This window comes from Prunus mume, linkage group LG3 (assembly GCF_029339155.1).
Source record: "Prunus mume cultivar Tortuosa linkage group LG3, ASM2933915v1, whole genome shotgun sequence".
Taxonomy (NCBI): Eukaryota; Viridiplantae; Streptophyta; class Magnoliopsida; order Rosales; family Rosaceae; genus Prunus; species Prunus mume.
In genome coordinates this window covers 13,925,622-14,191,026 of record NC_142700.1, presented here as the reverse complement: position 1 = coordinate 14,191,026, position 265,405 = coordinate 13,925,622, and the positions used below count along the sequence as shown (strand labels likewise).

The following is a 265,405-nucleotide window of genomic DNA, read 5'->3' as shown; positions in this document are numbered from 1 at the left end:
CCTTCTCAAAATATTCAGAAAAACGAGAAGCTTTTATGATGCCTATACTCTGCCTTGAGAGAACGAAGTTTGGCCACTAGATCGTCATATTCTGGAAGCTTGGGGTGGACATGGCAAGGAGATATTCCCTTTGCCATTTTATGTTCGTCAGCTGAACTACTGAAAGAATGGCGACCCTTCGCCAACATCTTGGAACGATCTTTGTTCGGAGCATCCATCGGGGATAGATGGTCATACCGGATTTTGGACGGAACCATTTTCCCAGTTAGGCTTTTTCTAGGTAAACTAGTCATGGCATATGTTCTAGAGCTTGCATTTCTATCCCGTGAGTCAATATTTATATGTATGTTTCCATTGCTGGGATGATCTTGATCTACATTTTTCTTGGTTTTGGTTGAGTCACCTAAACCGTAAGTACCATTTGAGCAAATTTGAGAATGGGATGGAGTAGCCACTGAGAACTTACCGTTTGACAGAGAACAAACTATCCCGGTTTTCCTCGCTGTCTCCAATTTTGGAATTTGTATTTGAATCCCATCAGCTTTCAGCTCATACTTGAAGTCTTTGTCTGAAAAGCTATATTTCTGTGCCATGCATCAGAAAATGATGTAACACAGAATTCATGGAGTTAAAAACATCAAGCATCCAAGATATATTATAAAACAATACTGTAACACAAAGATTCGTGTTATCAGTATGACTGCTCGTTAGTCAATAATGTAATGAATAAATGTGGTACAACTAGCACTACTCTCACCTGGCGTGCGGTGCCTTGTCGATCCTGGAGCGTCATCTGAACACTGCTCTTGTTTACTAGATCACTTAATAACCCTTGTTTCACATCATCTGGAATCAGATTGATGCATAGTTTCTCCTTCAACTGAGAATTTACAAGATTCCCAGGTCGCAATTCAACGCTGGTAATGTCAAATTCCCATCCATATTGCACTGTGAACAGGCCACGCAGCAAACGCAGCTCTGGCAGTTCACCACATCTTGAGGCAGCAAATATCAAACTTGCCATTGCTTCTCCAACACTACTAGGCAAATCTTGCAGAGTCCTGCAGCAACCAATTCAGCCAACTGAAACACTAATTTTAAAAAATGAGTAATATTATAGACAATCAATTTATTGGTTCGTGAAATTTTTCTCAACCAGTGAAGGAATTATTAAGAATTTAAAGTAAATTCCAAGTCAAGTACTTAATTACTTGTTTTTGAATACATGGACAATGCTGATGCTTATGCAACTGCAGAAATGGTCAATTTGATCATATGCAGCCAAAAGGCACTGGTCCTCGTGGAGTTTCTCAACCTGGACATAAAAACAAGAAGTTGAAATTTCATGAGACTTCAAATCAAATTAGAGCCTTTTGGGTGCTTTGGCAAAGCCAGGAGCCAAAACCCAAGTGGTTAGTGCTACATTTGAATTTGGTTAGCAATATAAGATTAATTACCCTAGCTAAAGCTTGCTGTGGCTGGCCATTTTGGAGAAGCTGGGCTATGTCCACACGTGCCTGCCTTACAATAGCGTCTCTCCTGTTCTTTTGGATGGTTAAGTGCATTTGAACTTGCTTAACCAGGCTCTTGCTGCAATACAGTACAGCATATTATTAGTCACATGTGCTACAGAAAGTGGCCAGCCTATGTGAAAAATATTTAAGTTTTTTATTATTTGGACAACATCACTAGTAGAAGTGGAACTCATCTATTCGAGACTTTTATATTTAAATATATTATAAAAAATTAGATTCATCGGCTTATAGCCTAAGTGGCTAAAAATATTTACCCTTGCATCACAAAGTTTTAAGTTTGATTTCATATTTCTCTAATATCGTTTGCATATACAAAATAGTAATAATAATAATAATAATCTACTCAGCCATGCGTATCCAAAGTTGACAACTCCCAAGTATATCAAAGTCAATGTCCTACAAACACTAAGAAATAGGATCATAAATTAGGTTTGCAAATAACGAAGTCTCCACCAACTCTTCATGGAACCCCAAAAACTAGAGGGAAGTAGATACAAATTAGTGTGAATCCTTTTCTTTTTTTCTCTCTCTTCTTAAATCATAGAACAGCAATAAACGAACAAGAACTAAAATGACAAGTGAAGCAAGAAGCAGGAAAACATTCATACAAAAATAACATGTTAACCCATTTCAGGGCAATCTCAAACTATAATTTTGTTTTCATTTTCACAGTGGTATAAAAATGTAGATGGACATGCTTTTTTGTGCTAGAAACCGATGAAGGGTTGTGCAAGTATTTTGTGGCATGTAAAACTGAAAAGGTTTGAGTAAAAGTATAGTTTACCATTTGGACACTTTCCTCCATCTTGAAGTCTTGGTCCATATAAGCGCTGCTCGAAGTGCACCAGACCACATTGTTTTCTTGGGTTGCTTTACTTTTACAAAATGGCTTTAGTTTGATTCAAAGAAGAAGAAGAAGAAGAAGAAGAAAATCAAGAATTTTTCAGACCCTGAATTTTTGGGTTCCGGATTGTTTTGGGATAAGACAATTTTTGGCCTTTGGGGACACACACACACTCATATATACATATATAAGAGATGTATTTATATAATATCTTTCCTGGTAAAAAAGATTATGTACGGACATCAGCCAAAATGGTGAAAGAATAACTTGAATATTATGGAAAAGTAATCTTCTGAGAAAGGGCAAAAGATCGCTTGAATATTGGACCATAACTTTATTAATTGTCATGACAAAATGTTTAGAAAATATTCTTGCTTAATTCAAGGTGTACTATCATCATTCTACTGAACACTCGACACATGTCTATGGGCATAACTGTAGTTAACTTTTTATTTAATATTTGTGAAATCATGAAAACGTGTTAAGTATTGAGAAGAATAATTATGGTGCACCTTAGTTAGTGTATTGGAAACAGGATTTTATTTATATATTCGCCATTTATTAGTCCTTGCATTAAAGTCCAATTTCATTTCTTTATAAACAAACTAAGTACGATCTTGTTACCAAAATACCTAGAGATTGTGCCTTCGTTAGCATTCATTTACCATATTAAGTCCAAGGCTCAAATTAAGTATGAGATGTCACTGTTGGAAACAAAAGAATGCAAAATAATACAATATCATATCAGAGATAAGGAGAGAGAAGGCCGGTCAAATCCAAATGCATCATTCTTGCTCTAAAATAGAAAGAATCAAATGCATCATTTCCAAAACAAGTAGTAAATCCATCGTTTCCAAACTAATGTCGGTTTAAATCAGTAACATTTTTACTTTTTTTGGGTATTAACGTTTTCGATTTTTTTTGTTTTACTATTGAAGATGAAACTAAAATATAAAGTATGAAGATTAGTTATCCTAAATTTAATTCAATTCATCCAACCGACCGATCAAATCCAATTCAATTTATAAGTTAGACCAAATACAATACAACTTAGCAGGTTTCATGTTTTTTTTTTTTTGGGTCCTCTAGACATTAAAAAGATTATGAATAATTAAATCATCTGATGGAGTTAGCTTTGTCCTTGGTACATCAGGAATTGCAACATCAAGGCATGAATATTATAGCTTTAGCTTTATGTATTATTTATTTTCTTCAACCCTTCCTTATCTCTAGTTTCCTCCCTATTTTGAATTATTTAAAATTTTAATTGGGGCAAGATGCAAAAATGAGAATAACAACAGAAGAACTCAAACAAAATTTAAACTTTTTGATTGGAATGTGAGCAATGACAATAGAATCACTCAAATAAGATTTAAAATTTAAACGCAAAACCCTAAGTAGAGGGAGAGCAAGCTTCCACTTCATATTTGAGCAATCTATTTCTTTGGTGCTTGCATGACCTAGTAGTGGCTTGGAGGTGCGACGACTATTTTGTGATGTCCAGACGCTATTGACCAACAGTGACTTTTCCTTGTTAGCTACGAGGTTGTGTTCGTGTCAGGTCTTAGTGCAGCATGGGGTGCTAATTAATTTTTGGAATTTTGGTCATCTTCTGTAAGTCGGGTTTGAGTTTTGTGTAATTAATTTGTTTAATATTTGGTACAAGTTGTTGTTATTTCCGTCATGAGGTCCATTTGTGTTTTACATATTGAAATTAAACAGTATAGCCGAATGGCCATACTCTTAAAATATATTTGAATATTTACACGGTATAGCCGCGCGGCTATACTCTTAGAAATTACGACATATCTTAGCCTTATTTAATTATTTTAATGTTATATTTTAATTATTATTTATGTAGTGAATAATTTGTATTTAAATATTTTAATTAATTTTATAAATTACTCAACATATAGTAATTAATTATTTTAAATTATTTCGTGGGCTTTTTTTTATATACTTTTTTCTTACAAATTAGTTTTTCTAGTTTAATATTTGTAATTAAGTAATATCTTAGCTTTATTTAATTACTTTAATTAGTAATTAATTAGTAATTATTATTTCTTTAGTAAATAATTAGTATTCAAATATTTCAATTAATTTTAGAAATTACTTAATGAATAGTATTTAATTCTTTTTAATTCTTTTATGGACTTGAAAAAATATTTTTAATTCCAAAATTATTTTTAAAATAGTTTCTATTATTTAAAAATCCTGTAAATTTCTTTTAAGTACCCAAAAATATTGTAAAAACTAATTTAGTATTCAAAAAATTGATTTTAGCCTCCAAATCCGAAATCCAAGTCTCGAACGAAAAATCCCAACTTCCAAATTTGTTCCAAAACCGTTCTTAGTCCTCAAACCCTAACCATAAGCCTACTCTAGGGCACTTATGACTCGATTAGACTTGGATATTGGTGTAACTCGGCCTAGTATTTTACGATTAGGGTTTTGATCTCAAAGCAGGTATGGTTATTATTTTGACATTTTATTTATCATATAGTGTTTTTACTACTAATTTAAAATAATTGTTGTTTATTTCAACATAATGCCTCTTTCACCTATTTTCCGTTATATATTTCTGTTTACCATCAGAGGAGACTGTTGTGAAGGACAAGATATGGTCTTTGATATCTCAAAATGAGCCTTCACTTGTACCAATATCCATTGTAGTTATTAAGGCTCGCTGGTTTTTAGAATTTTTTTAAAAACTAAAAACTTTTATCTTTGTATTCCCTGACAAAAAATATGTATTCCACAACAGGCTTCAAAATCGTTGACTGAAGATTGCATGGCATGTGTTGATCTTCTTGAAGTGATAGTTCCTGCTGCTCCACAATCAACCTAATCTCTTTAAGTTGAATTCACGAATTCCATGTCTGTAGTTGCAGAGAAACTCAAGGCACATCTCATTTTTGCTATACACCACTTTCCCTTTCAATTTCTCCCCACTGAGGTTCTTGGACCCTGAGCATTCTTTTAAGTAAAAAGGCACATGCACCTGCATTTGAAGGGCAGGGTCAATTTGTTATTCTTAAGTTTCTTTAGCTATAGGGAGTGTATTGGTTTGTACATATGAACTACCCATCTCTGCATATAGTTTCTCATATCCTCTCTGGTATGCACGTGATAAAGAAGGGGATAAATTTTCACCCTTAACGAAAGTATTTTAGCTATAGTCAGTCTCAGGGGGAAGTACTTCGGTTACCATTTTTCATAGAGTATAATTGGGCTTGCTGATTTGCTGCCCAGCGTATAGCCGCGCGGCTATACTCTTTGAATAAATTTAAATATTTTAAACGTATAGCCGCGCGGCTGTATTCTTAAAATAAATTCGAATATTTAAGGTTTATAGCCGCGCGGCTATACTGTTTAAAAGATATTGTTTTGTCAATAACATCAAAGTATATTGTCTCTTCCTTAAACTTAAATTGAGAAATTACTATATCCTCTACTCAAAGGGGTGAAATGAGTCTAGATATTATGATGATTGAAGCAACCAAGCCGACTGATTCAAACTGTAATGGGTTGTTTGGTTTGGTTTTCAAAATAAAAATAAAAATTCAGACGATTAAAAGCCGAATTAGACCATAATGATTAGGTTCGGTTTCTTTTTTGATTTTTTGTAAACCAGCTTAAATTGAATCAGACCGTTCGCTTGTATATTTATCTATTTTCTATGTGTAGTTCTCTCATATACTGAAATTGCGAGTTTGATTTGGTTCGATTCTTCAACAATTTTTGTTAAACCGAATCGAACTAAACTGTTTTATTGTAATTAATTTGGTTGTGAATTTGAAGTCAAACCGATTCAATCCTACCAAGTCCGTAGCGCATCACATCAGTTATTCACTTTGACAGCCGTTGATGAAGTGGATTGCGGCAGATCAACGGTTGACAGCCAAAAAGGTGAGGGCGTAGTTGATAGTGAACAGGCATGGTATAGAAGCCAGAGGAGACGGTGAAAGACAACCCACACTGAAAGCAAAGGTTCTGGTATTCTTTCGTCTGTTTCACGCGTCCATAAAACCCGCCAGATCAGCCGTTGGATCTGATCTATCTTCTTGATGACAAAGGCTGCTGCACTTCTACGCTTAAGAAGAATCCATTGACTCTCTCTCTCCCACTCTCTCTCTCCCTATCCAACAACTGCTTTGCTCACACAACTCCTCCCTCACCGACAATTGCTTGCATCATTAATCATATATGCGAGAGCTTTCTGGTGGGGTTTAAATCCCTAAATGCCAAAATTGCCCCTGAGCTAAGCTTCCCTTCAAGTCTTCCAAAATAATCAAGGAAAATCATGTTGAAAAATAAAAATTTATTATTTTGGATGTCCAGCTATGACATGATAGCCTTACTGCACATGCATCTTATGTTTTATAGATTCATTTTTCCGACATTAATTGGTGACAGAATCATTGTTTTTACCCATTCATTTTTTTTATTAATTAACAAGGATTAGAACTATTGACATTCTCTTGTAATTTTTGTTCTTTGTCTGCCAACATTCTCTAATAATTTTTCACACCATACCTTACATAACGAAGAAAAAAATGATAAAAATAAAATACAAAGATATACCATAACGAAAAAATTCAACCTTGTACGATCAATAAAAGTTGAACCTAGAATCCGTCATTTTTTTATCTTACGATAATGTCGCTTGAGTTACAACTAATTGTTATTCTTATTATTTTCAATTTAAATACTGAATAACTTGTTCGACATGATGAACTCACATCATGTGTTTTCACATATTTCTAATTTCTACCACGCCAATTTAAAAATGTCATCAAAAGAGAGGACACGAAATGAAAGATAAGTTGAACTCCTTTACAAACTCACATCATTTAGCAAATTTTGTTTTACTTTTCTTTTTTTTTAATGCACTTCCAATTTCACTGTGCTTGACCAACACTGGCTATTTTGGGAATTTCGTTATTACAGGTGAAATACCCACATTTCAGGCGAGTGGTGGGAAGTAGCTTTCCGTTGGTAATAAATCTATTCACTATTTTAGTATTTTCTTTATTTTGTAGCTTCTTCACTTTATTCAATCATTTTTTCACAGTTGTTTTGTTTTGTGTATTTAGAGGGAGAAACAGATAGACAGAGAGTAGAGCAGGCCAAGAGAGAGAGAGAGAGAGAGAGAAGGAGTTGAGAGAGATCTGAGAAGTAGTTTCTGAAGCTAGCCATGGCATCAAAGCTGTTGTTGATTGCAGTCTTCATCGTTAATGTCATTGCTTTTGGGCTGGCTGTTGCAGCTGAGCAGAGGAGAAGCTCTGTAAGTTCTCTCTCTCTTTCTTTCTCTTCATATTGAGCCCCTTCATTGTTATTGCTTGTCTTTTTAAACATTGATTCTTTTGCTGAACATATTAGTATATAATTGAAGTTCTTTTTCTTTCTTTTTTCTGGGTTTGTTTGTTGATTTTTACTGTTTGTTTGCTAAGAAAATGCAAGGAAAGACAGGAAACTCGATACGTTGTATTTTAATTGTTTGGGATTGAAGAAAATAAGAAGCAATCCATTTCTTGGATGGACCTAATACTTCAACTTAGGTATTTGGATCAACTCGCCATAGACAGAGAGGGGGTTTTCAAAATAGTGAGAGGCAAGAAAATTGTGTTCTTGCTGACCCGAATAAATTGAATCAACTCTCTATGGCTTGTTATGTGTTTTCAAGAAAAATTGTCAAATTAACCTGTTCATGCATATGAGTTTCTTGGAGAATTTGCCATGAATACTTCTGGAACAAATTGTAATGAATGCTGTGAAACATATAGAGGCATATGAAATTGAATCGTGCAAATAAATTTGATTCCAAGAATAAGATGGGTGTTCTGAACTTGAATGAAAAACTTGTTTTGTGAGATTTTCCAGTCAAATAAGAGAAGTTAACCTCTTTCATTCAGAGTGGTTAGTTAAGCATAAAAGTTGGGGTTAAAATTGTAGTATTACCCAGAACTTCCTACTTATAAGTCTGGCTGTATTTCTGGTGTGCATTACCTTCCATTTGGTGTTCTGAGAATAACTAAATTTATAGTTAATTTGTTTTCATATCTCAAAATTAACAATCTATACAGTTTTCCCCTACCCACCAAAGGTTGAATTATAAAATCTTGACGTGAGCCAATTTAGTTGTACTTAGCTTTATTGAAATACAAGAGTTTTGCTTTGGGTTGGGACCTTGACAATGTAGTGATATATGACAGCTTGCTGCTTGCTATACAATAGTAACAATCCAATTGTGCCTTTAATGACAGGCAAGGATCGTTCAGGATAATGAGGTGAACTACAACTATTGTGTCTATGACTCGGACATTGCAACTGGCTATGGGGTTGGTGCATTTTTGTTCCTCTTGGTAGGTCAGGTCATTATAATGGCAGCAAGCCGATGCTTCTGTTGCGGGAAGCCATTGAGTCCTGGAGGGTCAAGAGCCTGGGCAGTCATCCTTTTCGTAACCTGCTGGTATGACTTATAACATACCAAAGAAAACTGCCATGCCAAATGGATCGAATCAATTAGCTCAACATGGATGTTCATATAATTGCAGACTGAATTTTGATTTTAACTTCCACACCAGCATTTAAGTTTCACATCTTGCAATGGATCTTTACTTATACATTTTTTTGATGTGTTTCTTAACAGGATATTTTTCTTCATTGCTGAGGTGTGCTTGCTGGCGGGTTCCGTGAGGAATGCCTACCACACCCATTATAGGACCATTTTCAGTGAAAACCCTCCAGATTGCCAGACATTGAGAAAAGGAGTTTTTGGTGCAGGGGCAGCTTTCATCTTCCTCACCACAATAGTTTCTGAGTTCTACTATGTTTTCTACTCCAGAGCCAGAGGAAGCTTCCAGCCCTATGGTGGAGAGGCTGCTGTTGGTCTGGGAACCTTCAAATGATGCCATCCATAATCGATGTGATTGATTGATAATCATTATTTTGTAATAGATTTGAGATTTGACTATATGTCTGGCCTCACCCAGTTGCATGTTTTGAGTTGCATAAATATGTGCTAAGGGTTCAGTTGAGTCTGTATTATAGTGGTGTTGTACTTCACATTCTTTTCACTCTACTGTGAAATTCTTTTTTCTTTTTTTTTTCTTTTTTTTCTGATTGTCAAATACGGTATTAATAATAGAAAATCATTTCTTGTGATGTTATACAGCATGCAGAACTGTTTACAGGGAAATGCTTGATATGTTAGAAGAATATTATAATTTGCTTAATACGTGTCAATGTATGATTAGCTTAAATATCCCATAATTCTGAACTAAGACATTGTAGGAGGGACGAAGATTCATTTTCTTCCTCATTGTGTAAGGAAGCAACTTTGTCACCCATAGACTTAGCTAGATTTGTTGTCATTTGAAGTTTTTCAATGGTTTAAGGTGACCTCTGATTTGAGAATGCGAGGTGAGGAGATGTTACGTCTTTGTATGCTTTCGATTAATTAAAGAAACCTATATAATAACTTATAGAGCTGGCAACGGGTCTAGCCCATTAGAGCATCTCCACCCACAAGGGCTAAGTCTAAGGCAAGGGCAAGCAAGGGCTGCCACTATTCACATGAATAGTGTCACCTTTGCATTTGTGATTCCACCCATGAGGGCAAAGTCTAGGACAAGTCTAAGGCAATTACTATTCATTGTACTTTATTTCCTATTTGTTTATACTTTAAACTATTAATTTTGATAAGCTTTTTAGATTATATTTTCGGTTGTCACGTGTCACTATTTATTATAAAATTTTCATTTAAAATTTAAGATAACATTTTTCAAATAAAATTTTCAAATAAAATTTTTGGATAAAATTTTTCGAATAACATTTTTGGTTTTGCCTTGACTAATCTATTAAAAAAAAAGAAATTGGAAATGCAAGAAATATATATATATAAAAAGACATTAAATTGAATAAAACGGATTTTTTTTTTTTTACCTCGTTGCCAAGATTTTGATGTGGAAAGTGAAAAATATTGGAAGGAGATGAGTTTTTATGAAGATTTGGTGTAGAAAGTGAATAAAATGGTTAGGTATTTATAGGGAAAAAATACAGAATTTTTTGGTATTTAAAAAAAAAATTCAGAATTTTTCAGAATTTTTCAATTTTTTGGCAAAAAAATCTGTTTCTTGTCTTGACATCAGTGATGCCAGCGTCACAAAACTCGGGCTTCAGCCCAGCAGAAGTTGCCCTTGGGCTTGCTCGGGCTGATGGGACCTACCACGAAACCGGCCGCTTCTCTTGCTGGAGCCATCTCGGGCTCGCCAGGCCCTTTCCCGATTTGGGTCTGCTTGGACTGCTCTTAGAAAGGGTCTCTTGACTTGTAGCCCAGTGAAAAGGAGCTTGATTTGCGGACTAGTGGTTTTAGATTGAACTTCCATGACATCTTGACAGTGTGAGAAAATCCCCCTCTCCCAATATTGCTTGTATAAAAAAAATAAAAATAAAAACAAAAACTTATAGGAGTTGTTTGGTACGGCAGACTATTATGAACTGGACTAAATCCTGGTATTATCTTGGATTAGTTCGAATTGGCCTAAACTAGATTAAGTATTGACCTATGTTTGGTGCTGCGTTGGACTAAGAAGCTGGATTGTAAAAATAATGAATACCTATATTTGGTCTTATGTCGAACTAAAAAATAATTATTTAAATATTTAAATATAATAATTTTTAGATAATTAAATGTAATTTAATAAGATCTTAAAACAATGGACATACTTTCTAGATACCAAATTTACATGTAGATGTCAAAGTCATAATTTCTCCAAAAAGTCATAACAAATCAACAAAGAAAGCATTCCAAAAATGCCATCAAGCCCATTCATAGCAATTTGTGAATGCCACTATATATGTAAATTTCAACACCCATTCAAGAATAAATAATAAAAATCAATACCCATGTAGGAAAATTTCAGTTCACAATATAAGTGGAATACATATTTACTCTCATTTGTCCTTACAAACTACTCATTCTTGAGCATAATTGTAACTAGCATAAGTGCTATTTTGGTATTGCTTATTTGGGGTGATAAGTGATTTTAAAAAAAAATTTGAGAAGCCCAACCCGTTTGGTAAACTGTGAGAAAGTCACTTATTGTTAAAAATTGATGTGAAAGAAAGCTATAAGGGAAAGTAGCTAATGAGGTGCTTTCATTTTCTGATTATGCAGGAAGAGGCGCTAGGTTTAATGATTATGCAGCAATCATTTTCTGATTATGCATAAAATCAATACCAACAACATTTTTAACAAAAATTTTACCAAACGCTAAACTACTTTCTCTCATAGATGATTTCTCTTACAGCAAATCTGACAACGATTATTTTCACAGCACAGCAATGTCAAACTGGCCCTAAGTCTAGTATTTTGCTAGTTCTCTTCAGAACTCATGAGTGAAAAGTTTCATTCATTGTCAAAATATAAGTGCAAGCAACGTAAGCCCTTGATGTCTTCTTTAATCACAAAAAGCCACCTACCAAAGTGAAAAAGAAAAAATTAAAAAAATCCATCTTAAGTATGTGATTACATTTCATGGCAAAGCTAACAATATAAATTAGAAACCTAGTCAATGATGACCGTCCATGGAAAGTAATTGAATACTGAACTTAACAAGATAAAACTTTACTGCTTTGATCTTCAATGAGGTCTGCATTTCTTTGGATTTCCACTCCATCTGAATCCGGATTGTAAGAGACCAAACAATCAAAATCAACAAACTCATTTAAGGCTTAAAAGTCAATGTCAATTGCAGACATACAAAAAAATATATCTCAATTTGAATGTTCAAAAGCACAAAGTGTATGATTCATATGACATATATGACTAATGTAATGTGACGAACCTCTTTGCAGAGCATTTGACGACACCACATCTCGCTACTTAGCCAACTATAAGAGGCACTTCCAGCATCCAACCAAAAAAGGCATTTACACTGAAGCAAGCAGCTAAGCTAACCAACTATGATTACACCATCAGCTTAAACTCTGAAATTATGCATGGCTGCCTACCGAAGTTGTTTTGACCTCCAAACAAGGGAAAATCTCTCAAGACTGCGAGCACACATAAACATCTCAAGTCTCATAAAATAGAACTTTGCACTTAAACGAATAATATAATATGTTTTTCTTTCCATTAGAGATGACAAAAATAATGCATATATATATATTCTTCATACATCCAATTGTTGGAAAAATTAAATTAAATTAAATTTGGACCATGAAATAAAATTTTGGCACCATGAGATACATGAAACATTCAGAAATTTGGTCTTGCATCTGTTTATTACATAATAGGGGACAAGTTATCTAATAGATAAGCTAGACTACTCAACACAACTGCAAAAAAGACTAAAATTTGGCATCTTTTGGTGCCAAACCAATGACTAAGCATGTCATTAGTCCTCCAATGAAGCAACTCTTGAGAAACTCACTACTACCTTTGTCTCGAATGCCCATGTGGTAGCCAAGATCAAAATCAAGAATTGCATTACCACCTCATTGCATAACCCAACTGAGTGCCACATTTTAGCAAACAGTTGGAGTGTATGTTGTGCTATGGACTCTTGCACAACACCAGAAGCATTTTAGCAAACAGTTGGAGTGTATGTTGTGCTATGGACTCTTGCACAACACCAGAAGCATTAAGCCCCCAAACCCAATTCTTCAAAGATTGAAACCTATTAATCTTATGAACAAAACCAATGGACTCTGACCCAGCAATAATGGCAACAAAATAAGATATAGAAACAAGCAAACCTTTCGTACATTTGGGTTAAGGAATTTGCGATGTCGCTGACATCCATGATTAAAAACCCACAAAGCGCACTTCAAGTATATAGGTATTTTAGCGGGTTGGCGGGTTGACCCGCCATGATCTGTTTTGTTAAATGGGTTACATAGGTATTTTAGCGGGCTAACTCGAAATCCACCCGTTTATTAAATGGGTCATAGCTGGTTGTGTAACGAGTCGTGCCCGAAATTGCCACCCCTAGTTTTAAGTATTATTTTGCCCAGTCTAGTCTATTGACACCTACCAAACATTGCCTAGAGCTCTATGATCCTCGATAAATTTACAAAACTTTATGTGCTTTATATGGGATTTTGTAGTGATTTAACCAAAATTGTGTGAGGATGAGGTTAAATTTATGATAATTGATTAACCAAATCATTTTGTGTTGTTGCCTCCACAACTATATTTTCTCGTATCTCACCCTAAATATATGCAAATGGATCATCCTAGACCTTCTTTTTTTCCTGACCAACAATCAAATTAGACCTTTTAGGATATGGAAATCTCCCAAATAAAAATTCATTAATTAACATAGATTTTGATGCAAAATTCATGTAATAAATTGCGATTTTTTTTTTCCAATTTATGCATCAATCATGAATTTAGAGTAATGTCCATTATGATTCTAATTAGTGCTTTGTTTTTAACTTCTATTTCCTATTTTCTCGTTGACCCAAAAAATGTCTTATTTTCTCTTGTTTGTCTACCGGCCCACATTGAAAATGGGCTCCTGATATGTTGTCACCTACAGGCCTGCAGCCCACAACTTCACACAGAAGCTAGCCCACAATTTCTCAAAGACATTTTCCGCTTTGGAAATTTGAACGTGTCAAACTAAAAGCGCAAGCAGGTTGGGTCAGAATATACATTTCAAATGGCTTATGCAAACATGGTCTAGGTGTTGTGACCAAAACCAAAAAAATGGTCTCTGTTTATTTGTCCTTCCCTTGATACATTGATACTACTGCAAACAAATCGGAAGTTGTTTGGTCATATAAAACGTGCACACGAAAAACTCAGCTTGTTTAAACACAATTGAAACGGAAATGTGGATAATCAAATTACTAAATTATTTTTAACTAAAGTAACATCTAAATAAGATATCTATCATCACCGATTGTAACGACTAATCTAAATTTGTGTTGGGTTACACAGAAATTAGTTTAAGCTTCTTAATAACTTGGAATCTAGTCGAAATGGAACTAGACGAAGTATTAAAACAAACCCAGCAATCCCTTGCATTCCTTTTCTCTTTGTTGGTTTCTAGCTAGTGGAATTCAGTTGATCAGCCTCATCTCCTCTCACTTAAATGCCAGACACCATTTGAGCCTTTTTGAGGTCTAAATAGAAACTTCGAAGTGTCAGTGTCTCGATGCAAGCATACAGCTTTTCAAACTGTACCAGAGGGAGGCCCTGCCCTAAATTGTACCAAGCTACACCCAAATGGTGCAGTTATATTCCGAAATTGTACTTGGCATATAGGCTGCTTGGCTCTAGATTGTGAAAATTTTGCTGCCACCAAAAATCTGAGATCTTCTCCTCCCCAACCTACCCCCAAGTGATCTCTGATCACGCATAAAAGATGCAGGTTTTGAGGTAACCATTGCGTCACAAAATTTGATCCACTCTCCTGCACAATATATATCTTCTGAGTTTGAAGAAGAAATATGATGCGCCAAAATCGATTTTGAGCCCAAGGACAATGATGCCTTCTTACAAATCAGCATAGATTGTGGGTTGGGTTTAATCCCGCAGGGAGTTATCTTGTTAGGAAGCAAAAAGAAAAGGACAACACATGACATTGACATATGAAAGAGAAATACTAATCATTATTATAATTTCATTCGCGCGTGAGCGACTGTCATGTTGATGCATGTGTAGACTCACATTTAACATGTTGTGAACTCACCTACATTTACCAATTTTTGTGTGTATGTATGCATGGAAATATGAGGAATTAATCTTTCATTTTTCACAGTTATTTGTGCTAATATTACAAAATTAGAAAGACCAAAAAAAAAAAAAAGGGGGTTCAGAAATTATTTGATATTTTGGTTCTTGTCAAAACAGGGCCTTGGCACCTTAAAAATCAGCAGAGAAATTAGGTTTAATTCCCGAGGGTATTATAATTCTATTGTTAGCAATCAAAAGTAAGAGAGGAAACATGATCTAATAAGAAAGAAGAATGCTTATTTACAATAAACAGACTCGTATAGATAACTATCAACTATTGATGCATTTATAATTGTCATGTTCTTGTACGAAACAAGAAGGGGGAAAAATTCCGGAATGATTGATACTTGATACTTTGGTGCGTATTAAAACAAGGTCATTTATTTTTTGTTGAGCAGAAAATAAGTGACTCTCCAAAATTGTCAAAATGCCAACCCTCCATATTATGTTTCCCCTCTTCTGCTGCTTCTTTTTAATCTTTTAATTTAATTGGGAAAATAGTACAGTTCACATGCAAAGCTTTAAACATGCTAGAATATGTTGCATTGTCATGTCCCCTTATATAGCATGATTGTAGCTGCCACATGCTCTCAGTTTCTTCTGCAGCAAAGCCACTTTTCTTTATTCTTCTGATAATACATGCATAATACATACATGCATGACGATGACGATGACGATGATGCATTCATAGGGTAGTTTGGTCTTTTTACCATGTCAATTTGGAAACTTTAATCTGAGAAAATTGTGTGGGACAGATTTGATGAAATGAAGCAATGTGTGAAGGGGTTTTGTTGTGGTTGTCTTCAAAATGCAACCAAAAAGAGAATATTGAAACAAGCCCATTATTAGATTGCTGCATCTGCATCTTTCGAATGAGTAATGATATGCTTTGCCACCTTCACTGTCTAATAATTCACATGATGCATTTATATGACTCGGACATTGATCTATCATATCTTTAAAAGGGCAAAATTATATGGTCCTGCAAGCTTTGGCAAGTGCTTCTCCAATCCCATGTATAGTCATCATTTGCATGCATTTACAACTGTTGCACCAACCCAATAAGCCAAATTGCATTCCATTTAGTCTAAAACACCACACACAACCATTGACATCTATTCATATAATGCTTTAAAAGTTCTACGTTGTACATATACTAGTACCCGGAAAAACAGTAAATAATCAACCTGATCAATAGTTCAGATTCAGTCACATAAACATCTTATGTTATCAGACAATTTGACAAAAGAACATTTCCCTTTTCGTCTGCTTATCTAATATATATGGACCCTTCTATTTAGACCATAAACAAAACCAATTTTTTTCTCATATCTTAGATTGCTCTGTAAATGTGCTCAGAACCATCTAATTCTTGTTAACTATTATCTGTCCTTAGCAGAATATGCATATATATATACACATCTGGTGTAGCAGAGGGTATTTAGTTTTATATATATAAGGTTTTAATTAAAATTACATTAAAATGTCCAGCAATAATAATTCACTGAGCCCCATGATCTGCTGTCGTATCAGCAAATCAGCAACAGTATAGGATCTTCGTGCTCCTTCTGAAACAGTTAACAACGGTGGTTTTGTCACCATTTTTTTTTTTTTTTTTTTTTGAGTCTTTTCATCACATGAAGGGATGATTGATGAATTAAAATAATTAATGTCCAGTTGATCAAATAAAATTAGTATAATTACTGAGTGACACGCATGACAATCTGATGATGGGAATATAATTAAATTTAAAACCCAAAGTATAAGCATATTGTTATATATATATATAATTAATTTACTAATGGCATATTTCAATTTCCTCACTTATCCTCAATGATATGTATACTTAATCAAGAACCTGTTTCACGCACAAACAGGCTGTAGGGAATCAAGCCACGTGGTGTGTTTGTTTATATATAATATGATATTTATGTCTCTAATCTGGGTTTAGTCTTTTAATAATAACTTAATTATCATTAATCAATCTATATTTATGATTGTGGAAACCCTATAAAGCTAAGCAAAATTTTGCTTAGGTAATGAGCAGGAGGCTTCCCTATTCATGTCAATGCCAACACCGGCTCATCTAATTTATTTTGAATTAAAAAAGATAGTGGGGGCATTGTGCAAAAGCTTCCTTCCAGGTCATGAGCAAACCAAGCCTTAAAAAACAAATAATTAGTTAATTCATACATAATCAGGTGTTTGAAGTAATTATACTTGCAGTGTGGCATTGGATCCATTTTTGTTTTTGTTGTAGGGCAGCAGGATGCTAGTTATGTATCGATTTTTTTAGGCCGGAGATTTTCCCGCTTTTCTTTTGTCCAATTACACTCTCTTTTGTTTTTTAATATTTTTTTTACTATAACATTTAAGAGGGTGTAAGTGGATAAAAAATGAGTGGGAAATAATTTCCAACAAAAAAAAAAGTGTAAAACGGACCAAAAAAATGAGTGGAAAAATCAGGTCCCTTTTTCATATCTAGATTTATTTAAAGATTTTAATGGGAACAAGAATGTTAAGGGAATAGATTGTTCTAATGCCCATTCATTAAAGTTTTGATGCTATTTCTATATCTAAAAGAATTCAATATATGTTGCATAAAAATTAATGTGAGGAGGCCTACTTTTTCCTTCCTCTTCTCCACCGTCTATATGTTTTGGCATAATATGTTTTATAGCATTAATTTGTCACCCCAACAACTAGCAAAGACTCCGATGTAAACCAATTCATTGGACGGCATCAGTTGAAATTAAGCCATTTGTCTTAAATATATTTGTTTCATCTGCAGTAGATGCCTCCAATTGTCATGAATCTAGTTTGACAATAAATCCATGAATCCTACTAGGTACAATTAAATTGATGTTTTGATAAAGCGAAAGAAAATGTTGTCTTATCAGACATGATGTACCTATATTGTCAATTTCAGCTATTCATAAGATGAATAGTTGCTTTAACAAATATTTGTTGTCTTGCCACTGAGATTTAGTCGAGTGAAAAATGACTTTAACTTGTAGATTTATAATATCAGGTTCGAATCTTTATGAAACATCGGCAATGCTTGCGTGTGTGTGAGAAAACCTCATTTTCCTTTCTAACTTAACAATATATCATGTCAAATATCTGTTAAAGAAAAATTACTAATTGAAGAGTTGCGTAAGCCGTTAAGATGAGTAGAAAAATAAGTTAGGTTTAGAATAGGTTTAGAAAAATAAGAGTTGCAACAATCCACGTTGCTAATAGTAGAAGTCCATTAGGGAATGAAGTAGATTTCTTTTGAAGTATAAAGTAATGTCTGAAACATGCTTGCCCAGTGCCCAGCAGAAGCTCCTCAACGTGCTTTTGAAAGATGAGAATTGAAAGGTGAACAGGTTCATAGTTTTGCTATCAAAAAAACTTTAATCAAAGAGAGAGTGGAGCACCAAGTTGGTGAGAAGAGAGGATATCTCTGCTTTTGTTTTTGCTTGGGCCTCCATGACAAAGCACCAAGATCCTTTAGGCTATCATTTTGACAAGTACCAAGCCTCACTTTTAGCTTTACGCGCAAGTCTTGTCCAACTGTCCGGGGGTTCGTTATCGTTACACAAACATCACCATAATAATAATAATAATAATAATAATAATAATAATAATAATAATAATAATAATAATAATAATTGGTACTTTCCATGTTTGGTCAACCATATCATCGCTTGGGTTGACTTGATTCTTCTTTATTTTTTTGGTTTCGTTTGGGGGAAGTAAGTTTAAAGTTTAAGCCACAAACTCTCAATTTGTCTACCAAAACTACGTGGACGAGTTAACCACCAAATGTCCCATGGAGACTGATATGTAGCTCAAGTCAATTGGTTTTACTTCTTAAGATAGTATCCAATTAAGTTTATTAATGTCAAAATTTGGTTCAACTACTTACGTATGAGGAGGAGCTTATGATCTCATTGAAAATTTACTAGGGTGGTGTAATGACCCAATAATGTATATCAAGTTAATACTTTTTATCACGTTTAGTCTCATTCTACACTTGAAGACACAAACATATGCATGCAAAAGAGATGCAACCTATGGTCAGAATGTACTCATATCATGTTAGACAACCATTAAATCCCAAAAATTTAATAAAATTTTCAAAAAATGAGCCGATAATGTATATAATGCTAACATTAGCCACTATTCTTCAATAATCTTCGCGTGAGCATGTCACATAGTGTGCCGATATGTCTTTATTTCATAGGCATCAACTAAATTTTTATTAATGATTTGAATCAAATACAAAGACCAAAGGAGGCCCATATTGAGGAATGCCATCATATGCTAACCATGTATTCGACATTAAATTAATCTGAATGGTCTATTAATACAAACCAACTCTCTGTCTGTCTCAAACATTTCCTAAGCACATTTGATCTGGTTTATAATCTGAGGTGGTGGTCTGGGCCGGCCACCGCCCAAAACCCTTTCTTGGTATCTTCCCATCCCTTTTTTTTTTTTAATCTTAAGCTGTCACACGAGATCCCCAAGCTTCATATGCAAGAATGAGTTGTAATGCATTGTTTGGGAACAGGTCAATGTCTTTTTTAGCTGGAGATAGAATAGTATTGCTCAAGTTTGCTTTACTATATTTTAGTCTTAATAATCCAATTAGATGCATAGCCTAACAAACAAGGAAACCATCGGCATGTTTGGATGTAAAGCTCGGCTATCAAGGTATACTATACGAGACAACACAGCCTAGTTTTTTAGGACTTTGACTATCCAGGTTGGAGTAAAAAATCATATAAAGTTAGACTATTTTTCTTTATGAAAAAGGAAGAAGCCAAAGTGTCCCAACCCTCAATCGGAGAAATTATTATATAGTATTAAAATATCGATATATGAAATAATTCGTCAACATATTATAATATGGATAGATGACACAGTTAAAGATTGTCATAATATCTGTAATATTTAACTGTATTCAGATTACAATATCACACTATTCTTTATTTGTCTTGATATTCCTGAACTTTTAATCTCAATCACATATTACAAGCACGGGGTGCAATGCAATCAAAAATACCTATTTTTGTGTAATTACCTTTTCATGAAAAGCTTTAAATAAGTATACCAAATAATGTCTTCAAGAACGGATAATTTTTTTCTATGTATAGGATCCTCATTGATGTCATAGCTCATAGGTTATGGGGGAGGGAGATAGGTGGGCATATCGTCTTTGACAAACCACCAACCCACCCGCTGCTCTATAAAATATAGTCTAAAAAGCTCTATACACCTGCAAGCAACACGTGATTGAAGAAGAGGTGGGTGATAAATAGACATAGAAATGGGAACAATTTATTTGACTTGTTTCCTTTTCGTTGTGTGTTGACAATTTAATCTTCAGCCTACTTCACCATAGAGGCTTAGACTTGCATTGCAAGTTGCAAACCCTAGTTTGAATCTGGCTCTATAAAAAAAAAAAAAGGCCTAAGACCTAAACACTACCATATAATTTGTAGCATGCTCTTTTCCTATACCCTTTCCTGTTATTGCTGTCTAAATGACACCTCACTCACCACCCACTTTCTGCAAAAAGTCAAATGGGATAAAACTTCCCTACAAGTAATGATTTGATTTTGTATAATATATGGGTCCTGTCCCTATTTAAGTTTTAAGAAACTTAAGATTTGTCATGACTCTCATGAGGTTTCGTGGTCAAGGACCTCAAATTGTTTATGATATCAAAGATTGCAAGTTTCACCAAACATTGTATGAAATTTAATTAGTGAGAGGTTTAAAGAACCAAGAAAATTATTTCGACCATATTGTTGATCACGTGCCTCTGCAAATAAATGCTACTCTATTTATAGACTGTAATCAGTAATATAATTAGTAAATATGATACATGGTTTTCAATTCGATCTCTCTGCGGATTTGACCTAATGTATGTATGATGCTCGGGATTTTGGTGTGAATGCTCAACAATATCCACCTACCAGCAGCATAAAGAGAAGGACACAGAATGTGTCAAATGAAAACTGGCAGACATTAATATACTTACGGTCCCCGTGTCAAAAGAATTGTTATGAGTGAATTAGTTGGTCCCAAAAGCAGTTGAAGCAAGTAGGAAAGGCATTAGGGTTGTTGTGACCTTCACTTAACAGTAATGGGCTGGACAGCATGTGACAGGTGAGATGAATGGCGAGTAGTAGGCTATGAATAGGCTGTAGAAATTAGTACTGCTCCTCCAGCATTCAATTTACTGGGCTTGCTGTTGTGATGTAGTATTATTTAGGCCCATAAAGCCTAGCCCGGGACCAGAGGTAAACTCCTTTTGGAAAGTTTGGGTAACATCACCATCGTCTTCCAATTTTTACTTTTCCCTCCCATCTCCATCTACAGTACCATGTTTGATTTTATACAGTGTAAATTACACCAAAACATTACATTTTCTTTATGGGTTTTGGAAACTAAATCTCTAATTGAAAGTGAGTTTAGTGCACAAGGTTGACTTACATTTAAGCGACAATCAACTTGATCAATGATCCAGATTATATATCTCGAGATTTAAATGAGGGTGGGAAAAGTGATCGAAAATAAAGAAAAGTTTTAAGATATTCACATTTAATTCCTTATTATGTAAATTTTAAATTATTATTATTATTATTATTATTTGATACAAGTGATATTGGGAGAGGGGAATTTTCTCGCACACACACATTGTCAAGTATCATGAGGTTTGAATCTAAAACCACTGGTCTGCAAATCAAGACCCTTTTTACTGGGTTAGACCCCGTTGATAATTTTAAATTATTTTTAATATTGTACTTTTAAGCTTTATGTATAAGTGACATGAAATAGTGGGGGTGATAATAGAGATGTTAGGTTCTAAAGCAAAGAATACGATTTCATGCAGAAACACATGTGCTTGTCTCATGAAGATGAGGCTTGTGCATGTCACATACTTACTATTATCATAGATGCACCAATAAAATGCAACAAAATTTGGAATTCCCTTTCAAAAATAAATTATACAAAAAAAAAAAATATATTTCAAATGATTGTTAAAAATAAAAATAAAAATTGGTCACTCTATTTTTTTTTTTCAATTTTAATTTGTTGCTTTCCGATTGGGGAGTGACGTTAACAAAAAGAGGGTGCTCCACATGCGTCCATGCTGGCGATTTTCTCAACATAATGGTCAAAAAAACAAAACAAGGTACCTTTTCATTACATTTTCTACGGCATCCATCCTTCATATTAATTGGATGTAAATCAAATCATAAAAAGATAGTTGGATTACATTTTAAACCAAGTTATTTTTGGAATGTTTTGATTGTCAATTTTCTCCACTATTTAGGGATTGAAGCACAATCAGCAGTTTCAAACTTCCCTTCTTTTTTGCTGTTGAAGATTTTCAAACCTGAATCAAAGAACATGAAGAAAGTTAAACCTTACTATCCAAAAGAGAATTCAAATCTTAGAAGAAATTAAACCCGCACGTATTATATTCATAAGAAAAAGTTTTAATTTCGAATATCCTCTCCTCTTCGATGAAGAAAATATTGAAAAGTTCTAAATAAAAAGGAAGAGAGAGAGAGTGTAGTTATTTTCTTGTTACACGAAGATGAATCGTTTGCAGAGTGACAATCATATCGCACTAAAACAAATTGAAAACTAAAATTTGTTTTTTTGTTAATACATATATAGAAAATTTCCAAAAGTCCCTTAACACACAAAAATCCAACTATTTTCCCACCCCAAAATTTTTATTTCCAACCCTCAAATCTTAAGAATTAAAATCAAAAGTCTAAAGCCAAACGTTTCCTTTCCCACTTTGTCACCCATTTTCCTTTTTAATAGAAACACAAACAAGAAAATCCCATCCTTCTCTCTCTCTCTCTCTCTCTCTCTACATACACTGATACACACACACCAACAACAACAACAACATTGCTCAAGCCCCAACCCAAACAACCCCAAGCAGCATAGGGCTTTGGTCCCCGCTCTCTCTCTCTCTCTCTCTCTCTCTGCCCGTTATCGGATCTGATTCACAACCCGAAACCCACAGACTTCCACACCCGTTTCTTGTCCGATCCCATCAAATTCCCACCCCCACTTTCTCTGAAACCAACAAACAAATCGGCCAATTTTCCAAACCATCATCAAAACACCACCGTTTCGGCCGCGCCCGGGTCGGATCCGATCGGCGTCGGCGAAATTTCTCGGGCATTTTCATTACCAAATGGGAATGCCCAGTAAACGATGAGCAAAGCCCGAGGGGAAGAAGACGAAGACACCGAGTGCTTCTACGAGTCTCTCGATCGCATTGTCTCCTCCTCTTGCTCCTGCTCCACTTCCAACTCCGGCTCCGACACCGAGTCCGACCCGAACCCGAATTATGCAGTACCCAAATTCCCAATGGGCGCCTCCATCAAATACGACGTTTGGATCTCCGAGCCTTCCTCCGTCTCCGAACGCCGTTCTAAACTTCTCAGCGAAATGGGTCTCACCGGCGACCCGGTTCTTACCCGGGCCAAGCCCCATCTTGGTAACGCCGGCGACTTCGGGCGGTCGGTGTCGTCGGACTATTTGATCAGTCAACTGAGTTCTGGTGGTGGAGGCGTTAATGGCATCGTCCGTTCGAAATCCGACGGCGGCGACCAGTGTAATAACGCTTGTTCTACTTCATCTATGTCTTCTCCTCCAATTCTTTCGATTCGTTGTGCTTCGGGTGAGGCTGAGACCGAGCCTGAACCCGAAACCGGTTCTTTTGTAAATAGAAATTCAAAAAATTGCGTTTTGAAGTCTTCAAGCGGTAAAAGCAACTCATCTCCACCGAATAAGCCGCCTTCCGGGAAAAATTCCAGAAGGGCAGACGAGATTCGAAGCGATTCCAAGGTTGATGAGGAGTTGGATTGTAATGGGATTGTTAAGGTTACTGATGCCAATGCCAATGCCCAAGTTTGTACTATTAGGAACCTTGACAATGGGAAAGAGTTTGTTGTGAATGAGATTAGGGAAGATGGTATGTGGAACAAGCTGAAGGAAGTAGGGACTGGGAAGCAGTTGACCATGGAGGAGTTTGAGATGAGTGTTGGTCATTCACCAATTGTTCAAGAACTCATGAGGAGGCAGAATGTGGAGGAGGGTCATAAGGATGGTTTGGAGTCCAATGCCAACGGGGGCAATGGTGGAGTTTCAAAGTTGAAGAAGAGAGGGGGTTGGTTTAAGAGCATCAAGAGTGTTGCAAGTACCATGACTGGTCATAGGGATAGACGGAGTAGTGACGAGAGGGACACATCGTCGGAAAAAGGTGGTCGGAGGTCGAGCTCCGCCACGGACGACAGCCAGGATGTGTCCTTTCATGGGCCGGAGAGGGTGAGGGTGAGGCAGTACGGGAAATCATGTAAAGAGCTCACTGCAATGTACAAGAGTCAGGAGATTCAAGCGCATAATGGGTCTATTTGGAGTATTAAGTTTAGTTTGGATGGGAAGTATTTGGCTAGTGCTGGTGAGGATTGTGTGATCCATGTTTGGAAAGTAATGGAGAGTGAGAGGAAGGGTGACCTGTTGATGGAGAAATCAGAAGATAGCAATTTCAACTTGTTATTTTCCAATGGGTCACCGGAACCATCTTCAGTCTCGCCGAATGTGGACAACCATATTGAAAAGAAGAGGAGAGGGAGGTCGTCAATCAGTCGAAAATCGTTGAGTTTGGACCATTATGTGATTCCAGAGACTGTGTTTGCACTTTCAGAAAAACCCATTTCTTCATTCCAAGGGCATCTTGATGATGTGCTCGACCTCTCTTGGTCCAAGTCTCAGGTTAGTTACTGTTCTGATATTGTAGGAGTTTGTTTTAATTTCTCCTTCTGCGCCTTTACATTATTTGCTTGACCCCTTGATGTTTCTTGATGCCAAATGTTGGGTGGATTTTAAATGGATGTTTGTTTCTATTTCATATGATCCAAGGACACCATTAACTTTGTGTATCCAAAGCAATCTGACTGACCTTCCTTACTACTTTGTAGCCTAGGATTTTGTCTTTCTTTTCGTTATGAGTCACTAGATACATATGGAGAGGGATATATGAAATGAGTCATATGAAGGGTCCAAGAGGATAGGTTTTACTGAAGGTACAGATTTTGTTGCATAGTGGGACATTCAAATACTGTAAGATAGTTTTCTCTTTTGTTTTCAATTGACATTTAACAGAGAGGAACTTTAAAATACGTAGGTTTTCGTTATGATTACACCTTCTAGGTTTTGTTATGTGCACCTTGAAATTGGTGAAGCTGCTCTGTTAAGTTTCTAGGAACACAAAGACAATAAATCATTGACACCTTTTACCATATTTGGATAAGTCAAGAGGAGGTCTGATAAAATGCCACAGTAGAAATTTAGGGAAGTATCATTGATCTGGCTCAGGAATTATCCGATGCTGGTGCATATGTTATTTGATTCTGGAACTATCCTTTCTCTAGTATATTTGCTGTTTATTTCCCTAATTCTAGGCACTTCCATAGTATAAATATTTGATTGCTCATGTCTCTCTTTATCTGTATTTGAACTTGGACAATTGCTTTCTTGAGATTTTCGAACAACATTATTTTAAATTTGAAGTGTATAAGGATGTATTCATGATTACTTTTCAATAATCATCAAAATCAGAGTAATAAAGGGTAGGAGGATCTAAGGTTGAAATAAACTGTGTCACAGATAAGTGGTGTGATGGTTGCTTATGTTTGTAGGATCCTCAATAAGTTCAAGTCTTGGATATGCCATTACTATTATTTTTTAGTCATGCGTGGAAATTAAAACAATGCACGTTTCTGTTCACTGCCTTTTGGTAAGGGTGTTTTAGTGGATCCAAAGGGCGGGCATAGGGAATTGGCTATAATCATTCAATGTAGCAATTGTTTAATAATAAAAGGATGACCGGAGGAAATGGCTTTATCAGTATTTAGATAGAGTAGCATAGTTTTTATGTGAGCTACTTTTTATTTATTTTCATCTCTAACTTTTGATTATTTTGAGAATACTCAAAATTTCAAAATATAACCCTAAACATCTGGTCAAGAAAATCCCTCAAAACCATATTGACTTATGTGTGCCCTTTTTCTTCACTTTACCAAATATAAAATTTCTTTTAGGATATGTTTTTGTAAATAAGTCTTTCCTTAATAATATATGTAGAAAGATAGACGCAGATTCATTTAAATGGTGTGAAGAGTGTGATGGAAATAATGTGGATAGTTTTTTTTTTATTCTCGCCAATTTTTTCCTTTTGCAGAATGCCTAAGTAAGATTTTTTTACTTTCCTTTTCTCCAGCACCTGCTCTCATCTTCAATGGACAAAACTGTGCGCCTGTGGCATTTATCTACCAAGACTTGTTTGAAGATATTTTCACATAGTGACTATGGTAAGTATATTTGGCCTGCGTTCAGCTATTACTCTACCATTTTGTTTGGCTCCTACCTGAACAACTGTTGCATAAAAAAGCGCTAATGTGCACACGGCTTCCTTCAAGGGTTATAAAACCACTGAAAATTCAAGTACTTACATTTGATGTCAAGGAAAAGGAGTTTCATGTCTAATATTGAGTATGACTATTTCATTTTGGGCTCATGTGGTAAGGGGTGGGAAGGGTATTTGTTAATCTTGCCAAGAAATTTTGTTTTGAATTCTTCCTTAAGTGTGTTTATCCGATTTCTTATAGTTTGGTGGTTTAACATCTTTTCTGAAAGAGAATAGTATAAATCTGCAAGAGATATGCATATCTCTCCCCATCTCTTATCATTTGTTTCTAATAACTCTATTTTACATGTGCCTTGATGCAGTAACTTGCATCCAGTTTAACCCTGTTGATGATAGATACTTCATTAGTGGATCACTTGATGCTAAGGTTCGCATATGGAGCATCCCTGATCGCCAAGTGGTTGATTGGAATGATCTGCATGAGATGGTCACAGCTGCTTGCTACACTCCTGATGGTCAGGTTAGGCCGTATCTTTTGTGCTGTCTTTATGTAATTTTTAATTATCGTTCATATCTCAAGACATTTGTGTTGATATTTGAAGGGTGCCCTAGTTGGTTCATACAAAGGGAGCTGTCGTTTATACAACACATCCGGTACAAGTTGCTCTCTCTCTCTCTCTCTCTCTCTCTCTCTCTGTGTTTGTAGCACGCTCGACTAATAAATGTTTCCAACTTTTTCAGAGAATAAGTTGCAACAGAAGAGTCAAATTAATTTGCAGAACAAGAAAAAGAAATCTCATCAGAAGAAAATCACGGGTTTTCAGGTAATAATTGGCTTGATCCCTTTTACTCTGTTCAGATGATACTTTTAGCCATGACAATAAAGGGTGCTGATCCTTATTCCCTTCTTACCATTACAACTTGGCTTTTTTCCATCTTGTGTGTTTATTCTTTGATTATTTGAGTGGCACGTTTTATGGATTCTTTTCGGTTGCTAATTAGTCTCATTTGATAGTTTGCACCCGGAAGTTCATCAGAAGTACTCATCACATCTGCGGATTCACGAATCAGGGTTGTTGATAGTATTGATCTGGTTCACAAGTTCAAGGGTAAGCACATGTTGTTCTATGATTTTTGTCATATGTTATTTTAGCTATTTCAAATTGTATGATATATGAATTTTTGCCCCTCTAATCTGATTTAGTTTCTTAAGCCAATGGTGTTACAAAACTTTATGCTTTGTGTTTCTTTACTTCCATGACTTTTCTCGGGAATGGAAGCGCTATAAATGGTGTCAAATTGCTGGTATTATATTTTTCTTCAACTTTGGTTTGTTACCCAGTTGAGTGCATGTTCAGTAACAAGATAATATAATGGAGCAGAGAGATGTGTTTTCTAGGCAATAGGTGCACGATAATGCTTTGCCTGCTAGATCCATGAACATGTTATCTCAAATATCAGCTTGCATCTTAGAGGTTTGCGTTTTTCATAGGGTGACTTGGTCTTTTTTTTTTTATACAGGATTTCGTAACGCAAATAGTCAAATCTCAGCCACCCTCACAGCAAATGGTAAATATGTGGTATCTGCTAGTGAGGATTCTCATGTATATATATGGAAACATGAAGCTGATTCCCGACCTAGCAGAAGCAAAAGCGTTACCGTCACACGCTCCTATGAGCATTTCCATTGCCAAGATGTATCAGTGGCCATCCCTTGGCCTGGAGTGGGCGATTCATGGGGATTACAAGATGCAGAACAAAATGGGCTTGACAACAATCTTGATGAGGTCTCCACAGCCAACCATCCCCCTTCGCCTGTCGAGGTGGCTAATGGCAACGAGGGTTCACGTTCGGCATCTGGTTGCACCAATAGCCCTCTTCATGGAACCATTTCGAGTGCATCCAACACTTACTTCTTTGATAGAATTTCGGCAACATGGCCCGAGGAGAAACTACTTCTAGCTACTAGGAACCGAAGCCCGCGTGTTAGTTTTGATTTTACGAATGGTTTTAGCCCAAACATGACAGCCTGGGGTATGGTGATTGTAACTGCTGGCCTTCGAGGTGAAATTAGAACTTTCCAAAATTTTGGATTGCCGATTCGGATTTAAGGAGCCAAATAATTGGGACCCTTGATCCTGGGGAAGTTGAGTTGATAATGCTACAAAGGAGCCAGTCCATTTTCCCTATTGGCAAATGTGTATAGAGAGAGAGAGAGAGAGAGAGAGATTTGGTGAGATTTGTAATATTAGAGCGTTCCATTTGTTACCATTGTGCTTGTTGTGCCTATCGGATGTGGAGTTCAGTTGGAGAGCCAGTCCGATCGGACAACAAGAAAGAAAATAGATTTGTTGAAAAAAAAATTGAAAAAAGAAAAAGAAAAACTACACCGTGAATTTAGAAACCGCTGAATTTCTGTAATCGGGAATTGTAGAGTTATGAGATGGGAAAAGCTTATTTAATTTAAAATTGAAAATTCTTTTTACTGTTTATGTGCACTAGTCTTTGATTTTCTTTTCTGCCCTCTCTACCTCGTAATTTTATATTATAATGACACTTGGCTTTGGAGGAATAAAATTTCAATTGAGCTATTTACACTAAAAAATAAGAATGTTCAACATCCTAAATTTCTGAAGGCTAGCACTAAATAATTCAAATTTCTTGAGCTTGTATGGATTTCTTTTTTCTCTTTTGTTAAATAAGGGGCAATAGAAATTTATTCGATCAACGGGAAAATAGTATACAAAGGACAAAGGCTGTAAAGGATTAGGCAAGCATTTCTAGACATAAGGACAAGGTCTTACCTGATAAAGGATTGAGCTTGCATGGAATTCTTACCTTATAATGAAGCAGCGGCCAAGTTTGGAAGACCAAGCTCAGCTTTGTCTGCAAATTTGATGCCCCCATCAATCCAATCCAAACATGAAGATTTCACAGTGGACACCTTCCCACCATCAAAGCTGGAGCTGAAATAATCATATGTGGATGCTGCTATGTAACATATATATGTTTGTAGATGATGCATGCTTTACGGAGTTAATAACGCAAGGGAGGAGAGCATTTTTGTGCTTCAGTGCCTCCTATTAGGGAGGAGGTTAATGAAAGCTTTACGTTCTAATTTCAGTATATTTTGAATGGAGGAGATCCCAAAACTGTAATTTGAAACCGATAAAAGCTTTGAGTAGTGCACCTTTCAATTTTGACTTTATTTTATTTTGAATGTTTTGCGATAATAGTTTCTTAGACGGAACTGAATGGACGTTACCCAATTTACAAGTAACAACAAATAGAAAACCTGATAAAGCACAAATCTTTGACAATCATATAGGAGAAGCAACAATTTGTGGATCACCAATTTTGTGTCCCATAAAAATGGATTGTAATGGAAAAAAAGAGGAAAACAATGGAACAAGTTCTCTGTCTGTGCTCTTGGGCCATTCTTTTCTTGGGTAAGAGATGGGCTTGAAAAAAAGCCCATGCCTTCAGGCCAAACCAGATAAGGCTTCCACCAAGTTTCAAGCCTAATTTCTTTTTCACTCCCTATCACCAAAAGGGGGCCAATTCCAACTTGTCATGATATCCAATATATCCAGAAAATTGAGGCAGACTCCAGAGCAAACCTGCCAGCACTGCCTCTAAACCCACAACTCTCTGTCCTTTCTCTTTGCAGGCACAGCCCATAACACATAGGATAGGAGTGGTGGAACACCCTGGTGAAAAAAGACCAAAAACATATCCCTTCCTATAATCCCATGTTTCAAAAACAAGGAAAATATATTAATTAAGAGAAATATCAAAGGAAATCCAAATCTCACAACCTCATTGGTTGCTTGAAATTGATGTGGCAGACTCACATGCTGCAAATTATCTTATCCTCTCTGCCACTCATATCCCAAATATACTATTTTAGTGTCTTGCCAAGTGCCAAAACCACTTTGTATAAATACAAACTGGTGTTTCCTTTTCAAGTACTTGAGCTCAGCTTCACTCTGCACACCCCACCACACTATCTTCTTCACTATCTTCTCCACTTGTGAGAAAGTTCAGAAAAAAGAAAACCCAATTCAAAGTAGTCAAGAAGCATTACTTTGCCAGTGTCAATGGCTCTTCAGGCTGCTTCTGTGGTTTCCTCGGCTTTCTCGGTTCCCAAAGAGGTTTTTGCTTTTATCAGTTACTTTGTTCTGAGAAAAGTTTCTTCTTTGTTGTTAACGCCTAAGAAGCTAATGGGGTTGGTTTTCTTGGATTTTTTTTTTCTCAGGGAAAGTCCAGTGCATCTTTCAAGGATTCAAGCCTGTTTGGAGTCTCATTCTCAGACAATCTAAAGGCTGAATTCAGCTCTGTTGCATTAAGCTTCAAGGTAGGAAAATATTGCATTATTTTTTCTCTTAATTTCCCTTGTTTATAATTTGTTCTCCAGAATAGAAAATGTGTTTCTTCTGGCAAAAAAAACAAAACATCCTGAAGTTCATTAAACTTCTCATCTGTCATTTGCTATAAATGATGAGTTGAGGCAATTGGTTGTTAATTTCCAAAAAGAAAAACAGCATGTGTAGCTATTTCCAAAAACAAAAGAAGTATGTCTAATTACTTGCTGAACATGGGCTTCTGTTAATTTATATTTGAATGATTCACTGAATTTTGTGTGGATAAAAAAAAATGGTTTTAATTACAGAGAGAATTCAAGCCTGTCAGAGCCCAGACAGCGGCCACAGCATCCCCAGCAATCAACAAGGGTGCATCAGAGGGGAAGAAAACTCTCAGAAAGGGCAGTGTGGTGGTCACTGGTGCCTCCTCTGGACTGGGTCTTGCCACAGCCAAGGCTTTGGCTGAATCAGGGAAATGGCATGTTATAATGGCCTGCAGGGATTTCCTCAAGGCTGAAAGAGCTGCCAAGTCCGCTGGCATGCCCAAAGAAAACTACACAATTATGCATCTAGACCTTGCTTCCCTCGACAGTGTGCGCCAATTTGTCGATAACTTCAGGCGATCAGAGAGGCCACTTGATGTGCTTGTGTGCAATGCTGCTGTTTATCAGCCAACTGCTAAGGAACCTTCATTCACTGCTGAAGGCTTTGAACTCAGTGTTGGGACTAACCATCTCGGGCACTTCCTTCTTTCGAGGTTGCTGCTCGAAGATTTGAACAAATCTGACTACCCATCAAGGAGGCTCATTATTGTTGGCTCAATTACAGGTACTTTATTCAAATGAAGAAAAATAGTTCTTGTACAATATGTGCTCTGCTTTCTAGAATATGTGCTGAAGTTTGTAGTGTTGCTTGTTTCTGTGAAATGGTACAGGGAACACAAACACCTTGGCCGGTAATGTACCTCCAAAGGCCAACCTTGGGGACTTGAGGGGACTTGCAGGGGGCTTAAACGGTCTAAACAGCTCGTCCATGATCGATGGTGGAGACTTTGATGGTGCCAAGGCCTACAAGGACAGCAAAGTCTGCAACATGCTCACAATGCAGGAGTTCCACAGGCGCTACCACGAGGACACCGGAATAACCTTTAATTCCCTTTACCCGGGTTGCATTGCCACAACCGGTCTGTTTAGAGAGCACATTCCCTTGTTCAGACTTCTGTTCCCTCCATTCCAAAAGTACATCACCAAGGGCTATGTCTCAGAAGAAGAAGCCGGAAACAGACTTGCTCAGGTAAGAACTGGAGGAGCATAAAGAGAGCTTCTATAGTAAAATGGCATGGTGCATATGTTTTTATTTATTTCTCTTGTGCATGAATTCACTTGGTTGCTTCTGATTACCTAGGTTGTGAGCGACCCAAGCTTGACAAAGTCTGGAGTATACTGGAGCTGGAACAAGGATTCGGCTTCCTTCGAGAACCAACTCTCCAAAGAAGCTAGTGATGCAGAGAAGGCTCGCAAGGTGTGGGAAGTCAGTGAGAAGCTTGTGGGTTTGGCCTAGTTCAGAAGCTTAATGTTTTTGTCAACAAATGTTTGCCTTGGAGGAGGAGGATGTCACCAGAAGAGGCCCCTACAGTGCAGAATTTGAAATCAACTGCTGTAATGTCATAAGCAATTTTCTCGTGTGGATGACTAGTGTTAGTTACAAATGTCAATAAAATCACTCACCTCTGTTGCAAAGTGCAGATCACCCCATTTCGTACAATTTTTTATTTTTTTTATTTTTTGCTTTTATATATTTATCTTATTTACTTCAAATATTTACAACACAAAAGGTATCAGAATGTCGTAAACAAGTAAATGCGATGCATTTACTTCTAACTTAATACATGCAAGGAGTTTAAAGTTCATAAGCAGGAAACCGCGCTTCAGATGGTTCAGTCATGTCCAAAAGGAGATGAGCCATTCCTCCAACACCTTCAAATAGGGAATAGGGCCGATCTCCTCCATGCATTGTCCCCTCTGATATGAGATTTAGCGCTCTATCATGTAGAAAGCAAGCAAATGCTTTGGCTCTGTACAAGTATTCCACCTTACCCGTTAATCGGTAGAGTGAAAGAAACACGTAAGTGTTCCCACTGATGCCATGACAAATGCCAACTCGCTTTAGCAGACCCCGGTTCCACACCACCTCCCCTGCATCTATGGCAGCTTGCAGAAACTCCTTGTCTCCAAAAACCTAATGGAATAAAATGCATAGACCAAAGAGTAAACTACACTGCAAGTACGTTGATAGATTATTATTGAAGTTGAAAAAACCATCCAAGGCATACAACCATAAAACAAAAAAGTATCACGTTTGGACTGCAGACCACATCCATAAACAAAACGTATATATCAAATTATCTAGGTATACTACAAGAAAAGACCATATTTTACTGAAGTTACTAATAATAGTAATGGCAAGAAACCCACCACTTTTATCTCATTTTGTATTATTTCAGTTTTCAATAACGATGCGAAAATAAAAATAAAAATCTGTCTGAGTAAGTTTCTCAATTGATTTTACTATGCAGTACTCCCAACCACACTGCTTTGAAAACACAATAGGATGGGGAAGCCTTTCCAGTCTCACAGAATTAAAGCAATATTTAGTTCTTCGCCTCTATTTACCACACAAAACTACAATATCCAAACTTTAGTCCAACAAGTTTTCATAAAATATCAGCCGGATTATAATTACCTCAGCTGCTCTCACAAGTGTAAGAGCAACTCCAGGAGCACCATGGCACCAGTGCACAAGACGGTCTGATTCAGTTCCTTCACTTGAAGGAAAGTTGCCGCTGGGAAAACGATTCTTAATCATGTAATGGAGAGTACCCTTAACATCCTCCACCTCATCAGGTTTGAGTTGCATGCTCATCAAAACATGCATAATCCCTGCCAGTCCATGGGCAGCACCCCAGTATTTCTTCCCATGCCATTCGTACATCAATGAGCTTCTTCCCTTCTTAGCCAATTGTCTACCAGCCTTTATAATTTCATCCACAACTGATCTCTACACAAATTACTAGGTGAATAAATGGACAAACAATTCAGTGTATTCAGAACCAATCAGAAGAAAGATTTAAGGATAAATTGTCTTACCATGCGTGTAGTAGAAATTGTCCCGTTTCCTATGTGCTTGTTTAAGAATGAACAGGCCCATAAGAACCCAGCTCTACCATATAATAACTCATTTGGAAGATCACTTGGCAGCTTGATCTGCTCTTAAGAGCAAAATAGAATGTCAATAGAGGCAAACATACCAAGGCCAATTTTTAAGAGGAACAGTGTCTTAAGTGCAAGAAATAAGTGATACTGTGAACCACCTCTTTAAATTGTGATAAGTAGCGGTCAAGTAACATTTGATCACCAGCATGCTTTGCCACGACAGCACCAAGGGCACAAACGCCAGCCCGCCCACATGTGAATGACACACGCCTGCAAGCCCATGCAGAACATAACAAAGCTACTCAAGTTAAATTACTCATTCCCCAAAAGCAAGGATGCCAGAACTGCAACGACATCCAATAATTCTAGAAGCATGCGACTACTCCCTACTCCTCATGGTCAGTAAGCTATGTTAAACTGCAATTAGAAGTATTACTTTCGATATTATTCATAAACTTCAAAACAGATACCAGTCCACCACCAATACTAACAGAATAACAAAAAAAAAACCTCCGGCTCATCACTTAAGCTATATGATCTGGTACTGATTTTACGAGGGCAAGGTGACACACAAGTGAGGTTTACGCTAATGAAGCAAGCCCACAAATGAAACACAACCTTAGTTGATCTATATTTTGTAATTCAAACATGGACAAGCTGAATACTGTTTGCCTTCCATAGAATTGCTCATTTCTCAAGGCAGGTTAGCTAATTCATCTTCACACCCACTAAAAGAGCTAAATTTACCTATTATATGTCACAAACAAGGACGATTCAAACTCAAAGGTGCATGCTTAGAGAGAGAGAGAGAGAGAGAGAGAGAGAGAGAGAGTACCCAGATCCTCTGGAAGCAGAATCACAGGCTTTAACTATTTCAGAGCACAATTTAAGATCATTTTCATTCTTGGTGACTTGGTAGGCTTTAAAGGCCAAGAAGGCAGTCCCAAGAACCCCGGTGTACAAAGTATAATCTTCCACACGCTTTCCACTTAATCCCCATGTCTGCCTCACCACCTAAAACCAAAACATAAACCCAAATCACTTACATGGCATTCTCAAAACCCAAATACTAACAACCCACAAACCCAAAACCCAAAATTTACCGAGAAACGAGAAAAAACCAAGTCTTTCTCAAGTTGGTATCTCTAAAATTTCCAATAACCAAGAAACCATAACTAGAATTCGCGAGAAAAAATATATCATATCTGTATGCTGGGGGTTCTAAAATCTCAAATAAATGGAAAATTAAGAGAAAAAATTAAGTGAAAAGAATCATCCTTTTGTGTGTTCAGGTGAGTACCGTTTCTTTGAGGTCCAAAGCCGAGCTCTTGAGCATGTCTGAGAATGTTTCGTAAGGAAGGGAGAGGAGCTTTGTGAGTGAGTCTTTGGGCCTTATAGAGGCTGCCTCGTCTGCTGCTGCCTCTGCCACAAAGTCTAGCATTTCGTTCGGGAAAAATCGATCCGCCATTTCTCGCTTACGCACAGAATCAAGGACAACCGGTGGCGTTACTTTGCTTCACTGGGTTCACCGCTGCCAGTGTAGGCTGTGCTCGAGCTCTCTCGAACTTATTACACGTGCGCAGGCTGCAGCTTAGTTGGCGTTTGGTTCGCGGGTATTCTCAGACAGTGGTTGAGCTTTGAGAATAAGAAATTAATTTCTTGCCGTACTTAGTACAGGGAAAAAATAACACCACGTAATGCTATGATGTTTCAAAAAATTGTTCGAAGATTAGGAACTACAATGCGAAGGAAGTCATATATTATAGAAACAAAATTGGACAATTGTGCTAACATTTGAGAGAGTGATATTTGTCTTTTTAATTTTATAAGAGATTTTAAATTCAAATCTCGCATGGACTAAAACAAAATCTTCAAAATAATAAAACAATCTCCTATGACAACATATGTCAACTTATCTCGCGAACTAGATTATTACAATTGAACTTGACAACATCAAATCTCATATTCCACTTACTTTCTAAAACTACATAGGTTTAATGGCCTTCTTGCAAATGTTACATTTAAAAAGAATCAACAGGAGCTTCAATGAGAATTCAAATCTAAGATTTTTCCCATCCTATAAGGCCCAACCCGAAGCAGTAATTTTTTGTGACGTTTTGTATGGTGTTTACAGGTCGTGTACAATTTTGAAAGGTATAGCTAGAAGCTAAACTTGGGCTGGGCCAATAAAATGAGAAAAACCAGACTTGGGCCGGGCCAGAAAAATGATCTGATGATGGTTCCATCCAAAAGGCAAACCCACACTCAAAACGCACAACATAACCTACCCGCCCGCTCCTTCTCTCTCTAGTCAGTCATCACTATCCTTGTAAACCCTAAACCCTGACTTTATTGCTCTCATCTCATTTGCAGAAGCCTCCGCCCCGATAGCCCCCAACTCTCTCAGGTCAGTATTGCTCACCAAAATCCTAATTAGGGTTTTGCTTCCCAAGTATGTTTGCATATATTTGCAGCTAACTCTACTTGTAATGAAAATCAGATTTTTCAACAAAAAGTAATGGGGAAGAAGAGAAAGCACAGCGAGGCTGAGGCTGCGACTCGAGAAAAGAAGGAGGAGGAGGTCGCTCCAGAGAGGCCTAAGCGAACGCTTTCCGGTTGGAAGGAGAAGAAGGATGACCAAGCAAACCAAACTGAATCAACGACATTCTTTAGGAACAAAGAGAAGGTCTTGGTTACTTGTTCTCGTCGGATTAGCTACAGGTCGAAATCGAGTTCCATTTTTTCTCTGCTTCTAGCTCGTTGCTCAATTTATTCAAAACTAGAATGATTCGTTCATACTCATCGTGCAACTTGGTGAGAGTTGGGGAGGTCAGAGGGGTAGAGGTGTGGGGAGGTCACAGGTTTGGTTGAGAGAGGAAAGATGAGAGTAAAATACCAAATTTATTGAAAGTGGAACAAAAGAAGAAAGGGGGTAGTGTATAATGGATGCTATCTTTCTATCCATTATCAAATTTGGTTATAAATGGTTGGAGTGTACTGGACAGTTCATGAACTGCCAACAACAAAGAGGGTTTCTACAATAACCTTATAGATTTTCCCTGTGATGAATGATTATGCTAATAATTTTGGCTTATATTTGTATATATGTCTGTATCCATATGTGTATATGTAGATATGTTTGTATATGCTTATATGAATGATTATATATGTGTAGGTATCGACATTTGATGTTGAATGTGGTGGATTTATTGCCTCATTGTAAGAAGGACAATAAAGTTGAGTCTAAGTCAAGTAATGGCGCAACTCTTAACGAGCTGGTTGAGCTAAAGAGTTGCTCTTCCTGTATGTTTTTTGAGGTCAGTTTTCTCTTTATTTCTTTCTTACCTGGTTTAGCATTTGTTATTTGATATTATTTAATACTTTTGTCCTTTTTTAATTAATAAATGATAGTGTTAAGATTTTAGTCGGTGACACCATGTACATATGTACTGATAATTTTACCAGTGGTTAAGCAGTTGATACAACTCTATGTTTAGGACATTTTGGGTGTTTGAGATAGGGATAATAGCACATTGAGGTTGCTGGTTTTCTTTGGTTTTCTATGTGCTGATTTGTACTTTTGTTTGGGGACTCTCTGAATTACAGTGCAGGAAGGGGAAAGATCTTTATCTGTGGATGTCAAAATGTCCTAATGGACCATCTGTGAAATTCTTAGTGAATGCTGGTAATGTTGCTACTTTTTTTAATTTTGCATTAAGTTGATTATCAAGAAAGATTGGCTTATCTCATCCGTTGTTAAAAAATTTGGGAAGCATTGTGATCAACGCAAATTGTTTGATGATTTTCAGTGCACACAATGGAGGAATTGAAGCTTACTGGAAATCATCTAAAAGGGTCACGACCTATTCTGACTTTTTCATCCAATTTTGATAAAGATGCCCACTGGAAGCTTTTGAAGGAAATGATCACTCAGGCATGTCTATTTTGCTTCCTCCTTATGTAGCAATAAACATTATCCTGATTATGCCCTGCTTGGTTGCTTGTGATCTGTTTGCCTTGTTAATTTAGATATTGTTTGGAATTTGTCCTATATTATATCTTATTTTTTTCCTTTTAAACTTTATACTCAGATATTTGGCATTCCTAAGGAGCACAGGAAATCTAAGCCCTATCATGATCATGTCTTTGTTTTCTCTATCGTTGATGACCATATTTGGTTCCGAAACTATCAGGTACTGATTTTGTAGATTACAGTTTTTTGTTGAAGACTGTTGTGGTCTGACTTAATCTTATTATTGAATATTAGAATTGATTTTGGGTCCTTCATATTTTCTGCCCAAAATATATAAACTGTGGCAGCTTTAAACCCTTTCGAGTTTAAATGCCAGTGTTGCCCTTGTGCAGGCAGCATAGATGCTCATATGTGTTTTATGTATGACCTTTTATTTTTAGAACTTTTAACTTGCAACATAGTAGCATGACCTCTTCTCCGTGTTGGATGTATTATTAAGCAAGAATCCATGTATGAAGGTATCAAGAGTTGGTAGTTTGCTTTAGATTTCAGTCATTTGTCAAAATTTGTTTATCTGTCTCTTTGCAAGATCACTGCCTTTTAGTAGCCACCTCAACATAACAGTTCTGAAATTCTTAGTTACCAATTTGAGTTTGAAGAATTGACAGTAATGTATACATCACCAATAACCAGTGTTTACCACAATTTTTGTAACGTGTGATTAAGTGGATAGTAGGCATAAGAAGGGGGGATCAAGGAAATAATTTGATATTTTATCTGATAGTTGGGGACATTTTTATGGTTGATTGACCAATAAGCCCTATGAATTTAAAGTGGTACTATTGCCACCCCAAATTCTACCCGCCCACTTCAAACCAAATTTTGAAAAATACCATCTTACTCAACCAATCCGCCATCATTCCCATACTCCTAAATCCTATCTATCCCTAATATTTGTAGTTACTTTAAATGGATGTGGCCATGGGTTGAGTAACATGGTATTTTTCTTCTGGGGTCAGTCACTACCCTCCCTTGGGAGCCCAACTCTGGCCTCCAGTTTGAAGCCAGCCGCTGCTGGCCTCACTCACCCAAGGCACAGCCTTCATTGCTTTTTTGGATTTTTAAAAGTTGTCCATAGAGTAATTTTATGCTAGGATATAGTTGTGATAAATTTTTAAGAAAGGGTGGGAAGTGCATGATGAGGACTGCCGACCGTGTCAGTCTGAATTTCTTGTAAAACACTGATGATGCTTGTGTTAGTGGTTTTAACTAATTATACTCTGAGCTGATAAGGACTGCCGACAGTGTCACTCTGAATTTCTGCATGAAATTTTTTGATGGCACCCTAGTTCAGAGGTTGTAGCATATCAAAATTTGGTAGTGCAGATCCTGGAATAGAATAGGCTAATAAAAGAACACATTACTAACCATCCATACTCTACAGTAGCTAACAGAGTGGTAGTGTAGATTCTCAAATAACTGCAGAATTAAGATTTGCCTCATACCATATTGTGTAACATTTGCTTAATACAACATTATGTTTGTGTGTGCTCAGGTCACGTATATTTGTTAGTCGTTTTTTTTATTATAAATAAATTGCTTACACTACTTCTGCATACTTCTTGACCTTCCCCCCTTTAAATTGCAGATATCGGTTCCGCATAACGAATCAGATAAAATAGCTCGAGGGGGATTAGATAAAATGACCCTTGTTGAGGTTCGTGGTGATACTTTGCTCCGGTTCTTTATATTAGGGTATCTGTGATGACAATTTAACTCAAGAGAACTGGTTGTATATAGGTTGGACCACGATTTTGTTTGAATCCTATCAAGATATTTGGCGGCAGCTTTGGAGGACCGACATTATATGAGAATCCATTTTACATATCACCTAATCAGGTGAGATATCTTTATATAATTTTTTGTTTGCATCTGGAATTCTTGATTTTGTTATGTCTAATTATTTATGTCTGCATGGATGAGTAGCAATTAACGGTTAATTTTTAGGTTTTAGGGTTTAGGGTTGAGGTTCCTTGGGAACTCTCTCTCTCTCTCTCCATATGCAAATGTTTTACTCTTATACTGACGGAATATTTGTAATGCTATCAGATTCGAGCACTGGAGAAAAAGAAGAAGGCTGGGCATTATGTGAAGAAAGTCAAGGCAAAGACGAGGAGAAAAATGCATGAGCTTGACAACCCACTTGAGGCTGATGAGTTTTCTGAGATGTGGAAGGAATGAAAACTTTCAACTCCTGTTCTTCTCTTTGAAAAACAGAATTATGATTTACAAGTCATGTTGTATCCCATACACGGAAATGGCAGATTTTGGTTCTAACTGCCCATGCTCTTTCAAATATTAATTCTGTCCCAGCTGGATTATTAGCTTTTACATACGTATGCAAACATGGTTTTGCTGCATTTTCTAATCTTTTCACCCTACATGTTCAATTTTTTTTTTCTTCGCCAAACTTAGGAATGGGAGGGGGAAAAACTCACACACGGGTATCATGGGTGGGTTGAATGAACTTTGGATTACTAGTGAATCCAAGTAAAACTGTGCGCACAATAATTTCTTTGAGGGATAATGCAGATTCGGATGAATCACGAATCACGGGGGTATTTCTATCCTTACATTTTCAGTCTGAATATTTTAATTGACATTATTTTCGTGTTTTCATAATAAAAATCAAAGGGATAACATGCCAAAATATAACACACTCAACTTCTGAAGATCATACCAATATTTATATCTTTGTTCGCACATAGAAAATAAGCAAAAATACAACCAGAAAAAAGGGAAAAAGATCAAAGGACAAACGAAAAAGATTAGAAGCAAGTCATTTTCTCAGCCATGGTCACGGTGACAAAGCAAGGCACAATGACACTTGTCCCCCTAATGGGAGGCCCACTCAGTCCAGTTTCCTTCACTTCCGACCCGAGGAATGCTGTTGACCCTCGTATACTTATCTACATTGAAGGTGGCCCCACACATGGCCCCTTCACTGTCTATCCTTGGCATTGGCTTCATCTTGTTCATTGGATGCTCAAAGCTCATCAATCCTCCCTCACTATGAAACAAGCATCCTGCACAACAATCAATTAATCACAACCGTTGATTTTAATTAAAGCAACTTCTGCAATAATTAAAGCTTAAAACATAATTAATTAAGGTACCTTTTGGGAAGGGAGCAAATGATTTAGCACACCCCTCTTTTATGACCTCTAATTCATCAGAAATTACAACAGATCCATCAGCTGCAATACCCCAGTAAAGCTGCACTCCACCATCAGAACCCTACAATCACAAAACATTAAATTCATGAATTTCATCCAAGTTAAAATGATCCATAAACTTTTGGGTCCAACTTGTTAAAAACATTTGCTCTGCACAAGAAACTAAGAACACCTACCAGTGCAGCAAAGACATTTCCACCCTTGCTGTCATAAACAACAAAAGCAAAGCTTCCATCAAGATCCTTCACAACCTGATCAGCTGGGTAGGGACCCCTGTCACGAAGGGTCCTATAAGCTTCAATCACAAACATGGCCTCGTTGGTACACTTTGTTAGACCATATTGCTTATTTAGCAAAGACAGATTGTTCAAGCTCCCCAAGAACAGACAGTATATATCATCAAAACCACAGAACAACCTGAAAATTGATCAAACCACCCACACAAAACAATAAATATATATTATACAATAGTATGGAAATTTAAATTAAGATCAATTAAATTTGAAGTTTTTAATGTGAATATAAGCAATAATCTAAACTACAAACGGTTCTTCCACACACTACTAAAGGTTCAAACTTTAAATCATTAATCTGCAAGTCAAGGCCATTTTTCATTGGGCAACATAAATTTGAAAATTATGGATGAAGAATTAGTACCTCTGGTGTTGGGAGTAAAAGGGTTGGTCTGGCTTGACATAAGCAAGCACTGCAGCACGGCCAAAGCCCATGGAGAAGGAGTTGTGAGGATGGTGGTTGAGGAACTCTGTGAGAGTCTCTTCTGGGAGCTTAGGCTTCTTGCTTCCATTCTGAGAAGAAGGACTGTTTAGCTCCTCTGGTGGGTGAGCACAAGCCTTGTGGAAAATAGCCAACATTTTGATGAAAAAAAAGAAAACTATGCTATGCAGATCAATCAGCCAATTTCTTTGCTTGTATACACTTTCTTTTTTCCTTTGTTCCTTTTTTAGGGCAAGGAAGGAGATTATAAATGGGGGGTTTTTGTGTATTTATAAGGTCACCTTCTTTTGGTAAAAGTAAAGCAACTTAGGAGTATTATATAGATGTGGTGACGTGGATCTTAGTGGTGTCTCGATGGATAAGCTTCTCGAACTTCAAGATATTCTTATCCTTTTGTCTTATTTCGACTCAAGAGTTTCTTGCACAGTAACCCAAAATAAAGATAGAAGCTGTTTTGGTTGCCGACCCTCTTGCTTGCAAATACTGTGGGAGCAGTAGCTTGCTTGACTTGACTTGTAGTTGTTGAAATTGAAGTTCTTTTGGACCATGCTATGGCAAATTTAATAATTTTTTGGATAATTCTGTTCATCTTTTGTTTTATAATGAGGGATGGAGTTGCGTGAGATATTGGTTATTTGACAAGGGAGGACAAAGAAAGAAATGGAAAAGTTAATTGGAATGGCATCATCATAAGAAAAAGACAAGAGGCTAACTAGGTTAGCTGTCCATTTTCGATTTTGTTGTGCGAAGAAGGAGAAGCTCACTACTCTGTTCAACTGACCGAACTCACATTTGTATTACTTTTTATAATTAAAAACTTAAAACAATAATAAAATTATACTTTAATCCAAATGTTTTGTTCCATCAATCTTGAGTTTCAAGGCCTAACATCCCTAATTTCTTTAAAAGCATGTTTAGAACAAACTCATATTTACAATAAAAGTGCTTGAACAAATTTAGAAGGAAACAATCAAAGCAAGTGTGGAATTAGCTGGCTTTTTTGTTTTTTTAGTAAAAAGTTAACCATTATTATATTTATAAACACGTGTCAAGTATTAAGAAGAGTGATGAACACACACCTTGAGTTAAGGTGACGAACAAAAATATTTTTTATTCTTATCAATCAGTTTATATATATATATATATATTTATTGTCTTGATATGTCAGATAGGAGATTTTGATGTTAATTAAAAAAAGAAATTGAGATATGGTTTGGTATGGTATGGTGGGCTCGTTTAGGCTTATCCAAAGCAGCTAACAGTGACAGGGATAAGAGTCAGCTAGCTCACCTGCTGCAATACCCCATTCACCTGGGGCCCAATGTAGTTTTTGAGTGCTTTGTGGGTTCTGGGATTTGTTACTTTTTAAGCTTTTGAGATTGGTTCTTGGAGCAGATGCTCAAACCCACACTCAAAAAGAGAGAGAGAGATAGAGAGAGAGAAAACCAAAATCACATTCGGTGCATGACCCACCTCATGATTCATTATGCCATGACAGACCAACCATCTCATGCTCAATACTTTTCAACCCGTTCCCAGTTTTATTGCCTACCATATTTACTTATTAGGAATAGACATTAAAATGATTTCAATTCTTGACTACTCATTCCTTGATTAATTAAATATCCTCAAAATTAGAAATGAAATTAATTAAAAGAATAGTTGATCTAATTTTTATTCTTTTTATTCTTAAGTTCCTCATCAATTCATGATTTCTCTCATTTTTATTAAGTAAACCTGTCATAAATCTTGAGTAATTTTTTTTTGTTAAATTATAGAAACATACAAGAGATATTATCCAATTGAAACTTACCCCTATAAAAAAACATTATCCATTATAAATGAAATTAACACTTGTGGAGCCACCCCTAAACTGATGGGCTATAGCCTCTGGTTTGGTGATTTCTATATTGTAAAAATTGAATCTCATGCGTTAAGCGTTATCTATTTGCATTCGAGTTCAAATTCCTCTCCCGTAGTTTAGTTTATATTAAATTAAAATAGAATATCACTTCTATAAAAATATATATATATATATATTAATAAGATGCATGACTTATAGAAGAACTCGTACCCGAGTTGGATTGGATAATTAAAATAATTACTGGATTAGTTTAGTAATGAAGTATATGGACAAGGTAACAGGTTTTGCTTGGTACAATCACCTATCGAACTTGTGTCGCTTAATGAAGTTTAATCTCTCTAAACTCTTTCCAGTTCAAGCTTTCATTTCTCGTATAAGAATTTTCTTGATTTGTATTCTAAAAAAGTCATCATGCACTCATTGGTGGACCTATTAAAGCGCAAGTAAGTGTAGCTGCACCTCTCCTTCCCCGGAAAATTATCTTTAGGCAATGCATATTGCTCCTCTATTGAGGTTTCATGGTGCGCTCTAGGTGTTTGATGAATTGCCTTAACCAACAGCACGCAGTGCCTTTTTAAAACAAAAAACAAAAACAAAAATATCCTGGCCAAAATGACATCGTTTTGGACCAATGTTAAAAATAAGGACAAACTACAGTAAACCCCCTAACCTATAGGGTCATTTACGAGTTCATACTCGATTTTTGGAACATTTATGGGTACATACACAACGTCGCAAAAAATTACAGATCGCCCCCTCCATTAGCAATTTCGTCATGAAATCCGTTATGTGCATACGTGGCGTCTAACTGGACAATTTTTTAAGGGCATTTTTGGCAGATCAGGTCCTTGATTTTCGCGCCAACACGTGGTTTAGTTTAATTCAAAAAAGAAAAACGGAAAACCCCCAAATCGTGTTCCATATCTAAGCCCCCACTCAGACCTAGCCCCCAAAATCCATAGAAGTGGATGCCCAGGTTCCAATTCGAAGATGCGAAGTGGGCCAGCCCATTTGTTACTGCGGCAATCAATGTCGTTTAACGACGTCATGGGTGACAACAATCCTGGGAGAAGATTTTGGGGCTGCGCCGATTATGGAGTCAGAAGAGGTTGTGCATTCTTTGAATGATATGATCCATAAGTATGTGAAAGGTCCAAGATTGTGATATCTGGACTATTGAAACGATTGCGTAAGGAAGAAGACGAAAACCGAAAATTGAAAAAAAAGGTTGGAGTTGCCTTGAAAGCACAAAGATTTCTACGAGCAAGTGTTCTGGGTTCTTGGATTTTTTTGATTGTGTTGTTGAGAATGCTAGTAGTGGAATGGAGAGACTCTGGATCTTCCAAGAATGTGAAATTAGCACTTACATTTTAGGGTCTATATCATAGAAGAGTTGGATGATGTATTTTGTGGCCATTTGTGGGACATTCTAGAAAATCAAAGTGCTTTGTGTATGAAAGGTCTGTTTCATGTAATTTCCCATGTGAAGTTGTATGAAAGATGTTTATGTATGAACAATTGTGAGGCAAATTGGAAATGCAGAATGTTTATGTATGCACAAATGTTAGGGAATTTCCAATTGAACAATTGCTTGAAGGCAAATTCCATTATATTTTGAGTTCAAAACACATGCATACATTTCCAACATTTGCATCTCAATTTTACAAAATGAACATGAGCACCTAATCTGGAATACAATAAAACAGCTACCAAAACCAGAAGTCGATCCTCACTTGGAGTTCAAAATACCAGAAAGTAAACTTCAAAAGGCCACATCACAAAACCAGACATAATACTAGTTCAAAATCAAATGGAATTTGCATAAACTAAGAACTAAGAACTAAGAGACTATTTTCTCTGTCTCTTGGATGCTCTTAATCCTATTCCAGCAGTTTCAGCTGCATTTGGCTGGGAAGCATTTAGTGCAGCCTTCTTTGCAGCAGCAGCAGCCTTTGCCCTTACATATGCATTCTTTCTCCTAACTCTTGCAGCTGCTTTTGCTTCATCCTACAGACAAAATACACTCTCAGCTTCAAACAATAAAACAATGAAATTGCTTTTCCATTTTAAGGAAGAAACAACATAATATTTCATCAACACAACCTAGCAATAAAAATAGGCACTCACAGCAGCAACTGCAGGGTCTTGGTTAGATATCTTTCTTGGTCTTCCTTTACCCCTTGAAAGGGGTTTTTCCTTTTGAGGTAGATTCCGATGGTGGGTGGTTTTGTTATGGCCAGTTGAGCCACAAATACTACACCTCATTTGCATTCCTTGTCTTCCCAACTATTTTTTCCCACTCTTATCTATTCTCTCTTCAGCTCTTTTTATCCTCACCTTTCTAGGTCTTCCAGGTTGTCTAGTGTAGGCTGGGGGCTTTATTGCTGGCTGGTTGGTCTTCTCCCATAGCTGTGATTCATTAATTGACATAATGAGATTGTTATAGAATGCCATGTAACTGTCCTTGTTGTAGTATGAATGCACATAATCCTCCACAGCTTTACCTCCTTTGTAATGTATGGCAACAATTCCATGAGCACAAGGAATGCCTGACAAGTCCCACTTTCTGCAAGAAAAAGTGTGATTATCCAAATCCACCACATATTGGTGATCTCTTCCTGCATCCACTTGATATTTAGGACCACCAGACCACTACACAGTACAATTACATGCTTCTAGCTTTTTCTGTTGCACATGGTCAAAAATGTTCTTGCATATTTGATGAGGCCAACTGCTCATCTTGTCCCTCTTCCACTAGATCCTTCTCATCAACAAGTACCTGATCATCTCTAGCATTGTGATAATTGGCTTGTCCCTTGCTGTCTTGGTACTATTGTTGAAGCTTTCACACAAGTTATTTTGCAATATATCACACTTAATATGTGTTCTGAAATTAGACTTACTCCATTGTGTTGGTGGCTTCTCAGCAAGCCACTCCCATGCATTGCTATCTAAGGTCTTCATTACTTCCATTTGATAGTTAAAACAAGGCACATTAGTAGCTCTAGCACATGTCCATAACTCATCCCTCAATACTTTACCTTTATACGTTTTGTTGAAGTTATCCCAAAGGTGTCTCACACAGAATCTTGTCTCAGCATTAGGCACAATGTCTTCAAAGGCACCAGACATTCTTTTTTGCTTGTCAGATATAAAGGCCCATCCATAGGAATTAACAATGTCCACATCCTTGGCCAACAGATCAATGAACCATGTCCATGACTCCCTTGTTTCCATCTCAACCACAGCATATGCTAGGACCCAAGTCTCGTTATTGGGATCAATCCCAACTACTGTAAGCAACTGTCCACCATAAACCCCGTTTAGATGGCAGACATCTAACCCAATAAAAGACCTATAGTTCATCTTAAACCCTTTCTTTAATGGTTCTAAACAAATGTGCAAACGCTTGAAAACAGCTTCACCATCAACAAACTCACACTGCATCTTTGTTGTGGAGCCAGGGTTTTTGTCTTCCAGCTCATGGTAATAATCCCAGATCATGGCATATTGCTCAGCAACTGATCCTTCAATCATTCGAAGTGCGTTTGCCTTTTCCTTGTAAGCTTTCATCCTAGATATATCTACTTTAAACTCAGAAGATGCTGCATTCACTATAGACTGTGGAGGCATTGTGGGATTTGACTGAATCCTAGGCAGGAACTTCTCTGTCAACCATTTACTTGAGGCTTGTGTGTTTTGAAATACTCTGACACAATTGTGATTGGGATTATAGTATTTCACCACCAAGCTTCGATCTGTAGGGTTTTTCCAAGCCACATAAATCTGCCATGGACAGCTCACTGCTTTACAAACGCCTTGACTTATACTTTTCATTCTGGTGAAAGTGACATCTTTCCCACTCAACAAGCAATATTCACGAACAGCTTTTCTGAAAACCTTGCAGTCACTGAATATCATTCCAGTATCAAAAATAGGATTTTGCTTGTCTGTTTCATGGTTGTAGTGTTTGAATTTTTTCCCCTTTGCAACTGTTTCATCATTTTCATATGAATGAACACTTTTTAACTCATCCTCCACTACTTGATCCCCCTATTCTAATCTGGTGTCTCTAAGATCTGTGTGGTGAAAATCCGTAGTTCGAGAAGGATGCTCCCTATTTTGACCATTCTGTGAAGGTTGGTCTTCATTTTGACCAGTCTGTGAAGGGTGGTCCCCACTTGGGCCAGATTATGAAGAGTGGTCCCCACTTGGACCAGCATGTAAAGGTTGGTCCCCACTTGGACCTTCACCCTCATTAACAACACCACCCTCATTTATCTCTTCATCTTCAAGAGGCTAAAAAGTATCTTCAACTGGGGAATGGTCTGCAATCCACTGTTGCAAAAATATGGTTTCCTCTGCTATCTCTTCAATGTTCCCCCCCATACTCACTGTCAACAAAAGTAGATGCATCTGATAAGGATGCATCATTATCTTCCCCATCTGTTGCAATTGCCATTGCCACACCTTTACCCTTTGAAGACCTTGTAGCCTTTGTAGCCATTTGAAGACCTTGTAGCCTTTGTAGCTCTTGCCTTCTTTGGTGCCTCAGGTTCAGCCACATCTTTACCCTTTGAAGACGCCCTTACACTCTTTGGTGGCTCAGGGTCAGCCACTTCCTTATCCATACTACACCTTGCAGCCTCTCCCTTCTTTGCTGCCTCAGCCACTGTTTTACCCTTTGCATTCTTTGGTGCCTCAGGTTCTGAAAAATCCCCAACATCCTCCACTGGTTCTTGCTCCACTATCTTCAGTGTTTTACCCTTTGCAGCAGCCTTTGCCCTTACATAAGGAACAAGAGGAATAGAATCAGCACATCCTATATCCTCAATCACGACTGACCTCTGTTTTTGGACCCTAGAACCTTCCACCCTTTGCAGTTCCATCTCTTTGTGTTTGTTTAAAAAGGTATAAGGGTCATCAGCCAACTGTGTCAAAAATATATCTATCTCCCTTACTCCTGGCACACATTCACACATTCACACATTTTCAGAACATCTTCATCAGACATAAGCTTCTCTACAGAAGCAGAGTTGGGAAGCTCATAGTGATATAACATTATACCATCATAGCCTAACTCCTTAACCATCAGACCAATTTCAAACATAGACATTTGGTCCTTATCACAAAAATCAATGAAATCCAGAGTCCCATTTACATATAGGTTGTCACATAAAGAACCCCCATGGTTCATTCGAATAGTAAACTTATCATCTTCACCTACAATGCCACATAACAGTCAAACCTATCAATACACAATTGTTCAATATTTAACTGGTGACTAAACAAGGACATAAACAAATGCAGAGGTTTTGGACCACTAAGTACTATCTCTAATCAAAAGCAGTTTGGTTTGAAAAGAAAAAGTGCTTTTTTTTTTATGCCTTTTCAACAACACAACTACGTTTACTATCAACCATGAACCACAAATATCACTATCAAGCACACTTCAAAGCAACTGAAAGGTTCAGACAAAATCAAACTGCACGCATCTTAAACCTTTGCGAGGAAACCAAAAAGCAAGAAAATTTAAAATTGCCTTCAACTTACAGTAACGAGGAGCACGACAACCACGAGGACGAATACCCCAGGGCATCTCGAATTACATCAACCCAGCCTTCTTTGCGCTTTCGATCGATGCAAAATAGGGATTAGGTTTCAATTTGTGCAATCGGTTTCGATTTGTGGGGGAAATCGATTTCGGTGATAGAAGTTAGGGACGATGAGCTTCGGAGCGATTGGGTTTTTTTTGAATTACGTTATGCCACGTGTTGTTTTGGGCGCGAAACCCAGGGACGTGAGATGCGAAAATGCCCTTAATAGATTTCTGAATTACTGAAGGCGGACTCACGTAGACACATAACGGATTTCATGACGGAATCGCTAACGGAGAGGGCGATCTGTAATTTTTTGCGACGTTGTGTATGTACCCATAAATGTTCCCAAAATCGGGTATGAACTCGTAAATGACCCTATAGATTAGGGGGTTTACTGTAGTTTGTCCTTAAAAGAAAAAAAAAAGATTGTGGGCTTTAACGGGCTCTGATGTATGGGCTGCTTAAAAAATGATAAAGGGCTATAAAACAAAAGGGCTTTTAACAAGCTTTCTTTTTCTTCTTTTTAAATTAATTGTTTGGCTTAAATTAATTGTTGGGTGAAGATAGTTTCTAATCTGGCAATTCAACTGCTTTTCTTAAACGCATACACACTTTTTCTTTTCTTTCCTCAACAAATTATTTTTATAATGAAAGAACATGACTTAATTAGCACATCCTTTTCTTTTAATAATAGAAAGAAAGAAAATATAACTTATACAGAGGAGGAAGAAGAAGCACATGTGCTTTCCCTCTTTTTATTTTATTTTATTTTATTTTAATAATAAAGCTTTTAGTCTTTCAAAATTGCACATTCGCTAAAAAAAATTCGGAATCCGCCAGTATGCACTCCTTCTAATAGAATTTTTCCTTTATGTTGTTATAACATATGAGTGCAGGATAAATATTTTTAGGAAGCTAATAACAGTTCGGTTCGCAAGTAGCTTGTAGTTCAAATTATGAAGAGTATTTACCCCCGGTTCGATTTGGGTCTTTAAGTGAGGGATCAACAACTTTCCATGTTTGATAAGGTTTAACACAATATACAATCACATAAGATTTTTTTTAATTTTTTTTTGGGTGAATGAGAAGTGAATTTAAGTCAGCCCACAAAGATGCCCCAAGTTAGGCCTTCTTCTTAGTTGAGGCCAGGGCCACAGGCTGAAAGCTACACGAAAGCCACCATACTAAATTTAGGCCCAAGGTAATGGTTCTCAGTTGGTGTTTTGCACGGCAATCACCTAATGGGGAGTTTGGGCTTATATTTTGTTTGAACCACAACACAACCCCGCATATTTGAAATTGAAAGCTTCAAATATCGACATGTTTGGATCCATCGTTATAAATGTTTGCCTCAGGTAGGCTCTTTGTCTCAAATAGGATCTTCAGCAGCCTAGCTAAGTTCACTTATAAGTCATGATTTACTAAATCTGACTCAAATTCACCCAAAGCACCACTCCTACAATATATTTACTATCTATGAAAAGCTCATATAAATAAACCAACATGTCTACACGGTAACGTTTTGACGCGATATATCAGATACACCAAATAATTTCTCATATCGTATTCTCGAATTATATTCATTGAGATTCATTGATACATTAGTTTTTATTTTATTTTTGAATAGAAAAATTCCTCAAGCTCAAATTATCCAAATTTAATAGATCATCTTTGTAAATTTAAAAATAAAAACATCTGTTGCAATTGCTTATCTATATACACTCAATGCCCTATTAATTTCGGACAAAAGTTGCAACCAGCTCCACCTCTTAGGCTCTTATGAACAAGTTGATCAACACATCAACCTAGCCGACTATAACCTGATTTCTGACTAGACTGTTATGTTGGCTTCTGCTCAACTGTAAGCTATAGCTCATGCTTCATAATCTGTCATCATAACCTGCCTTGCTTTGCTGCTGCAACTCTTCTGCTACATATGTATATGTATATATATGTCACTTAATTTGTTCTCCTACCAATTCTTGCTGCTCTTTATATATTACATATATATTTGCTGTGTTTGCCCATATCAATATTCAATACCATGTTGATCGGTTTTCAACAGTTCAACTTGATTACCAAATTAGCTAAAGGGGCGTAGCCCCTAATACAAGAAACTAATTAAGACATGGAAAACAACAAAGCTAGTCGATCGAGGAAGATGTCAATTGGAATTTCGCCTCTCATTCCTGTCCGTTGCTTGCAATTATTGTATGTGTTTGGAAAAAGCATCTAAATGTCACCTTCAACTCATTTATATCTCACCTACGTATTCTCCTCACTATAGGGAAAAGTACTTGAATACTAGTCCTGTGGTGGAAAAATATTTCTCTACATATCCGTTGTCGCTGCAGCTTTCTTTTTATTTCTCTCTTCATTAATTCTAATCAATATACGTAAAGAGAGAGATGAGAAAAGAGAGCAGTGACACCGAGAGAACAAGAGTTAATCTGAGTATTTATTCTCTGTTTTATAATTGAAACCTATTTCTCGTTTTATTAATGTAGACTCTAGACACGTATAATTACTCGCAAATCATATCTTCTAGATGTGAAACAAAGAAATATCTTCTTTAGCTTTATGCGCAAAAGATACAGATATATATAGCTGTGACATCTCCAAATAAAGACAGCCATGCAAAAAACATAGCCGAAATATTTGAACGGAACCATATCATCAACTTGCCTTGTTCCCACACAACAATAATATGATTATTCATGACCATATGAATTTCGTACAACAATGTAAGACGGCGGCCGTACCTTGTTCCTAGTTTTATATTATCATTCATCCAATTTATGTTTTTTTAATGATTTAATTTTGTGGTCAATATCGTTCATGATTATTCAGCCATGTGATTGTGAAGGAGTGGGGGGGCTGACAAATAGATAAGCCACCCCTCATTTCATCTGTCGTTTTATCCAAAATTACAGTCTGCCAACCACTTGCTGATGCCTGCCAGTTAATGAAATGAGAGCCAGTTTTTTCTTTTCCTTGTTTTTTTTCTTATTTTAATTTCTTATTTTAATTTTTTTTTTTCTTGTGTACTTATCTGTCACGTGTAATAGGTACGGATTGATGACAGGTCATATCAACAACACTATTCTAAATGTTAGGCAAGCATACCCCACAGTCATGTGCATGATGTAAGAACTTTTGGAATCTTTCATTTGGATCTTTGTCGAACTCGTACCTAAATTTACTATTTTTCAATCAAATGCGAGCAGTGGCGGGTCAGTATTTTTTCAAGAAAGAGATAATATTTAAACAATACTAATGTCATTCATAATTCATGAAGAAAAAATTATAAACAAAACATCGAAGCCTCTTTCAGGCATTTAGTCGAACGCATAAGCATCAAACCATTAAAGAGTAAGCTTTTTGAGATATCAATTGTTTTGACAAGAAAAATTTATAAATCTACTAATTAATATTGGAGCATAATAATTAGTTTAATATAATCAAATATAAATACTAATTGTCATTTAAGCACAATAATCAATCTCAAAATATAAAATACTCAATTAGCCATACGACTGATAAAGAGGAGGGGGGAAAATAAAAGTGAGAAATAAGCCGTAAAAGCCACAAGAAATATTAACTTATAATGACTTATCTTCAAGACTAATCCAGGAACACTTTTCCACTGAAGAAAGCTTTGAGAGATTTGGGAAGTGATTTTGGGGTTGTGGGCTCTCTATCAAGTATAAGATAGAAGGGAATCCTAATCCACACAGCACATGGTTATCATGGATAATAAAAAGGCTTTTTGAGCTGAGGGATAATAAAAAGGTTAAAGTAGTAAATTGCTCAAAGTTAGAATTGCTTCAAAACTCCCCGTTTCATTGAAAAGGAAAGGAAACAAAAGTTTTACGAAGACAGCATCGTTTGCGTTGCAAACAAATGAACCCAAGTCATCTTCCTCGTTTTGAAAAGCCTAGCAACACACCTCAGAGGCAGAACCTTGGCACCACAAGAAGGGCGTACTCCTGCCTCTCCACAGAATTTTCTGGCAAGGGGAGGTGCAATTGCACCTCCTTGTGCCTATGTGGGTGAGCCACTGAATGCAAGGGTTGGTTGTTTCTAGTTTCCAAAATCAAGAGTTGTCCTTTTTGAAATTGTTGATGTCCAAAACTGGTCATAACATAAATAGATGTAAAGTGGTGGATGATGTCCAAAATCCAGAGTGGCTGATCTTGCTTAGTTAGTTGCTCGATTAATTACAGCACCAACATAAATTATTTTGTTTTCTACTTTAAGATTATTTTTGGTTTATTTCTTTTTATTAAATTTTTTTTTTGTCCAAATAAACGTGGATTAGATTAGTTGACAACGGCCATGTAGGTTTTCGTGAATAGTGAAGATTAATGGTACTAGTGGAGATGAACCAATTTTCTAGTCCGTTCGCAAATAAAATGAAGTATGTTAGTCGGCACGTATTAGGTTTAAATCATGGGATCTGATTTTCTAATTGAAAGATGACATTAACGTTAACATGGCATGTTCCTCAAATTGGGATCTTTATTTGATGTTTTGGTCAAAACAAGTGGGCCGTTGTCTGTTTCTTCATAATGAATCAAAGTACCAAGTACAATGTACATAATCAAAATTTTAAAATCAAGATTAAGAAAGGCAAACAAGATGACAAAACGTAATTTTCATCCATTTGAAAACTTTGATCGCTGCAAGTGATTATCAACCAACAACCGTGCAAATAATACATATGCTTGGAAACATGATGACTTGGCTTTTGATTATTTTTCATTTCCAACTTAAGATTGATTAAACTTAGTTAAATATTCTTCAAGAGTGTGAATATGATCTGTCACCATACAAGGCCGTACTAATTTAAATGAGAAAACAAAAAATTCCTATAAAAGGTATCTACAATTGTGGCCTTTGGTTCATGTGAAGTGATAAGCTGTATGCATGTTCTCTTTATCTTATTCGATAAATATACGTCCTTAATGTAGTACTTTGAAAATGACAACCAAATTAACGATATATGCTGGATATGCTAGATTTTTTTTTTTTTATATGAGCGATATTCTATCTAATTTAATCTAAATTACAGAGAGGAGAGGTTTCAACTCAGACAGAATGAAGAAGCGCGTCTATTACTACGCCATATCTGTATTTACTAGAGTTAATTTTTCATTAAAGATAAAGAAGTAAAAAACATATAACTACAACCTAAAACCCCTGGAGCAACCTAGATTTTAAGATGGACGACCTTTTATTTTATTTTATGGTATTTTGTGTAAACCACCATACTCTACGCTTGGATTTTTCGAGTGGGTCTTTTAACAAAAAGAAGCATGTTGCAGGTTCATTTTTAATATAGATTGGCTAGCCAACTTGTTGGCACCAACAAAAATAAATAAATGTATATAAAATAAACTGTTTCAGATCTTAGCATAGTATATTCTCAACTTGACAAACTTGACAAACTTGACAAGACGTAACAGTCATTAGATGCTTCGATGCACATAAATAATGTATGTTTTTTTGTGTTGCCAAATAATAATGTATGTTTGACTCATATATTATAACAATTAATATTTATAAGTGCGAATATTAATTTGGAACAGTAGAAAATTTACAAGTGATAGGCCTAATATTGCATGTGAACATCTTCCTAATCAAAAGACTTGTACGTGGTGATATGCTATCAATTTTATCATTTCTCGTTAGCAGGAAAAAAAAAAACTAAATATATTAATTTTTAAGCTATTATATTGTAGGATTTTTAGCCGTTTTATCTCCTGAACTATTATGCTTTTCGAATTTACTCCTCTTGATTATTTTGTCTGCCGATTTAGTACTTGAATTCAATTAAAATAGCCACCTTCCATTAGATTTTTGGAGATTTCATCCTTGTTTCTATCTAAATAGGCATGTGAGGGGCACATGCTTCGTTTGTTGAGGACATTATAGTCATTCCAAGTGAGCAGCCTCCTTTTTGTCATTTTTCCCAAATCGCGTTAGGGTTGGCCTCCATAGATGTTCAATGGTGTGGGATGGCCTCCATAGAAGTTTCTAGGCGATGGTTGCACACGGATTGCTTGGTCAACCATCCCCCTTCCTTTCTTGCTTTTATTATTTCTTGTGATGGATTGCCTTGCTGCTTTCGGGTTGGTATTTGGTGTGGCTCTGTTTTTGTTTTCTGCCTCCTTGCTTTTGGGTTGGCGTTTGTGTGTCCTCTTTCTTTTGGATCTTTCGAATGAAGTTTTGTTCAACCAAAAAGGTGAGCATGAAGGCGTGGGGTGAAAAGGACCACAACTGGGTTGGCCATCATGTTGGTTATTCCAAGCGTTTCACCCATGTCTCTGAACCTGATGAAGTTGCAGGAGGTCAGAGGTCTTGAACATGTGAATTTCCATGTCGAAGGAAGAGGTTTTGAATCTGCTTTTTTCTTTGTTGAAGTTTTTTCCAACTGCTTAGTTAGAAGGACTATAATGTCCTCAAAATATGAAGCACGAGCCCCTCATTTGTCTGTTTAAACGGCAATGTGGATGAAACCCTCAAAAACATTAATGACAAGTGCCACTTTGACTATTTTAAATGAGTTCAAGGACTAAATCAACATATGAAATAATTCATGTTTAAGTTCGAAACGTGTTATAATTCAGTGGTAAAACGACACTTAATCCTATATTATTCTATCACGTAGTTGTGGGAGCAAATATTTCCGTCTCCCATCACGCCACGCTTCGTGTAAAAGAAGATTATCTTTTAAATTAATTAATTGAACTAGTTTATCAGGACAATTAATTAATATGGATAAATATCTTAATTAATGAGATATTATCTTTATTTAATAAGATAATACTATTAATTCAGATATTATCCTAATGAAGAGAAGATAATATCGTTAATTTAGATATTATCTTCAATAAAGATAAGATAATATCATTAAATTTGATATTATCTTCAATAAAGAGATATAATCAAGTCCGACTCGATCCCTACGAATTGGATAGAGAATAAACTCATCATATTCTTTACGAAACCCTAGCCCCGAGGCTCTTATAAATAGACTACTTCATTCATCATTCAAAGTACATCTAAACCTACTCCTAATACCCGAGAAAAATATAAAAAGTTCTCTCTCCTTCTCCACTCTCCATATTTTCTCCACGCCTCACCACACACGGCTTGAGAGGAAGGAAGATCGAAGGTTGAAGGATCTAGAAGCGAATATTCTCCTACGAGATTTTTTGAACAAACATTTGGTGCTTTCATTGAGAGCACGAGTTATACTCAACGCGTGCTCAAGAAATCCGTTCCTCCTATTTTCCAATCCAAAGCCTTCCAAATAACCATGATTGAAAGCAAGCACATGAAGAGCAAAACCGCTGTGATGGCTGGGAATAAATATGCCAATAATCAAATATTCTTCCATTCACTATACTTGAACGGTGGTCTTCCTTAAATCATACATCATAAAAGCTAATTGCCATGCAGCCAAAAAATTGACCTAGAAGACAATGCACTCTACTGAAACAGACTTTGGTACGTAATTCTGTAGAAAATGGGAAAATAGCTATAGTAATTCAACTGAGCCGAGCAAATTGCAACACTATATAGTTGGTATCCTCGGACGCAACTTAAACAAGTTGTAATGGGTACTTGTAGTTGTACGTAGTAGGAAGCTAGGACCAGCCACAATATATCTGTTACATAAATGCAGGAATTAAATGAAGGACTGAAATAAGTTGTCCAAACAAAGATCCAAATTAATAGTTCCATGGGGTGTCACTCTGCAATTTTTGGACCGACTTATCTATCAACTGTTCCCCACCTCCATCTCCATGCTATCTCCTTTTCTAGTTCCCGGACAAACACGAATTGACTAGCCAATAAAAGCTGCATGTTGATTTGGGATTTTGGCATTTTGTGAGGCATGCGCTTGATTTCTCTTCGGCACGATGGGTTTGCAGTACTGTGCAACACTTCAATGACGATAACGACATTCTACCTAGCCATACATAAAACGACATTTAATTTAAAGTTACGACAATAATTTGGTGATTTAGAGTAATTTATTATATATTATCACCTATCGTAATATCGCATCAACTTGTCCCGTAGTATTGTTGTCACACCGAAAAATTGCTCATAATTTGTTTTCAAGTTTATCTCCCTTTTGCCTAGTGACCAAAAGGTTAAATCACAGTATGAAAGAGCTTAATGACATTATCTCTTGTGAATTGTAGGTTTTCCATTAAGTTAATGCCGCAAAACTCAGCATTTACCAATGATTACTAATTATAATTTACCCAGACGAATGATTAAAATAAGAATGTGACTGAAAGTTAAAAGTTAAAAACAGTAATTTTTTTTTTTTTATCGTCTTACACACAAATGTCCACTGAAACTGAACCTCTTCTGGGGGTCTCATCATTAAATCCACTAACAAAAGTTACAGCTAACTTATAGGTAATTAGGCATTGATAAAGGAAACATATTTTATTGAAAAAAAAGGCAACAAAATAGTTGGGCAAGTAGAAAAGTAATTATATTATAATACATAGAGATTTCTCGATGTCACGAGAATTTGATGATTTGCACTTTGAGTGGAGCTATCAATGGGAAGGAAATTGTTTTATTTTTATTTTAATGCAATTTGCATAATAATTAATGCATCAAGTTTTCTCCATTGGTTAATTAATACCTTAAATCACTTACATCAATATTAATATCTCTCTAATTTCTCATTATTTTGTCTAATTCTTCGTTAATTATTTTAACGACATGCTTTTTTTTTTTTTTTTTTTCTCCACGCCACATGTTGAGGCGCGAGTACAGAAACAACCTAAGATAAGATGTGACCAAAAAGAAAGCACAACCCCACCCCCCCACCCCCCCGGCGGAAAAAGACAAATCTTTAAGTTTTGGGTCCTCATTGCTCAGCAAAGAAAGGGGAAATCAACATGGTCCACCACATGGGTGTTTTACTATTACTATTATATGATGTCACTCATGATCTCATACTATTACTACTATATAGTAATTAAAAAAAATAAGGTTTTTTAGGTTTTAGACATAAAAAATTTCACTTTTGGAAAAAGCCAAAGCTTTTTCTAAAAAGACAAAAAAACCACTCAACTTTCAAATCAAAGACATGCAAATGTATTGGATTCCTTAGGAAATCTAAAAATAAATAAGGGCATTTTTGTCCATTTTTGCTTCTTTTAAAATTTTTCTCTCTCCTTTTGCTTTTTCTAAAATGTCCCTAGTAAATATTCCCATAAAAAAAAAGTATACATATGTATATTTAATTTTAAATAATTTCGTACATTTCAAGTATATAAGAGACGAATCCTTTTCTTTTTCTAGTGAGAATAAATAATTATACAAAAACAATTCCATTGTACGAAAAACAAGAAATAATAAAAAAGTACCCAAGGTGTAGAGAGGCAGAAAAAATTGTATGAAATGAGGATATCATTGTTTTGTTATTCCCATTTCACACAAATTTTTCTCCTGAGAGCACGCATGTCCACGTGACGCCAGCCAATTTGCAACTGAAATATCCTCATAAAGGAAATAAAATGCCCGCAAAATGTAGTTGAGAGCTGTCGGAACTTGGAGCGTGGGGCAAGTATATGATGACTCTGAGATTAAACTTGCTCTCTTTTTATCCCCTTATTTAATTAAGAATGGTGATTTTCTCACTCCTTTTTCTCCTATTTTATCCACTTACACTCCTTTTTTAGTTATAAAAAAGGAGTGTAAGTGGATAAAATAGGAGTGGAGAAATCATTGCTCTTAATTAAACGCAAACTTTGTTTGGATTGATTGCTTTGCTTTTGTCCCAAATTAGCTGAACCTGGAGCTCTAATGCAATGCAAGTGGCAAAAGTCACTAGTTATTACATCTGACTTACCAACTTTAAATCTGAGTCGTATATTACCAATTTAAGAATTCTTCCTTATAATTTCGTTTGTCACTTTCATAAATAATCAATATTTAGTCAATCCTCAGTGTTCTCCTCTTCAATAATTAAGGTAATAAAAGACCTTATGTTAATTATATGAAATGCATAGACTCGCTGGTTTTGCTTTACAAGATACATCTTCATGATATGGATTGCTTTCCGATCATTCAAGGTGTTCTGTTAAAGAACCATTTGTAGCTCTTTATTTCATCACACCCTTAATTATGTGCACTTATGAACTTGACTTGCTTTCCTTTTTTTTTTTTTTTTTTTTTTTTTTGGAGAGGAAACGATATATTGGATTCATAAATCAAGCACAATGGCTATTAGCCATAAAGGCCAGTACAAGATGAGATACAAATACTCATTTAGGGTTCATACAAATGTGGAAATATAGTAATCGTGAAAGGTTAATCCAGATTCGGATATATGTATCATCGGTAACTCCAAGCATAGCCACGGGGAGGACACTAGCATCATCGGTAACTCCAATCATAGCCACATATAGCCACAGATAATGCGGTAAAGAAACCGTGAGCCTAGAAAGATCAGGCATAGAACACAACACGCCTAAAGCCAAACGGCCTAGGCGCCCAAACTACAAATGCAACAAAATCTTTAACTCTCACAAGTGAAAATAAAAGTAGAGACTGCAACAAGCATCACACTCAAACGAGTTGAAGCAAATAAAACAACAAAATACTGCAAAGACAAAAAAATCCTCCAAGCAAGCTCGTCGACTCCAGGATAAAGCAGAGATCCAACAAAACCACCCAAATCCACCAAGCCGATGGGCAGTCCCCTGAAACGACTAGTTCAGAAATATAACTTAACTTGCTTTCCCAAACACTCTTTAAGGTTCATTCATTTCATTGATTCGAGATGCCTTTTCGCTTATCTATTTCCTATTGTTACACGTCCAATTCCTATTAGTGGTTTTTTCACCCGCAATTATTTTACTATGCTTGAGCCTTGAGGGAGAGGGTGCCAGTCCCAAGCTGATCAAGCAAAGCTTCGGATGCTTGACATTTACTTTATTTAGGTTCATCAAATTGATTTTTTTTTGGGGGAAATTTGTTTCACCAAATTGTATTGTATGTGCCAAATCTGTATATGAGGAAAGTTGACACATCACATCTATATATATATATTGTGATAAATAAAATTTCCATTGAACAACTGGCCAAATTACGAACTTAATATACAAAGAACTCCTAAAAAGGAGAAATACTTAAATGAAACAGGAATAACACTATTTTCTATCCTCACCAATCAGAGTATGCCACGTGTGATAACTTTTCCACATGACAGTTTGTGATTAGTCGGGACTAGCAAAACAATGATATCCCCTCTTTATACTAGTTTTTCTGTTAAAGAATGAGGGTTCCAGGCAACAAAAACAGTACAAATCCACAACATCGTATGGTTGGTAGAAATTGTACAATGTACAGTGAAGCATTAATTTGTCACAGACAATGACTTTCTGAAGAAGTTTACCATTATGGCAACGAGTGCCTTTTAGTTTTAACATTTGATATTTGAGGGAATATTATGTTGTTTTTGTACCCAACCCCCCAATCATTTCGACTTCGATCCATTTGGTGGTAATTATTTCATTTTTTAATTTTTTAATTTTCAGTTAGAAATAAAGAGAAAATATATGGATGAAATGATGAAGGAAGGATGAGGAATGAGGAAAGATGGAGTAAGAAAAGCAAATATGTAATAAACAAAACTTAAAAGAACAAGCACATTTGAAATTACTTTTAGTTGTGTAGTTCTCATTTTGTGCAACGTTACATTGCATTATCTCCCTCCACCATCCCACCTTCCTCGTTTTTCTCTTTATTCTCTCTCTCTCTCATATATTTCCTCTTTATTTAAAAAAAAAACGAAAAATTAAAAACGAACTAATTATCAAACAAACTCAAAGTGTTAAGTAATTAACATATTTATATATATAAATATATCATATTTATTCATCCTTGTTTGAGTTCCATAGTATTTTCCTAATTTTCCAATCTCTCATGCTTAACCTGTTCATCTTGTTTTCTCTCGAACATGTAATTGTAATAACACAATTTCTATAAATTAATCTAGTTTTTGTCTATGTTATAAGTTTTCTTGGTATATTTTTCTCTCCTCTTCCCTCATCGTCTCGACTATTTAGATTAACAGTTTAATAACGTAATATATCCCAAATTATCCAAACAAAAGAACAACCATTTTTCTAGTGATTGCTTAACGTTAAAGTGCATCACCATTGGCTCCCAAGGGCCTAATGCTTTGGTTGCTTTGTGCTACGAGTGCCTTCACCCAGATCTCAATCGGATACAAAAGATTGGTAAAAAGTTCACCAAGAGAAGTTAAAAAAATGAAATTCGAATCTAAGAAGGATCTTCAAATCAAATGGTGAGTGGCCCCCACTTCACGCACTCTTTCTCCTTCTTCTCTATGCATTAGCGGCCTTGTTTATCCTCTTCCATCAATTACTAGTATACATAATTAACAATGAATGGCTATGATCTCTCTCAAATAAAATCGTACGGTTTAGTACGGTCATTAATTGTGTCGTGTATCACATCATGGGACCCCGAATGAGACTTTGATTTGCTTAAAGTTTTGGGTAGGCCACCATGCAAATGATGTGGACCGTCCATTTTTGCAATTTAATAGATATATTTGAGAATGGATAGTCCAATCCAATCCCATCATGTTTTCTTTTAAATTAGAACATCTCAAAAAGAGTCTTCAAATTTTAGTCAAATTCTAACTAAAATAGTTAGAAAGTTATTATAGCAAACCACTTAGAAGGTGATTTCTCCAGCAATATTTTCTATTTTGGCTAATATGAAATATTTTATTATTATTTTATCTTTCTCTTGCAAATCAAATATATTAAAAAGAAAAGTAGAAACCCAACCCCGCCAACCTCCCAAATGTCTCTATTTCTCTCTCCCTTTTTATCTCTCCTCTTTGTTAGATGTAGAGAGTCAAAAGTTGATTCTCCAAAATAGAGAGCCAAGTAGGGAGTTTGTTGGAAGGAGAATTTTCTTCTTTTTAGAAGATGGGATGAGAAGATAGAGAGTTTGCTGAAGATGCTCTTAATGTTACTTATAATGGGGAACCATAAAGTTATAAACATGTCATTTCCAGGGTTGCTTTGCTTGCTTGCCAACCTAGGATAAAGCTTGCACTCCTTTTAGGTAAAATGATTAAACAAATTAATTACACAAATAATTCCAAAGGTCCTAGGGTGTGAACTGTGTTACTGATGACAAGGAGAGTTTGTTTGATTAGTCTAAAGCATTCCTAGAGTTAATGACTGTTAAAAGATAAATTAATTTCAAGAAAATCTACAGTTGCACCAGAGATCCATTGAAAATACCTATAAATATAAGTCACAAAACAATGTTTCAAGTGGTGAAGAAAACTTTCTCCTCAATGCTCATTAAATTGTTTTTAATATCTTAACCTAAAACTTTAGAACTAGTGATGCATAATACATTAAGTTATGGTTAATGATAATTAGATAACAATTAAGTGATGGAATTCACCAATTTCTGTCAATAAACTGATGACACCTAAGAGAACATATTCAAAAATAAGAGTGAATGAGTTGGGTTTGATTGAGCTTTAATTTAGATCTCAGACGAGTCAGCTTCCAAGTCAGCCTGACTAAACGCTTTTCATGGCTGCCATTTGGGAGAGCAACTTGTTGAAAAAGTAGGGGATAATGATTTATATTATAAAGTATAAACCTACTTATATGACTTGCCCAGTGGCTTCGCCATGTGTGCCTCCTCAGTTCTCAATCAAAATATATACAATCAAGTCAGTGAGGTCTAACCCAGTAGATTATGGCATTGATTTGTAGATCAATAGTCTCAAATTTAAACTCTTATGACACTTTGATAGTGTGTGTGTGAGAAATTCTTATTTCCTTATAATTTAATCTATCGCTTGTACTAATTTATATATATATATACATATATAATGTGTATACAATCAAATTAGTTGTAGATCATGTATGTAATTAATCCATGCACAATGCAGCAGTTGAATTAGTTATAAGGCACCTGACCACATGACATTGTTTTTGGTTTAACTATTACTATTATTGAATTAATTATATATCCACTACAGCATGTCAGTATTCACAGGTAATGTCTCTGACATTTTATTATACACTCATGCAGTTTATACTATACTAATTACTGAAAATTAGTTGACAGAAATGGTGATTTGACTTTGCAAGTAATTAAACTTAAGGAGACTATATATACCCTTTCTTCTTTTTAAACTCATTAAGAATTTATGCCATTTACAAATGTACCCATTCACAGTCTACTTGCTCAAAATTTAATTTGTTGCAGTTTTTTTTTCTTTCGAGGTACAAAGTATTATATTATATTATATTTTTTTAAAGATAAACTTCATTAAAACTAACAGGAACAAAAGCCAAATTAAAACTACTAATCCACATCATCACAATTAACTATAAATCCAAACAAAGCCCACAAACCCAATATAACCAAAATCCTAAAACAACCTATGAGCCTAAACGAACCTTATCACCACCACCTGAAGAAGAGTCGTCGTGGTCATACCTACCACAACATCTGAAATAGATCTGGGGAAAATATGATTTCCAGCAATCTATTTGCACATAAGAGTGAATAAATAAACGAAAACAACAACCTTGACAAAGAATAATTGGGTGATCTGCAGCAACCTCCGTCAAAGACAATGTATAATCAAATTTAGAAAACATGAGCGGCGTTAGGGATCGGATTTTGGGAGAAAGATTTGACTGAGAACATAGACTAAAAGGGGTTATGGGGAACTTCAATCTAAGCATGACTTAGAAGAAATCACCACAATGAGTTTTTTATTCAAAACGCCCCAATGAATTTATTCACTAACTTAAAAAGAAAAGATGTGAAGAGAGGAGGGGAGGAGAGGCAGTGATACTTTTTCCTCCTCCTCCCTCTTTGGAGTTTTCCTTTAAGACTCTTTGAGGGAGAGATTGGCTAGAATTTTTGTCTAGGTGAGGAATCCATAGTTTTTTTTCAAGGTCCAAAGTAAATTACAATGAAGATACTTTTCAGGTCTAAAAACCAAAAAATTCAAATTTTAAACAATAAACAGTTGAAAAATGAAAATTATTGAACCCAACACAAGAATGTAAAAGTGAATGACCAATATTAACTAAATGATCCGCTATCATATTTGTCTCTCTGAAATTATAGCATAAGTGAGCCGTGGGTATTTTGTTGGAGAAGAAAACAAAGATCTTGAACTTGAACAATGGAAATCATTTTCCAAGAAGTAGTACTCTGGTTTTCAAAATTTGAATAAGAGTTTTAGAATCTCCTCCAATTTTCTTACGAGGAAAAGAAATTATTCATTGTTAAGATTTCAGAGGGACAGATCCTTGACTTACCACTGGCAACATCGATATTGTCCTCAACTTAATCACCTGTTTAGCAGGTGTAAGATTTTATACAAAAGGTCTCGATGTTATTAGGAGTGAAACCATTTATTATATGAGACTTTCTATTTTGTTAAGTTTTCGATATAGGACTCGTGTATTCTTCAACACTCATTACATACAGAAATGGACAGATAAGAGGAAACAATATTTTCTTCACACAGTTGTACTTTCAATAATGTAATACAGAAACATGTCGTAATGTGCACAATGATATAGATTTAACCCACCATCTGTAATGTACAAAAGGACAATTGGTAAATACAAAAAAGAAACTCACCTCACATACTAAGAAAAGAATATGAACGAGGATAAATTATTTTTTTCTTACTGACTTGGTGGCCCGGCCTTGTCAACGGCACCTCTAGTAATGATAGTAAGGTTAGGATTTAGGAATATGTTTTTTAGGTCCACTCTGTTAAAAAGATGAGAAAAGTTTGTGGTGCAATCAACATACCCTACAATCTAAAATAAGGAAAATATTTGGCTCCTTTACATGTTTGGTAAGAAGGCATTCATATTTGCAAAGAAATCACAGTGATATATATATATATATATATATTTGTATATGTATCATACTTTAATCTGTTGTCCTCTATATATGTAAAGAGTTAAACAAAATCCTAAAATAATTTATCTCATTTGGTTTAGTGATATATAACCTCAGCTTTAATAAATAAGTTAATAAATTCAAATATTATGGGCGATGATTTGTTATAAAGTAAAAATAGTCTGTCCTTAGTCGTCATTTTTTCTATTCAAAATTGATACAATACGCTTGATAGAAAAGTACAGAGTAGTCGCAATGCCAAATATGAGTACAACATCTTCAGTGATCAAACACAAAAATAAATTGGTTTGATCTAGAGAGAATTATGCATGCCAAAAAAACTTAAAAACTCCAATTCGACAGACAAGAAGCACCTGTACTCCATAGGATTTGTATGTTAATAATTTGTATACGTGTTATAATATATGTGAGAATTTTAATTTATTTCTGTTATAAAAAAATCGAAAAAATGGACCCCACGCTGTTTTGGAACCTTTATACCAAACGGTCCATGCCCCCAACATTTTCCAAATTATCTTTCCCCCAAACCCATGAGAAGTTCTCGCATAAATACCCCCCAACTCTTTGTATCCACTATACTCTAAAACTCCTCAACATCACCACCACCACAATAAAAAGCTCTGCTTTTTCGCAACCTACAGAGCTCCTTCCTTCAATCCATCCTCTTCCTCCTCCTCCTCCTCCTCCTCCTCATCATCGCCATTGTCAACTAGTTCTTGCATGGCAGTGAGCTTCTTGAGGTACGAGGTATCTGACCTCTGTCTAGCCAAGCCGGCCCTGAGGTCCCTCTCTGCCTCCGCCACAGTTGCTGATGCCTTAGAGGCCTTGAAGACATGTGAGGAAAACTTCATCAGTGTCTGGGACTGCAACCACTCCAAGACTACCAGATCTCTAGACGCTGGCCAGCTGTGCCGCTGTGTTGGCAAGGTCTGCATGGTTGATGTCATCTGCTATCTCTGTAAAGATGACAACTTGGTGTCTCCATCTGCTGCTCTCAAGGCACCTGTCTCTGCAATTTTGTCTAAGATTCCTGGCCAAGTGATGCATGTGGAACCCTCTTGCAGGTACAGAAAACCAAACCCTTGTCTTGAAAGTTCTTGTTTTTCTCAATTTTTTGGGTTTAATCTTTATTTTTTGATGAAATTGTTACCTGGGTTTTCTTAATTTTTTAAGTTCTGTTGAGTTTTCATTTAGTCCAAAATGTCACAAGTTTTTGTAAGATTTGTTTCTATTGTCTCCAATCTCATTCTCTTAAATTACAGGCAAATTTTGGTTAAAATTCCAACTGATGTGTACTTCTGAATGTGTTTTAAAAAGTTCTCAAATCATACCAATTTCTCATCTGTTTTTTGTTTTTTTTGTCAATTGGAGACTAATTCAGCCAAGTACCAAAGCTTTCTACTTAAACTCTGTTTCACACAAACCGATACTGACTCTCCCTCTGTGTTCTGTGTCTTTCAGCCTACTAGCAGCCATTGATCTGATCGTCCAGGGAGTCCAGAACTTGGTAGTACCAATAAGAACCAGGCTAAGCAGCAGTTCAAGAAGAAAACAACACCCAAAATGCACCACCACCACCTTCCACAATGGCCAAGAGTTCTGCTGGCTGACACAAGAAGATGTAGTCCGATTTCTCCTCAGCTCAATTGGCCTCTTCTCTCCCATCCCAGCTTTCTCCATAGACTCTCTTGGCATTATCAGCACTGACATCTTAGCCATCAACTACCACTCCTCAGCAAACTCAGCCCTGCAGCTCATATCCCAATCACTTTCTCAGCAGACCTCTGTGGCTGTGGTAGACTCCGACGGGGTCTTGATTGGTGAGATCTCACCCTTCACCCTTGCCTGCTGTGATGAGTCAGTGGCTGCAGCCATCACCACTCTCTCAGCTGGAGACCTCATGTCCTACATTGATTGTGGTGGACCCCCTGAGCACTTGGTTAGGGTTGTGATGGAGAGATTGAAGGAGAGAAAGCTACAAGGGGTGTTGGAAAATTACACATTAACTTCATCAAGTTCTTATGCACATTCTTTGATGTCTTCTTCATCAGATGAAGAGTCTTCTGTGTCTCCAAATACCACTTTGCAGCCAAGGTCTGGTAGATACAGTAGGTCCAGTAGCTACTCAGCTAGAATGGTGAGGAGGGCTGAGGCCATAGTTTGCCATCCCAAGAGCTCATTGGTAGCTGTGATGATTCAAGCAATTGCTCACAGAGCGAACTATGTGTGGGTTATTGAGGATGATTGTAGCTTGGTGGGAATTGTCACTTTTTCTGGCATGTTAAAAGTTTTCAGGGAACACTTGGAGACCATGGCCTAGAAGATGTATTATTAGGAGTTGGGAGTGCAAAGGTTTTGGTTTTTTGATCATGACCTGGGGCTTTGAGAGAATAAAGATGAGAGAAAAAAGAAAAAAGAAAAAAAATTGAGGTAGTGATGTGAATAGGGAGAACCTTGTTCTCACAATTTTCAAGTTGGCTTTGTGTGGATCTTGTTATGTGGTCTTTTGTTTTACTATTTGATCTTCAAATTGCCTCTTTTGGCACTTCATTATATTTGAGCAGAAAAAATCAGGCATAGGCAGGCAGATTCTCAATCTTTTTGTCTCTTTGTTTTGCTTTGAAAGTGGTGTTTGCTCTGAAGTTCACGATTCTGTTAAGATGATTATGTCATGCATCAAAGTTTGGATATTTGAGGTGTAAAAAAATCAAGAACGTTTGCCACACAAATTCTTAGATTAACAGGGTTTTCAAAGATTTTTTTGTTTTTTGTTTTTTGTTTTTTTTTGTGTGTGTGTGTGGATGATAGGATCTGTCAAACTACTAAGATGACAGCCCATGGCAGCACTGCACTCTAGAACATGCTAATAACTACTGTTTTTTTTGTTCATGTATTTTTTTTGATGTCACCAACTAAATGCTATTTATCTATACATGTACATGTGTATGCACATAAGAAAATATCTAAAGCGGCCATGACCAGTTTGGTTTTGTTTATTTATGGACCAAAATGAAACTTTTCGAATTGGCAGAAAGCTGGTTTGTTTGGGAAATCAAGCCAACCACACATATATAAATCTTACTTGTTCTCCTTGGATCTTAATTATTTTCCTTTTTATCCACAACAACATATCCAAGGAGACTGGGTTCAATAATTAAACTCAAGGCCAAAACTGGTTAATGCTTATCCCCCAGCCACATATTCTAATATCATATCATCCACCAATCTTTCTGATCATGTCGGTTATTTGTTTGGTAGTTGGTACGGTAGGCTTCACTAATCTGTACCCCTCTCCCACTGTCCAGCAAAAGACTAGTCAATTCACATCTTTTAAGCGCTTTTATTACAGCTGTTTTTAAAAGGATGAGTTTAAATATGATTTTATGTCCAAAACCAGTTGAAGTTGAAGGTAGGTTAATCAAAATTTTGGTAAATATCATTCATTTAGCAAGCTCACTAGCTGGAGAAAGACTTTTATGAAACGAGGATACCGCTATTTTGCTATCCCCTACCTTTTCCACATGTCATAGCATTATTGGCCGGGGATGGCAAAACAGTCCTATCCCCGTTTTCTTTATTGGCTGAGGGTCTGGTCTGGTAGGGGAGACTGGTGGTTCCAAAAGAAATGTTAAAAACAAAAAGCAGATGGATACCTATTATTTCCTGTAAAGTGTAAAAGTGTACGGTGCATTGCAATCAACTAAAGAAACAAAGGGCAAAAGAACGAAAGAGTAGTTAAAAATGGCCCATGAAAGAGTAAGATTTGGAAACAAACCTGGCATGGCATCCAATCCAAAGTCATGTGTTTAAAACTCAGATCAGTTGTTATTAGTACACAACTTTCAGGTAGTGGTATGTGGCAGCAGTTGAGGGCTAGTTCTTTTACAGACAGTTGTGAATTGTTGGCTAAAAGGTTTTCCATTCTCTTTGGAAAGCATGGAACTAACCAAGGAGCTAAACTGTTATTTTGTTTCTGTATCCAGGAACTAGGAACAGACTTACTTTCTGACCATTAGATGGATGCTCTTTACTGGACAACCCATCTTCCATTTAGGTATTTTGATTGGGAAAAGGGATGTGCCAGCACATGATCAAATATAAATTATATTTACATGTATAGTTGAAACTAATAGAAGTGGACCTTTATGATTGGAAATAAAATATAGCTGGTTTTACACCAGTCATTCCTCTTCCAACTTCTAGCTACCCCTTAACCTATTTACATTTACACCTCATAGCTCATACTGATTTTGTAGCAAGAGGAACACAGGGGCACACATTGATTTTGATGGGTTGGCTCATTTCATTCTGCTGCAACATTTCATTATATATATATATATATATATATATATATATAGAGAGAGAGAGAGAGAGAGAGAGAGAGAGGATAACTGATTTTAAATTAAACTCCAACATAAAAGATCAGAAGTTCATAATGGAAAGGCTAAATTCTGCAGGCATGACTGGTGAAGTAGGGTTTGATCTAAGGCTGGCTGATAGGTGCTGTCTTATGGTACAGAATGCCTTGAACCCTAAACAATATCCTACGTACATCTAATCCATGTCTGCTTGTATAATATATTTCATGTTAGGTTCTAAGGTCCATCACTCATTAACAGATGTCGTGTCACCGAGATTGCGTGTATGTCAAATCAACCCTTATCATATATCTCCGTAGATCCAAAGAGTTTTCATAGCTAGACGGTTAGTGATAGACAGAACAACAGTATGGTACCCTATACCACAGTGCCCTAAAAATCTGACTTGGGACAACATGAAGCCAACGGTGAGCAGACGCATTCTGGAACTTAAGCAGTTGGTTCAAGGCATCCTCTTAAAGTGTCGTCGCCCTTTCATTATCTCCGAATCCAAAGATTTTCCACGGTAGGACAACAACAGTATGGTACAACCCAGTGCTAATCTGAGAAACATGATGAGCTCTAAGCTATCAAGGATTCTAGGTCTCAAAATTTTATCAGATACTCCCCTGTCTGGAAATCCAAGGCTGCCAAACCCCATCCAACCACAACCATATACTGAACCATTGTCACCAAGAACAAAGGTCTTCCGCTTTCTAGCACACACCTACAGAATACAATAACTGTTAAAGCACACCTATGGATTAGAATGAGAGGTTCCCCGTGAACTGGGAAAACATAAAAGAGAGATGCACAGATTTGATTCTTTTCAACAGGTATGCAAGTTTTGAAACACCAAAGATTGTCCTTGCTTTGGACTATTGCATCTATTCTTAACAATTCCGGGCAACCTTGAAGAACAATTGACACAAAACATAGCAACTTTATCAGAAATGATCAAAAGAATGAACAAACCAAACCTGTACAGCGAGGTGGCTTTTAAGCTTGTTCAAGAGTTCTGGGGTAGTCTTGTCAATCTCATCCCCATGGCCTAATGCACCACAGTAGCCTTTACCCCAAGTATATACCTGCAATTGCCATACTGAAAGTTAGAACCGTTTTGGTCAGAACTCAAATACATGCTGAGCATAAACAATAGAATATAGAAACTTCATCTTCGGTTTGGAGACTAACATATCCACTGGAATCAAGTGCCACAGCATGCTCGTCACCTGCAGAGACACGAACCACATGAATACCCTTTCTTTTAAATGTTTGGATTGCGCGTGGCTGGAACTCATCATGTTGTTCTCCATGGCCAAGACAGAAGTGAGAACCCGAACCAAAAGAGTAGACTACTCCATTGTCAGCTACAGCTAAAACATAACTCGGGCCAGCAGCAATCTGAACTATGTAGCCAATTCCCTCGGGAAGTTCAATCATTTTTGGAGCCGGGCTATCTATGGTGTCTCCATGACCAAGTTGGCCATGTGTGTTGGCCCCACATGTATAAACATGACCTTGTCTTGTAAGGAACACGGTAAAATTAAGCCCTGTAGCAACCTGAAACAAGTTCTTTAATGTTTAATTGCATGTTGTAGGAATAGGAAAGGAAAAAGGGAATTAGATCGAATGAAGTTCCAACAGATAACTTATAAAGATATAATCATATGAATAGAAATCAGAAGGAAAAAAAAAGCATATCACCTTACAATGGCAATAAAGCATAAATCCATTTCTAACAATGGATAACGGGAACTTGGGCCCTTCCTATCTATAATTTTTCAGGATGAAAAAGATAGATGTATAATCAGACAAATGGTCAGAATCAGACCTCTAAGATTAAGAGTACATTACAAATCAAAGTATTTAGCTTCGAACACCAGAAACAGGTTCCAAGCAGCTTCCCTTTTATGTTTCTTGAGAAAAAAGGGTAACCAATAACTAGATATAAATCCTTGAGTTAATAATGTTAGAAATTATAGTGCAACATTACTAATTAAAAGAAGACCAAAAATAGAAAATGTAGCGCAACAAATTGTAGCCTTTGAACAGAGATATTGCATTCATAATACTAGAACATGCTCAATTTTCCAATAATCCAACGATTTCCTGCTATTGACAGCAATGAAGGCCAAAAAAATCCACAATAATCTCCACTAGAAAAGGATCTAGATCATTTACCCAGAAGGTTATATAATATCCATCAACGCTCATGCTTGTTCATCCATTTTGAAAAACCAATCATCATTTATGCTATGACAATGTGGATAAGAATGTACCTGCTTGCAAGGAAGTCCCTTCAATGCCTCAACAAGCCTAGGCCTAAAAATTGGTCGGTTTGTATCTTTATGCCCACAACAAAATGACGAATTATCCCCACATGTGAAAACCTGTATCAGTAACCGGACGGCATCATTAAATGACTATGGCAAGCAATGTATCAAAGTTGATCTCACAAATATAATATGTCAGGGACTACACATAGCAGGACAATCATGCACAAATATCTAAAAGTAAGAGAGCTATGCTACTAAAAGAGTGACAAGACACAAGCACACTATTAATGCATCAAGGCAAGTACTAGAAAACTAACACGAGAGAGCTCACAGTAGTTTTATTCTCTATAAGACACTGGACGTGTAAATGATATGTAGGCGCAGAAAGCAGTGTGCGTGAGTAGATAGCTAGTATGTTGATAGTGAAATCCCAACCAAATTCTAAACCAGGTTTCACAATGGGATCATACAGCTTGCAAATCTCCATAATAACCTATAAGTGCCTATCATTACCAAACAACCAACAAGTCATGGGTGTGAAACTTTCAACAAAACTTAAGGAACATGAAGAAAGAAACCAGCAGAATTCAAATCTTAAGTGGAACTATTGAGCTCCAAATGATGGAAAAGTATTTCTTATGTAGTCACATCTAAGATACAACAGCTTCTATGTCAAGGAACAGTCACTACTATGGCCTACTTTGACATGTCAGTTACCAATAACAGTGTTTAAACCCTTTTCACTTAGTTTCATATCCTCATGAGACCCTAACATACTTTCATCATTCACTGCCAAGAGCAACCTCCTCGCTACTATTAGTATCATTATTATTATTTCAGTTCAGAAGAAGGTAAAACGTGATGAGTACAAGCAGGGACTAACCTCTCCAGATTGCATAACAAAAGCAGCATGGTTATGGGAGGCCGACACTTGGACTACTTGTGCTGGAGATGGAAAATTAATCCGGGTAAATGTTACACATTGCTTAGTCTCAGGACCATGACCAAGAACACCACACAAGCTGGAACCACATGAGTATAATGATGAATTGCTGATTAGCAACGTGTGATACCTTCCAGTTGTAATTTGCATCTGCTGATAAAAACAATCTTAACATTTTATCCAGCATCTATAAAAACGACCAGAAAACTAAGCAAAAAAAAAGAAAAGAAAAAAAGCAGCGTAATATTATCAACATGAACCAACAGGCCAATTATCTAACAAATTTTTGAAAGACATTTTCTATGAAGAGGGAACACAAACAATATTTAGATCTTTCTTTTTTTAGTAGATGAACTAAATTATGTCATTTTCTGCTGAGTCTTCAAAATGGTCAAGCAATGGTAAGCAATCCTTCAGCTAATTTTAAAATCTATATCTCATTTCTCAATTTTCTTTTAGTTATTGCATGCCAACTAATCTCACTGTAAGAATTTGGAGAATCTAAATAAATAAGGGATTAAGTTACCAAGAACAAAGTCGTTTCATGCAAACATTGTAACTGATGATTGACTTAATTAGCAAACTCCACAAGAATATATTATCAAGCACAATGGTGTTCTTTCGCTTAAGCAGTATTTCAGATTGCAGATAAAGTTCATTCATTTATAAGCAACTGCAAATAATAATGAAATAGTACATTGCCTGCTGAGGTCTCGACCATGTCAGATGATTGCTCCACCGATTGCAAGAACCTCAAAACCCGCTTCCATTTCCCACCGCACCGATCAAATAACCCCCTCTGAGCATTCCATTCCATTTTACCATAAACAGAATGGGACACACATAGCTGATACGCCGCAAAGTCCACCAGTGACCGAAACTTGTGAGGGTACAACTCATGACTCCCTCCAAATGTCCTAGAAGTTAACTCTAAATGTAGAAGATCAATGGCACTGAGCTTTCTCGAGCTCAAGATTTCTAAAACTAAATGTGATGGCAAGTCCTCTATTGACACCGGCCTATATCTTTCAGTCGCCATTATAAACAAATTTTCAATCCTTTAAATCCACCACAAAATACCAAATTGAGCTTCAGTATGATAAGTGTCAAAGTTTTAGGCGAAATCGGAGACAATTAAAGCAACATATAAAGAAAAAATCCGAAGGGAGAAAAATGTAGCAAATGGAGTAGAGGAAGGGGGGCCTAGATGAATAATTCACAGGTTTTTGATGCAGTGATTCGAGATAAAACATCAGATGGTCAAATATCACAAATAACCCCTTTTCCACGTTATCGTGAACTCGATGGAAATGAGAGCTTTACCTGCAAATTATTGAGTAAAACCCAATCAACGAACAGGAATTTAAATTACAACAGCAAAAAATTGAAAGAGACAATCTCTCAAAAACGATGGCAATTGAATGAAATGAAAGATTTAATTAGAGAGAGGAACAGAAAGGAAATTCATAATTTACCAGGAAGAGAAAAAAAGTGGGAATTTTGAGTCTTTTGGGTGGCGATCTCTGTCTTGTTTGTCTGAATAATTTAGAAAATTCAAGCTCTGAGCTTCTGAATAAGGTTGGGGTTTCCACTTTCCAATAGGGGGGGAAGAGAGAGAGAGAGAGAGAGAGAGAGAGCACAAAATAAAAAAGTTAGGTTGGTAGGGCTGTGAGCTCTTTTTATGGAGAATGGGCTGTATGAGATTCCGGTTTGGTTTCACTTTATAAAGGGAATTAGGAAATTAATTATATTAAAAAAAAAAAATTCATTTGGTTTTGATTGAAGGCAGAGAGAATGATTCTTGTCTGTCTGCCTCTGAGAGAATGAAATGATGATAAAAATGGAAGCAGAGCTTCAGCAAAGCAGCACAGAAAATAGGGAAGGAGAAAGACAAAGTGGTAGCTCTGCTGGCGCATGGCGATTGGTCTGCTACCGACTCTACTGTCGCGGATTCGCTTACACGTGGAAGGAGCTGATGATTCCAACTTCCAACCTTCCAAGTCACGCGCCCTTTCAGGCATATAACTGTCAAGTCAAGTTGTTGTGTTTTCCTTCTTTCTTTCCAAGATGACTTTCTTCGCGCTGTGTTTGACTATGAGAAAATGATTACTGGCACATGAAAAATCAGAATTACGAACTACTATCTCAAGTTCGGTAAGACACAATCCTCGAGTCTTTGATTTACAAACCTGAATCTTGTATCTGTAATTTGAGTCGGTTCACAAATACGAGTCTCATATGTATGATTTAAAATTTAAAATTTCAACGTTTTCATTTAAATCATAATTTGAAGTTGATCAAATTTCAAAATTTTACTCTCAAAGAGGTTCGAGGTTCCAAACCAGAAAGGTTCAAGGGATAGGATATGCATATTCGAAACTTAAACCTAAAAATTTCACCCCTAATATGACCTCAGCATTGCTTAATGTAGACAATATTTTCCCATTTACCAAACTGCTTGATCAACTTACCAAACCCATTGACACCATATGGGTTTGATGTAAAAGGATCTCTGAGTATATTCACTTTATTGACCCCATTTACCAAACCCATATTTGACAATGACATCATGTGGTCGAAGGATCATGAGGCAAAAGAATTCAAAATTACGAAGGCAGAACGAACCACCTCATAGGCCTCATGGAAACCAGGTAATACACAAAAGAAAGATAAATAATTTTATATTTTGAAGGCCAGCAAATGTGATGGCTTGGTCAAGCCTTAACGAATAAGTTTCTTTTTCATTTTCTGAAACTAAAACGCACATGGCTCAAATTTACAAAAAGCCCATGGTGCCAACTACGTCGAAAGGAAAAGAAAAAAGTCTTATCAGAAAGAGGCTCTACAACAACATTCAGCTTTTAGCTTAGCATGCAAGTTATCCTTGTTTATACGACACAAGCTTAGGGTTGACTATGGATTCTCATGTTGGTCATTCCCCATTGAATGCACTGTATGTTGCACCTGATCCCTGGACAACTCGAACAACCAAATATTTGAGTTTTCGTTTCAAAAATCAGATTTGAAAACACAAGATGTATAATTCAAAGATTTTATAACCCAAAAAAATAAAATTATAAACATTACTTACGGAGTCTGTTTAGATGCATCATCAGAGTCAACATTGGGTGCCAATCTAAATTTTATAATCCGGTGCAGGCTCGTAACTGGTTTTACTTGCTTGCTTTGAGGTTGGTTTGGATCCACTATGCATTTGCCAGCAAAAAGGTTTGCTTCTGATGGTCCCGTTTCTTCATGAACCACAGGGCTAGCAACTGCAAATAGAGATACATGTCTTTAGAATAAAAAATTATACTAATGCAGGTGGATACAAGTAGTAAAGAACGGGTTATGACTGGTATTTGGCTATCATAACCACCTTGCGCAACAATAGGACCATTTTTTAACAGCTCCATAGAGAAGTAAAGTGGTATAACCTCTAAATCAAAAATCCAGATCACCTCTCAATATCTATTCTAGTTACTCCATTCTTATCAAATAATGGTGAACTTAATCAGTACATTCACATCATAAGAAAACAGGTGACCAGAAATTCATTGCCCCTCAAATGAAAGCATCTGATCCTGGTAACAGAATTTGAGGGACATTTACTCCTGCTTATGTAGAAAAAAAGCTCCTACAAGGCATTGTTAAGATAACATAAAAAGACAACCTGAATTCCCTGTCGCAGTGGGAGAAATAAATTGTAAAAAACAGAGAAGAAAAAGGAAGGGATAAAAAGGATCTATTTCCAAAAAATCTAGATCCAGAAATATTGAGTTCAGTGCATATATAGAAAACAGTTTTCCAGGCATAGTTTCTTACAGATATTTCTGAGTGGGATAAAAATGTGATTTACCTTCTTCTTTAAAAATAAGGCATGTCCCAACCGTTTCATGATATTCTCCAATCTGTAGGAAAACAAGAATTAGTCAACGGAAATCAAGTCACCCAAACTTTCAACCTCCAAGCCATTCCAGTGACACATAATTTGCCCAAGTTCTTCCAAGTATGACATTCTAATTACCAATGAAAAATAATGAAACAGCTCACAAGGCTCAACAGAGAAAATCAAAGGGAGAATTGTAAGAAATTAAGGAATAAATGTAAAAAACTACTATCCAACTGCCACAGATGTCTAAACTTTTTTATTTTTAATACCCAGAAATCCACCAAAACATCTTTGAATTATAAACATCTAGTCAACAGAAATAGACACCACATCCTCAACTTGATTTTAACCAGCAAGCGATATCATGACATTAAATAAACAAAATAGCCAATAGTTGTAATACTTTCAATTTGTTCAATATAAACAAATATGACCTGATGAATGACCCTTTTGATAAGTACATGGGTTGTCACCTCACTTCTCACTGTTCATTTTTTCAACAAAAAAAAAATCATGTTCATCAACATATCAGTTTCCATAATACCCCCAACCCCAGGAAAAGAGGGAGAGCGAGAGACAGACAGAGACAGAGACATCAAATAAAAAAAATATTTGGTCTAAGGGGCACCAAGAAATAATAAATAACCAATTCAAAGGCTACATCCCTCTGCTTGTGCATAGCAAACACAACCTAATTTATACTTTCCTTAGTAGTTCTTCAAACACGGGTTAGTATCTACATAAAAGACTCTACTAACTAGATGTCAGTAAAAACCACTCCAAGGGAAATTAAATTAGTCAATATTATTCTGCACGGTAAAACAATTAGCTATAAACAACACATACAATGCCAGGAAAGTACTAAAACCTCAGCAGGAGCAACAGTACACGGATCGGAGTTAAAACATTTTATTGCCACCCAAGATATACAATGTTACATAAACCAGCATAAGTGAATATGACCAAATTATGCTGCAAAAACTTGAACTAATTTCATAGCCTCAGTGTCCTAACAAGTTCAAGATTGGGTCAGATTAAAAAAATGTAATGACAGCATAGAAGCATAATATTTCTTTAACAAATGAACAAAGCTGAGAGAGTGCAGGGGCTTTTCTTTTTTATCAACGAAACACACAGAGTCTAAGTCCGGATAATACTATTACATTCAACTTACAGTACCCGAATTTCCCCCCATTTTCTAGTTTTGGATACATTAACAAGTTAAAATCAGCAAAGAATCATAGACTAGACTACAGATCATCGTGATAAAAGTAAATACAGGATTTTGATATTTCAGGATATAAACTCACCAAGTTCAATTTGTCACCTATAGTCAATACAGGATGCTCTGAGTTCAAACCCTGAAAATCAATACATTTCAATATTAAAGTAGCATTACAAAGAGTTGTAAATGCTGAAAATAGCTGAAAATATAAAAATAACGATAAATTGAGAATGGAAAAACGTACCGAAAGAACATAGGGTGCGTTTGGTGGAATGTCGAACTGCGAGTAAGCAGAATCAAGATCAAGCAATACATATTCTTCTTCAACCTCATCTTCATTGCGCACAGTATTTGCCTCCATGACCTGATGTATACGATAATATAATATCTATACATATATATATATATATATAAAAAATAAAATAAAAACAATAAGCTCATATAGTTAAGGCATATGTATTAACCAAATCGAATGTGAAATTAATTCAGGATATAAAAATTGGGAAATTCAAGTAAAATATCAGCCCTAAAAGCGCAGAGAGAGAGAGAGAGGATAATCTTACCCTGTATCAGGGAGGTAAGTGTTGAAGAAGATATGGGGGGAGTTCAAGACGCAGCGTTTTGAGCTCTGCTAACGCATCTGTACCAGTGCGGGAAGTGTTGAAGAAGAAGAGGTGAAACGCACCGTTTCGATCTGCGCGAACTGCGAACCGCGAAGTTTGTGAAGGATGGGATGCCGAATGATACTTGCGAGCCCAAAACAGAATGGGCCGTTTTGAAAAAAGTCTAACGGGATTCTGTATGTACCACCCAACATTTTGACCGGGTGCACCCTACACACCCAACATTCTGTATATCCCAAGTTTCAAATTTCACCATGGGTGCGCTAAGAACTAAAAAACAATTTAGAACTTTGTAAGATAAAAAAATTAACCTAGGGCCAGCTTGCCTCACGTGACCACCCCCCACGGGGTTCCCTTGTTTACTTTTTAATCTTATCACAGCGCTCATGGATAGATCTTGAAATTGTTAGGTACATATGAAACCTTAAGATTCTTCCCAACAAATAGAAAGAAAATATATAAGCGATATTAGAAAGGAGGATTCACGCGTATTAGGTGTAGAAATAAACGGCTCTGAACAACTTTAGCTACAAGTCTTTTTGCTTGCATATTAATTTTTAAGTTCATAATGAGTAAAAATATTTTTCTTCATGAAATTAAATCATTTTGTTATAGGTGATATTTAATCTTTTATACTTGTGTACGTACTATAACCTCTAACCATTTAATTCATTTGTTACACATACAAACAAAATGACCCTTGATTTTACTGTTTTCTTTAATTTATCCTTTTTTTTTTACAAACTTCTTACCACCTTGTTAAAAATTAATTTAAAAAAAACGTTTTTTTTCAAAAGACTCTAAGCCACAAATCAGCTTAAAAATTTAATAAGAAAAAACGTTAGTTTTATTTTTTTGGCGAAAGATTCCACATGAAGTAAGGAGAGACATTGTTTAAATATAAAATTTGAACGGTTAATTCCGGAATACGAAAATGCCCTTTAACTTTATTTAGTAGTATAAAAAAATGCGAAATTCCTATTGAGTGTTTTTTTAGGTCAGTGCTCTGAAAAAAAATAGACACACACACAAATTGAAGGACAAAATATTTAATAAGGGTAAACACTTCCACCACAGCGACTTCTGACTCTTTTACCGGAAAAAGACTGCCAAAACTTCTGGGAAATTTACTGCGTTAACCATTTTCGGTACAATACACCTACCCAGTACAGTACAATAACCACTAAACTTGCTGAGGAAGCCATTCTAGGCCCCTGTTTGTTTCCCGAGAAAAGCGAAAGAAAATTCGAGTCTCTCAATCAGTAGCATTTTTTCATCATAACATCAACACGAATATTGGAGATTAACAGAGAATCACAAGAGAGCTAAAGCAAAGGAAAGAAACAAATAGCATCCATGATATCAGATTAACAACTACTCAGTGATATTAGAAATTCGCTACGTACAACAACGTACATTTTGGAGGAAATTAAAGCAAACAACAACGATACTGATGAGATTCAAAGTCACAGATACTAGTAACGTCACTACAAAATGAAAACACGAAATCAACATAGTACGTACGTACGGTCAGAGACTCAGGCTTCATAGCTAGGCAAGGCAAGCTTAATTCTTCATCTTCTTCTTCTTCTTTTGGCTAGCAGCACCGTCAATGGCGTCGATCAACTCCAAACCGATCAGGAAGCACAGATAGGGATCAATGGCCCAGAATAACTTCAGCTCGTCGCACTGGGTCCAACGATGGAACTCATCGTCCCTATGTTTCCAGTAGAAATCGTCCTCAGGCCTAGCCAAGTCCATTTGCTTCCCGAGCACTGCCGTGGCGAGCTGATCCAGATCGTACCGGCCGAGATCCAGGTCGTCCCTCCTCAGCCCCCTGATCGCGAGATCGTTGACGTCGACGGCGTTCCGGATCTCGATGCCGTGGTGAACCTTGAGCTTCCTGGAGAGATTGGCCATTTCGCGGCCGATGACGAAAACCCTAGGGTTTTCGAGGAAGGAGACGAGCGAGTGTCTGCCTCTGAAATATGTCTCCCACGTCTCGTAGACGAGGGATTGGGCCCCGATGTTGAGGCAGAGAAAATCGTACGGATACTCCTTGTGCCTGTCCTTTTCGTGGCAGCACCACCTCTCCTCGGTCTCTGCCGTGATGCCGACGAGAACGGCAGATTTGATGGAGGACTTGAGGGCGTCCTTGAGCCATTTGGTGACGATGGACTCGGAGTGGGTAACGACGGTCAGGATGCGCTGGGTGTCCACGTGGACGGTGTAGGCGTCCGTTTTGGGGTCTTCGATGGTGTAGTCGCGCTCGACGGTGATTTCAAGCACCATTGTTGTGGCTCTCTCACTCTCTCTCTCCTTTCTCTTTCTTCTCTCACACTATCTCAGTTTTTTGTTGCAGAAGAAATATCTTGGTGACCTCGGTCCATCGATGGGACTTTATATAGAGGAAGCCCACTGGAAGTTACTGTGTTAAGCATTTACCTGACCTTTTCAATTTCTTGACAGTAAAAATTTACAGATCAATCTTCAGGTCCCAACTTAAAATTTTCCAACTGTTTCTTGAGAAAAATTAAAAGAATCACACATTCTTTCTTTTTTTAGGTTTTAGACTAAAAAGATTTTTCTTTTTCTACATTAACCAAATTATATTACTAACCAAATTATATTACTAAGACTTGTTTTATGAAGATTACTCTTCCTTTAGGCATAATTAAACTAATTAATGATAAGAGTTCCAAATTAGGTTAGTGATTTAAACACTCCCTTTTTAACCTCGTGTACTTCTCTTATGAGTACTATAAAATATTCATTTTAGAGCGCAACTCGCTGAAACGAGAGTGCAGATTGAGTGTTGGAATTGCTACTTCAATTAGAGGAATTTGATTAATACAATCAACATCAAATACAATTTCTCAACACTTTTTACTCTTTGGTGTGTGTGAGAAACCCCCATTCCATCGCTTGTGTTATAAAAAATCTTCATCTTTTATTTGATCAACAGAGGACGGGGGTTCCAATTTGGGACCTTTTCTAATATTGGAAAAAGATAAAAAAAAGTACCACTACACCTAAAGTTAGTTCATTTAAATTTAAATAGGCTATTATTTGTGTCCAACTTCTTGGATGTATTTAGATTCCTAAATTTTTTTTCTTTATCATGTCCTATGGGATAAAGTTGGAATTTTTGTATTAATTTGGGTATTGAGCGCTTTTCAAATTTTTAGGTACATACCTACAAAATCAAACATTTCATTATAAGACTCATATTATTGATCTTGAGACGTACGGGTAGTATCTGTCAGACATATGGCTTATGTGACGTGTCATTGACATGATATCACAGATGTGAGTGAGACAACCGTTTTTTGTCCAGAAAGGCCCATTTTCTATTCAAAACTAACATCTCTTTTTCTTTTTTCTTTTTTCTTTTTTCCTTTTTCTTTTTTCTTTTGTTGGAAAGGCTAACTACTCTGGAACGAGACTAACCAAACCAATTAATGGAACGAGACTAACCAAACCAACCACGCACGCATCAACCAAAACGAAGCCGTGGAACAAGCCACTCGTTTTGGCGCGTAGCATGTAAAGCACAGCGCATGCAACCCACGTCTCGCTGCAAATGAACAGCAGAGACTACTGACTCTTTTGCCAGTAAGGGAAAAAGGTTAGAAATTACTGCAGCAATCATTTTGGCCAAAATTACAGCTGTGCAGTACTATAACCACTAAACTTGTTGAGGAAGCCGTTCTAGGCCCCTGTTTGTTTCCCGAGAAAACTCAAAGAAAATCCAAGTTTCTGAGTACCTCTCGAACGTAACATCAACATGAAAATATTTCTAATACATGAGAAATATCCGAATATCACAACAAAACACAGATTCAAAAAACACCAACATTGAGCAAGCATATTGATGACTACTTCATCGACTCTTAAGCTATATATTTTTGGGGAAAATCACTGCTAATCAGTAACAACAACATTGAGAACCCTAATCCACTACTAAAATTATTAGTTAAACACAAAACAACAGACCACGAAATCGACAGAGGGATAATAGTCCGTACGTTACGTACTGAGAGAGAGGCTCAGATCAGTGGCTCTCCATCGCTCATAGCTAGATAACCATTCTAGCTACTTGTCCTTCTTCTTCTTCTTAGGGCCAGCAGCACCGTCAATGGAGTCGATCAACTCCAATCCGATCAAGAAGCACAGATAGATATCAACAGTACAGAACTTGACCTTCTGGCTCCGGAGGCTCCAACCATCCTCGACGTACCATTTGACCTCCTCCTCAGGCCTAAACACTATGAAGCTTGAGCTTCCTGGAGAGCTCGGCCATGCCGTGGCCGATGGCTAAAACCCTAGGGTCTTGGAAGAAGGAGAGGAGGAAGCGTGCTGGTTTGTCACGGTCGTAAGGGAAGCCGTAGATGAGGGACTGGGAGCCGATGTTAAGGCAGAGGATGTCGTACGGCACGTCCCCATTGCGCCTGTACCCCCAAGGGTAGTCCGTCTCAGCCGAGACGCCGACGAGAACGGTGGTTTTGGTGAGGGAGGACTTGAGCGCTTGCTTGAGCCATTTGGTGGCGATTAAGTCGGAGCGGGTGAAGACGGTCAGGATGCGGTGGGATTCGACGTGGACGGTGTACGCGTCGGTTCTGGTGTCTTCGATGGTAGTCGCGCTCGACGGTGATTTGGAGCACCATGGTTGTGGCTTTTTCTCTCACACTCGCACGCTCAGTTTTTTCAATTGCAGAGAGAATATGTTGGAGGGCACGGTGAAATGATGTGACCGCACTTATATAGGAAAGCTTCATACAGAAAACAAAATACAAGGAAAAACCATGACTGAAGCAAGCCATACTCTAGAAAACTCTTTGCAGATTTGAGATTACTACTGTCAAGGAAAAAGATTATCGAGGATGCTCAAATTTAAAAAAAATTATATTTTTTCTTAATTATCATGCGTGGGGAAATTACTGGCATTTATGTGTCAGTTTTGCAATCCACCAAATCCAGTTTACATAGCAACGTTATTATATTTAGGGCATCAATGGGTTTCCCCTATTTTTAAAGTGTGAAGATAATAATAATAATTCCTTGTAATGCACATGTGTAAAAGAGGCCTGTAATGTTGACACATAGTAACAATATTTTCCTAAAATCAAAAAATTTGTACCAATCCTATTCAAATGTCACGCCTAAAACCTATTTACTGTTGCTAAAAGCAATCCGATGAATGATGCTGAAGTGCTTTCCATCCCTTTGAAGTGTGTAAGTAGAAATGACACACTAGAAGTTAGTAGGATTCATAGCCAAGAGTCGTGCACTTTGCCGCGTATGTTCCCCAAATCCCGTCCGGCGGCATGCAGCGCACAGCGACTACTACCGGAAAAAGAGACTAAAAGAATTACTACCGCCCACCGTTTTCGGAAAAATTACTGCGAAGCATTAGTAAATTATTAAGACTTAACAATCTAACTAATTACAGGTAATACTAACTAACAACACGTGAGCACACACGTGACAGCTTAACTGAACGTAAGCTAACTAATATTGTTATCACCAGTTTGTTTCCCGAGAAAGCCCGAGAAAAAAAAAATGAAAGAAGAAAATCCAAGTGATTCCGATACTTTTCTCTGTAAAAGTCGACATGAACAAACACTGATCAGATTCCAGTACGATACCAACTCTCAAGCTAAATTTTGGGGAAATAAAAGCAAATAACAAGCAATTAGGAACCCTAATTCACGAGCTCAAATTAGCTAAACAAAACAACAGACCAGTGGCTCTCCATCGATCTTTGCTAGATGGCGAGTTTACCTACTTGTCCTTCTTGTTTTTCTTCTTCTTCTTCATCTTCTTAAGGTCAGCAGCACCGTCAATGGCGTCGATCAACTCCAAACCGATCAAGTAGCACAGATACACATCAACAGTACAGAACTTGACCACCTCACAATTCATGCTCCAAAAAGACTCATACTCACCGTGCCAAAAGAGCTCCTCCTCAGGCCGAACCACGTCCATTTTCTTTCCCAGCACGGTCTTCGCGAGCCGGTCCAGGCCGTAGCGGCCGAGATCCAGGTCGTCCCTCCCCAGCCCCCTGACCGCCAGATCGTTGACGTCGACGGCGTTCCGGATCTCGATGCCGTGGTCCTTCTTGAGCTTCCTGCAGAGATTGGCCATGTCGCGGCCCACGGCGAAAACCCTAGGGTTTGCAAGGAAGGAGACGAGTAAGCCAGCGGGTTTGTCGTCAAAGTACTGGTAGATGAGGCAGTGGCATCCGATGGTGAGGCAGAGCATGTCGTACGGAGGATCTTTCTTCCTGAGCCACCCTCGCGTGTTGTCGACCTCGGCAGCGACGCCGACGAGAATGGTGGATTTGGTGAACTTGAAGACTTGCTTGAGCCATTTGGTGACGGTGGCTTCGGAGAAGGTAGCGACTGTCAGGATGCGATGGGACTCCACGTGGACGGTTTAGGCGTCTGTGCCGATGTCGTTGACGTCGGGGTCGCGCTCGACGGTGATATCCAGCACCATATTTCTCTCTCACAGTCGCTCAGTTTTTAGTCGCAGAGAGCATTTCTTGGAGGCCACGGTTGAATGGGGATTTTATAGGGCCCACAGCGAGTAACCGAACCGACTCACTGTAAGGATCTAATTTTTACCTTAGCTTTTAAACTTTTATCTTCTTACCAACAATATAAACGAAAATGAAAATATTTTCATACTGCTATACAAAAAGCAATATTTTCATCTAGAAAATGTCCTGTGTAATTCCATACCGGGGGCGGGGCCCTGGGTGTGAGAGTAGCCTCTTTCTGCCCTAAACTCTTTTTCATAAAAAAAATAAAAAATTTGAATTTAATTGTTTTAGTTTTTTTTTAAAAATTATTTGTTACATTTTCTTTGTATATAATTTTTGCGTTGGATCAATGTACTAATTAATATTTGAAGTGCAAAACTGAAAACCCCAACTACCCAGCAGTTCTAGAAAAAGAAAGGGATAAAAAAATTACAAATTTATAAATAAACCCAATCCTAAACATGTATTTATAAAAAAACCCAAACATATTTAAACATAGAAACACACACTGTATAACTAAGCACGGCACGAAACTTGCTGAGCAAGCAACTAACCAATTGTCCCAAGGCCCCTGCTTGTTTCCCAAGAAAATGCAAGAAGATTGAAAGAAAATCCTATTCTCTTGGTACTCTCATGCCCGTTTCATTTCCCAACATGGTCATTAGTAATTATGTAGAAAATCCGAGGAGATTAAGCAAATTAAATATTCAGACAACAACATTAATTAATGATCAACAATAGTATACTTCTGAAGCTACATTTTGGGGGAAATCACAGCTAATAACCAGTAGTTATAACCTTGTAGGTTCTACTAGAATTGAGTACCTTGCCTTGAAACATTTTGAGAGTGTAAGCAAAAGATGGGCCTTGGGCCTTTGGGCCTCTGTTGAAATTAATAATTTATTTTTATTAATTGAAAATTCAAATGGTGATACTAAATTCTCTCTCTCTCACTGAATGGGTGATTTATAATAAATTGAAATAAGGGAGTTTCCTTGTCAGTTTTTATATTTATATTTTATAAATCTCCCTTATGTTTTGAGTTTTTATGTTTTGAGTTTTTAAAAATGGAAAAGAAAAAGAGAAAAAAAAAGGAAACGAAGCAAAATTCCAATTACGAGAACAGGAAAAATCTGATACTGTTAAAGGCATTGATCTGTAATATCGTTATTATTATCTGTAAAATGTTTTATAGGTACATTCACATAGCACTCACAAGTCTAAGCTCCAATTACAACAACAAAACCAAACACACAATTGATCTGGAATTTAAATAGGTAGGGGTGTGGAAGCTTGGCAAGTATATTCCATGATAATGGAATCCAAAAATCAATAATAAACTCAAATGATACAAGCTGCGACACGACACACAAGCCATACAAGCACCGCGGTCTTCAAATCAAGAACTTGGGCATGTGAAAAGAGTGGGACAGCACGTCTGGATGGACAAGAAATGATGCGCAGAGATTCTAAGCTTCAACAATTTTGTCCTTGAGATAATTCAGAACAGCTTTGGTTCCTCTGTCTAAAACCGTCCTCCGGATGCTGTTCAAGTATATATACATAAAATGAGAAGGGTCATGATGCATAGGACAGCAAAGAATTTAAAAACTCTAGTACACATAGAAATTAAGTATATTCTACAAGTTCTCATCCTGTAATCATGGGATTCACTTTGCAGTGGGAAGAATGACCAATTAACATGCATGTGGATGGAGTGCATTGCCTAGCTGATATTTTTGTGTTTTTAATCTATCTTTTGGCCTCTTATAGGAAAATATGCAACTTGTGCTTCCCCACCAGTTTCCTGGTTCATTAAGGAATTGAAGGCAAGGGATTGTCTAGGGTACGTTTCAGTAATTAGCATCTTATTTAACTATGCCTTTTTAGCACTATAAGCAATCTATATGATGATTGTAACCTTGGGGCTCAAAATCCACATCAAATAGGAACTTGAGCAGTCGGATTTGGAGCGAGGGATCAGGCTCCAATTGGTCTTAGGTTTCTGCCAGAGGCAAACCTTACAGGTGTACTTTTGCCTTGCACTTTGTCCACCAGTGCATAAATTCGTAACAATATTATCAATGACATTGTTTACTGCTTCACTAATGCACGAGGCCACACCCCACTGATTGCCATACATCCTTGAACCATATCGCCCAGACAATCAAGGAGTCTGGTGGTAAGCCAGTGATAAAACTTGACTGACCTAAATTTTATCTTTGCGTCAATTGTTTTTGTTTTTGTACAGCTATTAATGTCACAAAACTACAGAATGACAACAAACCTTCCAGTGAAACTTATAGGACATGACGAAAAAAGTAGCATACCTTCTTAATGGATTTCCATCAAGTCTTAAGGCCTGTAAGCTAGGTTCAAGCAAACCCTGATCAAAGAAACTGTCTATGTTAGAATAAAGTAACAAAGTCAGTCTGGACAAAAATATTATGAGCTAGTAGACAACATACATATAGTGTGATATTTGAAGTTGAGCACAACTTAATATTACTTAGAAACAAAGATCCAGAAGAGTAGGAAATATTTATAGTTACATAAGCTAGGGGAAATGCATTGATGAAAAAAAATGATCAGTGACCTTATCTACAAAAGGAAATATTCAAGTTATTGACTTTAACTCACTTTCTTTGGGACTGAGCCAACCACTACAGGACCATACTTCTGGTAATATAAGAATTTATAACCACTTTTTTAGGTAGACTACACTTTATGGGGCCAAAAAAGCTGTGTCTATCTGACCCTCCCTAGACTCCAGAATGGCAGGAGCCTCATGCACTGGGCCACCCATTTTATATATTCAATCAGATGAGTCTATGGAATCTATACTCTCTAAAAAAACAACATGGTAGTTCGTGTTGTCCTTCGTTGTAGTCACGACCAAAGAAACCAATCCAATTATGAAAGGTTTTCATATACTGACCAACTCTGGGGGAAGCGTTGAGATGTCATTGTCAGATAGGCCTAGCTCAGTGAGTGAAGTAAGATTTTTGAACTCCTGCATGTCAATATTAACAGAGACAATCAAGAATTCGAATAGCAATTAATGTACCACAAGAGGAAAGGCTGTCTGTGGACAGACATGATTTATGAACTGAGCCAAGGCATTTAGAGGGTTTCCATCTTTTAGGACCACTTAGCCAAGGCATATGTGGTCCTAAAAGAAAAACAGAACACCCAATATCCATATGGATACAAAAGAACGCAGTGAAACTCCAATGAAATTCTGGGCCTGCCTCCTCTCTCTGACCCCCTAATGACTCCAACATTTTCTCCCAACTTCAATAAGAACACTTTAAACTCTTTAAATTTCTACCAAGTAGATAACTACCATTATTATTATCAGAAAACCTCTACAGGTGTCTCCTGACAAGTCTAAGTTTTAAACCTATGAAGGGTATCAGATGTATATTTATTTCTTAATCAAAGAATATGTTACCACTGGAACCGATCTGAGGGAATTTTGGCTTAAGTCAAGGATCCGCAGTTGCTGCAAACTCAAGATATCTGATGGGACTTCGCGTAGCTGCATTCGTCTGTCAGGTGAAAATAGATGTATGCAAACAATTGAGATGTTATTGAAAACTCCAACATCTACAAGCAGACATGCATTCATATTCTCTATATTTGTGAACATGTGTTCCTGTGTGTCACAACTTCACTAACCTCAGGTAAAGCTCTTGCAAATGTGGTAAGCTGGAAAATGATGGATGCTCTGGTAATGAAGCTGCATTACCGCTTAGATCGAGAACCTGAAGCATAGGGGCTGCTTGAAATCCATCCGGTGGAATCTACAAGTCAAGAAATAAGGAAGGTACTCAGATCAGTTAGCTTGATGTACATTGTGGGCCTATTCCTCAACAGCTTAAGCTTTTGGACAGTGGTCCTATAGCAAGGTATTGGAAATTTTGTTCCGAGAATTATATTTGTCATGAACCATGTCCCTTGCCTTGTTTCTCTTTGAAAATCTTCTATATTATGAAAGTATGAAAAAGACTATTGTACCAGCTACAAAGATTTACCTGTCTTAGTGGATTATTGTCCAGCTTCAAACACAACAGATTAGGAAGTGACCTTAAAATTGCAGTTGGCCAGTCTTTAATCTTGTTCCTGGAAAAAACTAAAGTCTGCACATTTGGATAAAATATAAGGACGACTTACATACACAATCAACTTAATAGCAGATTTTATTTTATATTTTATAAGAACTTAACAAGCAAATTTAAACAAACAAACAAATAAAATTCTGCAAGTCAGTAGACAGAAAAACCCATGTATAATGATATTTACCTGAAGGCAGACACATGACGAAAGCTCAACTGGAAGCTCTTGGATGGAATTCCTAGAAAGATCAATTTTGTGACCTCACTCGACTCCCATACTTCTGATGGGACAGCAGTCAAACCCAGCCCTTCCATAGAAAGTTCCTAAATGTAAAACCATAAAACCAATTTTAAGTGCAAAAGTTTAGCATCTCAAAGAAACATCTAACTGAAAGGTGAATTCTGAACTCTGTACTAGAATAGCCAACTAAGCCAAGATCCCACAAAAGGGAAAATGGGTGTTCACCAACAACCTTATACATGAACCGCACGTGGGAAACAAATCACATCATAAATGCTAGCATGTTCTAGGAACCTCCTTCCCCCCCAAAAAAATAGTTGAGCTATAAAAATGACCCTCCTCAGATAAGCTCATATCCTCTTCAGAAACATTAAGGAACAGTACCTTTGAAGCGATTGATAATCGAGTGGCCATGGCAATAACATCCTCCTTTTTTGTAGTTGTAGCTTCTGCATCTACATAAGAAACCTGAATTAAATTACTTAAGGCAAAAGTTGGTTGAAAATTGTAATTTCACGTTATTGAGTTTTTGGAAGTTTTTACTATGTCGGATGCTATTATCAGTGACATTTCCAAATTTTTATGCTTATAATTAGGCTTCTAAATATACTTAGAATTAGGATGTTTGATTCTTTCTTAGACTTATAATTGTGTTGTATTTCATGTACTCACACTTGTATGACTTCAATATGGAGAGGATGATATAATTTTTCAACCAATTATTTATCACATTGTAACATTGTATTAAATCTTTATTTCAATGAGGTCCTGTTCAAGACCTCCAAACCCCATCCTCCACTTGCTTGTTAACCTGCAGGGTTGAACTGCAACTATACAGTCTGCAGTTATATGCGTCTCTATGAGCATGAGCACACGAGGGAAGGGTATTAGCTTTTCTTCCATTTATTAACAACTTAAGCATATGGGTTCCAGTGATTGTCTACCATACAATACCACGAAAATTTACAGAATTAGCATGTTAGAAAAACCCAAAAAAAAAAAAAACCATACATGAGTTGTCGATAAACATACCTTCATTCTCAGAAAGTCTACTTCGAAGATGCTTCAATAAAGTAGGAGTTGATCCAGAAACCAATGAGCTGAAGAGGAAATTTTTGTTTGATAAATACTTACTCAACAAAAGCATTAAATAAAAAAAGGGCTAACAAACGCCTCTCACCTTCTAAGAGTTCGTAAAGGATTTCCGGTAAGCAAAAGTTTTCGCAGGGTAGTCATCTTGCCTAAACAGAGTAAAACGATTAAGAATATTTATTACAGTCAAACATAACAACTATCAAATTGGACTTTCAAATCCTTAGATGAGTAAACAGGAGGTAGGCATTAGAGCAATGTGGAGTTTAATATAATAAACAGCAATGTTTAATCATCATTCAATTTGTGCATCCAGTGCATCCACACGCCCACACTCCCACCCACACCACTCCTGTGGGAATATTCATCATTTCATCAGCCCACCCACCCCAATCCTGCCACACCCATGAGAAATACAGCTAACACTAGTGCACTATGTGATAAGTTCCATTATTCTTTTAAAAGATTATTAAAGGTCTACTTAGTATTAGGATCTTTCTAATAAAATATTTTAAAAGTAGAACTTCTTGGTATTATACAAGTAAATTAGGACATATGGGTCTTTCTGAAAAGGGCTTATCCATATATTTAAAAATCTGTTTCCAATTGGATCAACGAGAGTAGAATTCTATCCCTTCATATAACTCACAATGTGAAATACATATGACGTTTTCAGAGCATTGCAACCCATACAGGATTTAGGAATTTCGATGAATATATACCAGATACTGTTGAATACAAATTAAAATTAGCTAACCTTACCCAATTCAGGGGGCAATCCAGACAATGAATTGTTTGAAAGATTCAACAATGAAAGACGCAATTTGCATGCCTCCACTGGATACTCCTTCAACTGCATGCACACAGAGAATTTAAAACTAGTTGGATACCAACACACAGCAGAAGAATGCATGGAGCATTTGGATTGTCAAGAACCCAAATGAAATCCCATTATTTAATCTTCTCAATTAGCACTTGCCCTTTGGAAATTATTGTGTCAACTTCAGTCAATAGTAGCTTAATTAGGACCTTAATTAGTCTTTACTTCTAAATTAGCTAGGATTATCCATGTCTTGTGATATTTCCTCTCCCTTCCTTAGGTGGTTTCTTATATAATCAGGTTATTTACCTGACCTTGTAACTCAATAACATTCTGAGTTTCTCTCTGATCTGTAAGCTTGCCTTGTAGATTCTAAGTGCTATTGTTTGTGATAGTTGTTAGCAATGTTCCACATCGCCTAGGTACCTTCGGGATGTGTGAAATATAAATCGTGGGCATCCTTTCCTTGTAAGCCGGTTTTCACAGATGAGTTTTACCCACGGATTTTACAAGGTATCAAAGTAGGCGTACCACATCAATAGGTCAGGTTAGTATCTCCTACCCTGAGTGGAGGGGGAGCGCTTAGTGTCTCTAGTTCTGACACTAAGGGAGACTGTTAACATATCCCCACATTTCTTGGGTACCTTTGGGATGTGGTGTATATACACAAGACCATCCCTTTCCTTGTAAGTTGATTTTCCAAGGATGAGTTCTACCCATGGATTTCATAGTAGTTTCCACCGTGTTAAAACCAAAAAAGATACCATTAAGTGCTTTTCAGGAACCAATAAGTTTATTCATGTAAAAACTAGAGCTACTCATCAAGAGATAAATAGTCCAAATTAGGTATTTTCTTTACAACGTTTATTTTTCTCTCAATGCACAAATAATTGGACAATCAAAGAGGAGACAAAAGTTAACATGTGATGCAGGCATGCAGAGCTTAAGGAGTTCTAGTTCTGCTTATCATGTTGCAGTATTTTAGGTGATTATAAAGTTTTAAATACATGAATATTGTCATATAGTTGTGCTGAAACATATGTAGAGAACTTAGTTTCTGCAGAATTAGAGTGATCTTAAAACGAAAAGATCACTATTAAGACATTTCAATTGACCACTTCCAACTAGAATCATAACTCAACGACCCATTAAACATATTAAGATGCAAGAAAATATTTATAAACATGTCTTTTGAGCAGCAATTCTTTTTGGAAAGAGATCATCACTCTTTCCCAATGTACGTCAAGAACTTTTGTTCCTCCTAAGTAAGTTTTACAGTATTTATAACGAAAAACGAAAATGAAATTCTAGCTACCTGGTTTGAGTGAAGATCTAAAGTTCCTAGATGAGAAAGCGCCCCCATCTCCGCTGGTAATGTAGACAGTGCATTATTCCTAAAATTTGATGTTAAAAGTGCCAGATAAATCTCAAAGATGCAAAAGTTCTCTTTAAATTCCATACACTCCTAAAAACTTAAAAGCATCATGTAACAGTGGTACCCCATATAGATCTCCGCAAGGGAAGAACAACCCTTTATTGAAAGTGGAACTGACGAAATTTCTGCAAAACTCGTAAACACAAACATCTTATAGGAAAGCTGAACTGATTGGCTCATATCATACCAAAGAAAGAATATTTAAGGTTTCTTAATTAAAAATTGACTCACTGTTCTGGTGAAGGTCAAGACGGATAAGACGAGATAGGCTTCCAATATTCTCTGGTATTCCACTCAGCATATTTTTTGCTGCATAGGTTCCAACCACAAACTATGTTTCAACATATCTAAAGATGTGCAAGTAGAGATAAACATTCAGCAAGACATTTACATGCATTGAGTTCTGTAAGCATGGTCCATGATCCAATCAAATTCTCAGATAGGATTGTTAGCTTGTTACCCTGGCACAGGCAGATGATCCAATTCGCATTTTAGACCCCAAAATTTATCAAATACTAATGATTACATCATAATCAAAGAAAAAAGAAAAAGCGGTAACTCATCATCACAGGTGCTAAAAATACAATCTTGCTCATACCTCCACATCTAGTTTCATCAATTTTGAACAGTTAGCTAGATCTTCTGGCAAGCTGATGATAACATTATTTGACGCCTGTAAAAAGAGTATCATAACTTACTTTTTCATCAGAACCATATATTATGTTAAAAAAATAAAGGAAAGAATCCTTTCCTAACACACGCATCGGGTTTACAGAATATTAAGATGAAAAAAAAAAAGATAAGTTCAATCTACATGCACAAAGATTTGGGCAAAGAACAAGCACTTAAACAACCACACTACAAGGTTATGTGATATTGCTGTGTCAAATTTTACCAGCATCATGGCCTTGTCACCACATCTACAATCAACCTAGGTGAAGCATTACCTTGAATTCTGATAGATCTGAGCATCTTCCAAGTGAGCTTGGTAGTTCTTTAAGCTGATTGTTCGAGCAATCAAGTCTGGAAGGATCACACAACAACTTGATTAACCTAAATCGAATTCTTCTTTCTTTCTTGTTCATTTCAAACCCAAATACAAGAAAAGCAAAAAAAACACAAGGGTCATGTACGCACCGACCCACAGACATGCACGAAACACAGTAATAAGAAACCAATAAAGCCTTCTGGTCTTTTAACTACATTTTTTATATATAAAGAAAAATGGGAATTGGTAGAAGAAGAAACTATACTTGACAAGAGAAGTTACTGATCCAATTTCCTCAGGCAACTTTAGAATTGAGTTGAACGATAAGTCTAATGATTTGAGCATGGTAAGCCTGCCAAATGTGTTCGACATTTCAATTAAAGAAAAACATAAGACAAAGATCACTACGAACACAAATTACAAATACACATCGACATAAACACACTCTCCAATTGCAGCTGGAAGCTCGGAAAGTTTGTTGTGGCTGACATTTAACACAGTCAGAAGAGGCAAATTTCTCAGCTCTTCTTTCAGTGATTCAATGTTGTTATGAGCTATAATGAGCTTTTGTAGCTCCACAGCCTGAAAACAAGCAATGGGTTCATGAGTCCGATTGGAAAACATCACACTTAATTAGAAGCACCCATTTCATATTTTTCTTGATCTAGATGAATAAGGGAAACAAATTTACCTCCCACCATTTCTCATCGTCCCCAACTGCACTCGTACTTCTATATACCTCATCGGGCACTTGGCTGACAATTAGAGGGAAAAAAAAAACCAGTTCCCATATGAATGCAATGCTTTTCAATGTGATGGAAATTTAATTGCAAAAGAGAGTTATCAAAATCAAAGATAATGGTGATGAAGATGACAAAATTTCTTTCTTTGAACTGGTGATCAGTCTATTGTTACCTGAGATTACGATTTGAAAGATTGAGAGAACCAGAGCTCCTCGCGGCTTTGATAACCCGATCCATCGACTGAAGTACTCCCCGCGCTGCGTTTGCTTTTGGATCTGCACTAGTATCTCAGGTACTACTTTTTCGTTGTTTGTTTCTTTAATTTCACCTCTTTCAAAGACAGAAGCTTTATTCGGGTCGTAATAGTTCATGTATTTCAAAGACGTTGGATTGCATTTACTAAATATGTTCTCTTATTAGAACATATAATTATCGGAGAATCTTCAAGGAATACTTTAAACTTCTACAAAACAATACGACAAGTGTTTTAAAGACGATCAACTGAACTGGTGTCCCATCGTGTGTTGTGGCCCAATATTGTTGGACCGCTCCAAATAAAAACCGGCCGACATTTGGGCTTAAAACTTTTCTGTCAACCCCCCCAATTTACCAACCCAATCCAGTCACACAAAAAGTACTTATAATTTCTAGTCCCTCCGTCCCCACTCTCTTTCGAAACCCTATTTCCCAAGGGGTTTTACACAAAACAAAACGCGGCAGTTTCCGTCACTTTCTTGGCAACCAAACAGGCCGCAAAGATGGTGAAGAAGACAGAGAGGAAAGTAAACATCTCCGGGAAGCCGAAGCACTCGCTGGACGCGAACCGTACCGATGGAAAGAGCAAGGACGCGCGTACTGGGGCCACGGTTCGCCGGCTCAAGATGTACAAGACGAGGCCCAAGCGTGACAGCAAGGGAAAGGTCTTGAGGAACGATTTCCAGTCCAAGGAGCTGCCTAACACTCGTATTCAACCTGATCGCCGCTGGTTCGGTACGTATACGTATACGTATGGATACACTTTTCTAGTCTAGTTAAGATCTTACTTAGTGCTTTGTGTGAGGTTTTAGAGTAACAGAGCTTGTTGCAAATGCTTGGTAATTATATTTGAAAATGCCTGTTAAAAAATTTCAGTAATTCATTGAATTGTGGCGGTCCTGCTTTTATGGCCTTTTCTATTTTTGTTGAATTTTTTTTATTGCTTATTTCATTTTTAGGGAATACTCGGGTTGCATCTCAGCAGCAGCTTGACATTTTCCGCGAGGAGCATAGTAAAACGGTGGCTAGTAACTACAATGTTATTTTGAAGGGGAAGCAACTGCCCTTGTCCCTCTTGAATGACCATCAGAAGGTATGATGCTTTTGTAAAGTCTTTTTTTTTATTTTTTATTTTTTAATTTTTATAAATAAACTTTAACAAGGAATCAGAAAATCACAATTGTGCACTATAACATTCTGAGCTGAAGTACTAGTTATGTTCCATTTCCTTGGCTCACATAAGTTTTGGAGCGATATTCATCAAGCTTCGATGCATGGCTGACTTAACTTAAAAAAAAAAAAAAAAAAAAGAGACAGAAAGAGTTCTTTAGGGCAGCCTTATTAGATGCAATGTTGAAGCCACTGGTTTTCATTTTTTATTTAGCCGGCAATTATCTTCATACCCAAAAATTGGCTAACCTCAGCTTGTAAAATTTTAATGTCAACTTAACCCTTCAAAATTAGTGAATATCTTATAATGAACAATAAATTTTTCTATAGATTTCCTAAATTGGCATGCCTCACTCTTAATGAAAACAGATGAAGAAGATAGCATATGGTTGAAATGTTTTTTTTCTTTTTCCGGCTGATGGCATAGTTAATCATTGTATTATAGTTCGCTAAGTTCATGTTCTTAAAATATGTGAAGCAAACCAGAGTCCATCTCCTAGAGAGAGAGTCATTTTCCGATGCATTTGGACCTAAGACAAAGAGGAAGCGTCCAAAACTCATCGCAGCAGATTATGAGTCCTTAGCTAAGAAAGCTGATGGTTCTCAGGGTAACTATTTCTTGTCTGAGAATTTTTTATGTGCTTGATATTCCTGGTTGTAAAACCAATTCGTTCTATTTCCTGATTATTTGGTCAGTGTTTTTGTGTATGATTTAGACTGGAGGGTTTCTAAGTAAAAAATTGCAAGTTTATGTGTATGAATTTTTTTTTTGGGGTCATTTTCTTATTTCCCATGGTTCTGCATCTAACTTGTTTGCATCTCTTTAGACATGTTTCAGCAGAAGCATGCTGATGACAATACTGCAGAAGGTAGTGAAGGGGATGGATTTAGGGACCTGGTCCGGCATACAATGTTTGATAAGGGTCAAAGTAAACGTATCTGGGGTGAGCTCTACAAAGTTATTGACTCTTCAGATGTTGTTGTCCAGGTTGGTGTTTCTATTTTTCCGTTGATTTAGAAAGTATAACTAATCGCATACATGTACTTTTCCTTACAAATCTTGCCTTTCTTGGATATCAATTGAATTCCTATTCTTCATTACTTGTATGATGAACAGTGTAACATGGTAAACAGGGATTGTTTTATGCTTCTGTTTTCTTTTTCGTTAAGTTAGGACAATGTTTACATCAAGGTAATTCCTGCATTAAATGTGCAGATCTGCTTGGGCTGATAATTATGAAAACAAGTTTATTTTTTATTCTAGTGCTATTATTTGCTTAATTCTTGTTCAGCTCAACCTTGCTTTTCTCCCCGTTTCAGGTTTTGGATGCAAGGGACCCACAAGGTACAAGATGTTACCACTTAGAGAAGCATTTGAAAGAGCATTGCACACATAAACACTTGGTTCTTTTGTTAAACAAGGTTGGTTGCATTTCTCATGTTTTGGGTCTTCTTGAATTAGAAGGCATTACCTCTTCTGATTTTGTTTAACAATATCATTACTTTGATTTTTCAGTGTGATTTGGTTCCTTCGTGGGTGCTCAGCCGTTGGTTGAATGTATTAAAGGACGACTTTCCAACTATTGCATTTCATGCTAGCGTCAACAAATCATTTGGCAAGGTACCTTCTGTTCACGTTGATGCCTTGATCGTGTTGAATTTCATGGCAGTATTGATGAAATAAAAGTCTGTTTAGTTAGATTCCTCTAACACCACTTCCCTCTGTCTCCCATCATGGTTATTGTCTTAATTGCCTTACATTAAGTTACCTCTCTCTCTCTCTCTCTCTCTCTCTCTCTCTCTCTCTGTGTTTGCTGTTTGCATATCGTGCTACATGTCTAAAAGATGAGATAAGAACTCATAAAAAGGCTAATAGGAGAAGCCCTAATGTTATTTCACTTTAGGTTACTGTATTTATCCATACTACTTCAGATTTTATGTGCAATGTGCTGATTTTGTTTACTTTTATTTGTTGCACTTAGGGAACTCTTCTATCAGTGCTGAGACAATTTGCCCGCTTGAAAAGTGACAAGCAAGCCATTTCTGTGGGGTTCGTTGGGTATCCCAATGTTGGAAAGTCATCTGTCATCAACACATTGCGAACAAAAAATGTAATATCCTCAACTCTCTTGCTGCTTCTGGGTTTCTGCTTGTGTTTCCATTAATATAGATTATGTATGTGTGTTAATCAGCATTTTATTCGGTTTAGATGTACTAATAGACCAATGTGCCTTGTCTTTTAGGTGACAAACAATATTCTAGCTAGTGATACCCGATATGGCTGACATATTTATGTGTTTCTTGCTCCTCAGGTTTGCAAGGTTGCTCCTATTCCAGGGGAGACTAAAGTGTGGCAATATATAACACTCACAAAGAGGATTTTCTTGATTGATTGCCCTGGAGTTGTCTATCAAAGTGGTGACTCTGAAACAGATATTGTACTGAAGGGCGTGGTATGCTTTTCCTGTTTTTGCTTGTATAGCTGCTCATAGTGAATTGAGTTTTTTTTTCCCTCTGTACAGCACTTGTTTATTTAACCCATTTAGAGTCTATCATTTCTGTTTTCTTATTCCCTGTGGACCTGGAGCCCACATTCGGTGTTGGACTGCAAATGTGATATTCTATATGCACATCAGATGATCAATAATTTTGGTCCTCTTTTTTAGGTACGTGTCACAAATTTGGAGGATGCTACAGAACATATAGGAGAAGTATTGAAACGAGTTAAGAAGATCCACCTGGAAAGAGCATATAAGATAAAAACCTGGTATGCTGCTTTGTCTGTGTGTTGGATTTTGATGTTTATGTCTTGGTACTACATAAATTTCTAGTGTTTTGTATTTGTTTAAGCTTTTGGTTGCGAGTGGTCTCTCCAATTTCCCAACCATGGTCAGTGTCGGGCATGGTCTACACCTTAGCAGGAAAAATCAAATATGATTGACAGAAGGAATAATGGTTCTCTGGAACCAAAAATTAGTAGAGATCCTAAAGAACGGACTTTGTAAATGTCAAAAAATAACCCAAATTTTTTTAACTTTTTTTAATGATTCATGCAACTTAGAGTCAGGATTTTTCTGTTAGCATAACTAAAAAAAAAAGAAAAAGGGTGGGTGGGTTGTAGTATCGTGTTAACTGTTATTATCTTACTCTCTTTTCTATTGAGGTTGTTGGTTTTTATTTTGTTACTCCTATTTAATCTGGGTTGCAATCATTTTAGTTTATTAATCTATGTGCTTTGTAATTTCATTTTTCACATTCAAATCCTGCTAATTGCATGTATATCCTCAGAAATAGAGTGACATGTAACTGAATCCTAATGGTTTTTCTGTTTTCAGGGATGATGATAATGACTTCCTCTGTCAGCTGTGCAAATTGTCAGGCAAACTTTTGAAGGTAACTCGCTTCTTAATGATGCTTTCTAACTATCCCAGTAGTTATAACATTTCTGCCCTTAGTTCCTGCAAATACTTGGAGTATTTCCCAATTCAGACTCGGTCAATTATCAAATGGATGTTTTCCGTATTTACACACATATGCATACACAGTGTACACACACGGGTGTATTTGGAATATGTCTCCCTGTGAATGTGGACCCATTGCTTAGGTTAATTCTTATCTACTTTTTATCTGAATGTGTGACCCAAATTCATAGACTTGCAACATAAGTCTGGCAGAGAACACTATATATAGATGTATGTATATAAGGGATGTATAAGGGAAGAAAATAAGTGATATCTTAGTTATGCAAATTCCAAAAGTGGTATTCTTCCTTTAATTTGTATATTGTCTTCCCCTTGGAGACAATTGGGGTCCCATCTTAACTCTGTCAAGCTGTGGGATTGTAATAGATATGTGCATGCCCTGATGAAACAGAACCAAAACCCAGCAAGGGAATTGGCTTCTGTGAAAAGTGAAGCAAAATAGTTGCATGTTCTTAATTCAATCGACATGATTGGTGTTATTTATGCATTCTTTTTCATCCCCTTTTTCCCTCCCTTGGGCTAGTTGAACATTGTTTATACCTTGTGATGCTAGACAATGATTTGGACGTTATGCCCATCTATGATCTGGCATATGGAAACTTCTGTAAATGTTCGCTATCTCTTGTGTTTTTTTCTCCTTGAATATATAACAGAAAAGATCCTAGTTATGCATGTGCTGAATTTTTTGCTGGGCTGCTTCTAGGGTGGTGAACCTGATTTGATGACTGCGGCAAAGATGGTCCTCCATGACTGGCAGAGGGGTAAGATACCATTTTTTGTGACCCCTCCGGAAAGAGAATTGCCATCAAATGAGCCTGGTATCAATAACATAGAAAATGACACCGCAGTAGATACCAATCAGGAGTCAACTTATAAAGCCATTGCGGATATTATTTCATCTCAGCAGCTAAGTAGCATCCCTGTCCAAAAAGATCTTTTTACTGAAGAAGAGTTGAAAGGTGACGAGGCCTAAACACCTTTCAGCCACTGAAGACCTAAACAGCTTCCAACCACCAAAGCGGACGCATGAGCACAGCTTTCTCATGCTGCAAAACATCCGATCCGAGTAGTCTCGTACTGGAGGATGAGACGTCCTAACAGTCTTAGGCCTTCGCGGATGAGACATCTTTGTAGCTTCGAGCCACTAATTACGAGTCCAATCATATGGTTTTGTGCCAGATATGGTCGCCTTTTGTAGTCCATAGATCTAAGGTTAGCATGCGCATTTTCTTTCAGACGAGCTTTATCTCAAGAATTTTGTATGCTACTTATTTATGGCTGATCACCGCTGTGTAGCAAGCATTATGCGGTGTTTTTATATATACATAATTATGGGAATATGTATTGTTTTCTTCAATTGTATAATTCTTTTGATAGTGGTATGAAAATAGACTTTTTGCATTTGTTGACCTCCAAACCAGTCTGGTTTCCATATCAAGTTATTCATTGCTGTTCCATTTGTCAATTGTAAAATTCCTAGTCCCATTATAATTTTCACGTTATTATCTGAAAATTTGCGGAGTTTCAGGCTTTACTATTTTTGCCAAATTCATACCCAATATTTAGTTTTTGGGGTGGTAAAGTGAAATTTACCCTTTGCAATTGGTTCCAACTCTTGTGCGGCTACAACAGTGAGGCGGTTTTATTATGCAGGCGTTAGTTTTTGTGCTGCTACGGGCATCCACAATGGAACTATCTCTTTGGACAAATTTTAGAGAGGAATTGAAAAAATATAACTCCAATCAAGTTCCATATCCATCTCTTAAAATAGAGAGAACTCTATGAGCTTCTAAATCCTAAATCCTAGTGGTTTTTTATAATACAAATTTATAAATAAATCCAATCCTAGACATGTATTTATAAAAAAACCCAAGCACTATTTAAACATAGAAACACACCCAAAATTAAAGTCAACTTTTTGGGTGTGTTTATAAATGGGTTTTGAGTGTGTGTAATGATGAGTTTCATAATTTCAACTCCCATTTTGGGTGTTTTAAAACTTTTTTATAATTTAATGCTGCTTTATTTTATTATTATTTCAAACCTTTAATTAATGCTAATTATTTTTTAATAGAGATAGACCAATTAAAAAAGAATTACAACATTTATGACTTCTTAAGTCAAATAGCATGATTGAAGTATAAATTTTATAAACCACTCCTAAAATAACTTTTATATATAAAAAGTAGATAGTTGTGGATGCTCCAAGGGGAATATTAACGATGAAACGAGCTCTGCTTAGAAATGTCTCTGTCTACGCGCGTTCTCGTCTTCTCCCTCCTCCTTACAATCCGGGCCCTCCATCCCAACTTGCTCCTCTCGCTGATTCGACTCGCCCCAGAATCAGCTTTTACTCGACCCAGTCTTCATCACACAACCAAGAGGTTTGCAATGCTGCAGTGGATGATGTCAGTAACAAAGGTATTAAGATTTTTCTGAGAAATATAAATTTGGGTTTTTTCAGTCACTGGCTCTTCTTGGTTGCTCTCAACTTCTTAGCTACGAATTATTTGCATTTTTCTGCGGAAACCGGTTTCGAAAAACTGACAGTTTCAACATATTTGATTCAGTTGCTATATTCTCTTTTGTGTTTTAATCACTTGCAGTTTGCATTATCATGGCCTGCAAAACCGTTTGAATTTTCTGGGATTTAGAGGTATTAGCATTTTCATGCTTATGATTTTGAATTCAGATTTGCTTGAAAATGCAAGGATGGTGTTTTTCATTCTGCATAGAATGAAAGTTCATAATGCATTGTGAAAATTATATCAGTAAGGATATGGTCACTAACATTTAGTGGAAACAATCCACCAACAATTATTTTTTCAAATATAACCTCTCCTGCCGACCATAAAGAATGTAATCTCTAATGAAATCTACCAGCAAATAGACTTAGGTGACACGAAAACTATAGCATTAGCCTCAAATTCTAAATCATTGAATTCCATCGTCTCCAGTAACTTATGGTGTAGTAGGGATTATGTTTTGATGCCCAAAAGAAATAACAATTATGAAAGCTACATGCCACGGAAGTTACTGACATGAGTCCGGTCTGTAATGTTTGCCACTGGATATAAGAAAGTGTGACTAATTTAAAGGAAATATGATTATTTGAATGCTTTGGCTAATCAGAGCTGAAAGTGCGGATAGATAAATACTTTAAGGGTGATGAGGAGGCACTCCCATCGATTCTCAAAACGATTCTGCAGGGGAGATTGGCTGGGAAGCATGAGGAAACAGATGATGATCTGAAAATGCAACCGGTGGATGGTGTTGAGGACCAAGAGTTTGAATCGGACTTTGAGGAAATGCATGACATGGATGAAGAGATTGATAACTTGTATAACGCAAGGGATGTAGTCATGAACAGGATAGTAAAAGATGAGTACTTCAACATGGATGACAAGAAGTGGGATGGCATTGTTGGAGATGCAATTAAGCATGGGATTATGAAGGATGAAAGGGTGTGAGGCGATTCTTGAGGATATGCTTAGCTGGGATAAGCTCCTGCCAGGTATACACTTCTAGTTTCTCCATTTTGTATGATGCTTTATTTCTACCAAGTCCGCTTCCCTACTTGAAATGTTAGATGTTTGTCTGTTAACCTTTCTGTATATGTGGGTCTTGTCTGCCCACACACTTTTTAAGTTAACCATTTTTTATCTATTTTGACATGATTGCAAAAGTTGTATTTTTTAGTTACATGGCTAGACCTTTCCCAAAGTCAAAATTTCTGGGCGTCCAATTTTCAGCTGTCAATCATTTTCTTTGTTTCTCACACAGACAAATGTAGTACAAGTGTTTCAATGGCATGGAAGTTGCATTTTTTTGGTTCAAACTGGTGTTTATCAAATAATCTGCAATGCAATTGTCTTTTCCAGATGACATGAAAAGGAAGGTTGAAGAGAAGTTCAATGACCTAGGGGATATGTGTGAAAGAAGAGAACTTGAACCTGAAGAAGCTTACAAGTTGCTTAAGGTGTTTGAGGATGAGATTGTCATGCGACATGTGCAGAAGATGGAAGCCGACAGGCCCCCACAATTTGATGAGACTGCTGGATGGGACGAGAAAAAGGAGGTAGATGACCCACCAAGCGAAGGACCAATCCTTAGGTGGCAAACACGGGCAGTCTTTGCTCCTGGTGGTGATGCCTGGCATCCCAAGAATAGAAAGTGAAAGTGTCTGTTACAGTGAAAGAACTTGGCTTTCAAAGCATCAATTCCGTTGGCTCAGAGAATTGGCCGGAAAGCAGTACAATCCAGGGAAAGATGAGCTTACAATTACTAGCGAGAGGTAGGTCAACTGCATGCCCTCTCTCTCGGTTATTAGTTTTATTATTATTTGACGTACTGCATGCTCTCTTTCTCTATCATTAGTTTTGTTATTATATGAAGTACTTAGTCTGGTTAATAGTTGTTCAGATTTCAGAGTTTTTATTCTTATACATCCCACATGATATTGTTGATTGTGCATTTTATTACCTCTCCCTCCTATAGCACAAAGAGAAACTAATAGTTATAGTCCTGCAGAACGTATGAGAAGATTATTTTGTTATGTCTTGCTCAGTCCTTGAAAATTATATGTGCAATAATTTTATCGAATGCAGTTTATACATCCAAGATATCTTATTTAAAAGAGAAAAAAAGTTTATCCACCCCAACGTGAGGAAAGAAGTAATTGAGCATAAATAAAGCATATGAAAATTGATATATCAACATTTAGTAGTTTTTTTTTAATAGAAACATTGTATTGATAATCAAGAGGAAAAATCCTCGATCAAAACAAACAAGATCTAAAATAGAGAGTGTCTGACCTACTAAGATTTAAAAAAATTATGTATTTAAAAAACACAAAACTTCAGTAAAATCATCTTAAGACTGCCATCATGTCTCTCATGATGGTACAGTAGTGATAGTCCTTGAACTGCCCCGAAACCGAAGCCCCCCAAAATTTAATTCTATCCCATAATTCCTCAACCCTTACTCCTCTATGATCCTGAAAAATTCTTCTATTTCGCTCCATCCAGATATTCCAGAATATAGCATGAACTAGACAATCGCGAAGGATTCCAGCTCTCTTCCCCTTCCCCGAAACCCTCAAATTGATACTAAGGAGCTCAAAACACCCTTTAGGAATCACCCACTCCGCTCCGAGAGCACCCAACAACCTCCACCATAATTTTAGAGAAAACGAACAATGTATGAATAGGTGATCAATGTTTTCTGCATTCTCTTTGCAAAGAACACACCAAGAAGGGGATATGCACATCTTTGGTTGTCTCCTTTGAATGCTATCGCAAGTATTAATCTTGCCATTTGCTGCCAGCCACACGAAAAATTGAATTTTAGGTGGAGTCTTTGCCTTCCAGATTGAGATGGAAGGTGGGAAGACATCCCTGGTGGTAGAGAGAAGAAAAGACCTGAAAGACTTACAGGAAAAAAGAACCCTGCTCCTCAATCTCCCATGATCTCCGATCCGATCTAGAACTATTGAATCTCACCTTCCCCAATATATCCAAAAGTATTACCACTTCTGCTATTTCAGCCTCGGACAAATTCCTTCTGAAATCAAAATCCCAATTAAGAGGCATCTCATGAGTGTTAACAAAACGGGATATACTTTGATTTTTTCTCCTGGACAAGGAAGAGAGTCTAGGAAACAGATTTTTTAGTATCCCTTCTTTCAGCCAAAGATCCTCCCAAAATCTAATTTTCTTCCCATTTCCAACAGAAAATCTATAGCATTGAAGAAAAGAATTATACCCTTTCGAAATTTCTCACCAAGGATTCCTGCAAGACACATTAACAATCTGTTTAGTGTCCCACCCATTTGAGTCAATTCCGTACTTGCTCTTAATGATCCTATGCCATAGCGAGTTGGTTTCGAGTGGAAATCTCCACAACCATTTAGCTCTGAGGGCTTCATTTCTTTCTCTTAAAGAGCCAATTCCAAGATCATTTAGACCCTTTCCCACCTGACCAAGTGACATTTCTTCCCTTCTTCTAGTCCTTCCCATAAAAAAATTACGCATAAGCTGTTCTACTTTGGCGGCCACTCCGATAGGCATCTTAAACAGTGACATAAAGTAAGAAGGAATGCTACTCAAAACCGCTTGGATTAGCGTTAACCTTCCACCTTTTGATAATCAAGCCCTCTTCCATTTTTTAAGTCTTTTCTCCACCTTATCAATTACCGGATTCCAGAAATTAAGAGCTCTTGGGTTTCCTCCGAGAGGAAGACCCAAGTATACCATAAGCCAGCAACCTACCTCACATCCCCAACTTCACGCCATGTTATTCAGTGCTTCAATACTAAAATTGATCCCAAGAATGCAACTTTTAGCCTTATTAATCTTCATTCCAGAAACATCACAAAACAACTTCAGCAGCTGCAACAGATTTAACCAATACTCTTCCTTGCCATCCAAAAGGAAAATGGTATCATCTGCAAATTGGAGATGAGAAACTTCCACTTGATCTTGACCTGAAACAATTCCATGTAGTAGGTTAACCTCTTGAGCCCTTTCTATTATTTTGCTTAATACATCGCTAACCAAGGTAAATAGGAATGATGATAACGGGTCCCCTTGTCTTAATCCCCTAGAAGCCCTGAACTTTCCTCTTGGTTTTCCAGTAATGCACATTATTCCTTTCATTACTACAACATCTTATCCACTCTATGCAATTGCAACGTTTTTGATTTTTGTATTTTTTAATGAAACTTTTTTCTTTGCAAAGGAAAATAATATATATCTCGCTCTCTCTCTCTCTCTCTCTCTCTCTCTCTCACTTGTGAAGGTTTGAACACTGAGAAGAAAATAGAAAGGATTGCCGTAGGACTCTTCTTTCCCTCATTGAGGAAGCTGGGAAAGCTAACAAACTTGCTGATGATGATCGAGTTTCGTATGTCAAGGATATATTAAGAGCAAATCCTGCATTCATGGAGAGGTTGCATAACAAGACCATGAGATTGCAAGGAAAAAGCACTGTGCCTGCTTGAGATTGTGAGTTCCAGTAGCTAGTTGAAAAATAAGTTTCCAGGTCTGTGATAGCATCTTCTGGACATTTGGCTGTTTTAATTGTTGGCCCTCACTCCAAGATAATTATTTTGCAACAGAGTGTACTCCCAATGCATATTTCATGCGGGCATTGGTAGATTTGGCTAGTTGCTAATGTTGGCAGCCAATTGTCTTTACCTTATATCCCCTGAAAATTTCACTTGGATCTTTTTGAAGTGCCAAGTACAATGTTTTTAAAGATCTTTTTGGTTCAGTGAGATCTTTCAATGTATTAGTCTAAGCTATAAATGATAAGGTGCTTTAACTAAGGAGATCATTAACGTTATATTAATATTAATTAATGCATGATATTACTTAATAGAGACACAAATTTGCTCAGTCTTCTGTGAACATTTGTTTAGCCAATTTTCTTGCCATCTTTTCAAATTTGTGATTAGCTGGCAGTGAATTTTAGCTTAAATGTTAGAAATGCAGGGTACCCATCTTTTGTATTTTCCTAATGAATGTCATTGGTGTGGTTAGAGATAAGAACAGCAGGATTTTATGTCCATATTATGTAGGTGTGATTGGTATAGTTTTGGTGTGCTGTTGGGATCTTGGTTCTGTTTATCAATTAAGGGGCAATATTTTTTATCGCACCCTTTATGAAGTCCTATGTACTGGCCTTAGACAAATATTTTGGGGTGCACTTGAAATAGAGTTACAGTATTTGAATACGAGAATAATTCAGAATGGAAGAAGATACACAGGAAATATGATCTTTGGCCTTGACTCTAACATGGTCTTGCAACTGTTTTGACAATTTTTGTTGCTGTTTCTCTGCCTGTGGAGTTCTCTATCCATCGATTCAGTTATGTAACTTCTACTCTAGCATTTTTCATGAGGTTTTTGTTTCTCTTTATTGTTATTTAAGTTATTAGACATTTAAGTGGAATTAGGGAGCCTAAGTGGCATATTTTGTGTATTCTTCAATGGTTATGTTCTTTTGTTGTTTCAATGGTTGCAGAAAACCAATCATAAGCCCTCGCTTGAAGCTGTGGAGAAAATGAGGGAAGGTATTTGGCCTAGTACACTGCTTACACAACTATCCGAAAAATTCTTTTTGATGCGTTTCTAGCAAGCCATGCAACTCATAATTTCATATTATACCTGTCTTTTCTAAGCTTTCATGTTTTTGTTCCGCTGCCTCGAGAGTTGATGCTGCTTGGGTTTATCTCTCCGCTTTTGAAGGGTACCCCAAGCATGATAGCCAATATTTGCACTCCATCAAAGTTCTACAATAGCAATTTTTCTCCATGCTTGAGGTCTGAAATTGATGAAGAAATTGAAAAATAATTCGTCCCAGGAACGTAAGATGTCGATGTTTTCTGTTCTGCCTCACTCGTTCAGGAGAATGTTGAATGGCTTACGGAATATGATTTAAATGTTTAAGGAATTTTTCTTAGACTTCTTCCTCTCTTTTCCCTCCTACTTTTCCATGAACCATAGGTGATGCCTTGGCAAACAATCTTTGGTTAAATGCAAAATTCATTTATTTGAGTAGGGCTATGATCCATTTGTTTCATATCATCAAGGTCTGGATCAAGCAATTCTTCCGAAAGCTATGTCTAAGCATAAAACATATCATTATTATTTGATAGCAAAAGCAGACCCTCCACTTCACATGGTGTGTTGAGCAGGCCAGCAATTATACAAATCTCCTCCACCAATGTTGAGTTGAGTCTGATGGGAAGAAACTTCACGGAACCCACGAAATGAAAGTCTGAGAATGATGGTGGGTGATCACATTATCTTTCCCTTTCTTTTTCAATCTCACACAAACATCCTCTTTATCAATTCACTGTCAAAATATTGGTTTCAGCAGGAAGACATCTATAAAATCCCACAGTTTTTCAGACTTTCCTGAACTGCCCTTACTAAATCCTTAACATTTTGCTGGGCCAACTGGCAACTGGCGAGTGCCATCTGTCTCTTCCCAAGACCCAAGCCAAACTTGTAGGCGATTCCAAAATACATTTACTCTGTGCCACCTAACAAACAAACGCGTTTTCAGCACGGAGCAATTTGAAAATCGTAATCTTTAGCAGTTGGAGTCGGCACTTGGAAATCCAAAATAGCCCTAGCGCCCTTTCTCCGGAAAAACACTCCTTGGGCAGTTTTCACTTTGAGGGGGAGGAAGCCATTATTTTTCATCCCCTCTCCCTTCTACTCTTCCTTCTTTCACCTCTTTCCTTATTTTCAAAGACAAATAATTTTCTCTATTTGTCTTCGTTTTGTTATTTCAAAATTTTTATCCAACCATCACAGATGTGTTTCAGTCGGATCTTCACCACCATCTTTTTATAATTTTTTATGTTTAGAATAAGTTGCAGAGACTTTTTGGGTTCTCTATGTAGTTTTCACCTCTCTTTTACGAGAGCTTTTCATATCTTATTTGTGAGAGTTTTATTTATATTGTTATGACTTGGTTTTTTTTAAGTTTTATTTCTTTTTGATTATTCTAAGTTTGCAATCTTAGTTGAGATGAAAAGTTTCTTTGATCATACGTGCTCATTAGTGGAGGTGCACTATATTGTCTTAATTTTGAAGTTAGACCGCTCCGTTATTGTAATGACCTTTTTGTGGCTAGTTTGTACCCTTTGTGGTTAATGGATACTTTGACTAAATTATGAATGCAATCATAAAATTTCTAAATAATAAAATTTAATGGTCACGTGATATTATTAATCTACGTGTTATAACTTATATTACGAGTGAGCGACATAGTTGATATGTCATGAACTCAAAAGATAGTTTTAATAAATAAATATACGTGTTATAACATCATTTATTACCGTCACATAAAATAAAATAAAAAAATCATTAATCGTATTATAACGCATGAATTAGTAACATCATAAAACCAACCCAAATTTCCAATTTCTTTTCCAAACGAAGCACCTTCTAGCCACTTCTACTGGTGTACTGCGTAGTACGTCACTGCACCTGGTGCATGGCTTCGTAGTGGGTTCCTTTAAAAAGTGTCATGCAGTTTCTATGTCAAAAAGTAAAAGTGTGACGATGCCTTCATGCATGTTATGGGACAATCGGTCGTTTTTCTTCTTGAAGGTCACGTATCTGATATGTCATACGTATATATGTGGTAGGTCCAATCCAAATTGAGTCCAACTTAATTAATACGGCTGTTAGAATTCAGATTCAGTTGCTTGACTTGGCGCTAATCCCTCCTTGATCATGGCCCATGGGGGGAGTTTTGGAAAGTGAATATACAATACGGCAAGCTGCCGTCTTATCTTCTTTTCATAGGATTTTGTCAAAAGTGATCAAATCTTTTTTTGTTTTTGAAAAAGTTTAGGAGGAGATTGTTTATTCTCACTACCAACGTTAAAGTATACACATAACTTTAAGTCGGAGTAACTTACGCATGGCAAAGTGATCAAATCTTTGCATAGTCATATTTCGAGGTATTGAGTAAACTATTACCTACATAAATACTAGATTTAAATGAGTGACTTTCTTTCAAAAATGTAGAACGGTCTTACTATTATTTTTATATTTTTATATTCGAATGCAATTTTGATAAGTATTGACTAATAATCAAAGGTCATAGGCTTAAGTGTAGCAATTTTTCTTTACATTTGTTACCACATCATATGTATACATTTAAAGGGGTTAAATAAACCGTAAACTTACTTCAATTAATGATTCAAAATTATCTATGTGCACATAAATAACTATATTCCACCATATTCACTTATTCGCTTATCACAACTCAAAATCTAGAAGAAAAAACAAATTAAACGGCTTCTCTCCTCTAAAAGCCACATGTAAAATTTGATCTCCTGTGCATACATTTGTCATGACTCGTGACACTTTTTTTAATAAATTATTTTATTTTACTTAATCAGTATTGTTTAACATAGATGGGAAACAATTATTGCGGTTTGTCTAGCTTAAGATTAATGGCTCATGTTTATTACGACCATAATGCATGTGATTAACCTGTTGCAAACGCAAGCATTGACATCATGCATTGCATTTGCATATATATAATATATATACCAATATTATCTGCCGTTCATGACTAATTGCTTAAAAAATTCAGCCAACCAAGAATAAGGGAGGTATCTGTAAAGTGCAAACCTATCACAGACTTGAATAATTTGGGATATTGAAACGTCATTGTTTTAATAAAAGAGGCCACATGGAATTTGGACTAACTTCAACTAATTTTTGAAGCAAATGGTTCCCATCTAATTGTCCTTCCACACATCGCTCACAACTCCAAATACCATTTTGCCCTTAATGTATCTATTTTTAAAAATTATTTGATAAAAAATGCAGTTTTTTTGGCAGAGCGTCAAAAGCTGTCAACAAAAGCAAATCTGCCATCAGTGCGGAGAAAACGACATACCAGTCAAACGAACCATGTGCAATACCATTCTAGACGTCCTTGATTCACATTTTAGCACGGAAATATTACTATTTTACTATATTGGATAATAATATTACGACACGTTTAATAACACTTCAACGTGACGTAACATTATTTGACGGAAATAGCTGGGTAACACGCATAAATCTTTTCCCAACTTCGTTAAATGACAAAAAGAAAAACAAAGCACTCAGAAGTGAGATCTCTTCTGGCGAAGGTCCATGCTCTTTTGTTTTTGGTTTAAACTATGTTGTCCATTAAACTATAAAAGCCCTGGGAACTTACCCCTGCACCCTCCAAGAAGAAAAAAGAAAGTTTCTTTCTTTTCGCCGTTTTTGGTTTCCTTTTATGAACCCAACAAAATTATATTTACAGGTGAACCACTGAGAAACAGAGAGAGTTTTGGGTTTCTCATTTTGGATTCTGCAACTTTACATCTGCAGTGGCTATGTAATCCTTGAATCTGCCCTGTTTTGCATGTAGAATGAGATCCAAGCAAAATGTGGTAAAAAGAGTTGTGTTCTTTTGGGCTCTCTGATCTTGAAAATTAAGCAGGAAGGGAGGGTAAGGGCCTCAAGGGTTTGAGGAAAAGGTTGCGGTTTTTGGTCAGAAGAGACTAGAGAGAGTGAGTAATCTTCAGAGGAGTGAGAAGCGTTGTTGAGGATTTATTACTCTCTTCAGAAAATTTTCCTTTGATTGCAAGTAGAAGAGTAAAAATAGTTATAGAGGTACTTTGATTGACATTAATGCGCTGAGAAGAAGTCAGTTCATTTCTTGTCAGGTTTACCTAAGAAGGCAACTGACATTGGGGGGTTCCAAGCAAGATCCGCTTGCTTATATTACTCCAACTCCATCTTGTAATACCTAACGAGAGAGGATATTGAAGTTGATTTTTGTTTTGTCTTCTGATTTTGGAAAATTGAAAGTGTTCTTCACAGACCCTTTTGTGGTTCATACATTTGTGATTAGCTGGCAGTGAATTTGAGCTTAAATGTTAGAAATGCAGAGTACCCATCTTTTGTATTTTCCTTGTCAATGTCATTGGTGTGGTTAGAGATCAGAACATTAGGACTTTCTGTTCATATTATGTAGGTGTGGTTGGTATAGTTTTGGTGTGCTGTTGTAAACTTGGTTCTGTTTAACATTTAAGGGGTAATATTTTTGATCGTATCCTTTATGAAGTTCTATGTGCTAGACTTAGGCAAAAATATTTGAGTAGGAGAAGAATTCAGAATGGAGGGAGATACACAAGAAATGCGATCTTTGGCCTTGACTCCAACATGGTCTGTTGCTACTGTTTTGACAATTTTTGTTGCTGTTTCTCTGCTTGTGGAGCGCTCTATCCATCGATTAAGTTATGTAAGTGATACTCTAGCAGTTTTCATGAGTTTCTCTTAATTGTTACTTAAGTGGAATTAGGGAAGACCAGGTGACATTTTTTGTGTAATCTTCAGTGGTTATGTTCCTTTGTTGTTTCAGTGGTTGCGGAAAACTAATCGTAAGCCCTTGCTTGAAGCTGTGGAGAAAATGAAGGAAGGTATTAAACCTAATACTCTGCTTACAACCTCCCTCAACTATCCAAAAAGTTATTTTTGATGCGTTTCTATCAAGCCATTTAACTAACAATTTCATATTTTATTTTATATTTCTAAGCTTTAATGTTTCTAAGCTTTAATGTTTTGTCCTGCTGCCGCCAGAGTTGATGCTGCTTGGGTTTATCTCTCTTCTTTTGACGGCTACCTCAAGCATGATAGCCAATATTTGCATTCCATCAAAGTTCTACAATAGCAGTTTTTCTCCATGCTCGAGGTCTGAAATTGATGAAGAAATTGAAAATAATTCGTCCCAGGAACGGAAGCTGTTGATGTTTTCTGTTCTGCCTCACTCATTTAGGAGAATGTTAAATGGCTTGAATACCAATTCCTGTAAAGAGGTGCGTCACTCATTCATGTATAACATTTAAGCTAAAATTCTAGTTTGGTACATTTTTGCTTTTCTTATTTCCTATAAATTCTTGTTCATGACTCATGTATTCACTTGGTTCCTGGAAAATGAAATGAAGTACAACTGTTGAGTATGATTTTAATGCTCAAGGAAACTGCTTTAGACTTCTTCCTCTCTTTTCCCTCCTATTTTTCATGAACTATAGTGATGCCTTGGCAAACAATCTTGGTTAAAATTGAAATTTGTTTATTTGTACAGGGCTATGAGCCATTTGTTTCATATCAAGGTCTTGAGCAGTTGCACCGCTTCATCTTTGTCATGGCAATAACACATATATCCTACAGTTGCTTAACGATGTTGTTGGCAATAGTGAAGGTTAGAATTTTCTTCACATTTCTACTTCTTCTTCTTCATCCAGATCTTATTAGGTACAGTGGTGAAACCTACCGTTTATCATTGAATTATTTTTCTTCTGGATAACGGATACAGCAACTTTGAGCAACTTACTAATAATAAGCCATCTGTATATCTTCTGGTGGCCTTTATGACCTTACCATTTTCCCTGAGTAAGAACATGTCTACTCATTCCCATTGAAAGAACTCTAAAACAAATGGGTTAGTCTTCTTTATTGAAGTAAGGGCAGAAAAATAAATTTCAACTATAAATTCTGGAAATTAAAATCAATGAAATAAAATTCTTTGACTTAAGGTGTACATTTTTTAAGTTGCTTTCACACTATTAGTTCAAGAATAGATAAGTTATGACTGCTATTACCTAGAAGAAGGCTTGGATTCTTTGTTCTAGCTGTAATTAGCACCTGTAGCCACAACCTTAGGTGTGAATCTAGAGTTTCGTTTCACAGGCCTTGTACTTTTCTATATATATATATATATATATACACACAGGCACATCTATATCAGCCTTTGTCTCTTCAATTCTATCTAGTTTAAGTGAAGTTCAATTCTATCTAATTTAAGTGAAGTTCATTGATCTTTAATTATTACTTCCATCTAGTGTACTGATATGTTATGTGTATGACGATAGTGGGTATTTACTGAAAGAGAAGATGAGAATATAACATTGCATTGCAATTTTTCCTGGATTACTATTTGACATTGTAATATTGTGACCAGATTCACAGCTGGAGAGCATGGGAGGATGAGGCTCACATGGACCGGCATGGTTCATTGACTGGTAAACTCTGATGTGGCATTGATTAGAATTATGCATAGATCAGATTATTGGTCCCCACTTGTATGAGCCATGTGATGTAGATTTTTAAGTTACCTGTGAGATGACTGTAGATATACTCTGTAACAGAAATCACACGCCAGTTGACAATGCGAAGGCAGTCTAGCTTTGTAAATCCACCAAATCCTGTGGTCAGGAATAACTTCTTCATGTGGGTGGTAGGTGCAACTCTATTTTTGTTACTTAAATTACGTAGGTACCTCCATTCTTCTTTATGTTGTTTTAAATTACAAAGCTTAAAGGGCTAAAACGCAGTTTAATTTTGCTGTGGAACGTACTTTAGATCGTCATAGACTCCACTAGTTATTATTGAGTTTTCTTTGTGTGTTTCTTGCTATTAGGAAATAGCTGCTTTAATTCAAGGCTTTTTATAGTTGAATGCTTTGTCATACAGACATGTTTCTTCCGGCAATTTGGGCGTTCAGTGGTTCGTGCTGACTACTTAACACTCCGCAAGGGTTTCATCATGGTATCGAGTATTTTCATTCATCAGAAGAGTAGAATGAGTCTTCCACATTTTGTTTTTTCTTTTATTTATTTTTTACTCAGTATAATATTATGTATTAGCCCTTAATGATATGGTTTTCACTATTACGCCTTCAAATTTGCTAGTGTCGATTGCTTCATGTTTACATAGATATGCCTGGTAACTGAGCTTCTGTATTATTTCAATAATTTTTTTTTATTCCTTCAGTGATCTCTTAGTTTTTTGGTAGAAATTGTCTAGATGTTGTATGCTCTGAGATTGGTTCCTCTTCTTGTTTCCACCTATTATATGTATGTTCCGGTAATTTAACATTATAAGTACGTTGCCGATAATGTGTTAGTAATGCCAATTTTAACTCCTGTTGAATGAATTTTTACTCCTTTCTGTTATTCATGGCAGAATCACAACCTTTCACCAAAATATGATTTTCACAGCTATATGATTCGGTCTATGGAAGAGGAATTCCAAAGGATTGTTGGTGTGAGGTAAGAAATTAATTTCTTCAATTAAGAATGGAAATAGTAAATGAGCAGTATTTTTGGTTACCATGACCATAACTATGTATTGTTTGTATTTGCGCACATACAGTGGTGTCGTCTCTCTTATTAGTTGTCGTTTAATACTATGCAATTATATTTTGCAAACGGGATAACCATTAATGTTAGGCATGAATGTGTGCTGAAAGTCCTTATTGGATGTTATTGCTGGTTTGGATAGTTGAATTCCACTGAGAATCAATAGCTAAAATGCCTCTTCTTTAATCAATTGCAGTGGCCCTCTCTGGGGATTTGTTGTTGCTTTCATGCTGTTTAATATAAAAGGTACGAGATAGAACCGAAAATGAAATGCGTGAAATGGGTACTTGTTCATTCTAGCATGAATATGCTACAAAACAAAGGGATTTTTTAATGTAAATATTCACTCTCAAAAGGATATTGAGGTTTCATCACCTTTTAAATGATAATTATAGCTTGTTTGTTTCATTATTTTGTCATTCTAACTGCCAGTTGGTGCATGATAAGATGATTGTTGGTCTTAAAAACTCTCAAATGTGACTGCTTTCTGTAACCTATTACAGGGTCTAATCTCTATTTCTGGATTGCAATCATCCCAATTGCTGTAAGTGTAGATTTTAATTTTCTCTCATTCGGTTTTAGTTTTCACCTATTTACTAAAAATGAATGATCTCTAAGATACTAGCAAAAATTTGCATTGTCAAACAGACGCTTGTTTTACACACATCACACCTCTTCCTTAGATTGGTTATGACATTTGGGGGAGGGGATCTGAACTTGTGACCTTCTCTTTTGAGGAGAAGTATAACTACCAATGGACTATGACTGCAAAAGAAAAGAAACACATCACACATAAAGATGTTATATCCAGAGAGTGGAGCTATAAGAGTAGTAAATTTTCTGTAAATAAACTTGTCTCAAATCTGTTACACAGTCGTGTGTTTCTAATGTTACTTTAATTTAATTGTCTGTTCATGTGCAGCTAGTTCTTCTTGTGGGAATGAAGCTGCAGCATGTTATTGCAACCCTGGCATTGGAGAATGCTGGTATAACTGGATCCTACCCAGGAGCAAAGTTGAGGCCTCGGGATGATCTTTTCTGGTTCAAGAAGCCTGAACTTTTGTTATCCTTGATCCATTTTAGTTTGTTCCAGGTTTGCAATGGTTATCGTGATGCCGGGCATGCCTTGTTTTATTGTATCATTATGTTCTTTAATGACTTGTATCACATATCACAATGCTAGAACTAATATACCTTTGTTTTTCTTTTCTTTATTTTATCTATTCCGATTTTGCAGAATGCATTTGAATTGGCTTCATTCTTTTGGTTTTGGGTAATTCCTTTTCCATGACTAGATTGGTGCTCATTGTGGAGTCTTGGAAGTTGGAAACAACTTATTCAATCATTTAAGGCCAACAAAAATTTATTTGAAACAGTGTAGGATCATTTAAGATTAACAAAATCTCTTGGTTATTTGATTACAGTGGCAATTTGGGTATAATTCTTGCTTTATCCGAAATCATTTGCTCGTCTATTTAAGGCTGATTGTAGGGTAAGCAAACAATTTTACTGGTTATGACACTCTTCACTGTTGTCAATCATGGGTCTTATATTACTGTCAATTATCTTATAGGTTTGCCGGGCAGTTCCTGTGCAGCTACAGCACCTTGCCGCTGTATGCCTTGGTTACTCAGGTACAACCAGATATACATATATTATGCATAAAAAAATACAGAGTCGTTTTCGAACAATATTTATATTTTACATTTATTTTTAGATGGGAACAAATTATAAGGCAGCACTAATTCCACAAAGGATAAGAGAAACAATTCATGGGTGGGGAAAGGCAGCTAGGAGGAAAAGAAGGCTGGGCATATACAATGATGAGTCAACGATACACACAGACACAAGCACAGTAATGTCACTTGAGGAAGATGATCATGAAATGCTCGATAATCCTGCAATTGATGCTGATACACAAAATGGAATTGAGTTGCAACCAGTTTCTAGTTCTATGACCAGTCCTTGCCTAGCTGCTAATGAAAACTCAAGTAGGGTTGGTACACCCCTTCTTCGACCATCGGCTTCTGTTTCTCTTTCTTCACCAGTTACGTTGACTATTCATACAGAGAGTATTCCAAGATCCACTTCAATGCCAAGCAGAAGGTAATGAAGCAATGACTACAATCATGATGAAGAAAAGCATGTGACAATGAATTTGGGATCAAATTGAATAAGAAAGTATTAGAAAAGGGAATTGTGTAGATTTTGTTTCCCTCTATGCAATCTGAAAAATACTTGAAAGGGCTATAGGATACTCGCGAGATGTAACGCGTGTGACACGATATTGCAGTAGTTAGAATGTGTACATTTCTTGTAATAGAGATATAAAGTTTAGTAAATGTCAACTCACAGATAGTACTGACTACTGATCCATGATGTGAGTTAGTTGTTTAGTTGGACGGTAACATTAATGAAGTTTGCTATTAATGTTCAAATGTATTTGGCATTGAGGCATCTTGCTAGTGTTACTTATTAAGCTTATGAATTGATCGAAACTACCTGTTTGGATGAATTTTCGCAAGTGTCTTTTTGATAATAGCTGTTTTCGAAAAAGGGGCAAATGTCTGCTGGATCTTATATGATGGTATGTAGTAAATTCAACTAGAAAAACATGGTAGACTGCGTAGATTTTATTAGAATAGCATGTTATTTTCTGAAGCTTTAATTGACAGGCATGAAGCTCTGAAGTTGGGAGCTTCTTTAGACTACATGAATATCTAGTTATGAAGCTCTGCAGCAGAGTGATGGTGGGCTTCATTTGCTGTCTTGGTTGATGAATCTGGTGAATCTGGTGGTGATGAACCTGGTGCTGGTGAATTTGGTGTTATAGGCTCTCCTCCACCCATCTTGGTAGGCGCCATCTGCTCATGCTGAGTGGGCTTGTTATAAGTGAGCCCATTGGGCTGGCCTGGTTGGAAACAAGCACCAGGGCACTCACAGCCCGGATTGCAACCCCCACCGCAATTGTTTCCATACCCACCAGACCCAGACCCAGTACCGGTGCCAACTCCGGACCCAAATCCACTACCACCGCTGTTTCTGTACCCTGGTCCCGAGGCCCACGGGCCATTTCCAGGCCCATATCCACCACTCCCAGTCCCAATACCAATTCCTCTGCCTTCCCCATATCCACCATCCCCAGTCCCAATACCAATTCCTCTGCCTTCTCCATATCCACCATTTCCAGAGCCTCTCCCAATGCCAATACCAGTGCCTTCACCATAACCAGAACCAGTGCCAATACCATACCCCTCCCCAATTCCTACACCATTGCCACCTGAGCCAATGCCTTTGCCAATGCCTACACCTGTCCCAGTCCCAATGCCAATACCTACACCTGAGCCAAACCCTTGACCCATTGGCTTATCTTGGCCCATCATCTTTCGATTGACCCTAGCAGGGGCCTCAGATTTAATGAACTTGTGGGCATTGCTCAAGCTAATTAAGCACAGAAACACCAGCAAACCAATGCTGCAGGCACATTTTGGTATTGCCATCTTTGTCAAATATCTTGGTTTTTGTTTGGTTCTAATTATTTTGCATGGATTTATATATACATCTAGTGAGGCTAGCTTTCTCTGAAGGTAGTTGCTTGTCGAAGACGGAGACTTGGAAAGCACCAAAAGCCCTGCACTGACGGTTTGTTAGTTGCTTAAGTCCGGAGTCATGAACCTTCTGTGAGCAGAGACTACTGCCACAACAATCTGCACGGTTTTAACATTACCAAGATCTTGTAAATACCCAAGACAAGGCATGTCAGATTACTTTGTTACAAAATATTGTACAACATGAGGTCAAGGAATGAAACTTGTTTGTGTTGACAATTTGAAAAGATTTTAGATTTTCAGATTGGTTATATCAAATGACCTAAAAGATATGACAAAATATTTTTAGAAAACAATGCTGGTAAAATTCACATATTTTTCATATATTATTGAATAAAAATACTTCTCATTATACCCTATTAAATGGAGCTTGCTTCATCAAAGTAAAGATAAGCAGAAACATTATTTACTGTATTTTGGATAAGCCAAGACAACTTCTAGTAGCTCTCTCAATAGAATGAGCTTTCTTTACTACTAAATTTATCAAACGTAAATAGCCTCCCCTTGCAACAACGGCAGACTTTCAAGTATAAAAACAGTGATAATTTTGCATCAAAGTGAGTGGGTTGTTTCGAGTAAAACCATCCGAGCAGTTTTTAGATAAAAACTAAGGAGATGAGATGAAAATCTTGCCAATGTGCGTGCATAGATCACATAAGAAATGTCAGACACTGGATAATTTGTCACCAAAATATTAGTCATTCTTGAACGTATATACCTTCCTGTGCACAGACCAATCTCTGCAACCACTTATGCATTATCATCCTCTGAAAACCAGAATTGTAATGGAAACAGCAGACAAAACAGTTTAACATAATCCTCACAATGGCCAACATGATAATGAAGCCAACTTGGGAAATCTGGAAAGCTCTAAAGTAGTTATTGCCTATAATTTATCAACAGTCAAACAACCTCGCCATTGCCTGATTCTGCCTCCATGGCCTTTAACTCTTCAGCCAACATTCGTTGCCTGTTCTGTGCTTGCCTTTCCGCAGCAACCATGTATAGGCCTAAGCACAAGTAACAAACACCATCAGCAAACTAAGGAGGTGCCAAGTATTTGAAACAAAGACAAATGCACATAAGCAACAATTATATAAAACATGGTGTTATTTATACCACAATTCATTAAGGGTACTCACCTGTTAAAAAAATAATCAGTTTAGAGGATAGAATCTAGTTATTATTGGGTTATCTATTTCCCATCCAATCCAATTGAGAATTACAAAAGGCAACTAAAATTTGTTGGATTGAATTGAATCCATGTGTTTGGTTTGAAATTTGAGCAACCCTACATCTTAGTTCACAAACGGATGTAGCCGCACACCATGCCTCGCTAAACTCAGAGAGGTAAGATATTCTGTTTATGTGTGGAATATATAAACAGAGAAGATATTCTATTAGTGCTTCAGTAAGTAAGCCAAAAGTATTGTAAAACTTAGAGAAGACCAAGCATTTTCCTTATGAAACATTGACTTGGAAATTAAGTATGCTATTTGAATCAAGAACCTATGAAAGAAAAGGTCAAGAACTCATACCGGCAGCACTTCCAATTGCACAGGCCCATAGAATCCTCATGGACCATCTATCCCCAATAACTCCTCTGGCTCCCATACCTTTGTGCCAAACCCAATTAGACTGCTTTAGCATGACAACATATTGGATACTAAACCTCATTGCTTATTGGGTAATCTAATACAAGAAACTTCAAATGCAAAAGTTCCTGATTAACATCAAGTTTCAACATTATCATACAATTTGAAGCTCAGTGACCAAAGAGGCAACAATCTTAGCAACTATTCCTTAATTCATATGCTCATTCATTATAGACTACCAAAGGAGTAGTGCACTAGACAGCAGCTGATCTTACAATTGGTTATGATTCAGTTGTATGCATAGTTGGCTAATATGGTTGTAGTTGGACCCTATACTTTATCTTGGGTGCTATTGCTGGAGTGATGGGCACACGCTTCTCGGTACTAATTCGTATTGAATTAGAAAGACCGGTTGAAAATTTCCAACCTAAAACCCTTAATCAATGACTTTGTGTCTTATTATTTTTACAAAAAGTGTTGTAAGCTGAAATCTAAAGACAAGCTTGTATAGTTAAGGGCCACTGCAGTTTGTATCAGTTATTCTCAATCAAAGAAATTGGAAACACCTATTCAGATTCTACTTCTTTCTCTCTTGTCTCTAGCTTTACAATTCAGATATTAATTGCACATGACCACTAAAACTAAAAGTTTCTCTGGCCCAGAAATATGTAGCTTTTTATGTGTTTGTGAAAATGCCTAGCAAAGATGTACAATTCACTAAAAACCTAGAAAAGCAGATACAAATAGAATTTTATCATATAAAAAATTGAATTGGTAAGGAAACCCGTTTGTCATAGCATGTCAGAATAGAAATCAATAATCAACAATTAGCAAAATGGCACGACAATTTGAAACATAAACGCATAGAAATTAAATCTTACTCGTTTGAGAGAGAGAGAGAGAGAGAGAGAGTTTGGTGGCGGCTGCCGAGACCGAAGAGACTGAGTAAAAGAGAAATGAGAAGTTAGGAACGAAATGCCGCTTCAGCAAAGTTGCCACATGCTGGTTTCTCCAGAGTTTATCTAGAGAGAGAGAGAGAGAGAGAGACCAAAGCTAGTGAGAGGGTTTTTGTTTTCTTTTTTATTTTTTATTTTAGGGTTATTTGTAGTAATGGTCTCTCAATTATACCCAAGTTATATTTTGGTCACTAAATTCAATTATTAGTTGCAGAGGTCACTCAAGCAGATGTTTTGTTGCACCAGTAGTCCTTTCGTCAAGTCTGTCTAACGTGGTGTCAATTTCATGGGCAAATTTGTCTTTTCAAGTCTACAATGTCCAACCTCCCATCTAAAGTAACTTCCTTCCGAAAAATGTCTCTGGCGCCAAATAAATCCCCAATTCCCATTTATATTCAAAGAAATCCACATAAAAACAATAGATGTGTTGAAATTTTTGGAAATTTGGGAAGGCCACACAGTGCATGAGCAAAAATGCCGCGGATTTCTTCTTCATCAACAAATCAAAGCCCTAGTGCAAGGAAGCTATGCAAGTGCGAGGAATATATCAAAACCTGAACTTCATGGACTGATTTAAATCCTGGAAGAACATTTGAGGCTTGTGAGATGAGTCAAGTAAGTTAATATGTGAAATTTTATTTTGTTGCTTGATGAGTTTAGCTTTGATGTGAGAAAACATACTTTGCAGAGAAACAGAGGAAATGGGCATCGTTGGGAGTGGCTGGACGCACTGACCTGTGCAAGAGGAAAAGAACTAATTCATGGGTTGCTGAGAAGAATGAGAGTAATGAAAGAGGGCCTAAAGTTAATAGAAGAACAGAAGAACAGAAGAAAGAAGTTGAAGATAAGCTGAAAATGATAGAGAGAGAAAAGAAGGAATTGGAGTACAAAGTTGGAGAATTAGGCAAGCAGAAAAGACTATTGGAAAGGAAAAGAATAGGCCAATGACTAAGAGAGAATCATATTTGGGGGGTTTCATTTCTGTCATTGGGTCTTGGGTTTTTGGTGATTATAATGATGCCCTGTATCTTGAGCAATTGGTTGATATTTCTTGGTGGAAACTCTGAAAAGCTTATGATCAATTAGGTGGAAATGTAACCGATATTTAGTTCATTTTGCAATGAAATTTCAGTTTGAGTTTGGTGGACATATTGGTGTTGGTGTATTCAATTTGTTTCCATTTTGTTGATGAGAGGGCATGAGTGGATAATTGTGATATGAACAAATATAGAAATGTTGGACGTATAGCAGTGGGTGTCGATCAAGAGGTGTGAGAAATATAAAACAATTTCTCCAGCATATATAAAACCCAGTTACAGGTTCCAAAATGTACCAAATCAGGTTCCAAGTGAAACAGAAGCATAAAGATAGATGAACATAAACCCAGTTCAGGTTCCAAAATGTACCAAATACAAAACCTCCCTTACGAAACAACCACACTAAGTTCCAGCCCAGAGACTCAAAAAACACATCCAATAAACCATTCATAAAACACATCTAACATGTTGACAAAACACATCCAACTACTTCAAAAAAGACATCCTCCTAGTTCTCTTCAAAACATCTATGGTCTAAGCTTCTTGGCAGAATACTTGAATCTCTTGGCAGGATACTTGAATCTCTTTATGTCAGCAATGTTGGGTGGTTGTGATGATGATGATGTAGCTCCAGTGTAAAAGAGTGGTTGTGATGATGATGATGATGAGAGTGATTGTGATGATGATGGCTTGTTTGGCATTTCTGTTGTCCCATTTCCAACCTAAAATAAAATGGAACCATATTAACTAACCAAAGTACATGAATTAAATTTGAACCAAATTAACCAACCAAAGTAGCATGATAGAGTTGTCACTTACATTTCCTCTTCCATTTGGCATTTGTCCTCTTTCATTTCCTTTCCCTCTTCCTGTAGTAGTACCTCTACCTCTCCTTTTACCTCTAGATGGGTTAGGCTGATTAGGCTGGGCCTAAAAAACTAAAATAAACTAAACAATAACAAAAAGAAGGGTCAAATGTTCCTTGGTTGGGCCTAAAGAACAAAAAGAAATTAAACTACAGAGATTGTAACTTAAATACCTGAGCTGCCCCTTGGACTGTAGAAGAGCCAAATGTTCCTTGGTTGGGTTAATTAGGAAGGGCCTACAATAACAAAAACAAAAAAAATAATTAAAGTAAATAATAAAAAAAGAAAATTAAACTAAAGAAAATATAACACAAATACATGTGCTGCCCCTTGGTTGGCTTGCCGTGTCTTATTATGTCCCTCCTGGCCACAAATAGAGCATCTTATCTTTACATAAATCCTTCTCAACTTAGTAGATGATGGATTATAATATGGGGGCAAAGGGTTTGGAGGAACTGGAGCAGGTACTTCAACCCCAGCTGGTTCTTTGTTCCTTAATTTCTTGGGTTTTTTAGGCTGCTTCTTATATGGAGGAGGTTTAATTGAAGGCCAATTAGTTCTCTGCCACTGGTCCATGGATGGTATTGGGTGTACTATAGGTTCATATGAACTCAGGTAGACTTCTTTCTTATCAGACCTTTTTGCTTGTCACTAATAAACACCCAAGCTTTCCCATTCTCAATTTTTAAGTCTTCAATCAAAAGTTCAAGGAACCAAATCCAACTACTTTTTGATTCCACCTCTACAACAACATAAGTAACTGGGTACATTCCATTATTCCCATCAACACCAACGACTGTTAAAACTTGTCATGTGTAAGGTCCCTTTAAATGACATCCATCTATACCAACAAGAGGTTTACATCCTGCCAAAAATCACTTTTTACAAGCTTCCAAACATACATAAATTCTTTCAAACACAGGTACATCACCCTTCATCTAATTCTTTATAATCACAGTGCTGTCTTTGTTAGCCTTCTTCAACTCTTCTGCATAGTCCCATAACCTCACGTATTGCTCCACATAGCTTCCTTCAATGATAACCTTGGACAAGCTTTTTGCTTTATAAATCTGATGCCTTGAAACATTCATATGGTACTTTTCCAATACCTCAGATTGGAATGCCTCCACATCCCACTTAGGATTTTTCCTAATCTTGTCAGCAAACTTTGTTGACAGCCACCTTGAATTAGTATATTTAAGTTTGTCTACTCTAGTACACTTGTGCTCTAAGGAGAGAGTCTTTATGGCAAATGTATGCTCATCTATGTCTATCTTGGAAGCAAACAAAATAAAAGGGCATCTCGTGTAACCTACACACTTTGCTTGAATCATTTATTCTTCACCAATTTAACATTCCTCCCTTGCACAATTGCATACTCCCTAATAGCTTCCTTGAGTTCATCCTTAATGGCAAATTGCATTCCAATTCTAAACTCTGGATTTCTCAAATCAGTTTCTTTCCTAAACTGTTTAAAATTTGGTATCTTCCATTTCCTCTTGCTTATCTTTTTTTGACAATCTTCCTCACCATCAGAGCTATCACCATCAGAAGGAAGTTAATCACTATCTTCATCATCATCTAATATCTCCCTTGTGGCTTCATTAAGAGGCATTTCATTCATCTCTTCAAAACATTGTGCATATTTAACATTTGGTGCATCGTGAATATCTTGTGCTCTTGATGCAGCCTCTTAATTACCATTTTCTTCTTCACTTAATTCATATTCACTATCAACAATAACATCCTCTTTTTCCTGCTCTTCCTCTTCATTTTCAACATCTTCACTATGCTGTTCTTGCTCTTCATCTTCACTCTCTAGCTCGTTGTTATGAGTAGGATCATAGTAATACAACACCAATACCTGATCTGATGAAATGCTCCCAACCAACCTTGGAATACAACTATCATTTACAACCTCATTCACAACATGCTGACCACTTTTTGCAGGCCCCTTATAGTAAACTTTTAAGTTTGTAACCATTTGTGTTATATCAACTTTGTAGCCAAGATCTATCCCAATTTTCTTTAAATCCAATAATGACATATAATCATGAATACAATTATCAACATAGCATACTTTGCCTCCCTTATACACGTCATTCTCCAACAGACCAAAGTGGTGGAGTTCAAGAGTACACAACTCTGCTTTATCTACCACATTACACAAAGGCATGCTTACATTTTTTTCCATGACAATGAAGATAAAGTAAACAATGAAGACAAAGTAAGTGCAGGCATGTGCAAGTGTGAAATCACTTCCATGACAAACCGATAGAAATGGGACCATAGACAATAATAAAGACTCCAACTTACATTTTTTTCAACCTTAAAGCCAAAACTTCATTGTCAACAAAAGGACCACACATTTGCAAACAAAATATGAACCAATATAAAATGAAGAAGGAATATTTAGGTTATAGTAACTTACCATACTTGGGGGGTTCTCCAGACCATTGAAAAATTGTCTCCATTTGAAGAAGCCTCCACACACAGTAGACCAGCATTTTTCTCTGTGATTTTCACAAAATTGAAATCCTAGATATGTAATTTATCGTTTTTTTTAAATTAAAAAAAAACTCAAAATCCTTCGCTACTTAGTACATTAAAGTATAATGCTGAGATAATGTTCCAAAATCCCCCAAACATCGAAGTCAAATACCTTCGATTTGAAAACCCTACACTTTCACGATTTTTCCCTTTTGCTCAGACTGCCATTTCTGTGCAACTGTCGTTCTCTTCAAAAGCAAAAGATTCGTTTTAATTAACTGAAAAGTCAGATTTGCCCATCAAGAATCTGTAAGATGCTTGCCACATCATCATTTTAAACGGAAAAAGTCACAGACTTGACGGAAGGAGTACTGGTGCAACAAAACACCTACTTGAATGATCTTTGTAACTAATAATTGAATTCAGTGATCAAAATGTAACTTCGGATATAGTTGAGGGACCATTGCTGCGAATAACCCTATTTCTAATGAGTTAATAGAAAATTTAATGAAATGTTGATGATTTAGACGGCATAGGTAATATTGAGAATAAAATTTCATTCAAGCCCTTAATTTACTAAAAAAAAGGTCATTGGGTAAATTGATAATTATGTACAAGTTCAGGGGGCAATTCGGTAGTTTACCCTAATTCAATATGAGGTCTCTCAATTCTGAGACTGATTTATAGTTTTTCTCTGCCTATGCACTGGGAGCATATAAGCATGGGAATATCTAATATTTAAGTTTCAGATTTCGCCATTAAAATGTTTTGGTAGCTTCTCATTATATCGAGGCTGTTCTACACAAATGGAGGTGATGCCATTTTGGTGTAAGTATCAAATGGCATTCATTTTCTTTGGAAATGGCCACAGGATCTTAAATCCAGTGGAGTGGTAAAGAATGACATGCTTTATAATTCTTTCCTATTAGATTTCTCCTCACTTTCCTTTCGAATTGAAACCGAAGCGACAGTTGGTCATTTGATTATGATGATATTGATTGAATGCAGGCAACTCCCAAGGTTCACCCTAATTTATGGAAACCAAGGAGTGGCTTAGGGCTGATGAACAATGACCTTCCCAGCACCAACCCTGAAGACTCTATGTCCTGCTTTGATTTGTCCAAGAATGATTCATATCTCATATCAGCAACAGGAGGGATGATCTCCATTTTTGACATGACAACATTTAAGGTAAACCCAACACAAATAGTATTCTTGAAATTTTCTATTCCCAGCCAAAACTTCCCAAAACTTGTTTGTCAATATGCTTAGGTTTTATTTGCAAATTTCTCATGATCTAACTCATTGTACTCATAAAAATTTGTTGTGTAAAAATGCAGACGATGAAGAAAGTCATGCCACCGCCACCTGCGGCAACATGTCTTGCTTTTCACTCCCGGGATGACGTTATGGACAATTCCACCAATATTATATGTGTTGTCGCATAAGGAACCTGTTGTGTCAAACTTTTCACATGGGCACTCTACCATCCTCGCCAAAACAAAACTGAGCATGGCACATCATTGTGCAGTGGTGTTTTTGTATGCCTTGCAAATTCTCCTTTGCATAGAGAAAACGAACCATCATTGTAACCAGCAGAGGGGATGAAAGATCAAGAGTCCTGAAAATTCCAAGAAACAGATCTCCTTGTAGAAAGGCCCTACTGCTGAAGCTGCAAAATGCATACATCATGTGATTAACTTGCATATCAGATGTAAATATCAAACAATTTGGCATGTAAGGCAAGGCAAAAAGTAAATGAAATCAGCAAAAGAAAATGTCCATGGATGCATCTAACAAAACATTAGCTTATTTGTTTTGGTTGTCAAATGGCTGCAGCATTCCTAAGTTATTACATACATTTGGCTCTTTACAGATCAGGTCAGTATTAAAATTCCATTACTGATTTCGGTTCATCATCATATCACATTAGTCCCACCAGTTTTAATTCAAAGTTTATTCTCAAGTCTCCATTAAGGTTGCACCAAATATCAGTTTGTATATTTGTTTATCCAAAAGGATCCCAAAATCTGCTTCAAATATTTGTTTTGTAGACAAGTTCATATAATTCCAAATGTATATACGTGTATAAAATACCTATGTAATTTGAATATGAACTGTATGCCATACGACTAATTGCAGTGAAAAGCCAATCAATTGATTCTGATGATATTGATTGAATGCAGGCAACTCCCAAGGTTCACCCTAATTTATGGAAACCAAGGAGTGGCTTAGAGCTGATGAACCCTTCCCAGCACCAACCCTGAAGAAGAGGTTATGTCCTGCTTCTCTTTGATTTGTCCAACCCCGGAAACCAAGGTTCACCCCTCCCTCCTTTCCTCACTGTTTACAATGGCATCCGCACAATAATAACGTCCGAACGTCCGCATAGGAGAATAACTGATATATATATATATATATAAGTAGAGAATCTGTGGTGTTCCTGATTCTTCCATGGTGCTAAGTTGCGCAAACTCAAATTGACCCTGTTTGATTTTGCCTTATCCACAATAAAATAATCAGAAGGTTTGAGAAATGGTGCAAAACAATTGTTGATTTATCAAATGCCCGTGATCCAACTCAGGTGGCATTGGGGTTGGATGGGGAAGAGGTAGAGCCCAGGTTCAAGTCTTGTTGTAAGCTAAGTAATTGATTTATTGATTGGGTTTAGGTACTTCTTATCTGATAATTGTAACAGAACTCGTTTTAGATTGATGCTATTTTGAGATGGTCTGAAACTTTTACTTTGGAATTCAACAAATTAGTGACTTCAATTGATGCAAACAACTAGATAATCCTAAGTTATCCAAATTTCAATATTAATCAGAAAAGGAATGATGTGAATGATTTTCTTTCGTTTTTTCTGGAATATGGAAACACTGCAAACTGAAAGCACACCAGAGGGGCACTGCTTGATGATTACTGATGTTCGATTTAGACCAAATTCAACTCAGTTGGCAACTTCTTCATTTGACACAAGGACCTGTCTCTTTTGACTTCTGCTTTCATTATTTTATAGCTTCTACTTCTGTAAAAATGCTCCCTGATTTGCTTCAATTATATTTAATACTTCTTAGGATGTCTAGAAATAGAAACATATCCCTGGCATGAGACTAGCTTTCTTTCTTTACTGATAGGACCCATAAATTGCCTTCAGCAGGAACGCTGAAAGGTGATCAACTTAAAAACAGCTGCAAACATGCAACAAGCTAGGCAGTATACACTTTCAGTAAGCATAAGCAAAACATTCTGCACAGCATATATCATGTTAATTACTTTAAAAACTAGACAAAACAACAACTATATAACAAAAGCTCATCCTAAGAACAACAAACAACAAACACCACACACACACACACACAGCAAATATCAAATTCCAAAAGACTGAATAAGCAAACATACATGGCAAACAATGACCCAAAACGCTGTCCAAGTGTGGCACCAGCACCAATAAAACCAAATAATCTTGAACCTGACTGAATATAGAACAAGTTAAATGCGTGACAAAAGAATTTTAAATTCGTGTGACAGGATACATACCTCACTGTCCATAACATCAATTACTCGAGCCCAAGTTGAAGAAATTGTTATTAGATTATACAATTTCTGATAAATACAATTTCTTTTTCAATCATCAGAAAGAGTTTCTAATACTTTAAAAAAGAAAAAGAAAAAAAAAAAGGTGATTTCGATATATTCATACCCAGAGGAGCAATCCAATCTTGACATAGACATTGAACCAACCAAGGTTCTCCCACCCTATGGAATATGCACTACTGGCTTGGCCATTTACTCAAGTGGAGGACATATTGACCAAAACCCTATTTTATCAGGAACTTAAGAACAGAGATATACAGAGGACAATTAGATTGGAGAAATTAAAATGCATGCACAGGTAAACAATACAGATGAACCTCTATTTTCCCAGGCAAGCATGTTTTGTGATGGAAGTGCAAAAAATGTCTTATGAGCTATTTTTCACGTCTTGAATTAAACAGCCACTATCAGGCAAACCAGCATTGCTTATTTTTGGATAGCGAAAACAACATATAATGCAAAAGAAAAGCACAAAACAAGCCCAAAAAGTACTAATCGGATGAGTTAACCCTCCAATCAACAGGCCGCCATGCCTTTTCTTTTGTTGTCATTTAAAAACATAGGAAATTTGGGTAGTTGAGATTGCCTTGAAAAAATTAATCTGAAAAGAAAAAAAAAATTTAGACTTTTGAGATCATGTTGAAGAAAAAAACTGAAACTAGTATTAACTTAGCATAACATAATACACACATTATCATCACCTTCTTCAATCCTTACCTGGACTAGTGCAAGTGAAGGCATTCTCTAACTTATCAACATCCATCTCAATACCACAATACTCACCTACCAAGCGGTATGTTACACTGGTGTCGGAATCTTTCCCCCTGACGCGTTCCCTGCCAAGAAAGAAATAAAGAACAAATTTCATTCAAAATATTAGGTACCTTGATTGATTTATTTACTTATGAACAATTTAGCCAATCACGTTCTGCAGTTATGGAGCAGTTGATGCAAATGAGATAATGGTTGATGCAAAAAGAGATGATTCCTCTTGCCCAGACCAGATTACTCTTATTAACTCATTGCTATTCCGAGTGAGGTGCATGATCCCAAGCAAGCTTACTCACTTCCGGAACGGGAACGGGAACAGGAAGGTCCACGAGCCATGCATACGGGAGGAGGGCTCTTTTGTCTATCTTTCGTTTTGGCTGCAACTGGAAGGTGTTCCTTCTTCGAGGTATAGGCTGGCCGCAAGATGTCCAAATTTTCCTTCTCAAACCCTAAGTCTAACCCGAGCTGTCTCCTCTCTCTCGCTCAGACATAACCCGCGACCTATCTTCTCCTTCAATCCTCATTTCTCTCTCACACACATAGCATCATCATCATCTCATTTTTATAGTCAGACTCGCCCAGACACTCCCAGGCCGCCTAGGCGGGCGCCCAGCTCCTAGGTGCCGTCTAGGCCCATTTTTGGAACATTGACTGGTTAAATGAGCAGGCAGTCTGAAACAAAATGCCTTGATAACAATGTTGAAGCCGTAGCTTATCATGTGAATCTAAAATCATCAAAACAGGAGAAAGAAAAGAGCCACCATGAAAACCTCTGGGCAGCAGCCTAGGCGCCGCCTAGGCCAATTTTTCAAACACTGGCTGGTTAAATGAGCAGGCACTCTGAAACAAAATGCCTTGATAACAATGTTGAAGCCATAGCTTAACATGTGAATCTAAAATCATCAAAACAGGAGAAATAAAAGAGCCACCATAAAAACCCTCTGGGCAGCCGCCTAGGCGGCCGCCTAGCGCCTAGGCCCCACCTAGGCCGATTTTTCAAACACTGGCTGGTTAAATGAGCAGGCACTCTGAAACGAAATGGCTTGATAACAATGTTGAAGCCGTAGCTTAACATGTTTGGTCAGCAGTGTCCTTCCGTCTAGGCTGATTTTTCGAACACTGCCTGAATTACATCAATGCTTTAACAGTTTATTAGCCATACCTACTTATGTTGTGTTTCTGAGACATCATGGTGATCAGTGGCAGACAGACTACCCTCGTTAGCCAACCTGGGAGACTTTTGAAGCTTCTCTCTTTTATAGTGGAGTCATGCTGTTTGCAAAACACAAGCTGCCATTGGTTCCATTGCTGCAAACCAAAGCTGTTACTGGCGGACCTATTAAGGCTCAAGGAGGGGCAGCTGCACCTCCCCTCGCCCGAAAATCACTTGCAGCTGCAACTGAGGCTGCCTGAGACGCAGTTCTTGTGAAGAAGATGACCACTGCGCCCAGGTTTTATTCCTGATAATACCAAAATGAAACGACGCAGTTTTGAATTTGGGGAATGAAATCCTTTTAATGAAACGGTGTGTTTTGTGACTTGAAAACATTTCAGATTTCTTATCAATGAAATCCTTTTAACGAATTCCTATTATATCCCCGTCAATTCAAACCCAAATTGGACTTGCTGAGTTGATATCCCCATGACATTTGATTGAAAGCCTGGTTAGTTTTGTGATTGTATCAAAATTTAGATATGGTATTACTTTCTTTAGTTTTTTTTACTCTCTTTTTTTTTTGCCACTTCTTTAGTTTAATAATATGTTATTAAGTAATATCTTAGCCTTTTTTTTAATTACTTTGACTAGTAATATCATAGACTTATGCCGGCCAACATTCATCAAGAGAAGTCTCATCTGGCAAATGTTTGCCAGCTTAGGTCTCTGCCAACAAAATCATTCGTCGGGAGAGGTTTTTTTATTTTATTTTAAATTAGTTTCTTTACTTCTCTTTTTGCCAACTGTTTTTGTTTAATATATGTAATTAAGTAAGATCTTAGTCTTTTTTAATTACTTTAATTAATAATTATATTTTAATAATTATTATTTAGTTAATATTTAAATATTTAAATGATTTCATAAATTACTTAAATATTCGAATATATTTAAGGAAATATGACACTATAAATCCATATTTTTTATTGTTGGTGATATATTAAAAGAGTATAGCCGCACGGCTATACACTAAAATATTCCATTTTAAAGGTCTAGCCGCGTGGCTATACTATTTAAAAATAATATTCTAAACGTATAGCCACACGGATATACGCTTCAAACGTATAAAATTAGTTTCTTTACTTTTGTTTTATGGCAACCTTCTGTAATTTAATTTATGTAATTAAATAAAATGTTAGTCTTTTTTAATTACTTTAATTAGTTATTACATTTTAATTATTGTTTCTTTAGTGAATATTTAAATATTTTACTGATTTAATAAATTACTTATTAAATAGTAATTAATTATTTAAAAGTATAAAATTAGTTTCCTTAATTTTGTTTTTTGGCTACCTTCTTTAATTTAATATATGTTATTAAGTAAAATCTTAGTCTTTTTAATTATTTTAATTAGCGTAGTCTATTTTCCAGTGATTTCAATGGGAGAGGAATTAAAGGGAGCTGACTTGGGCTTTGCATTCCCTTCAGTGGTCTCAAGCTATCAAGGTAGCCATTCGGCCTGAATTGTTGCTTCCTTCTCCTTTGGTATTAAAGCTCCAGTGGGTGGTCCTGCTTATCAGAGCCGGCCTTGGCCCAGGGCTACCAGGGCCACAGCCCACGGCCCAAAACTGTGGGGAGCACAAAAATATGGTTTTTTAGCCTATATATTTACATTTTTTTTATTAAAGAAAAAACCCAAAACCGTTAGTGTCCTAGAAGGAAGTAGATGCAATCATTAATCATGGCAGCACCAAACCTCTTTGAGATTCTCTAGGAAACTAAATATAAATTATATAATATAATATTTCAAAGAACAAAAATTAATGAAACTAAACACATGGAAACAAAGAGTATTCTCAGCCAAAAAAAAAAAAACCAAACAAACATTCTTATCTTAGACAAAAAAAAAAAAAAAGACCTGGCAGTGGCAGCAACACAAATTGGAAAACTTTAGCAATTTGAAGGTCTTTTCTTTGTGTCATTCTTTTTTATAAATAGGAATTTTGTAAGAGACATCTTTGTTAACTTATTTTTCTTTTTATTTGATTTAGCAAAAAACTCAACAGAGATTCTTGTTCTTCACAATTGGAAATTTGAAGTTTCGAGTTGAAGAAAAAAAATGCTCAAAATCCAAATTTTATTATTATTTGTTCATTAGTTTTATTGTTATTGTTCGTATTTTTATAAAAATTAAAAATTGTTACCTAATAAAATTAATTTGTTGATAAAAAAATTTGTAATTTTAGTTTTTAATTTGTCTAAAAGGGCACTATCTAGAAATTTGCCCTGGGCCTTAGAAAACCCAGGACCGGCTCTGCTGTGTATATACACAATAGAAGTTTGAATCAAGTGTTTCTTAATCACAGAGATGCACTATATTTCTTGATTGATAACAACTTTTTTGTCAATAAAAACAACCATTTAAGCATGATTGTCTTAATAAAGTTTTCCATTTTTCAAGAAGAGATCAACAAGCTAGAGAATTTAGAAATGACATACCCCAAGCATGAGAAAAATGAATGCTTGATTGTCTGCACCAAGATAAATTGCAATCAACTTTCGCAGGTCAGCAAGGCTTGCATCTTTTACAACCTTAAGTGTTGTAATGAAAGTGAAGGGTCGTAGTTCTCCTTGGAAGCCAATGCCATCTCATCACATACTCGACTTTTGTTTACCTCTTCTGTCAGTTTCTGCTCATTTTCTGATTTAGCTGATGCAACAGTAAGTACTGGAGTTGTCACATGTTGAGAGAGCTCTCTGTAGTTCTCATATTATAATTACTCTGAAGGCTAGACCCATGAACCATGCACACTCTCTTTTCCTCTATAACTTCTTTCTCCACTTCTTCAGCTTCCACATTTTCCTTAAGTCCTTCCTATTCTTCCATTTATTCTTCCTCAAAAACAGTGCTTAGGCATGCCCTATCAGCATATTTTGGTTCAAAAGAATCATTGTTTACAGCATTTACAATACTGTTGTCAGATTGATAAGCAACCCCACCAACATATTTCACCTCACGAGCAAAAGGTTCTTGATCACCCATGTCCAAATCCATTGACTTTACCATTCCTCCTGCATCATCACTGGCATAGATCCCTAACAACCTTTAGGCAAACTAGGTTCCATCATGGTCCTTTGTCCCACTCTCCTTACCATTTCCATCACCTGAGCGGCATAGCTCAAGCTCAATTTCCTACAACTGCCGCCTCAGCATTTCAGCTTCCTGCTGCTGCTGCAATATCCTTACTTCCATTCTCCTCCTCTCCAATTCAACAAACTCATTTGCCATACGCTGGCATTCCTCCAACTTCTTTTCCAACTCACGGTCAGTCACCTTCAAGTTGATTTCTTCCTCCTTTTTCCCAGATCCCGTCCCTTCCATAAGCTCAAGTTTAGCTCTCAGTGCAGCAACCTCTTCTTTCTTCTGTAACTCCCTGTGTGCTTCATTTCGCTCTTTCTCTTTGAGCTTATTTTCCCTTTGCAGTTTAAGGATGAATTCATCCATGGCAGCAATCCTTGATCCTAAAATAACAGCAGATGAATCTTCAGTCCCAATTTTATCCTTGATTAGCATATGAGGACCACGGACAATACATTTTGCTTTTGCACCATATTCAAGGGTGGAGATTGTCTTGTGTATTTCCTCTGGGGTCTGGGCTTGCACACAGTACCATTAAAATTTTTGTTTTATCATCTTCGAAAGAATCCTGCACAAAAAGAACATGAGAACTGTCATTCACATACAAGGTTAGAGGGCAGGGCACCATATAATCCCTAGTAACTGACATTAGTGTGAATAAAAGTTACCTGTAGAAGCATGGTCAGTTTGCTGTCTCTGAAAGGCACATGAGAATCACCATTGGCAATGGATTCAACCACTCTTTTGAGAGCTATGTTTCCTTGGTTGATCTTTGCAGTCTGAATTCAATATAACCGTACTTTAACATTTGTTACAATGACAATGAAAGTGCTGCATACAGTATCAGCATAAATTAAGCATTACCAAGACATTACCTGCATTTTTGCCTCAAATCCAATTTGGCCAGCTTGTCAATATTTTCAGAGCCAGCCATGTCCACAAGCATCAAGCGTCCTCCTACTGTTGGGACATCAACCATTATCTGTGCAGAAATAGAAAGCAAGTTGGAGAACTTCAAGACCTGGGGAAGAATTATCATATATTTGAAAGTCCAAGGGAATCCTACCATGCAATGGCTCCGAGAACTTCTTTCATTGCTAAGAGTACTCTTAACATTCCTTCTCTTCTCCACTTTCTAAATCTCTTTGGAAATTTTCCCAGCCTCATTTCCAGAAATGTTGGTTGCATTCTTTGCCTTCTTTCCCATCACTTCAAGCCTAACCTGCAGGTACAAGTATTAGTGCAGAAAAGAGCAGCAAAAAGAATATTCCCCTTTATGATTTATGAGACTAAACCACATCCCTCATACAATATAACCTTTATCACCATCATCACGAGATGCTCCCTCAAAAATTGAGTCTTGAGATTTTTATAACGAGTTCTCTCTAATTTAAACCAACACAACCAACTCAACCAAATTTACAGAGAGCCAACACAACCAACTCAACCAAATTTACAGGGGCCAACACAACCAAATCTATAAATTCAAGCTTGCACAGAAAACCCATTTCCATATCAAAACTTACGGTTCTAAACACAAAAAACATTTGACAGAAAACTCATAAATAATTAAGAATTCAGCCAAAGAAAAGAGACCCAGTTAATGTAATCATCTTAGAATTGGAGCCATTCCCTCAAATTTTAGCCTACACAACCATATCCAAATGTCCAGACTTGAACAGAAAATCGGCCGCCTAGGCGGTCTAGGCGGCTCCTATATTTTTTTTTTTTAAATAAATAGTAGAGCCGTACTTCTGTACTCCTTAAGTAATATATTTAAATCGTAGAGCCGCACGGCTGTACTATTTTTTATTATTATTTAAAACTCCTGATTTTTCTCGATTTTAGAGTAATATCCATTACTATTAGGTCATTACTCGAGTTTCTATTGTAGGAAAGAATCATAATTTCTTATAAACTCTAACTCTGAGCCTGCATTCTATATGAATAACTAACACTGCCAAAACCATAAAAAACAAACAACATAATGCATTAAGTCACCAAACATACATGCCAACTAAAAAACAGGAGAAAAAAAAAGGGTAAATCTTACTGCTTGTAACTTACATGACAAGGATGGAGAAGGTGATGGAGAAATCAAGTCTTGTGCACTTCCCTTGGGAGCATTGGACACGACAGGAGCAGGTAACACATGGGGGCGCAATTGAGATGAGGGACTCGTAGAAGGCGAGTAAGGGGAACCATTAGGTGCATAAGTAGGAGGAACAGTAGGGTTAGGATGAGAAGTTGATGAGGAGCTTGGAGGAATTCCAGAACCGCGGTATGGACATGGACGAGGATGTGGAGGTACCTTGGTTAGATGGTGCTAGTGGGAGATGATTACTATGTCAGGTGAGGGTGCTGGAGAGTGAACTGGAGAAGCAGGATATGGAGAAATTGTTGGCTCTGGAGATGGAGAGGGAGAAGGACTAGAGGGGTTGCGTTAAGTGTACCCTTAAGATAAGAAGATAAACTGATACTTTAATTGTTGGCTCTTGAGTTATCAAGCACGAAGAAAAGAAATATTAAAAAAAAACACGCCATTCAAGTTTTCGAAAAATGGGCCGCCTAGGCTTTTTTAATTTTATTTTAATAAATAGTATAGCCGGACGGCTATACAGTTTAAATATAAAAAAAATTGTATAGCCACTCGGCTATGCTATGTCTTTTAAAAAAATTGAAAACCGTGTATAGCCGCCCGACTATACTATTTTAAATATATATATATATATATCCGATTATAGCCGATCGGCTATACTATTTCTTAAAAAAAAAACAATAAGAAAACCCTAGTATAGCCAAGTAGTGATATTATTTTTTAAAAGAAAATTTAAAAACAGAGTATCGCCGCTCAGCTATACTATTTCTTTTTAAAAAATTAAAAAACCGAGTATAGCATGGCCGTACTATTTCCTATTAGAAAATTAGCAAAACCGAGTAGAGCTGTACTATTTCTTTAAAAAAAAATTAAAAACTGAGTATAACCACATATAGCGCCGTGGCTATACTATTTAGGGTTATTCACATCAATGATCTATCAACTATACCCGAAGTTACATTTTGGTCATTGAATTCAATTATTAGTTGCAGAGGTCACTCAAGTAAGTGTTTTGTTGCACCAGTAGTCATTCTGTCAAGTCTGTCTAATGTGGTGCCAATTTCATGGGCAAATTTGTCTTTTGAAGTCTACAATGTCTAACCTCCCATCTAAAGTAACTTCCCTCCGAAAAATGTGAAATCTGGCGCCAAATAAATCCTCAATTTCCATTTATATTCGAAGAAATCCACATAAAAACAGTAGATGTGTTGAAATTTTTAGAAATTCAAAGGAAATTTGGGAAGACCACACAGTGCATGCGCAAAAATGTCGTAGATTTCTTCTTCATCAACAAATCAGAGCCCTAGTGCAAGGAAGCTATGCAGGTGCGGAGGATATATCAAAACCTGGACTTCATGGGCTAATTTAAATCCTGAGAGAAGATTTGAGGCTTGTGAGATGAGTTGAATAAGTTAATCTGTGAAATTTTATTTTGTCGCTTTATGGGTTTAGCTTTGATGTGAGAAAACGTACTTTGTAGAGAAATAGAGGAAATGGGCATCATTGGGAGTGGTTGGACGCACTGACCTGTGCAAGAGGAAAAGAACTAATCCTTGGGTTGCTGAGAAGAATGAGAGCAATGGAAAAGGACCTAAAGTTAATAGAAGAACAGAAGAAAGAAGTGGAAGATAAGCTGAAAATTGTGAAGAGAGAAAATAAGAAATTGGAGTACAAAGTTGGAGAATTAGGCAAGCAGAAAAGATTGTTGGAAGAGAAAAGAATAGGCCAACGACCAAGAGAGAATCGGATTTTGGGGGTTTCATTTCTGTCATTGGGTTTTGGGTTTTTGGTGATTATGATGATGCTCTATATCTTGAGCAGTTGGTTGAAACTCTGAAAAGCTTATGATCAATTAGGTGGAAATGTAACCGATATGTAGTTCATTTGGCAATGAAATTTCAGTTTGAGTTTGGTGGACATATTGGTGTTGGTGTATTCAATTTGTTTCCATTTTGTTGATGAGAGGGCATGAGTGGATAATTGTGATATGAACAAATATAATGCTAGACAAATAGTAGTGGGTGTCGATCAAGAGGTTTGAGCAATATAAAACAATTTCTTCAGCATATATAAAACCCAATTATAGGTTCCAAAGTGTACTAAATCAAGTTCCAAGTGAAACAGAAGCATAAAGATAGATGAACATAAACCCAATTGAAGTTCCAAAATTTACCAAATACAAAACATCCCTTACAAAACAACCACACTAAGTTCCAGCCTAGAGACTCAAAAAACACATCCAATAAACCATTCATAAAGCACATCTAACATGTTGACAAAACACATCCAACTACTTCAAAAAAGACATCCTCCTAGTCCTCTTCAAAACATCCATGGTCTAAGCTTCTTGGCAGAAGACTTGAATATCTTGGCAAGAAACTTGAATCTCTTTATGTCAGCAATGTTGGGTGGTTGTGATGATGATGATGATGTAGCTCCAGTGTAAAAGTGTGGTTGTGGTGATGATGTAGCTCCAGTGTAAAAGAGTGACAAATGATCCAGTGCATAAGGTTTTAATATAATTATGTTGACGTGGTAGAATTTTAGCCATAAGATTAATTAAATGGTTAGGATTCCTTTAAATGCGTATAAATGCACTAATGCTAAATGCAGAGACTCGAGATCCATAAATATATGCTTGATTATTTATTGGATCCGAGTTATGAGAGTCTGTTAAAGTTAAAAAGAGTTAGAACATTAAATGAACATTTATAGAGGAAAAAAGTCTGGAGGTATTCAATTTAAATTTTTGGCGAGTTTATAAAAGTCTAGTGGCATTCAATTGTGATTTTTTTTTTAATACAAAACTATTTTAAAGTTTGGTGGTGTCCAGTTATGATTTTTAAAAAGTCTTTAAAAATTAAGTGGTATCCATGCCTCTCATTTTCTTCCCTCTTTCTTTTCCTTCAAGAAAGAGGTGTATTTGACTTTGATTTGGCTCAACCAACATCCCAATCTCCATCTAAGATTTTTTTTTTCCGATTTAATTGTTGAATATTGAGATATTTTGATAATTGGTATCTTGATTTTTTGGGTTAGATGTTGAAAGCTATGGTTTTTTAGGGTTGATTTTCTGGTTTGATAAGTCTCAGATTTCTCATATACAATCGATTGTGTCTTTTTGTTTCAATTTAACTTATCTTTTTCCTTATGTTTTGCTAAATTATGATTATCTCTCATAAAGAAAAGATGCTGAAAAAAAAAACAAAAGGTTCAAAATTATTACGTTTTCCAGTCCAGTCCAAAGTCAGTTACAGCATCAAACAACACACTTAAAGTTTGGTCCAATCTTAGCCAGTACAATGACTCCAATCTAGTTTTGTCTTAGTTAGCATACCAAACGAGGCCTTAATGAGTTTATAAAAGTCTAAATCCAATAGTATTTAATTGTGGTTTTTAAAAGATATTTAAAAGTTTGGTGGTATCCAATTGTGACTTTTAAAAAGTTTTAAAATTTGGTGATATCTAATTTTAACTTTGAAAGAAAAATCAATGATATAATTTGAATCACATTTACTCACAACTTACTAACCACATTTTATAATAAAAGTGAAAATTCAATGCGTACACACCGCCACACCACCACATCACCACAGCCCAACACCCAAACGCCCAATGAATTCCCATTCCATTGTCCATCCCTATAAGAAATCAAGAAGAAAGAAAGAAGACCAAAAGGCAAAGAAAGAAGACCGCGAAAGGAGCGCGTACGACGCAGCCTTACGACATCGCGTGGAACTCTCATGTTACTATTTTCTCACTCACACAGTCAGTCACGGCCACTCCCTCTCACTGTTGCTCTGCCATTTCCTTTTCTTCCATGAGAAGCAAGACGCCTTAAACACACACAAAGACACGAAAAGACACTCTCTCTCTCTCTCTAAAGCTTTCTTTTCATTGCTTGCCTTCTGTATTATCGCCGCTCAATCTTCTCCAGGTAAGCGACCTTTCACTCTCTTCCTCCACATTTCCCTTCATCAAAATCGTTTCTTTCACTAATTATTCTCTCACTAAAACCCTGATTTGTTTTCTTGGTTTACATTTTGAACTATACGCATTATGCGGTTCTATGATGATGATGATATCTTCATAGCACAATCCTCAATGTGTTTGTTTGCAGAGGACTTCATAATATGTTTTTGAGTGTGTGTGTTTCTCTGTAGAGGTTATGAAACAAGATTCTTTGCAAGAACCTATTAGGGTTAAGTTCCATCATCCATGTGTGGGCATGGGCTCTCAAGTGATGCAGAGAGGCTCACACATATGATGGGAATTGTTGGAATATAAAATATTAGTTGACCAACCTCCTAATAGTTCAAAGCTTGTGATTAACAGTCACAAACCAACCAAACTTGTCACTAATCAACCAATAATCATATGGAACTTTCAAAGATAAGAGCTTTGTTTTACCCACATTCTTTTGGATGCTAAATACTTCTTTTAGTTCTCTTGAAAATGATTTTTAGTGGGTTACATTAGTCTGAAATACTATACTAATTTTGTTATCTCCCTTCACGATTGACTTCTGTTTGTCATTGCTAGTTTTCTTTAAATAGTTGATTGATATGCACCAGCTTCGGTAATTTTGTTCCCTTGTTGGTGGAGTTACTGATTATGCATTGACTATTGACATTGGCATTCTGTTTCTCTTATTCTTCTTTGTGAAGTGTATATCAAAATGCAAGCATTTTCCTCACCTGCTGCAAGCGACGATGACCAGAAAAGGGACTTGGAGTATTTGCTTGAAGTTTTTAGCTCTATGTGCTCTCTCAAGGACATAGCCTCTGCTTACTGCCAGGCGAGGCAAAATGTAGAAATGGCTGCTGAAATTCTATGTGCATCACATGTAAGTCCCTCAGACGGTGCTAGTTCATCAAAAGTTAAATTTGAGGGTGCAAGTGCAACTTCTTCAGAAGGAATGTCATCTGACAAAGTTCTTCAGAATCCCTTAAATGGAGCGGGCAATACCAGAGCATCAAACTCAAAAAAAAATTCTGTATCAGTGGGTACTGTTTCAGGTATGATTGGAAAAGAGTACATTAGGCCCAGATCATCAACAAATGAATCTATTGAAGTGCAGAAACCATTAAAGTTAGAGCTGAAAGAAGTGCCTGCCTTTGAAGTTGAATCAACCATACCAGCAGAAAACAGCAAAATGCATGCTGATATTGAAGAGTTTCTGTTTAAAATGCTTGGAGAGGGCTTTAAACTTTATATGGATGTCATCCGAGAAGTTCTTGGTAAATCTTCTTATCTCGTTAGAAATTTGATTTCTTCAATACTCTGGAATACGATTAGTGAGTAGGGGTTGATTCTTAGGACCCAAATCTGGATAGTGGAATATGACACACCTGTTCATTAAATTTCTCCTATCGAAGGGAACTTTCAGTTTCTTTTGCATTTACATTACTTAAACAGGAGATGGTGAAAAATATACTTGTAGGCATTAAATGTACTAGAGCTATAATAAAGAAATTCATTCTTCTCTTTATAAGAAGAGATAAAATGATGGCCTTGTAGGAACACCTATTCTGATTTTTTATGGATGCTGATACATTGTATTATCTCCTTTGTCCTATGATGCAACACTGCTGCAAATTTGCAATGGCAGACTGAAAGAGTCGCTTATTTTGTGCTTATAATGTATATCATGATGCGATATATATACATATATATATATATAACTTTTTTCTCTGCTAGAGCGCCATGTTCTCAATGTGGTTCCACTTAAGCAGGACCGGATTGAGTGGATCAAACTGATCTAAATTTTTGACCCTACCCCCTGAACGGGCTGATCGACAAAACTTACAAATGCTGCCTGAGCTCTTTAGTGGCCTCTTGAGCTGAATGGGCATCTGTACCTGTTGGCGTTCGGTATGGAGACGGAGTTAATAGATAAATATGATTCTATCCATTGACATTGGACAATATGAGTGTATAACGATGTAGCGTTACCATTGAGCTAAAATGGCACTTCTGGGTTCTCTAGGTGATAGTTCTGTTTTTGTCCTTGGTTGCCTTTCAAATATAAAAAGAAAAGCACTTCTTCTGTAGTTGAATGGAAGGTCAAGTGTGCCTTTGTATTTTATAATAGTGTCATTCTTTCATGATGAGGTTCTTGAGGTTGACAATACGTTGTGTAACTGGGAATTTCATTGTATGCAGGCCATTGTGGATATGATGTGCAGAAGGTATCGTGGAATTTCTTATGTTGCTCCATTTTCTAACATTGCTGCTAGTGAATACTTTTACACTCTTGTATGATAAAAGAAGTTATGCATGAAAATATGATAAAGTATTAGTGGCACAGCTCCATTGACTTTTCCAAATATTAATCATCCTTAGAACTTGGTTTTCTTTACAACTAAATGTCTCAACACTAATTGCATACAGGTAATTTCACAAAGATTAAACTTCAAATCAACAAAATATGTGACAAAAACAATTGCAATAAGTGTATATTAGTGCATCATCTAATAGTAGAATATAGTCAGAAAACTTGACCGTAACATCTGTATACATGAAACATTGGACTTTAGTTTACACGTAGTTGCACAAGTAGAAGGTAGATGGGATAGTCAGTTGAAATTTGAGAGGAGATTAGGCAAACCTGAAGAGAAAACTGTTTAATCTGGTACAGTTGACAATAAAAAAAGCCTTCATGGTGACACGAGAATTATTTTATGGTAGAAAGTGATTGCAAACTACTAGACTTAAAAAAAATTGTTCAATACAGGGGTCCAAAGTCACTGCTGTCTGCCAATTAGCCCACTCTCTGCTTGCCATTAACCCCCTCTTCCCGAAACTTCAGCTAGATTACTCTGTCTAGATTTATTAGTGCACATCCTTCAAGAAACGTAACCCCGGAACAACTGGAAAAGAAGATCATGATTTCAATACTCAATTTTCAACAAGTAAATTGAGATTGTTTTACAAATATCCTCTTTTTTTTTTCTTTTTTTTTTTTTTTTTTCTCTTTGCTACACAGCATTTTAATCTATGCCATAAATTCTGAAGAACTGATATTTTGATTATGCAGAGCATGGAGAATCTCCTTTTCATGTCAGCATCAACCTTGGAGAAGTCTGATGATATTATTGGCTTATCTAGTTTAAAGGTAAGCTTTAGCTTTAATGCATTCCCCAGCCAATTGCGAAAGTATAGTTACCAAAGGCTTGGACAGTCAAGTAATTGTTAGTTGAACAATTTGAAGAGAAATTGGTCAAATGGACAAGTGGCCAAAGGGGAAAGTATGAGAAACACTAGTTGGAAGTTTGAGGTAAAATCCTATAACAACAAGATGGAAATACAGTTGAGATAGTTTGATCTTGTTTAATAGCATCTTGATACTTTTACTCAGACTTAATATGCGGGCATTACCTGAATGGCAGGCAGGGAAAATTAAAGAAAGATCTTAGGCTGTCAGAAGTAAGAACAAGTGTTATGGCCCATGATTGAAAAGAAGCAACAGTTCTTGATAGAGAAAGGACTTAAATAATTACTGAATTTTGAGATTAGTACCTTTTTTTTTTCTTTTTTTTTTTAAAATCGCTATCAGATTTGTTCAATCATCTTCCGTGTTTCACTACGTTAGCACTGAAGCTATGACATGAAATAACTATCAATAGTTTTTCATTTTCTTGTTCTTTTTATTCATTTTAAGTTTTTTTTCTTCTGTTTTTTCCTGTAACAGTCTACAGAGAAGAGTCCAGATCAACATTCTGCCCATAGGTATGTTATTATCGGTAGCATTTGCTAGTTCACTTTAGAGGAGTCTTATTGTGCTTTCACTTGGAATGAACTACTCTTTTTTCTTTTCCTTTTTCATCTCTTTCATTATGCACTAACTAGGACCTTGAAATTGTTTTTGTACTCTTCCAGTAAATCACCAATAGAAGAAAAGGATGGGTTAGTTCTTCAAAAAGAGGTTTTAGAAGCATTGTTTCATGTTCCCGAAAGAGAGGAAGCACCTAAAAGAAGTCACCCGGTGAGGGAAGTGAAGAGATATAAGGCATTTAGAAAATTTGCGGTTGAACCTTTTAGAGACACTCTTGTAGAATGTAAAACTGCTACTCTGGCACCAGAAGAAGTAACCAGTGCAGGTACAAACTTCAATCTTTTCATAGTCATATAATTACTCATCCAATATTTTTCTTTCTTCTAATTTTTTCCGTTCTTTATCTGTTTTTCTGTAATTCTTTAAGATGTTAGGGGGAAGTAAAGAGGTCATGGCTACAGTGTACGGAAGCTATAATTTGATGCTTATATATTTGATTTAGTTGAAGGTCAAGTTTCCTTTAGCCAAAAGTTCTTTCAGACCTGAGTCTAATTCAGTGCACTTTGCTTTACTGGATTGGAAAAAGAAAGAAGTATGAATAGTCTTTATATCATACTAAAATTCTAATAAAAGACTCGGAAACACGAGAAAATTATTGCTTATCAATAGCAAAATTCCATTTGCTTGATAAAAATTCTGACATGAAATTTGAATTTTCAATCAACCAATTGTCATTGGATGGACCTTCAATTTTTTCTAATGGAGCACCTCAGATCATTCTACTTCTCTCTCTTCATTTTAAAGTTCATTATCCTGATAGCTTCTTACTTCGTTCTAAATAATTTGGTCACAGTTGTCCTGTTATATGGAAGTGGATTTAGGATTTGGTTCCGTTGTATGCTAGTTAAGTGGCCATCCAATCACCTTTCTCTGACCCAATAACTGATCTTGCCCTATTGGATACCTTTGGCTTAGTAATCATGGGTGTGGCTTCATTTCAATTGTCCGTGGTGATTGACTAAGGATATTACTATTTCTTTTCCAGTTGTTTCCCTATAAAGTTTTTTAATGCTTTTAATTCCTTCAAACAGAAGATGGAGATGGTGACAATAGCTATCAGGTCCTACGTAGATCTGTAAAAGAACATTGGATTACAATGAAGGAATACTATAAAGCTGTAAGATCCTCCTATGAACTTTCTGAAAATTTACTTGCAGAATTTATACTATGGAATAAATGGGACTACATAGCTATAGGAGAATGGTGGTCCGTTATTCTTCTTGACAAAAGGGAGATATAATAGCCTTCTTAGTACTTTCTTTTTAATTTTCTGCTTGGGTAGCATCAGGCCAAGCATTTTCTTGTTGCATAATTTCAACTTCAACTTTGTTGGTTTACAGTATCTCCTGCTAAATTGATCATCGTTATTATCCTTTGGCATAGTGAGTAGTACTAATCCTCCCACTTGCTCTGCAGGCTTTTGATGCATTTTGTGAGGGTGATCGTGTACGTACAGACAAACTTCTAGAGGAGGTATTGTTTTTGGTTTAACTGTGTTGCTCTCTTTAAGCTTTGATTTTTTAAATAAAAATAATCCTTATAATTTATGTTCCACCTAATTGTTTTGAGTTAGAATTTCTTTTCTCAAAATTTATCCCTTCAATATCCACGGGAACAGTTTAGTTAGTAGACATGTCATATGGGTTTACTTGTTGCTTCCCCCCTGCAACGTTTTTTCATTCTTGTTACTTCCTTGTTGGTCAACAACATAGTTGAAGTTACTTAGTTATCCTTTACTTCTCCAATATGGGAAATCAAGGAGAGATTTTGGTGATACATATATTAGCTTAGCATATAGTTATATGTCAGGCATTGTTGGAATTTCTTTTGTCATCGGTCTGGTTATTAGCTTCTTGTTTTGGCCCTTCTTCCCTAATCTGAGTAATGGAAATACAATGCAGTCTAGGTGGAGTAGCCTATCTACGGAATTCAGATGCAGTTGAAGGCTGTTTTGTTCCTTGTTTGTGGCCTAATATACATGAAAAATGATTCAATACACTACTTGTAATCTGAAAAGAGAAGGTTCAAGTAATGTTCAACAATTTTGTGCCCTTGTCCGCTCAATTTTAAAGGCTGTAATTCTTTATTTTATGCTCTGTGGAATGTCTAGGGACACTTCTATAGCAGAAAGGCACAGGAAGCAGACGAGAAATACGCTCAAAAGCTTCTTGAAGCTCAGAGTAGGTGTGTACTGTAAACCATTCTTGTGCCATGATTTATACCACCTCATAAGATGGCATGACAGGCGAGAAATTGAATGCAGAGAAGATGTGGTGTCTCTTGACTTGCATCACCATGAACCCAAGGAAGCTGTACGTCTTCTAAGGCTTCAACTAACCTATTTCTCTGGCATCCCAGGTTGGTTATCATGATCCTCCATTTTTTATTGAAATGAAATTCACAAGATGGAATGATTTTGGTTCGTTATCTCCTTTTTTTCTTTTCAGATTTTAAGTACCTTAAGGTCATAGTGGGAACGAATGACACGACGGGAGCTGCCCGGACACGACTGGTATGACTATATCATCAAGCTCATGTTACAACGCTTACTTTCTGATACTAGACTTTCTTTTTGTTTGTTTTTTGGTCTAATGTTTTTCAGCATTTCATTTAATCCAGTTCACTTGGAATATGGCTAATTTAAACACTGGACGTGTCAATGCTAAATTGTATGGCTTCTTGACATGAAGACTAATGGATGGTTTTGTGCCAAACTACATGACACTTTCTAATTGATTATTACTTCTGGGGGTTTTTTTTCATACATTATGATTCCATCCATATGTTTCTGTCCTTTAGAAGATGAGAATTTGAATCTAGATATTTTTCTAAATTTTGTTGTGCAGATTATAAAGCAACTGGAGAAGGAATCAATCAAGTGGACAGAGGAGGAGAATGCTCGAACAATATGGATCCGACTGGATGTAATTGACCCAAAACGCTTGAGCTTCTCAAGGAAAATGAGTGAAAGAAACAAGAGCTCACCTTAAGAAGAGGTGAACTTAAAAGAAGCCCATGACAGATGCTGCTTTTGTTGTTGTCCATATGGGCTTTGAGATGAACTTTTCTTTTGTGGGAAGTTGATAAAAGATTCTAGAAAGATGAAATTCAAGCAAGACTTGATCTAGATATTGAAATTTTTTATTTATTTAAAGTCCTCTATTTGTTGAGCTTTAAACTGCTCATTAAACGTTTGCACATGCTTGAGTTACTTTTGATATTCGACCGAAAAAAGGAGTTACTTTTTATGGTTCTTAACTTCTTATAGATCGCATGGTTGGTTTCATTGTTGTGTGAAGTTGATTACTCAACCAGGTCAGCTTCTACTGACCTAAAAACGTTAGGTTAGTTTCAGAATAGAATTTGATATGGAGCTATAACTGGGACTTTGCTAAAACATCAGAGGCAAATGAAATGGCTAGCATAATCTTCCGAATGCATGGGTTGGTTACATGGTAGCCTAACCTGTTATATATATTTTATTCCGTATGTGTTACTAAATGCTGGAAAAGTCAGAAATCAGAATAATATCAAGTTGGCAAACGCAACATCAAGAATTGAAATAATTTTCCATCCTAGTAACTAAAAAACAAAAATGGATCAATCCTATTAAACGTATTATGTTAACTGGAAAAAAATTTGAATTGTATTATCGTATTGACTCGAAATTGCACACCTTGTTTCAAGTTAGAATTCATCTCCATGAGAATGGTAAGTTGCAGGCTTTGCATAAATGCCTGATCACTCAAAATGATCACTGAATTTACTTCTTCAAAAGCTAGCTGAGCAGTTTTCATTTAGATTTTTATAACATTTCATATACTCTAATTCAATAGTTTTCTTTCAAATGTCTCAAATTTGCATCCATGAATATTCCAATCCTCTAAAGAGGCACCCATTTCCCTCTCGGTTTCGCCTAACACTTGAATAATATATACAGGTAGAACACAAAAATTCAAGGACTAGGGTGAGTACGTACTGGGAGGCTAGACTATAGCACCTTACAAAAGGATTCTCAAATTCCATCAAGCAAGTTTGAGGAAGGAAAATTATACATCTAAGTATATCATTGGGGTCCTTGGGTAAGTCTCTGCATCTCATTTTGGTCATTTAGGGTTTCAATGAGAAGTGGAGGAGCATATTGGGCAGTCCCTTGGTGCTCTTCAGAATCCTGGCAGAATGAAAGAATGATGGTATCAATTGACATCTCCACCACTGCAAAGAAAAGAGTGGCAACCACATAACCAAGACCCCAACAAACCTGCACAAACATATAAGAGCAGATTAATCATTTATATAATCTACATGATTATTGTGCTCTGGTTCTTGTCAATCAAATATAGGCTCTACAAATATTTTAAAGAAAGCCTCGTTGATGTTATAGAGAGTGGGAGGCTAACAACATAGCATTAAAGTCTACTTTGCTGTCCTAGCAGTAACTAATATTAATGCTTTCATCAGACAATGACAAATCGTCACTAAAACGCATTATCATACCAACACAGGAAACAGAGGAGAAGAGATCTTGTTGTGTGCAGATCTGTATCTGTGGGTATCCAACATAAGGAACGCAAAAAGGGCTGTTGAGAGGCTGACACACAATTTTCCAAGGAATAGGATAACATCTCCAATCACATTTACCCTCCCTATGCGAAGGATGTTACTAATGATCAAATCTGTTGCGATTGCAGAAGCCTTACAGAAGCTTTTACCCGTTATAGCAATCTGCAAGAGTAACAAGCATATTTTCCAGAAACCAATCAGATGCACAAACTATATAAAACAGAAAATTTAAAACAGAAGGTAAGTCAGTATCCGGATCTGAAACCCAAAATGAATAATAAAATAAGCACATAAACGAGGAAAGAAAAGTTATACATTATAGTGTTTGCAGTTATGTAGCCTGTAGGTTAGAACAAAAATAAGTACAGTTTAATTGGTAGCTTTCATGTGCCTTCTCACTTCTTTATTCTTTCAAGCTTCTTGGAGTTCTTACTTCATTTTATGGCCCACTCTGAGTACATGTAGTCAAGTCCCAGAATCACGTTAAACATCCCATTAGTTTCAAAAAGGCATATAATTCACACCAATTCGATATTGCATACTCAAAACAACACGCTTAAGACTTGAGAATACTATGATGCATTATCCAATCTGAATTCAGGCATAAATTTCCCAAGTAGTGACCACTTCTTTTGTTAGCATAAACAAGAAATCGATTGAGGCATTTGACTTTCTCCTAACAAATAAGTTCCTCTTTTGTACATTTGTCATACAAAGATGAATGATTATGAGAAAAAACAGACAATCTTACAGAAACTTGAGCATTTACTACTTATGTAAAAAATTACCATAATATAGGCATTGCGGTTAGCCGATTTGATTGTCCACTCGATACATCTCAGGCTAAATCTCGAAGTATGGTACACAGCCTTTCCAAACCAGTTATCAGGTGTGGTTCCAGCAACTTTTAGTCTGCGGCGAATTGACTCAAGCATAAAGCGGATTGATTCCACAAATGACACAATTAGAGAGCCAAGAGCAACCGACCCAAGGTTATAGCGCACAAGCCGTTTCATGGAGGAAAAGACAGGAAGAAATGGAATTTCCGGCTGCATTGAAGAAAATAATGAGCAACTAAAAATAAAAAACTGGTACACAAAGAAATAAACTTTAACTAGTCCTCAAAAAGAAAAACTCAGGTAACTCGATTTGGAAGTACTAAAAATAAGACCCATAATATCATCCAGCAGACATTAATTATATTTGGAGGGACAATTCCCCAACATATATTCAGCATATTGACACATGCAGACCCCGACACACGCATCAGCGTGTCGAGACACTGACATGCATGCAGGCACATGCAGACGCCAGCACGCCTGTTGACACATGTAGATACCGATATGCATGCCAACACATGTCTGTCTACTCCCTACTCTCAACTCAATATTAACATGCACATAAGCACGAGATCACCATCTCTAAAAGCAGTTTTTGGAATGACATAACAGACCATTAAATCAATGGCTTATAACAATAAGATTCTATTGCACACTGAGTAACTGGATCATCACCTCTAGAGGAATTATAAATTAGGTTACAGAAGATCTAGAGGAACTATGAATTAACTAAGCCACCTTATGTTTTATAAAATATAAATATTACTAAAAGCTTTGATGCTATAATACCAACCAAGCATTCAACACTCATGTTTATATCTCTGTATTGTCCATTCTTGCAATCCAAGTAACAAAGATAAAATCCAGACTTACAAACAAGATCTACAAGTCAACTTAGTTGTAAACATTTATACAAATAGATTAGTAACTTACTGAAGTTTCACCACGAGCCCAATAATAAGAGGCAACAGAACCCGCAATAACAGTCGACGAGCATGCTATGAAAAATTGTGTAGCCCAATAACCCCCAAATAGGTGGAAAAGGATAGCAACTCCAATATGAGGAGTGTAATGAATGCTATAACCGCAACAATGATCACAGTTCACTCGTTTTGACAAAAGATCATAAACACAGCAGTTCAAATTGCAGTCATTCTGGACAACTTGACCAGAACTGAACAGATTGAAAGCAGCTGAAAACCAGAACATGTAAAAAATTGCAAGGATGGTATACGGAAGGACTGGAAATATTATGAGCGCTTGAGCTTCTCCTATGACCTTCGCAGCAACCTGCATACAGATTAATGTATAGAGCCATTGAGGTTAAGGGAAAGTAAACAACTCTGGGTGAAGAAGACTACCAGGTACTATGATAAATAAGTTATGACTGGTGTTTCCAAAAGTGGACGGTGCACATTTCAATTAGGCTTTTTATCACAAATGGTCCTTGAGGTTTGCGAAATTATCACTTTTTTTTGTGAAAGGATTTTTATCACAAATGGTCCATGACAGAAAATTTGATGGAAGCTAACGGCACGGACCATTTTGATGTGTGGAGGGTAACCTTAAGGACCATTAGTGTCACAAAAAAACATTAGGGACGATATGTGATAATTTTGCAAACCTCAGGGACCATTTGTGATAAAAAGCCTTTCAATTATGTGCTATTGGCAACATCAGCACTTGCTTCTGTGAAACTTTAGTAATAATATATGCATAAATTATATGTAATTATTTCAGTTGCTTTAACTCGTCAACATTCATCCCAAAATTAAAAATATATATTTTCGGTTATAGCTAATGGGAAACATGGCTCAACAGAACCTCTGATGCATATTAGCTAGGCTCAGTCCTGCTCTCAATACAGATTTCTGGCCATCTTAAATTTTCTTAATTTGACAACTTGAATGAGTAAGACATGTTTTGACACAAATCTAGAGATGAGCCGTATCATGCTTAACAGTGCTCACTAAAAATATTTCTAGGGCTTGCCTAAAGATGATTTAAGTATTAGACACATTAAGGCATTAATAACAATGCAGTGGCCTTTGTCCCATGCCATACCTTTTTTAGGTTAACCAGTAACAGTTATGTATTTCATCAAATACTTTTTTGCTTTTTGATGAAATAACCATGTTTCTTATCTTTTCATTTTTAGTATGTTCATGAAACTCCAAATGTGGACTTGTGGAACAAATCCATAAGATCCTATTATGCCTAAACAATGTCTAAATGTATCAAAAATATGTCTTGTGTCTACTATTTCTTATATGTTGTTTCTATCATTCTGTATATTTCTTCTTAACCATACACTGAGAATTCAGAGGGAAACAGTAGCCTAACCTAAGTTAAAGGCTAACTCCTAACATATCCTACATCGGCATTTTACTTTACAAATGCTCATATACAGCTTCTTGGAGCAGCTTCACCTAATTGGAGTTTGTAGTTCTTAAATCAAAGAAACCATAACATTTTTTAAACCAAAAGGTCTCTACAACTTTGAGTGTCATCATCTTTTTACCATTTATGTTCTTACAATTTAATATGATTAATTGAACATCATACTTGCCTTAAGGACAGATGTTGCCATAAGGATGCGGCGGACTATAGCAATTGATGTAAGAACAGCAACAACTGTAATAAAGGTCATAAATACAGCAGCAGCACGGAGATGAGTTAACTCCTGAAATATTGAAACAACTGTGTTAGTTGAAGATACATACAGACGGCTTCCAAGTTAGGAGTACTCAGTTAATGAAGGTACACACCCTTCCAGATATGTGAATGTATGGATCGTGCTCACCGATGATTGGAGAGATGGCATCATTTCCTATCCATCCAGCTAAAATCAAGCAAGAAAAATAAATCAGCACTGCATTTTGTTGAATGTTATCCACACATACAAGCATCCAACTTATACAAGTAAACAAGTTTATGGGAAGCAATATGCTTAAGCCTCAAACAAGTATCAGTGCTAAAGATGAGACAGAAGAATTCCAACAAAAGTGCTGAACAAGAGGGCAAAAAGATGCACTTGTATGAATGCTTGGAAACGAGTTCCTTCCTAGATACTACATTATGGAGAGCAAAGTTATCAAAATTGACAAAATCCAGTTCAAGATCTTCTTGATGACAATTGCTATACTAATTTTTCCTCCCCCTCTCCCTTTTTCTTAGAAAAGAATTTGTCAATATTTTTCACATACTAACAGGATTGTGGATAGCTGATCATGGATAAAATCAAAATGGGGAGGAAGGGTTGATGGAGGCAGGAATCAAGTCATTGTTGTATTAAAAGCTATAGCATGGTTTACCAAACAGGACGATAAAGCACAGTACGATATAGCTCTTGACCTTTCAAGTAATAGAACATTGTGACTGCTATTATGAGAATGTTAAAGAGGCCAACTGTTATCCAGGGCATTGCAGCAACAAAATGACGAATCAGAAGCAGCCAAATCACTGACAGAAAAAGTGGCAAGATTCCTCCACAAACAATCAGCACTGGCCATGCCTTTCCAATATCAGCCATGTATCTCTGTAAACAATGAAGCTTTAGAACTCTAGAACATGCAAAAGGCACATTTAATATAAAGTATGCACGTAATGAAATAATCAAAACAAAACATACCAAAAGAAAAAAGAGGGTGGGGATTAGGGAGTACAGCATTATGGTGCATTCTGACAGCATATTCTGTCAGAGTTTTTTTTCTCATTCCAATAAAAAAAGTTCCGACAGAAAATGAAGAAACTAATGCCAAGAGCTTTTTGTCAAATAATCAACAATATCCACTAATTAGATGAGCCTTTCTGGAAAAAGGAAGAGTGGCCACAGAATTCTTATGGCCTGGTTGGTTCAATTGGCTGGGAAGTAGGTCCTGTGAATAAGGATAGATCTTTCACCATAACTATCAACAATGCACTTGAATATTCTAAGGGCAAAGAATCGGATGTTATGCTAATAGCCAGACATACTAAATAAACATTATAGAAAAATGAAAAGATTCTTTTAATACAGGGCTTAAACTAATGAGGTCATAATGTTTTATATAAGTGAAAACGAACAAATAATAATTCCAGCCATTAACTATGTTTCTCTTTAAACTGGTATACCAATTGCAAACGAAGTTTTATTTATTTATAAGAGAAACATACAATTGTAAACAAAATCAAATGCAGACAATTGATGTAGACAAGAAAAGTTATATGTTTTAACAAGCATACTCATTGCAAAGAAGTAAAATGTAGTAAACAAGTGCTGCTCAACCTTTAAGACAGATGACCGAGAATTGATGGACCTGTGAATAGATTTGTCTATAATAATGTCCTCATTGATATTCACTCCACCCATTTGCTGCCAATGCCTCAAAGATACATTTGAGGGACGAGCAATAAATTGGCAGCTCCAATAAACTGGAAAAAGGAAGAGTTTTTAGTAATGTTATGATGTAAGAACAAAAGATACAATAATGAAAGCATATAGGGACTAAAGCTTTTTTTAATTATATGCTTTCTCCCACTGATAGACATATATACACAACAAATATCAAATGCAGCAAAAATATTAGTATGTGAACACAATTAAAAAATATAATTTAATGATCTCAAACAAAAGTGAGTTCATTTACCATTTACACTTGGAAATATGACAGGATAACAAGGACCCTGAAGTTGAAGAGAGGTGTTTCTCATTTCTGGTGTGAGGAACTCATAATAATCATAATTCCTGTCTATCCAGTCATCCATTGAAAGACGGATATCTCCTTCAGGATAATCACACACCCAACTTAGTGAATCTTCAGAAGGGGTAGGGCAATCCAATAAGCATATACTCCGAGCATTGGCCAACTTGAATTGATTGTCTTTCAAACCACTTAGGTAAACCTGGTTAGGATTTAACCAATATTTGAGTTCCAGTTGACGAAGACCTTTTGCATGCTTGTCACCACAAACATTTCCTTTGTAGTCCAGTCCATAAGTGAGCCTGATGAACCACATCACTATTCATGAGAATTATCGAATAAAGTAAAGAGAATTCAAGTTATTCAACTATGCGAAAGAAATGTAACCATTATGTAGCAAAATAGAGCAAGCACACAGAAAATATACAATGTAGCCAAACATAAACAAAGTTACGGTACAAAACTAAACGAAAACCAAACAGAACGCAGACCAACTTCCCCAAGTAAGATGCATTGATGGTTGTTTTAGGATAAAAGACCAACAACAAAAAAAACTTCCAGTACAAAATGCACAGGAACAACGTAGCATTTCAGATTTCGAAAAGCTGAATGACAATAGATTATTATTTTCTCCACAAACAAATCACATAAACTCAATATCTCATTTTCAGCTTCTTACTAAAATTTCTCAAGCAACCACATAGTTGAAAATAAAACAGAACGTAATATTATGTTGATTAGAAAAAGGAAAACTGAAAACACAACAAAGATGTTAGTACCAAAAGCAAGCCCAGTTCAGAAACACCAAACCCAAGTAAGAAGCTAATTTGTGTCCTGATTTTATTCTAACAGACAAGTAAAAGTGTGTACATGGAAAAATACCAACAAAAAAACAGAAACAAATGCTCATTCGTAATACCACGTATTTGTGAGCTAAAACGGCGATTCTTACCTTAAAAAACACAGGCGAAACAAATATTTGCCAAAAAATGAAAAGGTATGGTTAGGAATCTTACCTTAATGGGTTTCCTTGGTTAAATCCAAAGCTGGAGTTAACAATCATAGCAACCCAGAAGGCTATAAAGATTACAAGGAACACAAGGTCCCTGCATTTCCTGTTGTGCCTAATGATTGAACCCAATTGCTCACTCCCATCACTTGATGGGTACCTCCCTATGACTGCCCCCAAAGGACCCCTCATCCTTCTTTTGAAACGCCGACACACTGTTTCTCTGTCAATCGTCTTCAACAATGAGAGCGTAGAGAGGGAGAGAGAGAGAGGGAGAGAGAGAAATGAAAAGACAGAGAGGGAGAGAGAGAAATGAAAAGACAGTAGCAGAGTGTAGAGCTACGAGTGTGTGAAAGGTCCCCAAGGGTTTTAAGATTTGGAATATATTTTAATGGAGCTGTTTCTCTCTCTCTCTCTTTCAGACTTTAAGACAAAGATATCACTAAAGCTGCTAATTTATTATTTCTATCATTGTCAGGTGGCTCGGCTCATATACTATGGGCTTCATTCATTAGCTGCTATGTCTTTTTCTTTTCTCTTCTTTTCTTTTCTTTTCTTTTCTTTATGCATAAATACGAAAAAAAAAGTAGTAAGGATTATCCTAATGTGAATATTGAATAAAAATAAATTATTATTTCAAATTAGGATAATCCTTACTACTGTAGTGAAATTTTATTTTATATTATTAAATAATGTTGTTCAAATATTAATTATTAAATATTAAATAATGTTGTTCAAATAGAAAAAGGAATAATAATAACTTGATCCATATTAATTTTGTGAATAGTAGTTAACCTGTGGTTAAATTGTATGTTTAACCTAATATTATTATCTCTTGTTTTATGTTCAATTACTTGATTCCTAGATAAATTTTAGTAAGAATCTGAAAATGAGATATTGTGTTTATGTACAACGTGATAGGAGAAAATAAGTAAAGGTATATAATTTTTTTTAGAGAAAAAGGAAGAAAATATTTAATTTATAAAAAAGTAACGGCTACTAAGATAAGATAATTCTACCACATTTATAAACCACTTGGTGTACCATCTCTTTAATATAAGTGAAGCTCACTAGTCTAATATATAAATGTGGTCTTTCTAACATTTTCATGAGACAACGGATATCAAACAATTGAGAAATATTTTTGTATTTATTTTTCTATAGTGAAAATTTCATTGCATTTGCACCGCATTTTTCTAAAAGGAAAATAACGAATAACAAAAAGAAGAAAAAGCTGTGCACCGAAAGTAGAATCAATTTTTTATTTTTTTTTGGTCAAAGAAGGTAGAATCATGAGACCCCCAAAAAAAAAAGTAGAATCAAAATGAGCCGTTCAAGCAGCTATGAGCCGCTGTACAAAACAAGCCAATATGGGGTATATATTTAATTTTTAATAAGAATATATTCGAATTTAAACTTTATTTAAATCCAGTAATTCCGCCGTTTAGCTAATACACAGTCACAGTCAATCACAGACAGAGACACTGATACACTGCCGCACACACTGATAAGGAAAAGTGAGCTTGACTTGAGAGTGTCATGCTCATTGTTCGCTGTGTTTACGTTCCCACTCTACCAACCGTTGATCGTATTGGGATGTGTATTTTGTTCCTACTCTACCAGCCGTTCATTTCTTTTTTGACCCAAAGCAAAGGAAATTATACAAAGATGTTGGGTTAACTTACAAGATCTGAATAAGAACATAAGAACTGATAAATATATTGGACAAAATCATAGTATAAGAATTTTTGTTAACCTAAAAATCTTCACCGCCTATGGTTGTTCTTCGATTGCTTGTTGCGTTCGTGTGGGTGCATTGGTAGTTTTTCGACTTCGGTGGAGGTGATGAATTTCGGATGGCTGGTTTTTGTGGTGTGTGGAATCAGTTATGTTGTTATATCTGTAGGTTTTGTGTATGTTTTCGTATGTTCTTGAGATGGTAGTTCCTAAACTCAATCTTGGCCACAATGACAATGTTCATGTCTTAAAGGTGGCGGTGGCAGCAACCGCATGGCTACAGCTCTTTTGATCATATGCTAGGTTTGCCAAAAACCATGCCTTTGATGTCCGGACTCAGGACTCCCGAATGGGCTTTATGCATGATTTGGGCTTTGGTTGGATGTTGGTAGGGCCTTTGGCCTTTTCATGTTGCTTTTGATGGACTCAGCAATTGTGAATGAAAGAACTAGACGATTTTCCTTTATAGACTTTACCAAAAAAGATATATGCCTAGATTTCTCCAATCCGATCTTATTGAGCTTACTTTTATGTAACTGCCCTATTGTAATATTTTATTTCTGAATGAAATTTCTTTCAGAAAAAAAAGAACAAGAATGTATGGGGTGTGCTAGTATGCGGTCGAATCAACTTCTGAAAATGGGTGAAGATTGCCATAGAGCATTAGTGAATGGGTTGTGGATTTTGATTTATATCAGTCAAGGAGGACTTTGGACATTGGAAACTCTAAATGATGCACAGTGAACCAGAAGACTACGTTTCTATATACAACCCTTCCTGATTCGATCTCAAATGGTGGGCTGCGAGATTGGGCAAATGGGGACTCAAATCAAGTAGAGCTTAGTTTATACAAATGCATTTATCCTCCAGTTAACAGCAGCAGTGCAATTGGCAGCGCAGAAGAAAAATTGACAACAGCCATAGATATAAAAATTATGAGACAACATGATTTGGGTATAGAGAGAAAACCTCTCGAAAACTTCATTCCATTGAAGAGATTATAACCGTACAATACAACTCAATCTTTTATATATGAAGTGATTTACAGTATAAGGAATCAAAGAATTGGTTTCAAGGGCAAGAAACCAAAAAAATCTCTAAAAAGTAAAAGACTTTACTCATTATATGTATGTGCTAATTAACAGTCATGGCTGATGAATGAAATGGAGGAGCCCCTTTGCCCATTTTGGCTACCGCTGTAAGTGCTTGCACCGTGTCCACATTGCTGAACCTCCGCCTTTGTCTTGCTAACCTTAACAAGTGCAAAGCGAAACTGGGATTTACACCTGATCGACCAGCGCTGCACTGTGTCATCAGACGTCTTCAGTGAATTTGCATCTGCAGTACTTTGCACATGAACCAGCTTTTGTTTCTTTTGCACTAATGTTTCATTGTTGTTGTCTTCATGACCATGATCACTCCCAGAATGAGCAGAAAGCCTCTTCCTTTTCATATTCATACAACTTACACTTTGGACAGAATCATGAGCAGCATGTGGCAAAAACCTTCTTTGAGTCCTCCTCATACTTGACCTTTTCTTCTTGGGTATGTTAATGTCACTGAAGTGGAAAGTTTTGAACTCTGACCTTTCCTTTTTAGCAAAGAAACTGATTAATTCTGCAAGAACAGCTTTTTCTTCAAAAACCCACTTGGTTGTGAGTCCATTCCCATCCTCCAACTCCATCAATTGTTGGGTTGCAACTTCAGCCAACATATCCAAGGAAGATGATGATGATGATGATGAAAAAAACCCTTTGTTTTGCTTGACCATGGCCTTCTGAGGAATCAAACACCCATCAAATCCATATCCATGAAGTGGGTTGCAGCAGCAACTTCTCACAGCCATGGCCGTGGCCTTCTCAACATCATCTTCCTCCCAATTTTTGACAACAACAGAAACCTCAGAGAGAAGATTCAACGAATTTGAATCAGACCCAAATTGAAAATCACCCTTCATTCCCATAACCAAAACGCAAAAACAGAACTTTCACCTAAAAGATTAAGAAAGAACACAGAAATAAACCCAACTCAGAAAAGAAAGGGACAAATTCAAAACGGATCAGAATGAGACAATGGGGTTAGGGTTTCAACTCTACTGAGATAGAGAGAAAGAGAAAGCGAACAAGTTTGCAAATTGTGATCAGAGAGAGAAATAATAGTTGGGAAGATTCACTATAAGGCGGTTTTTAAACCCAACGCTCAAGTGCACTCTCTCACTTTACTTTGTAGCTGTGTCTCTGTGTGTTTCCATATCAGATTAGGATTGTAGTTGCTTTGGCCCCAATTAATTAACCACCCAAAGATTTCCCGACCGTTGGAGATAATACCTGAAAGCGGGTTTAACGCGGTTTTCTTCAAATTAAAGTTGCCACAAAGCGAAAGTTTTCTCTTTCTTTTCCCCATTCTATTTGGATTTGTTATTTATTTGTGCCTGCCTACCACTTGAATGATGAATTGCTCCATCCACATATTTATACACTTCAGCCTCTCAGCCTGTTCTTTTTTTTTCCTTTTTTTTTTTTGTTGTTGTTGTTGTTGATGCTATTTTCCTTCATTTTATTTAAAGATACAATTGTTCAATTTTTAATTTTTTTTTTTAAGACGTAAATTTTATAGCTAGTTTCATTTCATATAAGGAGTTCAATGCCCCAAAAAAAAAAGGTATATTCATCTATGGTCTTGTGAAGAGTTATTTACTTTTACGGAACATTTTGGAAAAGGCCAAAGGAGAGAGAAATATTTTTAAAAGAAACCAAAATTGACAAAAATGCGCGTATTTATTTTTAGATTTCCTAAGGAATCATTTTCATTTGCATGTCTTTGGTTTGAAAGTTGAGAGGTTTTTCTATATTTTTTGGAAAAATTTTAGCTTTTTCTAAAAGTGAAAGTTTTTTTGTTACTAAAACCTAAATTTACTTTTACACTAACACCCCTTGTGATTTTTGAGTTTTTCACAAAACCGCCTGAGATTTCAGAAATTACCCAAACACTCCTTGAAGTTTTAAATTATTTTTTCACAAACACCCTTTTCGTTGATTCGTCCAAAAATTGATGATTTCATTTTAAAAAAATTTTGCAAAATGACAAAGTTAGCCTCAATGAATACATGTGCAATAATCTTAAAGGCTAACTTTGGCATTTTGAGAAACTTTTTTATATATAAAATCATCAATATTGGGACAAAAAATCAACAAAAAGAGTTTTTGTAAAAATAATTTAAAACCTTAGGAGGTATTCGTGTAATTTTTCAAACATCAAGGGATTTTGTAGAAACACAAAAACAAACAAAAAATAAAAGGGGCAGCAAGTGTTAGTGTAAATAACTCGTCTTATGAATTAAATTTTTTTTTTCCCAATATTTTATAGGGGTGGTTGCAATTCAGTTACTACAACTTTTCAATGAAATCATGAACCGGCCAACGTATTACGGTATGATAAAAAGATGAACCATGAACCGAACAACATATTGCGGTCGGTATAACGCAATTGTTGGTTTAGGAAACAACATAACATTACAGAATTTTCTATCAACAAAAAAAGAGTCTGCTCATGCTTGAAAAAACTGTTGAACTTTATTACTAAAAATCAATATAATCCACAATCCTGCTAATGCACAATTAATCAACTAAATAGTTTATTACAAGCTAGAGATTATGATAGCAACCTAACAAATTTACCAAAAGAACCGATGAGTTTGCAATACTAATTGAAATCTAAGTTCCTACTAGATAAAAGTTTAATTATTCACTAATTAAGTTATATTAATTCACTAAATATTTAAATGACATTTCTTCAAGGCTGAGATTTTTTTATAAATAAAAAAAAACAATAGAGAGAACTTCAAAAGATTGACGGAGAATACACTTCATTAGTAATACATTCTAAGCCTAGGTGAGTCCTACCTACAGAGAGGAAGAAGATAAGAGAGAGAGAGAGAGAGAGAGAGAGAGAGAGAGAGAATAAAAGAAAAAGAATAAGAGAGAAAGATTCATCTAAATGATGAAGTCCTAGACTATGTTAATTAATATAAAATAATTATAAGTATTTATTTTAATAATTAATTAAATTATATTGCGGTTTGCAATATACCACATTATTTGAATATGCGGAACCGCAACCGCAACCACATATTGCGGTCAGTTTTATAAATCGTATATTGCAATCAGTTTTCGTGATAAGTCGATTTAGATGCAGTACAACCTCGGTTGGTATTTGTGGTTTTTCAGTCTAAAATGCCAACTCTAGCTTTATGCATGGTTTGGGCTTTGATTGGATGTTGGTTGGGCCTTTGGCCTTTTTATGTTGACAATTGGATATGCAATATAAATTAAAATCGATTGCCCCAAAAATTCGATGTCATAAAAAGAGAAGTAATAAAATTCCAAAATCTAATGGCAAGGTTTAATATTTATTCAACTATTGTTACAATTTTGTTCTCTGCGATTGTAGCAATAATGATTTTACCAGGACTTGCAACCTTAGCACCTTCACCAACTAAAAATAATGCAAAGTTTTTAGAGAAATGCAAAGAAATGGTCACAGTTGAGTGTGGAAAATAAATATTTGATAATATGATCCACCCCAATGTAAACGGAGTAAGATTGGCTTGTTGCTATCAACTTCTGAACATGTGTGAAGATTGCCATAGAGCATTAGTAAATGAAGCTCTTGCAGCACCTCTTCCCAAAGTCAACAAATCGGAGGCTTTGTTCAACAGCAGAACTATTTGGAGACATTGTTTTCCAACTGCAAAAAGATATAGTTGCTTTAGTATGTACTTTATTCCATAAACAACTTCAAACAAAATATATAGAAGGAAGTTATGACATTTATTGATGTATGTGGTTCATGTAAAATAGATTTGAAGATGGGTAAATTAATGTGCCTATTTAGCATAGCATGCATATGATTTATGTAAATATCGAAAGTTTACCTCCATTGCCTGTAGGCAGGTGGCCCGTAGAAGGAGTTCAAATGTGTTGTCTCTATTTTCTATGTCTCTTAATGTCCGTCTCTAATTTCTTGACATGTGCCCATCTACTTAATCCTTACACAAATACTGTTAAATTATAATTATTAAAAAAAAAAACTACAAACTAAAATATAAATATACATATACTAAAAATATCAAAGCTAATTTGATATCTAGTTGGCGTACGTATATTGTATATAAAGGTTTAGGGATAGAGGTAGCTAAAAATCATCATCATCATCATCATCATCATGTTTTTTGGTGTGGATTGGAGGGAACCAAACCCTAATTAATTGGGGAGGAATTGTGTCTATTGAATAGACTTACTTGGTATCTGATCTAAGGAGAAAGACGCCCTGATATTTGCTAAGTACTAAGGTTTCCAACTCCAGCCGTGGTTACCTAGGGAAGTAGTTTTTAAAATAAAATAAAATAAAATATTCCCAGGAGAATGATGACTTTTCAAGATATTCAGAAGCAACTAAAGAAAAAAAAACACTTTACGTTCCTTGTTCACCAAGAAACTACTCACAGGAAAGTCTCTTTTTAGAGGCAATTACTTCCTCTCCAAGCTTTCCGCTTTTCTCATTTGTAGACTTTTGAAGGGTTCTCTGACTGTAATTTTGGAACTATAAAAGTAACAGATTATGATACTGGAGCGTGAGTTGAGTTTTGTAGGGTTCCCCAACTCCACATCCAATTCTCCGAAAACACTAATAATTTCTCTCCCTCTTCTTCCCTTTTCAAAGCAAGAGAGTCCCCCAAGTCCTCCTCCAATTCTCCGAAAACGCCATTATAAGACAGAGAAACCCAAGAACTCAAATTTCAAGCCCACGCCTTACAAAGAAAGCAAAACAAGAAGAGGAAGAAGACATGATTGCCAACTTACCAGACGATGTTCTTGGCCATATTCTCCATTGTTACCAACCAAACATGCCGTGGCCACTACCGTGCTCTCCAAGAAATGGACCAACCTATGGACTTCTGCTTCCTTCTTCAAGCTCGACCTTGACGACAGACTACTACTGCGGCCCAAAAGCCTCACATCGATGCCTAATCACGCGTCCTTATTTGCCAACTTCGTGAACCACGTCCTTGGCCTCATCAATTTGCCATGCGTACAAAAAATCAAATTCTTTTGCTCCGACTCTTACGATTTGAATCTCATAAATTCTTGGTTGCTTGTTGCATGCACATCCAACGTTGTTGAGGTCAACATCAGAATTCCTTACACTCAAAATCCTATCGAATTGCCTCAAATCTTGTATGCTAGTAGGTCGCTTCGGGTACTAAAACTAAATGCGAATATAAGGCTGGATTTTCCTCCAGATTACGTGTGTTTTCCGAGCCTAAAGGTTCTTTGGATAAAAGTTTATAACCAAGATGGTATTACGTTTACGCAGAAGCTTTTCCATATCTGCTTTGTGCTTGAAGATTTGTTCATGGAGAGTGACATATTGAACAAGGAAAGGGAAGTGGTTTTCACGGTAAAATCGAATACACTTAAGAGGTTGAAGATTGAATGCTTGGTGCATAGTTTCGACATCGAGTATAGCTTTGTGGTAGATTGCCCAAACCTTGAGCACCTTGATCTCTGCGATGACTTCTTGGCCAAGTATAAAATCGCTATGGATTTGAAGGTACTTGATGATGCAAAGATTTGTATTGGACTCCCTTCTGCAGATTATGGTGCCTTTGAACTTTATTTCGAGGTAAAGCACTCTAACCGTGCTTTTGAGCTTCTTGAAGCACTCTCAAATGTCAAGTCCTTATCATTGTCTGGATGTACTACTGGGGTTAGTCTCTGCTTTTCTTTAACTTTACATCACCTTTATATAATTAAAACTACATGTTTGAATGTGTGGTCCAAATTTACAGTTGAGACTATAAGTCATAAGAACATTATTAAAATTTAACGAATGCATATTTCTATGTAGTAGCTAACCATGTTCCATTACTTTTGTTTCTTTTGCATGTCAAGGCTGTCAGCTATTCCTATGAGACTGGGGAACACACTGATTCTGATGAAAATGAAGATGGAATTGCACTACGGATCCGCTTGAGAAATTTCATGCTCAAATTTCCTTTCCTTAGGCGTTTGGAGCTGGGTTTCCGCACCAGTGAGAGTTGGAACACATTGACCTTATTGCTACATAGCTCGCCTAATCTGCAGCATCTTATCTTGAGAAAGGTATGTTTACTTTACATGAATGAACAATTTCAAACTGCTTCGTTTTCAGCACTTCCATCTTCTTACCATTCACAATTTTTTTTTATTTTTTATTTTTAACGACAGGAACTAAATGGATACTCTGTTGGTTATAAAAGATTTTCTTATGGAATGCCCAAAGGATCGGTGCCGGAATGTTTGTTGTGTCACCTTAAAGAAATGGAGATTTGGGGATTTGAGGGGGTGAAATATGACTTGCCAATGGTAGAGTTCTTTTTGGGGAATGCAGTAGTCTTGCAAAAGATGAAAATTTATGTCCACAAATTATCATCAGATGAAGAGATTCTGCTCAGCGAGCATGTGTTGGAAATTCCAAAAGTTTCAGAAGCATGTCAAGTGGAGATAAAATATGAATATTAAAAGAAAATTAAGGGTTGGGCGTCTTGTGATCAAAATTGGGTTTCCAAAGAATCACTCCTAACTTACCCAAGAGCAAGCCCGGGGGGGAGCCAGGCTGATACAAAAGGATGCTAAGAGCATCTCCAACCGATGTGTCAAAAGTGCCACATAGACATTTAACGGCTAGAAATAACATCTCACATCACTCCAACCGATGTGTCAAAGCTGATGTGGAATGAAGGCTGGAGGTTGAGATGTTATTTTTGACATCCCAAAAGCAAGATGTCAAATAAATATTTTATTATTTTTAAAGATAGTTAGTTGTTACTTTCATTTATATATTTTTTTTCTTCTTTATCTTAAATGATTTGACTGTTACAATAATTATTTATTTGACATATCGGATGGAGTGTAAAACTGTATAAATGTCAAATTACCACATAAGCCATCAAATTTAAATTTGATGTTTGGTATTTGACATCTCCCTTGGAGATGCTCTAAAGTCTACGCTAAGTTTGCCACCAACTTTGGCTTCAACATTCAAAAGTTGGCAAAAAATTGAAAAGGCAGTTCAAACCGAGCAAATCAAAACCAATGCAAGAGATTTAGTTTGATTTTTACACACAAAAAGTGTAATTTGTGACCCAATCGAACCAAACCGCTATTTTATTGTACGGTGGTCGATTTGGTGACAGCTGCCGAAATCAAACAAAACCAGCCATACTATCTTCTTTTTTTATTGTTCTATGACCCATTTCTTAGAAGTGTATGCTTAAGTAGACTTCTAGTCAGCAACTTCTATCGCATATTTTAAAAAGAAAAGAAAATCATCATATTGGCGTTTCTCATAAGCATAAAGGAGTTGGTGACTTTCATGATCAATATGCTAAGAAATCAGTAAATAAAATACATCATTTCCTATGTATCTGCAAAACTTACCGAGCCGCTAAGGAGAAATTGGTCAGAAAATATAACCACCTAGAAAGTATGACATTCCGGCTGCAGTGGACAACTGCTACAGAGGGTACATTTAGTAGCTCAGTCTAGCTAGATTCGTATGCACTTAAACTAGGGGAACGAAAAGCAATTTTCTGCTGATAGTAGAAACATGACAGGATTAAATTCCTGAATTATAGCGACCCATTTTCACACAGCAGCATCAGGGTCTAACCTTCTCTGAATGGCAGCAGCAGCCTGGCATGAATAAGAGGTGATACCATAAACAAAAAGCCAGAACATGATTAAGAATTATAACAAGAAGACAGCTCACAGCTCTGGTTACTTATCCTCACCTCAAAGTTTCCAATCTTATACTGGTAAGCCATCTCTTCCCTGAGTTGAGCTTGCTCTTTCATTGCTTGTGCCTGAAAATTCAAATGGAGTGAGAAAGTGTATTTTTTGAATAAAGTTTACATGCGATAAACAATTGAATGTGATGAAGCAAAAACTAACCAGTCCACTCTGCATAGAGCGCTTCAGAGCTTCTACTTCTTCTTCCTTTTGCTTTTCACGCACTCGCATCATTTCTTGCCTGAATAGCAATACAATATTATTGGCTAAACACAAGAATGCAATCATTGCAATAAATTTGGTTTAACAGATCCAAACTGGTATCATGTTTTTCCTATCCTGTATCTGAAAAAAGTTGCCCTTGCCTTTTTTCTTTCTGTGCGTGCAACTGCCAAACTAAAGTTTCTAAGAACATTCTAACACAAAATTACTAATAAGTTACATTTTGCAGGCACGAATACATTGTCTACAATTAAGGATTGTAAAAGTTTCATCTTTTTCCTTTTAATAGCTGGCTTTTCATATGAACGAATTGAAACTGAAAAATACCAAAATTAGTCCATAAAATGAAAACTAAAAGCTATAGTCTCAGAGCAGAAACTTAAGATGCCACTTCATGACAAATCCAAATAACAGAGATAGCAATAAAACATACCGTCGCTGTTCTTCATCATTGAATACAGTACGTTCTGTTTGCCCAACCTTTTTATAACCTTTTTTTATTTCCTTTTCCAATTTATGCCTGAAATGAGCATCAAGGCTATAATACCTGCAACCACAAAAGTTAGAGTAATTACTAGTCATTCTGTGGTGTTTTGAATCATTTCACATTTTGAATATGTGCATTCACTTTTACAGGTTTTCTAGTTAGGGTGACTATAAACAAAAAAGTGAGAACATACCAACCCTTCTCACTCATACAACCAACCTGAAACGACATCTGTAACATTAAAACCAAACAAAGTCTTTCCAATTTTATATAGTATCTCCCCTTTGCTTCCTTCTCCAAATAAATAGCTAGAAATCTGGCATGCTATGTTGTCAAATTGTAAATAAGATCCACACAATGAAACATGATTCCACCTATTCAAATATCCTGATTCACAATCTAATAACATGACATGTTAAACCATTTGGTAAGTACTAACTAGTTGTATTGGTCACTCATAAAGTTATGAAAACAACCATTGAAAAGATTAGGCGGATCAAATTTTAAGTCAAGAAGGATATTTCACTCAAATTAGATAATGCACGTATTCCATTCTCCTTTGAGAGTCCCTGGAGAGAGAGAATGAACACCACCGCCTAAAGCTCTAGATATAGAGATGACTAATGTTAAATAATTTATCATCTTATTGGGCCTTGTTTAGGTGCTCAGATTAAGATACATAAAAAGGGAGGAACAAAGCTATATAACTTTTTATTTTTCGGAAAAGTAAATGGAAGTGCATAAAATTAATAGAATAGAGCCTTACTTTTTGGAAGGGAAGGTAGCTGTGTTGTGATCTTCCATGAACCTATCAAGAAGGATACAAATTTCTACTCAGATTGTAAAATTCCAAAATTCCAAAAGCTAACATATTCCTATTATCTTCATTACTCAGTTCCAGTGAAATTAAAAAGAAACCAAAATGATAGACCAAAAAAGAAGATAAATTAAATGCCATCCACACACACTTACTGTTTGAACATCTGCTTCTCTTCCCAATTTGGCAGATGTTCCAGGTTCACCTAAAGAAAGATAAAACAATTATCATTAAAGCTATATTATCAACTCCTGCAATTCAGAAACTGATAAATACATGACTTCTTCAGAACACATATAAAAGAAAAGGGAAAATCTGCAATCTTAGAACTCCAACCAAGATATGTGAAATAAAATATTCTGCAGCTTTCTGGTTTCATGGGGTGGAAAAACAGTTGGAAAATGAACTCACCTGTTTTACTTCTGCCAACCATGCAGTGAACTCTGGTCGTTTGTTCCTATATATAAATATCAATCATCAAATTCAAACGGCCATTAAATAATTAAACACTAAAACTACCAAAGGAGATAAATTAAATTTTGTTAAGGGACAAGTAGACTTGAAAAAGAATCAACAAGATCATCAAAGTTCGTATCTTTTTCATACAATTTCCCAGCATCCAAACAGAAACTCTAAAACCCTAAAACAATAAAAAAAGAAAAAGATCAACTAACATACCACATATCAGTTTCTCTGATGATCCCATACTTCCCCCATGAATTAGTGACAGCTCCTTTCTTTCCTTTCTCCTTCTTTTCCTTCCTCTTCTTCTTTCTCTTCTCCTTCTTCTTCTTCCTCTCTTCCTCTCTTCTCCTTTTCTTCTCCTTCTCTCTTCTTCTCCTCTTCCTTTCTCTGTCATCGTCTTTCTCTTTCCTCCTCTTCCTCTTCCTCCTCCTGTCACTATCACTCTCGCTCTCGCTCTCACTCTCCGACGCCGAATCCGAACCGCTCTCCTCCGACTCCGACTTGGAGTCCGAATCCGAATCCGACTCGCTACTGTACCGCCTCCGAGATCTCCTCTTTCTTCTATCGCTCCTCACAAGTTTTTCATCACTTGACTCGGAGCTTTCCCGTGCTTTCCTTCTGGATTTTCTGCGTTTTCTATCTTCTTCGGAATGGGAATCGGAATTTTCTATCGCTTTCTCGGATTTTCTTTCGTTTTCATCCTCTTTCTCTGAGCTTTTGCTTCTTCTCTCTTGAACGCTGCCATTTCGATCTTTGCCCATTTTTCTGTTCAGGAAAAGAGTGAGAGACAAAGAGAGAAACGCAATACACAAGGGTGGAGGGTGGAGGGTGGAGCTAATTGAAGGGATGGTTTTCGTTTCTGTGTTTCTTGATGAGACTGGACAGAACAGTCGAAGAAAGGGCCGGATGGAGAAATAGCTGGGGTCTCCTCTAGGCCCAATATTGACATGGATCACAACCCTCTCTACGTGGGCTAAAACATGGCTCGGTTTTATGGTGAGTGTACCATATATGAATCATAAATGTGAATATTTATATTAACCATATAATTCATCTGAATAGTAATTTTACTTAAGTTTAATAAGATGATCATATGTCTAATATAAAGGCCGACATGAGAGTTCTATATATGACACCCTCATTATAAAATTTCACATGTTCCTTTTCCAAATTGACAATGAGTATATCCCTTGACACCCAAACATGCTTTGTGGACACTCAAGACACCACTAGAGGTATCAAACGGGGCCATGCTAGTATAAAAATGGCAGGGTACGATACAAGCACAAGCTGGAACAAATACGACAATATAAATAGGTTGAGTCGGGCTGGACTTTTAGCTCAATAAGCATGACATAGTACACCCATGAAATGGACCACACAAAACACAAATTGGCTCATTTAAATGCATTAATCCCATTTGACGACTCTACCCAATGTGGCCTGAAGTTTGGAGGCTGGTAACATCTCCGACCACCCTCGACCGAGAGGAAAATGATGAGAAGAGGGGGAGGGGATGTGCAAGGTTTTTTCCTTTAAATTTCCTAATCTTGTAGCTTTTTAAATGTAGGGAACAAAATTAAAAAATTTGAACTTAAAATGGGATTGGGTGTGGATAGAATAGCCCAAGATCCAACCCATCCAAGGCCCAAACAAAAGAAGAAGCCCAAAAGCCTTGTCATTTGACCCATATGACACTACCACTATCACTCCCCCCGGAACATCTCCAAGACCCGCTTAAACCTTTCCTCTCATGGCTTTTGCAGTCTTCAAACTCTTGAAGAGGCACCAAAACCTCGCTGCAAATGTATCCCCAGTCAAATTTTACTGCAGAGCAAGGCACACTGCCAACACAAGAAATCTCTTCTCAAGAATCAGTCCTCTTGGGGACCCTTTTCTCAGTGTCGTCCCAGTTCTTGACCAATGGGTTCAAGAAGGCGGAAAAGTCAATTACTTTGAGCTCCAGCGGATCGTTCGAGACCTCCGGGCCCGAAAGCGATACAGGCATGCCCTTGATGTGAGTGGATTTGAGCAAAAAGGTCTCCTTTTGGTTGCTGATAATGATTTTTATTCTGTTTTTCTCTTGTACTAAAACTTCTGCTGATTCATTTGGTTGCTAGTAGAAATCTAGTCTTGTTTGTTTTTCTAGTGTTTTTTTTTTTAATGTTTGTTGGGTTGGGTTCCATTACATGCTGAAAAACTCGCCTCAAACGGTCTGGTTTCAATTGAATGATTCTTTGCCTGCAATCCCCTGCTTGCTTGCTGAGAAAATTAATATATAAAAAAAGATTTTTGTAACAGGTTAATTTGGTCATAGGGAAAATGGGAAACCCACAAGGAAATGAGCTTTGGTTTTCTTCTTTGTTCAGATGAACTGATAGAATTCATTCTCAGGTTCTGATATTTAACATATTCCACAGTTTTCTGTTTCCAGTTGACATGTTACTCAAGCTTCTGCCTTTTTCATTGTTCTTGTGCAGGTTTCTGAATGGATGAGTAGCAAAGGCCTGTGCCAATTTTTACCCGGTGACCATGCCGTGCAGCTTGATCTCATCGGTAGAGTTCGTGGCCTAGATGCTGCAGAGAGCTGCTTTAGTAGCTTGAGTGATGAGGATACTAGCAAAAGTTATGGTGCACTTCTAAATTGTTATGTGAGAGAAGGCCTCATTGATAAGTCTCTCTCTCATATGCAGAAGATGAAAGAGTTGGGTTTTGCTTCCTCTCTCAACTACAATGACATTATGCGTCTTTATATACATACTGGCCAGCCTGAGAAAATCCCGGATGTGCTATCAGAGATGAAAGAGGAGGGTGTTTCTCCTGACAATTTTAGCTATAGGATTTGCATGAGCTCTTACGGAATGAGATCTGATATAAGTAGCATGGAGAAAGTTTTGGAAGAAATGGAGAGGGAACAACACATCTCCATGGATTGGCTTACTTATGCTTTGGTAGCCAATTTATACATTAAAGCAGGTCTCCATGACAAAGCATTGATCTACCTGGAAAAGAGTGAAGAGAAGGTAAATAAAGATGCGCTTGGCTACAATCATCTAATTTCACTTTACGCAAGCCTGGGATGTAAAGATGACATGATGAGGTTGTGGAGCCTTGAAAAAACCAAGTGCAAGAAGCAAATCAACCGGGATTACATTACCATGCTTGGTTCTCTTGTGAAGCTTGGGGAGCTTGAAGAGACAAAAAAATTGCTAGAGGAGTGGGAGTTATCATGTCTCTCTTATGATTTCCGAGTGCCAAATATCCTCCTAATCGGATATTGTCAAAGGGGGTTGGTTGAACAAGCTGAAGACACTCTTCGAGACATTGTCAAAAAAGGCAAGACTCCAACTCCAAATAGTTGGGCAATTCTTGCTGCAGGATATGTGGACAAGCAGAAGATGCAGAAGGCTTTTGAGTGCATGACGGAAGCTCTGAATTTACGGGCAAGAAACACAGGATGGAGGCCGAAACCTGGTGTGGTTTCCAGTGTATTGAGTTGGATTGGAGACAATGGAGACATTGAACAAGTAGAAGCCTTTGTAAGCTTAATGAAGACTGTGATTACAGTAAATAGGGAAATGTACCATGCCTTGATGAAGGCATACATCAGAAGTGGAAGAGAAGTGGAAGGGCTTTTACACAGCATGAAAGAAGATCAAATAGAGGCCGATGATGAAATCCTAAGCTTACGACAGAAGTAACACTGAAACGACAAGAAGGTTTTTTTATTGGTACTTTTCCCTCTTCTATGCTATTATATAATGAGAACTTAAGTTTTGGTGCAACTCTTTACTTAGCATCTTGTTGGTCACAGACCTGATCCATAAAACTTACAGCCACTGAAAATGCAATTGACAAAAACACAAGCAGATAATTTTAGTGAATCTCGGGAAATGTTAATAATGCAGAACTGTTAGAAAATGCATTACAAAGGCCTTTTTATAAAATAAAATGCACTGGAAAAGAATTTATGCCTGTACCTTTGAAGAGGCTATCAAATATAGCTTGGTCTGGTTAATCCATTATGATCATTGATTTATAGGTATGTATACCAAAGCAACACTTACTGATTGTGACAGGGTATTATAGAAAAAAAGAGCAAAGACTTAACTCTATTGGTGGCAATTGGCATATGCCATTTTTTTTTTCTTTCACTAATATTCCTAATCTCTTTGGTTTTTAGTATTAATTCTTCTTGCCCAATGATTTTCATTTAATTGATTAAATAAAATCCTGTATGAGCCAATTTTCGGAAATTTTGCCGAAACTTCACAAATGATAGTAGGTCGAATTTCCAAGAAACAAACACAGATGAACAAAAGAAACCAAACACAGTTCTGTTTGCTTCACGGTTGATTGGTTTCCAGGAAAACAGAAGGAAACTAAACTAATGGTGAACTTTTGGATTTTGAAATAACATCACTGCAAACTCAACAGAAGAAATAGCCAAACCCAATATCTTCTCAAAAACCAAGTAGAGGGTTAAAGTACATGTGATTCCGTTTGTATATGTGTATGTGTATCAGTGTGTGTCAAGTTTACTTGATTATAATTTCGACAATGTCATATTCTCACATATTATTGAGTAAAGATAATATATATTAAAAAATGTAAATAATTTATATTAAAAAATATATTATAATGACCGAACTTTTAAGTTGTACAATGCCAAAATTTTGCTGAATAAAACACGTACGTATTTTATATACTTATAAAAAAAAAAAAACTCTTACTTGTAACAACACGTGTCTATACTAGTTTTTTTTCAAGAAATAGTATAGCATCACGACTTTAAATTTATAACACGTGGCTCCTGCGCTGGGCACATCCCATATATATAATAGCAGAGCTGACCGGCTATACTATGTTTTTTAAACCCACACGGCTATACCCGTTTTTACAATTTTTTTTTCAAAACAGTATTGCTGCATGGCTTTACTGTTTTGAAACGTGGTGCCTATGCGGCTATACTATTTGTCAAACAAATTAGTTTCTTTACTTTTGATTTTTTTGCCAACTTCTTTAATTTAATATATGTAATTAAGTAATATCTTAGATTTTTTGAATTACTTTAATTAGTAAGTACTTGAAGTTCAATGTGGAAATATATTTAAGTCCTTGAATTACTTTCATTAAGGTCTTGAAGGGCTTAATAAATATATTTAAAGATCTTGAAGGGCATTTACAGATGCATATGTAAATATATTTCCACAAAAAACTTAATAAATAGTAAGTACTTGAAGTTCAATGGATGTCCAAAAAATAAATTACGTGTTATATACGTATGTATGTATTTTTCAATAACACATATGTGTTCTGTAAACGTCTCAAAGACTCAGCAAACGTACAATACTCATATATTATATAGGTGCGTAAGTATTTTTCCATGTTTAATACACATATTAATTACAAAAATTTCAATAAGACGCACAAAATTTACGTATTATACACATAACTTTGTATATAACACATTATTAAACGTGAAAGTGCTAAAATCTTTATACGGGTAATAACTTTGGAAAATTAAAAAATCAAAAAGGGACGATAGATGCTCGAGTAATGGCATAACAGTAATGAATATAGCTCTTGGGCCATGGAGAAATTGAATTAAGACACCCAAACGATTTCACAAAAGACTTCATGAATAGAAATGAATTACTTTGTGTTCTTTTTCTTCAATCTTTTTACATTAAATAATAATTAAAATATAACTACTAAGCAAAGTGATTAAAAAAGGCAAATATATTACTTGATTACGTATAGTAAATAAAAGAAGTAGGCCAAAAAATAAAACAAAAGAAGCACATATAAAATTATAAAAATAAAAAGAGTATAGCCGTGCGGCTATAAAATAAAAGTGCTCCCAGCCCCTATGTGCCACGTGTCAAAAGAGTAAAGCCTTTTTTTAAAATAACGAAATCGCGTATAGCCGGCCGGCTATACTATTATATATATATATATATATATATATATATATATATACCCGCCCAAGCCCACGTGTCAAAGAGGTACAAGCCGGACGGCTATACAATTTTTTTATGCAAAACGAGTATAGCCGAACGGCTACACTATTTTTTTTGAAAAACAATTAGGTTTTTTTTAAGCATATATTATTTTTATTCAGTATTACGTGTATAATATGCGAATTTTGTGTGTCTTAGTGGAATTTTTGTAAACAATACGTGTTTTAAACATGAGAAATACATGCATACGTATATAATATATTATTAAACGTGAAAGTGCTAAAATCTTTATACGGGTAATAACTTTGGAAAATTAAAAAAATCAAAAAGGGACGGTAGATGCTCGAGTAATGGCATAATAGTAATGGATAGAGCTCTTGAGTTATGGAGAAATTGAATTAAGACACCCAAACGATTTCACAAAAGACTTAATGAATAGAAATTAATTACTTTGTGTTCTTTTTCTTCAATCTTTTTACCTTAAATAATAATTCAAATATAATTACGAAGCAAAGTGATTAAAAACGGCTAAGATATTACTTGATTACGTATAGTAAATTAAAGAAGTAGGCCAAAAAACAAAACAAAAGAAACAAATTTTATATTTTTAAAATATTAAAAGTAAAAAAACGGTATAGCCGTTCGGCTATACTATGTAGTATCTATTAAAAAAAAGTTGCTCCCAATTCCTATGTGCCACGTGTCCCTATTTTAAAAAAAATAAGAGTACAGCCGAAGGCTATATTGTTTTTTAAATTCAAACAATAGTACAGCCGGCCGCTAGACTATCATATATATATATATATATATACATGGAGCCGCCCATGGCATAAGCCCACGTGTCAAAGTGGTCAAGCCGGCCGGCTATACTATTTTTTAATTCAAAAACAGGTATAGCCGCACGGCTATACTATTTTTTTTGAAAAACAATTAGGTTTTTTTTAAGCATATATTAGTTTTATTCAGTATTACATGTATAATACGTGAATTTTGTGTCTCTAAGTGGAATTTTTATAAACAATACATGTTTTAAACATGAGAAATACATGTACATGTATAATACATTATTAAACGTGAAAGTGCTAAAATCTTTATACGGGTAATAACTTTGGAAAATTAAAAAAATCAAAAAGGGACAGTAGATGCTTGAGTAATGGCATAATAGTAATGGATAGGGCTTTTGGGCCATGGAGAAATTGAATTAAGACACCCAAACGATTTCACAAAAGACTTAATGAATATAAATTAATTACTTTGTGTTATTTTGCTTCAATCTTTTTACCTTAAATAATAATTCAAATATAATTATGAAGCAAAGTGGTTAAAAAAGGCTAAGATATTACTTGATTACGTATAGTAAATTAAAGAAGTAGGCCAGAAAACAAAATAAAAGAAACAAATTTTATATTTTTAAAATATAGAGTATAGCCGATCGGCTATACTACGTGTATCTATATATAAAAAAAGGTGCTCCCAGTCCCTATGTGCCACGTGTCAAAAGAGTAAAGCTTATTTTTTAAAAAATAAGAGTACGGCCGCACGGCTATATTGGTTTTAAATTCAAAAAATACTATAGCCGGCCGGCTATAATATATATATATATATATATATAAGACCCGCCCATGGCCTAAGCCCACGTGTCAAAGAGGTCAAGCCGGTCGGCTATACTATTTTTAATGCAAAAGCGGGTATAGCCGCTCGGCTAGACTCTTAACAATTAGTTTTTTTAAGCATATATTAGTTTTATGGGAGTTTCACTAAAACACCCAAAATGTTGAAATTATTATTTAAACATATAAACACACCCAAAACCCATCATTAGTTGACTTTGGGGTTGATTTTGGGTGTGTTTCTATGTTTAAATAATAAATACATGTCTATGATTGGGTTTATTTATAAATTTGTATAGTTTTATTCAGTATTACATGCATAGTGAATTTTGTATGTCTTACTGAAATTTTTGTATACAATACGTGTTTTAAACATGAGAAATACGTGTATACGTGTATAATACATTATTAAACGTGAAAGTGCTAAAATCTTTATACGGGTAATAACTTTGGAAAATTAAAAAAAATCAAAAAGGGACGGTAGATGCTCGAGTAATGGCATAATAGTAATGGATAGGGCTCTTGGGCTATGGAGAAAATGAATTAAGACACCCAAACGATTTCACAAAAGACTTAATGAATAGAAATTAATTACTTTGTGTTCTTTTTCTTCAATCTTTGATTAGTATAATTGTTATTAATGATATCCAAAGCCTTGCCCATTAGCCCAACTCTCCAATGTTAACCATATTTGTCAAACTATCATTGTGCTTTGTTTATAAATACCTTTATAGGAGTGTGAATTTTCACAAATGAGACCTCAAAAAATAGGCCTTCAAGATCTTTAAAGCCCTTCAAGATCTCCTTGATGCATCTGTAAATGCCCTTCAAGGTCTTGCATCTATCGACCATGATATTATTTGGCTTCTTGTAGCTGATTTTTACTATTCTCTGAAGAAAAAAGACATACCTTCACCCCCGATAAGAGCTTCTCATGCTGAGTCCACACGAGATCATACGCTTTGCCACTGAATTTGCAAAGTCCATTTACGTTAAGCATTATTAACTAATGTGGTATCTATTAACGATTATCAATTAAATATCCATGGTCACTTGTATTTCAAGGCCTGTGGCTTTAACTAAATATTGATAGATACCAATATGTTCAAAGTTCAAAGTTCAAGCCACAAGCCTAGCTATACGATTGAAATACAATTTAGTTTTGTGCTCGGGGAGCACAAGAGAAGACATATGACTCTCATCATTCATAAGGTTCATGATTGTTCGTAGAATCTCATTTTGAAACTTTCCTATTGAGTTCATGGTTTACGAATCTTTTATTTTATTTTGCTGTATCTGAGGATGAGGCGCAAACATGGGATTTGGAGTTTGAGTTCGCAAGGGAGGATGAGACCGATGAATGATGGTTTTTTCAATTTCAATTTGCTGGTGTTATTGGCGACGAAGACGAAGACCCAGTCCTCTTGCGAACCAATGTATTTGATCCAAAAACAAACATTAGATTTAGATTTAGATTTTTATTTATTTATTTTTTGGGATTACGATTAGCAATAAAATCGAACATTTTCTTTTGAGAGAGAGCCAAGTAATCCAAAACAGAGAAATCAGTTTTTAATATATATCAACCAGAAGAGAGTAGAGAAGAAAGAAGAAGAGAGAGGAGAGATGAGAGAGGGGAGAGGACAAAAGAGAACAACGCACTTCAAAGCAGGCTGAGTGAGACAAGGCAAAGCATTCTGAGGGAGATGATGCGGAACTTGCTGAGGGAGACGATAGCTAGTTTCCTCGTTTAGTCTTCGAAACCCATGTCTTGGCGTGGGTTTTGAAAGCCAGTGTATGCTGGACTATTATCCGGAAAAATAATTGAATTCTAACCAGTCCATGATCCACTTTAGCCTACCAAACAACGGATTGGACCCATGTCCATTTTAATTAGATATATCCAATCTAGTCCAGCTCATCAAACATGGTCAAATTCTATACCTACCTCAGCCCCTTAGGTGAGGTATTTTATCAAACATGTTGCCCCCCACACTCAAACAAATAAACATAAAATTCCTAGGCAAGTTCATGGTGGAGAAAAGGCAGCGAGGGCAATGACCTTCACTGGCCCTTGCTAGATCCACCAGTGAAGAGAGAGGATTTCTCACACACACAATACCAATGTGTCATGAATGTTCAAATTTGAGACATGGTCTGCAAGTTAAGGCATTTTTCCACTTTTTTCTACCGGGCTAGATCCCGTTGGCAAATTTGTAACTTTATTGTGAAAAAAAAATACGAAATAAGAATAAACACACATGATAATAACTTATCTATTAATTTCTACAGTTGAATGAATATAATTAACAATAGCGGCTCCCAACTTTTTGGGGGAGCAAGTAGCAATATGTATAAAGCAAGTAATACACAGAGGCAATATCCTTAATTTTCATTGCCTCAATAGTTTGAGCTATAAATAAGATAAATACGAATGCCCTTGAACCATTGCAATTCGCAAAGCAATTAATTAAGTGCCTTGTTTAATTTGCAAGCATGGAGAGCTAATTAATTAATTAAATTAAGATTATCAGAACTGGTTGCGGGATGAAAATGTTTGTCCAAAACTCCAAGTGGAAGGAACAACATTGGAAAATACTAGTGCTCTTCCATCAACCAACGTGAGCTTGAAAGAGAGCTTTTGGTTTCGGAGATCGATGCTGCTTTGCCAATTTGCACCCCAATTCCTATGCATGGGCAGCCACGTCCCTTTCCTCATCCTCGACCCCCTTATCCATGCAGCCTTCACGTCCCCACTTCCTCCAACGTTGGATATCATCACCATGTTGAAATTTGACTGTCCCTTCAAGGTGAATCGAACCCCTCCTCTTCTTTGACACGACACCCTAGTTGCAATTTGCAAAGTAGATGTTATGATGTTAGACAACCACTTTATCCAAAACATACGTAAGCAGTTGAGAAAATGAGCCAACAATGTATATCCAAATATCATAATAAATTAACAATGCATATCAAACTAACACCCTTTCTTTACGTGCATATCCTGCATGGAGATAGGCAAACAAATGTAAATCTAAGTCAATCAAATCCAATTTGGATTACAGTCCCAATCTGTAATTAGATTATATATATCAGTTTTTATAATGGTTTAATTTTATAAAATAAAATTAATTTGTAATTTGTAATTGGTATTTTAATTGTAGTGAATGCCTATTATTAATTATATCTTTTGTGCAATAATATTAGCCATTATTGATTGTTTTGTTATACTACCTTCTATAAATGACAGGAACTATGCCTTCATTGCCTTGTCGTGCAATGCGAAGAAAAGCTGGCGTGGACATGTCAAAGTGTTGGTGAGGGGCATTGCACCACCCTCCGTTGTTGTTCGGGGGGCAGAAGTTGGTGGCGGTAACCGCTACGGCACGGCGTTGAAGGCACCACTTGGGATCGATCCTGTAGTTGCAGATCACTTGGTAACAAGCCCCGCATGCCTCCCCTCCTCTGAAAAGTGTGCTGCTCAATGCTGCTGTGTTCACTCCAAACCCCGCATGGAAGGTGTTGTCATAACCACAAGCACCCCCTATATGTATATATATTTCATGTCACCATCAATCCATAATGTTATTTACACTTTAATTAATTATGATCACCAATTGAACAAACAAAAGAATGAAGAAAAACATTTATTTGCTACAATATTACACATTAGTTACTAATGATCTCGATACATATCGTTCACAAAATAGATTATCTTCTGTTGATGATCTTGTTAGGGCTGATCTTGCACTTATGTCCGAAACTTCGAGGTTTAAGAACTAAACACATCTTGGGTGGCAATTAGATAATTATATAAAAATTCGTACGTAGTTTTAAACATAAGCACAAAATCACCGTAAAAAGTTCAAAATCATAAGCAAAGGATCCGAAGGCAAAAACAACTTACATATATGAAAGTTTTAGCAATATATTAGCTACCTGTCATGTAAAAGACAGCATTTATTTTGTCAAAACGTGACACTTACCAAGGGTGGCGGGATCCTGGTTCGTCCCATAGAAAGTTGCATGGCCACTGAGCCAGCCGTTGGCTTCGACATTGACGATGATCATGCCCTCCAAAACCATACTAACCAACAAGAAAATATGCCAAAAAGAAGCACAAGAAGAAACTGCAGAAAGACCAAGAGGAGGCGCCATTTAATAATTTCCCTCTGAATTCTAGACAAGCACACAGGTTTCTATACTTGTTCTGAGGCAAACTCTACAAGCTTCAATGCTTCCTTGAAGAGACAGCTTCCCTGACTATTTATAGACTGATCGAAACGCTCGTCGGTGACTTAAATAAAATGTAGATCATGAACCTTAATGAATTATTATGCACACAAAACGCGTTTTTCCACGTCCTGTGAATATGAAGAAGTACGGAAAGGTATGTACGATCGGGAATGACAGTTATGAGACATGATAGAGCAAGTGCATGTGAGAGAGCAGCTAACTTTGTGCGATCTGTTTTTTCAAAATCACATGTCGGTGATTTGTTGGCCTATGCTATATATTAAAATTAGGGTTACACAATTTGAGCACGAACCAATTCGAAATTAGCGAGTTTGAATTCAAAATTATATCGTTTGAGACTCAAATTTGGTACACAAATTTGGTCATACATGACACAATTCATTAACCAAACAATAAATACAACTGAAATGTTGATCGTGTCCGCCGATTTTAATCTTTAACTATAGTTATATATTATATGAAGAATTCTATAGTGAGGGCATTATATATGGTCCTTAGCTGAGTCCTATCTCTTAATCATTGAATCAAATTGGTTAGTTGTTGAATCAAATTAGTTAGTCTGATCCAACGATTAAGAGATAGGGCCTCACTTAAGATATATAAGGCCCTCGCTATAAAATGACTCTGAATGCGTGATAGATTGCGATTGAAATAAAGGGACTTTGATATATAGGGCTTCTCTATCTTAGATGGACCTCCTCATTGCTGTGAAGTTGTGAACACATGCTTCTTTAGGGTTTCTAGGCCCATGAACGTTTTAGCTTAGTGTTTCCTTTTCTTTTGGGAACCTTGGGCCCCAAACCCAAATGTACTAAACAAAAAGGTTGTTAATGTCTACTTGAAAAATACTACAAAAATTCAATTTAAAAAAAGAAAAAAAAGTTATATGCACAGATAAAATACATTTCGCAAGAGTTGTTTCTGAAATATCTCTAAAAGTCTGTATATTCAGTATGATGAACATTTCTTACAACTGTACAAAAGGAAACCTATAAACAAAAATGTTCAGAACAAGAGAAGGCACAAAATAAAGCAGCAGAAGAGAAAAATGGTTACTCTGTTGAGAGATTTGTCAAGCTGCACTTCCTGCCTTCTCATCCTAGGACTGCTTGGGGGGTAAGAATTCATATAAGGGTAACTAAATATACTTGTGTCCGAGCTTCCAAACATCCTTGCAAATACAAACTCTCCAACCATTCCAATTGTTGGATGGGATAAAGTTGTCATCGTTGCAGCCCCAAGATAAGATGATTCTGAGTTTGCAGCAAAACCTCCATGTGAAGGCTCAAGATCGGATGATTCTGAGTTCGCGGCATAACCTCCCTGTGAAGGGTAATATTGATCGTGAGCAGGCTGTGAATGCCTCTCTAAATAATTTGGATCGAGTTGCTGTCTCGGCAATGATGCAGCGAGAATATTAGTCATCAAAGTGTTCAACTCAGGCGATGGTCTGCGTGGTACGACCTGCCCCAACTGAGGTTTCTTTCCTTCAGAATCTGAATGGGATGTTCCGCGGCCGTAGAGGGGAACCAACAAAGCATGGGTGATGTTAGCCTTACAGACAGGACAAGTTCCCTTCATATGGGATGGTTTATCAGAGGTGGTTGGAACCTGAAGCCACTTGTAGATGCATGGCCAGCAGTACAGGTGACCGCATAGAGTCACAACAGGTTCATTTGCTGAATCTAAGCATATGTTGCAGTCAAAGCCACCATCATCATTCTCTGAGTCTGTAGTTAGGGTTGAGATTGACTTCCACTTCTTGATCGAAACATCTGCATCTGAGTCGAAGTGTCCCTCAGGCTCATAGAAGTTCTGTTCCATAGTGATGTGTCCTGTTACAAAACAAGGTCGTCTTCATTAGCATGCATAAAGACACATACCCACACAGGAAGAGCAAAACAATTAATATACCCATTCAAGCAAGCGTTAAAGTGTGAGTTTGTGTTGGTGACTGTGTGTGTGTAAGGAGAGAGAGAGAGAGAGAGAGAGAGAGAACAGAGTCCACCAATCAATAATACAAAAGCAAAGGAATTTACAATATTGCAAAAATAGTTGTTCATAGATATAATGACCTCTAAGGGCGAAGAAAAAAAAACTTTGATAATCAATCTCAACAATGCCACTGACGACGCTCCTAAACCAGACTTCTAAACAGACAGTAAGCATTTAGAAAAGCACAAATGAATAAAACAAAGTGACACCAACATATAAAGTAGTGTAGGTTAAGTTTAAATTGACAAAATGACAGAAGGATACAGTATTATTTATTTGGAGGACAAAAGGCAAAGGTTCTCCAACCCACTAATCATAGAGACTATGAATGGCCCCTACCTATCTTAATCCTAAACATATGAAAAAGATGGATATGAATAATTATTGTGGTCCTCTGAAATTCTTATATTTCACATCTAGCACCTCTAAAATCAAAAGGCCAAGCTGGTTGTGCCAATTTTTTCCACAACATAACAGTACTCTCGATATCTTAAATAATAAACCGTTAATAATAAGAATTCGACTGTCTTTGTTCACATGGTCAAGGGCTGAAATCAGGTGATGGGAAGTTACTATCTACAATTCAGAAAGCAAATATATTTATCTTATTGTTAGAGGCAAGAACTTGTTCACCACTCTGAATGAAGAAATGGTTCACCAACTTGAGGGAATTGCAGGTCAAACTGTATGCAAAGACTAAAATGTTTCATTCTATTATCCTGACAATCAGTTCAATACACAAAATAAAATATAATTCTGACGAATAAATCCACATATCCCAGAGTAACATAACAAGGTTTGAGTAATCCAGGTTCTAAAAATTACAGATCCTGATTCCAGATTTCAAACCAAGCCGAACGCACCCATGAAAAATATATTGGAAGAAGAAACAAGGGTGCGAGAGAGGAATTTTAGATTGTGAGGGATTTATGATTATCAAGGATCTAACAAAAGCATGATTATCAAAGAAGATTAAGGTTGAATAGCAAAGAATGATCCACCAAAGCTAGTTGGATTAAGGCTGAAATGGGGTTGAGTAGCCAAGCTTTAAGACCATGAGGGAATCCATTCTAGAGGACGATTTAATTGCAAGTAAACAAATTCAGTAGCATGATTAAAGCCTTTCATAAAAAAAATTAAAAAAATATTAGCTTAAGATGCTCACTTTTTGGGATTCTTGGTTGCTAAAGTTAACCCCTAACACAAAATTTTCAGATTCCCAAAGAAAATTCCCAATTCTCAGTAACCAAATCAGGAATTCCCATAAGATACAAAAAAATTTCTTATTTCCAAGTCCCTAATTTCCTTTCATTGATAGTATGAGTCAGACATCCCGCTAAGAGCTAAACGTTAGCAATTGACACAATGTTTTTTTATAGGATTGACAATGGGAAAAAAATTTGGGTTCCAAAATCACAAATTGGAGAACCATGAACACAGACAATGGGAAAAAAAAAATTAGACACAAAAAGAATCACTTCTATGATAAATTCCAAAATCTAGAGGCCAAAAGCCCTGTTAAAAGACAATAGTCACATTAAGATATATAAACTTCGGGTTCCAAAACAACTTTTCCCAAGCTAATTAAATGCAAGCCAAAAACAAGTACTCCTACACAGATCATAATTACCCAGGAAATCCAGGCAACGGGTTTATATATTCTGGGAATAAATTTCACCAAAAAAAACAACCATGAAAATTGAAGACCCAACAAATGAAAGGAAAAGGCAAACCAACCCATCACTGTTCTAAACATGATAATCAAAATCCAAGAGAAACCCATCATAGAAAATCAACAAATTCAAGAACTTTCACAGGAAAATTTAAAAAATAAATCAAAGAAAAAAGAAAAAAGAAAATACGAGAGAGATAATGCATACCGAGAAAGAGAAACGGCTAGAACCGATCGAGGTGGGAAATGTAATCCAAAAGCGTGCTGGTAGCGAATCTTGCGAGTTACGAAAGAGAGAAAGAAAAGGCACAGAGAAGGCTTTGATTGTTTGAAACAAGAGGAATGGCTGAGAGCGAAAGGAGGAAGGAGATGGCTTTAAGAATACAAAAGATCTCGAGTGTCGATATTGGTATTGGGGTTTTCTTATGTGAATATATAGATATATATACACTGACCATTCATATTTCACCCTTTTAACCGCGTCTGGTCTTCAATGAATCAACGTATGAATGGAGTTAGGGTTGTTCTGTTCAACGTCTTGGACCCGCCAATTTCATTTTTCTCCCCTTTGTTGTTTTGTTTGATTGTTTTGTTTTTTTCTGTGATTCAGGTTTTAAAGATGGGTTCCTTGCCACGTTTGAGGGACCTGGCAAAAGCAGAGAAAATACTTGTAAAATAATTTTCTTTTATCAAATCTTTACCAAAATTGTTTTTCGTTTTTGGTAATAGATATCAGGTTAAAATATTCTCGCCACCTCTGCTTTTTGTGTATTTTGTAAGATTCACGTTAATTTTTCTTTGGATGATCTAATATTAATATCTGCATTTTAAGAATCATGACAATTATTGATAATAAAAACGGAATCATGACAACTATGATTAACAAGAGCTATTAGCATGATTCGGTTGGTTAGATCAGATGATCATAACATTGTGCTCACCTCCTTAAATCCGGCCGGATTTTCCTATTGTAGTTTAGAGTAGACTAATAAAAAGTTATTAGTGATAATAACAATTACCTCAAAAAACCAAAAATAAAAGCTTATTGGCAAATAATAGATAAGGATACATGCCTTGTTTTTCTTTTGTTACAATTTTAACACTTCATTATCCTTTTAAGCGTTGGATTTAGAAATAACCCCAAGTTAATTTTGACAGATAGTGATCCAGGTCAACAGGAAAAGTCCCTTCCATAACGAGTCTTGGTATTTCTAGTAACTTCTTTCTTATCAACCGAAATGCCCCTTGGATTAGACCCCCAAAACAAATCCACGTACATAGTTTGAAAGAAATGTGTTACACTTGCATCACATGCAGCCAAAAATTCCCATTTGGGTCAAAATCTTAGCAGACTTAGCTATTTGCTGTTTGGCCAATGCCAGCGCCCGGGAAACTTCCTAGCAATGAATTACAAGAAGAAGAAGAAACAACTAGAACCAACGACTATAATGACACCACATTTTTTTGACCAAAGAAAAATATTAGGCCATAGTGTTAACTGTCCAATACTTTTTTTAAACAGAAATTTGACAAGTTATAAATAAATGTAAAATTGACAATGAAAGATTAAGGGAGTCGATAGAAATTTTACTTTGTTTAATAGCTTAAAATTAATGAACTAATCTTTTATTTTGTTTATTTAATTGAGAATAGTGGTCAATGACGTATTTAATTTGCGAGAAATGTAACTATTTTGTGAGTATAACGGACTTTCTTTTAAAAATATCTTGCAATTTTTTTAAATTTTTTATTTAACAAAACCTTAGAATAAATAAAATATATCTGACCATCTAGAAGAACGTGACCAAATATATATATTTGTTTTAGAGAAAAAAGTAGGGGTTGGATGTTGGTGATTCGGCTGACTAGATCATTATCTAATACTGTGGTCCCAACTCTTAACTCTAATTAATTAGTCTTTTTTTATATAGAAAAATTGATTAGTCTAATTTGGTAGCATGTGGGACCAGCAAATCAGCCTAGTTAGCTTGATAAGCAAGAAATGATGATAACATGCCTAATTATGCGGGGCCAGTGTGTGAAGGTTGCTCCGCATGTTCATGAGTCATCTACTCGTCTTCTATCAGTACCATTGCTCCTATTCCTAAACACGTGGCGCTTGCTTTGACACGTGGTTTGAGCTAAACCAGTGACTAAACCAGGGGGCCGTAATTCTAGAAGCTTCTTGGAATTAAAATTCAACATTTTCAGATGCGTTGCCTAGAAATGTATTGTCGGTTCTCATATATTTTTCTGTTGTTAGTGTTAACGGTTACTCATTACATTACCGTCAGGTTATTTATTTTTGAAACACAAGGGCGATAGTGTTTTTATTAATGAGGAAAAAAAAGTAACAAGTATAAAAATCGGGTATAAGCCCTAGAGGATTAGGCGAGTATTCTACACCAAGCGAAGCGTAATGGTCGTCGGCTACGAAGTAGCCTACCTCCTCAACCATAGCGGGAGGAGGAACCTTGCCTCAATAGAATCCCCCCAACCCTATATAAATGTGAGACTCCATGCGGTATACGAGTTATATTATAAGAGCATTTTCAACGGCCTCTACAAATTGCAGTTTAAACCTATAGCTAAAATGCTATGGTCCACTATGATATTGCAAAGTCCAACATACTAGGCATTGATATGTATACAAGACGAACATAATCTTTGATCCGCAAGTTAGTTTGAGAACAAATTTATAACCATTTTTGTTCAAATAAAGACCAAATCAAATCTCACTTTTTCTTTAATTCCACCATGTGCAAATGATTTTTATTTTCGATGTTCAAGTTTATCAGAGTTGGTTACCCCTAATGAGTTGTACTTTAAGTCTTTAGAAATTTGTTATATTATAATTTTAAAAAGTCTCTAACAAAATATAAAATATTAGATTATGAGAAATTTTTTTAAATAATTCGGTATAAATTCAATTATTATAATAGAATTTGAGTGCAATCCACACACGTATTGTTATAATCCAAATCCTCTTACTTCAATGCCACATAAGAGTACATTCCTTTTCTAATTTTATGATGTAATCATATATATTTTTTCTTTTTAAATTTATTTTCATGTTCTAATTATGCCCTTATAAATTAAATTGGGGAAAGACTGATTTATATCATAATAATTAGCTAATTAATACAACTATGGATTCGGATTGCAATTCATAAACGGGAAAGAAATTAATTTTAAGCCAATAATTACTATATTTGACCTTATAGTTAATTATGATTTAAATTTATAAAATATTTTATTGTCTATCTATTTAAATTTTGACAATCCCATAAACATGCGCTAATACAAAAAATAAATAAATAAATGAATTTTCTGTAATCTTTCTTCTTCGTCTTGTTCATCTTCTTCTTTATTCTTCCTTCTTTTTCTTCTTACAATCCTATGGAGGAGGTATAATTATCTATGGACTAGGAATATACATGAATGTTAATTAGGTATGGATAGGTAAATTGCCTATGGAGGAGGTATACATATGAATGCTATTTATCTATGGAGGTGGTATAGATATGAATGTTAATTACCTATGGAGGAGATATATGATATGAAATTACCTATGAATGAGATATACACAAACCTGCAAAGCAGGTAAACCACCCAAAGACATATATGCCTCACTTTGAGATTAATTGTAGAAATGTTATATTAATTTATTGATTGCAATAATTAATAAAAATTAGAGAATTGACTGTATAATGGCAATATGTGTAAATGTTTTAAAAACAATGGCCAAGGCTTTGCATACTTGGCTGGTCTGTTGAGTCGGTAAATCCAATTCTAGAGAAGTGGACTGCATTCGTAGTGTAAACTCAAAATTGGACCTATATTGAAAGACCCCGAAATTTAATACATATATGCTTCATACGTGAAGACAATCTTGGCTACCAAGGTGTGAAGTTTTATCTTAAAATATCTCGATGTAATTTAGAAATGTCCCAAGCAGAACTATTACCTCTAATACCACTTTTTTTTTTGGGTTTTGGGGGCGCATCCTCTTTGGTCGTCTCTAATCTTAGCATATTGCACTGATATTATTCCCAACCTAATCACCTAGGTTTGTATGCTCTCATGAACCCATCTAAATATGGGATTTTATCTCAAATATTCTCGATGCAGTTTAAAGAGAGATACAACTTAAGTGTTTGTATTGTAAAATTATAAAGTGATGATAATACAAAACTAAACAGTTCCCATGCCACTTCAAAAGTCAAGTCCAAAATCCATACTTCTTTTGATAGTTTTATTTTTCGAAAATCCGTACTAGCTAGACATAATATTTTTGTATTGAGCAATCCCTTTCATCGTAGTCTCTAGTAACATGCAACCCACTTCAGCTTTTGTCATTCACAAACAAAAAAGGAAGAAAAACCAGAAAAAAAAAAAACAAAAACTTCCATGGCAAAATTCAAGGTTAATTTGGTGTACATATTTCAAATGTCTGTGATCTTAGCTATCACGTGGTAAAGAGAAGAGAGTACGAAAGAATAGTAAACAGAGCACACCGCAGAAAGATTCTAAATATGATAAGTCGCCCTTGTATGCGAGAAGAAGGAAATGAAGAACGGAAACGAAACGAAAGCGTTTCTAGCTCTAGCTCTAGTTTGGATGAGCTTCTCTCAAATTATGTCTGGTAATAGAATAGGGCGGCTTGCTCTGACCAAGACTCCACTTTTTGCTCCCCCAATTTCCTGGAATGTATATAGACCAAAAAAGGGGATGCAGGGATAGGAATAAGAATTATAGCACCATTGGAAGCATGACATCTCCGCTGACAAACCAGTTCAGTAAGACGTATGGGATTGGAATGTCTGCATTCATTTACTTTATTTGATATGGAACCATACACACAAACCACAACTAGAAAATTCAAGATAGCTTGTGAAGTTTGAATTGTGACAAAAAAAGATGAGATCGATGGAAACGGTGGAATGCTATATGGTCCTACCTTATCCAAAGCAAACAATTAAGCCCGGCCTTATCATCAAGCCAATTATTAGGTCCTGGCTTAGGCTAAAAAAGAAAGATTCTCATGTTCTAATAAGTCCACTCCATTTTGCTAATTTCATCCGATTACTTTTCTCAAGTCACCAAAATTACAAGAAAAAAGAAAAATTACTCACATTAAATTCTTGCACAAATTGATCTAAAACTTAGAAAAAATACTTGTTTCTCTATGGACCACGAAGTTATAACTCATTGTTTATGTGAGAGTTGAGAAAAGAGTTCGAACGAGATTTTTGTTTTCGTCTTCTCGTGCTCAAGTTGGGAAAGGATTTGGTGTGTGTAACATCACTCGTTATAATTTTGATTCTTGTACATTTTATTACTTGCGTTTCCAGTATTCTATTCAAGCTACATTATTGGTATTTCATACTGATATAGTAGCACGTCCGCAAACACGTTCTAGTTTCTAGACGCCGGCGGAGAAAGTAGTGAAAGAAAGATTAAGAAGAAAGGGCATCACGGACTATCCCACATGCAAATTTAGTTGGACACTGATTCAATTCAATATAGATCTAGAGTTGACAAAATCAACGTATGACTTGTAAATTAAAATGCTATATATTATTATGCAAATTTCAACCCTAAAATTAAGTGTAAAAGATATTGGCTGACTTGCCCTCCAGTTGTACCAGAAATTTCGGAGAAATCCCATACGTTCATGATCATATGCTCAACTTTTGATCCATTGTTTCAGTGAATGCTAATTTAACCTGTTGTTTCAGAGCTCATTCATATTCAATCTCATATATATGGCGCTTTCGTGCACATAATTGTTGAAAATATTCATTTAAAATTTCAAATAATCTCCAAATTAATTGTATGTTTTATGCAAATTGCAAGTAAATGTCAACAAGCAATTATACGACATGAAACCAAGTACTTATATAAATATATATATATATATGTGTGTGTGTGTGTGATCTTATCAACTTTGTTTATTTTGATTTATTTTAATCTTCATGTCAGTGTCAACTCATCGAATTTTTCGTTACGATATATTAATATAAATTTTTTTAAGAATTTTCGAGTTCAATTGATTAGTATATAGGATAGGACTGATGTGTGCTGTTTATAAAGCAATAATTTAATTTTTTTTAAAGAATAAGAGCAATTTAAAGAGATCAAAAATGAATCCATGAAGTGTGATAATCCAGAAGAATGTGACCGTCTTTTGTTCTTTGCAGTCCTCTGACTTTCGAAATGCATTTGATGAAAACGTAAACCGTTGGAAGTTGGAACTTTCTTAGTTATGCTGACTGGACTTTTTTTGGTCAGAAGATATGCTGACTGGACTCATATCCACATATGTAGTCATGTGGACCCCAACGAGAAAAAGCCATCATCAGCCACGTGTTGCTTCCACTGATGTGACACTTGGCATTGGATTATAGCATCGGATGATGATCAGGATGCTTGGCTTCTTATTAGGAGGCCTTATGGTTGGATGTTTCCTAATAGGATTGTGCTTGTAGAAGTCAAAGTTAATCAGAAGCTAATGTTCATTTGATATATAAATCTAACACGTCATTTCTTTGTTAAACAAAATAACATCATCCAATTAGGCTTAGAAATTTACAGGAAGATTTTGGACCAAATATTATAGGAAGGTATTTAAGTCAAAAACTCATAAACAGTTCCATTCCGTTCTTGTAGCCGTCGCCCCCCGAAAGATTTGGTTTTGGGATATGACAGAAGAGTTTACTTTTGCATAGTAGAACTTTGATTTGTGAATCAACTTACGGAATACGTATGGAGTACAAAATCTCTATTATATACGTGATCTATGAGAGAATAATGACACGTTTACTCTCTATGAAATACGTATTACAAATATTTCGAATTTTGACTTTCTATCCCTTTACTAACACGTACGAAATCAAAAAAGATTGTGGCCCTCAATTTACAATATGTAATCCACAATTCATGAAAAATTTGAAATTAAATTGATTGAGGGTAGTTGATCTCACACCTATGCCCATGATCCTATACATATTCTCGATTTTCCAATTCACGAGTTACCTCATTCCAAATTCGTAGCTGACGTAACTGCTTACAAAGTAGCATAGCATCCAAAGATATACTATCGGATCAAACTAAAAACAAAATGTGGATTTGTTTCTAGATGTATTGTGCGACATGAATTCAATACATGTTGTGAATTTAGTGCAGAATGTGCGGGTGGTCAACAAGAGGGGAGGGGTTGGCATGTGCTCAATCAAGTTATTCGCTACATAAACAGGTTTGGAGACCAAATTTAATAGAAGGATAAGGTTAACACGTACGAATTTGATTTTGGGTAAGAGATGATGAGATGTGGTTGATTGAATAAATGTGCATAGCCAGAGTTAGCTGTTTCATTCATATGTTCACATTGGAATTGAAAGAGAGTTTTGTTTTGATCAATTCGGACGACTTTTTGAGTTTTATCCATACTCAGAGCCAGTTTTATAGGATGAGGGATTGAAGGAACCCCAAAAGAATTTTGAGTGTAGATGCGATTTCAATGAATGAATCTATAGCAGCTGCCGCTAAAGCCTGTCAGTTCACACTAGATCTGCAGCAATGTGATTCTTGTGCATAATATTTTATTTGATTTGGTGCTTAAAAGTCATATGTCAGTCTTTTTTTTTTTTTTTTTGGTTTCAAACAAGGATCTTGGGTTCTTTCTTCAGGATAAAAGAGGCATGAATCACCCTTTCCAATCTCACTATTCATTTCTCTTTGTATAGTTATCTTTTAAAAAAACACATTGTATCTCAATTGAGACAGCCAAAAAGCTCCAAGTTATCAAACCCGTACGCCAACGGGTACCTTGACTTGCAGACCAATAATCTCATATTCAAACCCCAATGACACATTGGTAGTTTCTGTGTGAGAAACTCCTTCTCCATTGTATTTTAGACTATCACTTGTATTTTAAAAAAACAGTAAAAATAGATAGGGCTAAACGTACCTAGAGATGAGAGTCTGCGAAGATTATGACCAACCAGGCAATAAGCTTCATCATTGATGCTATATATTGCAAAAATGACCTATAAATACAGGCCAGAGGCTCACAAAAGCCAGCCATTCACTTCTCTGTAGACAAAATCTTCTCAGTGTGACAATCTGTAAGGAACAAAAGGGCAGCCTACACCATCAAATGGGGCTTTTAACAAGTTTACTCCCCTTCCAAAGATCAGTGCTAAGAAGATAAATCAGTGTGAACACAAAATCTTTCCCGCTTGTAGGTTCTTCATAATCATGGCTCTGCATAAATATATGCACCAGAATGTTTCATAAGACTAATTAAGGTATGAACTTCGGTCGTATGGAGGAAATGATTATTAAGTGGTTTTCTTGGTGCCTGTGAAATAAGATTTTCAAATTACCTTTCTTTTTTCTTACCATTGTAGCCTCAAATTTTGATTAAAAGAAAATGAGAACTAACAAGAATTTGTGTCAATATGTATGACCCTTAAAACCTCAAGACTGACCCTATGTGGAGTCAAGGACTGCAATCTGCATAGTTAGGAACGTCGAATGTCCCCAAAAAGGTCAAAACATTTTATGATTCAATGGATTTAAAGGTTTCTGTGAGCATATACAGCAGTTAGAAACAGTTAGATTTTGATAATGAAATTTGAAGTACACAAGAAGTGAGGTGAATTTGCCTGCTCTACACACCCTGCAGACAGGATTCTGACCATTACAAAATGAAAATATGGACATCTAAATATCCCCTACAGTTTTAATTTAGTAACTCCCTCTCACCTTAAACATCCCACACACTCATACCCACCATCTCTCATTAGCAAGACAACCATAGGATTTAATTCAAAAGGCTGTCCTGCATCAAGTGTAAACTTAAACTTGACTTGCCCACCACCAAATTCAATATTGTATAGAGGTGATTCCTACAGTCCACTATCACTCAGGTATCTTGCAATGAAAAGGAGTTTGGCATCAGAAAGAATGTTACCAAACATCAATCCTAATCCTCAGGACACCCCACGTACTAAGAAACTATAAAGGAAAATCCCCTAAAGGTGACCCCAAAAGGGTTGGCATGATTTTCAGGACTATTTGTTTGTAGTATGACGGCTCTATTCATTGAACCAGCCCCTTGGCATTATCTCATAAGGAATTTCACTTTGGTGCTTAACCCGCTAATATGTATTTCCAAGTAATTCTACATTCATATTGTTTAAGTGCATCACACTATGATCTTCAATCTAAGACAAAGAAGCACAACTGTAACAAAGGCAAACATGTCCAAAATTCCCACGTACACGACTAACATTCTAAAAGAGAGATTCAGGTAATAAATAACTAAGTAACTCTGAAAAAAACAAAAAAAAAGTTACAGCTTTATCCAAGTAAACTATACAGAAGCAGACATTAGTTTATTTTGGTATCTGAACTCTGAGACATCAGAATCTAGAAAGAGAAAAAACACATACAAAGGCGCAGCTTAGGTCCAGCAAATACATTCATTACTTACCACCTCTATAAGAACTTTTCTATGCTGGTGGTTAATGTGGATTTGGGAACAGCGCCGATAACTGCATCTTTTTTCTCGCCACCCTTGAATATGATGACAGTCGGGATGCTTCGAATCCCATATTGGGTTGCAATTGCAGCACCTTCATCAGTGTTTACTTTGTAGCATTTAAGCTTCCCAGCATATTGCTTTGCCAGTTCATTAATTATAGGGTGGATCATACGGCAAGGCCCACACCATGGGGCCCAGAACTCAACCAAAACAGGGGAGTCGGATTCAAGGACAAGTGACTGCCACGTTGCATCAGTAACAGCAGGCACTGCAAATTTTTAAACTACTTACAATCAAGAATAAAAATTACAGCAGTGCAAAGAGCGATAAACAAACATATGTGAAAACTAAAAGCTTCCCAATGCTCCGGAGATAGATTGCATAGAAAGAAACAACCAGTTCAATAAGCACACCTGCTAGGTCAAAACAAAACTTTTCTTATAAAAAATTTAAACCATTATTATGCTTGACCTAATGCCTATAAACAGGTCCTGATATATTGACCTTAGATGAGTAAACGTATGTACTTTCATAAGTATAATAATGAAAAGTAAGCGTGTATCTACACACAATTTTGGTCCCATCACTAATCACTCCCAGCATCCCTAGGTTTATTATTATATTCTGTCTTTAATGATCAGTCAGCATAATTCTGTAAACATTTCACCTGAACTCGTAAAATTGACTTCGGAATAATTTAGTCAGTCACCATGAATTAAGTCCCTGACAGTCACAAAAATGGTCTGTCTTTAGGCTACCAGGCAATATTTCCACTATCTACTGGTTCAACCAAAAAATTACAAGAAACCACAAATTACTAAGATAAAGATTTCCTAAGTCTCTAAAGTTCATCTTCAGAACCATTTGACGATGCTTCTTACATGAGCTCATCCTCAGTTGTCAGTTCCTACTATCTTTCCAGATTCACAATCTCAAACTATTTTTGAGTGAATCCCAAGTTTTCTCATAAAGTTCTAAAACCAATATAACATATTTCTTCAATCTCAGCGGGACACTAACATCTCTTCAGATCAGCTATTCCATTTCCAATCGTTTGCCAATTGTTTCCTTTCATTTTCAAACTCTTTACAAGAAATTCCTGCCATCGCATCAACTAATTATGATAGCTATACGATGAAACGTCTTTACTCAATTATCTAAGCTAACATGCTGAAAAAAACAGAAACTTTCAGAGGCTGCAAGCTCAAAACTTTCAACTTTACAAAGTAAATAGATAGCTATACGATGAAACGTCTTTACTTAATTATCTAAGCTAACATGCTGAAAAAAACAGAAACTTTCGAAGGCTGCAAGCTCAAAACTTTCAACTTTACAAAATAAACCATTTCCATCAATCATCTGATAACAACCCAAAAATCAAACCAATAATAAATAGACAAAAATGACGTAACTAATAGAAATGAGAAGAAAAAAAAAATCCTATTTTATACTTGATTTCCAGACAACAAAAACACATCATCTTAAAGTAAACAAGCTAAAATCATGACAAGAATGGAGAAATTACGACACTGACCTTCGACAGCGGTGTCCTGAGCCTCGCAGACGACGAGCCCGCCTCGGCGATGACGAGCTCCTCCGGCAGCGCGACCGTAACTCGGCGATTCGATAGAGCGAGTTCGGACAGCGGACCCCACCTTGAGGCCTCTGTAATGACGCAATCCAGAGCGGCCGGACAAGGACGAGGCGGCGGCGATTGGAGAGAGCGCAGCTGAGGAAGGCAGGGCGGAAGAGCGAGGAACGACGAGAGAGTCGAGGACTGTAGCCATGGCCGCAGAGGATCGGAGCTGAAGAGAGAGAGAGGTGAGAGAAGCTTTATTGTGATGGGGAGATTTTTAGGGTGGAGACGGAGTAGTTGATGGAGGAGATGGAGATGGAGTTGGAGCAGGCAGCGAGCGAATGGATGGGGAGGACTGTGGCTAGCAAAGGCATTTGGTATTATTGGATCAGACGACAACTGAGGGGGTCAACTTCTCTCCTTTGACTCTTCCTGCTTTTTGGTGAAGTGACCAATCAAATTCCACCACCTCACCACCACTATTAACAATTTCGATTGAAATAATTTTATTCATGGCATCTATTTTTTTTCTCTTTCTTTTTAATTTTCTTTGCATTGTTTTAGTGAGAATAAAAAGAAATTTGCTACAAATAGTATGACAACAATTTAATACTTGAAAGATATGTTGGGAATTGCTCCTTGTCTCCATTTGATGATTTTACATCAATCCTTGTAGTGTGTTCCTCCAAATATGTTTGTTATCTATGGATTCAAACTAAGAGTAGTAATCAATTTAGATTTACACAAATTTTTTGTGGAGTTTACTTTTTTCTTTAATTTAGATGAGGGTCCTATTGAAAAAATAATAGCCTCATGACTACATGTGGTTCATGAAACACATTTTTTTCGAACTTTCATGAGTTTCGAAAGTAATTTGTAAAATGGAAAATGAGTTTCAATTAGTAAGAAAGTATTGTGTAAAATGAAGAATCCAATTCCGACACTCTAACACTAATGAATTTTGTTTTCTATAGAATTAATAACATTTTCGATAGAAAAGTAATTTAATAGTAGCTTCTTTTTTTTTTCCTTTTTTTGTTTGCATCTTTTTGGTAAGCAAAAAAAAAACCTATTGCTAAGAAAAGTATGGCAGCAATTTAATACTTGAAAGATGTTGCAATTGCTCCTTGTCTCCGCATGATGCCTTCACATCATCCTTGTCTTGTACCTTCTAACATATGTGGTCTTTTTTCTTCATGTTGGTGCTTCTACGAAAAAAATGTGTATATTTTTTTTACCATTATCATCTACCGCTCTAAACTATTTTACCATTATCATCTACTGCTCTAAACTATCTCGTTTATGACTATATTTTTAGGAAGGACAGTTATAAAAAAACGCTTTTATTATATAGATATTGACATTTTCAGGAGAAATCTATGTAGGAGTGCTAGAAAGCACTTCTATGACTCAAAAATACTTCTAAAATTTTCTAACAAACGTTGTTAGAATCAATTTTAGTTGTAAGAAAAAGCTTTTAGTCCTTTCAGAAATATTCCAAACACACAAGAAATATAGTGGATTTAGATGTATATAAGTTCTTGTGGAGCTTACTTAAGACGTACTCTTGTGCAGAACTATGTAGGCCTTCATAAACTTTTCAAAGCAAAAATGATAACTTTTGTAGAATTAGATTAAGTGCTAGACTTTTATGAAGTTTTTAATTTTAGGTTAAATTGTAGCAATGGTCCCTAGACTAAGACCAAATTTTACTTTTCTTCACTCATATTGCTAAATTGTTACGGTAGTACTTTAATTATGCCTTCACTTTCAGAAATCTTCCTTTCCGTCATCCTAGTCAAATTTTTCATTAAAAATGATGACGTGACATGGACAAGTCCTACTTGAATGTCTTCTCACACAAAAAAATTAAAAATAAATATCTTCTCTCTACGTCCATTTCCTCTCAATCCACCCAGATTTCTTCCCATGCCAATTTCCTTTTCCTTATTCTTTTCCATCGAGTTAGGGTTTATCTTGGATCTAATGCCTACTGGATGTATAGTTCAGAGGCTTCAAGTTCTAAATTTGGATCTAATGCCCCCCCCCCAACAAAAAAAACCAACTTCTCCCCAGCCACGATCGATTTTTCATATTTCTTCTACCCCCGTGCTAAAAAACCAATTTCTTCCCCCACCCATATCTTTTCCCAACCCCGATTTCTCTCCCCCACACCCATCTATTTGATGAGATAACACATGAGATGAAAGGGGAATTGAAAAGGAAACCAACAATAAAATAAAGAAAACAAAAACATGAGAACAAATCTGGATTTTGAAAAGGCAAATCCTCCAACAGACCCCAAATCCAACAGACTTTAAAATCGAATTTAAAATGACAAATCTGGATTAAAATCACATGAGATGCTAATATGGCTGTCTCTGTTCAATCCAGCATATGAAATAACTCAAAAGTTGACTGAGATGAGTTGACTGAGATGACGGAAAGGACAATTTCTGAAAGTAGAGGCATAATAAAGTACCATCGTAACAATTTAGTAATATGATGGACGAAAAGTAAAGTTTGGTCTTAGTTCAGGGACCATTGTTACAATTTTCCCTTAATTTTATATTGAATCTCATTGACCTTGTTTATACCATATTTGACCGGCGAATCAGAAGACAACACGTGAAAAACGGACCCAAGAGAGGACCCGTGAAAAACCAGTAATCAACTGTGTTTCTCAAAGCACCATCAGCAGTGCGTGAGTCTTTGGCACTCTGAACTATCTATTGTAACAGAAGAAACACTGGGTTATGAATTCTTCATAGGTACACATGGTGTCTCCTCAGGCAATGTCCAGAATCCCACATCGAAATTCCACCTAAGATACACGCCTCCCAAAGTCTTTAAGAAGGGGCACAAGTCCCAAAAGGAGGTAACTACGACATTCGGCAATACTATCATTACTCTGTCTAAATCACTATTCACTCTGTACTTATTCTAATTTAAGTATCGGAGAGTCTTCAACCGGTACCACACCGGTACCAAAGGGCTTATCGAGCGTTTTTTGTCTTGCAGATTGATCACTCTACTGAAGCTCACACAAGGATGAAGGTGATATCATCACTAAATTGGGCCCAAAATTATCCGACCATTTTTGTGCTTCAACAGACTTTAACACAATTTTTTTTTTTTTTTTTTATAAATGTGTTTCTTTCTTTTCAGTATGAGGCTCAGCAGAGGAATTTGGGGGCAAGTAGAGTTCTATCTACAAGTTCATATGCTTGTCTTTTTATTTATTTATTTAAATTTATGTTAAGAAAGATAAAAGAAAAAATATTGGTATTAGTTGCTGTTCTGAATAGTGAACTTCAGGAAAAAAACTGTACAGAAAGCTCTCCTCTTGCTGCTTCTTTCTTCTCCCTTTGACTCCGATTAGTTGGATTTTTGAGGCCCCCACATTTCTGCCATATTTAAACAGCATAACACCAACCAAGCTCACTGAGTTTTAAGGAAATGGTTTCAAGGACTTCAACAACTGTAGGTCCACTAATTAGAGAAGCTAGAAGATTATAATAATCTTGTAGCTTTCTTAAGTTTCTTTCTTTCTCCTCTTTCTCTTCCTCTAAGTTGGACTTGAGCCTCGTTGAGGAGAAAGACTTCCATAAAATGAAAATATCACTATTTTGTTAATCCCGTCTAATTACACGCGTGATAGCAAAACAGTGTTATTTTCATTGCAAATCAAGTTTTTCTCACATCGTTTCCAGTTTCACGTAACTTGTTGAGTTGTTCTTTCTTTGTTTAGCTTTCTGTATCCCTCTTATAGACAGTTGTTCACATCTTATAAAAGGATTTAAATGGTATTATGAGTACATTTTAGAACAAATAATTACTTGCTTAGACATATGCGTTGTCATCTTTTTCAAGAGGAAACCCAACCAAACTCATTGAGGTTACAACTCATTAAACTAAGCACAGAAGGAATGATGTTGTGGATTAGTGGTATTTCCTTTTTGATGAATGTACATATATATATATATATATATATATAAATATATATGCATGATGAAGATATAAAGTTTCAAAGCACAAATTCTAATGAAATTTTGGTGGAACGTGGAGGAATGGACAATGAGTAATGGTGTCAGCTAGGGAGAAAAGGACAATGAGTCTCTTATTTTACTATTTTGTCCTTTTAACCAATATAGGTATTTTTGTAACTTACATCTTACACCTTGTATTAAGAAAACTTTTTACTTTAATTTCCATGAAAAAGAACAAGCTTAGGAAATAGATTAGAAGTGGACAATCAGGTCAAATAGAAACGCAAACCCTTCTCTACCATTTCCTTGCTATTCTCGTGTCAATGATTTGTATACGGACTCTCAAACACATGACCATGTCAAGTGTCAAATTAACCACAAGCCAATCACTCCACTTTATAAATAAAACAGACGAAATTAGAGCTTATGCAAAATTTATCTAAACCAAAAAACTATATATATTATCTTACTATTTTTCTTATTAAAAAAAAGCGTCATTAAAAAATAAATATTCGAACACAAGAACTCACGAGTAACTGCTTTCAACCACTTTCTAATAAAAGTTGATTTTCATGGTCAACTTTTTGAAATGTGGTACTCATGGTACTAATTCTCATCCTTCCTAATAGAGTCAGTCAAAATTCAAACCCTCACCAACCAACCCCCTTCTTTCTCTAGGCCCCCTCTCCCTCTGTCCACTTTCCTAAACTCAAAGTCTCAAAGATTTCCATTTGGGTTTCTAGACATTACTTTATTTTGTTACAAGGCATGGAAAAAGCTCTGGAACTCGAAGAGAAGAAGCAAGGCCAAGCCATGCAAACGTTGCAACAACAAGACTCTCATCACTCTCAGGCTAAGCCTCCCAAACAAGGGCTAACAACAATCACCACCCATGTTGAGAGGCTCAAGTCTCCACCAGAAGACCAGGTCAAGCTAGCTGCCACTGCCATCACCCTCAATGTACGGTTGAGATCATCTGATATGCCAGCCCACATGCAGAACCATGCTCTCCGCCACACGAGAACGCTCCTTGACTCAGCAGCACCACCACCACCAGCCCCCAAAACTCGTCCAAACCCAACTCACCTAGCTCGGGCTCTCAAAAAGGTACACAATTTCAATCTCTCTGCGTTCTCTCTGTTGATGGGTTGCTCTGTTTTTTGGTTAATTCATTTGGGTTAATTAACTTTAATTCAAACGTGGATTGTAGGAGTTTGACTCGGTGTATGGACCGGCGTGGCACTGTGTTGTGGGAACGAGTTTTGGATCGTTCGTGACTCACTCACCTGGTGGGTTTGTGTATTTCTCTGTTGACGACTCGCTGTCGGTGCTTCTCTTCAAAACAGAGGTGCAGTTGGTCAAGGAAAAACCACAACCAGCACAAGCAGCAAAGCCTTAATTAAAGTTGAAGCTTTCTTTGACCATTTTTCATCACAGAAATGAGCATGAGAAACCCTGCGCCTACCATACATGTCACCTGTTTGTTGTTGTTGGACTCTCAAAACTTAAGATTAGATTTTCTTTTCTTTTCTTTTCTTTCAAAACAAACAGCATCATCATCAGATGATCTTTGAGCTGTATATACAGGTAGATTAATAGTAAAGAAATGTGGTTTAATTTTTAGGGTTTTTGGGTTACTTGAGATTTACTTTGGTTCATTTTTGGGTTATTTTTTAGGAATCTGTTGTTAATTATTGCAAGCTTTGCTGTAAAAAAATAAAAAGAAAAAAAGTTGTTTCTGCCCAAAAAAAAAAGGCAAAAAAAAAAAAGTTGTGAAATGACTTGTGGTAGGGTGGGTATATTATAAGGGGCAGAGAGTGAGATTTGGTTTCAATGAGAAGCCAAATCAGAGGGTCTTCTACTTTTGGCAAAGCCTAAAGAGAGAGAATTTTATGATCAGTCTGCATGTTCCATGAGTACACGCAAACATGAAAGCTCAGAAAGCCCAGTGGTCCTCTGAGAGCCAGAGGGTTGTCTTGTATGTTGATCTTCCCAAAATTGATATCTCCTTCTGGCTTTTATATATTAATATTAAACATATTCAAATGTTTTTTGTTATCAATTTGGTCAAATTATTCGGGTGTTTTGACTAGTCCTCAACTGTCTTCTAACCTTATCCCCCACTATCATCTTGGAAGTATGTGTTTTGGGTCACTATGAGAGAGAGAGGGAGAGAGAGTCGGCACAGTTCAGCATAAATGTGAACAAAATTAATCCTTCTATTATGACACATAGAGATAGAATACATACTGATGCACATTATAATCAGGGGCAGGAAACAAAATTAGAATACAACTCATAAATAACAGACAACTCTAAACTTTCGGCTATGGACAGCAGACAATGGGTGGACAAAAACCCTACAAGGAATGACTCAGAAATAAATCACTTTTAATATACAGGGGAATTTGTAACAGATTAAATTTATACCTCTCCATATCCTTTCTCTTGACGCAGCATACCAGCAAACCCGCATATAACTAAACTTAGTAACTCTAATCATTAAGTGTGGGTCTATGGAAGATTTACTTGCTTTTTAATGGTCTGATATACCACAAACTAGGAATTTCTAAGACAAGTTCCTCTCGCGCATTAGAGATTCTATCTTCTCAACATCTTCTGGGGCGTCAACACCATGAGCCTCATGGTCAACCTTGATCACCTGCAAACACAGAACAATGTGAACTTTTGGACATCCGTATTTCAGGAAAAACAGAAAAAATGCATTCTTCATCCCGTTACATTTACTTTTTGACATGTCACATTTGAGGAGAACCACTATCCCAGGTCAAAATTTGTGGAATTTCAATTCTTTTCTTTTAGGGCTGAGGGTAATCGTGTTTGAGAGTTCCTTGAAACAAAATTTTACAGCATTTTGACGAGCTAGATTATATATCATCACAACCAACAGGTAAGCTATTTATTGCACCAAATTTCTTATACTAATTATGATGACCGCACCAATGTCAAGTATGACTTCAATACAATTAGTGAGCATAAAACAATAAGAAGAAAAGACGGGTACAGATAAATAGAAAAGAACAAGAAAGCATTGCAATGTCAAAATAACTTTGCAAGAACCGGCAAAATAATTATAAGAGCAGATCAGTCAATTAAGAGTCTTAACATACCTTCATCTTATACCCATTTTCAAGGACTTTAAGCTGCTCCAGATCCTCTTCTAGTTGCAAAGGAGTAGGTTCAAGCTGAGGATATATTTTTAGGAACCTTGTATCATAGCTCTGAAAAGGCATGGAACAGAGAACCATAAACTCACAAGTTAGGTGGCCTAAACTAATTTACAATCACACCTCGCAGCCACACAATTTTTTAACAAAATGTCTATTTAATACCTGAATTCCTAGATGAAGCATATAGGGAAACTGTGGATTGGCCTTGCCTGACCTGTATCACATGTGACAATTTGTCAGATCTTGCAAAGCAGTTGATAACACGTTTACACTCACCGCATATTAAGTATTTCACAAAAAAGAAATCCATTATGCAAACATAAGCTCACTTGTTAAATGGAATCAATCCCCTTGAAAAATAGATGGCATAACCAGAATTGTCAACCAAACATTTCACTCGATTTGGATCAAATGCGTCTTCTAGTTTTAATGATGTGACTGCAGTGCTAAACACTGCATCTGGGGCTTCCTGGTAAGATATAACAAATTTGTGACATGATTGCATGGAAACAAATTAAAACATGGGATATGGCATTAGAAATGGAAAAGATAAATAACTATATCAACATGATTTTGACGCTAAACAAATATGCAACTGGGATTGCTTCACCTACTTCAAAAACAAGACTAATTGTTGAAAATCGAAATAAATTAAATGCCGCATGTGTTTATTATTCCTGTCGTAGCACTCACATTTCGTGGGGGACAATCATAACAAAAGATTGAGAAACAAATTTACCTGCAAAGCTTTAACAATTCCATCTATTATCTCAGGTTCAATAAGAGGCTCATCCCCCTGAATATTGACAACTATATCATACTTCTTCTCAAGCTTTTGAATTGCTTCAGAACAACGCTCAGTACCTTTAAGTTCAGAAAAAAGTAAATAAAAATGCAATTATATACTTAATCTGCAAAAGAAAAAAAAAAGGAAAAAAGAAAACCATGGTGCCTACCATTCCTGCAGGATTCTGAGGTCATTACGACATCAGCTCCAAAACTGCGACAACATTCTCGAATCTTCTCATCGTCTGTCGCAACAACTGCACAAAAAGGAAGGTAGACATTAAACAACACTTCAAAAATACTCGGCCGGTCGAATTCACTTTCCCCAATGCATAGCTATTTAAGCATTAAGCAAAACTTAATATCATCAACAGGATGCAAGGTGGTAAGCCTAAAAAGGAATATCACTGGGGTATTAAGGGTCTTAAAGATTGGATGCCTATACCACATCACATCTCGTATACTTTCAATCAACCCGTCTCTTGGGGTTGCTAAGGTTAAAGAAGATTTCCTCAAAGGTGACTGTTTGTTGGAAGTTAAAATGCCTCATTATTGAAGCCGAAGCAAGCTCTTGAAGCTGAGAAAATTGGCCAGATCTTTTATGAAATGAAGATAAGGGGATGGCTCAAACACTTAGCTTATTGGGCAACTGGCATCCACAGGGTCATAAGTATGGCCATAGAATGGTTTGTGACTCTGGTCTTCCTCTTTCAACCAAAGTCAAGGATGATATTTGCAATGGAAATTGGAAGTGGGAAATTTCCAGACAGAATCAGCTGGCAGAAGTTAAGATAGGTGGCTTAAGTATACCTATAAATAAATTCAAATGAAGATACAGATTTTTGGATGCCTAGCAAAACTAGTAAGATATAATCAGCTGCCTCATTATTAAGGGGACATTCAACGATTTATTTAAGAAGGGTTCCTTCCCTGACAGAACATTAACAAAATCCTAGTATAAACATAAAGCAAAATTACATGGAGTTCAAGTGAGTAAACATACCAACATGATCCAGTGTAGTTGCCAGTTTTGCCCTTTCCCATGTTCTCTGCAAAGACAAACTCAAACTTGTAAGTGAAATGTTTCCCAATTACATTACCATAGGCTCTAATCTCAGACCAAGCTTCATAAGGAACAGACAAAAAGAAGGGGTGTAAAAGAAAATCCCAATAGAAGAAAAAACACCCTGCTTCAGATCCATGCAGCTTAGGAAAATTGATAACAAACTTCAAGCTTAGAAAATATCCATTTCACATACGGTATCAAAATGAAAGTACACAATGGAAGAATTAGTGAAGTAAAAAGAAGGACCTGGATCATGGGCTTTCCGAGGATCTGAGCGAGAGGCTTGCCCTGGAAACGTGAAGAAGCGAAACGGGCGGGGATGATACCAACGACCCGGCTCCGAAACTTCTTTGGCGGACCCAAGTAAACCCGGGCGCCAATTGCCACCGCAATTGCAACTCCGGCGACGATTCCGTGGACGATCCATGCCTTGGTGCTGCTCCAAGACCCAGACGACGACGACGACGACGAGGAGGAGCAAACCGACATGGGGTTCATGTTGATCTCACTGAACAGAGTGAACCGAGAGAGAGAGAGAGAGAGGAGACAGAGAGAGAGACACCGTCGTTATCTTTGGTGCGGTTTTTCGTTGGTAGATTTTTGGGTGCTCTGTTGTAATTCTTCACTGACCTGGGGTACAGCGGATTGATTTTTATTATTTATTATTGATTTTTCGAAATGAAACAATTTTAAGAGATAAAGACAAAAGTTTCATAGTCCAACTTTCATAGTCCCGGGTCCGGTTTGAGATCGAGATCCCATGTGCAAGGTTCGAGATATCGAATCAAAGAGTCCGAAGTCCAAGGTACAAGATTTAGGATTTGAAGTCGTAGGATCAAGGGGAAGTTGTAGGAATAGAACATGCATTCCCATTTCCACGTGTGAGCAAGTCCTTTTTTTAATACCAAAATTTATTATAATAATTTGTAAGTCGAAAAATTCATAAAACAGTTCGTTCCAAGTCGAATTGAAACCCGAAATGAGATCCTGTTATACATTAAACATGAGAAGTAAGACAATATGTGTAATAACTTTATCTTTCTATTGTGTAAAAATGTAAATAAATTAACAAACATATGTGAAGTTCATGTTAGGATTACGATCGAATAGAAAAGGACACTGAAAGGGTTACATGTTAACACCCAGATCACTGCCCGTGTCAAAACTGGGGAAATAGCCTCATCTTGCAGAACATGTTCCAAAGTTCTGCTTATATGGCATTAAGACTTTACCATAAGCTCAACACAAGCCTTGTATTGCATGTAAAGGCGGTAAACGAGCAGTCAGTATTATCTCAGATAACAGAGAGGCTGTAACAGAGGCTCCACTTAGCACTGCACTTCCATTTTCAGTTAATGGCAGCAGCATGTTGGTCCATGAAATACAATGCTAATCAGAACCCACTAACTGCGGAAAAGAAAGTCAGACACTTCCAAGAGCATGGCAAGTTATGGGCATGAGAAGGGTTCTACAGAGCCCACGGAGATCCACCGCCATGATGACCAAATCAATTGGCATTATCTTGGGAATGTCTCCGTCTCCTAATCTTCTTCATTTTTCCCTTCTCTTTCCTTGAGCTATTTTCATCACGCCTAGTCTTCTCTTTCTTTGAGTCATTTTCTCTCCTCCCCACTTCACCATTTTCTTTTCCCTTCTTACCTGACTTCTCTTTAAAAGAAGCCTTCCTCTTCTTTCCCGATGATCGCCTACTACCGCCTCCAGCAGAATCATCTCCCCGAGGCAGGGGATCATCATCATCATCTAACTGCCAATTGCACATAAACTCCTGCCCATCATGCTCTAGCTGAAGTGGTTTCCCTGCTCCAGGAAGTAAGCTATCAAAAGCTACTAGCCCGGGACCTCCTTTGCGTTCCACCAACATAGGATCAGGTCTAATTATGGTACCGAGAATGCTCCTGTTTGGGCCTAGGCACAGGATGACCTTAGGATTTGTCAATGTAGTATAAGCCATTGAAAAAGCTGATCTAATCTGCAAGAAATCCAGAAAAGGATGTGACGTGGAGGAAGATCAGCCAATTATAAGAATTGGGTTGGCAAGTGTTGCTTGTCAGCTAATTGTAAGAATTAGCTGACAGAGCAACATATGCGAATAAATTTTTTAACTGTGCAAGCACATGCATGATCTGTTTGACAGGTACCACTAAAGAACATTGCCTAAGCCAGCTGGTCATCAACCAAGCCAGACAGAAACAGCCATTTCATGGAAGATGAAGTGTCAGCTTGTAATTTCAGTATATCAATTTGTGGTAACATGAATAAAGCTCACACAAGCATATACACGCACAACCATTAAACTATATTCAATGCAAATCCAGTTACTTGGCATCAAAAGCGAAGGAGGAGAAAAATTATAAGCATGTTATTCAACAAACCTGAAAATAGTTGAATGAGTTCTTCCCAACGTCATTCTCTGGTGCCTGGGGATCCTCGATGGCAATAAGAAATGGTCGTCCTTTGGTTATGAACCTGAGAGAGAGGATAAATCCAATGCAAAAGTCCAAAAACCGGGTAAAAAAAAAAGAGAAGAATCAAGATAAAGAAACTCATCACTTTATTACGAAGGTTATTTATACCCTTTGACACTCTTTTTAAAAAAGGTCCCTGCCCCTTTGCACGATACACCAACATCTGAAGTATTCAATTTGCGTCCATAAAAATCAAAGAAGTTTACCTATTTGAGAAACACAACAGATAAACGAGAACATAAGCCACAAGCTCATTGAATTTTCTCCATATTCTTTGGAAAAATCCTAGCCTCTCATAAGAAGTTAAAAACTAGAACAATAGAGTGAATTCCATAGTCCACATAATTCAGGGTTACAGTCTCCATTCCTACATTTACAACCAAGCCTGGTTGCTGGGATAAAGTTTAAGCTAACTGACTTGGGATACAATGAAAGAACTTCAAGCAATAATAAAGAGCTTCCAAGCTCTCATCTACTTGATTTGAAAAAACTTACCAAAAGAACTCCCAAGTTTTGTTCGGAAGAAGCTTGACATTCTCTGTGGCTCTGTTGCATAAAATTCAATATATATATATATCAGGGATAAAGGATCCAATAATGAGGATGTTGGTCTATTTATCTGAATTTTAACATTACAGAAATTGATAATTGTTTATCTATGATCCAAATGACAGAATAAATTGTGTGTGGTAAATTATTTATTTCATTCAAATTTTAGGAACTTGTCCTTGGATCTCATTTGCACTCATAGGTTTACCATGTTCCACTGCAATATTCAACAAAAAAGCAAGTTTTACACAACCAAACAGGAGCCATACAGTACAGGTATGTGCATAGGCAAGCAAGAAGTGCACCAAATCTTCAAATGCATATTTAAGATTCACTCACATGCAACATTGCCATGAGCATCGTAAGGAGGGCGTAAGAACCTAATCCACCAGAGTACACCTGCATATGTTATCAGAATATGGATTAGGCTGGCTGGAAAAAAAAAATTCCATAAAGAAAAAGAAAGACAAGTGAATCTATTAAATTAGAAAGTCATACCTCATTTAATTCTCTCTGTTGTAAAAATACTTTTAAGATTAAACATAACGGTCGCAAAGGAGGCCACTTAGATACCGCGTCCTGAAAAGGGATCAATGGATAGTGTCAAAGGAGACTGAAAATAGTTATTCCCTCACTTTACATGCAATCTATAACATTCTAACTGAATCCTCGCATGGTTTTTATTTTATTTTTCCTTGAAGTGTCTACGATAATTGGGAATTATTTTACTAGGTGGAAGCACTACCTTTGCACCCTTACCACTACTGTTACAAACATGGGATATTAGTTCAACATTCTCTAAGATTTGTAATGTTTAACTTAGAAAATTAATATATACTTTTTGATTCCACAGCTTACCAAGTTATCAACTACTACTGCTTTTCACCCCCTTTTGTTACTTCTTTCAATATCAACATTCATATAACTATTGTTTAAGATATCGTAATTACATCCGAAGCCATATCAAACCATGACCGATGCAAGGAAGAGCACAAAGTTGCAAACAACAATGTTAACATTGTTCAGAGGCACATGGTCAGGCTCTGACCTATATTAGAAAAGTTATAATATCTCTACAGAAACTTAGTAGATGATAGATTATGGGACAAACCTGGATAAAATCTGCAGCTTTTGGTCCGCTTTCTATATCAAAACTGTTAAGCAAGAAATAAAATTATCAATTGTACTTTTTAATTATATTGAACATATCCCAGGAAATGCTTATCAATATATTCTAGCTTTATTAATTCGAAACTCTGTTGCAAAAGATACAAAAATAAACCTTATGTCAAAGGCAATGCCACTTGTTTTTTCTACAAACTTAATAATAGGAATACGTGCCTTTCCAATCACCTGAGAAATCCATAGAGAACAAAAAATAAGAGGCTAAAGTTTTTCCACAATAGTATTTCAAGTAAAGAATGAGGCACACCTGTATCTTTTTTGCCAATCCCATCTGTGACAATGCCCTAGAAAGGGCCTGCAATCCTTGCTGCGGTGTTGGTATGCCTGACCTCATAATGACAACCTACGAGTAATAGCAATCAACCAAATGCCTAACTTATATGGACACTTAAGCATGCTCATAGACCAGAGTAACAAAATTTCAAATTCAAACTTCAGTTCCTAACTTTATCTTAACATTACGATCAACATACTTACATCAATATCACTAGCGGGAAGATATAAACCCGTCTTGAAGGACCCAAAAACTTCAACCTAGAAAGCAACAATCATAGAACAACAGGATCTTATTATGAGATTTTTTTTTTCGTGATTAAAATCACATACACATGCATTCATGCCCACACGAACAACAAAAAAAAGGTACCTTGCACCGAGGCCATATATATTTGATAACCTGAGAGACACGTTCTACTGCTGAAGTGCGTGCCTCTTGTTCTTCTGGAGTTGGAGAGAGAAACTCACAAAAGTCCACAATTTCTGTGATCATTATGAATACACAAGTTACTCAGTTACCACATTACAAATTAACAATTTTCTCTCTTACAAAGATCCTTAATTTCTACACAAGTAAAAGAAATACGCAAAAACCAGGTCCAATTCACATTACAGGTTACAATGTATGAAATTTCTTCCCAGTATAACTAAAAATCAGATAAAACATTTAGACATTGCCATTAAACATTGGAAAAGTCCAAAAAAGATTTCATAGTGTACATAAACAAAACCCAGTTCAAACATTCAATAGAACTACTTGGCAACCCAATATAAGCAGTTGAAACTGCGGCAAATACCTTTATGAAGCTGAAGCATAGGGCTCTTGAATTTACTATGGCCCCTAAACCACCCACTCTCGAGCTTTGGCTCGACTTCAAGAGCCGGCGTCGTCGGCTCGTATTGGTGAAGCGGCGTCCTCGGCTCGGCTGCAAGGGTACGAGACGGTGAGACCCAATTTGGCTCGGCTTCGTCGGCACCAACGTCGAGTGAGAAGAAATCGGGAGCGGCGGTGTCCACCGGAGCGCATTGGGGAGTGGAGAGAGTAACCTCGTTGCGGAAAACGGAGTAGGGTTCAAGGTCATCGGGAGGCGGAGATTGATTGGCGGTGGGAAGAGAGAGCGCCGGTAGGGTTTCGTAGAGAAAGCCTTGTGTTGCAGGCTCCTCCATGTTTACGGAAGAGAGAGGGAAAACGACGGCGCAGGAATTGGGATTGTGAGGGTTTATACTTTCCCAAACTAGATGTCGTTTAATTAGGAGAAGCTTATTTAAATATTTAAATTTGTATTAAATTTGTATTAATTAAAGAAAATAATTTTTACTCGCATTAGACCAAATGGCAATTGTCCTTTATATATTTGTGTAGAAAGAAAACCAATTGTATAATATTTATATTTATATTTCATGACTATTTTTTTGTTGGAAAAAGATGCCTTTATTAAAATGCCATAAAAATATACCGCGATTAGGATGAAATCATCTGAAACCCAACATGAGAGTCCAAAACAAGAGCATAATCTTAAAAAGATTCACGACCTGAAACAATCATGAGTAAACAATTATGGATTATGTTATGGCCTTAAAATTTTGATTTCTAATCACTTTAAGTTGTTTTAAGTGATTTTATGGAGGATGTGAAGGCAAGCAAGCAAAAATAAGACAAGAAGAGAAGTTAGAAATTTTAGAACCTTTTTCATACACAACCATAATTTCCTCATATTTTTATTACTATAAATAAAAATAAAAACTGTTATTGTCAATCAAATAAACTGTTATTATCTTAATAAAAAAAAAAACCTTTATTATCTGAAAGAATATTAATAATAGATTTAAGAAGAAAACGAATGGCAATTTGGCTTAATTATAATTTGTTATAACCTTTGCTTCACCCCCTTGTGAGGAGGATGCATTGTAACTTTACTTCAACAAAAAAACTTCTTCCACATGACACAACTGCCCACATCTCTCCAACATCAACTTCCAACAATGTAACATGCAAAGAATGTTCCGTAAAGTGACTCTAACTAGTTACCTAACTTCAATTCCTCTAAAAATACCAAGTTTTTGTTACCAAATTATCTGCCAGCTCCTTACAAGTTAATTTCTAAAATTAGGATCCAAAACAAATGAAGGTGCAACCTGTTTTGCAACACCATATATATTCCTGCCATAAATTTTAAAAATGCAATGTGTTTAGCCACAGTCTAGCTTCAGTCGCAGAAACCATTTATCTCTACACCCAAAGCCCGAGTTTTGAACTTGATCATTTCGTTCGATCCAGAAATCAGAAACCAATTAAGTCAGACTCAATGGAAAATCAAACTTCGTTCTCACAACCTTTCATCCTCATATACAACATGTTTTCTGAAGGCTTTGATTCCCCACCTAGCCCCGCTCTGTTTTCAGATCTCCCAGCCAACATCATTGCATGCATCTCAATCGTCACCTTGTTATTTATGATCTTTAATCACATTCTCAACGTTTTACTTTCATGGCTCCTTCAAGTCATCCCGGAGCATGATCTCGAGGGAGGCGATGTCATTTATGGACCGCAAATTAACATCGTCAGTTCGAGCCCTTTTCGTGTAGCTATAGTGCAAAACATGCAGAGGCTGGGGGTGATAAAGAGGGTCGTGCCGGAGTTTGATGAAGGAAGAGGGCCAAGGCTTAGGGCCTTGAAGAAATTGCCACCACTAGTCAATTATAGAAGCCTTGATGAAATACAATCAAGTTCGAAATGCACTTCATGTGCAATTTGCTTGGAGGATTTTGCTCAAGGTGATTCATGCCAAGTTTTTTCAATGTGCAACCACATGTTCCATGCCAATTGCATTGACCATTGGCTGATGAAGAAGCCAAATTGCCCAGTTTGTCGACATTGTATCATGGATGCATGACAGTTATGAGCCCTTTTGTTTGTTTGTTTGTTTGTTTTTTTTCTTGAGGTTCTGGATCTGTTCAAACGACTGTAAATATCAACATTCTTTTCTATAGGCATATCAATAGTTTGCAAACACTTTAAGCCATGCAATTACCCTAATTTTGGGTTGTAAATAGAATTTGTCAACATTTTATTGTCAATTACCTATTGTATCGTATTATGGATTCAAATTGGGTTTATATATAAAAGGCCTCCAAATTAAATTATAATCCTTTTGATAAGTATAGCCCTTATACATTATAATTTCTTGGACACGGAATATGAGATGTAGGAAAGGCTCATACGTATAGCTAGAGGTTGGGGCTAGCTCATGGCCTAGGGTTCATTGCTCGGGCTCTTAGGTCAAGTCCTCAGGCTTAGGCCTAGGGTTCAGGATAGGATCTTCGAGGTATAAAACGCTAGCTAGGTACTTGAGATTCGAGGTTTTGATTCTCATGAATTCGGGGTTTTAATTTTTGACACGACACGATAACACGACTCGAATCTGACATAAAATTAGTTGTTTAGGTTATACATTACTTATGGTATGACTCTTCACCATGTCAAGTTATTTTCGAACACGAATAACTTGACTTTAGCACAATAAACTTATTTGGAGAAAATGAGTTTTACATTTTTCTTTTTTAATAATTTTGTTATTATTAGGATCAAGCACTAGTGGATACAAACAAGGCCAGTGAATGCAATTATCCCCTCTTGTCATTGTTCCTACATATGAAATTTTCCAACGTTCATTTGATGTTCTCCACCCCCACTTGTCATTTTTACTGCACATGAAATTGCCCAACATTCCTTTGATTCCTTGAGCATGCTGCCAAGTAGCAAGATGTTCGACAAAATGCCTTAATGAAACTACGCAAAGCAGAGGTCAAGGCCAACTAGGCAAAGTTGCATGCGGGCTTTATCTTGCTCTCATAAAGAAATGCAAACTTAGAAACAAATGATGGTTTTTTTCTTCTTTAGGTTTGGCTTAGAAACAAATCAAGGATACTTAGTTCAAAATTTTGAGTTTACAATATCAATAGGTCAACCCAAATACAACAAGATTATAAATGAGTTTAGTTAGTGTTACGTTATTAATTAACTTAACATGATTAGTTAAGCGTAAAATTACACGACACGAAAATAACATGTTGACACAAATTGCAGTTCCTAGAAGGTTTCCGGTCTTGAGATCTTGGTGGCATGACTCATGAGGGCATGAGGTTTTGTGTATCGGGGTCGAAAGTTTGATGTCCAGAACGTCTGAGGTGTGTATGTGGTCATAGAGAGATCTGAGGCCCCCGAGTCCATTCTTTAAATAAAAAATACAGAAGCATTTTGTCCAAAAAATAAATTTTAGGCAGCGTATTTTGGGTTGTAATTATATAAAAAAACCAAATTTTTTCGACCCCAAAAAAAAGTTTATTTCTAAAGTCAAGCTATCAAAACGCGTTTTTTCTTGGATTTGCTGTATCATCACTTGTCTCTTAACGAATTCTAATTAACCTCTGTAACTGTAACAAAGAAAAAAAAAAAAAAAACAACAACAAACCTTCAGAAGAGGGGGGCACAAACAGATTCTGAGGTCTAGATATTAATCAATCACGTACTTTCTCTAGACCACCTTAAAAAGTTTGTTCAAACCAAAATCTGAAATATGGGTTTAGCAGTTTTGCGGTTTGGCAACAACTTCTTAGACAAATACCAATCAAAGCATCCATCCGAGTCTCCAAACCCTTCGCTGATCATCGTCGTCATCATGAACATGTCTCAAGCCCTTAAGATTGTCATCCCACCTCCTGTTTTCTCCCTACTGACTTTCATTGGTACCATAATTTTTGTTTATGTCTGCATCATAGCATTCTCAATCATGCTTTCCCTGCTCGTCATTGCCCTCTTTTACGTCGTCTGCGAGTTTGTTTGGACGCCGTTATACGAGAGAAGAAATCGGGATCCCGAGGCAGGGGACGAAAGATTGTCGTTTCAGCCAAACGGTGAAGAATGGCATGACCAAGCTACATTTTATCAGGCAGCTGTCCTTCATAATCTTAGGGTTTTGGAAATCTTGGACTCAATTGTTGAGGCGTTGGAGGAAAGAAGAGACCAAAGGCACCAGCGGGATAGGGAACAACTGTTGGAGATCAAACTGCCACCTCCCATAGCTTATGGAAGCCATGAAATTGAAATGAAATGCAAGGATTGTGTTATTTGCATGGAGGACTTTGAGACTGACCAATTGTGCCAAGTTTTTCCCTCGTGCAACCATACTTTTCATTCCAAATGCATGAACACTTGGTTGAAGAAGAGCCTAACTTGCCCCATTTGTCGTAACAGTGTACTAGATTTGTGAGGCATGCATGTGTCTAGGTGAAATTTTTTTGTAAATACAAGAATTTTAATCATCATTTTTCGTTCGCTTGTCATCTTCAAGACGAGAGCCTACCATGGTGCAAAGCCCGTTCTTTCCTAACGGCAATGTCCTAGTGATGGCTTTGCTGCTTTGTCAAAGAAAATTGTGATGGCAGTTGCAGAGCTAATTCTATGTTTTAGGAGGCCAACAATACAGATTTCTTACTTCGGGGGAGCGAATCTGTGTAGATTTTTCAATGTTCTCAGCAATTACAGAAGTTTAATATAAGTTTTACATGAAATATTGGAGTTAGGGGAGGCCCCGACCACTTTGGTAGCAGGGCAACAAAGTTTGGTGGTTCGGGCAAGTTTCGATGTTACTCAAGTGAGACGGTGGAGGTCGACGCACTTCATGTATGCTTTCTTTAGCCGGGGTGGACATCTCGCGGTGCTTGAATGTGATGCGAAAGGTTTTAATTGCGGCTTTGCAAGGGACTTGTGTCTTAAGTGAGAACAGTTTTGGAGGGCATTGTTCATGATATATTTGTGCAAATGCGAACCAAATTGATGCTCTCTCTTATTTCATGTGTGCCTCATGCTTGTGATATAGCTGCCTGACCATTTGGTTGCATCTCATAACTCTAGAGGAGATTTAATATGCTTGCTTCTCATTATTCTTGAAAAGTGTGTACACACTTTCTCTATAATTTTGAAGAAAAAAAATATATATATATATATATATATTTGTAAATGCAACACCTTTATTCATTTTATAAATCTCACTAGAAAGAGAGAAAAAAAAAAAGAAGAAGGTATTTTGCTCATGATTTGAGAGTTCCGTTCACAATATGGGACCAAATTCAGGGAAGGGGTAGTGAGAGAGAGGAGGAGCGAAAGAGAAAATGTATTTAAATAGTATATTCAGGCGGCTATACTATGATTTTTTAAAAATTTAGTATAGCCGGCTTGTTTTGGCCCGTTGGCGCCTAATCACCAAGGAGCACCTTCCCTTCCCTTCCTCCCCATACCCCCGCCCACGGCAAAAAGGTATAGCCGTGCGGCTATAAAGTTTTTCTTAAATAGTACAGCCGCTCGGCTATACTATTTTGACACATCGCTGGACGGGACATTTTTTTTAATAAACAGTATAGCCGCTCGGCTATACTGATTTGGGCGCGCCGCATGGCTCGAATAGTTTCAAAAATAGTATAGCCGGCCGGCTATACCCAATTTTTTTTTAGCCTCCCGGCTCTAATGGGTATTTTTTTAATAAAAAATTTCTTCATAAATAGTATAGCCTATACTCTTTATATATATATATATATTGGGATCCTTTTTTTCTTTTAATTTTTTTTCCCTATTTTCGTTTATCGATAAGAATAATTTGGAGCATTATCCATTACTATTAGGCCATTACCCGAGTCTCTATTGTGTCTTTTTAATATTTTTACATCGGAAAAAATAAGGAATTTTTTAGTCTCGGTCCCCTCTCTCTCCCCTCCCCCCGGGTGATGGAGAGATTTTCCTGCAAGCTCTGTGCTTAGATTTTGTCTCATCCTTGGTTTATGGCACGGTCTTTTGTTTCCTCTAGTTTTCTTCTAAGTCACTGGAAATTTCCGATACAACCAGTTACACGACTCAAAACCTGCACGATAAAAATTCAGATAATTTTCCGATTAACCTGCCATGACCCATTTAATAAATTGGTGGATTTTGAGTCAACCCGTCAACTCATTAAAATATCTATATAACCCATTATTAAATGGTTTCTTATTATTTTTTAAACTAAAGAAACAACAAGCAATGATTTACAGCAGCAGTTTATTAGAGATGGATCTTTCTGGCCATCCAAATTACTAGTATATGATGTATTTCTACCTGTTCCCTACCAAATAAAGCGTCTATTCGAACAATAAAAAAGAAAAAAGAAAAAGAAAAGCTTCATTTTCCCTAAAATAATAAAAGGGAACGGGCCTTTCTCTAAATAAATTAAAAAGGGAGAATATTTTCGTCCCAAAAGGGTAGTTTTGAGCACTATCCTACCTTTGAGTTTGAACTATTATCGGAAGTAACTTTTCGACAAAATTGAGAAATCAAACAAGCCTCTATAATATAAAAATGTTCGTTATAGTATAACCTACTCTCACAACATGCACGTAGGTACCCGCCGTAAGTAACGGGTGCCCAACTACAAAGCCAATACTATAACTAACAAAATAAACCTTCACTTTTGTTGTTCCCTTGTCGGTTAAAAAAACAGGTAATAACAAAAATGAGCCTCAAGTTTTAGAACGAATCCAGACCAAGCAGATTTGTGTGTTATATGGTGTGGCCTACTCTACCTTGATGTTAATTAGTTGCATAACAAAAAAATCCCAGAGGGGTTTTAGCAGTTCTGGCACAACAACTTCCATGGATGAGCATAAACCAAACAAGAAACCAAAAATGCTGCACAGGGCTTTCATGAAAGCATTCTTCAACCATGAACACCATGGTTTCTAATACCAGCATTCTTCATCAACCTTCTCACAGCCCTCTTAGTTTCTTGTCTTGCATTTTTGCTCTTGGGATTGTAGCTTCGTTGTTCCTACTAGGCCACACAAAATTCACCACTATCAGCCGTCTATTTTGGATCGGCAACTTAGCTCTCTGCACTGCAGGTTTATTTCTCATTGCCTTCATGCATCACATTGTCGGAACCATATTTTCTTGGTTTCCAAACAGAAGCCAGAACGATCACGAAATTGGAGACGACCGATCTCCCCATCATCATGATCAAGATTCGTTGCAACAAGCACCTGCACAAGATATTGTAGCCCTGTTCCACATGGTGTTGATGGAAGTGCTAGATAGGGTTTGGGAGGATTTGGTGACGGAGGAAGGGCCAGAGCAACGTCCTCAGGCTGTGGCCCTCCAAGTTCAAGCCTTGGAGGCGCTCCCGCCGCCTTTGCAGTACTGCAAGGGCGGTCTTGACATAACATCGAATTGCTGTGGGGATCGGTGTACTATTTGCTTGGATGATTTCATGGATGGCGAGTCTTGCCGTGTTTTCGCATGCAACCACATGTTTCATTCAAATTGCATTGATCCTTGGTTAAAGAACAACCTAACTTGCCCAATTTGTCGAAACTCTGTTGTACATGTCTGAATTTGTAATGTAATTTGCAAATTTTTTGTTGCATAAAGGTCTCAAAAATTCATTTCAATTGTTGTTCCATAAAACAAGTTTTGAAGTATTTTCAAGAGACAAACTTGTTTCTCCCCTAAACTCTCTGTTTCTGTGATACAAAATTTATGTTTGGTGAAAAGAAATATGGTCCAAATAACAACTCACTTAGTGATCTAAACATCACAATGCCAAAAAGAGAAAAGAAACCAGAAAGCCAAGAGACTGTTCAATAAATACTAAATTATTGAAATTAGTCTATCGCTAACAATGGCGATACCTTATAATTGAAAGCATCCAACCCGAAACCAATTAACAAAAAATAGAAAAACCTAACAATCACAGTCATCATCATTATCATCATCATCATCATCATCATCATCATCATCATCATCATCATTGCTCCACCAATCTGTCTTCTCATCATCATTGGTTTCATCCTCATCCTCCCTGCTAGTGTCGCCAGGGGACCCGCCAGTCCCGGCCCTGCCCCGGAGACCAAAGCTAGAGTCTCCGGGCAAAAGGGGTCCATTTCTCACACCACCAAACCCAAATCCTTCAACCTTAGACGGTTCTTCGTATAGGAACCTGGATAGAGACGAGGGTTCAAAGAGCGGCTTCTGAGTGGAAGACTGCGCAGATTGAAAGGACTGAATGATGGGAGTATCTGCAGCAGCAGCGGTTTTGGGAGGGGCTGCAGCCAAAAAGGGATTGCGGAGGAACAAGAGTGGGGCTTTGGGGGCCTTGAGAAAGGATTTGGTTGCCATTGATGGACTGAGAGTTTTTTATTTGAACTTTTGGTGGCTGCAGGGAAAAATGGGTTAAGGGAAGGTTTCATATACAGAGAGGGTTTAGGGTTTTAGGAGGAGGTGAGGTTCTAGAAAATTAGGGTTTAGCAGGCCTTCTTGTTGTCGCCACGATTGTCGTTTCGGTTTGTTTTGTCAATTGAACTGGGCCAAGCAAGCGGCCCTACTTGATCCACCAAGAAAAATAAAAATGGGAAATTTATGGGCTTATAAATAAAACGCAAATGCTAAGTAATTTCTCATCCTAGATTAGATACATTTGAATTTCAGTGAGTTACTCTCCTACTAGGGATGAATTGGTAGCAATTATTATTTTTATTTATTTTTATGAACAAGGGAAGAGGTTTTCGAGCTTAGAACATCTTCTCATACCGAGAAGAAAAATACCACAAAATTAGGAGCTAGTTGGTTATATTAATTATGTTTAGAGAATTAAGTATTGTTTTTTACCTTATATGTTTTACCATAGCCTTAGTTGCTCTTTCGAAGGATCATATAGTCTATGTTTAGTCTACGTTTTGCTCAATATTTAATGACATCTTTGATTTACAGTGGTTTGATTTAGGGGTGGCATTTTAAACCGAAAAACTGCAAAAACCAACCGACAATTTACCGCAATGAAACCAGAATCGCTGTAAACCGAACCGCATTTGCGGTATTAAGAACCGAACTGCATTTGAGGTTGCGGTTGCGGTTGCGGTATTTGATTTTCAAAACTTGCAGTTACCGCAAACCGCAAAGTATAGCCATACGGATGATGAAGTTGAATTTTACAAGGAAATGGAACATATGACAACTTGTAAGTAATTAGTTTATTTATGCTAATGTTATTTATGCTTCTTCTTATAATAAAATGTACTAAACTATGTTGTTTTATTTGTAGATAACATTGGTGCTCAAACAACACAACGGGGTTCTTCAAATCCACTCACCACTAACACTTGAGTTTGTAACTTTAGTTTGTAACATTGGTGCATTGCATTTTCCTTTTAGTTTGTAACTTTAATTAACTTTGAATTGGATTTTTCTTTTTTGTTGTAACTTTAATTCATTTTACTTTGCATTTTCCTTTTGGTTTATAACTTTAAAGGATTTGGAATTGGAATGCTTGAGAAGTTTAACTTTAATTGGAATGCTTGGAATTGTAACTTTAATTTTCTTAGGTTGTGAATGCTTAAGAAGTTGAAGAGATTGTGAATTTATATATGTTTGAGAAATTGAGATTGTGTATTTATTTATTTAGGTTGTGAATTTATATTTTTGTGAATGCTTGAGAACTCGCGGTTTTAAACTGCAAAACGCGGTCGGTTTGCGGTTTTAAAAATCACCAAACCGCAAATAGTCGGTCGGTTTGCGGTTTGAGTAAAAATTCGCGGTTACCGAACCGCAACCACCCCTAGTTTGATTAGAAGTTAGATTTCTTAGTGTCATTAATTTCATAAACACATTCTATCAAGCTTTTGCAGCCTTGTAAAGACCCAAGGCAAATTGTAAACATGACTCAACGTGATAGAAATTATGTTTGAAGTAAATTCCCTCGAGGAAAATAACTCGGGATTCAACTAAAAGTCGAGAATTAAAGAGGAAAAATTGATATAGTGATAAGTTTTACCATAACCTTAGTTTCCCATTCAGAGTATCATATAGACCATAACAATGGTAATACAAATATAACATCCAATTCTTCACCAAAACGACTACACGGCAGAATCCAAATCAGTGAAAATCATAATTCACAGCACACACTAAATCCCAACAAAATGTGACAACATCCCCTCTAATTCCATTCAATTCTTCAATAAGACTTCTTCTTTTTCAAGTCTTTTTTTGCCCAAGTCTTTTTCTTTTTCTTGTCCTCATCGTCTTTGTCAATTCTACGAACAATACGACCTCTAGTGGTATCATAACGGCTGACTTCAACCCTGACTCTGTCCCCAGGCAAAATCCTGATGGAATTCTGTCGGATTTTCCCAGATATGTATCCTATGACGGTGTCTGCGTTGTCCAGTTCGATTCGAAACATACCGTTGGAGAGCGACTCCGTGATCGATCCTTCTTGGCTGAACTTCTGTTCCTCCACTTTCGGCGATTTTCTCATGACCACAATGCTGCAGGGGCAACTTTTGAGGCCGACAAGGTTGGTGTTGTAGTTGTTAATGCGAAGATGAGGCAGAGATTTTGGGTTTGGTTGGAATTTTACAGAGGATGGTGGGGTGAGGGGGAGGGTTAAGGTTTTGGAGTGGAGGAGGGAAGAGTGGTGGAGGATCGGGTGGTGGACTGATGAAGATTGTGAGGTTAACATGCTTTTTGTGGGCGGAGACTGAGAGGGGGAGGAGGTAAGAGCACCACAACGAGGAACCACCGTAGGTCTTCACATTGTAGAGACTTAAGGGGGCTACATGTATATGGGCTTCAAAATGAGAAGGTCTCACAAACAAGGATCTCTAGAAGACAGCCCAACGGAGTTTGTAAATAAATAAATAAAACTCAATTTCAATTTAGTAGTCCGAATTTTCATCCATAAAACAGGTTAATACTCGTATTTTCAAATTTAATTTTTAAATAAAAATTATTACAATGTAATTCGGCCGCTAGGGTGATCATTAGGAAATCCGTTAAAACTCATTTTTCCATATAAAATAAAATAAAATTTTAGTGACATACTATTGTGTTTCATAATTCTTATTTTAATTTTAGCGACAAGCTATTGTGTTTCGTAGTTCTTAATTTCAATTTTGAGTGTAAAATCAAGTTTAACTTAAATGTTTTTGTTTTCTTGGTATAAAGTTGGGAAGATTCGAACATAAAACCTTAGACACGGAGAGGTAAATGCATTTTATGGTGGCACAAATAAAGGATATAGAATAAAATTGCTATTGCTCTAGCACTACAACTATGGGAGCAACACAATATTGTACATTTGAATTTGCCATCCAACCCACATCACAAATTTCAGTATCCAAACCTCAAATCACATGATACAAATTCAAATTGCCAAACAACACAACATTTCTTCTCAACATTCACATTACACAACACAAATGTTCCAAATGTCACTTACAATTAAAATTACAAAACAAAAAACAAAAAAACAAAACAAAACAAAAAAAATGATTCCCTTTTATCCTTCCCTTTTAAGTCTATCTTCTTTTTTAAATCTATAGACAATACGACCTCTGGTGGTATCATAACGACTGACCTCAACCTTAACCCTATCCCCAGGCAAAATCCTGACAAAATTCTTTCGGATTTTCCCAGATATGTATCCTATGATGGTGTCCGCGTTGTCTAATCGGATTCGAAACATACCGTTGGGGAGAGATTCCGTGATCAGCCCTTCTTGGCTGAACTTCTGCTCCTCCACATTCGGCGACTTGCTCATGGCCGCAACGTTTGGGCAACGCTTGGGGCTCAGAAGCTTGGTTCCGGCAAGACAGTGGCTGCTGCTGTTGCTGTTGCTGTTGCTTTGCAGATGGGGCTGAGGTTTTGGGTTTGATTGGAAACTGAGGGGAGAAGATGGGGTTGGGGTTTTGGAGTGGAGAGGAGAGTATTGGAGGATTGGGTAGTGGAGTGAGGTTAACATTTTTTGGGGAGAGAGAGAGAGAGAGAGAGAGAGATGATGGTTTGTTTTTGTTGCTGTCTGTGTTTTGTGGGTGGAGAGAGACTCAAGAGAGTGGAGGAGAAGGTAAGGGGATTGGGTTTGGGTATGTTGGGGAGTGTCTTAAGTAAATATTGGATGGTGTCAAGGGCAAATCTGTAAAATTATTTTAATTTCTTTTGGCCTTTCCAAAGTTTTGTTAACTTTTTTGTTTTTTTTTATACAAGCGATAATATATATATATATAAAGTAAACGGTAGAGAATGGTAAAACATTCAAAATACCAAAAAAATGCCTTTGGTTAATACAAACATTAAAAATTGAAATTATTAATTAAATGAGGATAATATGGTAAATTCACACTTTTTTATATTAAATAAAATTAAATTAAAAGAAAAATCAAATAATGGATCATATTTTTATGAAACACAACTAACCCATTATCTTTTTTAATTCAAAACTAAATTTAAATTTTTTAAAAAAAAACCTCTCGCAAGCGCAGAAGCATATGCAGAGAGGCTAGTTTATTCTAAAATTAATTTAATCTAACTTTGAGAAATGACCCACTAGTGTAGTGGTTTGGCTCAATTGCTCCATTAGGAAAGGTTCTGGGTTCGATTCCTAGCATCCGTGTAGTGTGTGTGAGTTTAGTATATTATCATCCTTTTTAACAAGAAAGATCCTTAAAAAAAAAATTACTTTGGCAAAACAAAAAGAAAAGTTCCCTAAAAATTCTTTTTCTATCTAGTTTAACAAAACAAAACTAAATGTTGCAAATTAAGCAAATGACTCAATAGTGTATTGGTTTGGATTAAGTGTTCCCTCAGGACAAGTTATGAGTTTGAGTTTTAACATCTGTGTAGAGTGCGTGCATTTAGTATGACATCGACCCTCTCAATAAAAAAAGTTCTCAAAAAAAAAAAAATGCTGCAAAATAAATCATTATTAATGGTTGAATACTTACATTGATACATAATACATTAAAAAATATATATTACAGAAAATGTCTTACAACAAAAGTCAACAACACATCCTATTGCTAAGATTCTCACATGTTACTGAATAATAATATACATATTAGTTGTTGTCAATCTAATTACTAATTTATAAGATTAACCACATATTCCTTCTTGATAGTAACTAGTACATACATGACTTTTCTTATTTTTGATGCAATGTCAACCCTCTTATTTTTTATCAATTATAGGTTTTGTGATAACTATTATGGGATTTCTTTAATCAGGTTAGTCAAGACGATTTGACAGAGGTACATTGTGAACTTTCAGGCATGAAAAGAGCTTTGGTTGATCTTGTGGATGATATTTGCAGTCAATTTGCCGAAAATGGAGGCTAGTTTGACATCTCAACTGGAACGTCTTAAAGTCCGTATGAAGTAGTTAATCCTAGGCGATCCATGATATTTAACTTTGAGTTTCTTGTCATATTCATTTATGACTATGGAGAAACATGGTTAATCATTATCTTATCCTTCTGCTGCATCTTTCAATTTCCAGCAAAAACAAAAAATCTTCTACTACATCTTTGACTCTTTGTTCACACCTAAATCTACTACAATATGTTTAATTGCTTCCAATATCTCACATAATTTATGAACATATTTTTTTTCCTATTGAGAATAGAAATATTTATCAGTATAGTAAGATTTAGTTGGTTTATGAATGAATTTGATATTTTACGACATGCTATAGTTTCATGACAATTAATTCTCTTAGAGGTTGATATCACATGTAATGAATGATTCATATCATGTTAGTTTTATTTGAAATATCCTGTCACACATTTGGCATTTATAATGTAATAATATAAAGGGAAATCTTATTAGGATCCAACAATTCTCTTTTGGGCCCCAACATGCCCAATTTTTTCATATACCCAATTTAACTTCCTAAAATACCCTCACTCATGTAACAAACACAACCCAATTATCTCATATCCTCACTACATCTCAACTAAATTGACAACAATATATTTAATTGCTTCCAATATCTCACGTATTAATGCATGAATGATTTTTTTTGTTTTTTTGTTCAATGTGAGGAGAGGACGAATTTGGATTTGTAATCTCTCCAGACATTGGAAAAAGAAATAATTAAACTAAAGATTAGTTGACATATGAATGAGTGGGATGTCGTAAGACATGTTCACGTTCTTGTTTGGTATCCTATTTAGATCCAATTTTATAAACTCAAAAATAAATTTTAAGTTCAAGGCCCAAAAAATCTGTTTGGTAGGCCCCTTTTTAAAAACCAAAAACCAAAAAACAAACTCAAAAACACGCCTATCATTGAAAACAAAATATTGAGATTTTACGGTTCTCTCTCTCTCTCTCTCTCCCCCCTTTTAATTCGGGAATTAGGGCTTTTTATTTTCTGATTTTAATTTCAATTTTTTCAGATCTTGAAAATATTTTGAATTTCAATACCAAACGGGCCATAATTCTCTCATTATAATAGGTTGGTATCACATGTAAAGGGATGATATGTATCGTATTAATTTCAATTTTTTTTCTTTTAGGAGAAAATGTAAGTTTTTATTTCAATTATTCTGTCACACATATGGCATTTAAAAGGTATAAACTAAAGGGAAATTTTATTAGGACCCAACATCCTGACTACAACTACATCTCATCAAATTAACATTTCTTTCTAGACCCAACGTAATTTCCTAAAATACCCCCAACATCTCATTTCCTAGCTACACCCAACCAAACACACTTGAGATAGGTGTTTCAAAAGATTTACTTTGAATTGACGAATTTTTCTTCTCAATCTTGTGTGTTTTTTTTTCTCTATCGAATTTGACAAATTTGATGCATTACAGTGAATTTGTAGTTATTCTTTTATGTTTATGGTAAGTTTGTAAGAGCTCGATGAAGAAGGTGATGATGGTTTTGTGTATAGTGATGCAACTGTTGGATCTAGCAAAAAACAATCGTTTATTCTTTTACATATTTTGATGATAATTATATATTGGGATAAAATGAACAATTTCGTGAGGCTAGTAGATGAGGCTGTCTAATATCAAACACATTGCATCTGCACACTGTTGATGTTATTTATCTAAACAATCAAACAGTTACATTCTAAGAACCTACATTTCCCAAGGAAATTACTTGTCACTAGACCCTAGAACTTTCTCATAATCTTCATGTCCCCTAAATCTTCTTGGAAGGATACATCGTTCGCCAAACCGCTGCTGCAAGCAGATGATTGCAGCAAATAGCAGATATACAGAACAGACAATGACGTCCTGAGAGCCGGAGAAGAAACTTGCATGAGGATCGATCGAAAACTTGGATGACCAAGGATCATAGGTTTTTGCCCTGTAAAGGTCATATGCGTGTGGAAGCACACGCATAAAAGCGATTCCAAGGTAAAATGACCAAGAAAGAGCACTTTCCTTTGAGTTGAGAAAAATGTTGAGGAGGACTTGAGGGAAAACAAAGCAATCAAGAACTAGACCGGCATAGGATCTTAAACAGCCCCAAAGAAAATGCTTTACAATGTGAAGTTGGTTCTGCTTGACGTTCATGAACAGAGCAACAAAGCCCCCTGCTATGTATAATGGTGAACAAGCAAGGAACACTTTCTTCTCAGCAACCGAGGAAGCCTTGAGGTTGCGATCATGCAACTGTGTGTACCATTTCAGCTGGAGGAGACATTGATGGAACAAGAAAGCCAGCAGCATGACAACCCGTACAGCTATCTCACACCTCAATCAGACGGGACGTAACCATGAGACAGGAGACGTAACCACTCCTTCCGAGAAGCTCTCTACAACCATTAATTAAGTTAAACATGGGATGAGAATCCACAACATGAGTGACCCTATGAACCACAGCTTGAGAATCACACTCAATCCCCAATAATCTTCAACTTTCCTCCCGAGATAGCTGTTACTCATGGAAGAGACCTCATAACTAAGCTTCCATAACAACAAAATCTCTAACTCAATTTTCATCACTCCAGCACAATATGAGAATCAATAGCATGACAACTACCATCAATATTGAGCTTAAGCCAACTTTGAGGGGGATGCTTTCAGGCCACCATAAAAGTGTGTCTAGGGGGTTTAGTCGAGAAAACCATATTAGCCTCATGCCACTCCCTACCAAATTGCAGCACAATATTAATAGGACAAGGAGGCCGTTGAAACCATTCATAAAAAACATGTTTGCAATGCCATTTCCAACAAAACCAAATGGTTGTAGAAAACACCAAAAACCAAGTAAGACCATGATACATGAATCTGGCCTTTAAATTCATTTGCATACATGAGTCTTGCTGCGCTTATGAGTAAATGCTCTAGAGTTTCAGGTTCAGCAGGACAAATGGGACAATGAGTAGTCAGATTCCGTATCTGCCTTTGAACATTAGCAAGCAGCTTACCATGCTCCCAAATGAAGGTTTTTAGTTTAGGAGTTATTTGCATATGCTACATAAAATCCCAAGGTCAAGGTTCAAACTCCTCATCCTCAAACAAACCAAGATAAACAGATATGACAGATTGAGAATTATCCAAACCTCGTATTATGATGTAACTCAAACTAAAATGAAGACAGCAGCATTACAAGCAATATTCAGTCGCACTGTCAACCAGATCATCAGGGGAAATGAAACGCCCCCCACCCCCCCTTCCCCCCAAAAAAAGCAGAATCTATGTTTCAGTTGAAGCATGACAAGCACAGTCTATTTGATTCTTAACCAGAAAGAACTAACAACACATCAATGGCCATAGTCAACGGTTAACTTAGTTTGAGTTCATCAAGCAATATGAACTAGACACCATACAAACAACCACATTGCATCTGCTACAAGAGCAAGTTAATGCTTTGATGTCTCTATTGTCCAAAGACCCCTAGAAAGAAAACCATAATCTAGCTACATGATAGAACAAAAACCATGATTTCTGATTGTAAACAAAAGCACCAAAGATTTAAGAGAAAACAAGAAGAATCCCAAAATTTTATTGTCATTTAGATTAGGCCTGAAGCACATCAACATAGGTATCAAGTCATTGCAATACTGTGAGAATATACGAAGCATTATCATTCAAGCAACACGAACACAACAAAATACAGATGAGTTCTCCTAGTCCTAGATTATGAGTCAAAGGGTACCCAAATCAAGCGGAGAACTTCACACCCTCATCATCAGCTGTAGTCCCCTTGAAGATTGCCAGCTTCCCTTTCTGTTCCAGCAGCTTCAAAGCTCGCATCAGAACCGTACGGTCAATCCCATGAAGCTCTGTGCCTCTAGATTCAGGCCCAGACCGGATTTCCTCCACCGTCATCACACTATTCTCCAACCCATTTTCCTTGACGAACTCTAGAATAATATTAGCCCACTCTTGAATCCGATGCCAGAGTATAAGGCACTTTCTGTGATTTTTATCCAGCCATTCTGCTCTACCTTGCGAGACCAAAGCTGAGAGGAACGCTTCCCTGGCTTCGTGGGTAAGAGACCTCTCGATCGCAGGATTTGAGAAGAGAGGAAAGTCTTGGTCTTCCACAGCAATCACAAAGACGTTCTGGGTTTTACAGTAATCGAGAATGAGGTCCTTCCATAGCTGAATCTGCTTCTCGCGGGTGTCTCTGACTGGTTGCAGTGTGAAGTAAGGAGGGTAATTGAAGAACTGGGGAAGCTTGAAATCACCCAATTTCTGCATCTGGGTGATCTTCTCTTGACGACGATCGCAAGCCTGAAGCTAACTGTGGAGGGAGGACGATGAGAGTGATGCGTTGCAGATTCTTCTTCTAAACCCCAAGAAAAGGTCACTGAGACGCCATTTTGCTGACAATTCAAGAAGCAGAGAGGTTAGAAAAGTGGGGTGGTCCTCCGTTCTTTTCTTTTACTGGGTGCTCTTTGGTTGGCCGTTCGATCAAAAATCCATTTTTTCCAGACCAAAAAACAAACCCATTTTTTGGGGGTGCTCTTTTTGCCTTTTGTTTTTATTTTTGGAAATAAGTTTACCAGTTTGTTTACCATGCTGCTTCAAATTTTTTATTATTTTTTTCCGTCATGGTTAAATTTAGTTAATTAGTCATAAGCAATGCTTTCTAATATCAAATACCAAATTTTATTAGATAAATTCAAACAGTACAACTAAAGTGTTTGTTAAGACATCGAATTAGTCATAAGTACTGCTATGTTACATGTACATAGCAGAACAAGTCATGCATACCGGTATACTACTGACCATGTATGTTACGTAGAGTATCCTTCAATTTTAATCCCTACGAAAAAATTTACACGATTCAAACAGTTTGATGTTTAAGCTGATTCAAACACAATCCAAACATTTCACTCTCATTTCTTCCATATCCTTTCTTTCAAATCATACAATTCCGTATCATGACGCGATGTTGATATTAGATTTTATCAAAAGTTATCATTTTGATTTTTTTTTTTACTTTAGTCTCTGTAGTTTCCATTTTTTCAATCAAATTCGTATACTTATCATGCTTTGCTATCCTTTTGTACTCGTCTTGTCTGAGATGGAGTGTCTCCATCTAGTTTAAACATTCACTCGAAAAAAAAGAATAAGAAGAAGTCAATAAAGCTGTTATATTTTGGCTAAGATATTACTACAGAAATAATAATTAAAATAATTAAAAATGGCTAAGATATTGCTTAATTACAAAAGCATTTTGTGCAGTATAGCCGCGCGGCTATACTGTTAAAATATTCGTTAATGACCTAAATGGTCCCCCAACTATCGCTCGATTATCATTTTGGTCCATAAACTAAAATTTTCAATTTAAACGTCCTTAAACTTTTTATATTGTACCAAAATCGTCCTTCCGTCAAAGTCTGTGTATTATTCCATTAAATCGAGGGACAAAACCGTATTTTGAGGTGGGTATCCTTTTCTAAAACGACTTGGCCACTGTAGCATCGCATTCCCTCCCATTTATGTTAGAAGCTCCACCAAAACCCCCAAATTAGAACCCTAGGTTTGCAATGTCGGAGATTTCAACGACATCAAGTGGGATGAGTCGGTACTGCGCCTGTGGGATGAAGATAATTAGTCGGACTTCGTGGACAGATTTGAACCCAGGAAGAAGGTTCGATGCTTGTGATAAAAATTGGGTAAGTTATTATTTGGGTTGCAAAAGTTGTTCTTTTCCATTTGTAATTGGTTGATGAGGTCTGGAATTGGGTAAGATTTGATTTGCCAGAATAGCAGAAGAGGTATACATTATTTCTAGTGGGTGGATAATGAAACTTGTCCAAGAGGAAAACAAGTGGTCCCTGGTTTGCTTAGAAGACTTAGAGTAATGGAGGAGGAAGATAGAGCAAAGGAAGAACAATTGAGAGCTGTGGAAGCAAAAAAGAAAGAACTGCAACAGAAATTGAAAGAAATGGTTCAAGAAAAAAAGGTTTTGGAATGGGGTCATGGGCAAAGACAATTGATAATGTGGGTTTCCTTGATTTTGTCTTGGGGTTTGTTTATAACATTTCTGATGAGTGGGAAGTTGTAATTGTTATGGGGTTTGTTCCTTTTGAATGTAATGGTTCTGAAATGTGCATTAGTGTCCATTAAATGTGCATTAGTGTTCTGAAATGTTCTTGAATTGAGGTTATTTGAATATATGGGAGATGCCATTAGTGTTTTGAAATGTGCATTAGTGTCCCTTGAATGTGCATTAGTGTTCTGAAATGTTCTTGAATTGAGTTTATTTGAATATATGGGAGATGTCATTCCATTGAGTACAACAAAGTAAAAGCCATTCCATTGTTGACCACATGCAATTTACAAAATGAACATCCATATAAATATTCAAATTCCAATTACAGAGTTTGATCCTAAGAAACTGAAGACTAGTTAGAGCAATTATAGAATTCCAATTACAAAATGCACCTGCCCAGCAAAGTACATAAGCCAAAATAGACAACCAATTACACAGTTTGAGTTGTTTTAGCTCAAAACCAATTACACAAACTACACAAAATCCTCATGCCTAGAAAAGTACCTATCCTAAAATAGCCAAGCAATTACAGAGTTTTAGCCCTTCAAACTCAAAACCAATTACACAGTCAAAAGTCAGAATCAGTCCCTTTTGTCACAAAATCCCTCTGGCCAAAAAATTACATATCCCAAAATACACAAAATAGGCCAACCTTAGCAATAATTTCCCCTATATTGAGGTAATGTTATTATCATGGGAAATGTTGTCCAAAGCTGGTCCTCCCTCTTACCACCTAAACAATGTAGTAATGTCAGGTGTATAACAGTTGAAAAATTGGCAATTAGTGAAATGAGTAAGAAATGAACCAAATGAAAAAACCTACACTTGATCGTGAAGATGGTAAGCCTCTTCCTAAGCCTCTTCCTCCACTTATGCATCTTCCTAAGCCTCTTTCTCTAATTGCACTTAGCTTTGAAGATGATAAACCTCTTCGTAAGCCAATATGTGAAGATGGTAAGACTCCTTGTCTATTACCTCTTGTCACCTGGAAAAGTTACTGATCTTTATTATTTTCCAATGACATAAGCAATAAAAAATTGAAAAAAAATGAGAAAATAAAGTGTACACTTTCTTGTGAATTTGGGTAAACAGGGGCTTGAGCAACATTTCCTCTTCCTCTACTTATGCCTCTGCCTCCTTCTCTATTACCTCTTGCCATCTAAAAAAAATAAATGATTTCAACTTCCTAATGACTTTTGCAATTTAAAACCACAAGAACAACCAAAGCTTACTTTGTAGAGAATTAGGATCAGCAGTAGCTTGAGCAACATTTCCTCTTCCTCTACTTATGCCTCTCCCTCTGCTTATGCCTTTTCTCTCTTACTGTGTTAGAAGAAGAACCTTGCTCCATTTGGGTTGAAGATGCATGAACCTGCAAATGTATAACAAAATTATTAATGTAAGTACACCATAACATCTAACTAAACAAGGTGTCTAACAGTCATACCTGTTGGGTTTCATTGTTTTGTCTGTCACATGTTGCTCTATTATGGCCTTTTTGACCGCATCAACGACATATTATTTCAATGAAAACCCTTTTAAACTTGGCTGGTGGGGCAATATAATTTGGAGGCATAGGGTTTGGTAGGATGGGGTTTGGTATTTCAACCTCACCAGGCTCCTTCGTTCTAACTCTTTTAGGCCTACCCGGTTGTTGCTTATAAAGTGGAGGTTTAATTGGAGGAAGACCACATTTACTCCATTGGTCCATTGAAGGGATTAGGTGAATCACTGGTTCATAAGCCTTCATATAAGTCTCCACCTTATAACAATCATCCACATAAGCAATTGGGTTTTCACATCTTTGAAATACTGCTGAGATTGCATGGAGACATGGTATTCCACATAAATTCCACCTCCTACAAGAGCATGTCTTTGCTCTAGGGGCTTGTAACTTCAGTGATTTGTGCATGGAAGTAGTTTTTCTATAAACAGATTTATTGGTTATTATCATGATTTCTTCGAACTTCTATCAAGCTAAAATGGAAGTGCACACATTACAAGCTTAAATGTTCAACTATCAAAAACAGAGGGGAAAGAAAACCTAAATCATGCATGCTCAAAATACAAAAGAAAGAAGATTGCAGAAGATAGTTGAAGTTTCCAATTATCTCTAACAGAACCTCCACTTGATATTGAATGCATCACTTTGGAAATTACCCTTCAGTAACAGTACGGACCTTCTCATATGCACCCAACTCTCTCAACTTTTGGGGAAGAATGCAAAGACCCCCAAACCTCTGCTGCAAGTAAATAATGCCAGCAAACAGTAAACCTCCAAAAGGAATAATGACATCCCAAGCAGTAGAGTAGAAGTCCGCCACAGGACTTGCAAAAAGGTATGACTCATCTAGCGGATGGTGAGCAGAGTTGTGAGCCCTGTAGAGATCATACGCATGTGGCAATGCTCGAACAAAAGTTGTTCCGATGTAAAATGAAACAGAAAGAGCCTTTTCCCTTGATTTGCAGAACATGTTGAGCAGAATTTGAGGCAACAAAAAACCGTCCAAGACCAAACCAGCATAAGATTTCACGGCCGTGCCCAAATGTGAACGCTGCTGATGGCCTGCCCCGGGATAGGCAGTTATGGAACCATTATTAAGGCTCTTCCTCCAGTTCAGTGTATGCAGAAGCAAAGCAGCCAAAGCCCCAGCAACATATATTAGTAAAACCACAAAGAGAGTCTTCCTCTCCATGATCCAGAGCTCCTTTTGGGTTCCAGTTGCTGATCTTGCTGACCATGTTAGCTGCAGAAGACGGATTTGCAGCAAGAAAGCTACCATTGTTATTACTCTTACAATCACCTCATTAACTTCAAGCCATCCACCACTTCCAAGGAACACACTTCGGCTGTTGGTGCTATTAGCGAACATGGCTTCAAAGTTTAGCATAAGAGGTATCATGTAGCCCAGAGTAAGAATTAGTAGCATGAAAATGGAAATGGAGGGAAGAACATCAGGGTACTTTTTCACATGGAAGAGTTGTAGCGCCACAAAAACACATGAAAGTGTGGTGGATACAAGAACCAAGGTGATCTCCACATCCATCCTCCAAATGGACCGCCTTTCTTCAACCAGGTAACTGGAAGCTGAAGACAAATCCCAACTTTCAAAATGACGAGGATCAGATTTTTTTCGTGTGCTTTTGATGCTTCCCTTGATCAAACTCCATTTCTTGCTTGGATTTGTTGGAGGGAATTGAAAATTGACAACAATATCACAATCCACTGAATCATTTGTTGGCTGTTGATTCTTTGAGCCCAGATTTCTGCAGCCAACCATGCACAGGCTTCCTTCTGTTTCATCATAGATCCCTTCTGCAAAAATCTGCGTATCATTTATAATTGATACATTCCCCGACTTTGCATAAGATAGCAGTGTGATTCTTATTGTGTAGCTAATATTGTAGGGGTTGCTCTGGTTGTTGCTGTAGCTCACAGTCACAGGAGAGCTCACAGGAGCAAAACCTACAGAGTACTCATCGGTGCTTGCAGTTGAATACCAATACGGCTGGTAAAACTGATTGCCAACAGAGAGTGGGACAGAACTGCCCCATGCAACTTCTCCTTTCGAATTTTTAGCTGACACATCGAATCGCATTTCATAAGAAAAGGGATTCGGGTATACATTGGTCTTGTCATGAGCAGCCTTCTTTCTCGGGCACAACTTGGTTACTTTGTCCATTTTCGTATACTTGTATTTCAAGCCTGGAATCAGAACCCTTCCAATGTCATCTTGAGGACTTTCAAATGTAATCTGTTCAAGGTAACCCGACTCTGTCGCAGTTTTGTTGCTCCAAATATGCCCCACAATGCTACTAGTGTTTCCGATTGTCCATATTGCAGGAATTTTCAAGCTCAATCTTGTTGAACAATTTCCCACACGAACGTTATTCCAAGAACTTGCTGCATCCAAGAACTGACAAGCAACAACAGATAGATGGTTTTTCTTAGTATTCCACGAGCCTTCCCCAACCAATGTTTTATTGGGATTGAAAGGCCTTTGATACCAGAGGCTGTTACTCTCTGCAAATTCCACCAGAACTCTCAAGCTTCTTTCATCCTCCAAACACTCAATAGACTTCAACGACACAACGCGAGGCAAATCAGACACAGCAAGTGGAGTGCAGTTCTTAGCAGAAGCGCAACCGCTTGAATATTTGAGATCAAATTCATGATTTAGTACTTCTCTTGAGAGTACTGAACAAAACCTCTCCATTTTCAAAGAACTGGTGGGATTGGAATCCTCACTTCCACCAGAAGAACTCGTGTTTTCAGATTTATTTGAAACCAGAGTGTACTGGTAGTTCATACTAGGAAAAATCAAAATAGAGATTGGCTCAAAATCATTTGGATCATTCTCAGACCCCATCAAGCTCTCTAAGGTTCCACTGATCATACTTGTAACACTAGTGGAATTCATGAAATTATAAAGCTTAAGAACAGAATGAACATTATGCAAATAACCATAACCTGATCCAACCATACAAAGCTTCCCAGCAGATTGTGACCAGAACCCATCTAGTGAAAAAGCTATTGACCTCCATCGATGAGAAGCTGATCCATACTTGTTGCTTGTGTAATTTCCCACAAAGTGATATGTGCTGGCTCTTGGAAATCGTATGCTTCCTTGAAGCTTGAATAAGCCCTGCACATTAGTTTCTATAATACTCCTGGTGTAGAAGACAATTGACTTTTGGACCTGGTATGATGAGTTTGGACTGAGAATGCCACCACTACCACCACCAGTGTAGTAACCTGTATGGCGGTATTGATAGGGCTTTCCTAGCACGTAATCTTTAGGGTCAGACTCGGGAACAAATGAAGCACAATGATCAGTGTAAGCGGTTAGGTAGTTGAATCTATAAGAGGCTGCAGAGGATGTGGTGAACACAAAGAAGAACATGACAAGCTTTGAGAGTTTGTACCACATCTTCAAAGAGGTGGTGATAACAGAAGAAGGCTTGCACTTGGGTTCTTTGTTCATCTGTTTTGAGACAAACATGAACAAGAAGAGATTGAACAAGAACAAAAGGCAATGCGATGGTAAAATACCAGGTCAACCCGCAATTGGGATGGCCCGCCACTGGTCCTACTGCTAGGTAAGGCTTGTGATCTCTCCACTGGAGTTGGCTTTAAATTTTCAATGCCTATGATTTACCTTGTATACAACTCAAACAGTTGGTAAGTTAGCATTTCTCCATTAGTTGAGTCTCAGTAAACAAACTTGATGTATGTAATTGGTTAGTCTGAATATTCCACTGTATGATTATAATTATATTCATTTTTAGTTTTTTCTCTAATCCTTTTTTTATCTAATATATTATGATAGTCTTCATTGACTTGGAAAATTCCAGGATTAGAAGTTCGTCTTATGAGTCATGATGATCTAATACGATGTCGCTATTAGCTTTTATTTCACTCTGTCAACGTCAACGTCAACGCAAACCAACACTCAGGAAAAATGAAAGGTCACTCCGGCCCAAAGAACACGGTACGTAGGAAAAATTGTTGTGTACCAGCAATCACAATCCCATCGCTACAAGCTGTTATCAATTCACTTATTTTAAAATTGGAATATATATAAATCTATTAAGGGATTTTTGTAGAAATGTCACATGAACTTGTATCCCAATTTTAATTTGTCACCTTAAAGGAAAATTTAAGAGAAATATCACCTTAATTTTTCAAAATCCATGATTTTGTACCATCCATTTTCAAGGGTCTTTTAAAAATAGAAAAATTCTCACTAAATTTTTCTTTGAGGTGACAAATTGAAACTGAGGTATAAGTTCATGTGACATTTCTACAAAAAATATCATCTATTAAATATCAATCATATCGTGTGTCCATATTATAATACCTAAATTAATAATACCATGTATTATCCTAACAAAAGGAAGTTATTACTTGTGAATCACTCGTGTAAAACATCAGCATAACTTGCTACCGTTGTTGTATGTTTTAGCAAAATAAAACTAGAATCTATTTTGTAAAATATGTTAGGTTAGTGCATGAGTTAAAGTAGAGGTCTAAAAACTCTTTAAAAAGAGGATAAGAATGAAGAGAGAGCCAAAAAGTCACAAGACTTTGACTTTGTCCACCCTAAACGTAAAGACTTTGCCCAGAGGTGGGCAAATTTTCCAAGCAGAGCAGATCACCTCGATCACTCGCATTAACTTGTAGTGAGGAAGTTTTCCTTGTTTTTGTCTCCCATAAAGTACAAGATAACATGGAAAAGTCCGGTGCCTATTAATTCTTGCATTTTTCTGAAGTCCAACTGCAAAACGTGACACATGGAGTCATTAGAATTAGATAATAATGCCGGATTTTAACTGAATTATCATTTAGGATAATACCAAATTTAAGTTGGACTGTACTGCTAAATACTATAAGTTGAACGAGAGCATTGGGATAAGTTGGACGAGAGCTAGCTTGATAGCCGTTGGATCAGGGAGGGTAGGGTAGGGAAAGGAGGTAGAGGGTGGGGAGGGCGCAAGGGCGGCGACACGAGAGAGAGAGAGAGAGAGAGAGAAGCAGGTGGTGCGCCTGCGAGCAGAGACCAATTAGGTCACCGGACTCCACTGTTGATTCCCACGACCTCTCCAGTCTCTGCTGCCGCCACCAATAGGGGCACTGCCTACTTTCTCTTTTTGTTTCTTCACCATTTTGCTTTTAGTTTAGTTCTTTAGTTTTTTGTTTTGTTTTTTTTCTATAAATGGGGTGCAAATACATCGATGAAACCATATCTACATTCGACCAAGAAAACAAAAATAAACCATATCAACAGGCACTCTTTCTTTTTCACTCAAATGACAATTTTCCGTCTAAAGGACGGGAGATGAGACGATAAAAAAGAAGCCATTTCAAGGATAATGCTTGAAAATCTGGGTTTTCCGCTTCTATAATTAGTTACTGAATGGTCTACTCAAATTCAGGACGGTTTATCAACTTTACAATTTCAGAAGAAAAAAAAATATATTCCGCACCGAGCTGCAGAATAGAAATTTCAGTACTAAAATTCCAATAGTATAAAACTGAAGCTTAGTCTAAGCAATCCCCATCCATACTGGCATCCTATATACAATATCCAAAAACATATTTACGCAGACAGATGGTTATAATAATGAAAAGACGCTCTAGAATGAAGTCTAAACTTTTCGACCAGAAGAAAAAGTTATATATATATTTGTAAGTCAAAGGAAACCTATGTCTCACCTCCGCTTAGATATATGGCAGAGAGTCAAGTCTCGCATCAATTTATCAACATAAAACCATTGACGTTGCAGCCTGAGGCATACTAGCAATCTGATTGTTCCCAACTATTGCTGGTGGTAAGAATTTCTCACAGTCCTTGGCCCCGATTCTTGTAAACTCTGTGACAAGCATAGGTACATACCCGGCTAAAGAATCCTTGAACTTCTGTGAGCAACTCTTGTCACCCTCATCAACGTCTTGAACTCCACCTTTGACCAGACACCCCACTTGAGCACCATCCATGTATGCTTTGCAAGCCACCAGAATGTCACGAGCACGACTATAGAAATGCCCCAGAACAAAATCCTCAAAATTCTGCAGCCAGATATAAGTTAAAACTGAGAAATGCACTCAAAAGGGTAACCAAACACGAACTCTCCACACATAGGAACAATTTAGAAAAACATGGCATCCACAGCATTACATAGCCAGATATACCGAAGCCGCAAGTTTTGACTGCCAAATCCGTAATGTGACAGAATGATCATTAAAGACAACTGTAATATCACCAAACATTATGCGCTCGTATATAATATTTGCTTATTTAGTTGACAACATAAACAGCTAGTTCATTATCTAAAGAATAAACTATGTAGATGAGGGAAAAAAAGAAGGTATGATGAAAAACTATCAAAACTTGCAATTAAGATCCACTGAATCTCTGGCGTTCTAGTCAACCTTCCACATACAGAAACCTATAAATTATTTTAACATCTTGCACATTACACAAAAAAAAACATTATAATTATCTTGAGGAAACAATTATTGAATTCAGAATATCATTTTATCCAGAAGTATTATCAATTGGTTGTGTACAATGATGGAAATTAAATGCAGCATTAGCAGTGCTGGTGATGTTTGTGCAGGTGGTAGTGTCGGAGGTGGGGGTGTTGGGGTAGTGTCTTCAAAACTCTTGGAAGTGAGGTGGTGGTAGTTTGGTGGGGATGGGCATGAGGGTTGTGGCAACAACAATGTCGGCAGGAAAGTGGAGACGAAAGCAGTGGTGGTGGTAGTGGTAACTGTGGATTCTTTTGTTAAACTCTTGGAACATAGGAAATAACACCCTATTTAGGAGGAAATTTAAAAGTTTAGGACCCCAAATTCCACATCTGCTTCATTTTGAATCCCAAGATTTCATTGTTTATGACAACAAAGAAGGCAATTGGAGATGGTCACTCCCGAAATTCCGACTTCTTCCAAAATACCTAGTTTATTTTTATCATCCTAACATACTGCAAAAGAAAATTAATTCCTTCTCAAACTCCAGAATGAGCTACATGATGAGTTCGAACTCATATTTAAAAATTCAATATGAAAATGGTTTCAGAAAAAATACTGCATTTTCAGAAATCTATGTAAATGGTTGTTTAAAACTTCAGGAAATTCAGCATACATTGACATGTTTTGACTGATTATTTTTAAGATTTTCATAAACATTCTCATCAGCTTCACATATTGATGCACATGGACAATGTTTACAGATACCAATCTCATACTACAAAAGACTGAGCAGAGTCTAGATTTTTAGGAAAATGGAGAAAAACTCAAATCTTACCTTTGGAGGCCTCCTCATGATGTACACCATTGTCCTTAAAGATAGGATGAATGTATCCTCATTGTACTCAAGGGACCTCTTTTCACCAGCTGCTGAACCATTCATACGTGCATATCCAGGCTCATTAAAGTAGGGCTTGGTATTCAAGATCAGTCCTTGTATAGAGACCAAAACTTGTAGCATGGTGGACACACCTGGGAGCCACTTCTCATTTTTGTTCCCACTCCAGGTGTTAAGAAGGCTGAGGCATACTTTTCCACAGTTGTACAGATTTGGATTTAATCGAAGGCCACCAGAGTGGTAGTAGACGTTCTGCATTATCAAATTCCTAGTCAGGATGTAACCAGATATAAATAAATGCCAGGCAATCAAAATCAATCACATACCGGTGGTGCATTGGGATAGCCACTGGGGAAGAAAACATCAAAGAAGAAAAGACCATCATGGTAGGGAGTACCCTCTGCCCCAACAATAACAGCTCTCAAAAGATCCATTCTTGTCTCATAAACTCTAACAAATATTGTATCTGTGGATGTGAGAAAAATAAGGCAGGTGGGTTGAAGGTTCAAATATAAAGCGAATTATATTATGCCCACTTAGGCAGATTAAAAATGCAAGTGCACCAAAGTTCCTATTGTATCAAACATCAATCCCAACTAACCAATTACTTACTCAGCATCATGAAAATGTCATAGAAAAAGGTTTGACAAAGACGAATAACTAACGGATGGGAAAAGTTCACTACCATAACATTCAAAAAAGTTGTTTGAAAAAGAAAAAAAAAACAGAAAGGCTCACCAGGCAAATCCTTTTCCAGGATCTTCCACTCTTCCTGAATTCTCTTTGCCCAATTCTTTGGTGGCTTCAGAAAGAGTAAAAACAAAACACTATAAGATATATAAATAAAAATAAAACTTAAAAAAATATGTATGCTATCATCCAAAATTTCACCTACTTCTAGCGCCAAAGAAGAAAACTCACCTGCTTTGTTGAAGAACCACGGCTAGTATAGTGATGGTCTGAATGATCTTCAATTGTATCAAATTGTTTGAAACTCTTAAACTTCCCTATAAATTCATCTATGTCCATGCTAGAAAGTTTCCTCGTGGGGGTTGTTGAAACACCTACTGGAACAACATTATTTTGAGTTTTGGGATTAAAAACCCAAGGAACACCTGCTACTTCTCCAGGAGGATATATCGAACCCAATGGATCATAAAAACTTGAATTAGATGGCATAGTATTGGATTTGGAAAAAGGATCCGGCCACCAAGGAATGGGTGGTGGTACTGGAGGAGGATTATAAGAAGTACTTGAAGCTTTTTTCTTTAAAACTTCACGAAAATATGCCATAGAAGATGCCTCCGATCCAGAAGCGAGCTTCATTGCATCAAATTGATTTGCAGAATTATAATTTGTTGAACTACTTGAAGAAGATGGCTTCTTTTTACGCTGGAAAGGTCCTAAAAGCCATTGAGATTTTGATGATTCTACTCCAACTGGGAGATTAGGAGCACTCCCTTGGTGTTGCAAAGCAGGTTGTTTCTTTTTACTTCTGGCAGCTTTTGGTAGTTTCCAGGGTGGTGATAGAGGTGGGTGAGGAATATTGTCAATTTGGGTCTTCAGTGACCAAGGAGACAGAGGTGAGTTGTTCCCTTGAAGACCAACAGCATCTGGTTGAATTTGGCCACTCTCATTGACAGAACTACTTCCAGAAACTGAATTTACTTTACTATTAGGAGGATCCGAAAACCAAGGGACAGGTGCCTCTATTCCAGGGGGAATATCTGCATTATCAAAATGCGCTTGCAATAGGGCATACTCGTCAACATCCATAAACTCATCAAGATAATAATCAGTGTAGTCATCATCATCATATGATACATCAGAAATGGGACCATCTAAATTGATTAAGTTAGCTGGGGCAAAACTCTTTGTAGCTTCAATCCCGTTCCCTGATCCAAGGAATTCGATACCAGAAGGGCCAAATAAATTATCGACCATAGGTTCCTGAAAATACTAGTAATATCATAATGTAAATATGTTAAAAGAATGTTTGAGCTACATTTAAATATTTAACATTAAAAAAACAAAAACAAAGACAACAGTCAACAGATAGTGTCACTCAAGTTAATCATAAACCTTAGCTTGATGATCATGGTAAGCATCAGAAGAGTTTTGTATTCCCTTCCCTTTAACACTTCTATCAACTCTCTCGTCAATAAGCATTGCAGCAACAGAATCTTCATCTTTGTCAATTTCAATCACATCTTGCAGAATAACCTAAGAAAGGATAAATTATAATTAGAAATATCCTCTCAAGAAAAGAAAAAATTCAACAAACAGAGGCATCCTATGAAATAACAAGAATTTTCAGGAGTATAAACCATTGAAAAAGTCACCAAAAGGTGAAAGCTACTAATGAAGAGAAAAGAAAACAAATAGGAAAGCAGTTATAAGCAGAGAAGTAGGACATGCAGACTAACTTACTAAGATTAAAACCACACTAAATTGAAGACAAAAGAAAATGTTAAATGCTTGTTTTCTTTTTAATTCCTTAACCATCATCATGGTTGGAAAAGATATAATGTTGGTATATTTTATATGATCAGCACATGTTACTCATTCTTATAAATCCATATATAATGTTGGTATATTTTATATGATCAGAACTAGCAAAAATTGCTGCACAAAATAACTAAGAGCAATACATCGTATAAGCACAAAAAGCCAAACTACTACCAAAGACACTTGGGCACAAAAAGCCCTCAAAAACAAATAACAGGCAAGTGCTAGTGCATGTCAAGAACTTACAAAAGAAATTTTCAAACTGAAGGCAACAGCTTTAGTCAAGCATCCACTATGTATACGATACAGTCTGAACGCATTTGAAAGCATGATAAGCATAATGATGAACTAACCACATACGTTGCATGGAAGTTTAATGCCCTCATTATAATCTTCCCCACCACCAACACCCACCCTCTAAAAAGGAGGTGAAAAAACTTACGAGTGTGAAGAAATTTCCCAACATTGTAAACAATAATGGGTGTGGTGATTGAGCTCCAGACAATGTTTTGCCAATAGCCAAAAACCTTAATACTCTCATAAAATTGGGAAGAGATGAAATCAAGTATATTATTACATTGCATAGGAGACCTAAAGCCCGAAAAAATTTGCTATAAGCCCTAAAATAAAATTAACAAAAAAAGAACAGAAAGCTTTAAATTGGGCCATTTCAGTGATTCTACACCAATGTTCCAATCAACTCGCAGCATCCTTATCAAATTCAAGTAGTCTGAAACTACACATAGCCTAGAAGCCTTGAATGCATACCCAATTGAAATAATAATCGAAACGGTAACTTGATCACTCAAAATAGAGTATCGGCTTCCAAAGAACACAAATTTCATCACAACGACATGATCGAACCCGATAAATCACAATAACGTCGAAGATTGAGTTCATGATTGATAAAACAAACAAATAAGGAGGAGAAATAGTCTGGTGAACGAACCTCTTTGTTTTTTTGCAACTTCGGAGTCCGATGAATCGGAGGCGGAATCTCGACGACGTCGTCGGAATCCATACACGGAGAACTGCTACGCGGAAGCAATCGCTTCCTGTTTCGAACGAGAGAAAGTTAAAGAAAGTCAGGGAAGAGAAAAAAAAAACAGAGAGAGAGAGAGAGAAAGGGAAGAGTTTTCTTCTTTTCAAAATTCCGAGTGAGAGAAAGCTGAGAGAGAAAAATATAGAGAAAGAGAGAGAGACTTGGAATTCTGAGGGACGTTTTCGGGCAACGGCGGCGGCTCCATTGGACCGGCTACTTGAAATTCACCGGCTCAGCGGCTAAGCAAATCGGCGGCGGCGGCTCACCGGCTCGATTTAAAAAAACCGGGTTCGGCAAATGATTTTTGTAGAGAAAAAGGAAAAAAAATTATGAGAAAAGGTGGTTTTTTGCCAGCCCGCGGCTTCGCGCCTTGTCATGGAAGATCAACATAGATTTCGACGACAACCAAGGTAGTGTGTGTATGTGTGTGTGTATGTATGTGTGTGCGCGAGTGTCCCTTTCTCATTAAATAATTGCACACGTTCTGCGCCTTTAATTACCAATTATACCACTAACCTAGCACACGGTCTTTGGGCTCGTCTTGGTCTTGGTCTTGGAGAGCTCCTGCCTCTGCTTCCGCTTCTGCTTCTGCTTCTTTGTGGGCCCCACCTACTGCGACGATCAGCTTCCACTGCAAGTTTCTACCTTCTGCAAATAACCATCTGGCGCGATTGCCGTGAATTTGGTTCACGGCGATGACGTGGCGGTTTTGTAGTGGGAGAGCAGTGAGTGTTTAAAGAGTGGGGTTGGTGTAGAGGATCCAAACCAAACGTGGAACTTAAGCTAAACGGAGTTTTTTTTATTTACACAAAGATCCCCTGATGTTATTTCAAATTACTTTCACAATACTCATAATTTTTCACTTACAAATTATTGATGTCAGTTAAACAATTTCCTCAAATGACAATATTGACCATATAAATTATATTGCACACATTTACGAGGTTAATTATTGATGTCGGTTAAAAATTTCTTCAAATGACAATGTTAACCATATAAATTATATTGCATACGCTCATGAGGTTAATTTTTTTTAAATAAATCATCTTTTTTTTTCAATGGGAAATCATTGAAATGCGACGTTAGTGTAATTTCTGAAAATTTAAGGAGTTTTATGACCATACAAGAGTATCAGTGTAAATAACTCGATTTTTTTAAAATAAAAAATAAATTACTTGTTCTGCAGAAAAGTAGGATTAGATTGTTACCGAAAAAGAAGGTTGGATTTTGATGGAGCAACCAAGGGTTGGGATCGGATAAGGATATATACGTTGGTGTGCGAATCATAAGCTGTATAAGAGAGTCCACGCGTGCCACGAAGACTCGGATAAAGTTTTGCTTATCTGGATAATTTTTTAATGATTTTCAAATCAATTTGGTTCTAATCCTTTGCGGCCAGTTATGGAAAGTTGTTGAGACCAAAAAGAATAAGGTAGGTTGAAGCTGAATTTTAGATTTAGTCAAATTGAATAACAAATGCAATTCTTCATTTTATTATTTTTCTTTTTCTTGCGTAACAGAGGTGGAGAGGGATTCAAATTTGATACCATTCTTATAAAAAACCGACGAAAATAACGAGTTCAGTTGGTATTTAAAAGCAGCAATACCCTAAAGAGTAGTTTGCAGCCAAAACAAAGTTTCATAATAAAAGAGTAATTTATCTTACATACATGCTGCAAATAAATGAATGTATTTAATGAAATGAAGATTATTATTTCTTAATAAATGTTGATTCATTGTACTTTATGCACCTTGCTTTAAGAGTACAAGACCTTTTTCTTTTCTTTTTTGGGTCATTCGATAGAGAAGGAATGGGGCAGTATTATATAGGGCTGTTTCAAGATTGTCTCGTACGTGAATCCAGCCAGGAATATTATATAGTGCACCTTGATTTAAGAATGCAAGACCTATTAATGGAGATATGTATTGCAGACATTTACTGAATGAGATAAGGATGTCGTTATAAATGTTTTTTTATTGTCAATTTGTGGTTATAAATGTTGTTTGGTACCGCATACACTCCCGAGTCGAATGTAACCGAAACCATGTTTTCTAGCCAAAATTTAAGGGTCTGTTTGGTTCACGTATTACAAGTTTAGGAATGAATACAAGATTGCATTATGTTTGGTAACACATGTTTGGAAATCTGACCCGTGATGCATGGGTCTGCATAGGGAAAAATGAAACTCTCAAGTCCCCCCTTGGATTGAGAAATTCTAGCTACTTCCTCCTCGTATTTCTAATCCCAGTGAAACGAATTTATTTATTCTTTCTTGACAAATAGCCCTCCTTATAAATAAAATTACTAGCTTTTTTCCTTCAAAACTCTTGGTTTTTTCTTTTCTTTGGGTGTAAATGGACCTCGAGCGTATGGGCCCAATATGTTCATGAGATCTGGCCTGTGTTACTTTGAGAGAAACTATTTGGTTGTCAATCTAATCTATGTTTCATGCTCTTGTTGAGGACCACCAAAAAAAAAAAAAAAAAGACCAACCAAGAAAACAAGAACAAGTTATGCATTACCTTATAAAATTGTGTAATATTGCTGAGAAAGTTAGCAGAGATTTATAGAGGTTATAAGCATTCTGCAGCTAGAAGTATTTGGTTATGGAGTTTCTAAGTTCGGTAACCTATGATCCACATTTATTAGTAAAATAAGTTCCAATTTATTTAGGAAACTATGGCTCATCCAAACAAGCTTATTTTGTCACCCATTATCTTTACAATGGAAAAATGGCATGTCTCACATTTGGTACCAAAAGGGTGTACTTAATAAAGAAATGGAATCGCAAGGAACTTTTAGGTCAAGTAGTTAAGAGCAGTTACCCTTACATATAAGGTTTTGTGTTCGAATCCCTCGTCTCCAATATCGCTTATCAAATAAATAAATTGACTCTGCTTAAGTTTCTTGTCAAATTCAAAAACATTTCTCACTGGTTGATGATCGGTGCAAAAACACAAGTCTATATTTTGGATGATTTGTAAACCTAACACATCAAAAAACGTACATCGTTTTAAATTTGTTTTCTTAAGATAAACCTTTTGAATTGATTAAACAATATTAAGATTTTCATATTAGTTTTAGTTATTGAGCTTATACGTACATTGCTAGTTGCAATATGTCTGGAATGAGAAAGTTCGAAAGGTTTGTCAAAGTTGAATTTGTTGCGAATTTGAAAGGTATGACATACAACCCACTTTATACATAGAAGTAACAAAAGCTTCTATATGTCAATGAAATTAAACTTGTTCAAAGGAAAAATTGTCGATATATATATATATAATAAAAATAAAAAGAATTGGTCGATTACTTTCATAAAACAAAAAGAAGTTTGTCTATTTTGGGAAGGACCCTCGAAATTGAAAGGCATTAGTTTATCAACCATTGAAGTCAAGGCATGGCCTCAAGCTCATATGAGGATGAGAGGGTTTAATTGCTCATGTCAATTTTCTATTTTCCATTGACTAGGACCAATCACATTGAAGAATCCAAGCCATGATTTCAATATAGCTTTAGTGGTCAAGTTTATTAGCTCCTTCTATATTATTAACCAACAATTAATGAAATTGCAAAATTAAGAAATTTGAAATATTTTCCCTTTAAATTTCACAATTTTTGACTTTGACATGAGAAGGTGGAGTAGCAATGAGGAGGACAACTGCCAACGAGTGATGGTTGAGTTGTAAGGATCGTTCTCTTCGCTATCAAGGTTTATGTTCGAGTTTCGTTGCTGACAATTTGGTGAGTAAGACCCCCTTTGTAAGTCCTCAAAGAGGCCTTGGTATGCCCTGGTCTTGGGATGAGGTAGTCTCCCCTCCTCCTAAACTTTCGTCTACCACCCAAAAAAAAAAAAAGAAAAGAAAAAAAAGAAAAAAAAGAAAAAAGGACAGCTGCTTTGATATCTTTTCCTACATGTGGATAAAAGATGAACAAAATGTGAATGCAATGTGAGGCTATACTCTTTTGAAAAATGTTTGAAAGCAAAGAAGTTGGCTAATTGGAGAAGCAATTGCTTTGAAAATCACCAAGATAACTACATTTTTGTTTTCTTTATTTAAAGTAAAACGATCACCTCCAAATAAATATCAAATAAAAAAAGTTGGTATTTTCTTAAAATTTATGCTATATCTAAGTCATTTCCTTCATATGCCCTCCTTAATTTGAATAGTAAATTTGGCTTACACCTTTCAAATTCAATTTGCCATACCTAAAACCCTTCACTTTTTGTTCCTATAAATAATACCCAATTTGTATAAGTAAAAACCCATGACTATGATCCAACTCTGCAAGTTACCTAATTAAGCATAAAATCTGATTTATTGTACTTTTCAGATTCCAAAAATACCCCCAACTAAGCCATTATTGCATTTTGTATATTAATGTAGGAATCAATATGGAAACAGTTTTTAATTGGATTGTATATAATGACAGATGTTGAATTTGGAAAGATCTCCAAATGGTTGTAATGGATGTAGGAATTAATTTTGAAAAATTTTTAAAAAAATTAACAATAAATTCAAATTTAGGTAATCGGTTTGTTTAATAAAATGTTTATGTTATTTTCTTTTTATGAATTATACATGACTAATAATCCACTTTATAATTGTTTATGAATAAAACTGTACATACTAATTATGTTGAAAAAATAATGTAACTATTACTTGTTTGTTTTATGAAAAACATAATTTACCTAGTATGAAAAGTGTACATAATTATCTATTCCAAATAATGTACCTATACACATTTACAGGTATATTGTAAAATAATTTACTTGTGGGTAAATAATGTACCTATATTTTATATAAATTATTGTGTACCTATTTTTAATTATGAAAAATATACGCAATTACAAAGTAACTGACTTTGTTTTTTTTTTTTTTTGGTAAATAATATACCTATATTTTATATGTATATATTTATATTATATTTTTCATAGGTACATTATTGGATATGTAATTTACAGATTTTTTGTTTTGTTTGTAATTTTAGGGGGCAAGATGTGAGAGGGAATGACAACTAAAAGAAATGGGGTGATTGATATGCTATTAATAGGGAGTATATTAATTACAATTATGGCAGTTAATGAAATGCTTGAAATAAATTATAAATAAAATATGAAGTTTAGTGGCAATGATGTAAAAACATAGAAATACTACGACCTCTTATATCCTACTAGTCATTTAAATTTGAAATTGGGTTTTACACATAGATTTATAGAGTGATGGGTATATGTTTAGGAAATAGAAAATGTAGGGATCTATATTGGACAAGCCATTTGAAAGCAAACAAAATTAGGCTTTCCGACTAAAAAAACAAAATTAGGGTTTGTGGCAGAACTTTGGTCTGCATAAACCCAAGTTAGGGACAAATTGCCGACTTGGTTTTGTTTCTTCCAAGTTAGTTTGAAGCAAATATGTTCAAGTCTCCATTGTATGATGCCAAGTTTGGCAACTACGTACTCTAACCCTTGGATGGTCAAAACTCGTAGGGAATTTGTGCTTTCTAGTAACCTTTTAAAATGCCTTTCGTTTTGTGAACTAATTCTAATCACGATTTTTTTTTTTAATGGCTGAAAAAAGTGCGATATTATTCTGCTACAAATTAGGTTGATGCCATTCATTTTCTGCTGCAAACGTACTTACAGTTTGTAGCTAAAGGAGAATAACTAGGACGGAGAGTGCCATGCCACATGAAAAGTTAGGTGACATGTACTACTTGTTAAAACATATGACCCATTTTAACACATGAAAGATGTTACGCGGGCATGTTGAGTGACAATGCACCGTGTTCAATTAAAACACATCATGTGTTATAAATTTTAACACACGGCAAGACATGAATCATAAATATGAAATCTGAAAATCCAATCTAATAAGAAAGATGAAGGATAGTATAATTCGTGTTTTTTTTTTCAGTCTTTTCAAGGTGCTAATATCCATTAGTTATATGCTACAAATTAAAGAGCTTTTGGTGGACAATATAATTAATAATCTTGCCAATTCATGAGTTGAGAAGTTGACAGTGAGAGGGGATGGCATATCTTCATATCTCAATATGCGTGTGTATGCAGTGATTTGGGTCGTCTTGTACAAAAGAGAAATGAAGTAGACATGAGAGGAGGATAAGAGGCCAAGCCCTCCATTATTAAGATTCCTTCGGACGTTTCTTGGGAGACGTGTGCTTCTCTCATGTCCTTGAGGTCCCCACCATCAGTAACTAGCACACCCCACACACCACCTCACCCATCCCCCTCTTTCCTCTCTCTCTCTCTCTCTCTCTCTCTCTCTCTCTCCATGCATCTCTATAAATTCAGACCAAGTTGCAGAGCTTGGAGATATAGCAAAGCAAAGCAATTACATTCAAGCCTCTTAAACAAAAAACCATCTTGTCTTAGTTCATTTTTTTACCTCAAGAAGCAATATGTCGAGCAAGTGTGCCGACTGTGACTGCTCTGACAGCAGCAAGTGCACGTAAGTGCTTCTTTATAATTGTCATTTTATATAAGTTGATGCGTAATTCTTGCATTGAAATTAATATACAGTTGAGTTTTACGAATGATTATGGAGCTTATATGCTCAAGTTTGTGTATGGTTAAGTAGTTCATGTAGCTTTAAACAAACACACACCCACCTAGCAAGAAATGATTCAGAGATACGGACCAACCCCCTACTACTTGATATTATCTCCAACTTATAACCACCTACATAGCCTAATAAGTGTAGAGTTTTATCACAAAAGGTCTCGGTGCTAATAATTATAGAACCACTCATTACATATTGTATTTAGTTGTGGACTTTACATTCTTCAACATGCTTTACACTTCTTTGAATTGGTTTAGCTTTTCCAATCAACTTGGTGCATATATACATGCCATCTGAGCATTAACATACCAATTCTCTGAAATTGCAGGAAGAAGGGAAACAGCTACGACTTGGTCATAGTTGAGACTGAGAACCGGTACGTACCTCAATACCCTTTTATAGTAAATTGGGCTTAGACCCATAAAATTCATTTTAAATCACCTACAACCCTTTCTTTTATTTTTCTATTTAAAATACCTAATTTTTTCAAATAATGCATGATGACTAGGATCCAACTAAGTAAGTTACCTAATATAACCTAAAATCTGATTTATTGTATTTTTCGGATTCCAAAACTACCCTTATTTATAAGTTAATGTGTTATAAAGGGATGTAAGTGTAACTAATGACACACGTTGAATTTGGAAAGATCTCCAAATGGTTATAATGGATGCAGGAATTAATTTAGAAACTTATTTAAAATTAAATATTAAATTCAACATTAACGTATTAGTAATCTATAGGTGATTAACGTTTTGGTTTATTTAATAATAAAAATTATGTTGTTTTCCTTTTATGAATTATACGACCAGTAATCTATTTTATTATAGTTTTATGAATAATATTGTACATTCTAATTTTGCTGAAAAATAATTTGATAATCTATTTATTGTTTAGTTTTTGAAAAACATTTTTGTTAAATGAACCTATTTTTTCTCTAAATAAAGCACCTATTACTTGTTTTATGAAAAATAAAGATCATCTTTTTATTGTTTGTTTTATGAAAACAATTTTTTTTAAATGAACCTATTTTTTAAGACTAAATTATTTTTCTTCTCTTTGCTTCCTTTGACAACTTTAAGGCTAACATGGAGAATTTGATTTGATTTGCAGCTCCATGGACACTGTGATCATGGATTCCCCAGCAGCTGAGAACGATGGAAAGTGCAACTGCAGCCCAAGCTGCTCCTGTGTGGACTGCAAATGTGGTCATTAAGCCCACACTTAATACGTGATTAATAAAAGTGTCGTTTTAATTATGGGATTGTGAAGTCCTTAATAAAGTAATTATGGGAAATAACATTGTGGCTTTGTGTTTGTTATTGTATTTTGAGTCTGTTGAGTGACATGTAGTCTCTGTCTCTGCTGTCGCTCATCATGTCTGTGTTCTGTATCTTTCATTGTGTCTTGTAATGTAATTGTAATGGCCATCGTTCGTGGCCTTTGTGATGGTCAATGAAATATTATTAATATACTCTTGTCATCTTTTTTTTTTCTTTTTTTTTTTTAACAAATTGATTTATTAAACTACTTTAATGTACTGGGAGATGACCAATTACTCGAGTGCAAGAAGAGAGATGCATTGTTTTGATCAATTGACTTAACCCACATATCTGCAACCGTAATTTATAAAATAAATGTAGGGAAACAAAAGAACACGATCTTTTTACATAAAATATAATGGATTATGTTCAATATATTCTGGATTTGAAACCCTTTTGTATCTTGGGAGTAGCATCAAAAGAAAGATGATGTCTTGGAATGCTTGAGATTATCTTGTTTGGAAATAAAATTGTACAACAAAACGCAGAACGGGAAATCCCACTTCATTATAAAATATTTCAAGCACGCTGGTCATTCCACTTCAATCCGTACTGGTAATAAATTATCAAGGCATTAGCTTGTCAAGGACTTTATGGATATTTTAATGGAAAATACTTCTATTCTTAGTTCCAACTCACCATATTTTAACAATATTTTAACAAAATGCAATTCGAGCATAAATTAAAATTTATATTTATTGTCACTTGAGTTTGTCATAATTCAACATGGTTAAATTAAAATTAATTTTGTCGAGAGTGAGCAGGTACCACAGTGGTGGCCTCCCCCTTCCTCCTTGCTTGACACCCAAGTTCGAAACCCAAAGGGATTTCTTTTCTCCCAATATAACAAAAAACCTAAAATTAAATTAACTTAAAATATAGAACTCCAATAGAATTTAACATACACCAATTTTAGCTCTTGTAATAGTGGATTGAGATATATTTAAAACTGAAAATTTTAAAACAACTGGTTACATCACCAGCAGGCTACAGACTCTGAACATTTTCATCTCCTTTAATCAGCTTTGTTCAACTCTGAACCAACAGTAATCAACATAATGACAATTCTAAGTAACCAACATAAGGCAGGTAACAAAAAGGAAAAAAACATATGGAAGAAAACAACCATTAACAAAAAAATATTACACTTAGACAAGACAAAAGCAGATACTGAGATCAATCCTGTAACTTATCAACCAATGTGTACTGCACTTTATAAATTTAAGACTGCAATCTCAAAGAAAAGAAAATACAAGTAAAATTTGATTGCATCTAATGGTAAACAGAAGCTCTCCATGCATTATTTTCGAACTTTCAGATATTATCTTCTCGTATGTTGTAAACATAAAATAAATGTATTCTTTCAAAACTGGTTAATGTTCAATTTATTATCTTAACCATCTCTGGCAATCTCAAACATTGAAGCCCTCTGCACGAAGGCACCTGAGATGAGCATCGATCCATTTTGTGCAAGCCTCTTGACCATGCTCCACAATGCATTCATCGCGCAGCTTCTTAGTATCCGGGCAAGCACAGCAGATCTTCTTCTTCGGCTTTGTATCCAGGCTAGGTGCAGTAGTGACCGCTGATCCTTGATTTGGCTGCGACCCTGGGAAAGCCAAGGCAGACGAAGTATTTTCTGTTGGCATTCCACCCATTTCTCAAAGTCTTTGAAGAATAAATACAGTACCTAATGGAAAGATGATGAAGAACATCAAATTCAACGCAGAGCATAGTCTTCGTGATAACCATGTATTCATTAAGGATGTTGCATGATATGAATATATTGTAACCAAACAGAGAGAATGAAAGAGAGAGATACGGTGTCTTAATATATACACAAAAGAAGCATTAAACTTGTTCATCTAATGATTTGCCTAATCAGTCACTAGCTCAAGTAAAAGAGAGGCAACCACCATAAGGACAAAACCATTTATTTAAGCAAGCAATCAATTTCAGATCTACTAATCCACACCTCTAATAAATACATGAAATCAATTACCATTAAAACTGAGACATTAGGAAACCAAATAAGCAGAAACGACTAGCCCTGCATATCATAAAAACGTTTAACCAATTTCAATTGTAAAGCTATTCAACCAATTTCTAAAGTAATAGCCAGGGGAATATTTACTAGAGCATTTCAGCTTCAAAAAGAAATCTTGTTCTCTCCTTATTTTTTGAAGTCGATACTTTTCCAAACAGGCTCTAATCCACAGAAGGAACACAAAAACAGAGAACCCCAGATGAGGAATTGAAACTAGTTATCGATTTCAATCAAGACATATCCTTTGGCCAACATCCGTTTGGGCTTTTCTTCGAACATATGGTGGGCGTTTGCTTACAAGCCACTCCCACATTTCACATATTTATTAAAAGCAGAAGAAACTAACAGCACAAAGGCAAAACAGAAAACCCAAAAGAAAAGTAAAGCAACCCCATTTAATCAACCAAGAAAACAGCCATACCCACAAGATTATGGAAGTAAATCTATAATCTGTTGTATTTTTTTGAACAAAAAAAGAATAATAAAACCGTGTTGATAAAGAGGATGATGATAGGAATATGCTCAGAAGGCTAAACGAAAGTAGTCGTAGAAATGTAAAAGAAAGGAAAAGAATAACATACCGCTGAAAATAACAAAGAGAAGCTCTCGAACTCAAACGCTCGTGTTTTCTGGAAGACAGAAAGTGCGAGCTCTCAAAAGCTGGAATTGTTAAACAGAGACGGTTATGTTCTCTGGAATACGAAACTGGCCGCTCAAATTTTCAAGGCTAAAACTGGGCCGCGTAGGAGTCAATGGGCCTAGAAAAGAATACGCTAACAATTTGAATTTTTTCTTTTAAAGAGAGAAGAATAATAAACATTTGGGTGATTTGGACGCTTAACCCCAACTTTTTGTCTAAAATTTTCTTGCAAACGTGAGTTAGGTCAGTTGGTCCGGACAGTGGGTGCTTATATCAACAAGAATATTTAATTTTTATAATTACAATGACAAAATGGATAGCACTTTTTACTATCCCTTTCAATAACGCAATGACACATGAGATAACTTTTTTATATGTCGTTTTGTTATTAGTTGGAGATAACATTATTTTGCTATTTCCGTTACAAGTAAGTTTTTCTGCCCATTAAGAGTTACTAATAAGTTCGACTGACTCGCTGCCTTGTAACTCTTAGGCCATGGGCTCTGTAGACTGTAATTTGGACAAACTTAACATCTTTAAGAAATTATAGGCTTAACTATTTATGTTTAAAACTACCAAGGTCAAACAATCTAAAGAATGAAAAGTCTAACCCTGCAAGTTCTTTGTTCTAGTAAATGGTAGTTTGGAAGAAAATCAAAATCCCTTGACAGACAGGGCCAGCAAGAAAGTTTTTTACCGTAAAAACGCATGTCAATATTGACAACAAACAGAACAAATTAGGGTAACTTTAACAAACTACAAAACAGCCAGCGGCAAAATGTGAAGATTATATTTGCCGTAAGATACAAATTCATGCTTCAAAACAATGAGTTTAATGTTCAGAATGTGAGCCATAAAAAATTAATCAAGTGGAAATTAGCTAAATACATTTGCCAAATTTTTATTCATCATATGATGGGAAAAAATTTACAAGCTCACCGGTAACATGGGGCCAACAGAATGTGCAAAATTGCAAATGGAAAACAGTTTGTAGAGAATGTTCAAGATTAACAAGGTTTAAGCACTAAACTAACCAGCAATGAAATCTTAAATCTGTTTTTTTTTTTTTAACTCTGCAATCTTATGGCACAAAGCAAGAGCCTCCACCTTGCAATTTCCACATAACATGACCAAGAAGCAGAGGAACCAAAGCACACAATTCCATCCAACAATGTGTTCCTCCATAAGCAGCAATCCACTGATTTTTGTAGCAAAGTAACATCAATTCTTTGCTAATCATACTTCTCCCTCCATGAGTACACAAGAAGAAAACACCACGAAAGCGCCAGTGTGATGTCTCCGGCGACCTGCTTTGGCCAATCCCGGGCAAGATCTTCAAGTTTCCTCTCAAAGTAAACTCTCCAAATAGCCATGGAAATGTGAAGCAACACACAACCTTTAGCAAAGAAGCTCTGGAACTTGTTGTCCTTGACAAAAGCCACCATGAACAAAAGGGATCCAATGGAAAATAGAAGCAAGCCGGATAAGGAATCGGCGGTTTGAATTAAAAGCTGATCATGGGGTGTTGACCCTTGGAGCTTACTTGCTGTCTCAAGGCCATGGCTGAACACATAAAATTCATAGGAGTAAAACATCATCAAGGCTCCAGAAATCAGAGCAATAACAGAGTGGAGCATACAAATTAGAAAAAACCCAGACAACCCCATTACTTAAAACCCCAGGCAAAACCTTTATCTTTCTTCTCTATACAAATAAACTTGCATTCAATTCAATTCTATTCAACCAAAACTGCTCAACAGAAATCTCTTGAACCCTGATTTCCAATAATCTTATGACATAAAGCATACAAAACCAGTTTCCAATAACCTCTTAATGTATGTTACAACACAGAAAAGATGAAAATCACATATTCATCAAAAACCCTAAACCCTAAACTTTCATTTCAGAGATCCCAGAAACCAGAGCAAGTAAATTGACCAGAAGCTAACCTTAGCTTAGCTTCCACTCTAAAACTCAATAAACCCAGATGGCAACACTGATCAAGATTCAAGATTGTCTCCACAAGAAAACCCTTAAAACCAAGAATCAAACCTCAAACAAGGAAACCCAAATAAACCCTAACCTTAGTTTTCATTGTTTTCCACATCAAACAAAACCTTGGGGCTCTGAAAGGAAATGAAACTGATGGAGGGGTTTTTGGTAAAGGGAGAGGAAGAAAGAATGCATCTTTGGGAATTTGCTTTGATGAGAGAGTAATTCCAGCAACTACAACACGCTTATTGTCAGTGGAGGGACTTTTCTATTTGTGTGAATTTGATTTGATTAGCTGTAGTTTGTAGATATTTAAAGATTCTATAAATGGCAGAGACTAAAGAGATTGCTTCTGTCCCTCTACAAAAACTTACACCTCATGCAAAAAAAATGCCTTACTTTTCTGGTTACTTCCTTCTACAAGCAATTGAACATTTGTGGGGTCATGGAACCAATGGGTCGACATGATTTTTTTTTCAGTTTATTTTAAATAAAAAAATGTTGTTTTTGGAATTATGTTGGGCCACCATTTGTTTGCTATCTATCAACCAAGTTTGAAGTAATCAGACCCATAAAAAAAACAGTTTGAAGCAAAGTCATTACAATTAATCATTGGTGCTGAATTTGATCAACTTATCGACTTCTTTGGTAGCTAGAGAAAGTATTAAAATGAAAATCCCTGTATCTTTAACAATTTTCCTAAAGAAAAGTGCTTTCATGTCTTGAATTGATGTTGAGCGCCTGCCATGATTCATTCTTTCATGGTTCACTACTTTTTGGGTAGATGGGAGGGTTCTTAAAATCCCTAACATATTGCCGACGTGAATTAGACCAGAATAATGAGTCTGCCCCTTTGTACTAAAGTTCAAAACTCATTTTTCATATATTAGATTAATTTAGAGTAAATTATCGCTTGTATAACAAATCTCTATCATATTGAAAAAGTAGCTCAAGTGTACCAAAACTCTCCCCTTTTTTTTTCTTTTTTTTTTTCTTTTTTTTTTTGGAACCCTAAAGGGTTGAAATTTTCATACATTGAGAAAATGAACGTTGCATCCATGTTACTTTCTTCAAATTCAGTCAGAGCAGAATCTAGTAAAAGCCTAAAAGGGAAGGATTTCAACTCCAAGTTAGAACACTTTCAAGCCAACACCTTCTTTTCACTTAGAATTTAGAAAACCCACCTCAGACTGTTAGTTGGTACTGACAGAATCTTCTGCAGCTGCATATAAATACATAAATTTGATCAAGTAAGTTTATTGATTAAAAATGTCAAATGTTTTGAGATGGATGGCTGTAAAGCAATACAGCTATTACTTTGTTCTCGACACCAACCCAATGATCACAACTTTGCTATATCTTATACATTGAGATTTACATAGAAGAACAAGTCATTATGAGACCTCACTTGCAGGCTACAGCTGTGGAAATGGCTATTCTTTTATTAAAGGCTTTTTATTACAAAGAGGCCAAACCCTAAATCTTTGGACATTGGCCTATGTTGTGCTTTGATCAACCCCTCAAATTGCTCAGGGAACATGGCACACTTGCCAAGACACCGCCAACTAATGGCCAGTATGGGATCACATGGAGATGAAGAGGCCTACCATCCATCCTACATGATTGCAGCTCTGTATTGACCAAAGCCCTAATCAAATCAAAGCATCAATTCTTGCAAAAGCAAGCCTCCTCCTCTCGAAAAACTTGTGTGAAATAGGGATAACACTCTTTTGCTATCACCAACCAATCACAAACTGCCACATGGAAAAGTGATCACATGTGGCATGCCATAATTGGTCGGGAATAGCAAACTAGTGCCATCCTCGTTTCACACAAGTTCCAACCTTCCAAGTGCATGTGCTTCCATAGCTAAAAGCTCTTTTCTTTTCTTTTCTTTTTTTTTCTGCAGAATTGTGAATATCTATTGCTTCCCTGGTATGTTTTATCTTTCCCAGCATCAGGGTTGCCTTTCCCATTAAGGCCTCAAACTGTAGAATTGGATCATCTTTCTATTTCTTCGCTTTCTTTGTTTTCAATTTAAGTTGTGAACAAATTTTTGAAAAGTGGGATTATTGCAAATTACAATATACTATTGGTTATTTTGAGAAACGGATTCTGGATTGGGACATCAAACAATACTTATGTCACTGATTTGTAAAGCAAGCATGAGGAACATGGCAGAAATTTGCACGACAGCAGACTGGATAAAAGTGCTTGTAAAAAACAATCGAATAGATATCAACAATTCTCAAACAAAATTTTGCGCTTCATCTGTCGTTTCCTATCCTGCACAGATCTAACCAAATCTTCCTACCCCGTGATGTATAATTTGTGACAAAGGGGGAGGGAGATTACATTTTCCTATAGTCAAAAAGTTATTAAGGGGAAAAAAGAACAATTAGATTGACTTGCTGTCTCTACTACCACCAACCTTACGATGGCGCTTCTTATCTCCTCTTCCACGCTTTAGAGAAATCTTCTTCCCAGTTGGAGTCTTCACAGATTTGGTACTCTGAGGCAAAGGTAGCGGAAGACGAATAATAGTCCTAGGCGGACGCGGAGGAGGCATGTGCTCCAGTAACTCTCGGTGGTATGCCTGTACATTGCAATCACAATGAACATATAATAACATGTAAACCTAATGTATTGAAAGGAAGAAATTGAAAGAGAAACAAAAGGACCTCATAACTTAGTCCGGCATATTATGCTATGAAGCCAAAAAGAACAGTTTACACAGCATAAGATTGTTATTTGGCAAATGAGCCATTATCCAAGTAATTCCCAGCCTCTCAAAAGAGCACTGTTAACATACAGAGATCTTGAATTTATACGTCAACAATGCATCTAAATCTAGACAACAACCAAATAAATCATGCATCAAAATCTCCATGACTGCAAAATACAGATGCAAGCTTCTGTGGTACCCAAAAAAAGACCTAGTGACTCTGACAATGCAGAGCAAGCCACTTATAATTAGTAGATCTGGTCAACGTGTCAACAGAACCCTGTGACTCATACAACAACCTGACAAGCCCTAACAATATTCCAAAAAACAAACAAAGCATTTCGAATAAAATACACTGAATAATTTTCCAATCACCGTAGATATTCCTAAAAGAAATTAATACCTGAATTACAAAATTGCGCCTCTCACAATCCAAAAACATATTAATGCTCCAATTAACTTTTCCCATGATTTTATCCCTCACTGTGGAGAAGCTTAATTGATCCCTGGAGGTAAAGCGATCAACTTCATTGAACCAATTGCAGGTAAACAAATTTGTGATGGGAATGTGCTCCTTTATGATAACACAACCTTCAGGAACATCTGAAGAAAGTCATAGAGCAAAATGCTAAATTCCAGATTAAATAAAGAGAAGAAAAAAAAAAGCTATAACATGCAGAAATACATACGCTGTCATATGTACGCATAAGCTTACATATCACTGCACGTAAATAAATGACCTACCACTTGTTATTGGAAATTTAGCCACTGAATAAGGTTGTAAACCCTCCTTAATATAGAAGTCAATCTGCTCATTAATGGTGGAGTTATCATACTTTCCAGCAGCTTTGTTAGCTTCAGCCTCTTCAAACACATCATACCGTCTATAGTGCCTTGAGATTGCAAAATTCGCATTCTGACGCCATAAGAACCTGAACAGTATTTAAGTATTGAAAACATCAGGGTTTATGTAAAGCTCAAAATCAATAATTGCACAACACAATGACTGATTGCCAATTTCACAGGTAGGGTAGATATGTCAAACTTTTTCCCCAAAAATGTTAATATTGTCAATTATTTTGGAACTGTTTAGAAAAATATTTCAGGTAAAAATGATTAAAGATCCTCCTGTTATAAAAATATTATTTTTCAAACCCTCTACTTCAGCTTTATTTCCTTTTAATTTTTAATTCAACAATATTTTAAAATCTACCATTCTTTTCACACAAGTATATCAGAGAGTCTACTTTGGCATACTTTGAACTACAAGATCACAGAAAATAGAACAAGAGAAACCCCAGTGCCAAAAACTGACAACAAAGACCATTTGACAGAACTTCACAATAGAGTGCAGGTTGGGGGAGGATCTACTACAACACACAATAAATATACCAACAAAGCAACCAATAATTTCTGGCACCTGACAATTTCAATATCCAAAAAATAAATAAAAAGAAAGTGGAAAAGTTGGATAACAGCTCGGCTTTCACTGGAAGAATCCAGTGACCAGTCATGGCTTTGTGATGCAACCATAGTTCTGCACAAATCTAACCAAAGTTTTTTTTTCCTAATACTGAAAATTATAAACAAAATTGTACTGAGGTAATTCATCATACAACTTCCAAGAGTAGCATTAAATTTGCATGTTGCAGGAAGTTGATTATCATCTGTAAAGCCAATTAGAGTTTCAAACAAGTGGTGAACAATATGAGGTTGTTTATAGAACCTTCAATATTTAAATAGTTGCAACGTACCAAGTAACATGACAGGACCAAAATTAACAGCATCAACTGTTTCAGGAAAGAACCATCTTTTAAACCCTTAGGCAAAAACTCCGGAACTAGGCTATTACAGGCGTCCACATAGCATTAATGAACAGAATCAGAAAAGAAGTGTACCTCTCAAGGATTTGATACGGATCCACCACAAGCTGAAGCTTTCCATCAATCCACAAAGAATATCTGACATTGGGGAAAAGCCTATGCAATAGAAGCTTCGGAACCTGCCACAAAAACATGATGTGTCAATAACATCTAAAATCTTCCCAAAAAATCCCTCCTAATCCAGAACTTTTTTGAGCAAATTGTGGATAGAACACCTTTATTTCTATTAAATTAAATCAAAAGTACCACCTGATATAATAGATGACATTAACTTTCCCTAAAATCCATACCACTGCATAAAGGGAACACCAAGGTTAGGAGTGTCAATTTGACTAAGATACACCAAACTCCAGTTGCAAAGCCCAATATTTACAGGTTAAGGTTCAACACAACTTGCCAAGCAGCAATTGGAACAGAACCTAAACTGGAAGTTGAATTTGAACCGATCACTGCAGCCAGATCTATCCAAAATATTTTTTTCCTTGAATAAATGTCTAAAAGAATTTCCCCCAAATAGTATATGAACACGACATGAAGTATGGTTACACATGACCAAGCAAGTTCCCTCAACATTGGCTTAGGAGGTAAATTGGCTGGGGCAGCTTGGTGTAGGTCTTATGCTCAAATTATACCAATCGACAATTGTATATTCTGTGTGTTTCTTCACACCAATCTCCCATCTCTAAATGCAGTTGGGAAGAAACTAAACATTTAAAAGCACCAGTAAATCCTTGAAACCAAAAATAAATAAATAATAAATAAAGTCAAATGATCTAAGCTATATTGTGGCATGTGGTTAAAAGGATGAACCAAACCAATTTTTTTTAAAAACTAACCTTTCCATTACGCCTTGCATCACTATAGGGGACGTTACGAACAACAATAATTCTCCACAATCCTACCCTCTTACTGTTTCCCAGGACACTGGAATTCTTCATATAAGCTTCTGTCTCTTCGTCAATAAACATGTAGAATGGAACATTTTTCCTCGAAAACTCACTAATGTTCTTTGGCTGCTGTATTATATCATAGTTTCCTAACAAAGACACAACCATTAGAAAAAGTAACCACAAGCATATAGTTAAGCAAACATCCCATCCCACAATTTCTTAAGTTCGGAAGTACCAAAGACAGCTGATGCAACAATGATATCATGGAACATCTCCAACTCCATAAGGTCAGCTTCATCAACATCAAATCCAGACTGGTGACCAGGTTTACTTCCTTTCACAAATCTGACAAGAAAAGCATCAAATGAATACAAGAATGATGGATGCAATCAGCAAAATAAAAGGGAATCAACGATTCATTAATAATAAAAAGCAACAAGGAAAAACAAATAATAAAAGTAAACATACCCACAGTGAACCATCATGGATTCTTTTATATCATAAGAATCATTTCTCTGCTTTAGAGTTGGAAACCCGCCAAATTCAGAACCTCTATGTGGTTCAATTCTTATCGGATTTTCATCATAAACATATGTCAAATTACGTAGGACAGATGATTCTGAGGAGAAGCTTGGCATACTAGCTATAGCCTGCTCCACAGGTAGATAACATACTGGACATGCTGAAATAAAATGAACAAAATCAATGGTACATCAACAGGATATGCATTAGCTCAGAATGTTTGTGAAAACTTCTCAAGTTCATGAAAAGATGTTAAACCAAATTGAATATCAGGGTATATCACTGAAAGAATAAAGAAAAAAGGAAAAAAGCAAAGACTTACGACGTGGTCCATAACGTTTTCGATCAGTTGGAGGAGGAGGAGGGGGAAATGCAAAATTTTCACAATGGTCACGAACAACAGTAGATGGCTGAATAAGGGGATGGGAAGGAGAAGGAATCAGGGTTCTATGTTTAACATTTCCTTTCACAGTATTCTCTGTAGAAGGTATTTTGATGTCATGTTTATCTTCCATTCCAGCGAAAGTTATGGAACTACTTGACCTATCCTTGCGATAAGGTATCACATTTTCACTATGTTGAGTGATAATGACATTACTGCTTTCTGGTACATCATCATAAAAAATTAAAGAAAAATGCATTAGCTTATTTAAAAGAAATGTAGAGAACAATAAATGAAATTTGTACAGAAAATAAGAAAACATTCTAGAAACCAAAATTGGTACCGACTTTGACAAGCATGTGAACTCAATCAGATGTATTTCTTGTAATATCTAAAGGTGCAAATAATGACCATGTTTCTTCCATCCGTGAAATCATGTCCCATATCATGACAATCTCAGAGTATCAAATAGTATTAAGCTTAGACAATTAGATACTTGTATGCATCAACTCTATAAATTTGATCAAACAGGACTCTGCATACTAATCCCTGTGTTACAAATGAGTACATTAGTGTGGATGTACAAGGCGCAGGGATAAAGAAAAACAAACCTTTATTTACAGTGAAGGAATTGAATACGAAAACCAAAAGAGCAAGGACAACCAAAAGAAGCATTGTGACCCTCTTTCGACCCAGGAATCTACATACAAAGGGCAAAACTCTTTCCTTCTCCCTCGAACTTGAAAGAAGCAACTTGGAAGACTTGCGTGTAAGACCAGGTGTTGGCAGATTATGTGAAAAGCCATTCTGTATCAGTTGTAGTTGTTGTAGTGATCCATAGCTCCCTGTACGTAGACCTAATGACCCTCCAGTCATTGTAACTTCAAATCCACAAATTCTTCAAGTTTCATTTCCTTCTTCTTCTACAAGAGCCTCTCATTCAGGAAACCCAAATTCTTTTTCCAAAATCCAAAATTCAAAAAATGCTATACAAAAGCAAACTAAACTTCTTCCAAATTCATGTCAACGTCCCCAGAATTCATTTGCAAATATATCGTTGAAAAAATCGCTCCCCAACCAAATCATACTCCAAATCACCAAAAACACCACAATTAATTCCTCTTCAGAGCTATAATCCAAACACGCCTTGAAATAACTCCGGCTTAATCCCCAAAACACCAAACCCAACACCAAATGGAACTCAAATTCACAAAACTATCTTTACATATGATCTGAAATACCAATGTGCTTGAATTCTCTGAACCAAAATCACACAAACCACATTCTACGCAAAACCCACTTCCGAGAAACACTTTTCTTTCCAAAAAGTTAAAAAGACCAATTTCAATGCACAATCCAACTAAAACCCACAAATCAAATTAGCATTGAAATCCAACCTAAAATCGAAATCTCACCCAGATCAATGCCAACTCAGAATTGAATGCCATAGTTTTAAATAGAGAAAAAAAAAGGTTTCCATTTACGTACCTATCAGAAAAAGCGCTCCAAATTCGAACTCAATTAAAAAGCTTCTAGGGGTTATCCATATCATATCTCTCTGTCTCTAGGGTTTCGGTCGCGAATATTTTGGGGATTACCTCCGCTCTGTTGTCTCACTAATACTATCTTTTATTATATTATTTATTAGAAACTTATTATGCTTCTAATTATGGAATTTGGACCTTTATTTTTTTATTTTATTTTTTTCACAGGAGAGAGTTTTATTAAAAACGAATAGCAGGACTTACAGCACTAGCTAAAATATCAAAAATTCACTCAGGCCACACTTGGACCTTAATGATGACCATTAAATGTTTTTTATTTTGAATCTGAAAGTAATGAAGATTTCCAACCATCACTCCATTATCACTAAGACCACATTATAATGTTCTTGAACAACAATAATGGTCAGTTGGTAAGCACTAATCACACTTCCAATCCAACTTTAAAATGTTTGGTTTATTACATTAAATTTGGTTTTGAAAAGCACTATTGTTCAATTCAATAAGAAAAAACAGTCCCCCAAAAAAAATAAGGTTTTGAAATTTGGTTTTGTGTAGTATAGGAAGCAAGTAGATGGCTAGAGAGATTTTAGTACTTCTCTCATTGAATGCAAGATTGGTTGAACATCCCAAGGCTATGACTGAATATTTGTGGAAAACCATTGCAAGATCCCACAATTTGCTCTTGTATATGGTGCAATTAGCACATGAGAAGTTTTTTTTAACACCAAACCAAATTTTGACAACCCTTAGAAAGAATAAAATAAAATTACTGCAATATAAGTGATTTTTGAAGAAGCGTATGTGTTTTTTTAAGAGGATGAAGAAGCATGTGTTAAATGTTACTTTAAGAAGTGTTATTCTGACTCATAAACACTTTTTAATTTTTTTGTCAAATGTTTTTATTTTATTTTAGTACAAGCGATTCGAACCTGAAACCTTTGATATGCAAGACACATCCCACATATCACTCGAGGATCGTAAATGGGCATGTTTATATTTTTTGGCCTTCAAATTTCTATGGACATAGTGAGTTTCAATTGAGGGATCTTTCAAATAAACTAAGTTTATTTGAGGGACACCTTTATAGAGTTCATCATACATTGTATTTCATTAATCCAAACGGTCTATTTTGTAGATATTCATTCAAAGATTATCTCTACAAAAAATCACTTGAATCCGATATCATTTGACTACTCAATTAAATTATTGAAATTTGAGTGTTTTCTTGAAGCACCGTGTTCATTGATTTTGTAAGACATCATTAGATGTCAAAATGGTTTCCAATTTATCTAATTTTTTACAAGGATAGTTTATGAATAAAGACTTAAAGAATAAATGACTTCGATTGTTGAAAAAAAATATATTATATAATACCCTAAAAAGTGTCCATCAAATAAAATTATTTAAAAAAATTCTCATCAATACAAGAAGATTTATGAATATATTGCATTTTTTAATCTCGAGGGACATATACTATTGTCCCAACCCAATTTCAAATTTAAAGCCAATAATGACAATATATTATTGTGATGATGGGACTAAACTTGGCACCCTGTATGAGCTAGATGCCATGACCACGACTCATGGATTTTGACCCAATTAATTAAGGGCCCTTATTACAATAAATTAACCTTTTAAATTTTTTCAAAGGAAAACTTAAGGGGCCCTTTAGTTCCTGAAAATTAATTTGTATAAATCTAACTTGAAAGTAGAAACTCACTTTCAGTCATCCACCAATCTTTTTCTTGTCACTATACTCACTTCCATCAACTTGATGATGAAATCGACTTTTAAGTTTCTCCATTTGAAGCTCACATTCTGTCATCCATCCTTGTTAGTATTGTCACCATCATCAACTTGACGAAAATCTCAATAATGATCTCATAGAATCTTATTAAATTTGAAGAAGGAAAATATTTATCTTCTTACCTTGTAGGTAGGATTTTCTACATTCATGTTAATAGCAGTGTAATATGTGTGCGTAAGTATTTTTCTTTGTGATTTTTTATGAATTATTTTTGCATATGTGTTAAATTGTGATTTGCATAAAGGAGACAAACAATATTCTTTGAACAATTAAGAGGATCCCGAGCCTCTGCATTTAGCAACTATTCATTTACTTGCATTTTACAAGATCGGAACCATTTTAATAATCTAACAACTCAAGATAGGACACGTCAATTTTTAAATTTGTTTGTATTATTAATTCCAACTTAACATTGTTAAGTCTAAATAAATTAAAAGAAAGAAAACGAAAACAATAAAGAAAAAACCATAAATTTATCATTCACTGATGACACACCTCACCCCACCCCACTCACGGCAATCCCCTTCCCTCCTCACAACAAACATCCTCTCATATTCCTTCCTCCTTTCTCTCTCTATCCAATTCAAAACAATTAGGAATTTGTATGACTAAGCAACTATGATGACGTCTTCACCCTTGCTAAATGTCGATTATGCCATTTTTTATATTATTTTTTTATAGGATTTCAGTCGGGGATAAGACGCACATGATGAGAAAAAACCATAGCTACTATGATGCACATTCATGGAAGAGAGGAAGAGAGGAAGAGATTTGTGGACGGTGGAGAGGAATCAAGGGTGGGATATGATGGCAATCGTGGGGTCGGGTGGGTAGGAAAGGATGGCTACTAGGTTTTTTATTGTTTTGTTTTAATTTGTTTTAATAATTCTTTTAAACTTAATAGTGTTAAGTTAGAGTTAGTTTAATAGATACATGTCAAAAGTTAAAAATTGACGTGTCATATCTTGAGTCATTAGATTATTAAAATAGTTCAAATCTTGCGAAATGCGGATAGATGTACAGTCGCTAAATGTAAAAACTCGATATCCCAATTAAGACAGAGCAAGTTTGTTTTTGGTTTTTGCATGATTCAAAAAAGTTGCGATGATAGTTTGAAATTTTGTTTTAATATTTTTTAAAAATGATTAAAAGGTGTGTATACTTTAATGACATAAGTTTCTTGCACCGGTAAAATTAGGCAAAAACTCACATAATGAAATTGAATGTAAAAGTATAATTTGGCTACAAATTAAATATATTAGTTTTCTTGTTGATCAAAGTATTGTTTGGCATCTCAAAGACGAAGAAGAAGAAATTTGAGAATTTTACGGTGAAAAAGGTTAATTATAAGGGTAATATGTTGTTTTTTCCCTTAAATTATATCGATAATGTTAATTTACCACTCCAATTTTTTTACAACATGTTGAATAACGTCAAGTATTCACTTGGAGGACCACTTAATTATTTTAGTTTTGTATAGTTCAGGGGGAAATTTGGCTAAGAAAAGTTTGGAGTTAAATTAACACTCCTGGTATAATTCAATGGAGAAATTAATGTGTTACTCTAATTAAAATGAATTTTATTCAGAATATATGCTTGTTTTTTTATTTTAATACAAACGATATTAGAGGAGAAGAAATTAAACCAATGACCTTGAATACAAAAGCAAATGCTTAGGCTATATCAAAATACTTATGAATGAATAAATGTTAAACTATTCATCAAAAAATATAAATAAATATTAAAGTAGATGTATCATTTAGATTTTTTGTCTTGTAAAATAACATAGAAATGTTGATGCCTCCGAACTGCGAGACCATGTGACATGGGTACTCTACAATTAATTGAGTGGACCCTTGATGCATGGGCAGCGGTCAAAGCAATAAATTTTATTTTCTTAA

At 36.3% G+C, this 265,405-nt stretch overlaps 36 protein-coding genes, 5 long non-coding RNA genes and 4 pseudogenes across 73 annotated transcripts; 14 read left to right on the top strand and 31 right to left on the bottom strand.

The window, feature by feature from the left end:
• Positions 1–577: 577 nt before the first annotated feature.
• On the bottom strand, positions 578–2,390 carry LOC103326338 (Regulator of Vps4 activity in the MVB pathway protein). Its single transcript, XM_089048714.1, has 4 exons — positions 2,320–2,390; positions 1,458–1,590; positions 1,212–1,315; positions 578–1,061 (listed from the first exon to the last, which is right to left on the bottom strand). The coding sequence occupies exons 1-4, from the start codon at positions 2,388–2,390 to the stop codon at positions 692–694; spliced, it is 678 nt and encodes a 225-aa protein (XP_088904840.1). The 3' UTR covers positions 578–691.
• A 5,078-nt stretch (positions 2,391–7,468) lies between these two features.
• Positions 7,469–9,551, top strand: LOC103326238 (fiber (DUF1218)). Its single transcript, XM_008228445.2, has 3 exons — positions 7,469–7,666; positions 8,646–8,851; positions 9,032–9,551. The coding sequence occupies exons 1-3, from the start codon at positions 7,577–7,579 to the stop codon at positions 9,288–9,290; spliced, it is 555 nt and encodes a 184-aa protein (XP_008226667.2). The 5' UTR covers positions 7,469–7,576; the 3' UTR covers positions 9,291–9,551.
• Positions 9,552–11,629: 2,078 nt separating this feature from the next.
• Positions 11,630–12,432, bottom strand: LOC148918809 (uncharacterized). Its single transcript, XR_016125627.1, has 3 exons — positions 12,231–12,432; positions 12,015–12,062; positions 11,630–11,861 (listed from the first exon to the last, which is right to left on the bottom strand). It is a non-coding gene; the product is annotated as an uncharacterized LOC148918809 (long non-coding RNA).
• A 10,556-nt stretch (positions 12,433–22,988) lies between these two features.
• On the top strand, positions 22,989–29,080 carry LOC103326236 (Transducin/WD40 repeat-like superfamily protein). Its single transcript, XM_008228444.3, has 7 exons — positions 22,989–24,934; positions 26,442–26,532; positions 26,951–27,108; positions 27,191–27,242; positions 27,330–27,412; positions 27,604–27,697; positions 28,110–29,080. Exons 1-7 carry the CDS (start codon positions 23,372–23,374, stop codon positions 28,697–28,699), a joined length of 2,631 nt encoding a protein of 876 aa, XP_008226666.2. The 5' UTR covers positions 22,989–23,371; the 3' UTR covers positions 28,700–29,080.
• A 1,445-nt stretch (positions 29,081–30,525) lies between these two features.
• LOC103326234 (protochlorophyllide reductase, chloroplastic) lies at positions 30,526–32,696 on the top strand. The gene is made up of 5 exons (XM_008228441.2): positions 30,526–30,742; positions 30,847–30,945; positions 31,261–31,780; positions 31,887–32,245; positions 32,357–32,696. Exons 1-5 carry the CDS (start codon positions 30,689–30,691, stop codon positions 32,510–32,512), a joined length of 1,188 nt encoding a protein of 395 aa, XP_008226663.1. The 5' UTR covers positions 30,526–30,688; the 3' UTR covers positions 32,513–32,696.
• LOC103326235 (lanC-like protein GCR2) lies at positions 31,173–35,835 on the bottom strand. The gene is made up of 6 exons (XM_008228443.2): positions 35,465–35,835; positions 35,000–35,178; positions 34,323–34,434; positions 34,099–34,215; positions 33,695–34,009; positions 31,173–33,190 (listed from the first exon to the last, which is right to left on the bottom strand). The coding sequence occupies exons 1-6, from the start codon at positions 35,630–35,632 to the stop codon at positions 32,852–32,854; spliced, it is 1,230 nt and encodes a 409-aa protein (XP_008226665.2). The 5' UTR covers positions 35,633–35,835; the 3' UTR covers positions 31,173–32,851.
• A 597-nt stretch (positions 35,836–36,432) lies between these two features.
• On the top strand, positions 36,433–40,565 carry LOC103326233 (Ribosomal RNA processing Brix domain protein). The gene is made up of 9 exons (XM_008228440.2): positions 36,433–36,571; positions 36,665–36,885; positions 37,340–37,481; positions 37,771–37,849; positions 37,974–38,098; positions 38,256–38,357; positions 39,786–39,854; positions 39,938–40,036; positions 40,247–40,565. Exons 2-9 carry the CDS (start codon positions 36,683–36,685, stop codon positions 40,376–40,378), a joined length of 951 nt encoding a protein of 316 aa, XP_008226662.2. The 5' UTR covers positions 36,433–36,571; positions 36,665–36,682; the 3' UTR covers positions 40,379–40,565.
• A 284-nt stretch (positions 40,566–40,849) lies between these two features.
• On the bottom strand, positions 40,850–42,552 carry LOC103326232 (stem-specific protein TSJT1-like). Its single transcript, XM_008228439.2, has 4 exons — positions 42,031–42,552; positions 41,550–41,790; positions 41,314–41,434; positions 40,850–41,223 (listed from the first exon to the last, which is right to left on the bottom strand). Exons 1-4 carry the CDS (start codon positions 42,243–42,245, stop codon positions 41,033–41,035), a joined length of 768 nt encoding a protein of 255 aa, XP_008226661.2. The 5' UTR covers positions 42,246–42,552; the 3' UTR covers positions 40,850–41,032.
• A 2,992-nt stretch (positions 42,553–45,544) lies between these two features.
• LOC107881560 (uncharacterized) lies at positions 45,545–46,528 on the bottom strand. The gene is made up of 2 exons (XR_016125496.1): positions 46,100–46,528; positions 45,545–45,979 (listed from the first exon to the last, which is right to left on the bottom strand). It is a non-coding gene; the product is annotated as an uncharacterized LOC107881560 (long non-coding RNA).
• A 198-nt stretch (positions 46,529–46,726) lies between these two features.
• LOC148918808 (uncharacterized) lies at positions 46,727–48,434 on the bottom strand. Its single transcript, XM_089048713.1, has 2 exons — positions 48,368–48,434; positions 46,727–47,964 (listed from the first exon to the last, which is right to left on the bottom strand). Exons 1-2 carry the CDS (start codon positions 48,432–48,434, stop codon positions 46,727–46,729), a joined length of 1,305 nt encoding a protein of 434 aa, XP_088904839.1.
• Positions 48,435–66,149: 17,715 nt separating this feature from the next.
• On the top strand, positions 66,150–68,176 carry LOC103326230 (CBS domain-containing protein CBSX5). The gene is made up of 2 exons (XM_008228438.2): positions 66,150–66,644; positions 67,042–68,176. The coding sequence occupies exons 1-2, from the start codon at positions 66,301–66,303 to the stop codon at positions 67,898–67,900; spliced, it is 1,203 nt and encodes a 400-aa protein (XP_008226660.2). The 5' UTR covers positions 66,150–66,300; the 3' UTR covers positions 67,901–68,176.
• Positions 68,177–70,388: 2,212 nt separating this feature from the next.
• On the bottom strand, positions 70,389–75,161 carry LOC103326229 (Regulator of chromosome condensation (RCC1) family protein). Its single transcript, XM_008228437.2, is given in 9 exon segments — positions 70,389–70,432; positions 70,435–70,527; positions 70,530–70,665; positions 70,919–71,026; positions 71,133–71,501; positions 72,221–72,331; positions 73,101–73,310; positions 73,858–74,483; positions 74,636–75,161. Coding segments are annotated over 8 exon segments (1,413 nt in total). The 5' UTR covers positions 74,200–74,483; positions 74,636–75,161.
• Positions 75,162–75,815: 654 nt separating this feature from the next.
• Positions 75,816–79,041, bottom strand: LOC103326228 (Transcription factor TFIIIC, tau55-related protein). Of its 2 annotated transcripts, none has more exons than XM_008228435.3 (6): positions 78,841–79,041; positions 78,522–78,641; positions 78,363–78,413; positions 77,020–77,071; positions 76,252–76,435; positions 75,816–76,131 (listed from the first exon to the last, which is right to left on the bottom strand). In XM_008228435.3, exons 2-6 carry the CDS (start codon positions 78,636–78,638, stop codon positions 76,074–76,076), a joined length of 462 nt encoding a protein of 153 aa, XP_008226657.2. In that variant the 5' UTR covers positions 78,639–78,641; positions 78,841–79,041; the 3' UTR covers positions 75,816–76,073. The 2 variants fall into 2 exon arrangements, with proteins under 2 accessions (XP_008226657.2, XP_008226656.2); XM_008228434.3 differs by having other exon boundaries at positions 78,522–78,665; positions 78,841–79,038.
• Positions 79,042–80,262: 1,221 nt separating this feature from the next.
• On the bottom strand, positions 80,263–81,268 carry LOC103326227 (uncharacterized). Its single transcript, XM_008228433.2, has one exon. It carries the CDS (start codon positions 81,190–81,192, stop codon positions 80,467–80,469), a length of 726 nt encoding a protein of 241 aa, XP_008226655.2. The 5' UTR covers positions 81,193–81,268; the 3' UTR covers positions 80,263–80,466.
• Positions 81,269–84,517: 3,249 nt separating this feature from the next.
• LOC103326337 (uncharacterized) lies at positions 84,518–85,555 on the bottom strand (annotated as a pseudogene).
• A 1,026-nt stretch (positions 85,556–86,581) lies between these two features.
• LOC103326226 (Leucine-rich repeat (LRR) family protein) lies at positions 86,582–95,341 on the bottom strand. Its single transcript, XM_008228432.3, is given in 22 exon segments — positions 86,582–86,992; positions 87,778–87,833; positions 88,386–88,460; positions 88,902–88,998; positions 89,129–89,253; positions 89,485–89,589; positions 89,753–89,817; positions 89,820–89,889; positions 90,191–90,261; positions 90,839–90,906; positions 90,987–91,047; positions 91,661–91,751; positions 93,034–93,112; positions 93,218–93,278; positions 93,385–93,462; positions 93,545–93,614; positions 93,752–93,826; positions 94,101–94,176; positions 94,407–94,493; positions 94,587–94,723; positions 94,833–94,896; positions 95,057–95,341. Coding segments are annotated over 22 exon segments (1,752 nt in total). The 5' UTR covers positions 95,122–95,341; the 3' UTR covers positions 86,582–86,916.
• A 205-nt stretch (positions 95,342–95,546) lies between these two features.
• ATNUG2 (GTP-binding family protein) lies at positions 95,547–101,192 on the top strand. Its single transcript, XM_008228431.2, has 11 exons — positions 95,547–95,874; positions 96,099–96,232; positions 96,788–96,917; positions 97,137–97,297; positions 97,630–97,731; positions 97,826–97,930; positions 98,292–98,420; positions 98,622–98,762; positions 98,976–99,076; positions 99,645–99,702; positions 100,495–101,192. The coding sequence occupies exons 1-11, from the start codon at positions 95,643–95,645 to the stop codon at positions 100,762–100,764; spliced, it is 1,563 nt and encodes a 520-aa protein (XP_008226653.2). The 5' UTR covers positions 95,547–95,642; the 3' UTR covers positions 100,765–101,192.
• A 770-nt stretch (positions 101,193–101,962) lies between these two features.
• LOC103326336 (uncharacterized) lies at positions 101,963–107,710 on the top strand (annotated as a pseudogene). Its single transcript, XR_016125564.1, has 4 exons — positions 101,963–102,212; positions 102,924–103,305; positions 103,673–104,085; positions 106,590–107,710. The product of XR_016125564.1 is annotated as an uncharacterized LOC103326336 (transcript).
• A 3,731-nt stretch (positions 107,711–111,441) lies between these two features.
• LOC103326224 (MLO-like protein 11) lies at positions 111,442–118,014 on the top strand. Its single transcript, XM_008228429.3, has 15 exons — positions 111,442–112,604; positions 112,725–112,782; positions 112,943–113,178; positions 113,448–113,564; positions 114,324–114,384; positions 114,511–114,599; positions 114,836–114,910; positions 115,328–115,413; positions 115,700–115,749; positions 116,007–116,047; positions 116,426–116,596; positions 116,741–116,776; positions 116,928–116,995; positions 117,077–117,137; positions 117,221–118,014. Exons 1-15 carry the CDS (start codon positions 112,479–112,481, stop codon positions 117,611–117,613), a joined length of 1,668 nt encoding a protein of 555 aa, XP_008226651.2. The 5' UTR covers positions 111,442–112,478; the 3' UTR covers positions 117,614–118,014.
• A 1,776-nt stretch (positions 118,015–119,790) lies between these two features.
• LOC103326223 (HrpN-interacting protein from malus protein) lies at positions 119,791–121,764 on the bottom strand. Of its 2 annotated transcripts, none has more exons than XM_008228428.3 (3): positions 121,588–121,764; positions 120,650–120,749; positions 119,791–120,121 (listed from the first exon to the last, which is right to left on the bottom strand). In XM_008228428.3, the coding sequence occupies exons 2-3, from the start codon at positions 120,723–120,725 to the stop codon at positions 120,015–120,017; spliced, it is 183 nt and encodes a 60-aa protein (XP_008226650.1). In that variant the 5' UTR covers positions 120,726–120,749; positions 121,588–121,764; the 3' UTR covers positions 119,791–120,014. The 2 variants fall into 2 exon arrangements, with proteins under 2 accessions (XP_008226650.1, XP_008226649.1); XM_008228427.3 differs by having other exon boundaries at positions 120,650–120,727; positions 121,588–121,760.
• Positions 121,765–122,938: 1,174 nt separating this feature from the next.
• LOC148918807 (uncharacterized) lies at positions 122,939–124,002 on the bottom strand. 2 transcript variants are annotated; one of them, XR_016125561.1, is made up of 3 exons: positions 123,739–124,002; positions 123,519–123,647; positions 122,939–123,421 (listed from the first exon to the last, which is right to left on the bottom strand). It is a non-coding gene; the product is annotated as an uncharacterized LOC148918807 (long non-coding RNA). The 2 variants fall into 2 exon arrangements; XR_016125560.1 differs by having other exon boundaries at positions 123,519–123,637.
• Positions 124,003–129,485: 5,483 nt separating this feature from the next.
• Positions 129,486–132,116, bottom strand: LOC148918806 (uncharacterized). Its single transcript, XR_016124963.1, has 3 exons — positions 130,720–132,116; positions 130,370–130,488; positions 129,486–130,253 (listed from the first exon to the last, which is right to left on the bottom strand). It is a non-coding gene; the product is annotated as an uncharacterized LOC148918806 (long non-coding RNA).
• Positions 132,117–133,928: 1,812 nt separating this feature from the next.
• LOC103326221 (kinesin-like protein KIN-10A) lies at positions 133,929–136,448 on the bottom strand (annotated as a pseudogene). Its single transcript, XR_016125410.1, has 4 exons — positions 135,782–136,448; positions 135,591–135,697; positions 135,384–135,494; positions 133,929–135,283 (listed from the first exon to the last, which is right to left on the bottom strand). The product of XR_016125410.1 is annotated as a kinesin-like protein KIN-10A (transcript).
• Positions 136,449–140,404: 3,956 nt separating this feature from the next.
• On the top strand, positions 140,405–147,908 carry SDE5 (silencing defective 5). 16 transcript variants are annotated; one of them, XM_089049433.1, is made up of 13 exons: positions 140,405–140,750; positions 141,481–142,053; positions 142,979–143,004; positions 143,853–143,930; positions 144,507–144,544; positions 144,695–144,915; positions 145,682–145,767; positions 146,067–146,123; positions 146,761–146,834; positions 146,896–147,008; positions 147,098–147,162; positions 147,270–147,319; positions 147,497–147,640. In XM_089049433.1, the coding sequence occupies exons 1-13, from the start codon at positions 140,429–140,431 to the stop codon at positions 147,501–147,503; spliced, it is 1,710 nt and encodes a 569-aa protein (XP_088905559.1). In that variant the 5' UTR covers positions 140,405–140,428; the 3' UTR covers positions 147,504–147,640. The 16 variants fall into 16 exon arrangements, 8 of the variants coding, with proteins under 8 accessions (XP_088905559.1, XP_088905555.1, XP_088905558.1 ...); XR_016125670.1 differs by lacking the exon at positions 147,497–147,640 and having other exon boundaries at positions 140,409–140,750; positions 146,761–146,830; positions 146,914–147,008; XR_016125669.1 differs by lacking the exon at positions 147,270–147,319 and having other exon boundaries at positions 140,412–140,750; positions 146,761–146,830; positions 146,914–147,008; positions 147,497–147,570.
• Positions 147,909–148,412: 504 nt separating this feature from the next.
• Positions 148,413–156,204, bottom strand: LOC103326220 (Plasma-membrane choline transporter family protein). 2 transcript variants are annotated; one of them, XM_008228426.3, is made up of 10 exons: positions 155,751–156,204; positions 154,681–155,036; positions 154,320–154,465; positions 153,407–153,590; positions 152,821–152,894; positions 152,622–152,735; positions 150,986–151,342; positions 150,002–150,262; positions 149,148–149,375; positions 148,413–148,911 (listed from the first exon to the last, which is right to left on the bottom strand). In XM_008228426.3, exons 1-10 carry the CDS (start codon positions 155,933–155,935, stop codon positions 148,717–148,719), a joined length of 2,100 nt encoding a protein of 699 aa, XP_008226648.2. In that variant the 5' UTR covers positions 155,936–156,204; the 3' UTR covers positions 148,413–148,716. The 2 variants fall into 2 exon arrangements, 1 of the variants encoding a protein (XP_008226648.2); XR_016125262.1 differs by lacking the exon at positions 148,413–148,911 and adding an exon at positions 149,529–149,664 and having other exon boundaries at positions 149,235–149,375.
• Positions 156,205–163,192: 6,988 nt separating this feature from the next.
• Positions 163,193–165,049, top strand: LOC103326332 (F-box/FBD/LRR-repeat protein At4g26340-like; annotated as a pseudogene). The gene is made up of 3 exons (XR_016125136.1): positions 163,193–164,248; positions 164,434–164,643; positions 164,749–165,049. The product of XR_016125136.1 is annotated as an F-box/FBD/LRR-repeat protein At4g26340-like (transcript).
• A 780-nt stretch (positions 165,050–165,829) lies between these two features.
• On the bottom strand, positions 165,830–169,181 carry LOC103326219 (nucleic acid-binding protein). The gene is made up of 8 exons (XM_008228425.3): positions 168,516–169,181; positions 168,249–168,294; positions 167,993–168,042; positions 167,787–167,828; positions 166,967–167,080; positions 166,474–166,552; positions 166,314–166,385; positions 165,830–166,215 (listed from the first exon to the last, which is right to left on the bottom strand). The coding sequence occupies exons 1-8, from the start codon at positions 169,061–169,063 to the stop codon at positions 166,168–166,170; spliced, it is 999 nt and encodes a 332-aa protein (XP_008226647.2). The 5' UTR covers positions 169,064–169,181; the 3' UTR covers positions 165,830–166,167.
• Positions 169,182–170,016: 835 nt separating this feature from the next.
• On the top strand, positions 170,017–172,087 carry LOC103326218 (pentatricopeptide repeat-containing protein At4g21705, mitochondrial-like). Of its 2 annotated transcripts, none has more exons than XM_008228424.2 (2): positions 170,017–170,319; positions 170,783–172,087. In XM_008228424.2, exons 1-2 carry the CDS (start codon positions 170,056–170,058, stop codon positions 172,001–172,003), a joined length of 1,485 nt encoding a protein of 494 aa, XP_008226646.2. In that variant the 5' UTR covers positions 170,017–170,055; the 3' UTR covers positions 172,004–172,087. The 2 variants fall into 2 exon arrangements, with proteins under 2 accessions (XP_008226646.2, XP_088904265.1); XM_089048139.1 differs by having other exon boundaries at positions 170,204–170,341.
• A 6,089-nt stretch (positions 172,088–178,176) lies between these two features.
• Positions 178,177–180,337, bottom strand: EXPA12 (expansin 12). Its single transcript, XM_008228549.3, has 3 exons — positions 179,862–180,337; positions 179,110–179,419; positions 178,177–178,721 (listed from the first exon to the last, which is right to left on the bottom strand). Exons 1-3 carry the CDS (start codon positions 180,031–180,033, stop codon positions 178,406–178,408), a joined length of 798 nt encoding a protein of 265 aa, XP_008226771.2. The 5' UTR covers positions 180,034–180,337; the 3' UTR covers positions 178,177–178,405.
• Positions 180,338–181,047: 710 nt separating this feature from the next.
• LOC103326217 (E3 ubiquitin-protein ligase RMA1H1-like) lies at positions 181,048–184,351 on the bottom strand. The gene is made up of 2 exons (XM_008228423.3): positions 184,008–184,351; positions 181,048–181,967 (listed from the first exon to the last, which is right to left on the bottom strand). Exon 2 carries the CDS (start codon positions 181,954–181,956, stop codon positions 181,138–181,140), a length of 819 nt encoding a protein of 272 aa, XP_008226645.1. The 5' UTR covers positions 181,957–181,967; positions 184,008–184,351; the 3' UTR covers positions 181,048–181,137.
• An 8,768-nt stretch (positions 184,352–193,119) lies between these two features.
• Positions 193,120–195,317, bottom strand: TRX-M4 (thioredoxin M-type 4). The gene is made up of 2 exons (XM_008228421.3): positions 194,887–195,317; positions 193,120–193,620 (listed from the first exon to the last, which is right to left on the bottom strand). The coding sequence occupies exons 1-2, from the start codon at positions 195,137–195,139 to the stop codon at positions 193,307–193,309; spliced, it is 567 nt and encodes a 188-aa protein (XP_008226643.2). The 5' UTR covers positions 195,140–195,317; the 3' UTR covers positions 193,120–193,306.
• A 4,246-nt stretch (positions 195,318–199,563) lies between these two features.
• Positions 199,564–200,540, top strand: LOC103326215 (uncharacterized). Its single transcript, XM_008228420.2, has 2 exons — positions 199,564–200,024; positions 200,128–200,540. Exons 1-2 carry the CDS (start codon positions 199,686–199,688, stop codon positions 200,314–200,316), a joined length of 528 nt encoding a protein of 175 aa, XP_008226642.1. The 5' UTR covers positions 199,564–199,685; the 3' UTR covers positions 200,317–200,540.
• Positions 200,541–201,112: 572 nt separating this feature from the next.
• CKS (Nucleotide-diphospho-sugar transferases superfamily protein) lies at positions 201,113–204,645 on the bottom strand. The gene is made up of 8 exons (XM_008228417.3): positions 204,207–204,645; positions 203,898–203,943; positions 203,065–203,151; positions 202,848–202,972; positions 202,438–202,577; positions 202,271–202,322; positions 202,049–202,159; positions 201,113–201,579 (listed from the first exon to the last, which is right to left on the bottom strand). The coding sequence occupies exons 1-8, from the start codon at positions 204,456–204,458 to the stop codon at positions 201,487–201,489; spliced, it is 906 nt and encodes a 301-aa protein (XP_008226639.2). The 5' UTR covers positions 204,459–204,645; the 3' UTR covers positions 201,113–201,486.
• A 338-nt stretch (positions 204,646–204,983) lies between these two features.
• LOC103326213 (Nucleotidyltransferase family protein) lies at positions 204,984–209,692 on the bottom strand. Its single transcript, XM_008228416.2, has 12 exons — positions 209,254–209,692; positions 208,827–208,939; positions 208,658–208,714; positions 208,428–208,523; positions 208,278–208,348; positions 208,107–208,149; positions 207,494–207,574; positions 207,335–207,394; positions 206,942–206,992; positions 206,555–206,652; positions 206,354–206,447; positions 204,984–205,950 (listed from the first exon to the last, which is right to left on the bottom strand). The coding sequence occupies exons 1-12, from the start codon at positions 209,621–209,623 to the stop codon at positions 205,468–205,470; spliced, it is 1,617 nt and encodes a 538-aa protein (XP_008226638.2). The 5' UTR covers positions 209,624–209,692; the 3' UTR covers positions 204,984–205,467.
• A 6,440-nt stretch (positions 209,693–216,132) lies between these two features.
• Positions 216,133–216,873, top strand: LOC148918805 (uncharacterized). The gene has a single exon (XM_089049445.1). The coding sequence runs from the start codon at positions 216,208–216,210 to the stop codon at positions 216,871–216,873; it is 666 nt and encodes a 221-aa protein (XP_088905571.1). The 5' UTR covers positions 216,133–216,207.
• Positions 216,874–219,303: 2,430 nt separating this feature from the next.
• On the bottom strand, positions 219,304–220,133 carry LOC107880741 (uncharacterized). Its single transcript, XM_016792930.2, has one exon. It carries the CDS (start codon positions 219,997–219,999, stop codon positions 219,493–219,495), a length of 507 nt encoding a protein of 168 aa, XP_016648416.2. The 5' UTR covers positions 220,000–220,133; the 3' UTR covers positions 219,304–219,492.
• A 685-nt stretch (positions 220,134–220,818) lies between these two features.
• LOC148918804 (translation initiation factor IF-1, chloroplastic-like) lies at positions 220,819–221,280 on the bottom strand. Its single transcript, XM_089048712.1, has one exon. The coding sequence runs from the start codon at positions 221,278–221,280 to the stop codon at positions 220,819–220,821; it is 462 nt and encodes a 153-aa protein (XP_088904838.1).
• A 3,044-nt stretch (positions 221,281–224,324) lies between these two features.
• On the bottom strand, positions 224,325–227,216 carry VPS25 (E2F/DP family winged-helix DNA-binding domain-containing protein). Of its 2 annotated transcripts, none has more exons than XM_089049361.1 (2): positions 226,436–227,216; positions 224,325–225,423 (listed from the first exon to the last, which is right to left on the bottom strand). In XM_089049361.1, exon 1 carries the CDS (start codon positions 226,981–226,983, stop codon positions 226,441–226,443), a length of 543 nt encoding a protein of 180 aa, XP_088905487.1. In that variant the 5' UTR covers positions 226,984–227,216; the 3' UTR covers positions 224,325–225,423; positions 226,436–226,440. The 2 variants fall into 2 exon arrangements, with proteins under 2 accessions (XP_088905487.1, XP_088905488.1); XM_089049362.1 differs by lacking the exon at positions 224,325–225,423 and adding an exon at positions 225,441–225,750.
• A 1,854-nt stretch (positions 227,217–229,070) lies between these two features.
• LOC148918803 (uncharacterized) lies at positions 229,071–230,296 on the bottom strand. Of its 2 annotated transcripts, XR_016125477.1 has the most exons (4): positions 230,020–230,296; positions 229,854–229,946; positions 229,611–229,772; positions 229,071–229,520 (listed from the first exon to the last, which is right to left on the bottom strand). It is a non-coding gene; the product is annotated as an uncharacterized LOC148918803 (long non-coding RNA). The 2 variants fall into 2 exon arrangements; XR_016125476.1 differs by having other exon boundaries at positions 229,611–229,946.
• A 411-nt stretch (positions 230,297–230,707) lies between these two features.
• On the bottom strand, positions 230,708–233,906 carry LOC103326326 (uncharacterized). Its single transcript, XM_008228546.3, has one exon. The coding sequence runs from the start codon at positions 233,788–233,790 to the stop codon at positions 230,944–230,946; it is 2,847 nt and encodes a 948-aa protein (XP_008226768.2). The 5' UTR covers positions 233,791–233,906; the 3' UTR covers positions 230,708–230,943.
• Positions 233,907–234,822: 916 nt separating this feature from the next.
• UBC25 (ubiquitin-conjugating enzyme 25) lies at positions 234,823–241,849 on the bottom strand. 5 transcript variants are annotated; one of them, XM_089048061.1, is made up of 9 exons: positions 241,369–241,648; positions 241,115–241,220; positions 239,740–239,880; positions 238,579–239,616; positions 238,396–238,459; positions 237,984–238,123; positions 237,598–237,909; positions 236,004–236,357; positions 234,823–235,065 (listed from the first exon to the last, which is right to left on the bottom strand). In XM_089048061.1, exons 1-8 carry the CDS (start codon positions 241,410–241,412, stop codon positions 236,049–236,051), a joined length of 2,154 nt encoding a protein of 717 aa, XP_088904187.1. In that variant the 5' UTR covers positions 241,413–241,648; the 3' UTR covers positions 234,823–235,065; positions 236,004–236,048. The 5 variants fall into 5 exon arrangements, with proteins under 5 accessions (XP_088904187.1, XP_088904190.1, XP_088904186.1 ...); XM_089048064.1 differs by lacking the exons at positions 234,823–235,065; positions 241,369–241,648 and adding an exon at positions 241,724–241,849 and having other exon boundaries at positions 235,659–236,357; XM_089048060.1 differs by lacking the exon at positions 234,823–235,065 and having other exon boundaries at positions 235,659–236,357; positions 241,369–241,842.
• A 5,675-nt stretch (positions 241,850–247,524) lies between these two features.
• MT3 (metallothionein 3) lies at positions 247,525–249,263 on the top strand. The gene is made up of 3 exons (XM_089047795.1): positions 247,525–247,678; positions 248,118–248,165; positions 248,903–249,263. Exons 1-3 carry the CDS (start codon positions 247,629–247,631, stop codon positions 249,003–249,005), a joined length of 201 nt encoding a protein of 66 aa, XP_088903921.1. The 5' UTR covers positions 247,525–247,628; the 3' UTR covers positions 249,006–249,263.
• Positions 249,264–250,296: 1,033 nt separating this feature from the next.
• Positions 250,297–251,897, bottom strand: LOC103326208 (cytochrome c oxidase copper chaperone 1). 3 transcript variants are annotated; one of them, XM_008228413.2, is made up of 2 exons: positions 251,740–251,897; positions 250,297–250,801 (listed from the first exon to the last, which is right to left on the bottom strand). In XM_008228413.2, exon 2 carries the CDS (start codon positions 250,767–250,769, stop codon positions 250,524–250,526), a length of 246 nt encoding a protein of 81 aa, XP_008226635.1. In that variant the 5' UTR covers positions 250,770–250,801; positions 251,740–251,897; the 3' UTR covers positions 250,297–250,523. The 3 variants fall into 3 exon arrangements, with proteins under 3 accessions (XP_008226635.1, XP_088903919.1, XP_088903920.1); XM_089047793.1 differs by lacking the exon at positions 251,740–251,897 and adding an exon at positions 251,580–251,695; XM_089047794.1 differs by lacking the exon at positions 251,740–251,897 and adding an exon at positions 251,246–251,551.
• A 777-nt stretch (positions 251,898–252,674) lies between these two features.
• On the bottom strand, positions 252,675–254,167 carry LOC103326207 (uncharacterized). The gene has a single exon (XM_008228412.3). The coding sequence runs from the start codon at positions 253,463–253,465 to the stop codon at positions 253,031–253,033; it is 435 nt and encodes a 144-aa protein (XP_008226634.1). The 5' UTR covers positions 253,466–254,167; the 3' UTR covers positions 252,675–253,030.
• Positions 254,168–256,001: 1,834 nt separating this feature from the next.
• Positions 256,002–261,826, bottom strand: LOC103326206 (tRNA (met) cytidine acetyltransferase, putative (DUF616)). 2 transcript variants are annotated; one of them, XM_008228410.3, is made up of 10 exons: positions 261,681–261,826; positions 260,804–261,589; positions 260,133–260,414; positions 259,757–259,970; positions 259,524–259,633; positions 259,235–259,434; positions 258,414–258,517; positions 257,260–257,447; positions 256,919–257,118; positions 256,002–256,386 (listed from the first exon to the last, which is right to left on the bottom strand). In XM_008228410.3, exons 2-10 carry the CDS (start codon positions 261,066–261,068, stop codon positions 256,189–256,191), a joined length of 1,761 nt encoding a protein of 586 aa, XP_008226632.2. In that variant the 5' UTR covers positions 261,069–261,589; positions 261,681–261,826; the 3' UTR covers positions 256,002–256,188. The 2 variants fall into 2 exon arrangements, with proteins under 2 accessions (XP_008226632.2, XP_008226633.2); XM_008228411.3 differs by having other exon boundaries at positions 260,804–261,115; positions 261,681–261,821.
• Positions 261,827–265,405: the final 3,579 nt, after the last annotated feature.

Excerpts from the sequence above, each read along its gene's own strand:
- LOC103326233 (XM_008228440.2), top strand. The coding sequence starts at position 36,683 with ATGGGGAAGAAGAGAAAGCACAGCGAGGCTGAGGCTGCGACTCGAGAA. Across the intron at positions 37,850-37,973 it reads GAAATTCTTAGTGAATGCTG|TGCACACAATGGAGGAATTG; the intron begins GTAATGTTGCTA and ends GATGATTTTCAG. Across the intron at positions 38,358-39,785 it reads TTTGGTTCCGAAACTATCAG|ATATCGGTTCCGCATAACGA; the intron begins GTACTGATTTTG and ends TTTAAATTGCAG.
- LOC103326217 (XM_008228423.3), bottom strand. The coding sequence starts at position 181,956 with ATGGAACAGAACTTCTATGAGCCTGAGGGACACTTCGACTCAGATGCA.
- LOC103326232 (XM_008228439.2), bottom strand. The coding sequence starts at position 42,245 with ATGTTGGCTATTTTCCACAAGGCTTGTGCTCACCCACCAGAGGAGCTA. Across the intron at positions 41,791-42,030 it reads TTTTACTCCCAACACCAGAG|GTTGTTCTGTGGTTTTGATG; the intron begins GTACTAATTCTT and ends ATCAATTTTCAG. Across the intron at positions 41,435-41,549 it reads GAAATGTCTTTGCTGCACTG|GGTTCTGATGGTGGAGTGCA; the intron begins GTAGGTGTTCTT and ends TTGTGATTGTAG.
- TRX-M4 (XM_008228421.3), bottom strand. The coding sequence starts at position 195,139 with ATGGCTACAGTCCTCGACTCTCTCGTCGTTCCTCGCTCTTCCGCCCTG. Across the intron at positions 193,621-194,886 it reads TCAGGACACCGCTGTCGAAG|TGCCTGCTGTTACTGATGCA; the intron begins GTCAGTGTCGTA and ends AAAAATTTGCAG.
- LOC103326224 (XM_008228429.3), top strand. The coding sequence starts at position 112,479 with ATGGAGGGAGATACACAAGAAATGCGATCTTTGGCCTTGACTCCAACA. Across the intron at positions 116,777-116,927 it reads CTTCATTCTTTTGGTTTTGG|TGGCAATTTGGGTATAATTC; the intron begins GTAATTCCTTTT and ends ATTTGATTACAG. Across the intron at positions 116,996-117,076 it reads TATTTAAGGCTGATTGTAGG|GTTTGCCGGGCAGTTCCTGT; the intron begins GTAAGCAAACAA and ends ATTATCTTATAG.
- ATNUG2 (XM_008228431.2), top strand. The coding sequence starts at position 95,643 with ATGGTGAAGAAGACAGAGAGGAAAGTAAACATCTCCGGGAAGCCGAAG. Across the intron at positions 96,918-97,136 it reads GAAAGCTGATGGTTCTCAGG|ACATGTTTCAGCAGAAGCAT; the intron begins GTAACTATTTCT and ends GCATCTCTTTAG. Across the intron at positions 97,931-98,291 it reads TCAACAAATCATTTGGCAAG|GGAACTCTTCTATCAGTGCT; the intron begins GTACCTTCTGTT and ends TGTTGCACTTAG.
- UBC25 (XM_089048060.1), bottom strand. The coding sequence starts at position 241,412 with ATGGAGCCGCCGCCGTTGCCCGAAAACGTCCCTCAGAATTCCAA. Across the intron at positions 238,460-238,578 it reads GTGGTTCTTCAACAAAGCAG|CCACCAAAGAATTGGGCAAA; the intron begins GTGAGTTTTCTT and ends CTCTTTCTGAAG. Across the intron at positions 236,358-237,597 it reads TCATGAGGAGGCCTCCAAAG|AATTTTGAGGATTTTGTTCT; the intron begins GTAAGATTTGAG and ends ATCTGGCTGCAG.
- LOC103326228 (XM_008228435.3), bottom strand. The coding sequence starts at position 78,638 with ATGGAGGCAAATACTGTGCGCAATGAAGATGAGGTTGAAGAAGAATAT. Across the intron at positions 76,436-77,019 it reads CCTTATTTTTAAAGAAGAAG|TTGCTAGCCCTGTGGTTCAT; the intron begins GTAAATCACATT and ends CTCTATTTGCAG. Across the intron at positions 76,132-76,251 it reads GATGCATCTAAACAGACTCC|GGATCAGGTGCAACATACAG; the intron begins GTAAGTAATGTT and ends CGAGTTGTCCAG.
- SDE5 (XM_089049428.1), top strand. The coding sequence starts at position 140,429 with ATGAATTCCCATTCCATTGTCCATCCCTATAAGAAATCAAGAAGAAAG. Across the intron at positions 142,054-142,978 it reads TGTCATCCGAGAAGTTCTTG|GCCATTGTGGATATGATGTG; the intron begins GTAAATCTTCTT and ends CATTGTATGCAG. Across the intron at positions 143,931-144,506 it reads TTGGCTTATCTAGTTTAAAG|TCTACAGAGAAGAGTCCAGA; the intron begins GTAAGCTTTAGC and ends TTCCTGTAACAG.
- LOC148918804 (XM_089048712.1), bottom strand. The coding sequence starts at position 221,280 with ATGTTAACCTCACTCCACTACCCAATCCTCCAATACTCTCCTCTCCAC.
- VPS25 (XM_089049361.1), bottom strand. The coding sequence starts at position 226,983 with ATGCAGAAATTGGGTGATTTCAAGCTTCCCCAGTTCTTCAATTACCCT.
- MT3 (XM_089047795.1), top strand. The coding sequence starts at position 247,629 with ATGTCGAGCAAGTGTGCCGACTGTGACTGCTCTGACAGCAGCAAGTGC. Across the intron at positions 247,679-248,117 it reads TCTGACAGCAGCAAGTGCAC|GAAGAAGGGAAACAGCTACG; the intron begins GTAAGTGCTTCT and ends CTGAAATTGCAG. Across the intron at positions 248,166-248,902 it reads ATAGTTGAGACTGAGAACCG|CTCCATGGACACTGTGATCA; the intron begins GTACGTACCTCA and ends TTTGATTTGCAG.
- LOC103326235 (XM_008228443.2), bottom strand. The coding sequence starts at position 35,632 with ATGGCGGATCGATTTTTCCCGAACGAAATGCTAGACTTTGTGGCAGAG. Across the intron at positions 35,179-35,464 it reads CTTTGGACCTCAAAGAAACG|GTGGTGAGGCAGACATGGGG; the intron begins GTACTCACCTGA and ends TTTTGGTTTTAG. Across the intron at positions 34,010-34,098 it reads CAATTTCTACTACACGCATG|AGATCAGTTGTGGATGAAAT; the intron begins GTAAGACAATTT and ends TAATTTGTGTAG.
- LOC103326218 (XM_008228424.2), top strand. The coding sequence starts at position 170,056 with ATGGCTTTTGCAGTCTTCAAACTCTTGAAGAGGCACCAAAACCTCGCT. Across the intron at positions 170,320-170,782 it reads GATACAGGCATGCCCTTGAT|GTTTCTGAATGGATGAGTAG; the intron begins GTGAGTGGATTT and ends GTTCTTGTGCAG.
- EXPA12 (XM_008228549.3), bottom strand. The coding sequence starts at position 180,033 with ATGGCGCCTCCTCTTGGTCTTTCTGCAGTTTCTTCTTGTGCTTCTTTT. Across the intron at positions 179,420-179,861 it reads CCAGGATCCCGCCACCCTTG|GGGGTGCTTGTGGTTATGAC; the intron begins GTAAGTGTCACG and ends ATATACATATAG. Across the intron at positions 178,722-179,109 it reads GTTCCTGTCATTTATAGAAG|GGTGTCGTGTCAAAGAAGAG; the intron begins GTAGTATAACAA and ends AATTGCAACTAG.
- LOC103326208 (XM_008228413.2), bottom strand. The coding sequence starts at position 250,769 with ATGGGTGGAATGCCAACAGAAAATACTTCGTCTGCCTTGGCTTTCCCA.
- LOC103326213 (XM_008228416.2), bottom strand. The coding sequence starts at position 209,623 with ATGGAGGAGCCTGCAACACAAGGCTTTCTCTACGAAACCCTACCGGCG. Across the intron at positions 207,575-208,106 it reads AAGCTGCAGATTTTATCCAG|GACGCGGTATCTAAGTGGCC; the intron begins GTTTGTCCCATA and ends ATCCCTTTTCAG. Across the intron at positions 206,653-206,941 it reads AAAACTTGGGAGTTCTTTTG|GTAAACTTCTTTGATTTTTA; the intron begins GTAAGTTTTTTC and ends TTTCTCAAATAG.
- LOC103326207 (XM_008228412.3), bottom strand. The coding sequence starts at position 253,465 with ATGGGGTTGTCTGGGTTTTTTCTAATTTGTATGCTCCACTCTGTTATT.
- LOC103326234 (XM_008228441.2), top strand. The coding sequence starts at position 30,689 with ATGGCTCTTCAGGCTGCTTCTGTGGTTTCCTCGGCTTTCTCGGTTCCC. Across the intron at positions 30,946-31,260 it reads CTGTTGCATTAAGCTTCAAG|AGAGAATTCAAGCCTGTCAG; the intron begins GTAGGAAAATAT and ends TTTTAATTACAG. Across the intron at positions 32,246-32,356 it reads CCGGAAACAGACTTGCTCAG|GTTGTGAGCGACCCAAGCTT; the intron begins GTAAGAACTGGA and ends CTGATTACCTAG.
- LOC148918805 (XM_089049445.1), top strand. The coding sequence starts at position 216,208 with ATGAACACCATGGTTTCTAATACCAGCATTCTTCATCAACCTTCTCAC.
- LOC107880741 (XM_016792930.2), bottom strand. The coding sequence starts at position 219,999 with ATGTTAACCTCACAATCTTCATCAGTCCACCACCCGATCCTCCACCAC.
- LOC103326236 (XM_008228444.3), top strand. The coding sequence starts at position 23,372 with ATGAGCAAAGCCCGAGGGGAAGAAGACGAAGACACCGAGTGCTTCTAC. Across the intron at positions 27,109-27,190 it reads GCTACACTCCTGATGGTCAG|GGTGCCCTAGTTGGTTCATA; the intron begins GTTAGGCCGTAT and ends TGATATTTGAAG. Across the intron at positions 27,243-27,329 it reads TCGTTTATACAACACATCCG|AGAATAAGTTGCAACAGAAG; the intron begins GTACAAGTTGCT and ends CAACTTTTTCAG.
- LOC148918808 (XM_089048713.1), bottom strand. The coding sequence starts at position 48,434 with ATGGCAATTGCAACAGATGGGGAAGATAATGATGCATCCTTATCAGAT. Across the intron at positions 47,965-48,367 it reads TGCATCTACTTTTGTTGACA|TTGCAAAGGGGAAAAAATTC; the intron begins GTGAGTATGGGG and ends ATGATGAAACAG.
- LOC103326206 (XM_008228410.3), bottom strand. The coding sequence starts at position 261,068 with ATGACTGGAGGGTCATTAGGTCTACGTACAGGGAGCTATGGATCACTA. Across the intron at positions 259,634-259,756 it reads TCCATGATGGTTCACTGTGG|ATTTGTGAAAGGAAGTAAAC; the intron begins GTATGTTTACTT and ends TTTTCTTGTCAG. Across the intron at positions 257,448-258,413 it reads CCGTATCAAATCCTTGAGAG|GTTCTTATGGCGTCAGAATG; the intron begins GTACACTTCTTT and ends AATACTGTTCAG.
- LOC103326326 (XM_008228546.3), bottom strand. The coding sequence starts at position 233,790 with ATGTTTGTCTCAAAACAGATGAACAAAGAACCCAAGTGCAAGCCTTCT.
- LOC103326238 (XM_008228445.2), top strand. The coding sequence starts at position 7,577 with ATGGCATCAAAGCTGTTGTTGATTGCAGTCTTCATCGTTAATGTCATT. Across the intron at positions 7,667-8,645 it reads CTGAGCAGAGGAGAAGCTCT|GCAAGGATCGTTCAGGATAA; the intron begins GTAAGTTCTCTC and ends CTTTAATGACAG. Across the intron at positions 8,852-9,031 it reads ATCCTTTTCGTAACCTGCTG|GATATTTTTCTTCATTGCTG; the intron begins GTATGACTTATA and ends GTTTCTTAACAG.
- LOC103326219 (XM_008228425.3), bottom strand. The coding sequence starts at position 169,063 with ATGGGCAAAGATCGAAATGGCAGCGTTCAAGAGAGAAGAAGCAAAAGC. Across the intron at positions 166,386-166,473 it reads GCTCTATGCAGAGTGGACTG|GCACAAGCAATGAAAGAGCA; the intron begins GTTAGTTTTTGC and ends TTGAATTTTCAG. Across the intron at positions 166,216-166,313 it reads ATAAGATTGGAAACTTTGAG|GCTGCTGCTGCCATTCAGAG; the intron begins GTGAGGATAAGT and ends TATTCATGCCAG.
- LOC103326223 (XM_008228428.3), bottom strand. The coding sequence starts at position 120,725 with ATGGGAGCCAGAGGAGTTATTGGGGATAGATGGTCCATGAGGATTCTA. Across the intron at positions 120,122-120,649 it reads TGCAATTGGAAGTGCTGCCG|GCCTATACATGGTTGCTGCG; the intron begins GTATGAGTTCTT and ends ACTTGTGCTTAG.
- LOC103326230 (XM_008228438.2), top strand. The coding sequence starts at position 66,301 with ATGGCAGTGAGCTTCTTGAGGTACGAGGTATCTGACCTCTGTCTAGCC. Across the intron at positions 66,645-67,041 it reads CATGTGGAACCCTCTTGCAG|CCTACTAGCAGCCATTGATC; the intron begins GTACAGAAAACC and ends TGTGTCTTTCAG.
- LOC103326220 (XM_008228426.3), bottom strand. The coding sequence starts at position 155,935 with ATGAGGGGTCCTTTGGGGGCAGTCATAGGGAGGTACCCATCAAGTGAT. Across the intron at positions 154,466-154,680 it reads CATATTTCCAAGTGTAAATG|TTTATTGGAGCTGCCAATTT; the intron begins GTAAATGAACTC and ends TCCTTTTTCCAG. Across the intron at positions 149,376-150,001 it reads ACCGCAATGCCTATATTATG|ATTGCTATAACGGGTAAAAG; the intron begins GTAATTTTTTAC and ends TTACTCTTGCAG.
- LOC103326227 (XM_008228433.2), bottom strand. The coding sequence starts at position 81,192 with ATGGTGCTTGAAATCACCGTCGAGCGCGACTACACCATCGAAGACCCC.
- CKS (XM_008228417.3), bottom strand. The coding sequence starts at position 204,458 with ATGAACCCCATGTCGGTTTGCTCCTCCTCGTCGTCGTCGTCGTCGTCT. Across the intron at positions 202,973-203,064 it reads CTCAGAATCCTGCAGGAATG|GTACTGAGCGTTGTTCTGAA; the intron begins GTAGGCACCATG and ends CTGAACTTAAAG. Across the intron at positions 202,323-202,437 it reads GGATTGATTCCATTTAACAA|GTCAGGCAAGGCCAATCCAC; the intron begins GTGAGCTTATGT and ends CATGTGATACAG.
- LOC103326215 (XM_008228420.2), top strand. The coding sequence starts at position 199,686 with ATGGAAAAAGCTCTGGAACTCGAAGAGAAGAAGCAAGGCCAAGCCATG. Across the intron at positions 200,025-200,127 it reads TAGCTCGGGCTCTCAAAAAG|GAGTTTGACTCGGTGTATGG; the intron begins GTACACAATTTC and ends CGTGGATTGTAG.
- LOC103326338 (XM_089048714.1), bottom strand. The coding sequence starts at position 2,390 with ATGTGGTCTGGTGCACTTCGAGCAGCGCTTATATGGACCAAGACTTCA. Across the intron at positions 1,316-1,457 it reads CACAGCAAGCTTTAGCTAGG|GTTGAGAAACTCCACGAGGA; the intron begins GTAATTAATCTT and ends TTTTATGTCCAG. Across the intron at positions 1,062-1,211 it reads GTCCATGTATTCAAAAACAA|GACTCTGCAAGATTTGCCTA; the intron begins GTAATTAAGTAC and ends TGGTTGCTGCAG.